The sequence below is a fragment of the Mastacembelus armatus genome, chromosome 17, assembly GCF_900324485.2.
Source record: "Mastacembelus armatus chromosome 17, fMasArm1.2, whole genome shotgun sequence".
Lineage (NCBI taxonomy): Eukaryota > Metazoa > Chordata > Actinopteri > Synbranchiformes > Mastacembelidae > Mastacembelus > Mastacembelus armatus.
The window spans coordinates 10797291-11023039 of NC_046649.1; the positions used below are offsets into that span (position 1 = coordinate 10797291).

The 225749-nt window shown below is 39.9% G+C and overlaps 12 protein-coding genes across 17 annotated transcripts; 9 read left to right on the forward strand and 3 right to left on the reverse strand.

The window, feature by feature from the left end:
- Positions 1–824: 824 nt before the first annotated feature.
- Positions 825–126640, reverse strand: clstn2a (calsyntenin 2a). The gene is made up of 18 exons (XM_026313436.1): positions 126502–126640; positions 64405–64527; positions 37556–37751; positions 35362–35473; positions 35054–35150; positions 28659–28808; positions 26262–26447; positions 25103–25360; positions 24081–24202; positions 12301–12463; positions 6926–7092; positions 6470–6618; positions 3068–3273; positions 2718–2885; positions 2296–2441; positions 1930–2050; positions 1602–1792; positions 825–1423 (listed from the first exon to the last, which is right to left on the reverse strand). Exons 1-18 carry the CDS (start codon positions 126572–126574, stop codon positions 1223–1225), a joined length of 2829 nt encoding a protein of 942 aa, XP_026169221.1. The 5' UTR covers positions 126575–126640; the 3' UTR covers positions 825–1222.
- A 2710-nt stretch (positions 126641–129350) lies between these two features.
- On the forward strand, positions 129351–135204 carry nmnat3 (nicotinamide nucleotide adenylyltransferase 3). The gene is made up of 5 exons (XM_026314337.1): positions 129351–129397; positions 130638–130784; positions 131730–131913; positions 133439–133524; positions 134523–135204. The coding sequence occupies exons 2-5, from the start codon at positions 130670–130672 to the stop codon at positions 134942–134944; spliced, it is 807 nt and encodes a 268-aa protein (XP_026170122.1). The 5' UTR covers positions 129351–129397; positions 130638–130669; the 3' UTR covers positions 134945–135204.
- Positions 135205–136349: 1145 nt separating this feature from the next.
- Positions 136350–138818, forward strand: rbp1.1 (retinol binding protein 1, cellular, tandem duplicate 1). The gene is made up of 4 exons (XM_026314339.1): positions 136350–136422; positions 136763–136941; positions 137611–137712; positions 138768–138818. The coding sequence occupies exons 1-4, from the start codon at positions 136350–136352 to the stop codon at positions 138816–138818; spliced, it is 405 nt and encodes a 134-aa protein (XP_026170124.1).
- Positions 138819–142187: 3369 nt separating this feature from the next.
- On the forward strand, positions 142188–143499 carry rbp2b (retinol binding protein 2b, cellular). Its single transcript, XM_026314338.1, has 4 exons — positions 142188–142260; positions 142676–142854; positions 143140–143241; positions 143446–143499. The coding sequence occupies exons 1-4, from the start codon at positions 142188–142190 to the stop codon at positions 143497–143499; spliced, it is 408 nt and encodes a 135-aa protein (XP_026170123.1).
- A 1285-nt stretch (positions 143500–144784) lies between these two features.
- Positions 144785–151499, forward strand: copb2 (COPI coat complex subunit beta 2). Of its 2 annotated transcripts, none has more exons than XM_026314391.1 (22): positions 144785–144920; positions 145377–145514; positions 145677–145763; positions 145988–146114; positions 146239–146387; positions 146574–146720; positions 146869–146968; positions 147083–147225; positions 147399–147598; positions 147695–147805; positions 147898–147986; positions 148084–148190; positions 148293–148436; positions 148582–148712; positions 148836–149043; positions 149312–149422; positions 149564–149778; positions 149896–150034; positions 150229–150366; positions 150473–150550; positions 150641–150790; positions 151028–151499. In XM_026314391.1, the coding sequence occupies exons 1-22, from the start codon at positions 144918–144920 to the stop codon at positions 151121–151123; spliced, it is 2811 nt and encodes a 936-aa protein (XP_026170176.1). In that variant the 5' UTR covers positions 144785–144917; the 3' UTR covers positions 151124–151499. The 2 variants fall into 2 exon arrangements, with proteins under 2 accessions (XP_026170176.1, XP_026170177.1); XM_026314392.1 differs by having other exon boundaries at positions 150644–150790.
- A 1941-nt stretch (positions 151500–153440) lies between these two features.
- On the forward strand, positions 153441–167976 carry LOC113134457 (segment polarity protein dishevelled homolog DVL-3-like). Its single transcript, XM_026313839.1, has 15 exons — positions 153441–154022; positions 155674–155743; positions 158213–158328; positions 158844–158956; positions 159361–159496; positions 160256–160346; positions 160485–160554; positions 160718–160857; positions 161371–161447; positions 161657–161724; positions 161822–161971; positions 163458–163589; positions 164856–165023; positions 165138–165341; positions 166694–167976. Exons 1-15 carry the CDS (start codon positions 153862–153864, stop codon positions 167050–167052), a joined length of 2055 nt encoding a protein of 684 aa, XP_026169624.1. The 5' UTR covers positions 153441–153861; the 3' UTR covers positions 167053–167976.
- A 498-nt stretch (positions 167977–168474) lies between these two features.
- LOC113134111 (AP-2 complex subunit mu-A) lies at positions 168475–180646 on the forward strand. 2 transcript variants are annotated; one of them, XM_026313348.1, is made up of 13 exons: positions 168475–168631; positions 170041–170162; positions 174256–174521; positions 174851–174933; positions 175696–175701; positions 175869–176004; positions 176440–176584; positions 176901–176918; positions 177423–177542; positions 177671–177806; positions 177896–177993; positions 178158–178269; positions 179495–180646. In XM_026313348.1, the coding sequence occupies exons 2-13, from the start codon at positions 170089–170091 to the stop codon at positions 179627–179629; spliced, it is 1329 nt and encodes a 442-aa protein (XP_026169133.1). In that variant the 5' UTR covers positions 168475–168631; positions 170041–170088; the 3' UTR covers positions 179630–180646. The 2 variants fall into 2 exon arrangements, with proteins under 2 accessions (XP_026169133.1, XP_026169134.1); XM_026313349.1 differs by lacking the exon at positions 176901–176918.
- A 282-nt stretch (positions 180647–180928) lies between these two features.
- On the reverse strand, positions 180929–187996 carry pcyt1aa (phosphate cytidylyltransferase 1A, choline a). 2 transcript variants are annotated; one of them, XM_026314247.2, is made up of 10 exons: positions 187722–187996; positions 187056–187159; positions 185971–186081; positions 185385–185484; positions 185027–185143; positions 184580–184731; positions 184338–184416; positions 184009–184151; positions 183690–183878; positions 180929–183264 (listed from the first exon to the last, which is right to left on the reverse strand). In XM_026314247.2, exons 2-10 carry the CDS (start codon positions 187134–187136, stop codon positions 183043–183045), a joined length of 1194 nt encoding a protein of 397 aa, XP_026170032.1. In that variant the 5' UTR covers positions 187137–187159; positions 187722–187996; the 3' UTR covers positions 180929–183042. The 2 variants fall into 2 exon arrangements, with proteins under 2 accessions (XP_026170032.1, XP_026170033.1); XM_026314248.2 differs by lacking the exon at positions 187056–187159.
- Positions 187603–191649, forward strand: LOC113134145 (uncharacterized). The gene is made up of 5 exons (XM_026313384.1): positions 187603–187624; positions 187867–187959; positions 190018–190166; positions 190265–190774; positions 191554–191649. Exons 1-5 carry the CDS (start codon positions 187603–187605, stop codon positions 191647–191649), a joined length of 870 nt encoding a protein of 289 aa, XP_026169169.1.
- Positions 191379–198958, forward strand: LOC113133974 (cytoplasmic dynein 1 intermediate chain 2-like). 3 transcript variants are annotated; one of them, XM_026313079.1, is made up of 16 exons: positions 191379–191620; positions 192488–192596; positions 192673–192799; positions 193205–193340; positions 193947–194074; positions 194156–194245; positions 195045–195207; positions 195313–195412; positions 195583–195708; positions 195824–195970; positions 196088–196201; positions 196300–196433; positions 196580–196724; positions 196825–196965; positions 197427–197552; positions 197669–198958. In XM_026313079.1, exons 2-16 carry the CDS (start codon positions 192489–192491, stop codon positions 197768–197770), a joined length of 1887 nt encoding a protein of 628 aa, XP_026168864.1. In that variant the 5' UTR covers positions 191379–191620; position 192488; the 3' UTR covers positions 197771–198958. The 3 variants fall into 3 exon arrangements, with proteins under 3 accessions (XP_026168864.1, XP_026168863.1, XP_026168866.1); XM_026313078.1 differs by having other exon boundaries at positions 191379–191516; XM_026313081.1 differs by having other exon boundaries at positions 191379–191516; positions 193256–193340.
- LOC113133973 (calcium-binding mitochondrial carrier protein Aralar1-like) lies at positions 198948–207557 on the reverse strand. Its single transcript, XM_026313077.2, has 19 exons — positions 207449–207557; positions 206673–206726; positions 205459–205604; positions 204979–205094; positions 204387–204526; positions 204113–204259; positions 203306–203444; positions 203091–203184; positions 202887–202971; positions 202697–202778; positions 202442–202600; positions 202157–202209; positions 201786–201866; positions 201154–201294; positions 200866–201004; positions 200464–200622; positions 200282–200372; positions 199698–199913; positions 198948–199551 (listed from the first exon to the last, which is right to left on the reverse strand). Exons 1-18 carry the CDS (start codon positions 207458–207460, stop codon positions 199700–199702), a joined length of 2052 nt encoding a protein of 683 aa, XP_026168862.1. The 5' UTR covers positions 207461–207557; the 3' UTR covers positions 198948–199551; positions 199698–199699.
- Positions 207558–213179: 5622 nt separating this feature from the next.
- metap1d (methionyl aminopeptidase type 1D (mitochondrial)) lies at positions 213180–217533 on the forward strand. Its single transcript, XM_026312634.1, has 10 exons — positions 213180–213235; positions 213587–213747; positions 214982–215131; positions 215203–215351; positions 215623–215665; positions 215752–215915; positions 216031–216128; positions 216968–217015; positions 217101–217179; positions 217318–217533. The coding sequence occupies exons 1-10, from the start codon at positions 213196–213198 to the stop codon at positions 217400–217402; spliced, it is 1017 nt and encodes a 338-aa protein (XP_026168419.1). The 5' UTR covers positions 213180–213195; the 3' UTR covers positions 217403–217533.
- Positions 217534–225749: the final 8216 nt, after the last annotated feature.

Below are 225749 nucleotides of genomic sequence, written 5' to 3' on the forward strand. Positions count from 1 at the left end.
AATTCTCCTTCATATTGAATATAAATTAGAAAGGATGTGGAATGTTTATTTAAGAGATAATATGTCCCTGTATAGTCCACAAAATCACAGCACTGTGATCACACAGACTTGAAGGACAGAAATGTGTCTGGTTTGAATTAAATATGAGAAGAGTGCATATCCACTGAATGACAATACAGCTATGTCATACCTACTATAAAGGCCAAAGGAATTACATTGTTAAACTTTATGGAAGCTAATTAACTAATGGATATGCATATGGATATATGTCACTGTTAGATCTGTTACTACCTTGCACATTTTTATTTTAAAGTAAACAGTATGAAGTAATCTGATGACACATGATAGCTGCAGATTTTAAATGCTGGGACATTTGTGTCTCTATATTTCAGATTTCAAAGTTTGGGATTAAATTTTATCAGCAAAAATCCAGATAACTGTGTACACTTAATGAGAAGATTGATGGATTTTTGCTCTGCTTCTTGCTTCTCGACTGTGATGTGAATAATAATGCACATACTCAAAGGGTGAATCCCACTTCCTTTATTTTATTTGTCTTCAGTCAACCTGGAAGTTGTCCTGGTCTGCCATGATGAAAAGCTCTTATTTCTATTCCGAGGACCGAGGAGCTAGAAGGCTGCCTGAAGGAGCAATAACCGAGGATACATGAATGCATCCCTCATTGAAAGTCTGTTACCAATTGACATTCCTCTTTAATCAGGTTATGATTGGATGCTTCACATTAGGGATTAGAGGAAAGGATGTTGCATGTCTTTTGAAACATCTTTCCTGGCTCCTCTGTTCTTGCTTCTTTTTCTTGCATCTTATGTGGATGGGACTAAGAAGCAAGGAAAAGGCACAAGTCAGGGAAATTGTGGTTGCAATTAGTGGAATTGGGATTCACTCGGTGTTTTCCACCAGTCTGACTGCAGCTGACTCTGTAATTCTAACCTTGTCCAGCAGAGGGAGGTGTTTCATTAGAAATGACAACGTGGGAAGCTTAAAACTGCTGTTTCTTTCCAGCAATGGATTGTAAATAATTTGATCAGAGAGTTTCTCTATGGGTGTATTACCTGTACTGAGCATGTCTGCATAATGCATGTCCACACACTGCGTGTGTGTGTGTGTGTGTGTGTGTGTGTGTGTAGTTGGAAGAGAAAGAGAGACGAATATGTGGTGGGTATATGTATGTGTATGCAAGTATATGTTTATGTCTGTATGGTTAGTATGTTATGGAGGAACTGTCCCACTCAGGTGTTCCCTTCTGCTCCCTTTCTTTCACCTCTTCCTCTTCTTCCTCCTCTTCATCTTCATCAGTGTTATCTGACTCAGCACCTATCATCTCTCCCACCTGCTCTTCATCCTCTTCTTCCTCCTCCTCGTGTTCTTCTTTTACTTCCAGCACCTGAGGTCCTCTTATGTTCTAGAGAACAAAGTGATTCACTTGACAAAATGAACATTTGTAAGCTCTGTTTACATCAAGACAACTGGAGTCACTATACATAATATTTCTTAATTTTGTAGTGTACTCATTACATGTGAACAATGTGAACACAGTAAAGGACTAAAACACCCCAAAATGTCAATGGGTCACGCATTACCTCCATGGGGTTGACAGTGATAGTGAGAGCAGAGTTTTCCCAGTCCACCTCAGGCTCTCTGACCTCTTCCTCATCCTCTCTGGTCCCCTCCTGATGAGTGGCGTGAATCCTGTACACACCGATCACCACAATCACCACCAGGGCAGCGATACAAACTACAATGACCACTGTGGCTGCTGGAGGTGCTGCTCCTGCAGGAGAAGAAGGGAAACAAACAATCTCTATTCATCAATACATGTTGTTGGATGTACAACTTGGTCTAAACCTGATTTGAGGAATAGACATTTTTGCTGTTAGCTGTGGCTTTTTAATTCCAATTGTGGCTTACCTGACATGTGTGAGTTGGTGCTGTGTATCATGAGTGGGTGATGGACAGGTCTCATGTACTGAGGTTGGGCTGCCATGTGATTGACATGCTCCACATGCTCTGAGTGGTGAAGAACACTGACCTACAGAGGCAGGACAAAAAGCCATTATCATCCAAGAGTAGAAGGTAAATGATTATTTGTGCAACCATAAAAGGGAGTAAATAAAAATAAGGAATCAGCCCAGTTTGTACAATGAAGAAAGAAAAACAGAATTAAGTGAGCACGAGATTATTATTAAGTTTAAAAATAAAAGCAAACAATGGGAAGAAGACAAGAGGAGGCTGTAACAGGGTTGAAATGCAGTGGATGAAACATTTGAAAGTGACCTCCATATTGAACTCGTTGCTGGTGTAACGTCCGTTGAGTTCGGAGCAGGTGAGTCTGAACTTTCTGTCAGTCAGGGTTGCAGGTTGCCAGTTCCTGTAGCGCACCTGTCTCAGTGCCTGCTCATAGTGGGCCATTGAGTCCACCCCTGGCAATGCAGAGAAATGTTATAGTGACTGCTATACAAACTGCATGTTGGTGCAGTGAATACAACTGTAATATATTATGACAGGAGTCTGTTTCAGGGACCTTTACAGCTGCATGCATAGAGAGTGAATGTTCATCTTACTGCTGTTAAAAGGGCAAACCATTTTGTACAGATAGATTTTTAGATTTTTGAGATGGCAATGTCTGTGATTCACTACAGAGTGTTACCAGCACACAGCCCCTGATCTATTAGTAAGCCTATGCTACCCATGCCTACCATATATTGATATTCCAGAGGTGGAGTTTGTGGCATCCAGGTGTTTTCCCAGCAGAGCGCTGTGATGAATCTCCAGACTCTCTCTCTCAGGATTCAGCTCCTCTCCAATTACCAGGATGTCACAGTAGTCCAGGTTATGCATCACCTCCATCACACCTGGTCTGTGGGCTGTGGGAATAAACAAATTATATTTGTCATGTGCTTGAATAGATTTACGATAACAGAATACAAAAATCCAGCGCACACAACAAAAATATCGTACTGTAACAGAAATTTAAAAAACATATTACTGTAACATCAACAAACTAGCATGACTGCAAAACGTATATGAGAGCATCTCTTCCACTCACATCCACCGAAGCTGTCCCCCTTCATTACTGTGCTGGTGATGTGAAGCTCTTTGAACGGTGCCACGCCCAGTGGGCCTCGCAGGTCGCCGGCAGGCCTGACCAGTCGATTAGATCCTGCTATGGTGATTCTCGGTTCACTGGGCGGCAGCACCATAACGACTGCCTTGATGTCTGGGATGAGGAGACACGTGTCCTCCCCGAAACACCTGAGACACACACACAGAAGACGAGACGAGAGCTTACACAATGGGACAGTGTTAAGTCATAAATTGTCATTGGTGCACAGAGGAACATGGTACTGTATCACCTTTTTCTAACTGAGCCCTGTATGTTTCAGTTTAGGCCAAGAAAACAAAACAGAAATGTCTCATGTAAAATAAACAAAACTGTGACAAAAGAATTTTTACTACTATGAAAAAGATGTTTTCAGCAGCTGTAAGTTGCAGCTGAGGTGTATGTCGTTGTTTGTCCAATTAATTTCCAATAAGAGATGATAACTGATTGACACTACTGAGGAGTGTCAGGACGTCTATGATGCTAAAAATCTTTTCTTTGCCCCACATCAACACATGCTAGCTGCTTTTGAAATATATACAGGTGCATGCACATTGTTGTTGACAGGAAATTTTGAACAACAACAATTTTCAAAGTTTGCCCCATTCATTGTTTTGTTTTAGTTGCAGAAAAAATCTTCACACACTTGACAATGATATTTTTACTTAATGGACTCTTGGCATTTGCTTTGGTACTGGCATTTTCATTTGTGCCCTAGCAATCAGATTTTTTTTCTCCAGGTCTGTTGTATAGTTGACAGTCAACAGTCAAAAAATACCGATGTTCTTTCTGCCTCAACAGCTTGACTCTTTTCACGCTATTACTGTGTCATACTGTATATATGTCAGCCCGGTTTCATCTGGAGCGTCTCCACCACAAGAGACAATAACAGTAAGAGATGCCAAAAACCCTTTTTGGTTAAAAGAACAAAATACTGCAATAAGGTGAAACAGAACTTAAAAGTTTGAGGTGAGGCCTGAGGAAAGTCACCAATAGGAAAAATGACCAATTTTCAAATGAGCATAATACACAAAGAAAACAAATCCACTGACTGAATTACTCAACACTTTAAAGAAGAATTAAACGACAACTACTGCAAATGATCAGATTCAACATATTGGCTGAGTGGAAAAGTGGATGTGTCTGTCTTCATCTGAGGGGAGCAGTGGCGTTCTGCTCAGACAGCCTATACTGGACAGGCATGTGTCCAAGCTGACTTGTGTTAGCTGCTCAACAAATGAACAGGCTCTGGGTGGGTGAAGAGACAGGAGCAGACGCACAAACTATACACAACGAGACATATGAAAGAAGCCCTCACATACACATAACAAAACACACACAAATACTTTAAGAGTGAGGACACACTGACTCACAAACGGGTACAATCAAGCATGATGCATTCAGTGTGTTATGGGTCAGTGGTCTGAGGACGACCAGGTCAGCAGTGAGACCTGTAATGTGGATCAGGACTGGGCTGCAACTGCGATTCAAAAGTCAAGCTAATTATTATTTAATGAGCCACTTACTAACCCAATTAGGAAATTTAGGAGTTTGTCAGCTAATATATCTTTATATACTATATCTTTATAATATCTATTCATAAGGCGTTAAGCAGTGAACAATCAAAGATAAGGTACAAATATAATGTGTTAGAGAGACTAAACACATGTTAAAGGTCCTGTAGCCACTGTTCTGTGTTATTATGTACTGTATATGATGTATGTGTTATGAATAAGGTTATATGTGTTACTGATGACTTTAACTTAGATGATCTCAAGAAACGTCATCGTTTTTAACGTTTTGTTTTTGTTCTGCAGTGTGCTGAGACACTTTGTTGTAAAACGCACTATAAATAACACTAAAACCTGATGAATGTAGTGTAGAGAAGAGAAGAAAATCCAGTACCAGTAAAAGCATATTATTGGATCGGTTAATTTAATATTTCCTTTCCATTACCTTTCTATATTTGCTGAGTGAAATGGAAATTTTATTTCCGTTGGTGGCATTAGCAAAAATGTCATGAGCGCAGCAAAAAGATTAGGAATAATCCGTTGAATGTCTACAGCAAATATCGAGGAAATCCAGCCATTTTCAAGATATGTCGATTTCATGACACTTTATGACAATATGAGCAGCAGTTGTCAAGCTATTTTGCTTTGAAGAAATCTTGGACAAACAGACCTGACTGACGTCACCATCATTGGAACTGGGGCCCACTGGGCAAAGTATGCAAATTAAATTCCATTATGTCATATCAATTCAAATGTAATCCAGAGACAGATATAGAGACAGGCACACAGCAAAACAGACAAAACAAAAGAGAGAGACAAAAGAAAAGTAGACACTAGCAATATGGTCTTTCAGATCACCAGAAGGTTTAATGTCTTTAATGGCCAGCTGGTCTGTTTGCTAGTTTAATAGTTTTTACACTAATGATCCATCCTCTGCCATCTCACTGGGAGTTCTGTGGCTTAAAGACAAAGACAGACACAACACATCTGACAGAACGTTCGCCATCGCTCCTCTGGCTGTTTGTAGCTTATGTTGACCAATTTGTGCTAAATGTGCCTCATTTTACATTAGAATTCTGGGGGCAGTTATAGATCTCCCACTTAGTTCAATAACCAAATAGTTTAATTAGCTTAGATCATTAGTCCATTATCAAGATGTCTGTCAATAATAGTTAAACAAAAATAACAGGTTTCATTCTGTGGCTGTAATAAACACAAAAGAAGAAGAAATCCAACACCTCTATCCATGGAAAAGTAAATGTGCAGATGTTCTGCACATCAGACAGATCCCTGTACCTCCCAACCACCAGCAAGGCTAATGTGTGTATGTATATAATGTAACACACACACACAAACACAATAAGATAAAGCTCATCTTAACATTTTTTCTATTCTGCTTGTTTAGATCTGAACACAATGGTAATGATACATGTACATACTACATTAGAAAAATGGATCTTCTGTGTATTCCTGCTGGAGTTTTCATCAGGTTGTGTGATTATAGTTCTAGTAGCAGTAATCAGTTGGAGGACAACAAAGTCCAAATGTAAGTGGCTCACTTGGGTGGCCAGCTTCATTTTGTGAGTAAACTTCAGTGTCTCTAAAAACCAACCTAAACATCAAATGAGTACAAAATCTGTGCCAGCAGGAAACCTAAAAGTTTCTCAGGTGGAAAACAGCAAACAGATTGAGTTTGCCCTTAAGAAAAGCACTTAACTCACAACTGCTCCACCAGAGCTGCTCAGTAACTGTGGTTCAGCTGGGCAGCTCTACGGTGTACACAAAAAGTCAAGAGTACGTTTCCTTTCCTAGATTGCACAAATGTGCGTGCACTCACTGCACTGTGGTGGTGATGTGTAGCCGTCGGAGGCCTGGTGTGGGGAACTGGCGGGAGTTGATGTAGGAGACTTTGGTCATAGCTGTGTTGATGCTGTCCACATCCTCTCCTTCCACCACCAGCACAGACTGGGCAGGGTTAAAATGGAACTGGACACACACAAACAAACTTAAACATCCAGATTGTGTTTAATAAATACAGACATACAACCGTGTCTTACTGGACTCACAAAGATATGTCTTGGAGTAGCATGTTAGAAAATAGTTACTTTAAACAACATCAGCTTTTACTGAATAAAAGTAACACACTAATCCTACAGAGACCATGCTGTCTTACTTCTTATTATTAAAGAGCTTAGCAGTTACTATACTAACAACCTAATCCTGAAAATGTGGTGCTCATAGGTGTGTGTGTGTTGTTCATGAGTAACCCCATCTCTGTGTTTTTTCCATGCACCTTGATGTCCTTAGCGAGGCTTTCAAGAGAGTTAATATCAAGGCCTTCTTTGCAGGCCTGCAAACAGGAGATAACCTTCTGGGTTTCAATGCGGCCTGGTCGGATTGTCAGTCCTGACAGGCTGCCATGGAAATACTGGGTGAACCTCGGGGTCGCCACTTCCCCGCCTGATGGAGAGGAGAGGAGAGGAGAGGAGAGGAGAGGAGAGGAGAGGAGAGAACAAATGAAGAGAAGAGAAGTGAAGTGTTGGGTAAAAGAGACAACAACATGTATTATGTACAGTATTTTTCCAAGGGAAACACACACTCAGTTTGCTGGAAAAAAAAAAAACAATGAATCTGTTTGAGAAAATGTTTCCAAGGCCCAGTGGATAGTAAGTTATGAAGAATTTAGTGGAAGTTTCTTCCAAAGTTTACAATGGAGGCCAGAGAAGGAGCATTGGAAACAACTAGGACGCCAGTTCATGAAAACATGAAATAAATGTTATTACATGAAATAAATGTAATTACCGTGGCACTGACATTGTGTTTCCAGTTTTCTAATGTCTATTAGAGTTTGAGTTAATATATTGCATCGTGTGACGGAAAAAACAAATGCAAATATTAATTATACACAAAAGTGAGCAACAATAATTGTTACGAAGCAAATCTGTTATCATGCTCATAATTGCCTCTCCTGATTTTGCAGTCTATATAAATATTGCACACCCACATTAAACTACTGTGGGGGCCTGTGACAATACTTTTTTAACTGTTTAATAAAGACAAAATACAAGCGAACAATATGAGGCGTTGCGGTGCGTAATATTTAAAAAGATACACTCATGATACAGCAGAGATTTTGCCTCTTCTTGTCAGGGTTTTCAGGTAGAATTTGAAGCACGAGTTGGTGTGTGCAGCATCACAGTCTCTGGGCTCAGCTCCATCACTAATTTAGTCATGCCCTGACATCTTTATAGAGCATACTTTTTTCATACAGAGCACCAGAGAGCACAGGTCAGCTCTGCAGTTTTTGATGAAGTGTGCAATTTCCACCAAATCATCAAGGTCTAGCCCTGTAAAAGAAATTATTTCCTATGTGAGTAGGTCAGCTGTGGTTTATACAGTTTAATAAAGTAGTGCATATCAGGTCAGGTCACCTAATGCAAATAACAGCAGAGCTGAACATATGTCAGACTAGATTTATACCACTATACATACTGTATCAATCAACACAAATATGTCACTATAGCTTAATGTCAGCTTGTGGAAAAAAGCTTGGTTTTACTTCTTTGCACATTTATGGTATATTTTATATAGTATGTGCTATTTCTGGGTAGGTAAAATATTCATTTTCAAGAGAATCTTAATAATATTCTTTGTACATGATTTTCAAACAAAGAGGAAACATACAGTAACATAAGGAAACATCCTTTTACACACACTAGGATATACTGTTGCAGACGCACTGAAACGCATTATAAATAACCTTGAAACAGCAGGAAACACCTGCCTACAGCAGGAATCCTAATTGTGTTTTACATAAGAACTGTATGCAAAAACTGTACACAAACTAGTGGTTCTGTGATATTTTATTATATGTGTAGTTTTTCTGCAGACTACTGATATTTCTTTTGTCTTGGATGTGGTCTCCCCCTTTTCTAACAGAACATCAACCCACCAACCCACTATTATCATGTGTTTATCCCACAAATCTGTGAGGTGCAGAAAAAGCTGCAGTGGGTAGATGCTCATGATGGTGATGAATGAAAGCACAATGTTAGGATGTGGAACAACACGATTTGGGGCTACAGTATATGTTAAGCAGTAACTTTCTGTAAAATTTATGGCTGGCTGCTAGTGGAGTTTGGAAGAAAACTATACAGCAATGTAAACAACATTACAATGATTTGTATATAGTTGAATCACAGAGCAGCAGAGTTGCCACTTTAAATTAATGTCGTCTCTGTATTCATATTTATGGTTGGTCAAATGTTAGGACTGTGTCTTTGGTGGAATTTACAGCAGGAACAGACATATTTTTCTCTGCTGCAAAAGTTGAAAGGGTCAAACCTTCAAGCATTTTTGCAGTTCTCCATCATGGAGAACATTTTACATCTTGATCACACCCAGAGGATATTACCACATTGAAAAATAAAGTGTATCAACGTGGAGAATTTTTTAGTAACTGAATACTCAACTGCTGTGGATTGAATTATAGTACTACATCAGATACATGTAACAAGATGAAGCAGAATTTGGTAACAAACTTCAAGAGCAATTTTGTGCCCAACTTTGTCATAAGTAAATGTTCTGTAGTTGTGGTCTTTTGCAGATAAAGTCAAAGATACTGTACTTGATGCTGTGGTTGTCATGCTTCAACAGTTTCCTGTTTTATTGCCAATTATGGCTTCAGGCGCACAAACATATCAAAATGACATTTGATTAGAAAGAACTTTTGTTTTAATTACAATAAGATATTTTAGTTGTGTTAATCTTGTAGTCGTATCACTCTGACACTGTGTACTTCTACGTGACACACACAATCTAAGCTTGTTGTCTTTATTATACTCTAAGTGGATTACTCTTAACCCCATTCTGTATTATGTTTGCCCATGCATGTTTCAGAACAGACATGACCAGCTGTTTTTCAGTATAGTGACATAGAGAATAGATAATTTCTAAACTGTCTCCACATGCATTGACCACTTCTTATTTTAGAAACTTTTAAACTAAATAAGTGTGTTTTAAAGGTAATATTGTGTATATTGTGTAATATTTAAAATGATTTATTAGCACAAATTGAATATAGTATTCATAAATATGTTGTGTGTGATCGCAGGGAATTACCAACTGTTGCATTTTCTTAATCTTAGAACGAGCCTTTAAATCTATATAGGGAGCAGGTCCCCTTTTCAGAGAGGCAGCCATATTGTGCCAATGTGTTTTAAAGGTGATGGCCACCTTACCCTCTTTCATGCCAATAATAATGACTACCTTTTATTTTAATGCTTCAGTTCCTTGGCTCATGTATTGTGCCTGCTGCTTCATTGGCATTACTGGGATACCCTGCTCTATCCACTTACCCCAACCGGTCGAGACAGATGGCCGCCCAAACTGAGCCCAGTTCTGCTGGAGGTTTTTTCTTCCGTTAAAGGGAGTTTTTCCTCTCCACTGTCGCCAAGTGCTTGCTCATAAGGGAATTGTTGGGTTTTTAGTTTTAGTTTTTGTAAAGTGCCTTGAGATGATTTGTATTGTGATTTGGCGCTATACAAATAAAATTGAATTGAATTGAATTGAATTGAACAGTGCTTTAATTGATATTATGAGCTATGAACTCGCCTGCTATCACCTGTCAAATGAGAGCGGTCCAGTGGGTTCTTGTTTATGTTTGTGGGAGTGCACTGATGCATCACATGTAACTGCTCGTTTTCTGATATCACCTCGTGCTCAAAGCATGCTAAAAAGCAACATCTCACATTGTGCTTCTACACCAGCTGCATATTAATTACAATTTAATGGTGGCATAGCGTATGTTGATTAATACTCTACATAAAATCAACCCACACTCTTTGTGATGCCTCCTCTTGTTTCTTCTTCTTTAGTTATTTGTATAGTGTGAGGGTTGCTTTGAAAGCTGAAACCCACTTTCCTGTTCCAAATTAACTCAGATGGCAAACACACCTTTCCCATTCAAAGTAAAGAACAGTTTATTGCTACTGAAAACTGCTAAAAAAAAACAAAAACCAAACCACTTTCTTGTTAACCACGGGGACAACACATGGCTCCTTTTTACTTTCAGGGCAGTGAAAGTACAGTCTGAATGCCTTTCATTCCGCACGGCTCATCATTATGTTGTTGATTGTGGGGAAAAGGGGAAGGAGAAATGGGAGACTCTGAAAGGCAATCTTGCTCACTAATGGCCTGCAAAGTTATCAGTTGCAGCTTAGTGAAGCTTAAAGCGGCTTCATTGGGATGTAATAGCTGGCAAAGTTGTCCTCCATTCACTCTAGCTAATCCTTCCTTCAGGGCTTTTTCTCACAATCAGAGATTCACGGAAAGAGGCAGTCAGAGAGGGATGTATGAAGCAAGGAAGAAAATGATGACGACAAAAAGAAAATTGCAATCAGGCAAAGGATGAAAAGAAATTTAAACAGCCACCAAAATGCTATAAGGATTGAAGCTCTGGGTAATGCTGGTAAGCATTATGAGCGCGATTTAGGCAAGCCGCAGAACAGATCACAACTGTCTGTTTCTGCCCTCCTGTAAAGACCTTTGAATAATTATTCAACTCATAAACATGGCAGCCGGGTAGCGCTTATTCATTCCAGTGTGATCAATACTCGCTCTCGTTCCCTGTCGCTGGAACTGACACGCAGAATTTCCTGTTTGATACCCACTCGGTTCGTGCCTCACCATTTCAAAGAACTACTCTCAGCCCCAGGGCATAAATCTTAATCTCTTTATTTATTGTAACACTACTTCCTCCTTCTCACTCTCTCTCTTGCACTCTCTCGTTTTATGCTTTAAATGTAATTTTAGCACATAGCGGCTGCTGTGCCTCTTTGCTGATGCAGTTTCTCTATGTTTACCACATGTCATCATTGTATCAGGCTGCTTCTCTTTGCATAACTAAAAACAATCTGTTTTTGACTGATGCGCCTGTAGTATATATACAGACCAGTTGCCCTCTTGAAGCTGTTAGATGTCCCAGTTTGAAAAAAAGTGTGTTGCATTTCATTAAACACTTCAATGAACTGATTATCCCAATCATGTTGCTCAGTAATCCTTTCCTATCCTAAGTATTGCAGTTTCTTGCTTTATTTAGTGGTCAAAAAATTAGATCATTGCCTCGATTGCATGTATATGTGTACTTACTGTATGTAGGTGACAAACAAAAGCCAAAGTAAGGTGTCTTAGTAAGGACCACCCTGAGCCAATAGATCAGATGAACAGTATTCCTCCAAATGATGTTCCCTCATTTGGTTATTCTCTTTTTTTTTAAAACCCTTTTATTATTTGGCTTTACAACAAGCATAACACAGCTGTAACTCTGAATACACCCCCAAACAACAATTATATAACAGAACAAACTACAGTGCTTTTAAATTATGGGAAAAAGGTGATGTTTCTCCTGCAGTGATGTGGCTCCTTTTGGTGAAAATAGACCTATAAATAACTGATTTCCTGATTTTATGTGCTGCAAATAAATAAAGGCCATAACCTCAAGCTGCAAAGGCTGGCGCAGATAAAACAACTGTCAGATTATAGTAGAGCTGTAAACAATCCCAACAACACAATGTAAACTAACTTGCACCCAACCCTGTCTGATTTCAGCTTTTTTTTTTTTATACCTTGAACACATTTCTGTCACTGTATATAAATACACACACTGACCTTGCCAGCAGGCGCCCACAGTCAGCTGCGTATCAATCTTTGAGGTGTGGATCGGCCAGTCATCTGTCACCAGGTAGGGCTCATAGGTCACACCATCCACAAACAGCGTCACTGCAGGAAACTCCACATTGATCACATAGTAGTGCCATTCCTTATCACAGATCTGCAAAGGAAACAGAAAGGTCATCAAGCTACAGCAATTACTCATTTTATATAAAAAATATCCCTGCATCACACATGCATAAAAATAGAGCAGCTTGAAAAATATATTATTCTGGAAATTGCATTTTTTTTTCAGGGTCATATTTAGGTTAGGAGCATTTTTACATGGAGGATTATGTTTATAGGTCTGGTGCTATGGAGATGATGATGTTTACTACAGGCATGCATCTGAAAACTGAAAGCACATCCCTGCATTTCTACCTTCAATTAAAGAGACACAAACAAATTCCTTTCCTCATCTCTGGATCATTTGCTCCCTGTCATCAGATAGCTAATGAGGTTTCCGTCTAATGAGGTGTTCATTAAAGGCACACGATGAGTGACAAACATGACTGTAGAGCACTTGAGTGCCTCCCAGCTTTTATCAACCACCACAAACATTCTTTGATTATATGGAAAACTACTTCTCTCTCTTTGCCTCCCCCTCTCTGCCCACCACCAACAAATACAGCAAATGCCTACAGTAGAATAGCTGGACATTTCTCCATGTAAAATGACTGAAATCATTAAATGATGTTCAAAATGGTTGGCAAATAATTTGGGGTTGATAAGTGATTAAATGAATAACTGTATCAGCACTTGATGGCTTTTGGACTTTAATCAGCCAATTTGAGTATTGCCAGGTGATTCAATGGCTATAATGAGGGGCTATCACAGCCATAAATTTGGCCGAAGAAGCAGCTCCTGCAACTCCCATTATCAATAGATGTGGTAGATAGATGGCCATAGTAATTATGACACAAGCCAAGAATTAAATGCAGTGACATGATACAGTATGATACAGTATATTATATTGAGCAATAAATATATGGCTCGTAACACACAGGACATTCCACGGGAAAGAGGTGTTCAATTCTAGTGTAAAAGATTGTTTTGTTTTTGTTTTGTTTTTCTGATATTATGTGATATGGTATGATATGAGATGAGATATGACATGGTATGAGCTGAGATGATATGAGATGGTATGAGATGATATATGGTATTATATGATATATGGTAGGATATGATATATGATATGAGATGATATATGGTATGATATGATATGAGATGATATATGGTATGATATGATATGAGATGATATATGGTATGATATGATATGAGATGATATATGGTATAATATGATATGAGATGATATGATATTATATGTCCTTTTATATTCTTAATGTTGTTATAACAAAGGGAGTCTTAAATGAGGTATGTTATCCTTCCTCCTGTAATGGCAATAGTATCTGTTTTTCTGCAATCAGTCTGGTGTGAAGGATTTGGTTGAATTAACACTAAACAATTTATGTCAGCTAATTTGAAATGTGCAGAGAAAAACAGCAGGAAGGGACCCAAAATTCAAACGGATGTAAATTTTGTGAGCTGTCATTCTGAGGTTTAGTGGCCATACTGGTAGTATATCCAAGCTGTAATATGAACTAATGGGGTTAAGACTTATGTTGGAGAAACCAAATCTCCAGGGATGTTTGATTTAGAACATAGTCTAAATAGCCTTCATGAGTGTGAAGAGAAATTCCCACAGGATATCCTAGACACCCTTCCTAAAAAGTATCACATATCTCAGCAGATACTGGGATAACTAGGTCTAGTTACTATGGTTTCTATGGATATGTGTCCTTATAACATAAGTAGGTAAAAAATTTCAAGTTTCAAGACCAAAAAGTAAAAAAAATAAACGAAAAAGAACAAATACAATACGTAAAGAAAGATAATTTTCTTTAAGCTTCGTGTATTGTCTCTACAGTGAAATATCCCAGAATGCCAGATATGTTAATAATCGAGAGTGTGTTTTAATGTCATCAGCTCATTTTCAGAATTAGCACATGTACTTGAACAGACAGAATCACCACTTTGCTTTAGCCGCTGTCTGGCAGACTCCCTGTGGAGGTGAGTTATGAGTCTCTACGATTACCTGCACTGTTTGCTTAGGTGACTGTCTCCCCGTATACTGTAATATTCCCAAAGCAGTGGTTATGGAGAGTTTATAAAAAACACCATCAAATAATAGTTGATCAGCTGCAGAGACTTTTAAATTGAAACAGTTTAAAAATGACAGATGGGGAGCCTGATGGAGAAAAACACATTTTCTAAATATCAAATATTTTCTTGCCTCTCACTCTCACACTCTTCCACTTCCACAACCATCTTACAGTAAGTACCCTTTTCCTCCCCTACATCTATACAGTAAGTAAGTAAGTGTGGAAAAGATTTATTGATTTTGTTTGGATAATTTTAGTATATCTCTCAGTGAAAACTGAAAATCAGTACACACCCTACAGTGCTAGGCGGTCAGATGGTGGATATTTCTTTTGTGGAGCAAAAGCAAAAAGCTTTTGCAAATGCAAATTTATCAGAAGGCCCTTCAGTACTGTTTTGTCAGTGTTGGCTGGGATTAAAATAGACAAAAAATACAAATTTCCAAGAGGTGATTGAGCTTTTTGAACTTGCTGTCTTAATTAAACATAATATTTTTCCTGCTGCCATTCTGGGGGAGAATAATGCTGCAACCCTAAAAAAATGTATGAAACAAAAGACATATATATATGAGAGGAGATATGTTCAGAGATCTGTGAGGCTGTAGGGATAAATATTAACTCCAGCATCCTAACATGCTCACAGCAGCCATGCAAAAATGCAGATGTTTAACAAACACAATGCTGCCACCAGAGCTAAAAAAGCCCCTTTGTGAAATGGCAAAAACACAGTTCAGGCGCCATAGAAATATGACAGTAACAAACTGAATTACATTATTTCTCCCACACAGTGAGGCTGATTGTTTCTCCCTTAATCTCTTTTCTTCGGTTCTCCTATTCTTGATCTTTCTGTAATAATTGATGGAGTGGGAGCTGAACTGAATGGTGGAAACATCCATGAACAAATAATGTTCTCTGTGTATTTCTGCTGATTTTAAAATGTATGCACAGTGACTCTGAAAATCCATAGCTGGAGTTTTCATTTTCACTGGATGATGCAGGAATCACAACATTTACACGCAGAGTCTGACTTCAGGGCATGAAGTATGTGTATGCTACATGGGCTCACACACACACACACACACACACACACACACACACACACACACACACACACACACACGCACGCACGCACGCACACACGCACGCACGCACGCACGCACACACACACACACACATACACATACACATACACACACTTTATGTATACTTTTAATGTAACTAACGTGAAAATAATAAAGCATTGATATTACAGATTAACTTTATTGAAAGGCTTCAGTGCAATCATTTATGTGCACATGTGTGACTACTGTGATTAGGAAAAGTTTAGGCTCTGACTTCAGTCCAGTATTCAGTTTCTCCTCCTGTTTATGTTTCTGACTAAATTTGAGAACTCACATACACACAAACAAGCACACACACACACACACACACACACACACACACACACACACAGACACACACACACACACACACACATCATTAGTAGGTCCTATCAGCAGTAGCCTTTCTGCTGCTGAGGCACATTAGTCAGTGGGAGCATGAACACATATCTCCTCCATAACAAGACAGTGAATGCGAAACACTGTAATGAGCTGGTCCCAAAACAGGCTGCAGGGCTGTTTAACATGAACACAGTCAGCAGTCCCACAGCATAGAGAGAGGAAGAGAGAAAGAAACAGAGGCAGAGGTAGAGATATGCTAAACTCATGCTCCTGCAATAATACATGATAATCTGGGAGAAACATATTTGGAAGCCTAATAGGTAAACATGGCCTGCTTGGAGAGAAGTGTGGAAAATAGCAACAGCTTCTGATCCAATAAAAAGTTTTCATCCTACTGACTCACTTTTATTGCTCAGAGAAAATCTGTGCCCTAATGGAGCAGAGGTTCATCTAAATACAAACTACTCTTGACAGAATGAACAGCTGCTGAAATTAAATACCCCATTTCAGCAGGTGATAACATATGGCCTCCCTGGAGGTGCATGATCAGTGAACTTAGACAAAAATTAAAAACTTCAAGTGAACAAAATGTGACGTGCCAAGACACACGATGCTGGGAAACATATACTGTAGGTACTGAAATAAAGAAGGTGCACAGAGAAGGAAAGCAAGTCTAGTATTCCAATTCCTGTTGTTTTAAGACTAACCCTTTCAAATTCATTCATATACATTAATACTTGGACTGAGGATGTGCTTTACATATGATAATGGTGCCATTGTTCTATTCATGTGTAAGCCAGTGTCTTAGTGATCTGGACTTTTACAAAATTTGGAGACTGTTCCATCCCAGCAAGAGAAGGATAAACAAAAACCCCCATTAGGTATTCATGAAGACTGAAGACCGACTGTGTTGGACAGGATCAAGGACTGTATAATAGGCATCCAAACACACTGAGCATTCAGCTCGCAGACACTAGTGACTAATCCCTACCTTACTGAGGCAGATTCCCTTTGTTGAGTATATTACCATGCAATAGCTGTGTTTTATTGCTGAGTATAAAACACCAGAGATAAGCCCGTCTATCTTGTGGAAATCTGCCACGCTGTATTTACAAGAGACTATTACATTTTATACAAAGACACAAAAAAAGGACGGTCTTGGACCTAGAAAATACTATACAGACAGAGTGCTGAATTTAGGTTGTCACCCAAAGGACTGCTGGCAAACAATTAGACCCTGCCTGCTCAGCATTAGACTAACTTCTAACAAGGAAAGCAAGGAGTCCCAAATCTTTGTTTAAAAAGAAGACCAAGCCAAACATAACATTAGTCACAGTTAGGATGGAGCATTTTAAATCTGCTGACTTAAAGGAAATAATAATCTCTTTAATAGGGTCAAGTTTATTTTGATGATTTTGAGACTTGTCTATAGGAATACAAAGAATATATGATAGATCTCAGATCAGTTTTATGTGATGAACAGTGTCTGGTAGGAATGGCCATTTAGACCAGACATTTGTTTTGACATTGGATTCCAAAACCAATCCCCCCTGATAATCATTGTTAATAATTGGTGCATGGGTTTCCCTTGTATACTGACAATATTCTTTTGACTGGTGTTTTCTCCATACCTATTGATTGCTTACTTTCTGTGAATTTAGCATTCACAAGATTACTTTTAGTAAATCTGAAGCTTCGTAGCTCCTCCTCCTCCTAAGCCTCATTTGCTTGTAGTCTCATCTGTCCTGCTCCCTGCCTCTTTGTCTGAACTACTGCCTTCCTTCACCTGCTGTCCTCACCTTCACCTCATCACTGCCCCATAACTTCCTCCTCTCTCTCTTTCATCTCTTTGGTTCCTATCCACATTCTTGGCTCTGCTCTGCTCTTCCCTGCAACTGTTGTGGCACTGCATTATTGATACCCACCCATCATGTGTCAAATAACAAGGATAGAGAAAGAAAGTTGAAAAAAGGGAGAAAAACAAGAGGAAGCACGTTAAAAAGCTTTTCTAACATACTCAACAATGTGCATAAAAATGCATGCTGTCACAAAAGCAGCTTATTCCTGTGATGAGCACAAAGCTATACATAAGATGCAGTACACTGTGATGCAGTCTGGGTAAAACCACTGCAAGCAATAATGTTCCAAAGTAAAAGTAAAAGATTATAAAGTTTTGTACAAGTTAAAAAGTAAAATTTATCTAAAAAGTGCATCAAGGTTTACTCTGAGAACTTTTTGAGTACACTGATAAGGAGAAGCTATCTGCAAGATCTGATTCATGTCAGTGACACAACTGAAAAAGCCAAAGAAAGAAAGATGTGAGGCTTAAGATTCAATAAAATCAATGCAAAACATGCCAGCTACTTCAAGGCAAAGGTCTGTTTTGAATTTATGTTTTGCTGCAGGATTTTTGAAATCTTTTTCTTCTGTCGCCTCTGAATTCTCACCAGCTCTCTTAACTGTTAATGAAGCAATATAATGTCAGTAAATTATTGAAGTTGTCCCTTTAGGGTCAACATAAAAAGCCTTTTTAGCCTAAGTAAATGCAGCAAGGAGGAGGAGGAATAGACGAGCAATGAGACAGTTGGTTTAAGAGAAAATAGATAGAGAGACGAAACAAACTGTGAGTACATTAGTATGCAAACTGAATGCTTATGTAGTGCTTATAGTGCACTCAGCGTGTCTGCTGTGTGGTTTATAAGTAGCAGATCATAACATTAAGTTCCCCGCCTCTTACGCACACACACATGCAGTCAGTAGCCCACACACTCTTGTTCACAGCACACACACACACACATGCGCGCACACACACACACTACAAAAACATTCACATTTAGTGAGATTCAGCAGTTCTACACAGGAAGAGCCCCAGGTAGACAGCTCTCACATGAGGTCATTTAAAACAAACAAAAAAGGCACTAGAAATAATCTTTTTCTGTTTAGCTTTCACAAAAAAAAAAAAAAAAAAAAATTGAAAATGTGTTTCGTCTTTGCCAGCTTGTATTCTTTTGTGCTAATACATGCTGCATTCTGAGTCTTTGCTACAGGATCCCTTGGAAAATTAGAGTCATTCATTTCAAATAATATTAACACTGAAAAGTGTATAAACCCAGTGATGGTGTCGAATACATGATGCTGACTGAAAGAAATCATAGATTTGTGTGAGCCTTTCATACAAAAAAAAAAGTGTCACATCAAGGGGATTTATTTTTTTTAAAACGCTGTTACTGTTACAAGGTCTTTCTTCACCCACATTAACCTTTAAACGCCTACTCAAGTCTACATGGCTGTGCTACTAACTGCACTGTAAACATTATGAACATTAATATGAATTGCAAATAACTTCAAGGAAGCATTTATCAGTTAGTCTTTTGTGTTTGATATGGAACTAAATCACTTCGTGAATAGGCACTTCAGTCTCTCCTGATATCTACAGTAAACACGCAGAGAGGCAATAAACACTCACATACACACCACCAGCAACGCCATCCAATTAATCTCCTGAGAAACAAAGAGAGGCTTCTAATCAACGCATGCCAGAGAACAAGCCATGGCACAAGAAGCATGGCAGATAAGGCAGGTAATTGTAGATGCTGTAAAGACAAGCAGTCAGGGTGATTTTGTGCTCTTCCAACATTCAGTCCCTATAACTGAACTCAGGCAAATGATAAATAGCAGGGGGTCTGCAGCTGTTTCGAGCGGTGTAATTGGGGAAACTGAAATTAAAGAACCTGTGATTCACGTCATGTGACCTCCCACCACGCCCCGTCAATTGTACAGTTAGCTTGGATTGATGTGAAACAGCTGCTAACACAAATCAATCACTGGCTCTTTTAATCTTTTTTTTTTTTTTATATCAGGCCTTTGCTGAGAAAAATACAGGGCATCTCTCTCACCTCTCACCCCTCTGTTAGCATAGATTTTTCCTGTTCTATCTATAACAACCCTGCTGGGAGTAAATAACACTGCATTCGTAAGGGTTTCGATCAATGCCACATCACATACACTTTTTCTTCTATTTTTTCTCCTGCTCTTTCTACCATTTCGGCTTACAGGACATGGAATGCTTATTTGTATAGGGCTTTGTAACTGAGAGTGAATATCTTCTGGCCAGCTGGATTGAAATGATAGGCTCTTTCAACTTAGGGAGAATGAATAACGTGTGTAAAGAGGAGTGATCCATCCTTTAGTCCATTACTGAGGCTGAAAAAGAGATAGGGAGGAAAATAGGAAAACTGTGTGTGTGTGTGTGTGTGTGTGTGTGTGTGGTTGTGTTGACGTATACGCTCACAAATGAATCAGTGCTTATAGATGTGAAGTAAAGGTTTCTGCCAGATGAGACATTCCTGCAGAGCATTCGATCGACATGGAAAACAGGAGCCTCTCTCTTACTCTCTCTTTGCCAGCTTCCTTTCATCCCTCTCGACCCCTCCCCTCTCAGGGTGAGAATTGCAAAATCAATAGAGCTAAATGGAGTTGCAGTGGAAGCCATTGAGTGTCCTTTCTAAGTGGTGGAGGAACAAGGACAATACGAAGCAGCTGTGACACCCCATTGTCACCTCTTCTCCTTTTTCCTTCTATCCACCAAACTCTTAACAGCCTCTACCGCTCTCCGAGCTTATCCTCATTATGCACCACTTGGTAGCAGCTCCTATCCTTAGTTCACACTTTAGTTATTAATGCAAAACAAGTATCTTACTGTAGAAAAGAAAATTGGCGAGGAAGAAAGGAATGTGTGGAAATGGACTGTATCATTGCGGTTAGATAGACTCATTTTCTCAGCGGGTCTCATTGAGATTAAGATCTTTATTTGAGAAATCCTACAGACCAGAGCACAGAAAAAAGTAAATACTGTAACATATAACAAGATACATCAGTCACACACAGCATTTGATTCAGCCAATCAGCCATAGTAAAATTGGACTGCATTATGGCCTACAATAGCAACACCATCTGCAGCACTGTTTTTTAATTTTTTTTTGAGACTGCTGAGCTACTGTAGGTTTAAAAATCCAAATTATATATCATATAGATCTATACTTACACTAATTGATATTACTGTTTTGTTTTTATAAAAGCTCTCTGTTTTTATAAAGAAATAAGATTCAATAAAGTGAAAAACATTAGAATGTTAGACAGAAATTCAGACATTTTTCACAGCAGACACTTTGTGTCTGAAATCACCCTGTTTTTGAATAGTAATATGGTATATGTTCAGTCTGCCATTGCATTTGAGTGTCTGCATTCTTAAACTGTATGCACCACATAGTGATTTCCACAGCAAGAAGAAAACACTCCAAAACCTTCAGTGCAATTCTTTAATAGATGTTAAAATGAAACTGTGATGATTCTTCAGTTTACAAAATTAAATTAGTAAAAGTACACTAAGTGTCTATTTTATAGCAAGTATTGAATGAGGGTGTGATTACGCAGCCAATGACTTGTCACAGCATGAAAAACCCATGTGTAACTAATAACATAATCAATGGCTCTGTTCCATTGTGTGTCTTTGTACCTTTCCAGTTAGCCGTCACGCCCAACGCCAAGTCTCTGAAACTGGCTCATTCAAATGGAAAAGAGCCAAAATTATTGTTATTAATTAGAGTGTGCTTCTCTTGCTTTTACATGTCAACATGTCTGCAGAGAAAAAAGCTAATTTACTGGGAAAAATCTTATTAATATTACAAGTCTGCTGGTCATAAGATGTTTGCAGCTACTGGTGTTGAACTTCATTGACCACTCAAGTAATTTTGCTAATAAAAACTGATAATTGTAAATTACAATTGAAAAAGCATAATGATAGTGTTTGTTCACAGTCCAGTAGATCAGTATTTTGTGGATATACAACTTGTTTTTCAAAGGAGTCCTAGTCAAGATGGCAAAAGATTTTGGACAATACTTCAAACATGCAATACTAGGACTAGACAACAAAGCTTATGAAATACCATGTACTCCTTCAGGGCAAATATCAGGATTTGATGTCAGTTCTTCAGATTCTAAAGAAGCTGGTTCTTTCTAGACTCACCTTTCAACAATTCAGATTCAACAATAACAAAAGCCCAAATCAATTGTTAAGAGAGATCTCCTTTGGTAGTTGCCTTTTGTCAATAATGCAATCCAGCTACAAGACATGTTTTCTCAACCATAAAAATTCACATTCAAATTCTTAAAACCAATTTCACCTGCACATAAAAGCAGTAGTTAAGTGCACAGGCAGACATTGGTCTAAGAATTATTTCAGAAATGACAGGGAATCACACCCACAAGCAGTAAATGAGAATCACGGACTAGTTTTTTTCCCCTCACTCTGTGATGTCCTTTCTCTCGTTAACCTCCAGTATTTCAGACGAGTTTCCATTTATATATAATAACAGTCTCCGCACAAGTGATTTGTACTGGTGAGCAACTCCTCACAAATTCTTTTTGACTGCACTGTATGCTTCCTCTGTAGCCCTTTACAAGATGCAACTGAAGGAGCAAATGGGATCCAGAGCATTTATGTGCTATATACTCTGTGTGTGTTTGAAGAGAAAGCAAGAATAAGATAAAGATAACAAGAGACTGAGAGTGAATGAGAAGTAGCGAGCCTGAAGCAGAACTGTGTCTTGAGATTGTTTGCTAAGAAAACTCAGCCATCAGCTGCTTGGCTGCCCTTCTCTCAGTCACATCCACCTCTCTGGGCTTCAGGAGCAAACCACACTGGACTGAGAAAAATACTTTTCAATCTGCCTTTGACCTAGAACAACAGTCACCTGGTTGGAAACCACACATGAGAAAAATATAGTTTGTTTGACCTGGACCTACAACAAACAATTCTCTGGCTGGAAGGCTCAGGCCAGCACCAGCAGAGATAGTAAAGTAGAGTAAAGTAGTAGAAACATGAACACAAGGAATGACTGCCTACCTCCTAACACACAAAAAAAAACTTCAACAACTTCAACAACAAATAAATCCATCCATCCATTTTCTATACCTGCGTATTCCTAACCAGGGTCACAGGGATCTGCTGGAGCCTATCCCAGCTCTCTTTGGGTGAAAGGCAGGGGTACACCCTGGACAAGTACTTATAAAAATAAATAAATAAATAAATGAAATATAGGCACAGAGGTCGATGTACACGTTAACACATCCTCACACATGTATGAGTGCACACATGGGAAAACCTACAAATCTCTACTTATCTGCTTAGTGAGCAAAAACTCCTAAGAGCCTGTAGCATTTTCTAATAATTTCAGTATGAGGTGAATGTATGCTGTATCCCAGAGGTAAAGATTTAGATTAGATTTACAGTACATCTATCATGCATTATTAGTGAGCTGGGAAGTTTCCCCTACGAGAGAGTTCATTGGCTTATCTTCAAGATCATGATAGCTCCAGGGATGTTATTTTCTTTTTTATGATAAGATTCTCTCTGCTCAGTGGCTGCCTGGCAAGTACTTAGACGCTCTTTAGTCAGATAATTGTCTTTAAAGTGCCCAGCATGCTGTGGTGCCCTTTAGCAAGACCAACAGACTACAAGTTCCACTGTCACCGGTCTCGCCCTGCATTGCAATGTCTCAAAGGAGAAGGGAGAAACAGATGTCACTCTAAATATACCTGCCTGCTGTGCATTATGTCTAATTTATTTCAGAAGAATTTTCTGCAACTGCAGGATACGTCCAGGTAGGGGTGTGAAGGATTCAGTTAGAAAAAAAATTCTATTAAATGCATCTTTCTAGCCGGAGCTACTTCATATACTGCAGCTTTTCCCTCTCAAAGGCCTTCCGTGGGACAGAAACGGTAAGCTTCACCGCAAATTAGTTCAACAACTCTACAGAAGCATGACAGATAATAGAGATCTGCTGCTGGCTGAGCTATTACCCATAACTAAACAGACTTCCACTTCGGGTCTGTGCTTGTGTGTGTCTGTATGAGTGTGTGTGTCGGATAATGGTGTGTTCTACCCTCTTATCTCCTGCAGTGAGCAGAAGAAAGTGATGGAGGGCCTCTGGTAATTAGGATGGAGAGCTGTTCCCTTCACTACACAAATAATGATAGCCCTTCACCTGATGTAGAAAATCACCCCAAATCTATGCTTGTACTCAAATAGGACACAGATCAGCTCACACACATTTACACACACACACATAGTCCTCACCTGCTCCAGTTTCCAGTGGAACTCGGCAGGTCTGAAAGTGTCGACCTGAGTGAAATCTCTTCTGAGCAGCAACACCAGGCGGCAGTTGTGAACATAGAGAGAGTAATGGTGGCGGTTCATCTCTGAAACAGGAGCGTTACAAACACATGCACACAGTTAAACATAATTCTACACTATACAATGTACTAATCTGCAGCCCTGTACATACTGCCACATAGTGCTGATACTGATGTTTTGGTTTTAGTAATGGTAGACAAATTTTGCTTTTAAAAATTACTGAAATGGAAACACAAATGCTTCTTTCAAAATACTAAAAAACATTTGCCTTAGTGTGATAAATGTGAACATAAGTTTTGAACATGTGATGAGGTAATTACTGATACCATGTTATTGAGATACAGCACCGCTGTGATAATTATCATTATAGAAAGTTTTGATCACCAAGCCTTAATGTCACCTTATTCTGAGAAATGATGGGACTCAATACAACACACCGTTCACATCCTTTAGCCAAAACATTGCCAGTCAAAAAAGGGCTCATCAGATTGTGCCGGTCTAACATGAACTACTCTGCAGTTCTGCAGTGCAAGATCAGACTACACATTTCCTAAGCTAATAAGCCATCTGTGAGGCCATTGTGAGAGCGTGCAATGTGCAGATGGCTTGCTTAATTACACAGCTCACTTCAGACAAGCTGTGGGAGAAAAGTTGAAAGTTTCAAAGAGCATTTGCCATTGTGGGCTTCAATTATCTTGTTATTTTGAAAGAAGGTCATGCAATTTTCATGGCATGTTTGTAATGCAGAGGAGAGAAGGAAATAAAAAAGGTTTAAATAAAAGTGCCCTTAGGATCAGCAGTTTTTAAGTACTCTTAAAGTAGGTGGAGATTGGTGATAAAATGTGGAAAAATAAGGTTAAATGTGTTAAATATTTCCAGATTGGAACTTTCCACCTTCTAACATTTGTGGGAATTCGTGGGATTTTGCATCTTAACAGCAGGCAGATGTGGAGTCATTTACTCACCGGTCTTGTCAGAGTTACAGAGTAAAGTTTCCTTCTCAGCTCTGAGTCCTGGACTGGGTCCGTGTTTCATCCAGGTCGCTATGGTGAACTGATCTGTCAGGTTTTGGGGCACCACGTGATCTGGAACATTGGCAGCCTGATGCCCATCAAATCTGTAAATGAGGTCACTGTCTCGTCCGCTGTCAGTAAGCAGAGACAGCGTCCAGTTTGTGGACAGGCTGGGAGCTGGAAGGAGGTCGGTGCTGCCTGATGCTGCACCTGGATGCGCCAGTCAGAAGATATACACACTGTCAACACAGCTCCACAGAGAATAAAGCTAAAGAGAAAGTGCTTCTCCAGGGTCACTGTCTTTTTTCTGTGTCGTCTTTCTGGATAACACTATGTCAGTGTGTATGTTGTGTATGTATGTCAGCACTCTGTTTAAACAAACAAGGTGTATGGTCAGTAATAGTTAATACGTTATTCTAATATGATGATATTAAACAATTTGTGGTACTAAATGCCCTATAGCCATGGTCTCTATGTGAAGAACTTTCAAATAAGTTGTGTGATCCCTGAAGAGCCACATATATCATAAAAATGACATTTTTAAATGTCAACATGTTTCAGAACAAATCACTGATGGATATTAAGTTGGACAAATTCCCCATTTAGATTTGATTTTCCTCTTTTGTTATTGATCTTTGATAAATTTCAGTTATAAGGTCTAAAAACAAATGTGAAGAAAATGTTGAAACACAAAACAATTGTAGCTTCTCATGAAGAATATTCCCTTTGTTAGAATCAAATTTGTTTTCTACACGTGTTGCATATTACTGAGCAAAGCCAGGGTATAATTTGGAAGTAATAAGAGACACTTGTCACACTATGATATGAAGTTTGAAATTTAATTTAGAACAATGACTGCATTTCAAACTAGTCTTGAATGAAAGTGGTGAACTGAAAAGGTCTGGCAAATTAATATACTGCAGAGGTTAAGATGTCAAAAGTTAATGTCTTTGAAGCTTTTCTTATCTCTCATTATTATTTTCCCTTCGCACTCTCACAGGCCTCTGCTCTTAAACAGCACCTTACTATTTAACAAGGCATTTCATTTCAACATTTTTTTTTAGTTCTCTTAATCCTGACTTTGACTCATTTCTTTTTTCTCTCTACATACCACAGAGTTTTTGCAGAGACTTTTCAGAGTATGTTTCACGGTCGCAGCCCTTCCCAATGTGACTGGTCTGCAGCTCTACCATCACCCTTACGCCAGACAGGGGACCGTCGCAGGTTTCCAAGTGCATCTTGGGAAACAGCTGCTTGCTCCCGGTCCCTGGCTCATAGTCCACACGTTTGTTCCAACCTTTAAGCAACAAAATCGGTTTATCAGTTTGAACATAAGCAATTTATTTAGTAATGCTGGTGGAATGATCTGTTGCAGGTAAAGGTATCAAATAGTAAATTAAAAGGATAATTGCAACAGTCCACAAAAATGTAAAATAACGCTTTATGTTCTACATTAGATGGCCTCACAATGGGTCTTATGGGAAAGGATGAGAGGAAACCAACAGGTTGGGAGTGTGGAATATTCTCAGTGAGAATCTTTCCCTATCTGGAGTCAAAAGGAGGCTGAAATGGCCCTGTGACATGACAGGCCTGGTAGAAAGGATTGCTCCCCTTGTTGTAACTGTCAGTCCTCTTGCCTGGTGTTATATTTATCCTCAATGTGTATGAGAATCCCTGAATCTGCAGGTGAAAGGGATTCATGAGCATGATAAGATGCACGAATGAGTGTGCATGTGTCTCCATATGTGTGTGTTTGTGTGTGTAGGTGGACACCTGGCAGCTCTTGCCAGGGCTACAGAAAACGATATCCAGTCTCCTGAGACAAACATTCACAAAGAGAGAAACGGACGGTGATTAGGGAGGCAAGGAGGCGTGAGAGGTGGGGTGGAGATTTAGCCTCCAAAAAGCCGCCAGCAGAAGCAGCGCTGACCTTTAAACACAAATGATAAATAAGGTTATGTGTACAAAGGACTTGATGTTTGTGTGCATCATCACAGCATGTTTTATTCATGGCTTTAAGCTGGTACGGGTTAATGGTTTTACAAAAGGATTGTGCAATATAACCCCCTTTTATGAGCCAAGTTGCAAAGTATAATGCAACACTGGTAATAATGCAGCCTATGATAGCGAGTGCTTCTTTGTGATCCAAATGTAGTGAGTTGATATCCCCTGTGATACCATCTGGATCTTAAAACAATTGTGTTTTCCTCTAAAAGTAACAGTAAGAGCTTTTCAGATCCAGCTTTTATTTTGTTGTCGGTGGTTTAATGTTCTATAAATCAGTACCTGTACATGAAAATGGCATTTACATAAAGTAGTCACTTTAGTCTACTTTTCAACAATGCACTGTATTACCATTTCTCTCTGCATTCCCAGCCCTGAGCGATGTGCACTGACATGTCCCTCAGTGAGTGTTTCTATGGGCTAAACAACTGGCACTTATGTCATTTTCAGCAGATGCCATCTTTACATCAGTGGCTTTACGTTATCTCTGCTAGGGCTTGATCACATGTGATTTTTCACTACAGTACAGCCTCATTGTTTTTATTACTCTTTGGGCATGAAAAAAACCCCAAAAACCCAGAATTTCAGTTTTTTTAAACATGCCATCTTGGTTTGGAGAAATGTTTGTTGCACTTACACTGTCCGACCACTGGGGTCACAGAGTATGGAATGACACACTAGTGTCCACTGTAGTGGGTGATGCACAACTACACAATCAGAACCCATGCACATACAAGAAAGCTGCTTTTAAATAGCTGTCCGCTGTAGTGACCACTTTAAATGAAAGGGCTAATGTATCTTCTCTCATCTGTCACAAGTGCTTAGAGGATCTAGGAATTGTTAAGGAGATCTGGTAAACTGATTTAAAAACAGTACTACAAACCACAGCTTTACTGTAGCTTTGAGCTTTACTAACATATATACAGCCCAGGTATGAGCATCTCTCTCTCCACTGTAACAATAACTATCACTCCTTTCTTTCACCATAACTTTGTTTCTCTCTTTCCTCCCTCGAGTTGCCTGTTCATTCGGGCTCTTCCTTTATCCCTTCCTCCTATTTCCCTCTCCCCTCTTATCTTTCTCTGTCTTCCTCTTTTATTCCTGCGTGAACCTGACTCCTGAGATGCTGTCAGTGCTGACAGGTGAAGCAGCAGGGGAGATGGGCTGCTTCGAATGCCAAGCTGCTGGCATGTTAAAGGAGAAGAATACACACACACACACACACACACACACACACACGCACACTGCAATCAACTTTCTGTCCAGAGGTTTTTGTCAGGTCTTCCGATTTCCTCGAGAGACATTCGCTCCAAAATAAGACTGAATTCCTTTGAGGAAAAGAATATGCTCAAAAAACTGCATTGAATCGCACGTTGGTGGTATTACAAAGTGTTATGGGCAAAATGTCAGGGCATTTTTATTAATATAGGAATAGGTTCTGTCAGTTATTGCATGATAAATTAGAGAATTTTAGAAGTATGTTGGCTCTTTCTTGAGCTCTGACCTTGCCATCCAGGCTTGCAGACAGGCTTTACATCAATATGCACAGCCACATCTTCTTTTGCTCTCTTCTGGCCACAGTCAAAGGCCGTAACCATAATCTTGTAGCTCTGCTGCTTGTCATAGCTCAGCCGCTCTGTGTTCCTGATGTTACCTGAAGAAAACCAAAACAAAGAGGAAATACTGTTTATTTGGTATTAATAAAGTGAGACAATACTTTCCAGTGAGCAATAATTGAAGCTGACTTTGCATTAAAGAAACTGCTCCTTGAAAACAAAAATGAATCTATGTACTTACTGAAGCCTTTCACTGACAACTCAAGGTCCAGTAACCTTGTATTGCATTTGAATATTAAAGCCTCTCTGTAAACGGTCGATGTAAAACTCCAGCGATGGACTATCTTCACCTGTCACCAGGGTAACAGCGTGAGAGAGCTGAGATGTTGCCTGCCTGACGTTTTTCACAAATATGCCTCGGGTACTGCCGCTAGACAGGGTCATATGCTGCTGGCTAACTTTGACAGTAATCTTACAGTTGTTTATCGTAACGTATCACCATTTACACTGATAATGTGCGCTTTTAAATAAATTTCACTGTCATTAACCCTACATATCTAACACATTTATATTTTTTGACAGATTTTTATCTATGTGAAGGAATCATTTATGTTTGAATTGAATATTCCCATTCTTTCTTCTGTCTCTAACTTTCCACTGTGTTGTCTTTTGACCCATCGACCGTACTGTATGACTGTCCATGGGGAAAAGATATAATTGCTGTGGTGTTGTGGTTGAGGAGAATGTTACAATGAGCAGAATTGTGTGCAATATAGATCATTATAACTTACAAGTACTGGTGTTTTGACTGCTGGAGCCAAGGGAATTACAGAGCAAAAAAAAAAAAGACAACATTTCATAAATACATAAATAAATAGCCTTGCTTGATGGTTCCATGTGCGACTGAAAAAATTTGCTACCTAGTAGAGGCTCAGCTTTAGCGAACTAATAGGCCAATTACTTCTGTTGCATATTTTTTTCTGTGGTTTTTCCATGATCACAAAAAAAAAAGATGTGAATACCAGACTTTTCTCCCCAATGAGATCAAAAAGGAATGGTGAATCGATGCTTCTAAACAGCTGATTAGTTAGTGAAAGGGCAGATTGCAGACATCAGTTTAAAGTATGACCTTGTCAGAATAGCATGGAATACCATGGGCATGTGAGCTTGTTTTGTTAGAGCAGAAATCATGAGTTGAATCTAAAGGTTAGCTAAGTAACTAAAAAAATGCTTGATGAGGCTGGCAAAGCATGCAACACATACACAACTGCATACAGAGATTGAGAAGGGAACGGGAAGGCCAAGAAAAGTAGAGATTCCAGTGTGTCTCATTGATGACTGGTCATTATATAAAATGGATGCACGAAACATGCTTTATTATTAAGCTACGAAAGTTTGCAGCTTTCGAGGGCACAGTACTGTACTATATATTTCATGGGGGTAAAGATGAGGGAAGAAAAGTTCATAGAAATGATAACTTCAGGTTTTGTTTCATCTTTTGTTGAAACTCTGCAGTCTGGCTCAAGATGTGTTGGTTGTGTTTACAGTTCTGGAAAACTGTAGCATGATTTTAGCAGATGTACTGATGTAAGCATTTGTGAAAACTGCAAAAGTGTGTGGTTCATCATATTTTGTAGAGGCCAGCAAACACACACACATACACTTCTTTCTTCTTCTCCTTTGGGCTGCTCCCTTCAGGGGTCGCCACAGCGAATCATCTGCCTCCATTTAACCCTATCCTCTGTATCCTCCTCACCCACACCAACTATCCTCATGTCCTCCTTCACTACATCCAAGAACCTCCTCTTTGGTCTTCCTCTAGGCCTCCTTCCTGGCAGCTCTAACCTCAGCATCCTTTTACCAATGTATTCACTGTCCCTCCTCTGAACATGTCCAAACCATCTCAATCTGGCTTCCCTGGCTTTTTCTCAAAAACACAAAAGAAACATACTGTCTCCCAAGGAATCACACTCCAGTAGAGAAGCAGCAAAAAGGAGCCAGTTGATAATCAAACATATTTATCTGTGATGTTCTTCAAGATAAACAGTGTGCTTTAAAACAATGTCATATTTAGTCAAAGATTAAATGCGTCAGTCACTGCCATCGCAGGATCACATGGGGGGAAAACTGAAGCTATTTTTGGTTTGCATCTGGAGGCTTGACTGATGTCACTCCGATTGCTGCTGAAAGAAAGAGAGGAGATCACCGAAGATGAAACAGAGGAGCGATCAGAGGAGAGGAGATGCAGTGAACACTGAGGAAATCAGTTCAGAGTACACAGAGCTCATAGCAGTACAGAAAAGAGCTGAGCATGAAATGTCAGAGGGAGAAAGGTGAAGAGGTCAGAGCCAGATCTTACAAATATCCCCTACAGTGACTCTGTGATCTGCAGCTACTGTGAACAACTGCAACAGTAACGGTGCTGAACTCGATAGACACACTCCACCAATTTTACAAATGAAGCTCAGTTTAGTTGTAACAGTGGGTTGTAAACAGTCCATGCAGATACATAATGTGGATTGAGGCTTTAAAATAAGCTTTCGAAGATGGAAAAAACAGCCTGACAATGTTATCAGAGTTATCTATGTTTGGGCTTTAAAACTGCACAGAAAATTATTGAGTTGTATTATGCAAATGGTATCATCCAGCGTTTGCAAGCCTTAATGATACTGGAAACTAAGGGGCTGTAGTTTTTCTGGTCCACTCACAAAGTGGAATTTTCCTCCAGCACTCTGAGATTTTTCTGTGACTGAGCCAGTTTGACATCTTGGTGACTTGCTGTGTGCATATAGTGGGAGGAGAGCTGAGGCATCCGGCGACACACTGCAGTTTTGATGCCAAAAGGAGTGCACTTTGCTTGGTCTTTTGCCTGCTTGCTCAGCGCAAGAAACCACTTGGCATGCTTTTGTTTCATAATAGTAGTTTATACCAATGGCCTTTCCTTAACTCTGGCAGCCCTCTTTACAGATATCTGAAGAAAAAGGTGTCATCTGCTGCTTGTGCATCAAACAGATGACTCTTCATACAGTTATAACTGCAAATCAGCAGCTGGATACTGAAACACTGAAGTTTATACTATCCTATGAAAAACATCCTACATCAGTTGACACGTCTTTACCTAACAGCTGGTAACCAGGGCAACAGGACCCCATCTTCCTTTTAACCAGTTTACTCAAACTGAGACCAGGAGCATTTGAATTACAAAGTAGACATGTCGCTGCAGCCACCAACATGATGTGGTCTTATTACATTTTATAATGGTGTTTCCAAAAACAAAAGTGCACTACAGTGGTATTTCATAGCGGACAGCACACTATAACACATAGATGACTGTAAGATCTTCAGAGTCTAAAGTGGATTCAGAAATGAATTTAGCTTTAAAAAAATCCATCATCTCCTGTTGGCAGTGTACTTGAACTGAGGTGTTTATTTTTTTATTTCTATAGTGTTAGTGCATAATGGCAGGGAGAGCCCTGTGTTCAGTCAGGATGACAGTCCTGAATGTGATTGGCCATGACTGTCACAACCTCTAACATGCCCTCCCTACAATGTAAAATAAGGTACTGTATCTCTCTGAGCCCCTATCCAAGTGCACTGAACATCAACCTTCACTTTTCCTAAAAGTGAGAAGGAGGGCAGCTGACTGAGAATCAAAACTGATGCTGTGATTTCTTTTAAAGGGCGATGAGAGGCTTGATCCTCATGCAAGTTAAACACAGGATAGTGTAGAGAGTAGTTCCCACAATGAGACACCTCACTGCTATCACTATCAGAGGACATTGGTTACAAGATGATGAATGTCTAGAGTAAGTACTACAAGTCAAATAGTCTCACATCACCAAAACTGTCAGAAAAATAATTCTGGAAGTGCAGTTAATGACGTCTTTCTGGGTCAGCAATACTGAATACAGATTTAACGAGGTATTCATTAAACTATGTTCCAAAAATAGGAGCATCTCAGGGGAACCACTGTTCATATTATCCTCTTTGTTGTAAATATGAGAAAAATATATAAAAATAAATCTCCTAATTGGCATCCTGAAAATCAGGTATCTCTATACAGGCATCAAACATTTCTACAGTTACACCAATGTAAGCAAGTCATTTTTGTTGTCAGTCTAATCAACATTGCTTGGAGAAAACTTATATTTGCATAAAATGTATTTGAAACGTAGTTAAAATTATCTTTGGTGTTGGTGTCTCAGCAAGTTAAATATTAAAGCATATTGTCAAATTGTAGTGAGCTGTCGAACAGCACCTGAACTCTGAACCCTGCAGTATTGATTCAGGGCCAGTTTTATCACCACTCTGAACAAAGGTAGCATTTGACGATCCATCTGGTCTTATTTTACTGTCTCTTTAAAGATGTACGCTTTACTTCATATCCACCAGCAGAGAAACACACAGCAGTACAGCCCATTTACTTTGCTATTCTATTTTGCACATCCCTGAATGCACAAAATTACCATTGTAGGTCTAAACATTTTTTTATCCCACATAATATTATGGTGCCTGGGTGGAGATGAAATCAAATGAGCCAGACTACTGTAAAGCACAGGGACAAGAAGACCAGAAGGTTAAATTCAAAAAGCAATGAGACAAAGAAATAAATTTGACCCTGAGAAAGAGAATGAAAAGAGCTCCAATAAAGAAAGCAGTGTGTGCTCCTGTCTGATCTATTGGTAGAATTCAAAACACACCTATACACAACTCAAAGCCCTCCCGTCTTCATTCAGCAAGGGATTATGCTGCACTCAGATCAGCACAATGTGGATGTGGAAGCTCAGGGAGAAGCAGGCACAAATCCCAAAGCTGAAATTTTATATAAGCAGATATGCTCAGAACAGCTCTCAATCAGAAATAAAATACACCCCTCCAGTGAAGGAGGACTGGTGTAGAGCCACAAAAGAACACAAAAAAACTGGGTAAAAATGAAAGAAGGAGCTGTCACAGCCAAGGATGGATCTTTGTCAAGAAACTTTTGAGCCATGCTCTGATGAAAAGCGACTTCATGGATCACAACATTATTGCAATAAAAAGGAGAATCCAGTCACGTTTTTCTGCTTGTTTTGTTTCTTCTTCATATTGCATTTCTAGTGTTCTAGTGTTTTACATTATTCTGTCATTTGATGTTCAGCCATAAACACGTGAATGCTGCAGTCGGTACATACAGACGTTTCTGTTTTCACAGGATTAAATTGCTCCGTTATTCCACCACTTACAAACTAGAGGCTTATTGCAGTAAAATCCACCTCCACTTTAAATACTGGCTTCTAGTTTACTGTCTGCTCCATGATTCAGTCCTCTGAGCATTGGCTTTCTCATGTTCACCCAATGATCAACTTGTTGAGATCATAGAAAGAACATATACAGTATGTAAATTCAGTCAAGAAACAGCTTTTCCCTTTCATCAACACATTAACCATGCCGTTTGTATTCAAATGAGGCAAGAACAACATTGCTATTAGTGTACTCGAAATGTATCACATCTCAAAGAAGGTTCAAATGAGTTTTTACCCAAATGAATAACTAAATGATCGTCCAAAAAAAAAAAAAAAAAAAAACAAAACAAAACAGCCTTTGCCCTATTTTGTTTCAGTTGAGAAAGCCATCTCACCACAAGGTTCATTTAGCAGCTGCTGATGTTTTTTCCAAGAACTTTATGGACAGTGGGTCAAAGTTTATTCTTGACCTTGGCAAACAGCATTTAAAAAAAACATTAAATAAATAAATAAAAATGGGCATAGTTCTGAACCTATATTTGTTTTGTTTTACTTTCTTACAAATTAGTAGAAGCAAAGAGAACAGGGGTTAATAATGCAGTATTACTGTCACACAAGAACTAATTATTTACTGTAAGCAAAATGAAAAAATTGCAAGAAATAGCTAAATGTTCTTAAATTAGTTTCAATAAAAGAATCACAGAAATCCATGTTTGTGCAAAACAGCTTTATTTGCTCACACATTAAGTTTATGGTTGTGGTTCACGGTGAAGACTAGATAAATAATTTTGGTTAACGAGAAATGATTTGGTAAAAAGTAAGTATGTGGCTTTGGTTTAAGTTCTTTAATTAAAGGCATAGTTAAGAGCTCTAGACCTGCAACTCTGTGTATATGTCACACAGATAATCATCATCTAGTGTAATTAAATTAACTGAAAATAATTCTTTAGGTCTTCAGACACACAAATTGTCCCCCGCTCCGGTGTGCTGTCCTAGTTTCCCCCTCTCTCTCTCTCAGACTTACACATCGCTTCTAATCACATCACTATCTGCAGTCATAACTACAGTCCAGCCTGTCACTCTGCTGGACCACATTCAGACACACTCTCACACACACTTACCATTGCGGTCGATGGCAAATGGCGTCCCTGTGGTGACAATCTCGTAGTTGCAGATCTGGCTGTACTGTGGTGAGCAGTCTTGGTCCCACGCTTCCACCTGCAACAACCCAACATCCAGTTCACAGCCTGCTAGTTCCAACACTACAGACAATTACAATATCTCCACTTCTTTACATAATGATTGGTGGCATTGTTAAAACACAATAACATGGTCATAAAACACACACACACACACATATAAAATTTCAATTAACACTTGGAATGATTAACTACATATGTGCTATGGGTAAAAAATAATATTAGCATACCTGTAAAATGCTGTCATAGATTTTGCCTTCTGTCACAGACGCTTTGTACAGAGGCTCTCGAAACACCGGGGAGAACTCATTGACGTCATCCACCTGGATGTGAACCACCGCCCTGAATGAAGAAAGAAAAGGAAGAAGAAGGGAGGTGAGGAAGGAAAGGGCCCAAAGTGGTTGGATGAAGGAAAGGATCATGGAAAGTAAGACATTAGAGATGAATGAAAGCAATTAAAAGACCTACTGTATTTTGATCTTTTTTTTATTACACATGCTGGGCAGTTAAAGGCAGAGAAGACAGAGAGGAAAACATAATATTATTCAGCAGAGAAGAAGAATGAGAAGAGCTGATTAAAAGGCACCACAAAAAGGCTGCATTAATTGGTATCTCTTTGTGAAATGGGTTTCATCAATCAAACTTCTATTTAACAGGCTACTCCAGTGACATGCACTCATCTATAGCAGGTTCTGAAAAGCTCGATTGTTTGTTGAGGTTTCAATTTTTCTCTCTCTTTTGTTCCCCACTACTTAATCAAACTCAAGCACACAATCACATCTGGTGGGAAGGATTGCTGGAGATACGAGCTACACTTTCTGAGAACATTTGTGCACTAAAGTATATAAATGAAGCAATAATTCAGATGTATCATCAAGTTTTCTTCACTGGTGACCTTCTCTGACAACAATTCACGGTGTACCTGAGGAAGCACATCTGGCTAATTAATGACATTAGCTTAATGAGGCCTATTAAGAATGTCACGCAGTGATAATGTCACACACACACACACACACACACACACACACACACACTCATACAATTACACTGTGTGGCATTCATCTTCCAGTAGAGAAATTCATCATAAGTGCTTCAACTGATAAATTTCTTTCTTCTTTTTTTTGTTTGGTGCTGAGCCTGAAGCAGCTTATTTTAGCAGCTCAGTCTCTGACCGAAGAACCCAAGGGTTTCATTTACTACTGTCCATGCTGGTCTGCCTGTTTGTCAGTCTTGTTTTGTTCTCACACACACACACACACACACACACACACAAGAATATAATTTTGAAGGGCCATAATATCCTGAGAACACAGCTGTCTCAGATGTCACTGCTTCAGTATTGAGAGAAGAGTGCAAACAGAAACAACAAGATGTGATTACATTTTCTCTTAATGAGTTTAAGTGATTAGTTACTTGGGGTTTTTTTTACTTACAAACTAATTCGAGTTGAAGAAAGGATGAACCGAACAGACACTTTAAACTTGCATATTCATGACTACGGCTTCTTGTTTAATTAGCCATGTATCTGTGACTGTAATTTAGTTTTTCATTTTAAGTGATGCTGAACAAATATCCTGCAGCTCAGCTTCCAAACCCCGCTCCTCTTTGTCCACCATTTTTTAATATGTTGTCATGATTTTAGAGATGTTTGGAGAGCTTAATATGACTCATTTCTGCTGCTGCCTCTGTAACTTTCATTGAATTCCTCTGAAGTTAATATTTGTTAGTCTGACATGTTTCTGTTATTTTGTCCGCCCCTTGTACACTAAATCTGAGTCACAATAGCGTCCACACAAGTGACTCATGAAGATAAATAACAATTAGCAGCATGTGACAGCTTTAACACAGGTTCTGACAATCATCATTTTCATAACTGAGATTTTGTAAAGAATAAAGAAACTTTCAGTTACAAACAGGCCAGAAAGAAGCCGTCCGAAATGTTGGTGTTGGTGTTTGTGCGCTAAAACTTTTGTCTGCCAGATGTTATGGAAAACATGGTGACATTCACTGAAAGGCAAAGCAGAGCTTCTAGATTAAACACTTTAAGAGATTTTCCCGAAACAATTTAATTATCACCAAATCATTTAACTTTGTAAAAATGCCAAATATTGACTGGTTTTAAAGTTGTTACATGTGAGCATTGGCTGGTGTTGCATAATAGTAACTGGATGTCTTTGGACTATGAGTTGGTCAGACCAAACAAACAACTTGAAGACATCAGCCTGGGCTCCCACAAATTGTGACAAAATATTTGTTTCATATTTTCTCATGTTTGAAAACATATAATGGTTAATTGCAGCACTTGAGCAAACCAGAAGCCCTCGTTCAGGCAGTAAAAACATGTTTTGCTGATTGTACCTTGTGACTTACCAATATACTCTAGAGTTAAATTAAGTACAGACACAAACACAACACTTGACTCACTTGTGGGATTTCTTCCAGTCGTTCCCGCTGGGCCCAGCCCCACAGTCATAGGCTTGGATAATAAAGGTGTATTCTTTCTGGCTCTCACAGTCCACAGGGCTACTGGCCCTAAGGACTCCCTCTCCTGATGTGTGATTCAACACCACCGCCTCAAAGGGAGCATCCTGCCCGTAGATCTTAAAGGCACATATCTCCCCTGAAGAGACGAGGAAAGAGAGGTATAAATGTGGTGATGTGGTGTTTTGCCTTTCCAAGCACTACATTGATAAGTAGTAGCGATAAGCAAGTATCAAGTACTTTGAGTTTCCTATCCTTTGTAAGAGCCCATTCTAAAGCATTTCTTCTCTGGGCTTAAAGAAAATATCATTTGTGTGAATGTAGCATCAAAACATATTTATTCCCCTTTGTGACAAAAATGAAGGCAGCAATTTCGGTCTACTAAAAACACCAGTGTTGTTTAGTAAGTCAAGAGCAAATTAGAATGAAGAAAGAAAAACAGTGTGAAGATATTCAGGGAAAAAGGAGAGATAAACATCAAGTGAAAATAAAAAGCAAACCATTTTGAACACTTTGATTTTGAGTTTGAGGAGGAAAAATTGTTTGTTTATCGGTGGGATGTGTTGAATAACACTAATCTTTACCCTCAAGAAAAACAGAAATGAATCATGTGAGTTCTGAAGAAGAAAAGGCAGAATAGATAGAAAAACATCACAGACATAATGGGCTTCACCATGTCTGTTCCCCAGCAGAGAGTGAAAGTGCTGCTCAGCATGTGGCTACAGGACTGAGGGTGCTTCATATGAAGGTTGTCGGCGCAACAACTATTAGAATGAGCAATAAAAGTGTGAGTCTGCACTTAATTTCGACAGTGTGTGAACAAACAAATGGTGAAAAACTCAAAGAAGGGAAAACATTTTTTCTTTTTTTACAAATTTTCTTTCACTTGACACTATGTATCGCTACAAATTTCAGTCTAAGTCCCATCTCTGGATACTGGGATCTGTGTCAGCATGAGCTGTTCACAGTAAATGTATAACTCAATGTATAAAAAATAATTTCTGATATATGTCAAACTCTACTAGCTTGACAAAAGATGAAATCTGTTGTGCCCATAGAGTATTTTACCATACAAACTGAGTGTATTGTGTTTGCCTAACGTGTGTGTGTTTCTGTGTGTAGATCGGGTTGTGAGACTTGACTCATCTGCAGAGTTCATCCTCTGCACAAGTGTTCATTTCAGGGATTTGGGAAATCTCCTTGCAGAGGGAACAGAAAGCTGCAGCGCTCTGACCCTGCACTGGCTGATATCTCTCAGAACATAGTGGGGCATGGCGGAAACAAAAAGCTACCTAGCTATGGGAATTCTGCTTGCATGCTCAAACCCCACTGACAAACACAAAGTTCCCTCTCATCACTGGCTTCTCTCCACTTCTGTTCCCCTTGTCTTCATACCCCACTGTCCTTTCACTTATTTTTTCTCTCTGATGTCCTTTTTATATACACCTGATTCAGCTTTCCTGTTCTTGTTGAAATAATGATGCTGCCAAACACAGTGGAGATCGAGGTTTGATCCTCAACCAATTTTCAAGGTGCCTAACCCCCGTACTGACCACTTTGAGATGTTAGAAAAGGTCCCCAATATGGCAGAGGCATTACGATGTGTGTAGAAAATTAATAACAAAAATAGTGGACGGTGTGGAAGATGGAGGATAAGCACAGTTTTGATGCTGCCAGCAGATACACAACACACAAAGAGAGGGAAATCTGGTCTGAGAATATTGGTGATTATAATATACTGCACTGCTGCAGTCTGTATGTAAAAAAAACTCAACTTAGTGGTAGGGAGCAGGCAAAGGTGGATCCATTTAACAGAGGTTTAGAGGTTGGATGCAAATCCATTTTCTGCTCCATCTGTTGTGGCAAATGCATTTTTGTGGATTACACTTTACAGGAGAACATAACAGAGTCATGGAGGGCAGGAAAGCTTGAGAGACCAATAGAAAAGGAGGGAGAGAGAAATGGGGAGGAATGTATATGTAAATGATAATGACAGAGATTTCAGCTGGATTCTTCCTGTGTCAGCAAATGAATACACACACCCACCCACCCCCAAACCCCCCCACACACACTGACTTCTTTTCATTCCTTGTAGGGAACTTACATTGACTTAAATCCATTTCCTGGATACTTGTCCTAATCCTTAACCATAACCACTACCTGTCTAACCCCAAGGGTGACAGTGGGCAGACCCCTGATGCCAGTGCACAGAAGTCACAAAGTGACACCTAAACAAATCTCTTCCCTAACCCAACTTCACCTAAATGTAAACCAAGTTGACCTTTTAAAATTCAGTGATTTATATGGTGGGAACCTGGGTTTGGTCCTGCTGAGATAGCCAATTTCTTCAAGTCCCCACAATGTGAGTGTGTAAATAGGTCTCCACAGTGTAGGGAAAACATGCACACACACACACACACACACACACACACACACACACACACACACACACACACACACACACATATACCAGCTCTTCACCAGCCTCACTAGAGGGAACACTATAATTTCACCCCGTTGTGGTGTAGGGATAAAATGAAGTCTAATCTGTTAGCTTACATGTCATGAGGGAACAGAGTCACTTTGCAAAGTAAATATTAAAATGCACAGGGTGGCTGCTCTGTTTCCACGGCAGTGAGACTAAAGTGGAGTGGAGTCAGCAAAAAATGGTTCAATAATACCAATCATCTAAAATAGATGGTACTCCACATGAGGATTGAGCGGTGTAAATTGCATCGACAAAAAATGTCCAGCTGTCAGGGAACATGTATTTCACTGGATGTTAAATTGCCAACATAATGGATGAGGACAAGATGGATATAATTAATGAGAAAACGATGCTCCACAAACTTACATGTCACAAAGAGCCAAAACATTCCTAGCATAAGTAACAGGAGATGACACAGCATTTAATTTCATTTATGGTTTTTCATTCTCTCCAGTTTCCTTCTCAAATACACTATTTCCAACAAGGATTTAAAGATTACAAAAATACATATATATCTCTAGGCATACTTTAATTTTTGTAACTTTGCTTCTAAGATTACTTTCTACTCTCCACATTTTAAGTACTTACAGTATTTATACTGATGTTATAAAACACATTTTCAGTAAGTAATCTATGCCACAGAATATCTTTACATTTTACTCACAATTGAGTTCAATAGAACTTTTCATATTAAAAATAAATGAATATATCGCAAAACGTACAAAAAACTACATAAAACCAAAAATGTCATGAAAGCGACAGTAAAGGGTATTTTAACCAAAACAATAACCAAACACTGATCAATTGTATGTTTGTGTTCATTTGTTTGTTCCCATGTTTGAATTTTAACATTATCACTTATTTCACACAGAACAAGAACATCACTTTGAATAAATGTACAGATGTAAAAATGAGAAAAGAAAAAGAATAACATTAAACAAAGATTAATATATTAATTATTATATTTAATTAAAACCACAAGCCTCATAACCTTAAAATGGTTTACAAGATGGAATTTATACTAATTTATCTTAAGGTTCCCTTAGAAAATTAAGCCCTGTGTAGCTATTCACAGGTGAAGAAGGGACTATAATATCAAATCAGCCTTTATTATTGTCTCTGTTTAATGAAAAAAAAAATCTTTACAACAGGATGAAAAACATCATGCATTGTAACTGCACCAACATGTTCATTATTATGCAAGAAGCAGAATATAAAAACAGACATACTGGCATTACATGGAGCAGAGTACTAAGGGGTCAGGATCTGGTATTTAAAATTTTTGTCTTCATCTCAGACTAGCGGTTTTTCAGCGATTCGCCCCTGTGATGTGAAGAAGACAATTATGTAAAACAGACAGGCTGCTTAAGTCCTTTGGGTTAAAGGAGACGTACAATTGTGTATCATCAGCATGAAAATGAAAGAATGTGTCATCCTGCCACATAATTTGACCCACGGGAAACATGAGTGGAGACAAATTAGGCCCAGAAATGAAGCCATGAATTTATATTTGGAGTGACAAGCTAATACTTCACCAATTAGTTCCCTACAAGAGGAAATATCACTCTTCTTTAGATTTCAGTAGCTAACAATGAGCTGTGTCACCTTGCATCTTAAGGTGCAGGATGATTCTGTGACCTCGACAGTAAACCAGAATTTAATGAGTGACTTTAGATATCTTAAAGGCCTCATGTGAACCCACGTTTTCAGTCAAGCCTCAACAGAGAAACAGAAAATTCAATCACGTTAATTCCACTTCTTAATCAAATACTGTTGTGACTCCATCTGGTGTGTCTGTGCCTATTTGTCTCTGCGTACAGCGTTAGACACAAAGGCTTGAGTATCACTGTGTGTGGCCATGTTTTTATAGACTTGAGGGGACCTTAAGCCAGGAGCCCACTAAAACTTTGGAGACCTGGACTTTCTCATGCACTAAGTAACTCACTAAATTTTAGGGTGATGAAGTGTTTTAAGGTTAGGTTGAGGATTAGGCTTAGTTTAAATTAGGGTTAGGATTGGGCAGGTATAGGTTATATGGTTAAGGTTAGGATTAGTCCGCAGGAAATGAATGTAAGTTGGTTGAGACCCCCTAAATAACAAAAATAGTGTGTGTGTGTGTGTGTGTGTGTGTGTGTGTGTGTGTGTGTGTGTGTGTGTGTGCGTGCGTGTGTATTTTGGGGAGCTGTAAAACCTTGATTAAAGTAAGTATCTAAGCACAAAAAGTATCAGACGGTTTTAAGCCTTGATTCCTTCACTCTGCTGCCTTCAGTACTGAGCTCACCCTTGTTCCTCCCATTTAATTAATCACTGGATTACACTTCATCCCACCACTGACCCCTAGATACACCCTTATTCTTTGAGACACAGAGAAATGTGTGCATAAAATAAACAGTGTGTGTTTTATATATATACATATATATATATATATAAATGTACACTCCATTTTGAGGGTAAGGGGCTTCATTACAATGTCTAAGATTTAATGTGTGCCTTACCCTGTGCTGAATATACAACAACTTCAGCTGTGTCTGTACAAGATCATTTCTTGCCTGCCAGTCAATGTTATTTAAAGGGAGATCATTTATTTACTTTAACCATCCGGTTTGCAGCTTACAGTCTAAAAATGTCAACAGAAAGGAAGTTTGTTTTTTGAAGTTTTGGTGCATTTCATAGTAGACCTAAGAGATTTCCACCAAAAGTAAGTGGCTTGCTCTAAATCACCTAGTGCCATGTGGAGCGCATGGCTGTGTATGACTGAGCAAACAAGGATATGTGTTGTAAGTCTTCTCTTGCTATGGAGCTTCAATCACTCCATCTGTCCAAGCTAAAATCTTAGCAGAAAGGAAAATTAGACTGGAGAGCCAAGCACCTAATCTGACCGAATATGTTTTCATTGTCATGCCAGCCTCTGACTGTACTTTTAGGGACACACTGTTTAAGCTGCCGCTATACCATCTATAGTGAGTTTTCTGTTTTACTAGGTAGAGTCAGATTACACTATATTGCAATTTAATATACTGATACAGGAGACTGAGATTAAAACCAGTCCTCTCAGTAACACAAGTCTCAAAATGTTTAAGGTTCACAATGGTAGAATTTATTGCAGGGTGATTATACTGGATTGCATCAGACTGTATGCTTGAACTGAATACTTGAATTAACTGGTAACTGTGTTGGTATTCAAGATGTCCAGCCAGGTAGATGAAGATATAGTGAAGTTCTTTGTGTTTTATTGTATGATAAACCAAAAAGACTTTTTTTCTGGTTTTTAACCAAAACATGAGGTGCTAAATTCTTTAGTTGTATTTACTAGTCTTTTACCTTCTCATCTAGATTATACAGTAATACAAATATGCACTGATAGGGTGAATGCACAGTAATGTTAAAGCATGGGTTTACATTGGTTAAAGCTTGTTTTCTGAAGCTTTAAATGAAAAAAGGTCATGATTAGGCTGTTTTTTGGAAATAGAAGCCTAAATATGGCCCCATTAAAAAAAACTGACTAGATTTATAATGAAATTTATGTCAATTAATATAGGATATTTACAGTTAATTCTGTTACTTTAGGTCTTATTATTATTTTTGAGGTTATTTTGCTTTTTATTTTCTCTTCTTGTTTGTGGGATTCTATGGGATGTAAGTGTAATTTTACCTAATGTTGATTTATATTGCCTCTTGTATTGCTCTCATTTTTATTGGATTATAATTTAACTTGCCTAAATAATGATCAATTTATTTGCTCCTAGCATTATGTGTGAGAGCCTTTTTATTAATCAGGGCTAGGCATTTTAATATTATTGAATTTATCTGCCCAAACTGTTTTGGTACTGTGGGTATAATAGGCAGTTCATTTATTTCACAATGAATTTACTTTCATGTTAAAATTAATTACAGTAGCTGAACATTATGAAAAGAGCTCCTCTCCCAGTTCCTTTGAATTTCTAGTTGTGTAACATTGGAGAAAGAAAAGGCAAGAGGCAAAAGAGAAAGTGTACAAGGATGAAAATATGTGAGGGTTCACAGGCTTCCTCCTAACTCTTCTCCTGTTGGCTTTAATGGGATTTCCTTTGTACTATCTCAAGGTTTTTGCTGAGGACACCAAGAGGACACAGAGTGGCAGACTGTTAACGGGAGGATAAGTTGTCAAATGTCAGTGGTGGTTGTGTAGATTTTCTCCTACTTGACTTGTGGCTTTTTAAAATCTATACTCAGGGCTACGTTATAACGAAGATGCTACAGTGCAGCACGTTAATTGATCGAAAGTCATAACATATAAATTAGTGATCTCGTTTGATTTACATTCAACAACATCTATTTGATATGTTCAGTTCTGCATGTGTAAAGTCACCCATGCTTTGAATAATGACAAATATATACAGTATTGATTGAAAGTACATCTTTTACACATAAAAACCCATGTGTGCACAGACAAATAAACCAAGAATAGCCATCAGGCAGCATATACTTTCCTATTTCCCTCCAGGAAAAATCTGGGATGAAATCAAATGTAAAGAAATAATAGTTTCCATCAATTTCTTTAGAGCCTGTTTGGCACTCTGAAATGCAAATAAACATGGCAGTATTTTTACAATGCATGGGTGTTGACCAGCTTGTTGACCAGCTCAGCCACAGTGGACTCACAGTCAGTTAAAGACAGACATGTTGAAGCAATTCATCAGACTCTCACTGGGCTCCTTCAGATAGCCGGCCACTTCCTAATTGCATTTGGGAAATTGTCGCACTATGCACTTGACCTCAGGGTGACAAATCAACGACTCACACAGACGGGAACCACAAACACACACACACACACACACACACACACACACACACACTTCCAGGTTATCTATTCACCCAAGAACGCAGATGCCCCGGACAACACAACATAGGAATGGAGAGAATTCATTATCGCAGACAACACACATTTATTCTGCTGGGGGCTTTGGTGGTCTGCAATGCAATTAGTGTTAATTGCAGCCTCTGAAGTTGTGGGATTAGAATTCATCAGATGAACTGTGACTGTCAGTGTTGCCTGTTAATTGAACTGCGTGAAGATGTGGTTGTGTGACTTAAATGTTGAAGAGGAGAGCGCTGAGAAGCATTGGAGCTGAAGAGTTTAAGAATAACGTGAAGTGACGATTACGTGAAGTCAGACACCCGCTTGAGGGCCATGACAGACAGTGAAATAACCTGCCTTAAACAAGATACTTAACCCCAAATTTCTCCAGAGAAAATATGTAAATAGGAAAAGGAGACGGGACGTTGTTTATGAGATTAGGATGGGAAACAAGTGTATGTGTGCGCGTGTTGTCCTGAGTTTATCAAAAGTAGGAGCGCAAAGGAAGTTTTGACTTTTTTCACATCAGTGGCTTAAAGTATTAAAAGAAATACCAGAGACATGAGATATGAGTATAGAAGAGGTCTATAAGGTACAAAGGAGTGGATTAAAAAGTGAGTGAGAGGAGAAAGCTGCAGGTGGAGGAGGAGGAGAAGGAATCTAGCGAGATAACTACAGTGTGTGAGATAGCTAATGGAAGTATAAATAGCACTATCAACCTCTCAAGTATCCCAGTGTGCTTCCTTTTCTCCTCCTCCTCACCTACTCCACCCCACGTTTTTTCTCCCTTCTTCTGCAGCAGATTTTCACAGCGGTAAGCAATTATTTAGCTCTTAACATCAGCACTCAGATGCACCTCTCAACCTTGCCCTTCTTTACCCCTGTCACGCCTCACCCACTCCTGTTTCTACCCACTTTCTCACCTTCCTCCCCCCCTCCTCTGAGCCTCCGTCAGCTGCTGTTCACCACAGCTGACAGTATACAGCTCTCTGAGGGTCACCAGTTGACAGTTAAATGGCTTCCTAAACAAAGGGAATTTTACAGTTTTCGGAGGAATGTGTATGCAGGCGCTCTGTCACAAACACACTACACGCACATATAGTGTTACCGTAAAACTATAGAAAAAAAAAAAAAAACACCAAAAGGAAAATCTCTCTAACGTGAGGCCTGAAGGACTGTTTAGTAGTCATAGATAGAATAGAAGGGATATTACTTTATTGAGTTACAGGAAAATATCAGGACATTAGACATATTTCTTCACATGGTACTGTATACTGTGATCAAGTCAGTATGATCCACAAATTATGTATGGAAATAACAACTTTGTTTCATTTTCTATCCTAATTTGTAACAGGACTAAGTCTCTACACATGTGAGGTATAGTGGTGTGTCGAGTTAGACACATCTTGGAGTTTACACACACACACACCCACATATATATGTCTATACTAAACTGAATAGTTAATATGAACCTCCTCTGGGGACTATACGTTAAATGTAAGACTACCATTTTTAAAGAATGTGAAGACCAAATGTGCTCTAGAAATATATAATATATATAAAATATACACTTTCCCGGTAAATACATTCATGACAGTTCAAAAACAACATAAGGAAACAGTATTATTACAATAATCTCAGAACATTCATTATCAACAGACAATGATCTACTAATGGCCTAATAATGCTTTTTTGAAATAGAAAATGTATAGTTTATAACACCAATCCCACAGAACTTAAAGTTCTTCTAAGGTGTGTTTTGCCATGCATTTTATGATCCAGTTCTGCACAAGATAGAAGAATATTGTTGTTTTGTCAGCTTTGGACCACAGATTTCCCTTTTCCTTGCCGGCTTCTCTCTGTGTGCTCTTTGTAAACAAAGCGCTTCGAATGCATAAGTAAAGATGCACCTGTTAAAGACACGCTGCTCATGATACACTTGCACAGTAGAAAGGGGTTAGTATAACTGACACAGCACATACCAGACATAACTATTCTTCTGTAGTGTGAAAGGTCACAGAAGTTTTTACAGTGACATGACAAAAAACATTTAAGATGCAGCATATCTCATTCTAAGACAATACTTTTTAAGGCCTTTTATTAGTAAAGGTGTATTTACGACATTTTGAGGTACTGTGGACACTCTGCATAGAGTATTTTATACCTATTTATAGAATAGTGATATATTTCAGTCTTGACCAAAGTGTGGACTGATCAACATCAGCAACTCAAGAGCATTATTTAAAAATAGGTATCCCTCTCTCAATGCAGTCGAGATAAACGCATAGTTGGAATTAATAAAAAATAAAACAGGAAACTGTCCGTTTGATATCTTGTTTTCAATATTTCTTGTTGCCGGCAGCAAGTTTTGAATAATCATTTTAGAAATTCCTCAGTAGATGGAAAAAAGCTCTGCCCCTCATTAAAAGACACTCATTTTGGCCAAGTCAAACAGCTCTTCTAGTCAACCTTTTCATTCCTAACATCATGTATTCATTATCTTTTCAACCAGATCACACCGCTCCAGTGTGACACCAAAGTCATTGTGTTTCTTTTCATTCCTACATTTTCGACACCTTTCCGTTAGACTACACATTTCAGAAATAATCACAGACTGCCAGGTAGAGAAGGCTGTCTCCATAAGCCTCTGAGCTGTAAATGTCATAGTGGCTGTGACAATGACCTCTGTCAGCTCAGTGGATCACTGTGAAGAGTAGTACATGGTTAATACACATTCATGCTCACACACACATACACACGCACACACACACAGACATTTATAGTCTAATGCACATGCTTCAGTGCGCATGATATATACAATCAGCACTCACTAATACACTTGTACTCATACGGTAGATACAGAAAAAAATATGAAAATACATATTTTTCTAATATACCGCATGTATTTAAAGATGTTATGTATTATGGCAAAGTACAAGAAGTTAAAAAACTAATTATTTAAATATTTACTGAATTGTTAAAATCATTTAGTCATTTTTGATGCAGGTTACAAAACACAAAAGTAAAAGTTGAACAGTGAGGTAGTGGTGCGGAGGCTCCTAATAAGTTCGTTCTGTTTCATTAAAGCACTATGATTGCACTGTATGTTCACACTATTAAATCATTGCTCAGCTGAAGAAATAACTGAACAGTAAGTTTATTGAATCTAGGGATAGAAGATGCACAATGTTGCTCACATTATTAACCCTGGAAAGATGAATTTGTGATTTGGGGCTATATAAATCATAATAAGTCGACTTGACTTCTCAAGTGTGCTTTACTTTAAAACCCAGTGAATGAATGACATAATGTATCTGTACCCACATGTGTAAATGCATCTCTGTGAATGTGAGGCAGAGTCCCACAGGCCAACACTACGTACACTCATTTAAAAAGTTTTCTTGTATCCCCCCCTGAAGGGTATTGGGTACGTATTTCATGTTACTTTGGCAATTTATCAAACGAGACATCTCATGTCTGCCCATAGCTACATAAATACATTATCTCAGGTGCCTTCTAATTACATTCATTGAAAGAAAAAGCATGACTGTCACATTTATTTTGAAAACTAATCTGCTCTGCAAAATTCTAATCACAGCATACCTGGGCTATTGTTCTATGGCATATGCACACTGCATATACATGAATGATGAATGATGAAAATCACTTTTAAATGAAGTGGGATGGCAGACTATAGCGCTACCAACAATTCTAACTTGCTAAAGAGCTGACTAATAAACCTGCCAATCACAGCAAAGTCCCACACCTGACAGAGCATTGCATTTGCTATAAGACTCCAATAGAGACAAACAACAAATAAATACTATATTCTCACATTGTTATGGCTGACTCATCAGCAAACAGAAATCCTTTTTCTCACCACCCACCATGTTAAGCTGACCAGATATTTGAAATTTCTTAAAATTTAAGCAGGCATTTTGTATTAGACAGGTGGTGTGTACACTCATCTTCAGTGAGTTTACATGTTTTTTCCATGCACAAATAACCCCAAACCATGTGTGTAAGTCTGAAAGCTGCACACAGAAAAGCAGGCTGTTAGTTCTCAGTAGGGTGGGCACTAATGGCAGGCCTTTTAACTTCACAGGGAGTCATCTGATTATTGTTGATTTAAAAAAAATCATTATGGGGCTAGAGCTGTTGTGATTCTGTGTATTTTTACACAGTCAGGAGGTTTTGCTTATCTGCTCTCAAAAACTCTTTTTTTGTATCACTTTCACTTTTCTCTCTATTTATGACCTTATGCTTGAAAACAGAATTATTTCCCCATTATATAGATGTTAAACTATAACATTAGTTAAAGCAAACAACATCAATGAAATCTGACAGGTGGCATTTGAGATCCCCAGGAGACCTTTTGCATGCTAATACACACTTATTAAAACAACATAACTAAACTGTCAGTCAGGCAGGCCAGCAGGGGTATGGGCTCTGAGGTAAGACCGCATGCAGCATTCATCAGGAAGGTAAACTCAGTGAAACATCTCGAGAGAAGGTAATGAGCAGCGCCGTGTTGATATGCTGTGGAGGTTAAGATAACCTAATCTGTCATCTTTCATTGATCTCTGCATGCTAGTTATGTTTGTCATACCAGACGGCAGGCAATAGCTCATGCATACCTAGCTGTCATGTTTGATCATTTGTTCAGATGAGGTAAATGTGCAAGTGTATTTTTGTTTTCAGAGAGAACGACTTCTTTTGTTTCACACATTTGCTACAATGAAACTTAGTGTAAACCTGAAAAAAAAAAAGAGATCACATTCATACTAATGGATTTCTAGATCTATTACATGGATTTAAGTCCTTTCAGCCAAATCTCGGTCTCTTAGGAAGAGCATCATAACATCATTTACTGGGTAGGTACACCAATTAAACACAAATGTAAAACAACTATGGAAAGATGACAAAGAGCCTGAGGTTAGTCTTGTGAAACAGAGCTGCACTAGAATCTGTTTCAACACATAAAACCCCACCCACATGTACTGTGAGCTGACAGTTCTCACCTCGTAGCGACAGCCCCACTTGCAACAGAGTTAAATGACACGAAAAGGTCAACAAAAGGTCTTAGAAGGGCAGGCAGGGGCATCTATTAGACCATCTTCGTGTGTTCTGATATGGGAGGTAGGGGAACATGGATGAGGGAATTCTCCTTATTCCCTATCCTCCCTCTTTTTTCACATTTCTTTTATCCTCACTTACTTTTGCACAATTAGCTGGCACAAAGAAATCATCAGGGGTGTAACACCAGATGAAACCTATGAAAGAATACTAATAACACCACTGGAAATCAGAAGAAAAATTAGTTAGGCGAATGCAGTGTTGTAGAGCTCTAGGCAAATGAAAGAAAAATTACCATTTGGCTTAAAGTAAGACCAGGAAAAATGTATCTTTTACTCTATATTTATCTTTCACTGCCCGTTGGTCTGGTGCCTTACTGGAAGTGAAGCCAATAAAAAAAAAAAATGCAACTTAAGTATTTTTATTTAATATATGATATGGATTCTAATCATGGGATACTTGCTTTCTGATTATTTGATGACATGCATGCTACAATTTATTTTGCCACATTTCTCCAAAAATGGCCCACAAGGTCACAGAAAATCAGCATCGACAGTCGTTTTCCAGGTTCAGTTTCGCTGTAACATTGTTTTAAAGGTACTTAATGGACATCTTCATACAATACATCTGGATTGCAAATGACTTTTCAAAGTCATTTCCCTACTTCAGTATTCTGCCTGGAAGGGAAATTGAGTCATTTGGAGCTAGTGCAGAGAGCCAGGAGAGTGGTATTAAGTATATGTTAGCAAGAACACTGACTTAGTTCTGTTTAGCACTTGACTGATAGCCCTCACTGCCCTCATCCATTACCCTGTCACTAGTTTGAAATTACCTTTCAAATGTTCTGGCACTTCTAGAAAAGTGAGCACTCCTCTTTTTTGTCTGAAAGGGTGAAAGAAGGCACAGTGGCAGGAGAAGATGCACAAAAATCTTATTTCATTGCACAGCTGTCAGATCCTAAGGGACCACTTCAGAGGTGATCTGGCCCTGCACTGTGACTAAAATGCCAAAATGTGAGCAAAACACTCTGAGGAAGGAAATTAGGAAAGACAGTAAAAAAAAAAAAAAAATTAAAAAAAAAGTTGAAAAAGCAGGCGCATGCTGCAAATATAATTAAAGAAGACACTTGTGTCCTCTTATGTGGACATAAGGCAAGCTCTCATTATTCTCATTTTCTTTTTTACTACTCTGAGAAATAGATGGATTTAGAAATGTTTATATATGAAATTTGTTGTGTGCAGCTTTTGATGTCTAATGCTGTTTTTAGCTATACTTGAAACTCTACTTCGTACTGAATGTAATCAGCCTTTACAGTGCATCAGGGGCAGTCCCTTCTGCATCTCATCCTCCACTCTGTCCCTGTGCGTGGGCCTGGTGATATGACAGCTCATTCCCAGACACGATTAATGACGGAGCTCCCCTTTTCTTGCACTGACTACCATCTATCACCCACAGCCAGGCCGGCCATCACTCCTTCACTAAATTACAGCCCACTGCATGAGACATAAAATAGGGTAATGGGCTGAAAATTAGCCAATTACAATCATTACACTGCCATAATTGACCCTGGAGACCCATGTCCAGCCGTACACACTCTGCCTTAAGGTTATGTGCATGTGTTTGTGTGCCCAGACACTCAATTAGGAATAGAGTGGACTATGAGAACGAAATCTAATTTATTGAACATCAGCAATCCAACACTTGACTGGAAATAAACGGGGGAGCATTTTGGAGAGGTGAATAGCTAAGTCTTAAAAAAATGTCAAAGAAATAAGATGATGATGTGGGTGGGGAGATATTTATTCCTTAAGGAGGAGGATGGCTGGTGGATGTTGGCTCCTGAAATCTACCAAATGCATAAAGTTCTAAATTAGTCTCAGTAGATAATTTAAAGGAGGAATTTGACATTTTGCAAAATGCCCTGAAGTTTTGGCATCACCTTGAGGTTGCCAGAGAGCGAGTAAAAACTTAAGGAAGTCACTGCACTTGTAAAATAATTACTCCAATAATTAATCTATTAAATAGCATCCATAAAATATGTTTTTTTTTCTTACACTTTTGTGCAAGCTTAAAAATTAGATAACATGGCAGTTTCTCCCTCCCTCTCCAGTCTCTCAGCTAACTGGCTACTGGCTGTAGCTTCACATTTAGTGGACAGACATAAAAGAGGTATCGATTGTCCCATCTAACTCTGGGCAACAAAATAAATTAAAGCAGCCTATTTGCCTGAAATGTCAAACTATTGCTTCAAGTTTTTAATGTGTGTTTTAGTGGAAATGTTAATTGATATTGATTGATTAGTGATATATTAAAGAGGAAAGTTAAAAACACCATTGATTTTTTAATTAATATATTGCTATTTTATGCACTTGAATAATGTATTTGGGCAGAGCACTAGAAGTGGTGCATTTTCTGGGACTGGAAATATTCTTTGTGACTGAGAGCTGTTGATCATGTTTGTTAGTTTGTCTGGCTGGCAATACTATTCCCTTACTCCCTCAATTTTAGCCTATGCAAGACACACAGATAATCAAATAAATGAAAACTGAATACTTCCTATGAGGAATGGATTGTAAAGTGACTATGATAGATGATTCCTTTCTTCAGAGGTTCTCCATTTAAAACATGACAGTTCTTTAGTACTGCTGCAAAATATTGTATTTTATGAAAATACAGCCAATATCTATGCTGCTTGTCATGAGGGGGCTGGAGACAGTCCTGCCCAAGTCAGGTGAGAGGCAGGGTACACCCTGGACAGATTGCAAGTCACGCAGAAACAGATAAAGATTTACACCTACAGGCAATATAGAGTCAGCAGTTAATCTAACCTGCATGATTTTGGACTGTGAGGGGAGAGAAGAGTAGCAGGAGAAACCCTCTCAGACAGAGAGAAAACATGCAAAAAGAAAGGCCCTGGGCTTGAACTCAGAACCTTGTTTCTGTGAGTTGACAGTGCTAACCACAGCTCCAGTGTGCTGCCATTATGAAAATACAAATAGCGACACATATATATATATATATATATTTGCTCATGTGCTCATTAGTCCCTTTTTGACCTTTCCCTGTCTCTCTCAATCCAACATAGACGGTAATCTCAAGGGTCCCCAGGCTGAAGCGTCATTGAATTAAATTCACCTTGACAGGAAACAGCAAGACATCATGAGGTTTAAAAAACATTTTTCAAATGAAATCTGGTTGTTTAGAACAAAATACTCTAAAATGGTCAAAATCACAATAAAAAAATTCAAAGTAAAATGTAGAAATCACAGGTTCAACCAAACTGCAACAACTTCGTCATAGCAACTCATAATGTGACTCAGAAGTGTATGGCCCCTGTGTGCCTGTATGCACACCCAACAGTGTCTGGGTACACTGATAATAGCGGATAGTATCCTGGGGCATCTCCTCCCAGACCTGGATCAGTGCATCCGTGAGCCCCTGCCTACACAGCATTGTCCTGCACCAGGAGGAGTCCAGGACAGACAGCACCAGTGTAAGTTCTGACAGTCGCCCTGAGGATTTTATCCTGGGACCTCACAGCAGTCAGGGTACTGTTGGTTATGACATGGAGGTCTGTGCAGTCCTCCAAGGATATGCCTCCCCAGCCCAAAGTGGTCATGCTTGATGATGTTAGAGGCAGCACAACATTCACCACAGCATCTCCAGACTTTTACACCTGTCACATGTGCTCAGTGTGAACCTGCCCTTATCTGTGAAGACAACAGGGCACCAATGGTGGACCTGCCAATTCTAGTGTTCTCTGACAAATGCCAATCGAGCTGCACGGTGCCTGGCTGTGATCACAGGTCATACTAGAGGACGTCAGACCCTCATGCCTCCCTCAGAGTCTGTTTCTGACAGTTTGGTCAGAATCATACACACCAGTAACCTGTTGGACGTCTTTCTGTAGGGTTCCCACAGTGCTCCTCATGTTCCTCCTCTCACATAGGACCAGATACCAGTCCTGTTCCTGGGTTGTTTCCTTCTCTACGGCCCTCTCCAGCTCTCACGGTGTAACAGCTGGTATCTCCTCTGTGTTTTTATTTTTGCATAGATCGCTGCTGTGATCACTGTGATCAAGTGTTCTTCTTATTAGAGTTCTGTGTTCACATTTATGTTGCGCTGGATAATACACTAGAGCAGTGCAACAGAGCAAATATTGCAATACTTTTTATTAGAAATGGACACAGATGTGTTCATGCTTCTTCTCACCACAACTGGAGCCTCGCACTGAAGTTTAAGGGTTAACGTTTAAATTAGTCTCCAACTCTAAACCAACATTCTCTGTAGTTGTATGCTGTACAGGCTATTTTGATTGTATCTTATTAGTTATGTTAATTTTTTCGATTAGTATGACAGCTGTAATGGCTGAGTGTAAAAGTACTGCACTTACTGTATCTAAGCATATTCAATGTTTTGATATTAGCATATTGTAACTGCAGTATTCCCATGGTGCAGGTTAAAACTATACTGAGAACATAAATTGAAGTGACATAACTATGAAACATGCAGTAATATGTAATTAGGCCTGTGTGACTTAAGATACAGACAAAACAAACCAGTCTGTCTGTATGAAAATGACTTAAATTAATGTATGATGTGGCTTTAATGGCCTTATGTGCCAGCAATCAACAGCTAGACTTCAAAAATCGACTTGTCTGGACACTAAAAATATTAGCGCAGGAACTCACAAGTGACTTTTTACACAGGCTATGGGCACTGGGATGTGTTGAATAAGTAACAAGATACAGTGAGACTGGGTTTATTAGTTTAACCCTTTCCACTATAGTGGCTCCAGTACTGGGACTAGGCAGTATCTGATATTATAATGTACACTGCCACTCCCATATTCAGAAGGCCGCAGAGCGTGGCACATCTGTCTCTCCAAATAGCTTACCAAATGGCTAATAGTGGTGCTATTGCATTGTTGTCCTTCATTTACGTTGCATCACTTAGAGTTGAAGTTCAGAATTTAACAGGTTCACTAGCATCAATGTTTGTTGACTCAAGATGTTTTTTTTTTAAGTTTCTAATTTGATAAAGTGGAATTAAAATGTTTTTTTTTTTTTTTCAAATTTCGATTACCTTTAAAATAGATATTCTGAAAAACTGCAAGGGCATAAAGGGTTAATTTCATATTTCTTAAGTGTACAGCGTTGTTTTTTTCGGGGGGAGGGGAGTATTTTCAAACCACAACCCCAGCCCAACAATTCCTAGAGTATACAATCTTGGTTTGTTTGCCATATACTGTGCAGAGGGCAGCGGGTAATTTGGAGATGACAATGAAGAGAGCGGAGAAGGGAATAGGAAGGGTACGGTAGAGGCTGAGATAAATGGGAATGGGAAAAGATGAGACAAAGGTGATAGCACAACAAAGGTCTGTGGTGGTGACAATAAAAGACAGACAGTGTAGAGTTAGGGGGGTGGAAGGGTAGTGGATGATGGAAGATAAAGTTAGTTGGAGCGACTCTGATGTCATACACAGGTCCAAAAGTCAGATTATCCTATTTTATGCTCACATGAACAAGGCAAATGGAGCAAGGAAGATATGCAAATTCCTGCCTAATTGGCCTGTCAGGATACTGAAGCCCTGTCAAACCACTGTCAGAGCGAGAGAACACAGAGAATTACTGGATTAGTTTCAGCTGCCATTCACTGCACATTTCATTAAGTAATTCCAGCTCCCATCAGGACTATGGGTCAGTGCTCTATCCTTGAACAACAGGCTTTTTGAGCCTTCATTTTGAAAGAGGGGCAGCACTTCTCAACACCTCTCTACCTTCCAATTCCTGTCTGTCGCCCGCAACCAAAATTACAGTCCGGCCAATAAACAAGATTTCACTGGCTCTTCTCTTCTGCAGATGGCACAAGAAAAATACATTTGAATACAGAGGTGAAAGAAAACTACTAAATAACAAAAAAAAACTGCAGGTAACCTGTGTATAAAAAGGTGACAGACTATGTATAGCAAAGTTTTACTACAAAAACTTTTTCTTAATTTTTAAAACTAAAGGTCATTGATTTGAGATAATATTTAGAAGCTATTACTAGGGTGCAAATGTTGATTTTGTACATTGAAACTGACAACTGTCACTTGCATATCTTATCAGCTGTAGCTAACCCTTTAACTTTTTTGGCATTTCTAAGCAGCATGGTGGATGAGTGGTTAGCACTGTTGCCTCACACCAAGAAGGTACTGGGTTCGCAACCCGACCTTTCTGTGTGGAGTTTGCATGTTCTCCCTGTGCTTGTGTGGGTTTTCTCCAGGTACTCTGGTTTCCTCCCACAGTCCAAAAACATGTATGTCAGGTTGATTGGTGACTCTAAATTGCCCATAGGAGTGAGTGTGAGTGTGTGAGGTTGTTTGTCTCTATGTGGCCCTGTGATGGACTGGTGACCTGTCCAGGGTGGACCCCTGCCTTTCACCCAGAGAGAGCTGGGATAGGCTCCAGCAGATCCCTGTGACCCTGGTTAAGAATAAGCAGGTATAGATGATGGATGGATGGATTTTTGGCGTTTCTAATGATGTAGTGCAGAATAGTAAAAGAGTAATAAGGGAAAGGACAGGGTCCCTGAAAAATCAATCAGGGGCTAAGAGATTGTTTGACGCTGTGATCAACTTGACAATGCATTGATGACACCATTCCAGTGAAGCATTGCTGAACATGTAATTACTTCGACCAGCTTATATGGATCCAATTAGCTCTGCTCAGCTGCGGCAAGCCAGGATGATTCCTATCATATAGAAGTACTTGCGTTAGGTATTCCTTTTGTGAGCACGTTTTTGAAAATGTGTAAAACCATAAAGTATATGTTTTTCAGAAACTGGGAATTTTTGACATTTTTATGCTAAATGCTGCTTTTTGTTTAATATTGTCCTTACAACCTGAAACAGCCTTTCGGATGATTAAAGGAATGATTATAGTAAAAAAAGGTCACATACTCTGCCATTCTTTAGAAATAAATTGAACAGGAAAGAAAAAAACCTTAAATAACCCAGTGTGAACCCGATCAGTGCAGTCAACCACAGATCGGTTTTAAAGGGGAGAAAATAAGAGTAATCCATTATAACCTGTTGACAACTGGAGGCTTTAAGCCAGATGAAAACTCACTATTTACAGATGTGAAATACACACACAAACACACACACAAACACACACACACACATCCCATGCAGCCAAAGTGGCACCTGTGCCATGGAGATTGAGCCGCAAAGCCACAAAATACTTAATCACTAATTTCTTTATTTGAACTTTTCATAACATGATCTAACCACTGAGTAAAACACAGATATTTAATGGACTTTGCTGCTGCATATTTTTCTAAAAGATACATTCCCCTGTGCTTCTTCATTCTTGCTCTCCCATAACACTTAAACTTATTGTTTTATAACTGCCTAATTTTGTCACCATCATCATTTAAAAGCTGTAATGAATATCAGGATGTTAATCCATTGGAAAGCCTAATGGACCGAAAATCACTGATGGAGAACGTTTCCTCTTTTAATTATATTCAGTTCTGAGGTAAATCTGCTGTACTTTGACATTTAGTTGTAGGAACATTTTTAAAGGCAAAATGTTACTCTTTCCTTCGCTATAACTGATTTGATAAAATTACATTTGCAGGCTTTTAATGCTATTTTTGTACACTGACTGTTACTTACTGTAACAGACATGACAGTAAACACGCAGGTCAGATACGCGGTCAAGTGAGAGCAGAGGATGTCATTATCTCACGCACTATAATTAGAACTGTGTGGAGACGGTAAAATGAGAAATGAGAATATACTGTGATGACAGTGGAATGGGGGGGGGGGGGGGGGGGGGGGGGCGAAAGAAAGACAAAGCAAAAGAAAAAACCCTAAAAAAAAATGATTGAGAGGGGAAAAAAAAGGGGGAATGTTTTTGTCCTGCTGGGAGCAAACATGGAGAGATGGGTGTGGAGGCATGGCAGTGAATCTCATGCCATAAGCCAAGGAGGAGACACCAATGCATATACTGACAGTTCACTGAGAGCCAGCCTCCTGCTCTGGACAGAAAGAAACGGAGCAGGGTCCAGTCTGAGGAGAGACTCAACTCTACAAATCCAGAACTACAGTGTCCAGATATGTTTGAAAAGTGTATCCTCCTCACTGTACTGTCAGAAACAGAAACACAGTTTAATGAAAAGCTACTGCCAAATAATGTTAACCAATACTGACTAAACCAATTATAAAGTGGTCCTACTTCTTAAAAGCAGTATTTGACTGACTTCACAATAATAAATAAAAATAAAGATATACTGGGTTTATATAGGACTATCTTCATGTAATTTGGACATTTTAATTTAAAAATGCTGCACTCATAACAACATAACAATCAGTCCAAGCACTTAGAATAATTACTTTATCCCTTCGGGTGCTGTGACAAACATGTTAGCACCTACTAAACATCAAGCAGACACTAAATGTTGGCAAAACTGGAATTCATTTGTGTTGTGCTTGTGGCTGCAACTACAAATTTGACTCTTCTGTGTTCATCTGTGTGTTCCTGTCCTCCGAGGGGCATATGTGGGTCTTTAGGTGCTAAATGGTCCACTATGTTCACCAGCCATTGTAGTTACTAACTTAGTCTGGCTGACACTTGATGTTGGGGAGGTGGGTGGGTTCCTATGGGTTATCAGGGGTTTTTTTTCCAGTGACCATAGTGGTAAAATCCTCTGGAGAGCCAGGATAGTTCTCGTCACTATGAACAAATATTTTCACATTATTTTATTTCACTATTTATTTTGCTTTATTTCATTATTTTCACAATATTTTCACATTACATACAACAGTCATTTTGTTGATGTACAAATATTATTTGGTGCTGTGTTGTTATAATAATGGCATGTTAATACATTATTTACTGTAAGGGGTAACGTTATCTCACAAAATACTGGCAAATAAAATGTTCCATTTATTTGGATATCTGTTCATATTGGTTGCAGCAGAGAGAAATCTGTTTTCTAGGAGGGGTCTGCCCTATAAAGAACATACATAATCTTTGATATTGTGCATTTGTTTCATGTTGCAGACCTGCCTCACTACTACCTCATAACTAAACACCCACTGTCACCCCACTGGTGAAATCTTAGAGAAACACAAGTGCAAAGAGGACGTGAATGAAGGAGAGAGAGATACAAAGAGGCAGGTAAAGTGATATGTTCTTCTTCTCCTCAGGGCAGACAGATGATACACCTGTGTGGTTTGATCTGACTGTCCCTTCAATATTCTACCCTATCCTTTGATGATCCATCACCTCATCTTTCTATTCTGCCTCTTTGTTTCACTTTCTCAGACACACACACCCACTGCATATCCCTATTCCGTGAGTTTACCTTTATTACTATCTTTTATCTCCTCTTCTGTTCTCACCTCCATTTTCCTGAAAAGTTTTTTGTATGTCTCACCACCACCACCTTTGAAGTGTGCAATACGTTCTGCTTTGCTGGGCCCTGCAGTTTAATTAGCACCTCTGCTTTTGCCACCTTGGTGCAGTTTTCACTCTCAGGTAGTCACTGTAGGTAGACTGTGATTTGGCAACGTGAAACTGACTATGGTTTTTGTGTGAAGATGCTTGCGCAGCTAAAACTATACACATAGTCTGTGGTGAGATTGTATTTTAGTTCAGTTACGACATTGGTTTCTCTTTGTTTCTCCTACTTGCCATTCTCCTCTTAATGTCCTATCTGTTCTGTAATAATGTGACATGCTGTTGTTTCTGAGCAGATGGAAAATATTTTAGGTCATGTACATGTACAGTACATCGGAGACTGTTACTGTAACTTTGTTTCTGTACAAAGGACAGCAGAAGACAGCACAGCTGGAACCCAAAGAGTATTAGGTAATGACAAGAACTGGTCTGTCCAGAAAGTATTGAAAAGCTATGAACTGCAGGAGAATTACAACATTTTGCAATTATTCAACTGTCCATCAATGTGATTTATTAAAATAGTCATGGATTGTAAATAATGTATGCTCACTTAATCCAAATAGCATGCTTTAAATTACACCTTACACTTGAATTTAAGATAAGTTTTTTTTAAGTAATAAATGGATTATGAAAGTGTACATGGTAAAAAAAGGACAAATGGTACTACTAAATATTAAAGTATAAATTGTGTGTACCATTTTGTTCATTTCAGTAAATTAACAGTTAAAATGAAAACACAGTGTAATATGTAATATATGTTGGCAACATTAAGACACTAGCCATAGTGTTTGACTGAAACAAAAATATTATATGTCAAACTGAAGTCAAAAAGCAAAGTCATCTAAAACATGCTGCCATGTCTTTAAAGTGATAAGTAGATCAACTTTTATGGGTAGAATTAAGATTTGTTTTTGCCAAGTCTAGAGCCTATGGGGATCAACATTGGTCCTGATAAGATCACGCGGGTTATTTTACTTGAACATACTATATTTGTTAGACTTTTCATATATAAACGTTTAAAACCAAAACCTCAACTTTGGCCTCAAGCTGACATTAGATGGACTGAATGTGGTTCAAGTACCTTGGTGAATTATGTACAGTGAGAAAATTTGAGTGAGTGTTGTTTTAAAATTCTTTTAATAAGTGGGCATTCAGACAGCTCTGCATAAAAAAATGCAGGAGACTGCATTGGTCAGGGACTGTTGCTTCAGGTTCTGTTATGAAAGTCCAGGTAATTCGGTTTAAGCTACAGATATGTGACTTTGAAGGATTATCAGATGCCAACACGCTACATGGTGGTTTGTAACACACTGAGTTTTATAATGCAGAAATGTTATCACAGTACCAATGATTTAATGTTCATGTTAGAAAGCTATGCAGCAGGACTGTGTTTACACATATGTGATTTGCCAGGTGCTGCACTGTGTCAAAATTGAGTGAGGTTCAAATTCTTTGGAGGGTGACCGTGAGTTGTTTTTTTTTTTTTTGTTTTTTTTGGCAGATCTCTCTCTGTTGGCACCCTCATTGCACTGCTGGACTATCCCCTTTCAAAGGAATGAAGGAGCAGTGTTTTTTTTTCCAATAGGGTTTAAAGTCAGTCTGGGCACATCTTAAGTCCAAATGAATGCATCTAATGCAATGCTAATGGTCAACTAATGCATAAAGTACACAACATACTGTACAAACTCACACTCAAAAACACTAGTTCAACAACATTATTCACAGTGTGACAAATACATCCAAATGCACCACCATGTGTGCACACACACCTAAACCAACCAAAGGAATAATCAAGAATGTTTTTGTGTCAGATGCTTGTGTTGACCATCCCTCATTTTCATTGTCCATCTGCCTCCTCGAATTTTTTGGTCTCGAGTACCAATTTTCTATTTTCTTTCCATTCCACAACTACTTTTGTTCCTTTACCCTGTGTGAGTTCTGCAGAGGAAACAATGTACCACATGCATTATTCTGGTACCATGATGAATGGAGAGAATCTGTGCTTGTTGACTGTGGCCTCGAGATAAAGAATAAGTAAATGAACCTGCCTGCCTGCCTTGTGGTACCCTAGAGTCCACTGCCACCATTCCTCATGCTAATTTGATTGAGAACTCTCGATCAGCACACACTCCTCAACCCATACACTTTTGCTCTGAGGGAGGTGCTGAGGAGGGCAGACCATAGAGGATGCCATCATGGCATGCAGTAATAACAATTTATCTCCAGGATGGCTGTCTCAGAAATATGACGTTTAAGTTAGGCCTACTGTGGGTAGTTTACATCAAAGCGAAATGTGGTGCTGCAGGACAAAACGTGAGGCAGGAAGAAAAAGAGAAAAAAATGATACAGTTAAAAAGTTGTGGTGGGGGAAGAAGTGGAGAAGAGGGAGTGTATGAGGCTTTCAAAGAAGAAGCCAATGGATGGGAGAGGGAATAAAGAATGATGAGAGAAAAGTACAAAGAGGGGGGAAAAAATAGGCAAGTACTTAACAATCTTGGTCTCTGTTCCCAGACTGCAATTAATGTGGAGCCAGAAGGACAACCTACTCTTTTTCTGCAGTAAAACAAAATCAGGATTGATGAAAGTGTCTGTAATGCATAAGTGACTCCCAGTATATTGGCTTGCTAAGAGCGAAGTGTCTTGATAGAGAAAAGAAGAAAGGATAGTTGGACTGAGGAAGAAGGAACGTGGCACAAGTTGCAGAAAAAGACACATACGGAGGCAGTGTTTCAGATAAAGATTTGAGAGAATAGTCTGAGAAGACGAGGGAAGGTGTGTGTGTATGTGAGTGATGCATGTGTGCAAAACACATGCAGAGCTGTAGCAGCAGACAATTGCAAAGGGAGATAAATTGGGGCAGAGCTGCTCTTTTGATGGCCATTTTTTCACAGTCTCCTTGGTAGCTATTGTATGGGTTTCATTCATTAGACCGCATGCAATGAAAAACATTCAAGGAGAGAAATATCACCAGTCAGCAGCCAGGGCACAGCTCTGATTTTTCTTCTCGGGGCAATCTTTCAACAGGCATGACCTTCTCAAGCCAACAAACAATGTGTTAATCATGGAGAAAAACAATCAAAATTAATTTCTTCCTTTGTTTGCCTGCTTGTTGTGGCATCATTAACCCGTCACTACGTCACGGATGTGGTTGCTAGGGAAAAAACTATGTACCATAAGTCTGTAAGGAGTATCTGCCGCATCTTCACTTGTGACATGAAAAAAAAGATGATGGAAGTTGCTTTTTCATGTTTTAGATAACAAAATCTTCCCAAAGCTGCTGCATATAACACAGTATTTATATACAGTTATGATGTATAGTACCAGGCTGTTATATGCCCTGTGAGGGAAAAGCTAAAATACAGACCCTGTAACATGCACTCACTCTGTTTCACACTATTCAAGCTCAGGCATATTTAGCCATTATTTACAGAACAGCTCACATGTAACACTGAAAAAGAAAAAATATGGCTGTGGGAATAGAACAAAAAAAAAAAACATTAAAAGGAAAACATAGGAGAAAAAAATCGCTGATTATCAGTTTTCCCTGGTTGTCAGCGCAGGGATTAATAGGAGCCATTTCTCCATAATGAGCTGTAAAGCGCTAGCTGCCAAAAAGCCTCTTCGTTTGTCTTTGAGTCTCTGAATACTTTGTCTAATTATAACAGCTCTGTCTGTGCCTCTCCTTCCTGTCAGTGTCAGCACTGGTGTACCTGTGTGGCAGCTGTCTGATTTCAGCTCTTGTTAGACAACATAATCAGCTCCTGAAACAATCATCCAAGATGAGGTTGATAATGATGTTGCATTGGCATTATCGCATATGTACCTGTTCTCTGACTCTACCAGACAACTTGCATGCAGCGTTTCACTCCCAGCACCAAATTAAATGGTGACTGTTATTTGTTGTGCGGCATCCTGGCCACATCAGCTGCAGTAGAAAGGGAAACAGAACAAATGTTGAACTGGAGTTGTTTTTCATGGTCTACTAGGGGAATTTTTACTTTACGAGGCTGGGGAAACCTCTTCTCAAGATGCCACTGTAGGTTCTCAGTAACCAAACGGCAGTGAATGCAAAGCATCTATAAATCTAAAAGGGTACATCCCCAAGGTCCTCTGCTTTTGTAATACACACAGTATGTGTATGTATATGTGTGCGTGTGTATTTCTAAAGAGCAATACAGATTTAGAGATTAATTTATGAAGCAAGAGCATTAATAAATAATGTGCAATATAGCAAAATCTGAATTTGGTGTGGTGTAAAATATTCTTTGTACGTATTTGATATTCTAGACATGCTTGTTGGCTGGTTCCACAGTGTCACATTAAAACTAGAAAAGTAATATCATCTTGAAATATTGCATATTCTTTGTTCATTTTTCTTTCATACGCTTTTGAACAGCAGTCTTCTGGTCAGGTTAACAGGTTATTTTAGTTCAGCTTATGATTAGCTGAAGCCATGAATAGATCCTTGTCAGGGGGTGTGATGTAGATGTATCTGAATGCAAAACCTGAGACCTCTCAAGACTGTGAAAGTCAACATAATATCAAGATGAAAAGTAATAACTAAGTAGTAGACGTGCAGTTTTTTTTTTTTTTAGACAAACTGCTGTAAAGTAATTTTATAATGATGAGAAGAAAGTGCTTTTGAAAAAAGAAGCCATTTGTTTTAGACTGTGAAGGGTGATGAATAGAGTTCAGGCTCCATGACAAACAGTGAGTACAGAGAACCATTGGATCAGCTGTTTTTGTCTTGGTTGTGGTGCCATGTTTGTCTGCACACACCCCTAATGCATCCTTGTCTCGGCTCCTGTATGTGTGTGAGACATTATGTGTGTGTTACACTGTCTATATGTGTTGTGTGGATATTTGATGAATATCCATTACTGTACAGTGGATGGTTTTCTGTGTGAGTGTTTTGTGAATATGTAATTGTATTTCCTACCAGCATAGGGAACTGGGGCATCCTTGTCCAGAGCCACCAGGGGAGGGTCCAGCAGAACCGTGTCCATATTCTCCGTGATCACACCATGGTAGGATGTCTCTATCCAAGGCTTGTGCTTGTTTACTGGGGATAAGAAGGAAAACAAGGAGGAATATCAGAAAAGTTATTGTCTTCCTAATGTGTGCTTCAATGCACATTTCATAATTCATTGATAATATTGTTAAAGTCATAACATGCTTTATTGTGTCTACTGTACATCATTACAGTATACTTAAATATCCTAAGTCAGTACAAGAGCACTGAGAATATGAAAGGAAACCTTCACTTTTTAGATAAAGGTTTCCAGTGATTTGTGACTGATTTTAAGTTTAAAAAACGACAGGAGAAATAATGGAAGTCAGAAAATAAAAAATATGGATGTTTGTTACACATCTTCACATTAATGGTTGCATTGTTCTAAAAAGGGATCTGTGTTCTCTGACAAAGTACAGCCAGAGGAGGGGAGGGGAGGGGAGGGGAGAGGAGAGGAGAGGAGAGGAGAGAAAGAATTTGATAGTAGGTCAATGTATCAATGCTTCAAGCTTGTAATATCATGTCTGAGGGTTTAGGTGTCACAGGAATCTAAGAGCAAAATGTTCACACATACAGTGCTGTGTAAAAGGCAGTAAAAATACCCAAGGGATTCTTTAAATATAAATTACATAAACAGTTTTTCGTATATCCGTTAACTTCATACAAAGTGCAATAAAGGGAACAAAACCTAAAGCTAATCAGTATTTGGAGCACTCCCCTTTGCCCTTAAACCAGCAGAGGTTGACCTACACAGTTTCTCCTGGTACTTTGCAGCACCTTGGAGACGCCAAGATCAGTGCTCTGTGGGGGTCAGACCATCTGCTGCAGGACCCCTGGTTCTTCTTGCCTCTGAAAATAGTTCATCATTAACTATAGTGGGTTCTTTATAGGCTTGTGGTCCTGAATGAATTTAGGATTAATCAGACACCTGATGGTGTTGTCTGCTAAGAATCTAAAATTTCTGCAGAGTATTGTAAACATGTTTTTGTTAGTATTAAGTCTTGAGCAGTGATAAACTGGTGACTGAGTAAACAAACTGAAACTCTGACCATCCTCCAGCCAGTTAAAAACAGCCAACACACATTGATATGCAGCAGCAGCAGCAACACACCAGTTTATACTGAACTTGTGCATTGGGGATCAGCTGTGGAAACAGACTGTGTTTACATGTGTAGTAGACCCATGAGAGGTGACCTCACCTCCAGCTTGTCTGATGATTACACACTTGCAGAATTTTCTAAAACTTTGTCATGTGTCAAATCTGGTGCGAGCACTGTGAGCTGTAATGTCAGCCCACATATACTGACCTAGTAAACCACAGAATACATATTCCACTTTGTGTTAAGCTCTGTTTGTAGATCCCTACATTTTTACACTTCATCCTGCACCAGCTTCCTTTTCTACAGTGCATTACCATTGTTTACCCCTTTACCATGCCACAAATGTGACTAAAAACCCACAATCACACTGGACACTGGAACTTCCTCTTCCTTACAAGTAGATAGAGACCAATATACAAGAAGACCAACATGTGCTTGTCCACTTTTTTTGTACACACGTACACACACACACACACACACACACACACACACACACACACACACACACACACACACACACACACACACACACACACACACACACACACACACTTATACAAACAGATCTCTGGTGAGCTTGGGTCAGTCTCTGAAGGGATGTCAACTTGACCTTTCAATCCACTGAAGAGGAACATTTTGTCTCATGCCAGTGAGCAGATGACATGTCCAGCTGCCAGTGATTTTAAATGCATCAAAGTGTTCCTAAAAATCTTCTCACAATCTTTTCATCTGCTTTAACAAATTTCTGTAGTTTTGTCCTACTATTCCATTTTCTCCCTCCATCTGACACCACACTAAGTTGAGAGAACAGTGTAAAAGGAAAACAGAAAATCATTTAGCAACTTCTTATCAGCTGGGAAAAAATGGTTGCTTAAACAAGCTTTAGGCATTTTTAACAACTCTGTCATATATTTTTTTCAGGTTTTATGACATAGAACACGCTATTTGGATGAGGTGAAGTGAAGTTGACAAAAGGAACCTGTTTACATCTCTTTCACATTTACTTTCAATTCACTGACAAAGACATACTGATCATTATAGATAGGACTCTCATCCCTGCTGAGACAGAGTAGAGAGTGGATTATAGGGAGTGGAAGCAGCAAAAGGGAAAACATCATTCATACCAAGAGTCTCATCTCTTGCACATGCAGGAGATAGAAAGCACTGTAGCACTCAGCATGACTCTGCTCTGCTGGAAACGTGGAGAGCCAAGACTGTATTTCTGTCTTCAAGTGGCGTTTACGCATCTTTACACCTGGAATATTTCATTTCTACAGGTGGATTAAAGCACACTAGCGCACATACCTTGTGGTGTAATGTAAGAACAGTACAGTTTTCCTCTTAATACAGCTATTCTTCTTTGTTAGTAAAATCTCCACCCAAAAGAAGACATGAAATGATCTGAAACAATCTTAAAAAGAGCCTCTTCAACACTAAGAGCATATTAGACTGAGGTGCTGAGGTGACTATAAAACACAGTATAAAAATGAACATTATTGAAGTGATTCTTCACTCCTGTGTGCTTGCACTTGGCAGTGTAAATACATATTAATCCATCATGCTCACACAGCATTTCATTTACATTTGAAGATGTCTTCAGTAAGTCTAATAGCAGCCCACAGCGAATGCAGTTTACTCATGGATGGCAGGTTCAATTTCTGGCTCAAGGTCTTACATTTATCCCAAACAAATTGGGTAGTGGTTGAGACAGCAGAGCTGCGACTCCTCTTTAAAGGGAATCTAGCATAAGAGCTGTTCTGTAGAAAGATCAGACATCAGACCGCAGACCATGGCTATTTCAAAAATGGTTTTCATGACATGTTGTATTGCAGAGTCATTGAGGTAAGCTTGCATTCAAAGAGAACGGCTGAATCCAAATGTCTGTCCCAGCACACCCGCAGATTTGTAGACTTTAACAGGTGAATTCCCAGAAAGTCCATGAGTCTTTTGGATTGTGCATGTAGACTTCCAGAGTGGTTAGCTAATACAAAACCCTGCTACAAAATATAAAATGCATCCTTTAAATCTCAAACAAGACAAGGATCTCTATTTTCCTGCAAAAATACCTCTGAACTCCAGGCTCATAATGTAATAAATATACAATATCCAAAATTTACTGTCAGTGTTTTTTTAGATAGGAAAAATTATTGGTGCAGCAGCTGGTGGAGTGCAAGCAATTACAAAAGATTACAGGCAAATTTATATAACCTCTGTGGTTCCTGTCCTTCTCTGTATATTACGAAATATTCATTCATGTCTTTAACAAATGTTTAATAAATATCTATTTGCAGAATATCGGTCCTTACTTATCCATCCAAAATATGACAAATAAATACAGAATAGGATTTGAGCTTTGCTAGTTAGTTTTCACAAAAACACTCTTAAATCCCAGTGTTTCATCAAACAACTGATATTATTAAGGTATATTCTGTGCATAAAGCCAGCTGTCACAATGCTGTTACTCTGGTTCTTTCAGTTTTCACCCAATTCCTCACTTGCATCTTTCTGTCACCTCAGAAGATGCAAAGAGAGAAGACTTGAAGAAACACTATAACTGACATGAGACATCCTAACATCAAATCCTTAATGTCAATCACATTCTGATTTCTGATAAAGGGGTGTGTCAATCTGTAACAGACTTTCGTGAAGGATTCACTCCTGTATCCTCCAGTCAGACTCTTTACTCCTCAAAACAGAAATAAGAGCTTTAGCACATCTCTCACCATGGCAGACTCTGAGTCAGCTGAGGACTGAGGAATGATAAAATAAGGGAAGAGATTTAGGATTCATCCAGGGTATAGCAGCCATATTCCCTCCGTCCTTGGGCAGATAGTCTGGTTTTGCAGCTTTAGTGATCTTGCTGTGCTCACCTGTTTTGGCTGTTTGTTTTTGTCCTGCCTATATGGATCCTCTGGCATTTTATTTTCATGGCCTCAGTCAGTTCCCTTTTGCCTGGATTTGTCTTTTTCAGCAGTTTCTGACCACTGCATGTCTTTCAACTTTTCCTGCTGATTATCCCTGCCTAGTTTTGGCACACTGTACTTTATGTACACCTGCTGGGTCAGTCATTAAAACATACTGTTTCTATGCTCCTGCCTGTCTATCATTTGTCAACACATTATGTTTGCTATTGTTTTTGTACAGAATTTGACACGAGCAGGATTTTTGCGAGGTGTGAGTGTCCCATAGTTCAGAAGGAACAGAAGGAATAACAAGTGACACATAATCCACTAAAATTATGAACACAGGCTCTACATTTACTAATAGTGTGTTTATTAAAAATCCATCAATTCATACAGTTGTGCACCCCAACAGTATCCTGCACCCCTGAATTTTGCCTTCAGTCACCAACTCTGGTCCTTCATTTTATTATGGGTGAGGGTCAGGTTCAGAATTAATTCCAAAATACATACAAAATATTGTGATTTAGACTGTAAAATTTTGCTTTGATATAAATCTCCTGAAAGATTTGATAGAGCTCATTATGCTGCATAGCTTTACTCTAATCTTTGACAAAAAAATTTTTCATTCCATTGGTCAGCACCACACTGAATATTATTTTGCATTAGATCCTCACAGATCATATCACCACTTCCAGAGTTTTAGATAATTAATGAAGTTGCTGCTGATGTACCATCCATGTGTAAAATTACACACAGACCCTCTCTTGAAACAGAAATCGTCTGGCTGCTGTGATGAATCTACATGAGTTTAATCAACTACACAGAAAAGACCAGGTGTGTATTTTAATGTATACATCATACTGCCGTAGTTTGTTTGATGTTATTTGAATTTGGAGAGGTGCACCCCTGCCAAGTAGAGCCATGAAAATTGCCCTGCATCTCCACTTGTGATAAGAGGTGGGTTGAGTATGTTCTAATGCAAATACAATTTCATTCCAAAATGAGAACCAAAATTGCCAGGAGACAGGAAATTATCAAACAAGCGCAGATGCGACAAAAACATTAATTTGCACCTGAGAAAAAAAAAAAAAATGCACCGTTGCATTAGTGTGGCACCTGCAGCGAAATGCAGCCAGGAGACTGGAGCCATTCTAATGGTTCTGTGAGGCTGTTCTGGGGCACAACAGTGCAGTCAGTATACTAACATGTTCTCAAAGGTTGTTATTTAGATTTATTTATCATATTTGCAGGCCACATTTACCACTATGGTGGTGCCAGTAAAAAGTCAGAGGATTAATCCTCTGAGGGACCATGAATGCATATTCAATAGTAATCCACCAATAATTTTTAAGCTGACCAACCAACAGACATCCCTCAAGCCATACTGCTAGCATGGCATATAATGCCTTTTTTTTAGTAGTTGATTCCGGCTTTAAAAACGGTGATACTGGCTACAATATGCATGGCGTCTTTGGCTATTTTCTAAAGAACATCTGTAGCCATTACAGCATTAGACTGCACATTAAGGAGGGCTAATTCATTTAGTGGAACTAAGGGTCTAAAAGTGCATCTAGTACAGCAGTGGATAAAATGTGATATGACAGTAATATGAACAAAGACATCCAGAAATGACATTACTGCAGGGGATTGTCAACTTGTCCATCCTGGAACTGAAATCAAAATATCTGTTAGTGTCTTCCACTGTGTCTGGGGCTTACCAAAACACATTACAGCAGGGGCACAAATGATTATCTATATTTAATTTGGGCCCCAGCTCATCTGAGAGATGCTCCTTTACTGTGTTATGTATTGATCAATATAAGTCATGTAATATCCATTTATTTTTAACATCTATTTGATTACAGCGATGTTGCAGTGCAACCTTCATCCTTTCATAGAATTCACCAAGGCACCGCTACTGCTACTATATCGCCACTAAAACTAATAATAAGAAGAAGATAAGGAAGCAGAAAAGACAAAGAAACTTTTTTGAGAGGAGATAAAAAAGAAGAAAAGGATACAAGAAGACATGACATCAAATAATAAAAAAAGAAAATTCTGTCTCTAAAGTTTGGAGAAGATATTAAAAAGATGTCACTTATTCTGCAAGTCTTATTTTCTCCAACTGCTTTAAATCTAACTCTAGACATAGCTGGTAACCTGCACAGGTAGAACAGTACATTTTTGTAGGAAACCTCTCCACTACATGAAGCTTTTGACAGTTATAGAAATTAATGTCCCTTAATGCAGCCTGTATCATAAATATCTTTCAGCAGAAGAACAGCACTACCAGGCATCAGGAGCTATGCATGTACTGTATATTATGCATAAGACAGAAATATGAGAGAGAAGGATAAAAGAAGGGGAGGGCTCTGTAAGAGGAAGATAAGAATAGAAAAATAAGGAAAAAAAACATTTTCCCGTGGGGTGCTGCAACATTTCAGTGTGCTAGTTTAACAGAATAATGATGAACCCCCAATGCGATTGAAAGGTGACGGAGCTGAGAATGTGCAAATGTACAGTGACCTCCCACTACCCTGGTATGCTGAGCGATAATTAAAGTTGGGAGAAGTCATGCACACCCTCACACACACATACATTTGTTTCCATTCTTGTGGGCCCTTTACATTGGCATACATTCATTTCCAGCGGCAAGAGGCCGAGCTTCCTCAATGTGAACGGGTAAATAAGTTTTTGTCCCTACAGTGTAAGTAATACCAGATGTGCACATACATGCACGTGCGCCAACACACAGATAGATGAATTATCTAATAATCACAGAAAGCCACAACCCTGTATTAACGGGGGGACTTGTTTACACAGTTGGTGTGACTGTGGACCTGTACGTCACCATAACTCAACACCAGGGACAAAAGTGGGTCATAGAGATGAATATACTGTATCAGAAGCTGGGGAAGTCAGAAGGCTCGATGCAATATGTGAGAGGACATGATGAAAGGGAATGAATAGAGGGGGAGGAAATGGTTAACCTAGATGAGAGTAAAAATGAGAAAGGGAAGATAAGAGGCAGCCAGACTGGAGGCAGTAGGATAAGTGAGGTAAGGAGAGGGGAGACAGTAGTGGAAGGAAGTCAGAGAAAAGGAATCAAGGGGCAATCAAGAGGTAGTACGGCAGGGAGACAGTCCTGTATGAGGAATACAGTATGTTCCTGCATAATTTTATTTATAGAATTTATTTTCATATTAAAGCTAATTAATCAGAGTCATGTCAGAGACGAATAGAAAAATAACGGGAAAAAAGCATTATCCCGTTGGGTGCAGCATGTACAGATTACCGTACATAAACGCATATAGGGCACCATCCATCTTGTGTATAAAGAAATGTCAGAATGATATTTTAAGACAACTTTTTATAATACACCCCATGATAATGACATCTCAGTGTAAATCTCTCCCTCTTGGGTAACACCAAAACAATAAACGAAGTGTTATACCAGGCACAGTGTGTGTAGCAGCTCTTCAGTACAGGTTTTGGATAAAAACATGAAAGATGGGTGTCATATTGATGTGTGCCATCTTAAATGTGAATTCCTGATTCATGTCTGGCTGGAGGCTTTTGACATATTGTATGTTTTAGTCGTCCTCCACCATGTGCTTTGTGTCTTTCTTTATGGTCAAAACCCTGCAACATGAGCAACAGTTGTGCGAAAATAAAAAAAAAAAAGGACAGGTAGCAGCACATTTGTCACTTTATCGTCAGTGCCCTTCCTTTTTACTATATCAGCCATCAAGCAATGGAAAAATGTTATAAAATAATGTAAATGTTCAGTGTAATATTTAGAGCAATCTATTAGCAGAAATAAATTATAGTATTCATAAATATGTTGTCATTAGTGTGTCAAATACTAACTGTTGCATTTTCTTAATCTCATTTTTAAATCTACACAGGAAGTGGGTCTCCTTTCACAGAGGCAGCCATGTAGTGCCACCGGGTTTCTACAGTAGCCCAGAATGGACAAACCAAACACTGGCTCTACACAGTGATGGCCACAGTACCTTCCCTCATGGGTTGAAACAGGTGTGAGGGAGTTAGTGAGAAGGTTGCATCCTGCAATCTCAGCAGTAGATGATGCTAAACCTTTCACATTTTACAAAGCTCCCAGCAGATGTTGCATGAGGTGATCACTTTTCTCACAAGTGAAATTATAGTAAAGCAAATGGTTAAAAAAAAAAAAAAAAAAAAAAAAAATCAGTAAAGCTGAACTATTTTCTGATTACTTAATATTTTTTTTGCTGCATTTGTGCTATGAAGTGCAAATTACCGTTTTAATTCCATATCCATCATTTTCGGTGTTGTCTTCATACAATCTAATTTTCAGCTGAGAGTATTGGTGTCTAAACATGAAGTGCTGAGATAATGTCCTGTCTCTTTCTCACCCTGTTTCCTGCTTCATTAAAAGAACAAGAACAAACAACCACCAACTTGCATTAAATTATTAAGTGACTGCATATTAATTTACAAAAATTCAGAGGATGAGAGAGAATTTAAAATATTTTTAATTATCTCGCAAAGAGATTACACATTCACTTTCTGCTTTTGAGAAAACGAGAGAATTCAGCTTTCTCTCTCCTATTCTTGGCTTCTATAATGAGACAGTTAAAACAAATCACCTCATCTTAGACCTCTCTCTTATGGTAAAGTGTCCATGTGGGAAAGTGTTTATGACGCAGTTCGTTTGACAGTAAAAGCAGTCAGAGAATTAAAAACTGCAGATTCAGAGCCATTCAGTTCAGTTCATAGGTGATAACTGCTTCAGTGATGAACAGCGTATCTTGTTATATCGCACTTTTAACATTAACTGACAGCAACTAAATATCTGAGCTATGTAGGAGTTAATTATGTGTACAACACAACATGAGCAGACATGATGGAGATGCAATTCAAGCAATTAATGTGGCTGAAAATATCCCTGACATAACTCTTCAGAAGTCACTGTTTATTGTCAGAGAGGGAAGTAATTGACACCTCTATGCATATTATGGAAGGTTTGCAGCATGGGAACAAAGATCATTAAAGACTGTGTAAGGTGAAAGGGTTCATTTGCAGTGACAAACCCACAGAGAATTATCTCCCAAATCTGTAAAATATGTAGATTACCCCACTGGGGAATTTGTCTTGCAGCCCATTGTTTTGGTTTTATGTCCTGCATCTAGACTGTTTCAGTTTGCTCTGACTCTTCCCCTCCACTCACCAGTTTTCTGTAATAATGGGCACATAGTTTTAGCAAATAAAAAAAGTTTGGCCAAATTCAGTCTTATAGCAGTTGTTTGCTAACAATTGACAAAAAAATCTAACAAAATATACAAATACAATACACAACTTTTACAACTTGTTTACTATACTTTAACTTTTCTTTACTGTTTTATTTCTCAAAATACAACTTTAGATTTTTTTTTTTTTTTTAAATCAGTCAGGGAGCATTCCTACCTGAGAGGGACAAAGTATTTAGTCAATTTTTACTATAAATAAGCCAGTTCAGTGATCAATCATCAGTGGGTTTTAGGGCCTGTACTAAGAAACACTGACATATATATAACAGTAAAATGCATTTACAGCAATGGCCAAGAAGAAACCCAAAACAACAGCAGCAGATTAGACATTAAAAACTCCAATCCCCAAGAGACAAGGGGGACAAAATCATTGCACTAGGTCCGTGAGTACTATAAGCATTGACTGACTTTTACAGTCCCAGCGCTGAAGTGTAAGATGCAGTTAGCAAGAACAGAGTAATTAGGTATATTGACTCCTGCAGATAAGACCTGCACTTTAAGCAGAACTAGTTTGGAGCTGGCCAGTGGGTCATTTACAGAACATTAATTCTTCCCACTCACTCTCTCCATGGACCTTCCCTGCTTGTACAGTTAGATTTGCAGGCAGTGTTTATTACAGTTTTTTTTCTTAACAACTCATTAAAAGGGCCATAAACTCTGATCTCCACCAAACATGAGCCATGGGACCCCAACCCCCAGAACCCTTACCCCCATCCCAGGTGAGAAGACAATTAGTTTACGGAGATTTTGATTTAATTTGAAATTGCCCACAATCCCATCAAGACAACTCAGAGGCTGCTTTTCTATCAGTATGTGAGATACAGATGTGCTGTAATTGCTTTGCGTCATTCGATCCCTTCTTTTCCCATCTGGTGATACCTGTACCAACACAAACTGGCGAGGGAAACAAAGTTACTGTATGTAATTGGCATCAAAAATTTTGCACATAGCAAGGCAAGGTCTGTGGTCACATAAGAAAAGCAACTGCACAATTACTTGGGTATGTCTGAGAAAAGAATGTGCTAGAGCAAAATAGATGACCATGGACAACAAATAAGAAAAAATAAATAAGAGCAAGGTGAGTGAGTAAAAAAAGTGATTTATGAAGTGCTGAAAGAAGAAATATCTATCATCAGAGAGAAAGGAAAGAAGGATTTAAAGAAGGAAAATGTACAGTAGGGCAGGAAGGTACTGGTCTGTGGTGGTATTGTATCTCTTTGTGAGCGTGAGATGAAACTCAGCAGGTTACTGATTGTGGTGGGTCTGATGAATGTGTGGGTGGAGAAAATTACAACAAATGTGAACTGAAAAAAATCTATTCATGCTTAAAACAGATAAAATGTCAATGCATGCTCCTGCTGTCTGTTAACTGAAAAATTACGACACATCACAGGATGAAGGGAACCTTGAAGCCCAGTACACAAGGCATGTGTGAAAAAATGTGAAAGAACACAAAACAAATTAGATGTTGCCAAAACATCAGAGTGTGAAATCACCAAAAAACACCCACATTTTCTTAATCTTAGCATGAGCCTTTTAAACCTAGATAGGGAGCAGGTCTCCTTTCACTGAGGCAGCCATGTTGAGTTGAGGTTGCATTCTGTAATTCCACCACTAGATGCCACTAAATCTTTGACATTTTACACATTGCACCTTTAAGGGAGCTTTAATGTCAATTTAAACAAATGACAAGTCATTGTCTGCTTCTGTCAACTGTTCAGTAATACTATTTGCATTAGCATCAGTTCTTAGAAAAATATAATCGATGCCATTACAGACTGAAGCAAACAATCCAATTTGATTAACTCCATGATTATGGTTTTTTCTCATCTGTGGCATTTCCTGACACCAAAGCTAAAGTGATATCCAGGGAGTCGCAAAATGTCAATTGTTTGCCATTAGTGTGCTTTTGGCCTTCAGAGTATAAGGAAATACTGAGCGCAGCTGAAAGAAACTCAGCATGTCTGCCTTCCCTCAATAATAAACCTTATTTGTTTTACTTCCTTGTCTGTCTCTTCTACTTGTTATGAATCCTTTGTTGATTTACTGTACAATGAGAGAGGGAGGAAGCTTGCCTCGGATAACCAACAATGGCTCTGATTAGTTTCTTCCGAAAAAGGACATGCAGACTGCTCTAGAATGATGGCTTTCTCTCGATTAATTTCATAGAGAGACCCACTGAAGAGGCACAACAGAAGGATTTGAAAGGAGTGAAGTGAAAGTGGAGTGGAGGGAAAAGGACAACAAAGAGAGAACAGAGAAGGAGATGGAGTGGGGAGGAGGAGGGAGGAGGTGATATCTCCATTAACAGAAAGCAGCAGGCGGCGAGAGGAGCCATAGTGAGGAGAAATAGATGGCAGTGTGACTGACTGGATTGAATTAGAAACAGTTCCACTTCGAAGAGTTGGGCTTCATGTGACAGTCAAACGATGTACACACTCTACCATTTGCACTTACTTACCTCGATTAAATACAATAATTTGCTAAACATAAAAAACTTTCAGTGGAAATTCCATTTCCTGGCTTGATGGAGCTAGTGATTCCTCTTTGCATCCTGCACTCACTGACATACTTTTACACCTTCAGTGCAAAACAAACTTGGAAGAAATGTGGACAGTCTAAACAGATTTTAATGCTGTGAACAGGTTACGTACAAATCTGAATAACCGAAACACAGCAGTGTCCCTGCTGACAGCTTCTAGTTCACATCACCCAAATAATTTGTAATGCATACGTGTAATTCTATTTTTTGAAATTGTTTGCTTTTGTTTTGTTCAGCCAATTTGTGTTGTCAATCAGGCAGATCCCGAGTGGAGCAGTTGTGAAACTGAAGTGGTTTCATGAATTAAAATGAATGGCAGCACATTGTGTCCTCGGCCCTCTGAAAAGAAGCCCCAGCTAATCTGTAACTATCAGTACAATGATTTACGAAATAATAATAATAATCATACTTAAATAAATAGCTAATAATAATAAATATTCCTTATAATGTAGTACAAAGGTTTGATAAAGTATTTGCTAAGAGCAAATATGGTTTAATATTATATGTGGATATGAAATGAAGAACTTATATTTAAGAATATTTCTTCTTCACTCTCGTGTCTCCAGGCCATAAAATATGGAAGAAACCTTAAAGTGACCTTAAGTTAAGAGCACTGTCTCTGAGGCCAATGATAAACTTACATGTTCCTCATTTTCACAAGTTTAAAATACAATTATAAATTGTTTTCAGTGATTTTTTTTTATAAATAGCTGATAATGCTGGGCAGCATGGTGGATGAGTGGTTAGCACTGTTGCCTCACAGCAAGAAGGTTGCTGGTTTGAAACCCATCAGGGACCTTTCTGTGTGGAGTGTGCATGTTCTCCCTGTGCTTGTGTGGGTTTTCTCCAGGTACTCTGGTTTCCTCCCACAGTCCAAAAACATGTATGTCAGGTTGATTGGTGACTCTAAATTGCCCATAGGAGTGAGTGTGAGTGTGTGAGGTTGTTTGTCTCTATGTGGCCCTGTGATGGACTGGTGACCTGTCCAGGGTGGACCCCTGCCTTTCACCCAGAGAGAGCTGGGATAGGCTCCAGCAGATCCCTGGGACCCTGGTTAGGACTAAGCAGGTACAGATAATGGATGGATAGTTAGTAATGTCCTTTCAGAAAAGGACATGTCCATTTATGTGATCATATATTATTTCATCAAATACAGTATTAATAAATTTATCAGTCATTTATTATTTTTTACAGCAGTTATAGATGCTTCACAGGAAAACTTCCAAGTGTTCTGCTAAAAATGACATTACGATAAGCAATTTGCTATTCAGTTTTCCACACTGTCTCACAGATCACCATATGAAACAGGACAAGCCTCCCTGCCCTGCCTGGTTGCTTAGTTTGACCTTTAGTAAAGCATGTTGGGTGAGAGACACATCAGTAGATACACTCCAATCAGGAAAGTTGTACTCTGCTAGACTAGTGTTTGGCTGCTGCTTTTCTTATCTTTTCTGTTGCTTATTCACATCTCACTTGTATCAGCTCAGCCTGTCTCTAACTTCTCTTCATGTCTGTCTCAGATCTTCTGTATGTCACATTCTGTCGCAGTAAATCTGTCATCGAAAACCACTTAACCGTATCTTTCTCTTGCTCATTCTGTCTCCCTCTGACTGCCAGTAGCATCAGGTAACAGGTGCCAGCTGACAGTCAATTTATTGGGAGTTTTTCCTTAGTTCCCAGTGAACATTTATCTTTAATGCTTTTAGATGGACCAAGCTGGAAGGAATTTAAAGTCATGGCCAAGTGTCAGTGAAGGCAGCACAGTCAAAAAGGCCATGGTGACTAATGGGTAGACTGAAATGTCACCTTGCCACTTCAATTGTTGTTATGATTAACAGACAAAAATTAAATGAAATACTGAAAAATGCAATGAATACTATATTAGTATTCTGTTCACAATACTCAGTCAAAACAATATATATCTGAACAGTCAGACATCACTCAAAGAGAGTTAAAATTATTACACCGAAAACTGAAGTGAGTCTATCTGTGATGTTTTTATTTTACAAACAAAGTGGGCACCAACACCTTAACTGCCTGCCCTCAATTTGCTCCCTCCTGGCCCTTCAGTTCATTTTCTTCTGGACAATGTTTAGCGTGAACAAATCCACCAGAGGAATAATGGATTGAAAAGAGGAGGAAGTCTGTTATATCTGTCCAAGCTGCAAGATGTCTGACTCAATTACAGCACAAAATCTGTTCCAATAGCTTTCTAACAAGAAGGGAGCAGGAAATTACTTCCACTGTGGTGTCCTTAACAGAGCTCACAGCCGAGCACAGCGACTACATCAGAAGGTCTAAAAATGGCTGGTCTCTTCTATTTGGGAAGAAAATGTCACAAAAATGTGTCCTCAAGCTGCCACGTTCTCCTTTTGTAAAAAGAGGATGCAGATAATTTTAGGATAAGCAAGACAATGCACAAGAACTCAAAGACATTCTGTATTAATAAATAAAAACTGCTGTCCTTGTGATGTATTAATCCTCCTGTGTAAATTGTGTGATTTCTTCTGCTGCTGACTGTAGTCAAACATGCCTCTAACAAACGCGCCATTGTAATCACAATTAAATATGCTGTCACAGGTCATATGGGTGCTATTATTCCAATATTAGAACTACTTGTGCACACAAGGCACCCCTAACAACACGCCCAAGTCTGGTCACTGCTCAAATGAATTCTTCAGCTGAACTTGAGAAAAACAGCCGCTGTGAATCTGCTGTTCTTCCACTGTTCCAATTATCAGCCATTTTTGTGGCATCTATAATTTATCCATCCTAAGAGGCATTTTATTCAGATTAATTTGCTATGTGAAAATGTGCAAACGAATTAATTCAAATGGCGAACACAGGCTTAAAGAACCTTAAACATAAAGGTGTAACATACGGCTGGAAAATGGTTGCAAATCCATGTATGGTACCGTGGATAAAGAATGAGAAATCACCTCAGGGAGGTTAAAGTTGCTGGCGGAGGCATTTTTAAAGCAGGAGAAAAGCTTTAGTCATGGCTGAAGGGGCCTATAAGCCCCTCTAGAAAAGTATGAGCATGAAAAACAGTTACTTTCCACAGAGGACTCATTTAGTACACACAAATGTGTATGCAAACACGCCAACACACAGGCACCCAACAACACACAGAATTAGTAAGCACTACACCACAGAGAGCAAGGATTTAGAGCTTTTAAGCACAGTTTTAGTACTTTTTCCTCAGCAGTGCTCTGGTCACAGTGGTGTGCACAGGGGTGTCTGTCATAGGGTAAAAAAAAACAAAAAAAAAAACAACTGTGTGATTTTAAGTGTAAAATTCCACAAATCTTTCTTGAGCAATGATGTCAATACTGAAAGATACCGGACACAGGTTTCAAATAAGCTGATATTACAGAGGTTTGTATCTATGTGTGTTTCTACATTATAAAGTGGAATTCACATTGTTTTTAGGAGGAAAAGTGCATTCACTAATCACACAAACAAAGTTTTAATTAACCTACAAGCTGAAATCTCATCACAACAAAAGCAGACTGGAGCTCACTGATAAGATGAATAATACACACTACACTTATCTGGAGCAGAAAAATGAATGAATGATTGAAACACAATTTCCTTTAAAATAATCCCTGTGTTACAATGTGGATGGTGAGCATGTCTTAGATATGTCTATAACTTATGTCTATATTCAGTTAAAGTCTTATTTCACCATAATGACATGAGAAATCACTATATTTTTTTATTGACACAATGAGACAAATTAATTTTTATATATTTGCAGCGCAGCTTGAAGTAATAAAAATACAGCACAATGTGGACCTGAAATGATACATTCACATGATTCATGATACATTTGTGGTTTATGCGCTTCATCAAGCAAAGGGAAACCCTGGCATGTTTTCGTAATGCAACAAACATGTAAGGACATAAAGCTGATATCAATTTAAAACCCTATAAGTTAAATTTACAGCTGATATTACTGTTGTCACTTTAAATTCACTCATATTGTTAACTAACTTCTGACCACCTTCATGCACACTTGCCTCCCAGGTTCGATTGGTGTTTACAATCCAGCAAATCATAATGCACAATTTCCTGGTTTGCAAACAGCAACATCCTTGTTCGTTTGTACATCTGTACAAATGGATGGATGGTGCGTTGGTGCTGGCGTGGATACGTTTCATGAGCAAAGGTCTCTGTGAAGCTAAAAATATCAATCATATTCCACGATGTTGTTTCAGTCCAATAATCAGTAACTAACAGAGCACTTGTTATGTTTCAAGACTGTAGATGTTTCTTCTTGACTCCAACTCGACTTGTTTTTCAAATGCTCCATTGCCTGTGTGGAGTCATTAGAAATGGAATGAGGCTCTTACTATTGGAAAACTGTTTTCTTAAGCTGTTAATAAATATTTTAGTGCTTCCATCATTCTCTGTCTCCCCCTGTCTGTCTGTCTCCCACTCTGTTTTATATCTGTTCATTCTGTGTCTCCAGAACCACACACACACACACACGCACACACACGCACACACACACACACACACGCACACACACACGCGCGCGCGCGCGCACACACACACACACACACGTACACATACACACACACACAGCTTGAGGCTATGTCCAAACCACTATGGTAGAGAGGACCAGGGGTGATGGACTATTGACTGATGAAGCTCAAGCAGTCCATGTAACTCCTGGTGGTTAGGCAGTCATTTCAGCAACAGCCTTGGGCAACCTGCTTACTGTGTGTGTGTGTGTGTGTGTGTGTGTGTGTGTGTGTGTGTGTGTGTGTGTGTGAGAGAGGGTGTGTGCGTGTGTATATCTGGGTTTGTATGTTTTTCCTATGGGCCGATAGAATTTCCAGAAGCCTCTGAGAGTGACTGGGAAGATGTCTGACAGGTGAAGATAAACTGGACAAACAGCCAACAGTGTGAAGACAGTCGGCTTTATAAGCACAACATGCCAGAGAGCACATTGTCTACTCTAAATAAAAGCTGACTAGGGCCAGTATTTAGGATAGGATGCGTAGCTCTTGTATGTGATGGGATTTCCAAAGCACAGGGGCAGCAGAAGTGTACACAGATCATAAAAGAAAGTGAATGTAACTGTAGGGAAATTGTAGGAATATATCAGAGATTAGTTACAGACTAAGAGGAAGACTAGTAGATAAATCACCACCACCTCAGGGCAATGGGGAGGAGGAGAGTTCAAGTAAATCACTCATGTTTTTAGATTTAATCCAGAAGTAGCAGCTAGGTCAAATTTCCAATACAAAATCAGACATGGGAAACACTGTAGTGACATAACAACTTTGACTTATGCTGACATCACTGCGCCTACGACCTCAAACTGCAGCTGATCAGGTGATTATACTGCATGTTGTCAAGTGGTCACAGGGAAGAACAGGATCAGAAAAAGGCTCGGCAGCAGTAGACACACTGATACATTTAATCCATACTACCACAGCAGCTCCTCTACTGTGTCTTCCTTTAATCGGAAGTACCAACACAAAGATGAGCAGAGACCATTAGGGCTTTGCTGAAATAGAGGATAACACACACACACGCATGCACGCACACACAGAGAGAGAGAGAGAGAGAAAGCAGAAGTACTGTACATCCTGATAGACTGATGCACCCTGTTATAGCAAAAGTGCACTGTGTACGCATGTGTAAGATGTACAGAGATGTAATATGTTCAAAACAATGTCTCACAATGTAGTATAGTATAGTATAAGTTCAAATTGACTTCGAAAACAAGGTTGACTTGCTATATTTTGTTTCAGAGCTTTTAACTGTGTTTGAGAGTCTGCCTCTTCTTTAATCCATTTACTGAGCAGGACTTTGAGATATGGTGACAAGCTCCAGATAAACTTAAAGAAACTGAACCTTGAGTCTTTAAGTAAAAGTGCTATTTGGATACATTTACCAAAAATGAATTAGTTTGCATTAAACGTCTTTACAAAACTGCAAATGTACTTCCTGTTTCCTGTGCGTGACAAAGAAAGAGAGAATGAGAGAAAGAAAAGGGGGAAAAGCAAGAGCATTAGTAAAAGAGACAAAGGAGATGCGGGGAGGCTCGGCCAAGCATGGGCCAGCTAAAATCGATGGGGGGAATCGAATCGGGCTGCCAGTAACACTAATCAGGCTTTCCCCACTAGCATTCATCTCTGGAGCAGCACCAAGAACTGGGCAATGACCAGCAGCCGGTCGGCCGACTAACTACAGGCAGCAATGGCTGCAGCACTTCTTCAACTGCTCAGAGACGACAACAGGGAGGGTATGCAGATTCTTTTAAAGGTACAATGTGTACTACTTAGAGCAATTTATTAGCTGGAATGGAATATAGCATTCATACAGATGTTGTCATTAATATGTAATCACCAGAAAATACCAACCTTTGCTTTTGCTTAATGTTATAACAAGCCTTATCCTAAATCTACATATGGAGCGAGTCTCGTTTCACAGAGGCAGCAGTGTTGCACCGCTATGTTTTAACAGTAACCCAGAACAGACAAAGCAGCACTGGGTGTAGACAGGGAGTCTACAGGCAGAGTTTTAAAGGTGACAGCCACCGGACCCTCCCTCATGCCTGGAAACAGGGGAAGGGGTGCTCAGAAGGTTCCATTCTGCAAACTCACCACTAGATCCCAGTAAATCTTTCAAATTTTACACATTGCATCATTTTACAACTTGCACCTTTAAAATAAAATGCTATTATGAGCTTTCAATGTTTATGCCTTTCTCATTTTGAAAACTACTGTAGGTGTCTGTTTTAAAAAGACTTGCTGCCTTTTAGTTGTCGCCAAGCTGTCTCATTTAATAATTGTTAAAAAAGACAAAAAGGAATTCGACCAGAGAAAGCAATATCGTGTCAGGGTGTACCATAGAGTAAATTTCCAACAACAACGTGATGAACGGAGGATGAGACAACACTGTGAAAATGTGACAGAACACCAGTTCAACAGCAAATGTAAGAAAACGCAGTCAGCACTCCCTCAGCATTGCCAGGCTAATAGCATCTGATCCCTTTTCATTCTTGTTGCTTCGCTATTGTGCCATTTCCAAAACCTCTGCTTCTCACTGCTGGCCACTTTCAGTCCTCTGCAGTTTGCATCTGACTTTGTCAAAGTTGTCCGCATTACATTTGAAAGAATATGTCATTGGAATAAAAAGGCACGAGGGAGGAGGAGTGGGGGCCAAAGTAATCAAGGGAGCTGAAAAGCGTGAAAGTACCATTACTCATAATGCCATATACACATAGGAAAGATAAATGACTGCAATCCAATGGCGGCCCTCTAATACTGGATCCAGTTGGGTGTAAAGGAAGAGAAAAACCTACCCCTTGCTTACCATCTTGCCATTGTTTGAAATTGTTGCTACACAATATGGTCTCATGCGAAAACACATCCTAAAAGCAGCGTGAGAAACAGCAGCCTTTGGCTTTATCCACCAAGGTCACGTTTGTTTCATATACATCAACTGCGACTCTGCTGTGATGGTGCCTGCATCCCAACGCTTGCCTCCATCATTTTTATGGATGTTTTAAGGCTGTGCTATTTGCAGAAGGTGTGCACACGGTTGTGACTGTCAACATGAGGCTAGCAGCAGCAATGCAGAAAAGTTAAAGCCAACAGAGAGAGAACAAAACCTGTTTCTGTGAAAAAGAAAAAAAAAAAAAAAAAAGGTGAAGCTGAACCTGCAGCAGCCAAGACACTGCCTCCTTCTTCAACAACTGCGGTGGCTGTACAGGTGCCAGTTATCTCTGCCTCAGGCTACACACATCTAAGACAAGGCAGCACATCAGGGTAGGCAGCATGCTGGGGGAAGATGACCAACTGAGGGTGAAGAGCACAGGCATAACAATGCACTACACTGCCTCAAGGCCTCCTCGTCCCAGGGAAAGTTGTAGGAATACGATATCTGAGTGTGAAAAAAATGGCGTATTCTTACAGTTGTGTCTCTCCTGTCTGTTCAAATATACTGCTAAAACAACATATGTGCGTTATTTATATATAGTTTTATAACCCTGCACGCACAGATAAACCATGAGGTATTTGCAAACAGCTTTCAGAAGACAATCCTGTTTGTTTTAGTGACACAACATCACCAGCTGTTGATGTGATTCAAAAAAATCTGCAAGCTGCCCTGAAATTGACATTTCTTTCTTCTTTTGTGTTTAAAGGCACAGAAATAGATTCACTTACAATAACTGGTGGCTTCCAGACATGAACATGCTGTGCAAAAAAAACAACAAAAAACAAAAAACAAAACAGAGCAATAGCTTACAGTATTTGTCATGGCTTGTATAACATTGATTATAAACATCCGCTCCTCTTGACACACCTCACAGTGTTTTGCTGCTCAGAAACCTGTGGGAGCCAGGGAGCGAGGTAACTGCTAGCAGCAAGAACAAGACAGGTTTAAAAAACAAAAAAAAAAAGCAAAAGGAAAATACAAAGAATGGAAAGAACCAAGATAAGTTAATTAAGAAGCCGCTACTTGGAAAAACCATGAGGAGCACATAAGTATTGAGAGGCTAAATAAGCCTCTGCTGAACTAATGATATATACTGAAAACAGGCTGCAGAAACAGTGAGAAACATTTATGCGCTGTTACATCATTTTTCCCTCTGGGCTCGAACACAAAGGTTTCCATCATGCTACAGGAACACCTGGGTCAGGGCGGCAGATTACTCTGCAAAGAAAATTACTTTTGGTGGCTTCAAAGTACAATGGTTTCTACCTAAACTTTTTTGATTTCACAAATCCTTTACTGCCATTGCTTTGTCTAGTTATTACATAAAGGGGTAAAAATGTTCTAAATACTAGCAGGGGAGGAGGTAGACCAATAATTGCTCTGTAAAGTCTTTACTAAGCAGAATCTGCACAGTAGCCAACAATATTATTTATTATTAACTGTAGGAAAAACAAGGTATGTATTGTGTCTTTTTTGTCTTCACTACCCACTAGGTCACTTGCTGTAAGAGATCGTCTTCATTGCTTATTAGCTTCTCATTCTCTTTATTCAGTCATTTTACACATATACTACACAGTTATCTAAATGTACTGGCCATGATCCATGTCCACACAGACATACATGGACATATACATTGTAGGTGACAACAAAAACAAGAAAAAAATGTAGTTTTATCACAGAGAACATTCATTATCTTCATTAGCCTATACCTGTAACTGCTGCTCTGTTGCTCACATCAAGCAGCCACAAAATCCTGATCATACTGGGTTTTCACTCTTTGTTACAAATTCATAAAAAAAAAAATAAAAAAAACACACACACACACACACACACACACACATTCCTGCAGTGGTGATCTATCCTCGCATAAAGAGTTTAGTAAGCTGTCAGTAAGCTGACTGACCTCGATGCACCTGCAGCTGTGCTCCAGCCCTCCTGTTACATTATACCCAGATAAAGCGCGTTGATTCATGAGCTTTCTGTTTGCAGTTAAGATGCTCGAAAGATGTTTTCCTTGATAAGATCTTAATACATATTTTAATTCATTGATGTGAGTCTTCTACAACCTTCTTACAGGTCACTTTAAAGACTACCCTTATTTTAAATATTTCTATTAGATTTATGCTTAACAACGTGTTATTCCACTTATTTGACGTTCAGAAATGTCCTTGATTCTATTAAAGCTGAAGTGGCCAAAAATGTGTCACATTTAAAGGAATAATTAATCCTGATACAGTTATAGTACATTGTAGTTTGTAATGATTGATTTTATGGAGTTTTGTAGTAAATCATTTACTGTAGGCTACCTCATCACTTTCACCTGCCTTGTTTACTTCAAATTTACTGTAATGTATATTACTATATTTCCCAGACAAACCTCATTGAACATTATGCTTTCAGTATATGATGGTGGAGTAAGAGTGACTCTTTTATCTTTTATTAAAAATGTAACATGCTGTGCTAACATGCTGCTCTGTTAAAGCTACTGCCACTGCTTAAACGACCAGTGTATTTATGTTGTTATGAGACTTGTAGGTTCAGACTGACACTGAATGGATATTTCTGTTGATGTAACTGAAACAAGAGCAAGTGTCCATAAAAAGCTTTAAAAAAAATAACAGCCAACAAGGTGAACACAAACGGGTACTCTGCTGATATTAATGGTTTTGTTTGGATTTACAACCTCTGGAAATGGCCCAGTAGCACTTCCTCTAATGTCTCCCCTCTGCTGCCTCCTTGTTCACTTTCTTTCTGTCTCATTAAACATACAAAAAAATTGTTTTAAATTTTCTGTCTGGCTTTGTGTCTTCCAGCAAAAGGTGTATAATAGGATTTGACTTTTAAAAATGAGCTCTCCTGCAGGTTTGAGTTAGCAGAGGTGTAACCAAGACATTAAAAATACAACAGCACTGAACTAGGAAACTCTAGGCTATTTCTATATTCATGATCAGGCTAAGATCAGGTTTAAATGTCACTCCTAAAAAGAATTTCATTACTGATTGAAAAATGGAAATAGACATGCAATACAAATCAACAGGCAAGACCCTGGTGTCCTCAGCGGTAGTTACAGTCGCGGTAACAATATATGAGAGCAAAAAGTGGCCACAGCACAGTGTGAAGACCAGTCAATAATCCCATAAGGAGATGTGCAGACGAGACAAAGTCAATGACGAGCAAGCTGGTCACAGAGGTGGTATTCATCAGCACAGAATGGTTCGTACAGCGCTGAGGGGAACAGAAGTGTTTTGAAGTCATTGTATTTCTCTTTGGCACAGCAGACAGTCAGCATCAGCCAGCGCTCTGCTTGCAGCTGCCCGTCATTGACTCTCCGTCCGATCTTTCAGTACCAAATCCTGCTCATCTCCTATGTGCTCTGAGAGACGCCAAGAGAAAATAGGGCTTAGGGTAGAAATGGAAAAGGTTGGAGAGAGAAGAGTATGTTGTTTGTAAGTGGTCAGTGAGCAGGAAGCCGTTGTCCTAAATATACCTTTTGCTACACTGAGCAGAACAGCAGCTGAGGTCTTACTTCCCCAGTTTTTGAGCCTTCAGAATTTATCAGCATATTAGAAAGGTGATCGCATACCAGGATATTTGCCAAGTGTATTGAAGGAAAACACAACTTAAATAAAACTCCCACAGACATTCATTAATGTGTAATTGTGTTGAGCGATCAATAGTTTTTAGATCAAAACCAGATTGCAATTACCTATATTAATTATTGTATATAACTGTATTTTAACGCGTGGACATTTAAGCCAGCAACTGCTGATTTTGCCAGCTATGATGACTTTTGCCAGCAAATGAATTGTGCTTTAACTAATTAACATTTGTAAGTTGGAAAAACAACAACACCAACAAAATCTTGGCTGTTATATGCCGTCTCCCATGCCAGTGTTAGTACAATACTGCTTGGCTAGACACGGTTTTGTGGAAGAAGACATACCACTCGAAGAAGTGGGCTGTGGAGCGTCAACATAGGAGCCAGTGTCTCTCTCAATAGACAATCCAGGTTGTCAGGTCAGGACAGGTAGCACACACAGCAGATTGGGAAGAGAGTTGTAAAAATGTTCCAAATTAAACATTTCAGCACAATGGAGGTTTTAAGTCTAAAGCTCTGTACTGAAACCTGTGTAATCTATCAGGTTATTAGCTTAAGCAGAGGCAGTGCAAAGCTGACTACCAATGATTCAAGGTTGTCACCAACATTATTAACATAAGTGACCAATAATTTAACTGTTATCCAAAAAAAAAAAATAAAAAATTTCACCACTGATCACAATGATTAAATCTAAATATTGTTTAATAATATCACCTATACTGCTAATCTAATAACCTAAAGTTATCAACTTAGCAATTTTCTATAGAAAAGTAGGCAAGTTTACTTTGAAGGTGACATTTCTGACTTAAATGATTCTCATATGAACTCAGTAATAATTGTATTTTTTTATCTAACGGTATTCATGTAGAAAGATTAGTTTTAGTTATGCCTTATGTTATGTTAGTATCTGTATTTAAAGTGCAGTTATAGGATATAATGACATATTTTAGACCAAAACACTCAGCCCTAATACTGTATGTAAAAGTCAATGCTCATATAAACTGTCACTGACTGTACAGGTTCATGTACTGTCCTATACTGTTCAACCTAACATGATCTCTGTTATACATAGTAGAGGTATGTACATAGACAAACATGTAGTGAGGCAATGCAGTGACAATGACAGAGCAGAATAAAAACATCATTGATGCAGACTGTTGCTGCTCTGCACTGCACATTCTTCGCACTTTAATTGGCAACAACTAAATGTGAACTGGAAAAGGAACAATGATGTTACTCAAAGCAAAATTATTCAGCTGGTATCCACGCTCCTGCAACCTTTGCAACTTTTCAGTATTATGCTCGGCCTGCTGCTTCATTCTGCGTTCAGGACACAGCAGCACAGTCATGCATTCAGTCATTAGGCCTTTGTGCTGGTAGGAACTACACAGCTACACTGCATGCAAACTGCTTCACAGCCACTTGATGAAGGTATTAGGGCCAGAATGCAAAATAGCTCCAAATACAGCTAGAGTTCTCTTGAACCAAATTTTATGTGGTGCTGTGGACACTGATTGTGTATGTGCTCATAGTCTGCTGAAGCTGAAAAACGGAGCAGATGACTCACAGAGTCTAATGAGGGGGAGCCAGCCTCTTTTATAGCTGCACGTATGGTTTGAAAGTTGCCGAGCATGACTGTGTAGTGTGTCTGCCGAGGAGATCTGAGGTCAATTCAGGTCTTTTAAATTAGATGATTCCCCCATTGGTGAACTGCATCTCAAATAAGCACAGAAGTGTAGTCATTCAACACCAGCTTTCTTACTACAATCTTGTGCCTGAGCATCAAGCTTTCAAGTGTGTCATCTGTGTTAGTCTTAGTCTCAGAGCACAGAGGTCTTTAAATCCATCTCTGGCTGGCTTCAGTTTATGCTAACGGAGATGCAGTGTAAGAGCTAAAGCCAGATAAGGATCTGTATTTATGTTTGATTTTCTTTTGAAAGAAAATCTTAAGACAAAATAGAGCAAGAGAATCAGAGGCAAGAGGAAGCAACTTTACTCATTACATTGCATTACATCACTCCTGGTCGATCGAAAGGTTTTTGCTGTTAGGCTGTAGGCGTGAGAAGGAAGACCTAATTCATGGCTATTAACAGGGTGGCAGTGTTCCTTTTGGTAAAGCAAAAGCTGTTTCACTGATTAAAAAATGATTGCTATGCAATGTAAGCTGAACAAGTGGCAGTGTGACTCCAGGCCAAATGCCACACAAGAAATTGCACTGGAATGAAGCCTTCAACCATGGTGGATGAAAATGAATCCAACAGTGTGACGAAACCATCTGATACATGTGAGAAAGGGCAGAGAAAACACGAGGTAGGAAGGGAGGGGAAGGGAGAATTTGACCAGCCAAGGTCAGACAACAGGAGAAAACTGCTTAATAGACAACCTACTTAGATGGTACAGTGTGTGTCAAAGAAAGAAAGAGACATAAAAACAACAGGAAGGCGTAGGGAACAAGTAGAGGGAGAGAAAGCCAGTGTGAAAAGATGAAAACAAGTCATTTTCATTTTTTCACATAAAATTCCTCTCACCCTAATCTGACTCACCCCTCCCTACCCCCTCCTGCACTCCACCCCATCACATTTCCCCTGGCTTTTGGCTCTTGATTTGAATTTAGACAGGGAACAGTGAGCAGAGTGCATGGCTGAGGTTTTACAGCAGGTGATTTGTCCTCACCACCCTTGCAGTCAGACAGAGGTACAAAATTCAGTTTATACCCAGCCAGCCCAGGAAGCAGGCAGACCAGAAGCAGAGAGGAGCAGAGAGATTTGTGGGTCCAGGTGATTTAGGGGTTTAAGACGCTAACCTTGTAATCGCACCATCACCAGCTCAAGTCCAGCTGGGGACCCTTGGGTGCATGTCTTCCCCCCTTCTCTTCTCTCTTCCTATTAGATCTGTACTCTCTCTAACAAAGACCTGCATGGTGCAGTTTTAACCCAGTGCCAATGTTAAAGATAAAGTAAGGGTGTGGCAAGTAAGCATGCAGTGCATTAGACTGGAGTTCATGTCCTGTCACAATCCTACAGTAAATATCTGTTCTCTTTTCGGTGTAACCAAAGTCTTACCCTGGGTATATTGGTTTCCTAACCCTTAAGGTGTCCTAGAAAAGGCCATGGTAGATAGCTGTCCAAATATGCCAATAACAGTCGATAGCATTGTTCTCTATACATACAAGAATGGACATGAGTAAGTGTGACGATGCTGAAAAAAAAAAAAGAAAGAAAACTTGAAAGAGACATCCCTCCAAACACTTAGCTGAAGAGGGCTGTCATTGTTGGATTGGTGGCTGTGGAAAATTATAGAAATCATGACAAAATGTCCCCGCTGGGCACTGAAACCCTTGTTGTCCAAGGTTTTCCAGAATCATCCAATACCAATGTCCTCCCTTGCAGTTTGTTTGTTCCAAATTATAACTAATTATACCTGTCTTCTTGTCTCTTTCACTAAAATGTAAGGTGAAACTAACCAATTGTACAGTATTACAAACCTCACATTATGCCCACCCACAGCTTGCACACTGCTCTACAAAAGCTAAAACAGTGAACAAAGTAAGAAATATGATTACGCAGTTAGCTGGAATATATTAAATAAAGTACCTTTAGGGGAAACTACCAGAGAATTATTGCATTTTCTGCAGGTAAAAATAGCACTGGGGCAATGTAGGTTTAGAGTAATGTTCAGGTTAAATGACACTGGAGAGAAGGTGAGAAATAAGCAGTAGGAATAGGAAGAAGATAAACAATGAGAAACAGAACTAAAGAAAACATACTGAACCACGTTAGATTTTTCTAAACGGAAAACTTCTAAGTAACAGTTGTTCAGGCATCTGTCCATGAAACAAAGGTTTTATAATTGGGGGTAAAATAAGATGTTTGTTCTTCAGTGCCTTGGCGACAAAACAAGAAATAAAACATTTTGTTGTCTGTTTGATAGATTACCATCTGCCCACTATTCCCACAGCATGATTCTTCAATCAGACACAACCATAGATCTTTTAGATAAATCCCCCTCTCTAATACTGTAAGGGGAAGAGGGGAGGGACAGAGAAAACAAATCTAAAATCTAATTTAACTCACAAACAGTAGAATGTGTACATCAGATTACAATCAAATTGAATTTCCTACTCCCTGTCTCCCAAGTTGTTTTTTTTTTTTTTTTTTTTTTACATCCACTTGCACCCTCCCTCAGTTCCCGTGTTTGCTTTGATATTACAAGACGTCATTGGGGAAGTCTGTCACTTCCATCAGCCCAAACTGAGCACCTTAACGCATTTCTATATGTAACTTCTGATATTTCCACTGTCAGATAAAAGTTTTCAAATGCATATGCAGCTCAAATGTTCATGAATACACTAATCATCTGCAGGTAATTTCCCAAGATACCAAACTAAATCTGTATTTCCCTTGAGGTGGCTGTCTAAAAAAATGCTCCTACTTCATGTAGTTGCTGTTTTACATACTTTGCTCACTTTTGCAAATATGCATGATCTTTGACATTGCAGTAAAGACAGAGGCATGTTGGGACTGAGATAGGTTTTTAAATTTAGCTGATGTAACGTGGATGCACACGCAGGTGATTTTCCATTTTCAATTTAATGCTTCTAAGGTTTACAAGATCGCAAATCCGTGACTAGAAAGTGACTTCTACAGCTACAACGTTTCTCCCTGCCCTCCGTCCATGTATTACTGCTTTCAGCATCAATAGGTCTCAACATTAATTAAAGTTTCTCCCATCAGGGCTGAGGGTCTAACCTCACATTTGTGATTGCAGTTCCCGTGCAGGGTTAATGGGTGACTGAGGTCACATTTTCTATATAAGAGCTGTAAAGAAAATCATATACTCTAGGCATTGTGTTTAAGTGTGTGTGTACATGCCCTGTAAAACAAACAAAAAAATGTATACAAAAGGACAGATCCTGAATTATAGCAGCCTCATATTTGGCAGCTTTGGGATGTAAACCCTAAACTTGGGATGCTTGTAGTTAAACACTTTAGGAGTGACCTCGCATTAAATGACAACTGCAGGCTACTTCTGTCAATTACTGTACTTGTGTTGTTAAATTATCCGGAGAATCATAGACAGCGGCATGCTTTATTTTTAGTTGTTTTCCGAGAGTGTGCTTAAAAATAGCACTAACTTTCAAGATGCAGTCAAAAGTGTCATCTCTCAGTCAGAGCTCTTCTCCTTTTGCACATTTTCTCACTTTTTTCAATAACTCTGTCTCTTTCTCACTCATACCTTGTTTTATAACACTTTTGTTTTATATCTCACTCACCTCTCTTCCTCTCTCCTACTTTAAGAACAACCACATTAGAAAATCCATTAAGAGAGAACTAAAAGGAGAGAAAAAGCAGCTAGCGGACAAACTGTTAACACAGCAAGGCCAGCAGATAGCCATCACACTGTGATCGGGAAAGGTCACAGCCATAATGCTAATGTGTCCATGTGTGTGCATTAAAATGGGGATACATTAGCATTTAAAGGATGCATAATATAGCTTTCCACATGTATTTCTCATCTTTTAAGTGTATTGTCCTATAAAGCAGGATCCTGTTCTGATCTCAGTGTTTCTTCAGTGTTGTCCCGATAAACAAAATACAATCTTCTGTTCAGAGTCATCTGGAAGGATGTTGCTGAGGGATAGGGCCATTAGCAGTCTGTCTTTATTGCGCTACACTCCCCCAGGCTGGAAACACACCGGACGGGCAATGTTCCTGGAACACTTGTTAACAATATTAGAGAAAACAGCAGCTGACTGTATGTGCACCTGAAATGTCTGCTTTTGAATCACATCATATGACTAAATCGGTGTGTTTACTATTGTTGTAGGTTAACACGTGTGTATTGATGTATCATGTGATGGACATTTAAAACTTTAAAAAATGAGCGTAGCTCCCCTTCATTCTCCTGTGTTTATACCTTGTGTTTCTGTCCTCTGCCTCCTTCAGTCTGTTTATTGATCTGTCTATTTTCAGTCTCTTGCTCACTCTTACACTCATATAGCATCAGCTTGGGCAGCAACCCGGCCATCTGTCCTGTTCACCCTCCTTCCCTGTTTGCTGCTTGATAATTTGCTAGTTAATTAGAGAAATACAGGGGATCAGTGTAGTCTCTTCAAAACATAGGCTGTGTTTATTGTCTCTTGGAAAAGCTGATCCTAATCATCTGGTCAAAAAACTGGCTTACATATAAAGTCAGTCACACAGAGAGTCAGGGAACGGATAAAGTACATTCACATTCATAGCACCTACAGTGCAGATTCCTTACTGAGGGCCACACAGGGCATTTCATGGAAAGATGGGTAGCTCCAGCAAAACTGCTGGGGTAGCTGAATTCCAAATTGGTGTTGTGAAGCTGGTTAGCTCATCTGTGAAGTCCTACAGATGGCCCTAAAACATACACTCTAATAATACTGTGCAGTGCACACAGTAGTGTTCAATTTTGTACAGCACCGTTTCTAAGTCTGCAGGTCTGTATCACATTCTGTTCTGAGCATCTGCATCAGGGCCTCTGAACAAGAAGAACTGCTTCAAATCTTTAAATGTTTTATAAGCACATAAGTGTACCTAGTTAGATCACTGTGCAACAATTACATCTGATTCAACAGCGTCAAAGGTCTCTATGCAAGTCTGCTGTCAAAAAATCACTTTAATTAAACATTTACAAAAGTAGCTAAATTAAGTCAGTGCTGACTTCTTCACAGGAAAACAAATTGCAACATTTTCCCAGCTGGCTGACAACACCAGCTCCTCGAATAGATCAAACTATGACGTACTTTTTTGGACTAAATAAGGATTTCCAGCACTTCATCCATCCATCACTTCATGCAATAAAATGAAAAAGAGGTAAAAGGCTTTACTGCCTGTAACTATACATACAAAAGTTTGTTTGTTTAAAAAGAGTATGTTGTCCCAAAGAAGCCATGTGTCTGTTCTGAAATGACCCATTATTTAGAATATAATAATAATTTCACACACAGTTACAAAGTGATTTACATTAAAAACAAAGAGCAAAAACTAAAGTCTAAAATACGATAATTAAAACTGTTACAACAATACACCAGTTAAGAGAAGGCCAAGCAATATGAATGACTTATAAAGAAGAAGAGATATAAAGGAGGGCACTGGGTTTGCCTGCCTGAGGTTATCAGGATTCCAGAGTCAAGGGGTTCCAACACCAAAGGCCCAGTTAACATTAGTCAGACTAAGCCAGAGGATCTCAAGCAGCAATCAGGTGTGTAGGGAGTCAGCATATCACAGGAGTCTGACCATTCAAAGTCATAAAAACTAGCAGTAGCATCTCAAAATCAGTCCATGGTTAACTACTGAAGGGCAGCAAGGACTGGTATCATGTGGTTACTTCTATTTGAGAGTGTTAAAAATCTGGGGCACTATTCTGTATTAGCTGTAGTCTCAAAAAGGTTCACCTGCTGATACCAAGAAGCATCACAATAGTCCAGTCTGGAACAGATAAAGGCATGAATGACCTCCTCTAGCTCTGCAAATCAAATTAATGACTTGTTCTTGTGCAATCCTGGATAACACAGGTTTGCACAACTTGCATCACCTGACCATTGAATGAAAAATAACACCCATCTCCTCCATATAATAAAACACCCAGACGATGAGAGATTATAAATGCTACTAGAGCTGGGGCAGAAGGTTTATGTCCACTCTTTAATTTTCACAGGAGAGGACATAACAGATGAGACATCAATGTTACCATGCTTTAAAGGGCCATACAGTTACATATTGTCCAAGTACAGATATTATTTCTGTGCAAGACTTGCCCCTAGGGACAGCATGTATATAATAAATATAAGAGGAATCAGAATAGACTCCTGGGGAACCCCATAAAGGACAGGAGTAGACGAGGAGGAATCATATCCGTCAGACAGCTATGAGATGAACCATCACATCACATCACTGATGCCAACATAATTTTTCAGATGGCTGATCAAGACACTGTGACCCATTGTGTCTGAGGTCAAGGAGAATTAAAATTCTCCAGGCCTGCATCAGCTGCATGCAGTAATTCTTTTTTGTAACCTTCACCTGAGTAGTCTCAGGGCAGTACAGAGAGCAGAAGTCAGATGGAGATTTGATCATTGATCATATTTTTAACAATTTACAGTAACTCAATAATAAAACCGTCTTTAAAGAAAGGAAAAATATTTTGAAACAAGAATAAAAACACTGAGGGAAAGTCTAGTTTTTTTCCTCCAATAGCAAGACTGTGTAGTCCATCATGTACACCAACATTATGGTAGACAGAAAAAAGATCCTGTGAATTTTTAGGCAAAACAAAGCAAATGAAACCAGATTGAAAGTGCCTGTAAACAGTGTTAATAATTAAATATATCACAATATTAATTTAATCATAAACAAAGATCATTTCCAGACCTAAAACGAATACAGGGCAAAAAATAAATAAATAAAAATTACAGTATTCTGCCAGACATTTCTGTGCTGTAAGTGGGGTTATTTTGACCTCAGGTTGCAGGTGGGATAGCAGATGTCTGACAGTGGAGCTAATCAGACTTCCTGCTTGGTCTAATGGCTGAATATCTGTCCCAGGCTTAGCTGTGGTTTGATAACGCCCTATCATCCCAGAGTCGTCTTACACAGCAGACAGAGAATAGAAAGTAATGCAATAGGGAGAGTGGGCAAATTTTATTAGAGATGATAAAGAATGGATTCATAAGTCTGGATGGAAAAAGCAAGCAGCAAAGACCTACAAAGCTCATTGCACTGAAAAAATGGCTCTCATTCCCTGACCTTTCAAACACAGTGAGAGAGAAAGAGCATCTCATTGTGTGTGAGGAAATGTCCCCTTCTGTAAAGAATTATTGTCCCATCCTCAGTCACTTATAGACCAGTGTATTCCTGAACAATAAGCCAAGCAATGGGGTCATCAGTTAAAAGAAAGGCAAGGAAAATACAATTATTTTAAAGAAAGGAACCACTGAAAGCATTACCTAACTAATTTCAGTTAAATTTCAATAATGACACTTGTAGTGGACAGATAAGAGATAACGACAGATAACAATACGATGATGATATGGCTAAAGTTGGGTATATCCATGTCCATCTTGTGACAACATGCTGTATTTCCAAAAAGAGACATAGTCTATTTTTACTCATAGACAGGACATGTCAACAACATGACAACAAATCCATGCACACACTGGGCCTACTGTTAGACTACTACACTGTATTAAACATAGATACACAGTATATTGAACATAGAGCCAGGCATACAAAAAGAAACTCAAGTAGTAAAAAAAAACAAAAGTGCCTTTAGTACGTAATAAGGAAGGTGCGGTACAAAAAAAAAAAAAGAAAAAAGAAAATACATCACAGTTCTCTTAAAGCTGTCCGGTTCATGATTTTTAAGCTGGTACAGAATAAAGATAGGATAGTATTTATAACTTGGAACAAGAAATTTCAATGTGTTGTTGAGACTGGGAACAACAAAATAAAAGACAATAAAATGTCAATCATGTCAAATTCTAAAGAAATCTGGTTTTGACTATAAGAGCTTAGTCATAAGGATTTATTTAAGTGCATAAATGACCTTGCCATAAATTGCACATGCCAGCCAATCAAATAAATAAATAAATAAAAAGTAAAGTGGTCTCCATGGGCAGAGATAACTAGCGAGAGAGCTCCAAAACAAGGAACCTTTTTATTATAGTAAATGCTTTTTAAAAAAAGCAATGATGTGAACACTAAATGATGTTTGAATGGATCTACCAGATGTATGAATGCTCCAACACCTGTAAGTCAGTGTTTGCATTCATGCTCAATAAATACACACAGACACCTGCATTAATGAAACCTAACCAGGGACAAGGGCTGCAAATTCACTTCAGCCACATGTGCTGTATACATTAAATAAGCCAACAAATAATAAAAAAAATAAAATAAATAAAAAAAATCAATCTACCCCTCAATCATTTTCCACACCTGTTAAAATTATACACACACTAAAGATAGTTACAAGCAGACAACATGAGTACCAAAGTATTTTGCAAGTACTGATGCTGTGGCTAGTTATTTACTGTAGCTATGCTGAATAGGACAGGATTTCTCCACGTTTCACCAATAAAAGTAAATTACATCGCACCAACATGAACCTGGCTCCTTAATTCAATAAGACATTTCAGATCAGCTTAAAAGCATGTTGGTAAAATCTTACAGTGACTGTTATTTCAACATTTTGGCTAAAGATTAGGTCAACGTCAATTTGCGTTTTTTAGATTTTTTTTTTACAATAAATAAATAAATAAAAGAAAGAAAAATCACAGCAGCCTTGATGCATTCACTACAAACTGAAATCAATTCAACCATTTGTTCTTTACAGTATTTAGTATCCTCAGCTGCTGTGAGAGCTGCATTCTGCACAGCCATGAGCAATGATTTGTGCAACCGCATTATGCATATTATATCTCTCCACCAAATTATATGTCAATTTCGTCAGTTTCTTCAAGCACTCGGCTTCCCCGGATTTGACTTTTAAATTATTACAGTGCATTCTGTAATATTTCATGGCTGTGTTTTGGTATGTGACATGGCTGCAGCGAAAATTCATTTACAGTCACCAGCTCACATGGTCATCACCCCCCATGTCCACACTGGGTAAAAAGGACAGATGTTGTTCTTTCTTCTTTATTGTCTACATTTGCTAGACTGTGCCAAATATGATATTCTTGCAATATTAATTTGTTGAATCCTGTCTGTTCATCTCAGAAACAAAACAGTTGTATGATAAAACAGATTTAAGCTGTGGACAGACATTGAGGCTTTTTAAGATTTTGCCCTGATTTAGGAAACTTATCTTTGCAAAAATGCTTATACATTATCAAAATAACCAACATATGAGCAGGACCACACCAAAACTAATTACTACATTTCAGTGTGTTTCAAATATTATATTTGTCAAAAGATTATTGCACTCATGCTTTCTTCAATCCCATTAAAGCCCTAAGGTAGCTTCAAAGTTTTGCAGCCTGTGGTTAGTCATGCTTCAGCAGACTTCTGGCAGCAGCTTACTGATGCACTTAGGCTGCCAGCATCACACACCGACTTCAACGGCCATGGGCAGAAAGCAATGATGCACAATCAAGAGAACAAACCATCCTCAACTCTTCATTTCAAATATAATGGGGTGGATTTTTGTAGAGCTTAACATGCAAATGAAATTAAAATTTAGCTTCCCCTGTAGTAGTAAAAAGTAGTAAAAGTAATTTTCCTCCTTGTATTTCATTACACACCTTTAGACCAATTTTTCTTGTGTAATTGTTTGCCATTATGACCTTCAGTCTATTCTTACTCATCAGTCTGTTTTTACTTATTCATCAGTGTTTGGCAGTAGTGGGCATCTGCAGTTCAGGCAACAATTTTCAGCATAATATGTCTGTTCGTGATCAAACAGAAATATGGGTGAGCAAGCCAAGGCCTCTGTCTTTATGTGCAGCCTGATTGGCAGCACAACAGATCCTACCACCCTGCCTTGCAGGTGGTGTGCCCATATGGTGGCAGGTTCACATTGCTCCTTTGGGTGGTACAGTACCAGGCGCTCATACTCATACAAGATCTGCTGCCAAGTCAGGCTCCAGCAGAGGACCATGCTCTCTCTAGTCCAGGTGAGTTAATCATTCCAAAGCTGGCAGACACCTAGGGCTCTTGGAATCAGTCTTAGTCTGGCCCCATCCTGGGACCAATTTGGTTTGGGAGGCCCATGACTTCCTGTGGCTTCTGACAATAGTAGCTCTCAGGGTCATGTGGGCATCCAAAACCCTTAGCCATGGAGGATCTGTGAGGAACGCCAAAGAAGTGCTGGAGGGCATAGCTACGTTGCTTAACATCTGTTTGGACACAGGAAATGGTTGGACTAGGGTTTCCTGCAGTATTTTACAGTGGTGATATCTCTCCTCAACTGAGATACAGACCACTTTGAAGAATGTCAGAAGCAATTATTACACTTTTTTTAGAATTCAACATATTAAGCTTCAGGGAAAACAAGCAGAAGCATGAAGGCCAGGTGCTGAGTGGGGCTAATTTTTTAAATGTCCTTTAGTAACTTTGATAGAGAAGTGAGATCAGGTTAAGAATAAGGTCAGGATCTGTCAGATCCAGCTCAGTAGGTGACTGACTGATCATCATATTAGATGTCTGCTTTGCATGTTAACATTTCAGGAAAAAAAACCTTGTTACCGTGTTTATACAACCTGTAAAGTATAGAGAAAAACAGCTTAAATAATGTGTAAAAAAACAAAATTCACTGATGGACTGCAGTCAGATAGACATATGTGCATACAACAGTGCCAACATACACATATCCATATATATTTAGGCCCATATACACATACACACATATCCATATATAAATGAAACACACAAAATTTTTGGGTAGTGTGTGATTGTTGTATACATATGTCAAGGTCCAATTAGAGTTTTCCTGGTTTGGTGCCCAAATAGCCTGAGGGAAAAAGCTCCTTCTCATCTTTTTCTGTGCTAGATTTCAGAGTGCAGAACCATCTCCCTGATCCCAACAAAGACAGGAGGCCATTGTTTGGACAACTAAGGTCCTTAACTATCTTCCAGGCCCTGGTCCAGCACTGCTTGCTGCAGATAAGCTGCAGGTCAGGGAGCTCAATACGGATGACGCGCTCAGCCGATCACACCACCCTCTGGAGAGCCTCTCTGTCCTGCTTAGTGCACTTCCTGAACCAGACTGTAATGCTTCTTGTCAGGATGCCCTCGATGGTGCGGGTGTAAAAGTTCTCCAGCACCTTCGAGAACGGTTGAAGTCTCCTAAGCATCTAACATAGTAAACACGCAGACGGGCAATTTTCATTAGGGTGTTGTTGAGAGAGAACCATGACAGGTCTAGTTTGATATAACCACAGAGGTGCCAGAAAATATTCACATTCTATACTGGGGTCCTGTGGATCCTGAGGGGGGGTAGCCCCTCTTCTGCATCATGCTGAAGTCCACTATCATCTCTTTTGTCTTGTTGACATTGAGAAGAAATTGTCCTCTTGGCACTAGTTTAACAGGTGATCAGACTGATCTGAGAACAGGCCAACCACAACAGTATCATCATGAGTGTACAATAGGTACAGCAGGGGGCTCAGGACACAACCTGGGGGGTCTGGTGCTGAAGTTAAAATTTTATGCTGCAGAGAACTGGAGTTAGTTTCTCAAACTCCCTGTTGCAATAGAAAGAAACTGATATCAAACTCCAGCAGCACAATTTTCATGAAGTTTGATTATTTTAGTAAAAGATCTCGCCTCCTACCTGCCAATGGAGCTCTTCTTTCATCCAGTTCTTCTACTTACAAAGACATTATTAAAGACATGTTCCAAGACATTATCTTAAAAGCTGCCATATCAAATACTGGTCTACGGCTGCTTTAAATGGGTTGAGATGAATATGGCTTAAAAAAGTCATTTAAAAACCTCACATTATTATGGCAGTCTCTTTTTCAGTATAGCTTTGTTTCCCTCAAGGTAATATTTAGGGCTGGGTGCTGAACGCTTTTTTTTTGGTACCAAGAGCAATGTGTCTATACAAAGGAGCAGAAAACTGACAAGCACTAGTCAGATTCATAATTCAGCTTTGAAGCCTCCTGTTATAAACCTGATGGAAATTAAATCTCAAATCTATATTTTAGGCAAAACTTTACAGCAGCTAAATTTAACATTTAAGAAGTAGGGATATTTTAACTTTCTTTTCCATTAATCATTGTTGAAATACTATCTTAATTAAATCCAGATATTAAGCTTAAGCAAGGCTTTCAGTGTGAAATATTGCAGCTGGTTAAGTTGGTGTGAAATATAATTACTTGTGCGATTTTTATAGCTTTCATTACCGTGATGTGTTTTCCATATAATATTGTGTAACTCAGTCCAAAGTCTGAGTTAAGGCAGTAACAACTGTAGACTGTCACTGTCACGCTGTCACTTTTTTCACAAGTATAACAACACAGCGGTTGATGGAACACGTTTTAAACCAAGAGAAACTGACAGCTGCAGGGTTTTATATGTGTTAACACAGCAGTGACTAATACGCATAATTTCTGCCACATTCACTAACCATTCATATGCTATATGTATGCACAGACATGTACTACTGTAAACTCACACAAAGTCTTATACTGCCTTGAAACAGGATTTACCATCTTCCACAGTAAACATGTTTTGTATATATGCTGACGGTCTTTATCATCCCTGCGCCACTGCCAGTCAGTCCGCCTTGTCAAACAGCCTACCTGCTACTGTCAGACCAACGTGTAACAGAATGTGACAGCGCTGTCAATAAAATACACTGGAGAGTAGGGCTGAGGCAATAATGTGTCATGTTTCTAGTATTATTGTGTATGTTTGCTAGTGATTATCCCCATATTCCTGAGGGCAGAAATCAAAAATATTTAGAATTTGATGGATCAAATCAGTACAGCATTGGACACTTGCATTATGCGGTGCTGGTTTACAAAGTGTGGTCTAATATCTGGGGGTGTAAAAAACTTTAAAATTAATCTCACTGTAATGCAGTTGTTAAAAACTTGGGTTTGCATACATTTTATTAATACTGCATGAAGTTGTTTATTTTTATTAAAACAGTACACGTTGCTGTTCGGACACATTTCTGCTTCCTTTTTGACACCTCCCATAAAATACCAGTACCACATCCTGAAGTGATGTCATTTGAAGTTTTGCAAGGGTGAGTCCACAGTCAGCATCACAGTATTATCAGTACAGTAATCAGCCGGAAAGTGATACCTGCTCAAAGTGTCAGTTTTAGGGAAAATAAGTATTTATATAAAATAATTTACGAAACATATTATTCTATGGATTTGGTTGGAAACGGGCATTATTCAAGTATTAGTGGAACAATGTCATAAGAAGAAATCTATATACAGTACAGTATGCATAGGAATACAACACACAGCCTAAGCCTGGACCTTAAAATATTGGTGTTTAATACATGCTGCTCTGCATTAATTTTTATTGGACTACCCTGTGTGTTGTTATAGTCCACTGTGATGTATTGGTGGTTCTGGTAGACTAATGGTGTGCAGGGGCGACTCTTAGTAAACATCCTGCAGATGATAAAACTCCTGCATCCAACAGTGATCTATTCCTGGATATGAGCACATTCTGTTTCTACTTGGGCAATACACACACACACACACACACACACACACACACATGCGCACACACACTTGCAAACACACACACCCCTAGCTATTCCTGGACACACAGTGAGACACAGAGTTTGGCCACGTCTGGTTGGCACTACCATCAGCACAGCTGACACCGCACGTTGTGTGTGTTTGAGTGTGCATGTCTATGTGTGTGGACCAGTTTTGAGTTTCCGGCCTTGAGAGTGAGCGAGGGCATCTGTGGCAACTCCTCACCTCTTCAAAGGGTTGTCTGAGACCTACCATTTAGCTTTAGGCTTTAGGTTAGAATTTGCTTTTGTTTAGGTGTTAACAAATGCTAAAAATCAGTGAGAGACCTCACAAATACAGCACAAACGTGTAACGTGTGCGTGTATGTGTGGGTGTGTGTGCATGTCTTCGAGCTTTAGTTTCCTTGTTATAAAGCACCTACAGTGACTCCGTGGCCGCAGGGCACACTGGCCTACATAGTGGAGGTGTGTGCTCTCTGTGATGCATAGCTCAGTGAAAAGAAAACTGGAGCACTTGTTTCTGGGGGAAAATGATTTAAATGTTAATGAAGACCAAAATGTTACACTCTAATTAATAGTGACTCAATTCTGTTGTAAAATATGTTGCTGGGCCCCAGTAACATGGATTTAAGATACTGGTTTCTAACAGGAGAAGAGTATCAAAGTTTTCAATGGACTGATTTACAGCAGAAGGTTGACAAGCAAATTAAAATAAGTGTAAAAAGGTATTCCTGAGCTCAATAGTACTACAGTGGATAAATCAGAAAGGCATTATTAGTTTTGGGCTTGTGTTAGCTTATATTTTGATGGGAAAACTCAAACACGTATTTACATCTATTATTTAGTGTCAGTCATGCAATAAACAAGAATTCTCTCATTTTTGTGCATGAAGATATGCAAATGACAAGGTTGGTTACATGACAGCACATAGCGTCAAGGTGAGTAAAACAGATGATTATTATATTCTGAACAAATGGAGCTTGTCTGTGGCTTAGGGGTTAAAAAACAAGCACAGACGTCCCCAGTTAAAGCCTGGCTGGAGACGTTTGCTGCATCTCTCTCTCTGTCATGTCATGTCATCTGTCATTACGTCAGCAAAGGCTAAAAATGTTCCTAAAATAAAACAATAACTTAAAAAAAAAAAACAAAAAAAAAAAACTATAGCCTAAATTTACATGTCAGGAAATCTATTGTTTGAATGACATTAAACATAACATCTTGATTTAAAATAACTGTATGATGCAGATGTAAAGACCTTCAGATAAACATTTGCACTTCAACCTCAGAGTCAGTGTTTATTTCAAATACTTGTGACAGATTTTGCTCAGTGATTGATTCAGTGAATCAGACAGGTTCACTTTTGCAGCTTCTGTGTTGACTGACAATGATTATGTCAAGGACATGTCACTCACATAAGTTCACCACATGTAAAGGCAAGTCAGCCTTATTACCAGGCTATCACAGTCACACTACAGAACTATTGTATGTACTACTATGTGTATTCTTAACCTTGAAATGCTCTTAACCCATCCCCTTGGTATTTTGATGTGCAGTGAGCATGGGGCAAAGGTGGTAGGAGCAGCACAAGATGGATGTTTCATGCACATTTGGCACCGCTGGTGTGAGGGGCTGCTTTATATGTGGTTGATAACATGAGGAAAAGAAGAGAGGACAGATGAGGAGGTGCTGTAATGTAATTTGAGATATTGTCAGATAGTCCTCCAGGGCACACAGGGACACTGCTGTCTCAAGTCTATAATGTCATTTAAGTCCAGCCAAGGATATCAGGCATTCATGCGTGTCAAGGCCACATGACTATGGACTCCAGCCTCAAGAGCAAGATGTTAATCTGGCTGCAAAAACCTTTTACGAGTTGAATCATCTCCACTCCACTAGAATAGCCGAGGCAAGAAACACCGCTGAGTTAAGGCAATATAACTTTTTGTGAAAAGCACGAGCAAAAGTAAAAGCATTTTTTAATGACTAGCTACAATTCAAGCAACAATTCAAGTCAATATCATACAAACCAGTCCCTCTGCCTTTCAGTGATGCTGACTCCTTATGAGAGAAAGTTTGAATATCACCCACACTGCACTAAAACAGCAAAACTCATTATTGCCTTTCTTAAACACACTGATGACCTTCTAAATGATTTCTGAAAATCTTCAAAATATACATATGTAAAACTTGTCAATTACTAATAAAGAACTTGATTTACTTTCAAAGCTCTGTTTTTGTTTTGTTTTCCTTTTATTAAACAGGAACAGATAGAGTGAATGCGGCAAAGTACTGGAATTAACTGATTTTCATTTTGACACATGCCAAAATGTATGATTTTCATAATGATAAAAGGAAAAAAGTGAGTGAGGAACTGAGTAAACAGTTTGTTTTTTTGTTTTTTTTTTTACTATAACAGACATGGTTATCTGGCTAATATAACAAAAATGTTTTGGCGTGTCTATGTTTCTGCACGAAAAAATATAATTATAACATTATGAAGGACCCTTCCTACTTTCTGGGGACAGTTTGTGTGGGAGAGAGAGGCAGAGAGAGGTGACAGAGTGGAAATAAAATAAAGGGAAATGAAGAGTGCAAGTCAACATGAGAAAATCTACCATCACTCAAAACAGGAGAAGCTCTAACCATATCTCAAGACAAGTAATTACATTATCTTTGTAAATGTTGTATTTTTCATCATAGATCATTTATTCATGCATAAGGCAAGCATTTTTTTTCTGTAAACTGTCTGAAATGATCAATGGCCCTACTTTATACTCCTGCAGTTTGTGTGTGTGTGTGTGTGTGTGTGTGTGTGTGTGTATGTGTGTGTGTTCATATCCACCACCCCCCACCCCCAACCCAACACTTCCTCTAATTTTGGAAGAGTCTCAATCAGACAACCCTGGCATTTTAAATTGAACGTGTCCTAGAGAGGGGGTCAGAAGGGGCTTCATCAGGGTGACAGAATCACAAAGTTAACTAGATTAAATCAAAGGATCAAATTAACTTTTCCATTACGGATTGTCTGACAAGTTAAATTACCAAACGTGCTCCATGTGCCCCTCTTCAGTCAAAGGGAATAAATGGATTTCATTAAATAATTGGCTCTAACAAATAAAAATGATAAGGTCACAGAAAATAGTTATTGCAGTAGCCAATACATATTTATAGTAAACTGATAAGTTGATCAGCTTTCACTCACTACACCCCTACATGAATAATATGTAAAACTGTCTTTTTCAGTCATGAAACAAAGAAACTTTTAGAGTTGTTCGAATATCATAATAATAATAATGGAAACAACATTCAATGATTACAGTGCCATCATTTTCTCAATTCCACTGTATGGTAGTTTTTATTCCAAAAGTAGATATTGTATCTTATTATTTGCAAAACTTGCCTTTTGTGCAGAACAGAAAGTTGACATTTTATCTAGAGTTACCTCTAGGTTTATTGTGAATAATAATTTTCTAAAAATCTCAGTATATTTTTGCACATTTCCATTACCTGACTGTCATACTCCAACTTCATATTATATTTGACATATTTAAGCTGCAAAGAAAATCCAGAAATACTTCTGTATGGAGAGACACTTTTTTTTTTTACAGTAATAGCTTTTACAATGCTTTGTGGATTGACTTGTCAGATACTTAATCACTTTAGCTTAAAGCCGTATTGGCAGGGTCATTATCTCTCCATCAATGAGATCAATTTTGTGAAGGGAAGTGAGTGTTGTGAAGAGGCAGAAAATAAGAGCGCAGTGTCTACTGTAGCCTTACTTTACTGCAAAAACAGCCTTTGTTAGTGCTTTATTATAATGGCCCATTTACATATGGTTCGTCTTATACGAGCAGAAGGACAATTTGATATAAATCAAGATGCAGTTCAAGTTGTGCAAGTAAACATATGTGCTTGGATTTACTGAATTAACTAGAATTATAAAACAAGTGTGTTCACAGAACAACTAGATGGAAAATCTTGCCAATCTTCTACATTTTGTCATCTTGAAATCTATCTTTGTGAAATGGACCGCAGCAATGCATCAACAAACCTGTCCCTCAGTACAATGTTAACTGACAGCAACTATCATTCATTTCCAAAACTACGTTCAATTTCACACAAAGACAGATTTTTCAATTTCATGCTTTCACAATTCAAAATCTCCCATTTTCAGAAGGGCACAAGTGTCACACAGATGTGCAAACACACAGACACACAAGCACGCCACTTCTAAACTTCAGATCATTCTTATAAGGTTTTACACTAGAACACAAAAAGGGGCAGCTCGTACTCTATTAGCTCAGCGATGCTCTCCCACTGCACAGGGATAATTGTAAAACAATTTCCAGACACATGAAAAGATGACACTATATATATCTGAGGTAAGTGCAGCAGAAATCAAAGGTGGAGCAAGAGTAAGTCAAAGACAGAAGGGAACATGAGATGCAAGGTGGAGGGATGATAGAGAAAATCTCTGGCCTTCTGCAATGTCAGTAACACCATACTGGTGGTCTTAAAATTTAGGTTGGACCTCCCTGACCCTCCTCACTTCAATCCAACTGAGGTAAAATTAAAAGAAAAAAAAATAATAATAATATATGTAGGTACTGTATGACGGCAAGCTGAAAACACAAAGGCTGTTCTCTCCATCACCTTTTGAGCAAGAATAGAAACACACTGTCATGTAGTGTGGATGAGCATATAAACAAGGGAGGAATTAATTTATCTCTTGACACAAGATAGCAGAAAATCATCTAACCTCCAATTACATGGGGCTTTTTCAGAAGAATAGTTCAACCTAAAATAATAATTCTCTCTTTATATACTTAATCATGTCAGTTCTAATTCATGTTTCCTACCGATGAAAAAACAACAAGACTCATTACAAACAACAATGAAAAGGACTAATAATACACTATTTAAGGGCCGAAATCGTGGAGCACATATGCAGCAGTAGCCCGCTGAGACATAAAAGGAAGATTTCTGTTTCACTTTTCAGAATATTTAACATGAACGATGTGTGAAATAAAAAGGAGCATCGTGGATTGTACAGCAGAAAGGCATTCATCACAGAAATACTAAATGTGACAACCCACCCCCACAACCCAGCCACAAAGTTGTTCAGGGTGAAGGAACAGAGAGAGACAAAGGGGAGAAGAAAAAGGTTTAGGAAGCAGGGGCAGAAATAAGGAGAGGGAGTGAAGGATTATTCTTTTTGCTCTCCCAGGCTGTTTTGGTCTTGTCTAACTCATTCTTCCAGGAAGTGAAATCAAATCAGAAATCACTCAGTTGTCCAATAATGGGTTTTACTCTTTGCTTGTGTCAGAGCAGAGAGAGAAGACATGGTTAAAAAAAAAAAAAAGACCAAAAATCTCACTAACACACACACACACACACATTTTGTCATTTTGTTCATGTATAAATCTAATCTAATCTATATTTCCTGTGTATTGTGGAGACATCTGTTCCATATGTTAATGTTTTTTTTGTCCAGCTGAACTACAGTAAGGATACGCAGCAGTGTTTCCCTTAAGGATAAGGCAGTATGATGATGAGGCGTAGCTCTTATGAAAATTATTTATTCTGCTGAAGCCAGTCGCCCTTGCATTAACCTGGAAATGTCTAAAACAAGGAGTGATGAGCCCCAGCAACCCAGACAGAGAGTTTTATTTTCTTTGAAATGACAACACCAGCCCCAGAAAAACCAGCAGCCACATCTATGATTAACGGCACGGTCAGCTGGCAAGGGCAACCTCAAACCACACCTTAAACATGGTTTATTAAGGCACTATATAAGTGAAATCCTGTAATAATCAATAACAGATTATATCTGCAGTTAATACACATTGTTAAACCTGGTATTATGTTTCTGATTGGTGTAAAAAGAAAAGACAAACACTCTACAGAGACTGGTGACAGAAGCTTGTTCTTCAGGTGTTTATTTACGCCTTTTTTAATAGAAAAGAAATCAAAGTGATTTCTGCCATTTTACTTGATGCTGTATCAAAAATGATCCATGCCCATCTCCCTCAAACAGTAGGCAGCAATTAATTTTATTTTTCATTATCTTTGTCAACTGAAAGCAATTACTTTCCCAAAATCACTCTAATGGGAATTCTTAAAATATGCCAATCCGTGTGTGTTTGTGTGCGACTTTTTCTTTTCCATTTCTCCGTCCTTCTAACTGTTCGAAAGTCAAACATTGGCTGCCCTTCCCTCCCTCTGAGTTTGTGCTGTCTGTCCTCCCACCACCTGCCAGTCTGCCCGTGTTTGTCAGTCTGTATTTGGAGTGTGTGGCGGAACTGTTGGCCTGATTTGTGCACAGCTATGTGTGCAAGCATGTGCGAGCATTTTGCACGATTTGGGGGACATGGCGGTAAAGTGTGAAACTCCTATACCTTCAGACTCAGCCAGTACTAAACAGAATCACTCTAGGGAGGATTTTTTAAGGCTCACTGTCATTTTCCTTTCTCCCTTTGCTGCTACGTGTTGAAGTGATTCACCACAGCAGGAATGGGGACAAATGAAAGATCATGACAATACCAGTTCAACAAAATAGGCTGTATAACGTCCATGTATCAAACCTGACATTGATAACAAGTGCTGGACAACAATTAAAGCAACCAATAATGTCACTGTTCTCAGTAATGACTACACTTTACAAATCATTGAATCACAAAGAGACTTTAACATCTGTGGCATTTTAATGAATTTGGAAGCTGACCTTCAGTGGGAACTTTCTACTCTATCCATCTTTGCACAGAGGCACATGCTGTCTGTAGGAGATCTTACTTCCAAAGCAACGTGTTAAGTGATGTCCTGATTCATGAGGTAAGCTCCTTTTAATTCCTACTTAATTAATTTTAAAAATAAATATGTTGTTTGAAGGCCCCACAGGGGAACAGGCATTAAAGCTTGGTAGGTGAAGAGAAAGTCATTATCATAAGAAAAGTGTTTTATCTTTTAGATTATGAAGTGCAGCCAACTGTTAACTATCAATCTACCAACGGCCTTGCAGGACGAAATGGATGTTTGAAAGACATGGATGAGTATTTGGTGAAAAATTAGGGAAGATACATATTTCTCTCAGATTCAGTAGTCCAATTAGTGCAGTGTATTAATGTTTACTGTACAATATAATGTATTGCACAAGAAAAACTGCACAGTCATCCATGTTGAGGGACAAACAATCATTTGTGACTTGATTTGTTTTTGTGGGTGAACAGTTAAGGTTGACAGACACTGTACAACTCTCAGGTCAGCATTTGAAAAGACAAGAGGTGAAAGAAACAATATTTATGCGGTTATGAGCTATTTATCTGAACGCTGTCACCTGCATCATCTATTAGAGGAAATTGGTCCCTTATTAATGTCTTTTGTTGACCAGATACTCTCAGGAAAAATACACAGCCATTTGCTGAGTGAAATGACTGCGATCAAGGTAATCACAGCTGTTTCCTTTTAATGCACCACAACACTGTCCAAATGGCCCATTAATGATTTCAAATGAAATGACGCTATTATCGGTGAAATAACAGACCCAGCGGTTTGTTTTTACTGTGTATATGAAAACAGTAGCAGTTGTGTGCCAATATTTTTAATTCAGCATCTGCTCAAATTATAACTTGAAAGTTGTTTCAGTTGCACTTGCTCTCTCTTTTGGATCGGCTTGACGTTTGAAGCCTCAACTGCGGTGAAACACAGCAAATACCTAATCAGTTTTGAGACACTTAAGGCAAATGTGTTTCACCTATTAAAAACTCTGATAAGCTCAGTCCTTTTCATGGGCTTGGCTTGGAGAAAAGGCTCTTGCCGAGTTCCGAAGTCTGGATGTGAAGTCAGGCCTTAAAAAAAATAAATATTTGAAAGTTTAAAAAAAAAAAAAATCTGAAAATATTACACCCAATATTTGTGTTGTACCATAGGCACATGATAAACACTTCCCACTCTATTAGAGTCCTGTTGATATACTGGCAAAGTCAACGTAGCAGCCAATTTTATCTAGGCCCAAATCATAGATTTACTGATATCAGGATGTACAGTATGCCAGCCAATAGCTAACAATAAGTTGCAGTACACATATACCAAAGACACAATTTGTTAATAAACACATTCGATGAATCCTAATGAAAATTATTTGTGTATTGTCTATATGAAAAAAAAAAAAAACATGATTTCAGATATTTTTTTTAAAGCTCACAAATACCCAGTACATCAGCATTAACAATACACTACTATGGCTTCACCTGACAAAGCAGCTAAAGAAAATTTAAAAACACTGTAAGACACAAACACAAACACTAAGTCCAATTTACCAGACTACTCCACCCAGACTTGGAAGATACAAAAAAAAAAAAAAAAAAAAAAAACACTGTAGGAAACTCTCTCTGTGGAGACTAAGATGCTATAAATACCATCAGAGACAACCTAGTTAGAGAAATAAAAAAAATAAAAAAGAGGTTTACTAGTTACATATAAGGCAGGCTACAAACAAGGCCATGAATCTATTTCAAAGCAAAATTTGAAGAAAAAAAACACAAACCCTGATTGTGACATTAGCGTTAATGAGAACTGTTTGTCACACATCACTCTCGCCTTGAGTTCAGTCATTGGATGTATGTTAAAGGTGGTTGTTATCCAGAGTTATTAATTATCTCAAGTGTTATCCAGAGATATATGTGCGCTGTAGGTGTTAATAACAGTATAAACCTGGGTGAGGTGGTGTTGATTGCAATTGTTATATGAATCAGTAAGCCAATTAATGAAAACACACTCAGCACTACTTTCAAACCAAAGAAAATCAGAATTGTGCAAAAAGCAAAAACACACACAATGCAGAGAATAACTCACATGCACTTACAGTGCATTCAGAAAGTATTCAGACCCCCTTCACGTTTTTCTGTTATGTTGCAGCCTGATACTACAGTTGTTTACTTTTTTTTTCTCATTAATTTACACTCAGTATATATACATAATGATATATACATATACACATAATGACAAAGTGAAACCAGAATGTTAGAAATGTTTGTAAATTTATTAAAAAGAAAAAACTGAAATACCCCATTTCCATATGTATTCAAACACTTTGCAACAGCATGTGAAAATTAGCTCTGGCACGTCCCTTTTCTCTTGATCTTTGCTGAGATGTTTCTACACCTCGATTCAAGTCCACCTGTAGTAAATTAAATGGGCTGGACATGATTTGGAAAGGCACACACCTCTCTATAGAAGGCCTCACAGCTGGCAATGCATATCAGAGCAAAATCCAAGCCATGAGGTCAAAGGAACTGTCTGCAGAGCTCAGAGACAGGATTGTTGATAGTTACATATAGAGAGCTGGGGAAGGCTACCAGGTTCCAGGTTGTTCCAGCACATCCCCCAACAGTTCAACAGGTTCCCCCTGCCAGGTTCCCAGGAGCTCAGTGGCTTCCATAATACTCAAATGGAAGAAGTTTTACACAAACAGGACTCTTCCAAGACCTGGTCGCCTGGCCAAACAGAGCAATCATGGGAGAAGGGCCTTAGTAGGAGAGGTGACCAAGAACCCTATGGTCACTCTGACTGAGCTCCAGAGATCCTGTGTGGCGATGGGACAAAGTTCAAAAGGACAACCATCACTGCAGCCTCCACCAATCTGGTCGTTATGGCAGAGTGACTAGACAGAAGTCTCTCCTCAGTTCAAAACACATGAAAGCTGCTTGGAGTTTGCAAAAAGCACCTGAACTTGAACCCTGTCGACACTTTGATTCTCGACAGGGTTCAAGTTCAGGTGCCTCTGGAGAGGCCTGAAAATGGCTGTCCACCAATGGTGCCCATCCAACCTGACCAAGCTGGAGAGGATTTGCAAAGAAGAATGGCAGAAAATCACCCAATCCAGGTGTGCAAAGTTTGTTGCGTCATACCCAAAAAGACTCGAGGCTATAATTGTTGCCAAAGGTGCTTACACTAAGTACTGAGTAAAGGATCTGAATACTTATGTAAATGTGACATTTCAGTTTTTTCTTTTTAATAAATTTACAGACATTTTTAAAATTCTGTTTTCACTTTGTCATTATGTGGTACTGAGTGTAGATTAATGAGAAAAAAAATGAATTTAAACAATTATAGTATCAGGCTACAACATAAGAAAATTTTAAAAGGTGCAGAGGGTCTGAATACTTTCTAAATGCACTGTATACACAGGCTTATCTACCATGTTTAGTACCATTGAGAGAAGCACATAGTACACACAGGTTGATAAACAGCTGGCCAAAAAGACTTTGTCAGAGTATAAACATATAAATGATGTGTGTCAGTCCTCTATAGTTTGACCTTTCTGCTGTCATTTTGCATCCAGCCCCCAGATGTCTTTGGACTTTTCCCCCTGGTCCCAATCACCAGACTCTGCACCGCCCACCTGCACACCTGCTCTTCATTCCCTCATTATATCCCCTCTCTCTATGTACACTGGCTGTGTTTGACCTGCTTGCTGCATGATCGTCTGTTGTGCTTTCCCAGCCGCACTTTCCTATATTGTCCACTTTCACTTGCCTGATATTTTGCTTGTCTTGAACTTGGCCTTTTGCCTGTTCTACCTTGTATTTGCACTTGGGTCCTACCTGGCATTTGTTTTCTTTCACAAAATATGACAGTTCTGCTAGCCTCCAGGATTGTGCTGACAAGGCAACACTGCAGATGGATAATCATATTCCACATAACAGCATGCTAACACCCTAATACCTTTCAGCATCATGAACTGTCAACTAAGTAATTATAGTAGATGATGACTTTTACAGTACCTCCCCTGTTTAGGCACATGGGTTAACAGATGTTAAAAATCAATGTCAATGTCAAAATGAATTGCTAATTTAAAGTGCTAACATTTCTTTTTTTATCTTTGTCATTTTGTGCTATTTGGTCTTTGTCATATAGTTTGTGCACTGTACCTTTAAAAATGATTTATCAACAATGTCAACAAGTAAAGCACAATAACATATTTAAACATAACTGCGTCCTGCAGGGGAATTTCATCAATTTTATGCAGAGACTTCACAGCACTTGTCGCTAGGAGTGCAATGTCACCCGCAATGTCTGTGGTTTTGGAGGGAGCTTTCTAAAATCTGAAAATAATATCACAGGGGAAGTCATCATGGTTATCACATCACATTTTTAACAGACAAACTGGAGGTGTGGTCTGTCTCTTTTGAGCCATGCTACTAAACCTCTTAATAATCAAGTTATTGCTTATGTTAATCTGAGTTCCTATGATAAAATACTCCCTTACCGTATACATCAAAACAGTATGTTTCTTAATAACCTTAATTAACCTTCTGACCACTCTAGATTGTCTGTAGCATTAGAAAAGCAGTAATAACTAGTAACAAAAATACTGATTCATTCATTTTGTCTAAAATGATAAGATAAAAAGAAGTGGGGCTCTAAATTTCAGCAAATATTACTTAAAGGTGCAGTGTTTAAAACCAGAATGCAACCTACTGTAGAAACATGGTGGTCCAACATGGTTGCCTCTGTGAAAGCAGACCTGCTCCTATTGTAAATTTAAAAGGCCAATTCAAAGATTAAGCAAGATAAGATAAGATTAACATTCAAGCCCCCAGGTAGGCCTATCAGCTGTGGCTACACAGGCAATACAGAATATCACCAACTTTGTCCTTTAACTTTGTTTTGATTGTTTTTTGTTTTGAGCCAAAACATTATGACCAGTCATCAGCATTAAACTCTTGATTATCTTGCCCACACATGTCAAGACCAGGGATGTATATTAGAAAATAAGTGAACTGCCAGTTCTCATAGTTAACATGCTGAATGCTGAGAAATGGGTAGGTGGAAAAACCTGAGTGACCCTGACTCTGGCAAAGCTGTTAAAAAAAAGCCAAGGCTTGTTGGATGCTCTTGGTCAGTGGTGGTGAGCATCTACAGACAACGGTCCAAGGAAGGACAGACCATGAACTGATTGACGGTGTGTTGGGGGATGTGCTGGAACAACATTGTCTGAGCTGTGGTGGTACCACTTCGCATATTAGAGGATAAAAGATCTGCTACCGACCTCTTCATGCCAGATACCACGGGGCACCTTCAGAGGTCTTCTTGTACAGTCCATTTCTCAGAGGGTGGGACCTGTTTTGGTGGCACGCAACAGCATATTAAGCAGGGGTGGTCGTAAAGTTTTGGCTCATCAGTGTAATGTTAGCAGTAGGGCTGGTAAAGTAGATCATTTCTTCTACAAAAATGTTTTAGATCCTCACTTTTATTAAGGAAACATCAGTAAACATCTAGTTTGACAGTTAAGAGACAGATAAGAGGCATGTCCAATTGTTGTTAGATGGACAGAACTGGACTTATTTTTGAAGCAAGCAAGCCCATAACCTATACAATATTCATGGAATGACAGCAGTAAGAGAAAATGACACTGGTTTTAGATGCAGCCTTGGCAGACACACCACAGAGGCGATCATTAATCATTTAGACCTCTCTACCACCACACTGTGCATTAGAGACTTCGTTTACAGGAAGTGCACACAACATTAAACTGCCTATGTGTGTATTTGTGTTAGAGCACCCACCCACAACACACAAAAAGTTGCAAGCATACACACAAATACAAAAAAGTTACAAGCACTAGGGATATCTTTTCAGAGGTTCACACTCACAAACTAACAAAAAAAAAAAACACACACACACACACACAGCAACACCAGGTTTATGTAGAAAATTGCTGACATTTGGACAAGCAAGCACTAGGGCTCATCACTGCAGTGTGAGCTGTTTTTACCAAAGGCAAAAGGTGGTTGACTAAGATCAGAAAAGAAAAAAAAAAAAAACATAAAAGACAAATGATCAAGGATAGAAATGACAGCAAATGCCACACAAGAAGGCAGAGACACAAAGGGGGTAAAGTTAAGGAATCTCAGATAAAAGGTGGGAGGGAGTGAGGGAGGGATGAAACAGACAAATGGAGACAGAAACTGACATTTGACATTTAAAACATGTTTAATGAGTCACTGAAGCTTCGTGCAACACAACAGGCAGGAGAGGGAAGTAAAAAATAACCAAAAACATGAAGAAAGAAAAGCTGAAACATGCGATCAATTTGTAAAATCTAAAAGCAACACATCATGTGGCCTTGCAGGACTAATAGTACTACTCACATAGCAGACATTTTCAAGAGTCAAACAAAGGAATAAAAGAAAATACCTAAAGAAAATAAAAACTCAGACATCCAGAGGGCACAGCACAGGCTGATGTGACCAACTAGATCCTGGCTGGCAAAGACAGATGCCCAGAAATAGCGTCAGCCTCCACCTCAGGTATACCCAGCCCTGCCTGCTGTGACATTACCTGCCTACCAGCACATAATCATGATGAATCACTCTGGGTCTTGCCACCGACCGCTCACGCCGCCAAACAATGAGTGGCAATGGCAAACATCACCACACCGTGCCACCTCTCATCCTTTATCTTTCTTCATTTTCTGTCATGCTGCTCTCAGTTTTTCATTCTTTTCCTTATCTCTGCCTCTCTCATTCTCTCTAATGCCTTTGTCCTTGCCTTCTGTACCCTCTGCACATTCCTTCTTTTCTAGCCCTCCTTTTAGCTCCTGATTCTTTTCTCTATTTTTTGAATTTTCTGACGCACCATTGTCCTCTATCCCTTCTTTAAACTTCAAGCAGGGCACCAATGAATGCTGGGGCTTCAAAACATAGCAAAATGAAGGTGACTTGTGTGTGCATCAATAACAATAAATCTGGTATGTATCTATTTCACCACCTCGACTGTGTGTGAATATTCTGTGAGCTACAGTTAGGTGGCGAATGATGTTAGTTTGCCACAGTGTGAAAGCCATGACAAAGAATGTCAAACTCTATTCATTCTGCTCTGGACATGTGGTAAACACTTCAGACTTATGTAAAATTTCATAGTGTTGCCAGTATTTTCTTCATGTCATATATTTTATATGTCATTTCTGAGCTGAGAAAAAAAATTTGGGTGGCAACGTTGCTACATGGGAACAACTTGATATATTTGGAGTATTATAGTTATACTTCCACAGTGTCATAAGTTAGACGGTGGAGGGCATTCTCAGAATTTAATACTAAGCCAAGCCATATTACTCTCAGCAGTTTGTTTTAATCTACCACAGGGATCAAGGTGGGAAAGTAAACATTGTTTATCATCACTTTTCTCCTAAAATCAATATCTGACAATGGGGATGAATTACATATTCTGCAATAACAAAGAAGGTATCAACACCTTTTTTTTCTTTCTTTTTTTTACAATCGTACCAAAGCTACAAATTCATCCTCATTTCTCAACGACAGACGCAGAGCTGAAAGAAGACAGTCTGTCGAATATAATGAAACTAGCAGTCAGCAGAGAAACCCAGTAAAAAAAAAAAAAAGAGAGCTGGTAAAATCCAAGATGGTGAATTTCTGTCACGACTTCCCGAGCAATTACCAGTGTTCCCCCTTCACTTTGCTCCTCTAGGCTACTGTCTAAATAAAGAAATGATGCTTGAGAGGCAAACAGCACATTGAGAGGTAAACAGTGTAGCTCTTTAATAATGTATGATGTCTCAGCCCCGTTGCTACCAGTGCAAGCAATCCTACAGTATCAGTCGTCCAAGCGGGCAGAAATCGGGAAGAGAGACAAAGGTCAAGGGGTTAACAGGATGACTAGGCTTGCCATCTTCTCCCTGAGTCATCGCATCCACAAGCATCTGTCTTGATCCTTTGTGGAGCTGCCTTCCTGGACTACTCCAATCACAGCTGATCCCTAAAACTGAGGAGGACAGCAGCTTTATTACAGACGTTTAGGAGCTGCTAAGTGAATGTGTAGCTGTGCTTGTGTGTGTTTAGCTGCACATGAGTGAAGGAAGGTAGTGCAAGGGTCATGGGCTGAAAAGGGCATCTGTGGGAGAGAAGGAAGGTGTGCAGAGAGGTAGGCAGAGAAACAACAAACAAACTATCCACAAAAAGCAAACCAATATTATATCTCTGACTTGCAAGCTTCAGGCTGTCATAACTGGTAACAGGGGTGCTTAACTTTCTCATGACAACTCAGAACCATTTTCTCCCCAATTACTTTAAATAAAGTATAATGGGCAAGCAGACACAAAGGAGAACGGAGAAGAAAAACATCCCAAAACAATACATCAGCAGTGTGATCAGTGCTCTGCTTTTCACTTCTTCACACTTTCATTCTAGTTATTTTATCTCTGACCCTCCAACCTTCCTCTCTCGCCACACAATTGCCTCTGGAGCTGAGTTTACTTTATAATAACTCTGTTTGCTCTCAGTACATTTCTATCTCCCGTGACATGTAATAAAGTGTCAAGACTACCAATCCAAGCATTAAAGGTGAATGATAACTGATAATCAGCACAATGTAAGAGGCTTACAAAATACACATTTATCATTGCAATGTGCTCCACTTCTACCCGTTGCTTTATAAATGTACCATATATTTTAGCAACATAGCCAATATTGTCAGCGGATGCCCTAAATGGTAAAATGAAAGCTGTAAAGTTTTTATTGCCTGTAGAGCTGAATTTACACATCCAATAATCTCGAAGAGAAACGCACAATTCTGACCATAGTGTTCTGGGCTAGTAAATTATTTGGTCTCAGTGGGATATGAAAAATAACAAGAGCTGCCACAGCAAAGACACTGACAAGTATTTCCTTGTTTTCAATTATCAAAAGTCATTTTTGCACTTCACTCTAATGCGCTATAGCATAGCGGCACTGTCTTTTTAGCTCAATACAATAAAGTTATTGTCTGCTTGTGAGGAAAATGGACTATAATTACAGAGAAAATGTGCCACCGACATATGAGGGTGAGAAATCCCCACACAAAGCTTTGACATTTTAATAGAAATTTAACAGTTCAGTCATGGGTTAATTGTGACGGGTAGATTGACGAGAGTGTACTTCCTTTAGATACTATATGTCTTCTTGACAAGCTTTTTGTGTGGAAGATGGTAATTTCTTTGATCTAACTGTCTTTGTTTCTTGAAAAAATAATGTCAAACTGTTTATCACAGAGAAGGGGGTCACTTTAATGTGCTCACACTTTACAATGAGAGTGCAACTCATATACTCAACGTTTAACTAAGACATGACTCACAATGATTTAATGCTTGAATGAATGCAGGATGTGTCATGAATTCCTGTTAGTCATGATGAACACATGATCAAGTCACTATGATTTTCTGTGATAGCTTCATACATTATAGATCATCAGTTAAGGAACACAACACCAATGCCTACATATGTGAGCCACGTGAAGGATCTTTACAAGAAATGTCAGTATAAGAACCAAACACTACATATTTTTAATGAAACCAATTGCTTAAAATGTGCACACACACACATGCAAACTGCATACTCTTCTAATAAAAAGCAGGGTGAACACTGGGTGCTACAAACGCTGTGCTATCAAATACAAACAACACCCTCTTCTCAGTTTCTCCTTTACGTCTTGTAAGAGGAAATATCACCTCAGACAAGGTAGTAATTCTCAGATATGTGTGAGATTTTGTACACTACAATACCCAGCCACATGAACGTCTAGCCAAGTCCTCGCTGATAAAAGGGATGTTTCATTTTGAGTTTGTGATGACGAATTCCAATTGATTAACAATAATGAGCCTGAAAAACCTGGGTAAGCACCATTATCAAACTGTGCAAAAACAATGCTGAACCTGCAGAAAGATTAATAGGATTTTTTGCTGACAAAGAACTGAGATGTAATAGCAAAAGCTGTGGACCATGAATAAAATAAACAAAAATGCCATTACACCAGAGTAACGAAAATTAAAATTAAAATCTGTTGTGACACAAACTTTATGAGAAATGTTGCTCTGCTGACATAACAGTGGTGGGTGGTAAAACACTGCTCATTTCGTTGGGACAAAAACATGGCAAACAGGGAGTCTGTGTGTGAGTTAAATGGTTTTATAGACAATGAACAACAGCATGAACCTCAGCAGTCAGGTTTTGGTTGAAAGGTCGGAGAATATAGGAAGAGTGTACGTGGGAGGAGCAAATGACTCTGAGGGCAACAACAGACCATAGATCAAAAACACTGCAAATGGAAGAAGACAAAGGCAAAGGTAGGGAGTAAATTACAAATCGGGAATTGAGGTTCTGTTCTGACACATCCAAATTTATAGGTCAGGGAAACATGCAGTGCAGTGGGTGACTCACAATCACACTATTTCCTCCATGGGAATACAGTGTAAAAGCCTTATCTACCCTATGCCCACCCACAAAAAATATACTTCAAAAGTAATAAAAAACAACAGGGGCCATCACAAATGAGGCCACTAACTCCCTGGAGAATACTTCCTGTAATAATTGGTGACTCTGAAAAGTCAATATTTGTGCAGATGCTAAACCACAGCAGGATTTGATTCACTTAATGCATGTATCTGACAAAGGGAGACTTATTTAAGGATGTGCACTTAAATACACTTTTTAAATACACTTTTTAAATACAGTTAAATACACAACTAGGACCCTGGATTTTAAAATGAACAGAAAAACTAGTTTCTCTTATTCTCACTGGTCTTTTCAATTAAATAAACAAACATCTCCAGAGAAGAATATTTAAAAGTAATAATACTGGTTCTGGATTATTGATTTCATAACTTTTAAACTCTTCGCACTTCAGGGTGGACTGGTGCTCTACTATGCTCTAGGCACATGTTTTCATGACTTACAATAAAAATATGTCCCTTTGCTCTTCCATCAGAGGTCAAATAACAATAAATAAGCACATTCTATCTGGACTGTTTTGAAGGCATGGACAGATAAATGCTGTGTTCATGGCTAAGAAGACTGCTACTTTTAATTTGCCTATAATATAAATATTCATTTCTTTCATGCAACACAACCTCACACAATAAATGTAATCTAAGCCCAAGAAGCATGACGCACCTAATTAGCAGGTGTCTCAGGTAGGTCTGGTACATGATAAATTGTAAGATGGATTTTGCACAATCCAGTATACATGCAGTGACATGATATGATACACAAACACAGATATACAGTAGCATGTTGTAATGACAGCATTTAAATGATTTATAAAAGCACAGCTCAAGAAGACAGAGTAAGGAAGGAGAAGGTAAGGATAGGACAAGAACAAAACAGGAAATGGAAAGGGCAATGACACAGGTGAAAACATACTCTCTGTAGTGAGGTGAGGCTAAAGCTTGGCAGATTTACAAAGGAAGGAGAAGATGAAAATATGAAAGTGAGCTGAGAGTCAAAACAGGGGTATTTGCACATCCAAACCTCATCTCTTATGTGCTTCTACCAGAAGGGGGAAAGAATAGAGAGACCAAGGCAAAGACACAGAGAGAGATAGGAGGGGTGGTACACAAAGGGTTGCCAAAGAAGAAACAGGGTAGAGGACAGACAGAAACAGGGATAATTCTACTGCCTGATGACTCATGAAAATTAAAACCTTTCTTCTTGAGCACATGCTTTCATTTTCCCTGCCCGCTGTGATCCATTTCTACCTGAGCAACGTTTGTAGCTGCAGGTAGAGCCGGTGCATGCGTCTGTGCATGCAGATGTGACCGCGAACCAAACAAACGCTTATCAGTTTATCAAGTAAACACACATGCATGCAAACGCAGGTTACATTCAGTCTCCTCTTGTGGTTTTCATTTGTTCACTTAAAAAATGAGTTCTTTTTCAGTCACACACTCATCTTAATTCTGAGCCTTGCAGGGAAAGTATTAAAAAAATTAAACGCATTTCTTTTGGCATGACTTGCCGCAGCACCTGTGATGTTACACTCTGTCGTTTCACTTTGTAGCCTGCCTCTCCAATATTTGTGTGAACCTGTGGTTGTAAAACACCTTCAGAATCATATCTCAAGGTAGAAAATACATGGCTCTTTCGTGGTTACTACAGGAGGGAATCAGAAGCAATAAAAAAATCAAATATAACGTAATTTCAAAGCGTATGGTGAGGCTTTGGACTGACTATACAAGAGACCCACACATGACAACTTGAAAAGGAGATGAAGGAGATGACTCAATCGAGTGTGCAATAACATGAAAAGAGCTTTGTGCATGAGAGTGGGTGTGCGTGCGTGTGTATCTTTGTGTGTATTTCTTACTTTGGTTGGAACAGAACACAGGACTACAATGTTAGCACATTTTATTAGCTGTACAAATACACAGCAGGCTAATAAGTTTGTATTGGAATTATAATTAAAACAGCATGCAGTGGTGCATGTCTTCATAACTTCAGGCTTTATCATGAGCCACAACAGACTGTCTATCGTTCAATAAAGGATTGTTAGGCCTGTACATGTAGAGACAATATAAAGCACCTTAATGACACCAGCACATGGGACACGGCTGAAGCACAGGACCTCAGTTCTGTCCGTAGGTTGCTGGTGAACACTGATGTGTCTCACTTCAAAGAATTTTTTTTTCCACCAACCCTCAATCTCATTATTTAAGGATCTGTTCTTACTGCCAACACTAACCAGATATTTTTCCATCCTTTTACTTTAATATTAGGATTGGGAAAACATCCATCCATCATCTATACCCATTTATTCCTAACCAGGGTCACAGGGGATCTGCTGGATCCTATCCCACCCACTGATGGACAGGTCACCAGTCCATCACAGGGCCACATAGAGACAAACAACCTCACACACTCACACTCACTCCTATGGGCAATTTAGAGTCACCAATCAACCTGACATACATGTTTTTGGACTGTGGGAGGAAACCAGAGTACCTGGAGAAAACCCACACAAGCACAGGGAGAACATGCAAACTCCACGCAGAAAGGTCCCTGCTGGGTTTCAAACCAGGAACCTTCTTGCCGTGAGGCAACAGTTCTAACCATAGCTCCACAGTGCTAAGGAGCAAACATGTTCAGTTTAAACAACAGTGATGTTATTAGATTAGTCAGGCAATATATTCACAATTATTAAATATTCACATATTTAATAATTAAGAAAATTGATGAATTGATGGAGGCCACTGATTTAGGAGAGTCCATTTGCTAAACCTTTTTATGTTTTCTTGGGCCAAATGCACAAAACTCCAAAATCTTTCATTAATGAAGCCTTTTAATGAAATACCACTTCCTGATTTACAGTATTTAAGTATATAAACACATATAATCTGCAGAAATATTAAACACAGGATGTTCAGCCTTACTTACTTATATTCATAACAACTTCCCAGCTTTTATTCAGGTCCTCTGCACCAATGTCAACCAGATATATTAGCATCTCACCTATGGCACATGCCCAGTTGTATTTTTGAAAAAACAGCTTGCATCTGTGAAGCATGAAATTAGCTTGTAAATATATGCTTTGTGCTTATTAATAAATCACATGAAATTCCATTATATATAAGAGTTTTCAAATTGTATTAACTTTTGTATTGTAAAACTAGTTTTATGGTTTACGCCACTTCTTCAAAAAGTAGTCTGTAAGGTAGGATAACACTTGCAAGTACAACTGCAAAGTATCTACCACATCTATTACAGCTAGAAATGTTTATTTAACAAAAAAGGGCCAAATGGTTTTAAACACTATTAGAAAGATAGATGAAACTTCTCAACATATCCAGCGGGTATTTCAATTTCAAAAAGGTGATGGAGCCACAACATAGTTACACTGTGACACAGCTGCATCCAGATGAACTGAATTAAGCAACGTTTCCCACTGGCACCCTGATATATTCTTAGAGGACTGACTAACCCATGTACTCAATCTTTTGATGTTGTAGGGTGACGATTTACTAAAGTTGGCCTCTATCAAATTCTTTCTGGCCCATTTTCTGAATTTGTTACTGTCTCACACATTTGTAATCCTGCTGAAAGCAAGTCATTAAAAATATTAAGTAAAACTAAAAATGATGAAAAAGGGTTATATAATAGAGCATCTCAGTACCTAGTGTCTCGCCTTTTATGTCTTTTTCCTTTCCCATTATTGTCTCTCCTCCCTCATTTACTAACCACAGGCCACCTGGCAGAGCTTCAAGGGGAAAATATGTGCCCTTGTTAAGTAAGTAAATAAATGAATGAAATGTGTTTACTAAGATAGTTTTAAATGATAAGAGTGTCCAGGTCTGTGAGCGTGTGTGCATGTATTAGAGAGAGAGTGGGTGTGTGAGGGTGCCTCTCAGAAATCAGCGCAGCATGCAATGTTTATCCACCACATTTTGAGCAGTGCTGACCAGAAAGCCCCACTGGGGCCATTGGACCAGCTGGTGTAATACTGGCAAAGAAGCAGCCCTAAACACAAACATCTCTCACTCTCACACATGCACTCACAAACACACTCATTTTCTTATCACCGCACATACATCATCCAATGGCAGCACCTCTATTTCACTCTCTTCTTCCACCTTACGCCTCATCAGACATATTATAATTAGCTGTGCTAAGTAATTAACATCCAAATTAGGGCATTAATTTACATTTCTGCCCTCATTTGCATACTGCCAGCACACACACCTGACATTCCTCCACACAGTTATAAATGCCAGTACAAAGCTCAAGGGTACTCTGTCTGTTTTAATACAATGTTGTGTCATGCACACATATTTTTACACACAAACACATATCTTTTCCTTTGCAAGCCATTAGAAAACAAAAACTGTGAACAGTAGAGAGACAAGGGGTGAAGAGGTAAAGGAAAGCAGGGGTAAAAGGCAGAAAATCTGGGCATGCTTTGGGGAATATAAATGGGATGAAGGAGGGGGTCAGCAGTAGAAGGGTAACCCACAATAGAGTGAGAATGTGACACTGTCCAGATGAAAACAGGCAAGGTGATACAGAAAAAAAGACAGCCTTGCTATTTATACGTTTCACTTAAGCCAAAACCAGTTTGGAACTGAATCCGTGGCTTTGAAGAGAAAAAGCAGCAGCTCTCCATATCAGAATAAAGGCTACTCAAGCTTGGAAAAAGAAATGAGAAGGAAAATGACGAAACACCTCTCTCTCTGTGACATTTGCCCTCTGAATGGCATCAGCTCAATGGAATGGAGCAGCAAAAAGCATTGCAGAGCCAAAATAAGGAAGAAAGAAAGAAAAAAAGAGAGGGACAGACAGGAAAAATAACAGGAGCGAGAAAGCATAGGAAAGGAAAAGGATGGAAAGGGCATGAGTGACAGTTAAGAGGGAAAAAGCGGCAGGACAGGGCTGAGCAGTTCCCGCCAGACATTGTTTCACCAGTCACTGCACAGAAGAGGGAAACCTGAGTTATGCTTCTGTGTTCCACATCACTTTCACGATTTATGTTCCAACGAGGATAATGCAGCTAGACGGCTCTGTTGAAAAGACACCCATAAATCTGGTCTTGTTTACGAATTTTTTCCTCCCTTGCTTTCTCTTTCAGTGCCCCTCAGATACTCTCACTCTGTGTTCTTTGGCATCCACCTGCTCTGGTCTATTTCCCGACTCCTTGTGTAAAGGTATTCAGCAGCAAGCCTCTGTATTAGGTACTGTACATACTGTATTCTGCTGAGCTCGCAGAGCTTGTAAATACAAAATCTACATGCACACACAAACATTCACTCTGTGTTTCTCTTATACAACAAGCCTATTCAGACTGTCTATTCAGACCTTGATGCATTCTTTATTAAATGAAATAGCTTCACTTAACAATACCAAGTCCTGTCAAATCTTAGGAAATTTATTATAATTATTGATTTTTTTTTACTTATTTGAAGCCAGTTCAGTCCTTTCATAAAATGCAATATTTAGCTTCCAGACCAGATGATGTATGCTACATTGAGTGCATTGCATATACTGTGGATAGTATACATGTCATTCAAAGCAAAGCTGAGCTCATATATAACATTCACCTTCAAAAACTGAATGATTCATTTCAGCCTCTACAGAAAATAAGCTCTTGTCTAAACTTAATCTAAACCAGATTAGCCCTCTTTCTGAACCGTGGCCATAAGGAGGTCTTTCATAAACACACAAAATAATAATACTAATGTTTGGTTGTCCGCCAACAGCCAGTTAACCCAGAGCTCTCACCCCAGAGACCCAATTAATACAACTGCAAACCACCACTGCCCTTCATAGGCAACACCAGTTGGCAGTGTGTGTGTGTGTGTGTGTGTAGAGATATGTAAGTGTATCACAGGGTGATTGAACACAAAGCCCTGACCATAACTGCCCTCCCCAAGCACTGAACGATTATCATAGACAGAAATCATCTTCAGATCACAGGCCAATCATAACCCTCAGTCAAAGCAACTGGGGCATGTGTGGCTGTCGGGGCCTCTGAGACAAAATGTAAAGGGGAGACGTATTCCCTCGCGTGATGTGAATCCCTACATCATGTGGTGAGTTGTGGTGAGCTGAAATCATTCATCATTTAACCACCTGCACAGCAGATTAATACATTTGATAGTGTGTTTAATAGTTTAAGATATTTTCCAAGTTAAATTACAAAACATACAAAAAAGTCTTCGTTTTAATTATAAATTTGTTAGGAAGTTTCTGCTTTTTGTAGCTTGTGTAATGTAGATTAAAGCTTAACTATCATTAGGTTTCTATGTGTTTTGTCATGATGTGAAGCTGTTCTTTGGAGATATGTTCTGTCCTTCTCTAGCTTAAAGTATAATGACAATAATGTCCAGTTGTAGCCCCAGTGTTTAATCACAGCAGCTAGGACTTACCACTACCTACCGGTCAAACACAAGCTGTAACTTCCTACCAACCTGAACACCTGAGAGAAAAGACATATTAAGCAACCGAATATGCATCAAAACTTCATTGGAACAACTAAAAAAAAAAAAAAAAAAAGGTATGAAGTTGTTGGACGCACGGCTGGTGCTCTCCCTGCCAACTTGAGCAACTCAAAGGCGAAAAAGCACGCAAACATTTCGAAGACCAGTTCCTCTTTTCTTCCTTTTTCGTGCTCCTACCTTTTCCGCCGAGAGCGCAGGAGTGGCCCCACATAAGCCAAAGCAGCAGAAAGGGGACCCCGAGTCTCTGCATGGTTGTCGAGCTGTGAGGCTGATGCTTCCCCGTCCTCTCTTCTTCTCTGGTCCTGGATCACCTCCAGAGCGCGAGGGTGTTCGCAGCTGGCCCGGCGCGCGACGGCTAGTCTGTCGGTGGAGAGAGCATCGGGGAGTGTGATAAGAAAAGAGAGAGAGCTGCTGACGTTTGGACAGCGTCAATAAATACACGTTTCCGGACGTTGGTTGTCAAAATAAAACGCAGCTTGCTGGTAATGTTTAATAACATCGCATGAAGGCACCAAATTAAGGCTGAATTTACACAAGGTAAACCTCCTCTTCATTTTAAAAGCGTATTTGTAAACCCTAAATGTTACGGGTGCTTCGAAACGGGTTAATACATTTTAAACTTTTATGTTGAAGAATAAACGCGTCGTGTAATTTGGCTTCGTTTTGCAACCTTGACTTAATGAGAAAGACGGAATAAGTGATAGAGAAGAGGGGATGTGTCTGGGATGAGTGTGTGCGTTTATAGTTTGGTGTCATAAGAAGGTAAAGATTGATTGTGACACCCCAGGAAAAGGGCTGCTGCCTGCGATCGCATTCCTCCACAGGTATACAGCCACAGTCTTATTGAGTAAATTCAATACAGCCTAAGCTATGGCAGGGAAAGACACCTGGAGCCTGCCACGTCCCTCCTCAAAATGAAGCAGCGTCTGATTTATTATTGGAGCTAGGGGATCAAAATACTTTGACCACAGAGGGGAACAATATTTCTCCCCTGATTCAAGTTTTTCAAAACACTAAGGCTCTTAAATCTGTTTTCCTCAACCTTTCTGGCTTGTCACCTCACAATGTCTAGTATATGTGTCTACTATTTGGGACCAGTTGAACCAAAAAGTGACTTTTTTTTCAGTGTGACATGGCAAATTTGTCTGGAAGTACTAAAACCACCCAATTATTCGCTTTCATTTGAGTCTTAATTTGAGTTCTAAATATGCATTATTTTGTGTGATGCTTTTCTGATTTCCAACAGTGTTATTGTATTGTGATGACCACCTGCTGGCCATTAAGGTGTTCAGATTAATCAGCAACCCATGTGCATCCTTGAAGTAAACATATTTAGCTGTTACCCTCTATTAATTGCCTGTGTAAGATAGGCTACATGTGGGAAATGTAAAATTTTAATTAAGGAGTAACACAAGCTGTGGATTTTTGAATGTTCTTACAGCAATTTTCTTTTCATAATCGAATGAAGCAGCTGCTGCGCTGTGATGTTTTTCCGGCTGTATCCTCCTAACAAGAAGCTCCATACAGCGCAGCTATACTCCCCCTCACAGATTTGAGTCTTTCAGTTTTCACCCTGTGGCAGAATCACTGGTTTTCTCTAACGGCCGTATGTTCTTCAATTATTCCCCCATTCTTCTTCTTCTGCTGGGCGTGGGTGTGTGTTCTGAGGATTAGAAAGAGGGGGCAGACCTCAAGTGAGTTAAGAGGATAACAAAGACAGAACACACACACACACATGCATATTCAGACAAAAACATCAAGGACCACATTTACATGCACACAGTCACTTACACACACATATTCCCAATTGGCTGTTTCCATGGGTTGTGTCAGCTAAGTTACAGCAGCGTAGTTACAGGGGTAAGATGATGTAATGAGCACCCTTTGTCTCTGTATCTTTGACCAAGTCCTTAGGTAAGCAGTCATTTAGGACATGGGAAAAGCAGTAATCCATTATATATTTGATCATTTTAATGTCAACATTTCATACATATGGAATAGACTATTTGCCTATTTGACTTTTTTACTTTCCAAGCATCTACAGTATTTTCTAGCAGATTTAAACAGTTTATGGCTGCTAAATTATTCAACAGTTTATGACTGCTAAATTATTCAGCTTATTAACAATTTGTTTTAATTATTAAGGTACTGGGTCCTCTTCAATTTTGCCAAGAATGTACCTGAAAATGAAGGAAATCTTAACATGTTGATCCTAAAATCTTGGGGAGTCCAATCTGTATGTGTTATTCTTACAGTTTCTGTCATACAATCAAACTTAACCAGTGATCAGGACACATTCGATCTTTAATCCTCAGATTATTGGTAGGTGAAATAGTGACAATTATAACATAATAATATGAAAGAAGTAAAATTGTGAATGAAAATAGCTACTTGTATTTAGTATTCATGTGCCAAATACCCATAGCCATAATTGTCCTCACTGGGCAGAGATGAGTCTGTTTTCTGTTTGGGTATATCGTTGGCTTCTGAAATGCAGTGGCACTCACTAGAACCTTCACATTCTTTTAAAGTAATCCTTGAACAAGTAATCCTTGTTCCTGTGCAATGAAGCAGAGTTATTGGAAAAGTCATTTGCTGTACAGACATTACATAATCAGTTGCCGGTTGCACTACAGACAGTCAATTTATTTTCTACAAAGCTTCTCCTTTTTCACCTGACAGGCAGTTAACAACAATGGAATAAAATGTTACAAGGAGAGTGAAGGTGTTTGATGCTGCACCAGTGTAAAGGTCAGCTTATGGTTGTAGCCGGTTTCTTCTGGGAAGACGTATTAACAAAAAACTCAATGTAATATTTAATGCAATGATCAATAGTAACTATTATATGGCAAGAATGTGGAGTAGGATGTGACTGTGTCTCTGCTGTTCATAAATACAAGATCGTGTTTCAGTACCACGGAGAGCTCCGACGCAATAACGATTTTTCCGCCAGGGGTCGCGCTTCAGCCAAGTTTTCTAAGCGGAACCATCGAGTGTACGCTCCTCGGATCGACGGAGTGAAATAAATGTGACACTCTCACCAAACAGCAATAATGTGAAAAGTGACGTGAAGGTAATGATATTATTTATCAGTCACACCACTGTTTGTTTTGTTATATGGTTGTTTGAATATACGACTTTTTCACGTTCACGTGTTCATGGATGTGACTGTGTGTTTGTCGTTGTGCACGTAGTTTTAGTCCGTTGAGCTAATTCATGTTAGTCTCACCTTCAGTGTCAAGGCGGATTGTGTCCTCGGTGTTTTCTTGCTCTTGTAGCTGTTCAGATCATCTTATTGTACATGTAGCTGAAGGGCTGTTTCTCTGGCCATCCAGAGAAAATACGGTCATTTACAGAGAAGCTGACAGCCCAGGTGTCAGATGTGATTTGAATACAGACCAGTCAAACTTATCTCATTCTGAATAAGTGACAAAGTTTACAGGGGATTTAAAATGACCTGCGGGGCTGCACTTTGCACTTTCTGCTTAGCTTGATTCATTTTGTTTGATTTCTTATTTTTAATATAAATGCTATTCATTTAAAAACAGCCCCTGGCTCTGACAGGAGAATTGTTTTCTCTGCGCTCAAATTTCACAAGACTGAATTGTGTTTTTTTTTTTAATATAGTTTTTTTATTATTATTTTATTTTTTTATTTTTTTTGGCAGATGAGCTAACGTGGATTGTTCAAATGTATTGCAGACAAATGATAGGCATCTGGTTAATTATAAGTGAAATCGGATTTTCCAGTGTTGGCAGGATACATGCCAGATTGCCGTGGTTAAATGTACCATCAACTGGACAGTGACTGGTTTTAATTCCTCTCTATGCTCCCTATATACAAACACACAGACATTAAAACAAAAAGCCCCCTGCAGTTGGTCCCTTCCTCCACTGTCTGACTCCTGTGAAAAGCCGCCACATTTATTCTTGCCAGTGTTTCTAAGTACATTGGGTGTCCTGATGATAAATGGGCAGGGGAATGGGAATGGTATGTGTTTGCTTCTCACTGGGGCCACTATTACCAATGCTTTGCTCATAAATCGTAAGGTGCTTAGGGATAAAAACTCCCCCCAAATGACAAATAGGTTGTTAAGGTTAATGAAACTAAGGCGAACCTCTGCAAAATGTTACAACACGGCTCAAGTACCGGATCACTTTTAGTTATTCTGTATATATAATCCTAATCTTTCTGCACATGTTGCGGCAGAACATTCTAGACGAGGATTCAGTCTATATTCTGTAGCTTTACCTTTGTATCCCATTATTTGACTCCCACAATGCTGATAACCCTTCCTTCTCCTTTTCTCTCAGGTTTTTTTAATCATGCTGTGAGGGGGTAAATCATGATGCCCACCCGCCGTGTTCCACTATTCTTGTTAGCCTGCGGCTCCTTTAATCCCATCACCAACCAGCACATGAGGCTGTTTGAGTTGGCCAGAGACCACATGAACAGTACAGGTCAGATCCAGAGTGTACAAATCAGGTGAAATCAGAGTTAGAGCTAAATGTAAAGAAATACGAATGTATTAAAAAAATATCTATTATTCAAAATTCTAGGCGTTTGTATGTTTTACTTGAGTTTCTAGATAACCATCAGGGTCAAAACAGCTCCCACAAAAGCTCCTACATGCACATACTTGTCTCTGGATATTTTGTAAACAATAAAAGAGTGAACATTGAACTTAGGTATTTCAGGTTGAAAGGAACATAATTCCAAAAGAATGCTTGTTTGTTTCATTAGTTCACCAAAAGTAATTTCGATTGTGTGCAAAGACACAAGCAATGATAATGCATGCAGTTCTTTCTGATGCTGCAGATACTAAAAATGTAGCTGCTCCTTACTGTTCTTATCTTATATGGAAAAAGCTGAGTCACTCTAGAGTTGACGTGTGCTGTCATACTGTCCCATATAGCAACATTATTACCAGACGAAGTCTCCTTATACAAACTCAGGACCATTTATAACAACATCATTAAACCACAGGGGTTATGCTGGTCCTGAGTCACTATCAGATCTTACTGTAAGCTTCATGCAGGAGCTGTGTTAATACTTCGGAGTCTTTGAGCCACAGTGCAATTCCATCTGTTTGGTTTAGTGTTCTTCTAACAAATTAGAATTTTCATCCCCTTACATTAATTCATTATTTAAAGCTGTTGCTAATTTTGTAAAATCAGTTACACAATATAAGCTACATATGGTGTGACGCCTCATGTCATGATCGAGCACTTTCATCTCCCTATTTTGAAAGATAAGTTGTAGCCTTTGTTCTCAAATGTGAGATGTGATGAAACATCAATAATATTAACACTATCTCTTACAGATTGCATTATCTGCTGATTTACATTCTTTTTCTGTGTTGGGTCCTGACCCAGAAAAACTGTATTAATCTTCTCTCCCTGCAGGCCAGTACCAGGTGGTGGGTGGCATTGTGTCTCCAGTGAGTGACGGCTATGGAAAGCAAGGCCTGGTACTGGCTAAGCACCGCATTGCTATGGCAAAGCTGGCGCTCCAGAGCTCCAACTGGGTCACGGTTGATGAATGGGAGAGCCAGCAGCCAGACTGGACGGAGACAGTGGTCACCATGAGGTATAAAACAAGTCTAATGCAACTTCAGAGTTCAAATGTCCTAATTTCCCAATGTTTAAAGTGGCAAACATGCAATGAGCTCAAGGATTATACCAACCTTTACTGTCACCTGTTGTCAAAGCATTATTGCATCCACCCTTGCTTATATTAACTGCACTCAGTAAGTCCTTTGCAGACACAGTGCTATTGCTTTGGGTGAACAGATATTGTGAAATTGCATTTTACATAAGGGTTTCATTTGCAGTTTCAACAGTAACTCAACCTTAAGCTGCTGCTGTATTGAAAACCATCCCATATTACATCGCATGTCATGCATGATCTTTTAACATGCAAGAAGATGAAGATCTTCCATGATAGGGTCAAGTACATCTCAGTTCTAATTTATGTCCACCCACAGAGTGTTAGTCAGTAGCTGCTTTATGTGGCCGTTAGCTTTTACTGTCTCCTGTTACATCCTTGATTAGATATAACACCAATCTTTTATCCTTTCTGACATGTCCTAGTTTTACCACGGCACTGGCAGAGTTCACAGGGATGTTCTGTCCTCTGCCAGCCCTTATTAACGCCAACTTCAACTGTTTATGTAGCAGAGTGTTGCCAGGTTTCCTAAATTATGGGTTATAGTCTCTTGGGGGCCGCCAGACTAGACTGGACTTGTGTCAGATGTGTTTTTTGCTCTGGGGTGAAATTAGGGGCATGGGCTGTTAAATTCACTTGCCAAGTGGGAATGGTGTAGTTGCGAAGACATTCTGGCACATGAATATGGGTGAAAAAGAGGCAGGCAGAGGTGCTGCATTCTGAATAAGATGTATTTCTGGTGAATGTTGGCCCACTGTATATTGAAGGGGTTCACTATGATGACATGTGTCATCTAAGGTAATTATTCAACATCTGAAGATAAAAATGTGCTTCACTTCGTGTTATTGCAGACATACTATATGTTGCATGCCCATTTAAACACAGTTTGTTAAAGGTGCCCATTTGGTTTCCTTTTTGGAAAGGATTTTCCCACTTTATTCACCTTCCCCAATTCTCACAAATCCCCTTTATTAGCTCCCCCCGAACATTAGTCGTCTCTAAGCTGTGTTTGCACAACACACCTGCAGATCAAGGCATGAAGTGGCCTGTTGTCTCAAAGCCGCGAGAGACTATGAGAGGCTCACATCACACGTCATCTCACTTTAGACACACACATATACACACGCACAAAAGTACTGTAACACCCTTAAGAAGCTTTATTTGAAAACAGTGAAGTTTTGTCTTCATCTTTCTTAAAGTTCTTCTGTGTGTTTATCTCTTTCTTATGCATTTTGGCACATTGTTTAGTTTGAGAACATTTCCTGTACACATATAGAAAGAAAGTAAGCAAAATAAAAAATCAAGAGACTAGAAATGAATGATACACTGTTCATGGAATGAAACAGACGTGGCTACTAGGACAAATGTAAAAAAAGTGAGAAAAATAGATTCACCATAGGAAAAGTTTTCAAACCGTCTTTCTGTCATGCCTTTCATTGTTGGGCAGGTATCATTATGGACGTATTTTAAAGGAGTTTGAGCAAAGCACAGGAATGCACAACAGCTCCAGCAGAAACACCACCCCCCTCTCAAGTAAGACCCTCTCATTAATAGGAACCTGGGACCAGTTCAGAAACCCTTTGAGCACTGATTGTGTTCTGTAGTTGTACCTCTATCTTTGTGAAGACCAGTTTGAGTATAAGTGAGGACATTTTGGGAAAGTTAGAATGTTTTGGTTGGTTCTCACTTTTTCAGACCCCTGTGTGAGGCTTAAGACTTGGCTTTAGGGGTGAGGTTTAGATTACATTAGGGTTAGAGTTGCGGTTGGGTATTTAAGGTTAGGGTAAGGGCCTGAAAAATGCATATCCATGACAGTCCTCACGAAGATAAGTGTACAAATGTGTGTGTGTGTGTGTGTGTTTGTAAATGCTGAAAGAGCAAGGTAAGTATATTGTGTGTGTGTGTGTTTGTGTAATGGTTGTTTTATCACTGGAAACCAGCCAATCAGTATTCAGCAACATTTTCATGGATTATCTGTGTCAAAATCATTTACAGCGATATCTGTCTGGTCCCTGGAGCTCTTTTTTCACAGAACACTGCATAAGGAGAATACATTTTACGGAAAACAGAATTATGGATAGGAACAACCCTGAGAACTGATCAGACAGGAAGTGGATAAAATATGTATTTTATTTGCAAAGATTGACATTTCTGCCCATAAATTCACACAGTTCAGTTTGAGTTATTATGTAAAAGTTGAACTTCTAACATAATTGGTGTAGTTCTGGTTTGCTTTAGCCCACAGGGCCATGAATATCAAATTTGTGTGTAATTTGTGGAGCTAGTAAGTCAGTTTTAGCCATGTTCTGCTTTTTCATTTGATGGGTCTAGACTGAAAATGTTTGCTCTATTTCATTGATATTCACATCAGCAGTACTTACAGTTTTTGAAATTCTCTCCTCATATCAGTGTTCTTTCAGGAGACAGTTTGTTCATGTGATATTATTTGGCCCCTTACTGCATATCAATGTTTCAAACTTCACCACCTGCTTATATGCAGCCTGTGTTTTCACTAGAGTATGTTTGTGCAGCCTCAGGTCCTTCTCTACAGCTGAAGCTCCTGTGTGGTGCTGATTTCCTCAACACCTTCAAGTTCCCAGGTCTGTGGCGGGATGACCATGTAGAAGAGGTGGTTGGGCGTTTCGGCCTTGTCTGCGTCAGTCGAGGCGGGCTACAGCCCGAGCAGACCGTGCACGAATTGGACACGCTCTTTGGCCACAGACAAAACATTTTCCTGGTGAGGGAATGGGTGAGGAATGAAACGAGCGCCACAGAGGTGCGCCGTGCTCTGAGACGAGGTGTGAGTGTGAAATACCTGATTCCCGACTCAGTGATAGAGTATATTTACAAGCACAACCTCTACACCAAGGACAGCGAGAAGATAAATGAGGGCAGGGTGCTGAGGCCCCTCAAGAAGCAGGTACAACAGCCGGTGAAGAGCCTGGATGACTGATGCAAACAGACTGCCGCAGCATGAGCTGAACATGGGAAGACTTGAACTATAAACTGGACTGCAATGTGGAATATCTGCAAAGAAATGTATTTTCCAGGTATCCCTCGTCTATGGGCCACTGTGGCGTCTTTTGAAACGTGAAGCCTTGCAAACACTGGCCGTAATCTTCATGTCACAGTTTCAGTGACGTGTTTCTGCTAAAACGTTTCCATCCACTCTAATTTTTCACATTGTGCATCATTGAAGAGATTGATAAAATAAACCCCTGTATGTGTGGTGTTTTCTCTGACTGCTGTGTTTTGTTTTCTCCTGTGGCAATTTAAATGTATAAAATCTTACGCCCAGACCCAGGAACAGCAAGATCATGAATCCATAAATTCAATCCACAAAAAGACACTAAAAATGCCTTGTGCATGTGATGGAGAAATCCTACCCTATGTTTGAAAAAACAGATTTTTAATACTTTAAGTGTAAAATGTAAACTCTTTTTTTCTTCTCATATGAAGATCCCTGTGGGTGTCTGTACTCTGCAGCAGCCTCCCAGCAGCAGTTCATTGTGGATCTGTTCAGTTTTCCCATTATCATCCACACACTGTCTGCAAGGCCTGTATTTTTTCCACCAAAGGATTTAAAGTAATCCTGACAGTTGCTCAGCTACAGGAGGTGTTTTCTCACTAAGGCCAATGGCTGAAAGCGCTGCTGTACTGGTGATACTGACTGCCATCCTTTTGAAAGATATGTGTGTGTGTGTGTGTGTGTGTGTGTGTGTGTGTGTGTGTGTGTGTGTGTGTGTGTGTGTGTGTGTGTGTGTGTGTGTGTGTGTGTGTGTCTTTCTGTGTTTGAGTTTCAGTGAGTAAAAGATTTAGACAGTGTGTTGGCTGCACTTGGCCCAAAAGAGAGATTATCAAATTAATTGAGTCATTTAAGCGAGACAAAGGATGTGACAGGCCTATTGTGTCACATTTAATTGATTCACTTGGACCATTTTAAGCTCAGGTGATTCTGTGTGCTCCATTCATTCAGCCAGTTTCACAGGCTGATCAGTGTTTTAGCAGATTTATATGTGGTTTAACTCCAGGTGGCCTTCCATCATTACTACAACCCTGAAATGAAATTGTTAAAGCAAGTGTGTTCATTCCAACTCCAACCAAACAAGTGTATCCTTCATTATGTATTCGGCATGTTCCCCACAAAGCGTGGTGAGGATTGAACGGTTACGTGGGGTCAACACTGGGAGGGAAGTGGGTGGAAACCCAGCAGATAATCGGATTAAAGTGAGTTTAGTTCAAATTGGGTCTTTTGACAGCCGGGGGAGGACTCCAGTGCAAATCTATCCGTTCACACCAGACCTCCTCACTCACTGAGGGAAGTAAGGAGACACAGAAGGACACTAGCAACAGGAAACATGCCGGTTGATCTGAATGGATATTGGAAAATGATTTCCAATGATAACTTCGAGGAGTACATGAAGGCTCTCGGTGAGTTCGTTGAGAGCATTGTAGAAGTAGACGAAAGACTGGCCTGTGGTGGTGTAGGATGAAACATAATGTAATTTCAGAGTTAAATATGAGGGTTGACGCCCATGAAGTTGAGAATTTAATGTTCACATGGAGACTCATATTTAATCTCTAGGAGGGTGAGGTTTAGGACATTTAGTGTTTTCTCTCATCTCATACGATACCTATTTTACAGAAATAAAAGAAATAAAACAAACTTGTTGTGATGTTTGACATTTTCCAACGACTTTATGGAATAACTATAGCCATAAGCCATTTTTATTCAATTTGATTTTCCTCCATGCTTGGGGACCTATGGCAGAAGTAAATGTTGCCATCAGAAAAATTGCCAACTTGCTGAAGCCTGACAAGGACATCATCCACGATGGGGACCACATAATCATCAAGACCCTCAGCACCTTCAAAAACTACAACATGGACTTCTATGTGGGCAAAGAGTTTGAGGAGGATCTGACTGGAGTGGATGACAGGAAATGCATGGTGAGGATTTGGACATATCAAGGATTTAATACATTTTAATAAACACATACATTATGCACTACTATTTGAGACTTTTGACATACTTGTTAAACAACTCATTAGACATTAAAACTCAATTGCATCACTGGAAATATGTAACACTTTTTGGATGCAGGGCTGTGAACTGACTTTCCTTGGTGGGTCCCTCTAGACTATAAGGTGTGGTGTGATTTAGCCATTTTATATAAAACCTTCCACCTAGTAATAACTAACACGTCCCTCAAATGTCTCACGCTCTTCTGACTAAAAAAAAAAGACCAAGGTCTGCAGCAAAAGAACTGGAAGAGGCCGTCAAGACCCACATTTATCCAATCAGTTTGTGTCACTAAATTCTTAATGGGCTGAAAGATTATCTGTTTAAAATCCTTTTTTGTATGCTAATAGGCTGATTATAGATAAGCTATAAGGTGTTTGGGGGATGGCAGAAAGAGAAAGTAATGTGTCTGTATCCACAGATTCCATCAGAATGTTTATTTTAAGAGGGATGGGGGAAGACTGAGCCTCTCGCTCAGACTGCATAAATCTATATGTTTATGAGATGAATCATGCATCTGCATAAATAAATCCTCCACTGATGTGTCATGTATTATAATCACACATGTCTCAATCTGACCTGTGACCCTAACACAGACCACTATCACCTGGGAAGGAGACAAGCTGGTGTGTGTGCAGAAAGGAGAGATTGAAGGAAGAGGCTGGACCCACTGGGTGGAGGGAGATGAGCTTCATTTGGTATGAAAACATCAGTTCCTTCTATGAATATTAATGTATACGATTTGGGCACTTTAATCCAAAACCAAAATGCCTCTCAGCAGTGTATGTGCGGTGCATCTATTTTCATGTATGACTCCAGTATGAATTACTCCTCAAGCTCTCACAGTAGTAACTTTATCCTACAAGGAGATGCAAGGAAATGTAGTTTATGAAAGTTAGAGTCACGTGGCTATAACTCATTTACTGACACACAAAGCATATTATTTTCACATGAGCTCTACCACCTTTGAGAATGGTTCATTGAAAACAATACAGATTCATACATTTATTTGAATCTAAGGTGTTTCCTCCAAACACAAAATTCATGCAAAGTAATACAAGATTAAAAATTATACTAAAAATGACACACACATTTGAAATGAAAAATTCCAGTTTCTGCAACTTATTTATTATTTTTGTCATCCAGTACATATCAACATCAGCTTCTACCATGTTATTATCTTCACTTTGCACATCTAATTTCTGTAAGAAGGACTTTGGTAACTTTTTTTTAACATCTCCTCTGTAAAATTCATAATGTGGCCCCACTGTGGCCTGTAATGAAAGCATTAGCATCTGAAAAGACTTTAAAGTAATGACTAGCACATTACCATTTCCATTAGCTCAGCATTATCAGATTTTCCTCTGTATGATTACTGTTATCAAAGCTAAGCAAAAATAATCTGCCAAATTATTTGGTTTAAGAGATGCCAGCAGATGTTTTCAATCAGCCACCATGAAATTTGTTATTAGTCGGAAGCTCCCATGAGCTGTGGGAGGGTTTGAATGTAAAGCAACAGTGGCCTCTGGTGGCAGAAAAAACACTCACAGGATGTTTTGCAGGGGGAGCTCATAAGCAACAAAAAATAAGAATAATTTAAATTAGTAAATATACCTACCTAAAAATATTTATATATTAGGTGCCATCCTCCTCTTGGTATTTCCTATATGCAAAAAAAAAAATAAATGAAATTCAAAATCTCTATATTGTTTTTTGTTTGTTTGCTTGTTTTGTTTTGTTTTTTTGACCACAGGAGCTGAGAGCTGCAGGAGTTGTATGCAAGCAGGTCTTTAAAAAGACATAAGGTGGCTCTTATTGGATGAGGAAGTGTCCCCAGGTGACACTGGCTTACAGAGACACATCAGACATATTCCATGCCTTCCTTTGGTCCATTTCTACATCTCTTCATATAAACATTTGACATTTTCTTGATTTACTTGGTTATAAATATGCCTACGACACATTTGTATCCCATCAGGACTGTTCCAATACTCTGCTATAGCCAAATACAGTACAGGAAGGGACAAGTCAGTATGTATCATGTGTTATCACAAAATAAAATGCTGTATTACTCATGTTCAATGGATACATACTGCTATATGTAGCTAATCTAATGGGTGACCCAGACTGATAAGGCAGTGTGTTGACATGACCTATGGGAAAGTTATGGACACAGTGACAACAAGAGAAAGGAACTACAACCAGTTAGTTCTCGGACGTATTGTCGTAGATGGAAAACAGTGAAGATCTGAATTTAGTTAAGGACTGTAAACATCTATGCTACTGAGTCTCCAGAGTGGTTTTCAAATATGATTTGTGTGTATATTTGCTTCCAATGCTTTTGGTATTGTGCTGCTGCCAATAAAATGAATCAATCAGTAAATGAAACAGTGCTCAATAATCTCATTTGTCTTGTAAACACAGGCCCATGTCTATTGTCTTTTTATTTTTAATTTAACAGACTCATTAGAAAAGCAAACGTTTTCCCCTGGCATGCAAACAGACAAGTTATTGGAACAAATTATTCTTATTTTCTGAGGTTTTGTATTAGAATCTCCTTTTATTCTAGCCGTATTAATCTGAGGTTCCCAGTCAGTTTCCATTAGATGGCGCTTTGTTCACAAAACATTCACATATAACCACTGCCTGTACATGTACGCAGTCTACTATAGTTCACTGCAGAGTGATGTTTCTTTGTTCAGGCTAGACTAACAATAGTTTCTGGAACTTTAAAAAATGTTAAACCCTACAAACCCCGATTTTACCCTGAAATCTCACTTTAATGATTTTTAAGTTACCATAATATATTTATCTATCTATATATATATATATATATATATATATATATATATATATATATAGATAGATATATAGAGGTGTAAAAACATAATTTGCTATTGTTAACAATTTGCTGTCGTTGATAAAATCACCAAAGTGGCAGAGGAGTGATGTTGCTTCAGAACCACAAACACATCTGTTCTCAGTTTAACAGCATCAACAACTTGCTCAATCTGCACCTGTTTGTTCGTCCCTTCCTACCTGGGCTTGGCACAAAAAATACATTGGCAGCCAAAGCGCATTTCAGTGCCAGGAGACGTCTAATTTAAATCTTATAGTCAAGTGTGTGCGCTGCTCTGTCAGTCAGTACACCTGACTTTATCTGCATTTAATCAAGTCAAGTCAGGTCAAGGCAAGTTGGTTTATTGTCATCTCAGCTGTAGACTTTACTCCAGTGAAAAGAGATGAGCTTCCCCAGGGACACCAGGTGCTACATAAAACACAAAAGACAGCACAAAACTACTCCTAGAAAATATGTACACACACAAAATCAAGGCAAGACTCTATTCACTGCGTCACGGTGGGAGGGGAAGGGTGCACATACCGGCCAGCTCCCTGACAAGCACCAGCAGGCAGAGTCAGACGGCTCCTACTGCATGATGTACACTTGCGCATTGTGCTGCTTTGCTGTTCTGCCTCCTGCTGTTTCTGGAGTATTCACAACCCACCACCACCTCAGCTACCTGTGGACTCTGTTTATTTATAGTTCCCAGGGGGCTGTTATTGATCTCTCTCTGCTCTTGCTTTAGCAATATAGTTCAAAAAAAGTATGCTCTCAGGTAGGGGTCCAAACAGAGTCTGACACCAGAGTGAAATCTACATTTAAATTTACTCTTATTGAAGCATTTCTGTTGAAGATGGAGGCTGTCTGGCTGAAAGCAGTTACTGAAATCTTATTTTGATCACCAGTGAGCAAATAAACAGCTCAACAGAGAAGGTTTCCAGTCCCCCGCTGCTTAAACACATGCGTTGCCTATTGTTACTGTGCAGACTCAGGTATATGCAGGTTTTGACACTGGCTGTGTTCACATTCATCTGTTGGAGTAAACTTTCTCCATGATCACCTTAAATCTGATCATCCTACTGTACATATCAGTAGGATGTTGTGAAATCACAACCAGCCAATCACAGATCAGTGAACAACTTGCAAAAATATGATGTGGAAATTTGAAACTTTCAGAGTGTGCTGACAATGGGCCTTTCTGTTGTGTTCGGTGGTTAAAGTAGTAATCCCTAAGGTTTCAGTTCTGGTTGATTTGACAAGGTTACTGGTGGTAAACCTTTTAATAATAGCCTACATGTCCCAGCATTCCTTTAGAAATTGCCCATTAAACAATTAATAGAGGCTGGAAACATGTTTTCAGCAGCTACAGTAATGCGTTTAATTATAAAGCTGAATAAATGTATTAAAATTTGAGGGGTTTTATTTCAGTTTTGGAGCTTGCTTATACCCAGTTTGTTTAGCTGGGACAAGACTGTCAACAGAGCCCTACAGCCAACCTCAACTGGGTGGACATTAGGTTTCCTATAACACTCTTCTGCCGACTCTGTATATCAATCGCTTTTCTCCTTCATTGACCATTTCTACTGTGTCCTCCCATGGTACTGTCAGCTCCACAAACAATACAAGCCACAACACAAGATCAGCTCTTACACTGGTTGTAGAGTTTAAAGGAGTGACTATGAGCTGTTTTCCTAAACCTATTCTCATTTGCCAGTTGCCATTGGCTGCCCAGCATCATGCATGTTCAAGGTTGCTTGCTTGACTTGTTCACCATTATGAACATTCAAATTCCATGTTATCCTTTTTTAAACTTAAATGTTTTAGAGCTAAAAATATTTTTATATTCATTGATTCTGGGTGTCTGTAATAGGTGTAAACAAATTACTTTAACTCAAATGTAATTCTTCACATTAGACTGTGTATATGGTGCCCTCAAGAAACATACCCAGCTATTTTTTAAAATCAAAAATTTGCTTCAAATGCTGCAGGCTCACATATGATCATCCATGAATGAGTAAAAGAGACAAAGGTGCCTCCTCATCTCCCCCTTCCAAAACAACTGACCCTGCCAATCCCCTTCAAACTCATTTATCAGTACTTCTCTGCCCTCATGCCCCCTGGCTCATATAAAAGCAGGACAACCTGCCCCTTCCCCCTCCATATACTGTCCAACACCTTCCTAACACGTCCACACTCCACCCCCATTTAGTCTCTCCGTTCTCCCCCTTTCCCAGTCCCACCACCTTGTTGGCATTTTTCTAAACCATGCAGTGGGTGGAGCATGGCTCAGACCGAGGGGTTTGCTCTTTAAAATCTACTCCAGCTGCTGCCATGCCTGCAGAATTCAGTGGGAAATGGATAAAGGAAACAAATGAGAAATTTGAAAACTATTTGAAAGCATTAAGTAAGAAATGTAACTTCAGTAAGTTCAGTCTTGGTCTGTGATGTCTTGGTTGCGTGTTGAAGTAGAGTTACAGGGTAACTGTTAACTGGTTTGGAAACTGTACGAGTGACAAAGTCGTTCATTTCCATGGTCTCACAATAGTTTCTTCTTCTGTTTCAGTCTACCTTGGAGTAAAAATGTTTTTGCAATGCTAACAATAATTGAAAATTACTAAAATTATTCTTATTAAATAAATAATAAAAATAATAAATTTTGTATTATGTATTGTGAAAACAATCAAGAACAAATTTATTTTTTCTGACTAAAAATTGAAATGAGTGAAACACTCCACATTACCCCATGTTTTCCTATAAAAGTCTAACTTATGTACTGTAATCTGATACTGTATAATCAAGTGTCTCTTTTCTGGTCCCAGACTTTGACTTTGCTACAAGAAAAATTGCCATCGCCCTGTCTCAGACCAAAGTGGTTGTCGAGGATGGAGATAAGTTTAACATTAAAACACTGAGCACCTTCAGGAATTATGAGCTCTCATTTACTACAGGGGTGGAGTTTGACCAGTACACCAAAGGACTAGACAACAAGAACGTCAAGGTGGGTGGATTTGTCATATATGTAGTCCCTGAAGTGACTGGAGTCAGTGTCAGTTAATGTGATGACTTGATATTTACTATTTCATCTGGTCACTGAATGCTATTCTCAAATGAGAGTACTTAGCTAGTTCCAGTGGTCCATGAGATTTCCATGAGCATTAAAGCCTCATCGTTTTCAGTATCAAGATGCAAGGGAAGGGTATTGTTTTTAAATCATTTTTAAATCGAATTCTTGAAATAACTAGAGGTAATGGAAAAACTGAAGCATTGTATTTGTACTTTTTAGAGTCTGGTGACGTGGGAAGGGGACAAGCTGGTGTGCACTCAGAAAGGTGAGAAGGCCAACCGTGGCTGGAAACACTGGACTGATAATGACAGACTCTACCTGGTGGGTCGATAGAATCAATTAATGGTACTTAGATTTTTTAGAAAGATTTAAACCATGACACAGCATAATGGATTCAAGAGAAAGGTGCTGGGTCATAATATAAGGCAGAATTAGTTATTTGTTAAGTATATGGTAAAGACAGTTTGTCACTGTTATTGTTTTCATTTTTTTCCCTGTATTAACAGATTCTGTCTTTACTCACAGGAGCTGACATGTGAAGATGTAGTTTGTCTTCAGGTGTTTAAAAGAAAAGAATAAAAAGCAAATATCTGTATCATTTACTCAGTTTCAGGCTTTTCTTTGTTCCCCCATATGTTTTTAAATAAAATGAATAAAGGTGCTTTTCACACAGTATACTGTATGTATTGTGTATAAATAAACCAAACCTGAGATGTTTAAAATGGGTCTGACATCAGAGGAATTATTTAACAAGAGGGAGTAATAGTTATGTTCTTCCTGTGCTTGTGTGGGTCTTCTCCAGGTACTCTGGTTTCCTCCCACAGTCCAAAAACATGTATGTCAGGTTGATTGGTGACTCTAAATTGCCCATAGGAGTGAGTGTGAGTGTGTGAGGTTGTTTGTCTCTATGTGGCCCTGTGATGGACTGGTGACCTGTCCAGGGTGGACCCCTGCCTTTCACCCAGAGAGAGCTGGGATAGGCTCCAGCGGATCCCTGTGACAATACTTAGGAATAAGTGGGTATAGATGATGAATGGGTGGATGGAGTGATAGTTTTGCCCTATACAAGGTGGCAGCTAATAGGTCAAAGTCACTTTAATGCTGCACATTAAACACTGACAGTGTAACTAGGGTTCATATTCTGTAAACCAGTGCTTCAATCGCCATCTGCTGGAAAAATGTGGTAGACTCCTGAAGGTACGAAAAACAATGGGACTAAGCCTTCTGTACTGTGTAACTCTTTGTCTGACTGATGATATTAGCCTACTAGTAAACAAACTAGATCATTTAAAGTGGCACATTTAATCCAAATCTATCCCATGTATAAAGTGTTTATAATGAATTAATTGTAATGGATCCAAATTTAAGATGGTACAGGGATAACGCTATTTTTAAAATAATTTTAAATACGCTGTGAATTAGTTTAACAATACTCTTTTAAGTGTACACAGATGTTTTGCAAAGCAATGAATAACAGCTGTTTGTAGGTTTCAGTTGTAGACTTTGGATCCTTTACTTTAATACTGCATTGCAGAAACATATTGCAACTAGCCTGAGGCCTCGTAAGTTTACTAGGGCTCTGTGACTATTATGGGATTTTATATCAGGCCTATATAATTTATTTTACAATGACGTGATTAGCGAACCACTTTGCTTTAATAAGAAATTTATAATGAAATGCGGTGGTAAACATAGGAAATGTTTAGGGAATTTCTATTCACTGCTCAGTAAATATCAGATATATGTATTGTTAAAATATAGTCATGAAATGAAATAATTGGAAACTATGTTGGTGTGATGCCGTCGCAACGTCACCAGATTATATGTCACCGTGGCAAGTCATCACTCTTACCGCGCAACTCACGCGAGATTAGGCTTCAGGAAGTTCCACGTCAGTATCCAGTGCAGTGTTCACAGAAATCGGAACATTTGTACCCCGATTGCAACTGTTCACAGCATATTCATCTGATTTTATTGCGGCAACACGGGGATAAAACATGGTAAGAGGATTTTGAATAGCTCCTCGGCGTGTTTAGTTTCAAAATCTGTTGATTAGTTTCAGAACGACTGTGAAACTGTGTCAAAGAATAGTGCCTTCTTGTAATTAGCATAGTAGCTAAGTAGCTTCAGTTAGCAAGGGATACTGAAGCTTACGGCTTTTAACATTTTGAGCCTTTAGGTTACTGTTTGCAAGCATCATTTGCACTTACTGTTGTTTTAACTCACTCATGGAAATAAGTATGCCTTGATACGTATTTACATATTTATTGGAGTCACTGATATGTACGAGTCTCTGTGTTAGCATGCTAACTTTGGCTTCTGGACCAGTCCTACTATTCCGGGTCTTTAAGTTGACGCCGCAGAGTTTTTATCTAATTATTAAATACCCATGTAAAGCCGGTTATATTGACAGTTTGTGGAAGGTAGAAAAACACTGATGTCCCTTATGTTTTCAGCCTCTGAGGCTGGACATTAAGCGGAGGCTGACAGCTAGGTCAGACCGAGTGAAGAGTGTAGACCTTCACCCAACTGAGCCATGGATGCTGGCCAGTCTGTACAACGGCAGTGTCTGTGTGTGGAACCACGAGACACAGGTATGATCTACAAGGCTGCACCTCACTTAATATAACAGAAAAACAAAACTAATGACTGAACATCCATATGTTAGTCTAGTTGATTGACTTAAAAACACATAGCGTTAAAGGCAGTGATATACAGGAATGCAAACTATAACTCAGCAATGTTCTTTTCCCCAGACTCTTGTCAAGACCTTTGAAGTGTGTGACCTCCCTGTCAGAGCTTCTAAGTTTGTGGCAAGGAAGAACTGGGTCATCACTGGAGCGGTGAGTTACATACATTTGTGCAGGGATCTGGACTTAAACAGTGGTCACTCAAACCATATGCAAACCGATATAGAGTGAGCTTTGTTTGGTGTAGTTTAAGTGTTATGGGTGGGTATGTCCAGTAAAAATCTTGAGCAAGGGAAATAGCAAATACCAATTGATGTTGTTTACTGAAGTAGTCAGAAAATATTTCTTTTTTTTTTTTTTTTTTTCGGCTTGGACAGGATGATATGCAGATCCGTGTTTTCAACTACAACACCTTAGAGCGGGTCCATATGTTTGAGGCCCACTCTGACTACATCCGTTGCATCGCCGTTCATCCGACCCAGCCCTACATCCTCACCAGCAGTGGTATGCCTGTAAATTTGTGATGTCGTGGTATACTGAACTTTCCTCAAATGTTATGTTAAAACATCATCACCAAATGCATGTACTTTTCTTTACATACAGTTAATGTGTTTCTGTGTTTGTGCAGATGACATGTTGATCAAACTCTGGGACTGGGAGAAGAAGTGGTCATGCAGCCAAGTGTTCGAGGGTCACACTCACTATGTCATGCAGATTGTCATCAACCCCAAAGACAATAACCAGTTTGCCAGTGCTTCTCTGGATAGGACGATTAAGGTAGTGACTGTTTAATGTTGCTGTTGTGAAGTCGGCTCCTAACTTTAGCTTTAGGGACACCTAGATCCTACTGTAGAACTACATCCTCTCTCATGCCTTTAATCATTCATACCTTGCATTTATATAATTAAAGTTCTCTGATGTGCATTCATTGATTTCTTTGTAACATCCACTGGGTTGTTTCAGGTTTGGCAGCTAGGCTCCTCATCTCCCAATTTCACTTTGGAGGGCCATGAGAAAGGAGTCAACTGTATCGACTACTACAGTGGAGGAGACAAGCCCTATCTCATCTCTGGGGCTGATGACCGCCAAGTCAAGATCTGGGACTACCAGGTTAGAAACGTTTTATGATATTCTATCAGTTCTGTCATTCACGTCCTTCACAGAAAGGCCCTAAAAGGAGAAAGTTCTCAAAACAATGCATATGTTCCTCAATGTCTACATATGAACGTTTTAATTGTCTGTTCTCTGTATGTTGTAGAACAAAACCTGTGTTCAAACTCTGGAGGGCCATGCCCAGAATGTGTCCTGTGTCAGTTTCCACCCAGAGCTGCCTATCATTATCACTGGATCAGAGGATGGTGAGCAGGAGCCCTCCTTTTTCCCACACTGTGTGCACAAACATCTCCACACTGCATCTCACCCTTGGCCTTATTAGCCTTAGCTTTGTATAACGTTATCTCCTCCTTCAACAGGCACAGTGCGTATCTGGCACTCGAGCACTTATCGTCTAGAGAGCACACTGAACTACGGCATGGAGAGAGTATGGTGTGTGTGTGGCCTCAGGGGCTCCAACAATGTTGCGCTGGGCTACGATGAAGGCAGCATTATTATCAAGGTGAGTGGAAGAAAGAATAATTCTTGCAAATTTGTTTTAATTGTGAAGCAACTGTAAAGGGCCCTCTTAATATAATAAACAGCAACACTAAAACTGTTTGCATTTGCATATTTTTGGATTCATTTATATATTTTCACATACAAAATTTTAAATACTTTCCCTCTGGTGTGTAGGTTGGGCGGGAGGAACCGGCCATGTCTATGGACACTAACGGCAAAATCATCTGGGCCAAACACAGTGAAATACAGCAGGCCAACCTGAAGGCCATGGGTGATGCTGAGATTAAGGATGGAGAGAGGCTGCCGCTGGCTGTCAAAGACATGGGCAGCTGTGAGATTTACCCCCAGACCATCCAGCATAACCCTAATGGAAGGTAACCATCCATTCACTGCAGGCCTTTTGACCTGCTATGACATTTCAGCTGTGAGAGCAACTCCATTACCCATTTGTGCATTTTTGTTTGCACCAGGTTTGTTGTGGTGTGTGGAGATGGAGAGTATATCATCTACACTGCCATGGCTTTGAGGAATAAGAGCTTTGGCTCTGCACAGGAGTTTGTCTGGGCACATGACTCCTCCGAGTAAGTATGAAGACTGAAGATAGAGATTTAACGTAGGTTCAAAATCTGTATCAGAGTTGAGAGCTAAATGTGGTGCTCTTTTTGTATTACAGATACGCCATTAGGGAAAGCAACAGTATCGTCAAAATCTTCAAAAATTTCAAAGAGAAGAAATCATTTAAGCCTGACTTTGGAGCAGAAGGTAATGTGGACATTGATGAGTATTGGACTTGTGGCTTTGAAAATGGATTGTTTCCACTGTCTTTTTCACTGGATGCATTTCTTGTTTTTCCCTGCAGGTATCTATGGAGGTTTCTTGCTTGGTGTGAGGTCAGTGAATGGCCTAGCATTTTATGACTGGGAGAACACAGAGCTTATCCGCCGCATTGAGATCCAGCCAAAACATGTAAGATAGGCTTATTTTTTATATCTAGGTCTTCTATTATTCTCTGTTCCTTTTTGTCCAGGTCCCTAAATGTATCTCTTTCTTCTTTCATCATTTGGCCAGATCTTCTGGTCAGATTCTGGTGAGCTGGTTTGCATTGCTACAGAGGAGTCTTTCTTCATTCTGCGTTACCTGGCAGATAAAGTAGCTGCCTCCCAAGAGAACAATGAAGGAGTGACAGAGGATGGTATTGAAGATGCCTTTGAGGTGTGTGTGTGTATATCTACTTACGACTGTCTGCTATAGCATAACACCAGCTTGGTGCTTTATATTTAAAAGAATGGGTGTTTTTTTGCCTGCCTTTTTTAACCATAGCATTTATAAATCTCCCTATCTTTGTTGCTCCATCCAGGTTCAGGGAGAAATTCAGGAGATTGTGAAGACTGGACTCTGGGTAGGAGACTGCTTCATTTACACCAGCTCAGTAAACAGACTAAACTACTATGTTGGAGGAGAGATTGTCACTATTGCTCATCTGGACAGGTAAAAATATAGATAAAAACACTCCCATGCAAAGATTTAAAAAGTGTTCTGTCCTCCCTATAAACATTTTTGTTATTGCTGTGAAGGATATTAGACACCACCTGTGCCTTCTCGTCCCTGCAGGACCATGTATCTGCTGGGTTACATACCTAAAGATGACCGTCTGTACCTTGGAGACAAAGAGCTGAACATTGTCAGTTACTCCCTGCTGGTCTCTGTCCTGGAGTACCAGACTGCTGTAATGAGGAGGGACTTTGGAATGGCTGACAAGGTGCTCCCCACAATTCCTAAAGAGCAGCGGACTAGGGTTGCCCATTTCCTGGAAAAACAGGTACAGAAACGGCAGCACTTGATTTCCTTTTTTATTAAATTACACTGCCAGGTTAATTGAACTTCAGTGAAAGAAAATATGCAGGTGCGATATTTTTGTACCAAACTTGATGAGAAATTGAACTTGAAACTGCAGCTTTGTCATCACAAGAATTTTATGATGATATGAAGTCTAACTGATAATGTTTATAGAGTTTTTCTTAATATGCATTAGAGATGCATACCTTGTGTTTTTAGCATGCTGATGGATTTTCTTGGTGTCTTCTCAGGGTTTCAAGCAGCAGGCGCTGGCTGTGTCCACAGACCCAGAACACAGGTTTGAGCTGGCCTTGCAGCTGGGAGAGTTGAAGATAGCCTACCAGCTGGCTGTGGAGGCAGAGGTAAAAGCACACCAGCTGCCCTATGAGAGATTGCTGAGACAATTCACCAAACTTGTTAAGAGTTTGTGTATTGTTGTCAAAGTTGAGCAGCTTTTCTGTCAAATACTTTTTTTTTAATGTTTGTGATTCTGTCTCCTACAGTCAGAACAGAAGTGGAAGCAGCTAGCAGAGCTGGCAATTAGCAAGTGTCAGTTTGGTTTGGCTCAGGAGTGCCTTCACCACGCGCAGGATTACGGCGGCCTGCTCCTCCTCGCCACAGCCTCCGGTAATGCCACCATGGTGGGCAAACTGGCTGAAGGAGCAGAGAGGGACGGAAAGAACAATGTGGCTTTTATGACCTACTTTCTCCAGGGAAAGTGAGTATTAAATTTATGGGACTGAGGTGCACTACTGGGAAAAATCAGAGAATGGATCGTGATAACGATGAGTCTGTGGAAGTTGTTAAATGTTCTCTATATTGGGTGTCTCCACAGACTGGATCAGTGTTTGGAGCTTTTGATCAGAACAAACAGACTACCTGAAGCTGCCTTCCTGGCTCGCACCTACCTGCCCAGCCAGGTGTCCCGTGTGGTTAAACTGTGGAGGGAGAACCTGGCTAAAGTCAACCAGAAGGTCAGTTCTGTTGTTGAAGTTACAGCTTATTAGAATTAGTGTAAAAGCTAAGATTAAGAACAGGGTCTTTCATTCTGCTACAACTCTGACAAAACTCAAGAGTAAAACCTTTCATGAAACCAATGTTACATTGCACTTTGAATATCTGCTTGTGGTTCTTGAGGATGACACACAGTACTGAATCTTCACTGCAGGCGGCTGAATCCCTAGCAGACCCTACAGAGTATGAGAATCTGTTCCCAGGGCTGAAAGAAGCCTTTGCAGCTGAGCATTACCTAAGAGAGACCTGCGTGGGCACCTCTAGGCCTGCCAAAGACTATCCCCTTGTCACGGTGAGTTGTGTGACTCTGCAAGTGACAGACAAGGTGGTCTTTCTGTGTGCAACGATTTTTTTTTTTTGTTGCTGTTTCTCTTTAACTAACTTTAACAATATTTCAGCCCAATGAAGACAGGAATATTCTGGAGGAGGCTCAAGGATATGAACCCGAAGGAACCTTTGTTCCACTTGTTTCAACGGTTTGTCTACATTATCCAACATTTTCTCTTAAATTGACAGTAATTCAATAATATTCAAACTCCGGAAATGACTGGACTCATGTTTTCCAGCAGACACAGGACAGTGAAGAGTCCACCTCAGTGGCAACAGCTTCTGCCACTGTAGCTGCAGCCGTGGCACAGCCTGAACCTTCTGCTCCTTCACCAGTGGACAGAGAGGAGCAGGAAAGCCCTGTGTTCTCACAGTCACAAAAAGATAGGGTAGGACTCTTCTGTTTTTAAGTACTGATTATAGTGTGCCCTTTACAACACATAAACTTTTTATTTAATTTAGATCAGTCTTTGAGTTTTCTTCTCTTTGAGGTTTTGTGCCTGAAGTAACTGTTTTGATAGTTCTGGTGCAAAAAGAATTAATATAATAAAGTTAGCGAAAAATGTTTGGAAATTACGCAAGTGGCATATTTTAAAACATAATTATTTTTGTGCACCTCAACATAGTCTCTGGACGATCTGGAGGTGGACCTGGACAACATGGATCTGGACGACATCGACACCACAGATGTTAACCTTGATGATGACTTCCTAGATGACTGAGACCTGCTAACATCCCGGTCCCCAGCACTCTTCATAGCTTATTTAAAAAGAGAGAAAGACACCAAACCCCCTTTTACTCCTTTTTGTATTTGTACGTAAAAACATATTATATTGTCATGTCCACCGGCTGCGGTGACAGGATTTAAGTAGATGATGATGATGATGTCAGTAATGTCTTATTCCCAGAAAAAATAGTAGACAGATTGTGTCTATTTCTGACTCTTCATTTTGTACACCAATTATTGTTTGAGAAATTTTCACTAACTGTCCATTGAGCGACGATTTATTTACTCTTTGCTTTGTGTTGTCTGTAATGGGAAAAAGTTCAGTCAATCCAATAAATTGCAGTTACTATACTGTACATATTCACATGTGACTTATGAGTGTTCCATCCAAAACATTAATTCATGCAGCTTTTTTTATCCAGGTTATACAAATATCTCCACAATATTTAAATGCATTTTAGAGCAGCAGATGAGTGTTACATCTAAAAAATGGCTTAACTTTATTTGTACAAAAAAAGCATGCACAATATGAAAAAGGGGCACAGCCACTAGATAATACATCACAAATACTAAACAGGGAGAGCACATTGAAATTTACATGTGAAGTACAAAGACCTTGATGCAGGAAAATTCTGGCATATTTAGAAAAAAAAGGCAAGTTTTGGAATTGTCAGCAATAAACAGTACAAAGTTCAAACAGGTTTTTTTCCTAGCAGACGTGTCATAGCAGGAACAGCACAGGAGTAATTAATAAGAGTAATGATGGTGCTGTTGCCTGTGGGTGTGCCAGTGGCCATACCAACATGACAGCACAATTCTCTGCATGGACACACTTGATTGATATGCAGCCATTACTCAGGTTATTACACCTATGTGCAGGACTGAAATAGTGTAAATTATATCTCAGAATACAAACGTCCCCTTTGAAAGTTTTTCATGGTTGTGGCCATACTACATTGTGAATGTGATGGGTAATAAATACAGGTGATATGTATTTCACACTACTAAATAATAGATGTGCGATAACTAATAAAGTATGGGTGGGTGTTTTGGCCTGCTACTGTGAGTGTGGTCACAGCTACAGTACATGCAGCAGGACCATCTGTAATTTGTTGGATGTGTGCCTTTCCTGCTTACTGACCATTTGCTGTGACACTCCAAATTATTGTTGGGCACATCCTGTTTGTTTTACTTTTCTTTGAGATGTGTAGAACGTCACTGGAGTTCACCAATGTCAAACTGAATTGATAGGAAATAGTTTAGACTCACCTGTATAAATAAGGTCCTTGAATTCAGACTTCCTGCCAGGATAAAAACAAAGCAGTAAAGTGCAAAGAACTCTCTCTGGTATTCCATGATAAAATTTTTGTGGTGAGGCATAGATCATGGTAAGGGGGTAAAACTATTTAGTCTCAATAATTGAGAAACTTATGGAGCTACCAGGACTCTCCTAAAGTTGGCCATCCAGCCAAACTGAGTAACCAGACAGGAGGGTCTCAATCAGGGAGGTGACCAAGAATCCAGAGTTCACTTTAACAGACCTTCAGAAGTTCTCTGTAGAGATGGGAGAACCTGCAGGACTGGATGAACATCTCAGCAGCTCCCCATCAAACAGGATTCAAAGTCGTACTTGCTGCCAAAAAGACTTATACAAAGTACTGAGTTAAAGGTATAAACCCTTCTGAGTGATTTCAGTTTTTCACTATAATAAATTTGAACATCTTTATTTTGATGTCTCCAAAATGTGTCCGTTTTAAATTAAACTCACATGTGTGCAAAGACCTACTGGGTGTGAATACTTTTTGAAGGTACTGTGGTGTATACATGCTAATTTCTGTGAACCTCCAGGAATGTGTGAATTAATGTTCAACATGAATAACTGATATTGCGCAAATTTTTGATCAAAATAAGCCACAGTATGTTGATGCTAACAAATATATTATAAACTGTGACCAGTAGATGGGAAAACAGGCTTGATGACAAATATTCTTTAAAATAGGCTGACAAACCTTTTTTCATTTATTTTGGGTGATTAAAACTTTGGGCAGGTTGGGCAAAGCTATGACACGGTGAGCCTTATACTAATTGTTGCAATTTCAAAAACGTATATCTATATCTATATGTATATGTAATATGTTTTTAATTTTTATTTATTCATCTTCCCCTGGTGTGGGGGACCCTGGGGCTGCAGGGCCCCGATGCGGTTCTGTCCGCCTCTGCAGACTCTGTGCTCTGCAGCAGGAATATTGTTCTAGAAAAGCTGCCACTCTCCTCCTCTCCTGTGGGTGGCGCCCCTCGGAGACAGGCTTGGACGATTTTGTGTATTTTCGTGTGCAACAAAGTGCCGAGCTTGGCACCTAGCGAGGAGAGAAACCCGACCCTTAGAGATTGTTTATCTTTTTCTGCGTTTTCAGCGTGTTTCCAGTAATTTCTAAGCTTTCTGTGGCATATTGGAAGTTTAATAGAGACAGGAACTAATACGATTCCGTCCTCGGACGGTGTTAGGACGCTTTGTAAAGAGCAGGGTGTTTTTAACAGAGAAGCAGGCGTGAGGTTAGCGAGCTGGCGTAGAAAAGAGAGCCAGGGTTACGCGACGACTCAGTCGGCCAGGGAGAGCCGGGAGGACCACGGCACAGCCGCCGCCAGCGCCACGGGGAGTCGGGGCCCGAGAGGGAGCCTGCCAGGCCCTCGGCTTGATGCACCCTGCCTGCCTCGCCTTAGCCGCAGTCCGAGATGGGGGAGACCAAAATTATCTACCACCTCGACGACCAGGAGACTCCGTACCTGGTGAAGCTGTCTGTGCCGGCGGACAAAGTCACTCTGGCAGACTTCAAAAATGTCCTCAAGAAGCCAAATTACAAATTCTTCTTCAAATCTATGGACGATGACTTCGGGTAACTGCTTATTGTGTTTAACACTGAACCCGCTCTGCGCTCCCGGGGGTTTCTCCGCGTTAGTGCGGCAGGACTGACGCGTCGGTAGTCGGTCCAGCTGGCTTGTCATCCCGTTTATCGGTACCGGGTGTCCGTCGTTAGCTAGCTACTCGTACTGCAGCTCCTTTGTTAGCTGCTAGCGTTAGCAGGGCTGTTTAGCGTCCAGACCCCGTTTGTTTACATTGCTCCTGTGGCTACTGGTGCCTTGACTTTGTCTGACCAAGTTTGGTATTTGTCAGGGACGTGAGCAGTACAGATAGTGCTGGGACTCGCTATAACTTCTTCTGGACACAGTGGGCGTAGGAGCTGGTAATAACAACACAGATAATACGGTTAGTCCTGTCAGCAGCTGGCTAATGTGTTGGACGCTGCCGCTAACAGGCTAATGTCATAATGTGAAGGGCCAGTCCAGTCCAGCAGGCCCCTGCTGTTGTTGTCTATTAGCCCGAGGAATGCAGGCTGGACACAGGAATGCCCTGTTCATCACTCTGGCAGCTTTATGGGCATGTCGTTTTGTGCTGAAACATGGGTGGAAAAGTGGACTTTTTATGTTCCTCCAGAAAGTGCCTTCACCAGAGCAAAAAAAAAAAAAAAACACACACAAAAAAAAAGAGGGGGGGAGTGCTATTTTTTTTTTAAAACACAGTAAAGCCAGGTTTCCAAAGTTGCTTTTGGCTAAACTCAAACTAGGGTGGGGCAGCAGCTCCTGATCATTTGTAAGTGGGAAAGAAATGTTTTCAAAGGACCCACAGCTGTTCATGTGGAAGTTAGTGTAGAGGGCTATTCTGTAAATAAGCTATTGAAACCTTTACTTCAAACTGCTTTGTATACATTTAGCAACCTGTTAGACAGGAATGGAGGCTGCAGCCTATATTTACAAAGACTTTCAACGAAAGCCTCAGCAACTATTGCTCCCATACTCCTTTTCTAGGAAGTTATCCTGTTATTTCCAGAAGTCTGAGGCACTTGATCAATGTTTGCCTGAATTCTCCTCTAACACATATTGTACCATCTAACACATTATTTTTGCAGTCCTAAAATCTGTTGTTCACTGTGAAAGTCTGCTGAAAACTCATTTGGTTGAATTGTTAAAAACATATGGGTGGAACCGTGTTTGCCAAGGAAATATTTACATGTCTGTTGTTGATCTCAGATCCAAGAGCTTTCTTTAGAGAGCTTTTCTGTCTTGAACTGACAGAAACTAAGAACTGCTTATAAATATATATATGTTGCCGATCTCTGCTGATAACGTCTGATAGCGGTTTTATTGAGCTCTGTAAATATGTTGTTTCTTCCCCTTACATTTTACTGGCTAATGGATGCAGATAATATGAGCTGCAAAACACCAAGGAACAGCTTTATCCTTGCAGGAATTTTTGGATAATAAATTGGGATGTTTGACCTGCTGTCATTACACAGTATTGAGCACTGACAACCTTAATAGGAAATACATCTTGTTGGCAGTATGTAACAGTAGTGTTGTAAGTGCACTCAATCAGCATTGGTTTCCCCATTTGTCAGCGTCCGTCCTTGCGGCCTCCTGTTTTATTACCCTGAGAGTGCTCTTGTGTTGGTAAAGGTTTACTGAAACAAAGCTTTGTTCTCTTGACAGGGTGGTAAAGGAGGAAATATCTGACGACAACGCTAAGCTGCCCTGTTTCAATGGACGTGTGGTGTCATGGGTAGGTTAAACATACACATTGGAATCATTTTTCTGTTTTGTTTATCTGTTGTATGCTCGTCTGTGTTCGCTGTATTTGTCTAGTTAGGTGGTTGTGTGGCAACTGTGTGCGTGCATGTATAACAATGGTTCCCATCTGTTGGCCGGTGACCACAATCATACTCCATCTCTAGGGAGAAGCCCTATGCATCTGTGTGATAATATCATTATCACATAATGATCCTAGGAGAACAGAGACACATACGAACACCCTGCTCTTTTTTTTGATACCCTTGAGTCTATAAGCACTTTTTAAGAATCTGAGCTCCAGTCATTTTTAAGTAATTTCTCACATATGCTAGTCAGAACATATGTACATTTACTAGCATGTATGAGCCCATTTTGAGGTTCTGAGTAGTAATTCTCCTGTCACGACAACACAAGAGACATCTGGTGCCGGTGCATAACCTCCTTTCCTCTTTTCTCAATATTGAAATTAGATTAAGAGCAAGTGAAATCACAGGACAGGAGGAAAATGCCTCATAACAAAGAGCCTTACTGCATATCATCTAACAAGAAGATTGAATCTCACAGGGAGGGGACAGTGAAGTTGAGAGAAAGAGTGTTTTGTGGTGTGATGTGAAAGGCTCATGCATTTGATTAAATTCATACAATGTGGTTATAATTACAGATTTTACTTGAGTCTCATCAATAAAGTGTTACTGCTAGATGTTTGAGTTTATAATCCAGCAAGCTCATCCTGATCATTCTCTTTGTTGTGGTCATTTTCATTTGACAGTGTGGAGGTTGGTTGGCTGTGGTTCAAAGCCTATTCCTCTCTTTGTGTGTGCGCCTGAATAAGTTTATCTCTTGGGGGTTGTTGAAATGTTCCATTTACAATGAAGTGTTATTTCTGTGTATCCATTTGTTTGTCTCCACTGTTCATCTGTTGTTTCAATGACCTGCTTGATTGTTCTCTGGGGCATGGCTTGCTATTTTCATTTCATCACAACACCCTGAATCTACCCTAATATAATATAACAGGATTTAATCCATTAAATAATTTTTTTTATTGCACCTTAACTGTCCTGCTGTTCACATTGAGTTCACTGCTGCCCTTTCTGCACGCACCAGGTAAACTACAAATACTGTTTATAAGTAAAGACAGGATAAGTAGTTAACACAAATTAGTATTTGTGTTATTCTGTTACCCTTTATACAGGCATAGTTTGGTTTCTGTTATTATGTTTATGCAGGTAATTCAATTTGTTATCTTTTCTGTAATATAAATATAAAAAGCAGTCTATGGTCTTATTAAACAAGTGGCCCTACTGCAGAATAATATTGAGTTTGGCCTTTTTATAGTGTATGGTAGACCTGATTAATCAGTTAACATGCAGAAATGACAAATATTTGACGGCTTTTACCTCTTCAGAAGTGGAGATTTACTTCTTCTCCTTAACATACTTTCTAGTAAAAAATATTTTCTTTCTGACAAAAGAAAAATTGTCAAAAGAAAAAGAAAATTGAGCCCTGGTGTATGGCATGACTGGACACCGGAGAAAGATAAATGGATAATTAATGGATTTTGTGATGCAAACTTAGTGTGATTCTAGAAACACAATGTGAAAATAAACAGCCAGTGTGTGATGAGTATAAAATGAAATTGGGCAAGATTTCTTTGTATTTCACACTTTGTATTACACACTAGATATAGTATATACATAGTGGTCATAAATATGCCAGCTATGACATTAACAGCTATGACATTTTAGATTTTAAACCAACTCTAGGCTGCTAATAGTGGTGTCATTTTGACACTGATCCTATGTTAGCTTTTGAACTTGCTGTTACATGCAAATCATGCAACCACATTCTTTATTTCTAACATGGACAACATCCAAGATGCTGCAGAACTCAAGATGAGGAGCAGATAATGACAAATAACAGTTTGAATGAGTAGGATAAATGCTGGAATGTGTTAAAATGGGGAAAATATGAAAATGGAAACAGCCTAATATATGAATGTTTAAATTTGTCGCTGTTATAGCTTCCACTGAAAACTCCGTCATGGTCCATTGAAGCCCACTTTGCCCCAAGTTTGGTAACTTAGGCAACACTGTCAGGTAGACTAACCACAAATCCTGGCACAGACTTGTTTCTCAACTGTTCACAGCTGCGTTTCGATGACTTTAGTATTTGAGCGGGGCATTTTTGAGCATTTTTCCTATCCCACTTTTATCTATTTAGAAATTAAGTAACGGTTTTATTCTGTAGCAATAGTTTTTTGTTTTTTTTTACCTGTGGCAAATGCTGGGAAGCTTTTAGCCTGTGACAAAACAGCAACATATATCATCCAGCCCACAAGTATGATTTACAGTAGTGCTTTGACATGGGTCAGCTTCCAATTTGTTCTGTGTCTTTCTGTATATTGTTGCTTTTAAGTGTTTGTGTCGTCCCCTGACTGACTCGATTCCCTCTCTGTCGCCAGTTGGTCTCTGGAGATGGGGCCAACACAGATGCAGGCTCAGTGGCAGACAGTCTAGAGCAAGCACCCCCTTTGGAGAGAACTGGAGGCATTGGAGACTCAAGACCACCTTCCTATCAGTCAGTGTTTAGAGAAATCTTGTCATGTACTTTTTTTAGAGTGACTACCTAGGAACAAAACAGCTTTTTTGAGTTAGTTATGTAGAATACTTCACCTTGTCATTCTTCCTCTTTACCAATCTTTTGGTTATTGTAATATTTTTGCTGAAAAGTGTAATGTGTATCCATTGCCAATTTCCACATCTGTAAGTACAGTGTGGTTCATCTGATATTAAAGCAAAGTGTATAGAAGACACATGATTATAATGAAACAGCAATGCTTAGCAGGCTGAGATAATTCAACTAGCAGAACAGTTCCTGCCAAATGTTCATTTACAGAGTACAAACTCAACTACACTGAGCCAGAGAAAGCGTCATGCTCATCTGCACAGTCTCTAATGTGATTGTAACAAGGAGCATTCAATATAAACATTAGTTTAAGAGGCTGTTAAATGAACCTAACTGCCCTGGTAATGATGCAGCGTTCTTCTATCTCCTTTTTAACATTCGCCCATGTGACCCATATCTTTCTATAGTGGGAAAGCAGCAAGCGGTCGGGACAGTTTGGACAATGACACAGAGACCGGCTCCATAGCGTCACACAGAAGAGAGAGGGAAAGGCCGCGAAGGAAACACACCAACGACCATGGTCTGAAAACTGTTTGTCACAAAGTTTGTTTTGTTGTTGTTGTTGTCTTTTTTTCCTCATTGTATCTATTTTAGCTCCCTAATTTTTACAACTCCCCAGTGTCATTAATGTGGTGGGTAAAATTGGAGTGTTTTCCATGCACCGAGTTATTTGCTTTCCTCCAAGGAGTTTCCCAAAAAGTTTCCGCTATTGTGTATGCAGAGAGATATTATAGTTGGACATCTTCAGCCTTTTAATACCACTGTTTTCTGTGAATGTGTAACCATGTGAGTCTTCAAAATGGGTATGAAGAAAAGTAACATTATCGTGCACTGTAGCTGCACAGACTGACCTAAATTTGTCTCTTGTCCCATTTCTCATGGGTATACGTGTCTAATTGCGGTGGTAATACTGTCCCACTGCAGGTGGGAGGCAGAACGGCTACTCATCACGAGCGATAGGACGTGGCGGTGCTGATTATGACAGCTGCTCGTCCTTCATGAGCAGCGAGCTGGAGTCCACTTCCTGCTTTGATTCAGAGGATGACGACGCAACCAGCAGGTCAGATTGTCTGCTTGTTCCAGATGAGAAAATGCATTTGGCTCGAGGAATGCACCTGGGATTAGTCAGTGGAATTTGGCAGAGATTAGTTACCGTCTTACTGTCTGGTGGTGTTTTTGGTTACCCCCCAGGTTCTCCTCCAGGAGTTGTAGAAATATCTAACACTCATCTCAGAGACTCTGCTGGTTTCAGTCTTTGGGCACCCTCAGGGGTGTTTTTTCTCATTGTGACTCTGTTAAAATGTTTGGTCAGTATAGCTCATATATAGAGGTGGTTTTAACAAGAGAAAGAATTAGAATTTTTTGGATATTAGTTCCAGCTGATGATTTGTCAGTCAGGTGGTAACTTCAAATTGAAGTACATTGGATGCTGTATACAAACACTTAAAACTGCTCTTTACTCCTGGCAGGAGTAACTTTTATTTTGGATACAGCACTTAGGTAACAGTAAGGTTTAGAAAAGTTATATGGGGACAACGTGTTCATATGCTTGTTCAAGTATTTTTATTTACACTATGGTCTGTTGTGTTTTGACTCATTATCTGCTAGCATGGTGTTATTTTGTCAGATAAATGATCTTAGGAGGAGAAACCTGGCTTGCAGCCACATGAATAAAAAAACATTGACAAACATGATTAGTTGCACAGCCAACATACAAACTCCTGTTGTGATCATTATAGAGCAGCAATATTGATTTTCAGCTTGTATGTACACTATTTTCATATGTATTTGAAAAGTTTTTGTCACTTCTTCAATTCAGGTTTAGCAGCTCCACTGAGCAGAGTTCCTCTCGACTAATGAGACGACACCGCCGCCGTCGACGGAAACCTAAGGCCTCAAATATGGACAGGGTGAGACCACACTGGACATCATGGACTGCAAATCAGCCAAAGGCTGTTTTATGAAGAACATATATTCTAGATCTTAACTTTTATTATTTTACTCACATATATTTGTTTTCTTTCATATGACGTTATTCCTCCCTCCAGTCTTCATCATTCAGCAGCATCACAGACTCCACCATGTCTCTGAACATCATCACTGTTACTCTCAACATGGGTGAGTGACATGCACAGAATGCAGTTCAGTTTGTTGGTGGGATATATAGTCTGTGGTTTGTCTGAATAAAGCCTGCTCATACAGTCATAGTTGTGCATTCTTAATTCATCACAATGTCACTTGACTCTTGAGTATAAATTGTCTGTTCCTCTCCACCTCACAGAGAAGTACAACTTCTTGGGCATCAGTATTGTTGGTCAGAGCAATGAGCGGGGAGATGGAGGAATCTACATTGGTTCCATCATGAAAGGAGGAGCTGTGGCTGCAGATGGACGCATAGAGCCTGGGGACATGCTTTTGCAGGTATGTGTCTCTGTGTGTTAGAGAGAGAGACTTGCACATAAGAGGATAAAAAAAATGGTGCTGGTGCATACTTGGGACTTGGACCAGGAAAGTGTGTGTAGGTGGCTGTATGTTGTGTTTGCATTTAGTGCCAGCAGCTGCCATAAAATGAAAAGACATGGTAATCAACTGCATAGGGAATTAAGATTTTTCTGTTTACTGTAGTCTTTGTCCATTTTATTCCTCTCTTGCCTGCATATTTGTATTTACAATGTTATGTTAGTGTTGCTAAATGTACTCAGAACTCTCTAATGCTAATTTATCCATGTTCTTTTTTTCTTAAATTCTTTCACCCTGATTGGAAACTATGCCTGTCCTAAGGCTTTATGTTGTGGGACTTATTGAAATGTTTTCTCCCTTCTTTATAAAGGAAACAATCTGAGACCATCCTTTATTATTGCCATAATTTGAGTTTTCATGTTTTCAAACATTAGAAATTATAATATTGTATTTCTTACATTTTTATCTGTGTAGGTGAATGATATCAACTTTGAGAACATGAGCAATGATGACGCAGTTCGCGTACTAAGGGACATTGTGCACAAGCCAGGGTAAGCATCAGGCACACATTAATGCATGCAATCATCTTCTTGTGTTAATACAGAGAAATATTCTTCCATAAAGCACAGATGCAAACAAGAGTTCTAGTAAAGTGGAAGCTAAAGCTCTTCTGTGTTTTTTTTTTTTTTTTTTTCTTTTTTTTCTTTTTAGGTCAGTGTTTACTATCTGTGTAAATTTGGTCTCTTGTGTTTTATATCAGGCCCATTACTCTGACCGTGGCCAAATGCTGGGACCCGAATCCTCGGAGCTGCTTTGCTCTACCAAGGAGTGAGTGTTTACTACTTCTTTCATTTTTCTGTGTTGGTCTGTGTTACTTTGGCTTGGATAAGAACTCCAAATCCTTTCTTAATGCTTCATTCAACAGGTGAGCCAATCCGGCCCATTGACCCAGCTGCATGGGTGTCCCACACGGCAGCTATGACTGGGGTGTACCCGCCCTATGGCATGAGTCCTTCCATGAGCACCGTCACCTCCACAAGCTCCTCCATCAGCAGCTCTATCCCTGAAACTGAGCGTGAGTCAAATCACCCCCTGCAGTTGCCTGTTGTGGCTTGTTATCAAGGCACTTTCAATCAAAACAACTGAAACGTTCTATCTTAACTCTTAGTTACTCCATTCATTTTCATTTTGTCTCTGTATAGTTTTGCTCACATGCTACCCATCTTTGAATGTGCAGTTCACTTCTTCATTTAAGAAACAAATTTGACCATTCACATTACTGGGATATAAGGCAACAGTCCACCAGGATTTCAAGTTTTCACTTTCATAAACACGAAGTTCTAAACCATTTCAGAAACTGTGCTTTCCGGCTTCCAAAGATGCAGTAATCTTGCTATCGTCCTATGATGCATTTGTAAGGCTCTGCATTAAGAGTAGCCCTGCCCTTTCACTGCATTCCTGTGACTTCTCTCTGTTCCAGCTTTTTACTGTGCTCAGCCTCACAGCTTCCATCTGTTCAGTAAGTCTTGTCAAAACTGAGCCATAACTCACAACTTTCATCTTCCCTGTAATCTTTGGAAGGACAGTAATGTTTTTTTTTTACTTTCTGGAGAAAAATCTTTCCTCCCTTGACACATTTTCTTTACCAAGTTGATATGATTTGCTTTTTTCCTTTCAGACAGAGAATAAAATTGACCTAAGTCCCATACTTTAATCTTGTAAAAATCCTTATCAGTTCTACACGAAAAAAAAAAAGGATATTTCTGGTGTGCTGTGCTATTTAGGCTTCATTTGTATATTTTAATAATATGTTTTTCATATGTTTTGGATAAATGGCCAACTGGAGATATACTGCCTGGATATATTTCAAAAGAGAAAAAATCAATTCAGCTTTGGTGTCAGTCCCTTAGAAATCAGGGTATAATTCAATGCAGCCTCTCAAAAGATTGCGTTTGCATCAAGGGTGTGACTGTTAATGTGCACTGACAGCAACTAGCTTCTTCTGTTTATGTAACTGACAGCTGAAGAATATCTCACATTAAATGGCCACATGTACACCACAATATGTTCACACCCTTTTAAAAGGTTTATTACTATAGTTTGAAGGTATTCTGGAAAATAAAGGAAGTTACTGGTTAAAATAGAATTAGATTAGGCAGACTGAGGGAAAGTGGGAGCAAAAAGCAAGTTTATATCAAGACTAGCTCAGCTGTAGACCAAGCAAACCAAGACTTTGTCTCAGCCAGTCTAATTATTGGTCAAGGCAGGACAGGGGTCAAATTACAGTCCAGACCACAGGAAACCAAATATTATTTGTGGCAAATTCCAAAACAGTCCAACATTTTTGCTGTTTTCCAGATAACAGTACTCAGCTGTTTTTTTTCATTCAAATGTTTAGGAAACAGAATCCAACTCAACGGTTTTTATACTGGGAGATTAGTATCTTTGTTCCTAGAACTGGTTTACTGATAAATATCTCCAACCGATTTCATTTCAGCTCTGAAACGAGGATGTATTTTAGTTCTCCTGTTTATTTGTACATGTCCTCTGATCCGCTCCAGGATTCGATGACTTCCACCTCTCCATCCACAGCGACATGGCAACAGTTGCTAAGGCCATGGCCTGCCCAGAGTCAGGTCTCGAGGTGCGGGACAGGATGTGGCTCAAGATTACCATCGCTAATGCTTTTATTGGTACGTGTAAATCAAAAAAAGTCATTATAGTTTTACTTTCCAAGAAATTAATAATCATCATCTAAATGAATATTATCTCTCATCACTCCATGTCACATATCACAGTGGTGGTATTTCCTTTGTTTCAACCAGTAAAATACACAATTAAATAGTGTACTGCAGCTAATGTGATTTCCAGCTAAGCTGCATGAATAAGGTTATAAAGTAACATATAAACACCACAGCTTTCTCAATTTTGGTTCCTGGTTCCACATGGTAAGAAATTGCCTTAAAAAGTAAGAAATAGGATTTTGAGATTTCATGAATATGGGAGAGGGTACAAGTTCATCAGTAGGCTACTGAAGATAAAAGATTCAGCAGTGGTTTGGAAAAGAGCCATGGTGCATACATAACCATATAGTAAGAAGGTGCTGTGGCCATTCTTGAAAAATAACTTGATGCACAATTTACACAGTTTTGCATTAAAAACTGACAGATTAATGTGATAGACAGATACATGTGTTTAACCTGGAACAAGAATTAGCTGTGGAATTTAGTGTTTGAGTGACAGATCAGCGTGAAGCCATGTAATCAGTTCCATGGACAATGTTCAAGAAGAAAACCGTTACTCACATAATGGCACAAAACTGTGAGCTTAAACTTTGCCAAGAAAACATGAAAAGAAGCCTGATGAATTTTGAAAGAACATTTTTTGGTCAGATGGAACCAAAATAAATTAGTTTGGAGCAGCGAGTGTGTTATGGACTTGGTGAGGACCAACATAGGAACTGTATAGTGCCGACCACGAAGGAGATGGGAGGGCATGAGTGCAGAAGGTGGGGGAGAGATGACATTTATAGATGTCCAAACCAACCCCAGTTTGTATATCCAATACCAAATGAAAAGATGACTTGGCCTCAAGACATTTGGCAAAAGACAAATTTTCCAACATGTCAGTGATCCCAAACACACTGAAAAAAAATCTCGCAGGAGTTTTTTTTTTTTAAAAAAAAAACAACATTTGGAGAAGGAAAAGTGAAAACAAGTGTGTCCTCTGACTTAAATCCCACAGAGCATGTTTGAAGTATTTTAAAGCTTAAGGTAGAGAAACAAAAGTCCTCCAGCTAACAATGCGTTACTAAAAATATTACAATTTTAAAATATACTGTAGTTGTTTCAAATTCCCTTGGATATTCTGTACAATGCATTAGTCATAGAGTATGATATAACTAAAAGGTCTGGAGTGACATTTTTAGTACCTAAAAAGTGTATGTCTTTGTCCCATAGGTTCTGATGTGGTGGACTGGCTCTTCCATCATGTGGAAGGCTTCTCAGACCGCCGTGAAGCCCGCAAATATGCCAGCAACCTGCTGAAGGCTGGCTACATCCGACACACTGTCAATAAGATCACCTTCTCTGAACAGTGCTACTATGTCTTTGGAGACCTTTGTGGAAGTGAGTGTAGACTCATGTCTTTGGTTAGCTAATCTTTTAGGATGTCAAATGTTCTCTAAGCAGTGGATTGTTGCTGTGGAAGTAAATCAGTTTTTCTGCTTCTGTCTACCTAAGACATGGCCCACCTTTCTCTTCATGACCATGATGGTTCCAGTGGAGGAGCCTCAGATCAGGACACTCTGCCCCCTCTGCCCCACCCTGGGGCTGCCCCCTGGCCCATGACCCTCCCCTACCAGTTCCCCATCCCTCACCCTTATGACCTGCCACAGCCCTTCCATGGTGGACCAGGTGCTGGCAGTGCAGGAAGCCAACACAGTGGTGAGTACACTTGAATACACACTGTATGTGTTCATCACAAGTCCAGTATACCTGTACTGAAGAACAGTCACTAGAGACGGAGGTGTAGTGGGAAACATATTAAGTATTGAAAAGCACTTGTGCCATGTAGAACTGAAATGTGGTTTGTAGTTTGTTGCTTTACGAAGCATACATAGTAGATATTGAAAAAATATCAGAATGTATAGAGAAACCCTTAAGACAGCTGGCGATTGCTTTTTTTTCCCATTATCCATCCTGTATGCTGCAAACACTTAATGCTTAGAGTAGGGCAGCACAGTCGCAGTAAAACACAGTTAAAACCATCGATTCATGCTGCATTGCATGAGAAGGAGCAAACTACCACACTTTTATAAAAAACACTTTCCACATGTACAGTTAGAGATTCAGGTGCCAGTTTGCAGAGAGAGATTTAAAAGAATAGTACAGCTTTTTGCTGTTTTGCATCTTGTTGGCTGTTTTACCCAGACATAAATGTTTTTCCCACACTTTTTATACAGTTGTAGGTTCACTACATAATTGGCTTACTTGAAAGATTTCAAGGACACAACAAAGCTCTTATCAAGACTAAAAAATATTCTCTCCAACAGCTTCAAAGCTTGTTTACATGTTGCATTTTGTGTATTTAACATATACAACAACAACAAATAGAAAAGCAGACACTGGTTTTAGGAGCAGTTTTCTTACGCAATGGAGCTATTTGCTGACTAACAACAGCTGGGCCCACTGACTGCACACATCTCAGATGTCCTGTCCTCAATTTGTGGTTGCATATACTGATGCATAGTTTACAAGCTAACAAGATGCAGGATGTAAATAACACAGTTAGGGAGCTGTTGTAAGTTGTCTTCTATCACTCAGTGTTTCCCTTGCTTCTACGAAGCTAGACTAACGTTTCACATTTTTCTTTCTCTAATGAGCAACGAGAGACTCATTTGATGTGATGTTTTCATCATCTATCTGTGGACTTGGTGGCATATATGTTAACAAGAGCTCCAAGCGGAACACTCTGTTCTTTTAATCATATGAGCTTTTATGGTTTAACATTCATCAGTCTGAAGAACCTGCTGTAAAAGCAAGCAGCCTGTTTGTGGCAATAAAATAAAAATGTAATTGCCTTCTTTAATGGTTGAGCTATTTGGCCTGTGAAAGGCAGTGAATCCTCCTTGCCCATGTCTGCATTAGTCATGCAACCCTCCTGAGAGTCTCCCACAAACTGGGTCAGTACTGTCTGCGTCACTTTTAGGGGGAGTAAGTGGCTCATCTAGGTAACTCAGATTGAATTTAAAAAACTCGACACACAATAATGACTCTCTCTTCAACTCTGTCCACAGGAAGCAGTGGTTCGAACTGCAGCAAGAACGAGGGTCGGAAATCTGGTGGCAGTGGCAGCGAATCTGAGATCAGGAGCCACCGAGCTCCAAGCGAGCGCTCGGTGGCTCCCCCTAGTGAGCGAAGTGTCCGTAGCTCTGTTAGCCACCGTAGTGCCAACTCCCACTCAATAACCTATGGGCCTGGCCTAGTCTATGGCCCCCCTGGTCTGCCCCCACAGCCCCAGCATCTGTCTACAGCTGCACCAGGCGCCCCACCAGGCAGAGAGCTTGCCTCTGTGCCCCCTGAGCTCACTGCATCACGCCAGTCTCTGCGCATGGCGGTCGGCAATGCCGGAGAGTTCTTTGTTGATGTAATGTGATGCAGCTTTATAGGCTGATAACAGAGTAAAACATTAGGCTTTCTCATGTCAACACAAGACTGAGAAGGACAGCGTAACAAGACATGGACAAGAGGGAGGGAAGATTGCAGAAGCTTAAACCAAGGCCTTGATTCCACTTTCCTAAAAGCAGAAATGGAGCCAATCCTGTTGTGTATGCTGAGAACGTGTTCCTGCTCTCTTGTTCTTCCTTGTAAAAGTGGTGATACTTTCTTCAGTGAAGAAACCTTCTTGCTCAACATGGAACCAAAGCACCACTCTCATTTTCTGCTCCGCTGTGGGGAAGGGTTTGTGTGAGGACAAAGAGCAAGAGAAATGGAGGGAGGCAGTGGAAACACACAGCTGGGAAAGATGACTCAGCTCTTTTCAACATGGTTGTTTTTCATTTGTTCGTGTCTACGCTCCTCTTTCTTATCTAACATTCTCTGTCCTCCCCCACCCGTGTCCATATCAAAACTGAGAGAAAAAGAAGCCTCTTCCCTCCCTCCAGTCTTTCAAATCCCACTTGCTGACCTCTAACAAGAAAAACTGAAAGTAAGAATTGAACACTAACTGCTAACCTTATTGAGACTCTTTAATGTTTGCCTGACTTGGGAGAAAGAAATGGAAAATTTGTATGTAGTGCAAGAGAATCACAGTCCTTACTGTAAGAATGCATTTGTTGTACTATATAGGTAGCTGGTCACAACTAGTTTCATTTTTCAATGTTAAACACGAGCATCCAGCTTCAAGAGTCATTTTTTACACTACACTGCATTTTCATCTTTTAACCAGAGCATTTTCAGACTCTGTCTTGTGATAATGTATAATGGAAAAAAATTTCTTACCATGTCTTTCACACACTACTCTTTTATTGAGGAAAAAAATGTCTTTTTATTTATAAATATAGTTTTATGACTTAACTTGGCTGCTCTGTGTTATGTTTTTATTTGAGTGTGTGTGCATATGTTTGAAGATTGCAACCTAGTCCTTTTCCCCCCATGGTACCTGAGGTCATATTTGCATTTAAAAGCAGTGGATTCCAGGCTGTCCAGGAGCAGGAATGTGAAGGTTGGCCAATCTGGTGCACAGATGTGTGTGTGGGCTGTGGGTGTGTGAGAGATGAGCCTGTGTACATTTGCCTCAGAAATGAATGGGGGGGGGGGGGTTCTGTAGATTGGTGAATTGGTTCACTGTGGACAAAAAAAAAAGGTAGGGGTCAGGTTCCTCAAGAACATTTAATTAAACGAGTTGAGCACATGCCAGGTGCATTTTAAAAACTCCACTATTCCTCCGCGCCGCCCTATATAGTTATTACCCCCATTACCATCAAACAAATTACTGACCAGTGTGTGAGCCTTATCACAGCCCGGCCTGGGTGCGGTTAACACTTCGCTGCGGCCGCGCCTTTTCCTGTCGCGGCGGAGCGGCTGTGCGTCAGGACGGCGGGTCAGCTGACCGAGGACCAGGAGGAAGGAGCGGAATAAGCGGGTGTGAGCACTGGGAGCCTACTGGATCCTGACATAAGCTATCCGAGGCCAAACGGGGAGCGAAAACTGGTGGCGTCCGTGAAAGAACTAGGGTAAGGTCATCGAAGTCGAGTAGGTTAAAACCTTCGGAGCGAAGTGATTGTCTATAGCCCGGTAATCGTTACGGAAAGCCGGTGAGACGATTTCATCCGTTGGCGATGCTAATATTAGCTAAGCTAGCTGCGACTCCCCTAGCTAACGTCAAGCTAGCCGCGGCAGCTAATGTGCAAACGGAAATGGTTAGGTTTTTACTCTTAAAATAAAGGTCCACTGTATGCCATTACGCTTATTTTTTAATTACATAACATTACAGATGACGTTGGTTTTAAAATCCCAAACTTATTAATTTGCTCCTCGTTGATAATTAATACCGTTGTGTGGTAAATGGTCGTCAAAAGATCAGAAGTTCTCCTTACCGGAAGTCCATTTAACGAACCGCTGGTCGGCTTCACACCAGCTAGCCTGCTATCGTCAGCTAAATTAGCCTGCTACCGCTCACTCGGTCTGTTCTCCATCACTTCGATCGTAGCTGAAGGTCAAGCCTCCATCAGGACTGTAGCCTCTTAAAGAATAAAATATAACAGGGTTTCGAGCAAAGACGTCCCTCACCGGCCGACGAGCAGAAGAAGAAATATGAAAAATTGATGAACGTTAGGAAATGGCTCGAGTGAGCAGACATCTTGACTTCGGCCAATGAAAGAGCGATTCAGCCCGCTCAGGTCCCGGTGTCTTATTCGGTCACGACTCGGCGTTTTGGTAATGGGAAAAATGGTTTTACTAATCACGGGCCTGTATTTAAGTCGTGTGACTTTTTGGACCACCGTTAGTTGAAGTTGTATGACCTCTGTCTTCGAGGAATCTCAATCATGTCCTTCATCCGCTGGTTTCCAGAAGCTTCATTCTTGAATGGAAGCAAATTCCTATGATTTGTTGTTCTAGACCATACGCAAATCAATTTCATCTCAGTTTCCCCTGGTGATTTTTATAGGCTTTAGTTGTAATCTTATTTTAGATTTCATGTTTAGTCTGATCAGGTCCAAGCAGCATCAAGCAGTAAAATGCAATCCAGTAAGAGCAACAGATTTCTTGACGTCTACCTGATGGCATCCTGCCTCAAACTGGCCATTGCTAATCTGCTGATAATCTTACTTTGGAAGCAAACAAGGAATCTACTGTGGGGAGAGTGGTGGTAGAGGAGCCTTTTTCGCTTTTATGCACATGCACGTAACAAAAATGAGTCACAACAGTGGTGCAGCTGCAGGGGACATTCAACTGGCAATAGAGTGGGCGAGTGTGTGTCTGTGTGAGAAGGAAGGACAGAAAAAGCGGATGTGAGGGACAAATGCCCCCCTGTACTGCTGGTCGCTCTCTCACTTTTCACTGCTTTCATTTCTCTGTCACCCCCTTTTCCTTTCCCTGTTTCCTTCCTGCAATCTTTTGCTCCATTTCTATCTCTTGTCAGGCGGGATTTGGTTTCACCATGGCCAGTTGGGACTGAGAAGCAGCCACAATGATTGGAGGACTGTTCATCTACAACCACAAGGGGGAGGTCCTCATCTCCCGGGTCTACCGAGATGACATAGGGTATGTTTCACAGGAGCAAAGCTTCAGTCACACTCCTAAATATTGGGGAACCTAGGTCTGTGACAAGGTCCTGGTCCTGTGGGGATGAGAAAGTATTTGTCCCTTTTCCGAGGCAATAAGCTTACATATGTCTTTTTTTGTTATATATTTTGTTATATTATATAAGTTCAGGCTCAGCCTGTGTGGTATTACATTTAAGGCAATCTCACTGACTTTTAGATTACACCACGTCCGTCACATGCATACATGTTAAGAATCGGAAGGAAAATTACTATGTAAATGCAGTGATCCTCCCAGTAAATAAATGACAATGGCAGCTTGCAGTGACTATAAAGACAAAAAAGTCCAATTGTACATAAGCATGGAAAAATATCCTCTTTCACTGTTTTTCTATATTGTATGAGGTAATGATTTTGGTTCAAATCACAGCTTCTGTTGAAAAGAGTTAGTGTAGATCTTCTAAACTGACCTCACTGTTGATATGCTGTACTCTGTATTGACAACCACATCTCATTCTTTGGATATGGAATGATAACATTTAGCTTTAATGCCTTCAGTCAAATGGCTTATTTTGGGTATGACATACCCAATCAATGTAAAAAAATAAATTCATATTTTTTCTTAAATCTGCATTATAGGTGGTTTCCTAGTAGTTTCATTAAATGTATTTGAAGAAGGATTTAAAGAAGGATCATCTTTAAGATGTTGAACCCGTCACGGATAAGTCCTCTGTCATTGTAACATTGGACTCATTCTTTCAAAATAAGTACTCACAAAAGAGAAGGGTCCCCACCTTTAATACAACCTGAAAATGATTAGTGGGTAAGTGTGCATGTCTCCTATCTTTGACAGTTTCTTTTCTCTCTTTTTTTTTTTTGGTGGTGCAGGTTTTTGAGCTTTAAAAAAAAATATCAAAATTATATCAAAAACAGCAATTTTCTTCATTCTGACAGGAAGGGATGGGGAATTGATAATTGTCTGCTTTGGAAAAAAAACATTAAAATTACAGCAGGTTGTTGTGGCACAATGTAAAAAGATATTAAAATAGACTCTGATGTCAGTAACTAAACACAGACAAGGCATGAGCCAGTCCAAAACTGAGAGCTTGTGGTAGAAAGGAAATTGTTCCTTTGCCTACTCTAAGATGAACAACTGGAAGCGTAGTTGCATTATCCAGCATAGCCTGTGGTGTAACCATGTAGTTAAAAAAAAAAAAAAAAAATGTAGGTCAGGGTTTGGTACTTAACGTGACAGGTCAAAGGCTACATCATATCCATAACGGTTTTGTAGACTCAGCTGTGGGGCCAGAAGAACACAGTATAAATTATGAGATCTTTTACACTTTCTTCCTTCCTTGCCTTTTCTTTGTTACTTGTTTGTGATACACTGTTGATGTGCTGTGGAGATACACCCTATTATCACCCTCTGTTTTGTGTACACCCAGTCACATTCAGTGTTTGGACTGAGGTCAAAGTAGGATGTTTGCAGAGCATACTCTGTTCCAGTTGTCTTGTGGATTTACACAGTGGGGGTCGGCAAAGTACAGAGAGATCACAAGGGTGGCGGTGCACACAGTTTCCAGTTTATTATGTACAACTACCTACAAATTGTGCAGTCTAAAACAACAGTTTTGCAATGAATCCTCTTTCATGAAGGTGATAATATTCCGAGGTGTTGATTCAGTTTGGAAAATGAAGTTTCTGGTGCTGACAGTGTTTCTGTTATTTTCTCCACAGAAACACTGTGCTAGCTGCTGTGAAAAAAATAAAGCAGCTAGCTTTACATTTATTTCAGTAAAGCTAGCTGCTCAGCGTGGCATGTTGCACCAGCAGACTGTGCCACTGAAATGCTATTAGAGTTAAACAAATGCAAGGTGTACAGGTGTGTTTAAATGGCATGCAGACTTCTGTGTGCACAAGGATCCCCTCCGTCGCCTATTTCTTTAGCTTTAGTCTTTGCTCCTTCATTGCCCAACACCAGCACAAATACATCTGTTTCCCTTCAGACACACAGCACAGTGGGTTCTGCAGAATAACACTGAATACATACTAAAAGGGAACAGAAATTGAATTCAGGCTTTCATAACCACAGGTCATTTTCCTAGAATGTGTATAATGAGGAACACTTTCATTTGTTTTTCAGTAGAAAGAAAAATTACATTCTGCTGTTGTCCACACATTTCCACTGTGATCATTTTTGTTGATGCCAACTGCATCACTTGCTTTTGGTGATCCTCCTTGTTGCTGCAGCAACACAGAGTAAACCAGACACATTATGTTACCCTAATGCCTGCAGTGTATGTGTGGTGATGTGGAAACAGCTCTGGTACGCACGGTTAGAGCTTTTAGTTAATGCTGAGATAGATCATTGATCCACTTGAAACAATGAAGCTGTTATGCAGTGGTACTAATTAATCAGCACTTGCCATGCTGTTGTAGATGTAACACAGAGCGCAATATAATGTTGCCAATCTTCTCCTGAGATACTCAGTTACAACGATGGCATCATATCAAACACCATGTTACTCACTCTGTCTGTGTACATGATGCACGAAAATGTCTCTTGTGCATTTTTGTCTCTACTCTCCTTTTACTTCATCCTTTTTTTTCCTTCTCTATCCTCTGTATCACCATTTTCCTCCATCTGTCCATCTTGGCCCCTATAGGAATAGGTAAGAGTCGCTCCAAGGAATCAAGCATGACCCTTTCCTCTCATGGCCACCGATCAGTGACCCCCCCAAAACCCCAAATTGCATGCCCATTAAATCTACTGCCAACTTCCTAATACCTCCTGTAAGCATGAGTCACCTGTCATGACATTACAGCGGTAAACAAACCTCCAGTTACTGAAATACACCAGCCAATCAATGAAAGCCAGACAATTCAGCCACTACCAGAGCCCGCCAATGTTTATTGTTGCTCACCATCAGCTCTACCAGAGCCTAAGCATGTGGTCTGAGCATGAGATATGATCAATAATTTAGTCCTCTCATCTTTTTTTTTTTATTTTTTTGCCTTTTGTCACATAGAAGCCAAGAGGTGTTTTAGATTCATTTGACGGTCTTATCTGTATTTGGCATCTCTTGAATGAAATAACCTACACTGGAGTTTATATCTGTGGGACATTGACAAATATAATAGACATCGCATGTTCCGGTGTTTGTAATGTAAATCAAGGAGGCTGCCACCGGTAGATGTCTGGTTTGTTTTTCATGGTACCATTCAAAAATAGAGACAGTTTAAAGGTTTGCATATAATATATACTTTTTTGGGGGGGGGGGGGGGTTATGTGTTTTCAGCTTCCAGTTAGCCAGTGTTATACATCTAAATAGATTCCTGCAAAGTTATTTGTATTTTAAGATTTGCACCTGTATATTCTTCTCAGGCATTTGCCAGCAGGATTTAGTATTCTTGTCAGAACGTGCTGCCTCCTCTCCACTAAGCCCAGTTATTCATAAATCCACTTCAATCAGGGCTGCGTCTCTCCGGAGCATCTTGGCAGTAAGCTAAGATGGACCTTGTCTCACTTATTTTCAGTAGATCAGAATTCAAATGTAATTCATGTGACATCTACCTTTTTTTTTAAATAGCCGTTCAAATAAAGATCATATTTAGACCAATATATATCTTTTGTTCCCATAGTCTCCAGTTAATTATAATGCTGTTGCTCAGTATCAACCAAATCTCACAGAATTTTCTTTTACCATCCTGATAATTATCCCTATTTACACAAAACAGTAGTCCTTTTCTCCCTCTAAGCGCACAAACCCAAGGTGTCCTTTTTCAGTTGGATGGACATGTTTTGATAATTGCTCATTCCTTTAAATGGATGGAAGTGTTGTTGATACCTAAAGGGTTTGTTTATTTTGAGATCAGTGCAGATCTGATAATAAACTTGCTGTACTTGCTTTCCAGCAGCATTTTCACACGATGTCACAGGGTGGGATACTGTTAATAGCTGCCTGACTCTTGCGTAAAAGCCTGGAACAGTTCTCTGCTTTTGACATTAAAGGCTCTTTTTTTTTTTTTTTTTTTTTTTTTTTTTTTTGTTTTGTCTGTCTCTGTCATTCTTGTTCTCCTTCATCACGTTACAGGCGTAACGCGGTAGATGCGTTCCGTGTGAATGTGATTCACGCCCGCCAGCAGGTTCGATCCCCAGTGACCAATATTGCCCGCACCAGCTTCTTCCATGTCAAGCGCTCAAACATCTGGTTGGCGGCAGTCACCAAGCAGAATGTCAACGCCGCCATGGTGTTCGAGTTCCTTTACAAGATGTGTGACGTCATGACGGCCTACTTTGGCAAGATCAGCGAGGAGAACATCAAGAACAACTTTGTGCTCATCTATGAGCTGTTGGACGGTAGGAGACGACTACTTTGATGTTTGTTTGTGTAATAAGTTTCCCCATAATATGAAATGAATGGAGAAGCGGGCAGCTGTGGGGCATACAGAATCAAACATTATGTTGTAAATATCAATAATGATGGCAGAACACAAAGTACAGTAGCAGACTTGGGTCTTGTGTGATTGGCATTGACCAGGGATTAACCTGCAGCTACGGTCTGGTACAGGATGAAAGCGTTAGACCATCTGATGTCTCTCTTGGTCAATGTTGGGGTTTTTTTCTGTCCTAGTTTTCTTACCATTCTTATCTGTTAGAGGCTGTAATGTTTGTGTTTGTTCATACAGAGATCCTGGACTTTGGCTACCCCCAGAACTCAGAGACCGGCGCTCTGAAGACTTTCATCACCCAGCAGGGCATTAAGGGACAGGTCAGTAAACAGAAGGCATTCCCAGGTTATTAGATAGACTTAGCTAAAACTAACACAACCTCCTACAGACTTCCAGTAAATGAGGTTGGCGTATAGTGAAACCATTTAACTCAACCTAATGGTCCTTGTGGAGGTGGTAGCTGGTATTGCTTCTGAATTGTATTGCAGTATACCCACCCAGTGCAGGTACACTACATAATAGAAACTTGAGTAGAGTCTCTGAGTAGAACTCAACTTGGGGAATCAACAGTAATAAACAGGTAATAAATACATGGTTTTATTGAGGTTTGTTTGATCTGGATCAGGCAGATCAAAACACTTTTATGAGATTGGTTTATTATAATCCATTATACTTGGTGTAGCAGCTGTCAGCAGCACTCAGCATTATATTGAAACCTATTCCTAAATGCAAAGAGCTACAAGCAAGATAGGCAGTAACAGTGATTTAATTCTGTCTGGCTGGTGTCTCTTTGTGGATATAGTATAAAACAGTGCAGATGACATAATATAGGACACTATTAGAGGAAAGCATGTATATTTTTCCACAGCTATTTACCTGCAAAACACTTAAGTAAATTCAACTGGTTTACTGGTGGTAAATACGATTTAAATTGTGTGTAGAAAAAAACAAACTTAGTTGGCATATTTTTTATATGTAAACAATGTGTATGATTAACTAACCAAATGAAATAATATTTTACTGTTTTTGTTTTTTGTCTCGTTCTTTGCTCCATCTGTGGTCCTGGACGTTTCACACTTCAGCACCAGGTAATAAACACCACGCTGAGGTTCTAGCTCAGGAAATTCATGTGTTATGTTTATTTCGTCCTCTGCTGTAGTGTTAATGATCCCCCTTGATCGCTGCCCTGCTTTTGTCAGTCTGTCAGGCCTCTCCTTTTGTCAGTAGTGACACAGCTTCTCTCCCTGTCTCCCAGACAAAAGAGGAGCAGTCTCAGATCACCAGCCAGGTGACAGGGCAGATCGGCTGGCGTCGAGAGGGCATCAAGTATCGCCGCAACGAGCTTTTCCTGGATGTACTGGAGAGCGTCAACCTGCTCATGTCGCCACAAGGTCTGTTAGGCCTCACCGAACTGGACGGCCACTGCTGGTGTGAAAGATTGAGGGAAATTTTGTTTTTCTTTAGACAGAATGCTTACACTTCTATTTATTAAGATTTTATCTAAGAGCTAATTCTGTACCTGGGAAACACTAGTTGTCCATTTAGTGGCCAATATGGTGCTCTTGGTCATTGCCAGTTTCAGCTGCAGTGCTGCTCAGTGATTCAAAACCTGCACATTTTTACTTTGTGTTTAGAAAGATCACTCATGAAAACAAAATTTTGCATGAAGCAAATTCCTTCTTTCTTGTGAATCTTTATTTTTGAAAGATGAGGATTGAGCAAAATTAGGCTGTATAACACAAAAAATGAGGCAGGTAATCCCCATATGTACCATGTTCTGAACAATTTTAGATCTGATTTATTCTATTTTTGCCCCGTCCATCCAGGCCAGGTCCTGAGCGCCCACGTGTCTGGCCGAGTAGTGATGAAGAGCTACCTGAGTGGGATGCCGGAGTGTAAATTCGGCATGAATGACAAGATCGTCATCGACAAGCAGGGCAAGGGAGGAGCGTCCGATGACGCAGGGAAGAGGTGAGTGATGACAAAGCGACAGCAAATTGAATCTAAACCATATTTTGACATTGATGCTGAAAATGATTTAGTCTGCATTTTAGTTTGTGTATTGTCATTGGTGCTATAACTTTTTTTCAATCTTTAAAACCCTGATGGAAAAAAGAAATGGATTAAAATTTTAAGAGCCCACCTTGTCTGTTAGTCCCCTGTCTGTTCTTATGAGTGTTGTCTTGTTCATGACAAGACAAGCTGTTTAATTTCTTTAATTTTTCTTTCCTTTGGATGCATCTCTCCTTTCTTTCCCTCTCTTTCTTTTCTATGTGCTGTACCTCAGTGATTTAGGGGGAGGAAGGTACTGTACTGACAACTGTCCTCACCCTTGGCCCCCTCAACACACACAAACACACACTTGTCCTTGTCCAAGCCCTTTCGCACATTAAGAATCTGTACATATGCACTGTGCAACCATCCCCCCCACCCCCTCCACCCAACACATAGACACTCAACACAAATCAAACACACCTTAACTCTTCTGCCCGTTGGTTGTTTCCTTTTTTTTGTAGAATGGTTTGTTTTCTTATCCCACATGTGCCTGCTTGACTTTTAACCCTTCACCTATACACCTAACAAAGACTGTGAATTAATTTCAGAATAGTTTCATTAACCTCAACCAGGCTGACATCTCAGCACTAGCACTTGTGTCCGTGCGTGTACTCACATGTAGATGTTTGTTTTTTTTAAACTATGTTTCTGGACTGAGGGAGAGTAGTAGTTTTAGCTTTTGGATTGGACTGTCATGACTTCATATGTGGACTAATACTCCTTTGTCACTTTTGTGTGTTTTCTCTCCTGGCAGCGGGAAGCAGTCCATAGCCATCGACGACTGCACTTTCCACCAGTGTGTGCGTCTCAGTAAGTTTGACTCAGAGCGCAGCATCAGCTTCATCCCCCCTGATGGAGAATATGAGCTCATGAGGTCAGTAGATTCAGTCAGTTGTTTTAAAGCTTTCAATTTATGATTGAACTGTCCAGACGAAACGTTAACAGTGAAACAAGTGAACCTGAGGGAATCCGTGTTAAGAGCATTCCTCCTCCTCGTTGCAGGTATCGCACCACTAAAGACATCATTCTGCCGTTTCGAGTAATTCCTCTGGTCAGGGAGGTGGGCCGCACTAAACTGGAGGTCAAGGTGGTCATCAAGTCCAACTTCAAACCCTCACTGCTAGCTCAGAAGATTGAGGTGAGTGCTCTGTAAAGTCGAGCCTCTGACAAATGTAAACGCACGCACAAATTCCAAGTTACAAAACAACTCCGTTATCAACTCTGCAGGTGCGTATCCCAACGCCGCTCAACACCAGTGGTGTGCAGGTCATTTGTATGAAGGGAAAAGCCAAGTACAAGGCTAGTGAGAACGCCATTGTCTGGAAGTGAGTAGTAGTACTCTGCTTGCCGGCAAGTTAATTATTACCAACCTTTTTAGTTTGTTCCTTCCTTCTCACACAATGTCCTCTCCTGTTTTGTAGCCTGTTTTGCTTGGCCCATATTTATTCTTGAGTGTGTTAAAGCTTACTGTTTGTGTAATCTTCTGTAGGATCAAACGTATGGCTGGGATGAAGGAGTCTCAGATCAGCGCTGAAATCGAGCTGCTGCCCACCAACGATAAGAAGAAATGGGCCAGGCCTCCCATCTCTATGAACTTTGAGGTTAGAATACATCAACACAATACATCACACAATACAGCCATTCAGATAAAGACTGAAGTTAGATTGTGTGTGTGTGTGTGTGTGTGTTATATTAAAGACGGTGTATTGGATTGATCTAGTGCATGTGAGAAAACTTGAAAGTTTTGCATAAACTGTTAAATGATATTATAGTTATAGCCAAATTATAATTATATTATACTAGTTTAAATCTTCTAAAAAGTTGCTTAAAGCAGTGTTTTCTGTTTAACTCTGAGGTATTAGCACTGCAATATTAGTTGCTTTTAGCAAACAGCTGTGTTACATTGGTAAAAGGATGCTGAGGTTAGAGCTGCCAGGAAGGAGGCCTAGAGGAAGACCAAAGAGGAGGTTCTTGGATGTAGTGAAGGAGGACATGAGGATAGTTGGTGTGCGTGAGGAGGATACAGAGGATAGGGTTAAATGGAGGCAGATGATTCGCTGTGGCGACCCCTGAAGGGAGCAGCTGAAAGGAGAAGAAAAAGAAGCAAAAACAGCCTTGTTGAACAGAAAAGAACATATTTAAGTCACTTCAGTGTATAAGTTGCATTTCTCATTATACTAATTATAGTCTAAATTATCTGTGAAGAACGTAGGCTAGGCATAACAACAAGCAGAAGTGCATTATGAAATTCATTTATCTGTGTCAAGTAACGTTAAACAACTGTGCCAACATCGTGGGGTGAAACAGCGTGTCCTCCTTCTCTCTTGGGTCGTCTAAAGGCCGACATTCACTCCAAACTGTTTCAGCTGCAGACTTTGTTACCTGCACTTTGAAATCTGCAATATAACGCTTTCTTTTGGGCAATAACGTTTCTCATTTGTGTTGTCATAGGAGTTGTAGTTTAGTGTGAACATGAACATTTTTACTTCTTCAGCAGTATAATATTATCGTCAGTTGAGTCAAGAGGGCCATCTAACACTAGTGACTACTTGACAAAATTAGTGTTAATACACATATAAGTCACTTCGCGATATAAGTCGCAGGACAAGCCCAGAGGAGTAAGGTGTGTGACTTATAGTCTGGCAAATACGTTAGATGTACCAAAGAATTTTACTAAATGTGATTTGTGTGTCAGTTATGCAGATCACAACCTTGTTACTGCTTCCTCATACGCACACATTTCCTGTTTAGGTTTGTTTTGTTTTCTGCAACCTATTTAACAACCCACAGCTCCCAGCACGCCAACGCTTCTCCTAATCTCCACAGGTTCCTTTTGCACCGTCTGGCCTGAAGGTGCGCTACTTAAAGGTGTTTGAGTCCAAGCTCAACTACAGTGACCACGATGTCATCAAATGGGTGCGATACATCGGCCGCTCCGGCATCTATGAAACTCGCTGCTGAAGTTCACCCCCCGCCAGGCAGCGAACTCACCACTTTCCTCCCATTTATCCTCTTAAGATTTTTTTTCTTCTTCTTCCCTACTTCGTCTCTCCCCTCCCCTCAGTCCTTATAGCTTCTCTCATACACCCCTACAGTGACCTCCCCCACCCCTTCGTACGTAGGTGTTGGAGACTGAATTTACATCGTAAAAAAAGTAAACATGGTATAATGCACAGATATATGCAAAATGTGAACCATTGTATCGTATATATCTTGTAGTGATGAGTAAACCTGTAAACCAACTGGTGTATGAAAGAACAAGACAAGTGATGCAGGGGGCACCGAGGGGGAGAAGACTGGAGGCGCCGTTGGTGTCTTTTAGGGTTGCTCTGTTGTGTTTATTCAGTGTTACTGTTGCTCAAGCTTCTGTCCAGTTACTTCACATGTCCCAAAGTTATCCCTGGTCAGATTGTTTGTAGCTGTTGTGGTTTATAATGAATCCTGATCAAGTTCCTGAATATGAATTTCTGTCACAGTAGTGTCTACCCATCAAATTGAGATATGTTGTCCGAACAGATTGTGGTCATTTAGATCTCGACTACGTTCACTGCCACTGAGCAGGATAAAAGTATAATTATTTTCTAGTCACCAAGTCTCTTAAGGGTAGTTAGGAAAGAGGTGGTGTTTTTTTTTTTTGTGTTTTTTTTTTTTGTACTTGTGTTGTTTCCTTCCCCTGCTAATCTTTGATATTCATTTACCAGCAGCAGCCAGTGAGTGGGAACATTCCAAAACAGTTTGGAGGTTTGGTCATAATCCTCAGCAGGAGTCATGACTCAAACTTCCTAAATGTTTCTTAAGCACTAAAATTGACTCAATTATTACACTATTTTGACTCAAAGATCAGGCCTGGGGAGTAAGTGTGTATCTGCATTTGTAATGAGGTGAGGTCTCCCCCTGGTGTTTGCCTCATCACTGTCCGCTTCTTGTTTGTAGCCCTGGTGACCGTTCTGTTCAATAAAACCAGACAATGTAACCTACCATGCTCTGTATTTTCATTTGCCTGAGATTATTTTTGGGAAAATCTATTGTGACACTGTTTCCTCTGAACAGAGGGTAGGGTGGAGCAGGAACAATGGCTTTTCAGTGTTTTTTTTTGCAGCTTGGCTTTGTTCTTGTCCATTTGACAGATAATTTGGCTCAAAACCTTTTTGCTCGTCACGTTTTACAAGGAAATCTGCTTTAAAGTTATTGAGTACATGATAAATCCATAAAACACCTCAGATGTTATTTGAAAACACAGGAGACTAAATGAAGAAAATGCTTTGGCCAACATGTTTAATACATTTATCCTGTCTCGCTCTTCCTCTACATCCAGGACAAAAACAACAGAAATAACCCCAGACAGTAAAACAATACATGATTAAAACATTTATATTTGTGTCTTAGTAGCAGTGGCTGTTACTGGCTTGCCACTAGAATGTTTGCCACCAATCTGTAAACGTGGACGTGCTTATGCTGTGAAGTTCACGCTGATTCCACGAGAACCGAGACGAGGCTTTCCAAAAGTATCTTAGCACCAAAATCTAGGCTAGATTTCCTCTGCAGATTATACTGGTTTTGTATTTGTAATACCATGAGTAGGACTCTATAATTGTTTTTCAGTTATTTCCCAATCTTAAAACCTGATTTACAGCCATAAAAACAGAAGCAGTCAGCAGGAAAGATAGCCTTTAACCCACAAGTGCTTTGGGGAAACCAAGCCTAGATCAGATCAAACTGTCAACATTTACATTAGAGTCATCGAACAGTATTGCATTACAACTTTTAAATCACCTGTAGTTTCATTTTGTTATGTAGGAGACACAACACATTCTTTATCACTGGAATTAGAGGACACACACATACACACAGAGGCCAGGGGAAGGAAAAAAAAAAACTCAAATATTCGATTTGACCAAGTCACATTGGTTCAAGTGTTGCAACAATTGCTCTGTTCAGGAAAGAAAAGTGACGCTCGTCATAAGAAACAAAATCAGTTCAGGGGGAGGAGGAGGTAGCTACATAACCACTGATCTGGAGTTTCTTTGTTATATACAATTTGAAGCCTTTCGCCCATCTGTCTGACACAGTGCTGCCCAGTCTACCAAAGTGCATCTAGACTGATGCTCAGACTGATTTCTGTAGAAGTCCTGTAGATTGGTGCAAGATTTGGAAAAACCCCCAAAGCCCTATATTTTCCCTTGTATGTGTGCTACCAATAAGGAGGCCTCATTTGTAAAATAAATCAATCTTGTGCTCCATTGCTTAAAAGAAGTAGGACATTTAGACAGTTCAGTTATTATAATCACATGTATAAGGGAAAAGGACTCCCCTACTTGCCCAGATCTGCATTAGAAAAAAAAATTATATATATATATTTAAGTTCAGCCTTTCCCATGTTGATTCTCTGCTCAGACAAATAAAAACACTTCTAGACAGGGATGGTTAAGATAATTATCTGTACAGAAGATAAAGGAAGGAAAGATAAAATCTACAAAAATAAGTATTTCTACATCGACATTTAAATGGGTCATCCTTGCAAACTCTGCAAGGCTTTCTTTAACGCCACGAGGGGCGTCCAGTTTGAAACTAGTCCTCCAGAGACCGATCCTTGTCTGCAGACATTTAAAAGCAAATGTATTACTGTATGCAGTAAAGTCGAGCAGAATCCAGATCTGTCAACAGATGGAGAACGTTGACTTTTCAAGACAATTCAAGCATGCTGGTACTGTAAGAGCTTGCACCCAAACCATCACATGCACATCCACACACGGACACGCGCAGCCCTGAAGCAGGTAGGCAAAATAAAAGCTATTAGTTGACATTTAACACCAATACTCATTCAGTATACTGCCCCACACGAGCAGATCCTTTAAACCTTCCGTTTTCTGAACTGCACTCAAAAATGCTCAACACTGTCTGATAGAGGTCACAGCTCACCTCTCCCACACCAAAACTACCTGAGCTCTTCTAACAAGTGCCCAAAAATCCTGTAAGCCCTCCTGCTAAAGCCTAGACAGAAACAAAGAGACAAACTGACTGCGCAACAATGCCAACCTCAATGCCAATACTCACAAATATTCCTAAGTGACAGTGAGTGACTAATAAAACTCAACATCAGAAGTGACTGAGATAAGTGAGACTTATTTTCAAAGAAGTCAGGTGACCAGTGGTAACTTCTACTGACCGTTACACGCAAACAAGAGGAACAAAACTGCCTGTTAAAAACCAGAGCTGTGGAGAAACCTACAGTTAACTGAAGGTGCTAAACATCAAAATAAAACAAAAACCGGAAAAAAATAAGAGTGGAAGCAGGAGCTTGATAAAACCGCGCTACTCAAAGGCTCTGGCAACGCTGTGCAGCATCACAAAGCAACTGAGAATTGAAACGTGCTCTAGTTTTCGTCGTCTTCGTCGTCGTCGTCGCTGCTGATGAGGTATCCGCGGGACCCGCTGTGGTGGGGCAGGGGTGAGGGGGACAGCGAGGTCTTGGTGAAGAAGGGGAGACGGAAGGTGGGTGAGGGCGAGCGCTCCTCATGCGTGGGGCTACTGCTGGGGCTGTGCCGAGGGCTGATGGCCTGCAGCATACGGCCTTTTCCTTCCTTCAGCATGTGCTTCTGTGGAGGGGAAGGTATCTCTTATATCAGGTAACAATCAGAATGAGCTGAGAATTAAAAAACCCTGCATCATCTGCAACAGCACGTGTAACCACATATTTGGTTTATGTTGACTTTAAGTAAATTAGGTTTCATCTTTTTAAAAGGATAAAGGCCAGTGATTTTCTTTTTCCATTTGATATTCTCCAACAACAACAAACATCCCAGAGACTTAAAACGATGAATTTCCTGTACTCACTATAATGTGTGTATTCATTGTTTGGTTTAAGTCTCTGGGATCTGTCTAAAATAACGACAACATGGAAAATTGTTTGCCATGACATGTTCTTATTACATGTGTCACCATGTTTCCCAGGCCATGACTGGTCTAGATAAGGATGTGTACTTAGTTGTGCCACATGATTAAGCAGTAAAAACATCCTCACCAGAGCTCCCTCGGGGCCAAACATCTGGAGGAAGTTGCCGATGAACTCCCTGGATTTCTCCTCCCATTTCTGGATGAGGTCGATGCTTTTCTCCTCCACCTTCTGGACAAACTCCTTGCTCTTCTCCTCCACGTCGCGCACCTTCCTCTTCACCTTGTCCACGCGCTCCTGCAGGTGGTACTTCTTCTCCTGAGGAGAGGACAGCAGGAAGCACCGTAACTTCCACATGTTCACACACTAACAGCTGCCCTGATGTCACACCGACTTCACTCTGCTCTTTTTAACACTAGCACGGTTGAACCGACACTGCGTTTCGTACATTAATGAAGCTGACGTTGAGCTCCTTGGCCGTGTACCCTCTCTGCAGGTTGCGTCTGACGTATACGTCGTAGTCCCGGACAATGCGTGTGATGATGTCAGAAGTGGAAATGCCCTCTGTCCGCTGCGTGGGAGCAAACATACCTGTGGAGGACAGGAAGGCTCAACAGTTTAAATATTTCTTGGATTATAAATTAATAAAGTATTTATAAAGTATTTATTTCATTTATTCATTTTCATGGTGAAGCAACAAATAAATGCATCTAAAATCTTAAAACACCATAATTACTTGCATACCACATTACCACACTCTGCTACTATGGCACTCACCTGCGTCTTTAATGTGCTTGTACACATCATCACTGCCCGCTGAGGAGTATGGGATGTCGTCATGGGCCACAAAATCAATCTGGAGAAGTCATTAAAACACACATCAACACAGCAGATTCAGATCTAGAAATTCTAGAAAAACAAAAACACTCTAGTCTTTAGATCTTTGCACAGAAAGTTATTCATATACAATTATGCTTTTTATCTTCTAATTCTGGTGTCTCTTGGTTTCATACACTCACGCGATGTTTGGCGAGAAACTCTGGTGTTAATGTCCAGGGAGCGTTTCGCACCACCTCATCGACGTAGCGGCAATGTGTGACAGCATCGTATCGCTCATCTTCGTTCATCACTGTGAAGCCCTTGTACTTGTGGGTCAGGTCATCACTGCACACTGTGAATGATAAGAAATATTTACACAAACTTTTGTGTGAAGTGTCCAAATTGTGGAGGGAAAAAAAAACAAAACAAATGTCATCCTTTCTTTGAATATCAAATTCTGATACACAGTTTCTACTATTCCTATTTAAAGACAGTTCAACTCTGATGCAGTGATTATTCATAAACTGAACATTCAACAACACTGTAAGTTATCTAACTTCACCCAGATGTCATCAGACCGGTACTTTATCTTGCGTTTCACTCTTTACAAAATAAACCGACGTGGAGAAGCACACACTCAAGCTTACCTCCAACAATGAGGTGTGTATTTGGGAAGAGGCATTTAGCCTGCATGAGAGCTCTGGCGTGACCTGAGTGGAAAACGTCAAAGATGCCATCTGCATAAACCCGGACCGGTCTTTCAACTAGATGGAGAAGAAAGATTAAATTTGTTAAGTCAAACCTGACTTTGAACTTGTTTTTCTATATGACCAATTTTACTTAACACAGACAGAACATTTCGTGATAGTAGGGGGAACAAAGAACAATGTTTATAAGAAAGAGAGAAAGAGGAACATGAAAGGTCTCATAAGACCAAACGTCACCAGGGGCTGAGAAAATTGTCACAAAAAAAACATCAGAGAGACTTGAAAGAATCCGACTCACGTGGTGTTCCCCTCAGAGCCTCCTCCATGCTGACTCTCTGGTACGGTTTGTTATCAGCTGGCTCCAGCTCATCAGCGAAAGGTGCGGGGTGCTTCAGTCCCTGAAAGACCCAAACCAACAGAACGAAAAGGTATCACAGACCAAGGGCTCTTTCTGTTAATTCACACAAAAACATCATACACAACTATTTTCACTTCTCGGGTTGGAAAAAGTGAATGGATGTTGTAATATTCTTTTCCTGGCGTCTTACAGAATAAAACTGTATTTTGTTGAACTCATTCTTTGTTGTCCTTGCAAAACCATTAAATTTCCACAGATTATAATAAAGACATTAAACCAGCATAAAATCTGATATATAGTGCACACAGAAAATAAAATAAGGTTATACATCCCTTTATGCACCACAACCTTCTTAAAAAGGTGATAGATTTTTGAGCATACTGTATGCATACTGTAGAGTTTCACTTTAGCATTCATTGTAAATCTATCAATAAATTGCAGGCATGAATGCATTACAACCAGACCTGACACACATGACGTGTAGAAAGTGCTGGACAAATGTGCGGCTCAGTGACAGCTGACTCACCACAGTACATCTGGGGATTTTCACAAGCCTTTCCCCTTCATCCGTCTCTCCGTTGGAGCCCTCTCTTCTCCTCTTCCTGGGCAGCAGCCCACTGGAGCTCTGAGCCTCCATCTGTGTCAAAGAAAAACAATTACAACACATACACCATGCACTGTATAATGAAAAAGGGACACTCAGATGTGCCTTTGTGACCTCTGTTACATAATTATTGTAACTGTTAAATAGCAGAAGGTACAAACAGACTATAAATGTGACAGCTGCAAGGCAGATGACGCATCAACTTTGACCCAGTAAGAGAAAAGAGAATAGCTCTTACTGGCACATACAGGAAAGGTCAATTGAGAACTGAGCAAACGCTACCTGTTTAAACATAAGACACTTCGTTCCTAAACAAAGACAGAAATTAATCTTGTTCAGCCTCCACTAGAGATTCATGTTTTGCAGAGCGATATCAATTTACACATTCGGAGATCTGACCTTTCTGCCCCAGACTCAGCAGTTCACCACAAGTGGGCATACTTTTGTATTAGATGCTAGCTGACTTTGTTATGTACATATCCTCCAGCTGGATGACTTTCCAGACACTGTTTTGAGAGAAGCAATGAAAAAAAAAAAAACAGAAAAAAACAAAACAGTACTACAGTTTTTTTACTTTGTTGTTGCACAGAAACAATTTAGAGATGATTTCAAAAATTTCCAAATCTAGGATATTACACGATATGAAGTAATTTTTGGTCTGCACATCAGAAAGAAGTGAAAAATACTCTTGGGGTGTTATATAATCCAAGGTGATTTCTTCAAGCAACCACCAGCGCTAGAGACAGCGATGTTGAATTTACATTGATAGAAAAAAAATAATTCAGTGATCCTGTGTGTCCTGGTAGAACAGAGCTGTTACCACATTACATTTTATAAACACCCTGCAGAAAATAACCAATAGACAAGGATCATGACACACCCACCCTATCTGTCAGAAAATCACACAACCATAGACACTAGTGCTGATATCCTATTACAGAGGGCTCCTGTGTTATGGCGAAGGCTCTGCCTCATTCCTGCTACATGATCCAACATTGGGCACTAACTTGCACAAGCATCCCCCTCCTCTTTCTCTTGGCAGCAGCAATGAGAAACACTGCAGGGCTCCCACATGCTGAACAGCCCATGTGATCCTAACTGCAACCAGCTCCTATAATAGCAAAGCAACAACAGGGCAGTGCCAAGTTTAACACAGCTGAGGGTTAAGTTTTATACCAACTGGTCAGTCACTTGACTAATTGTTTCAGCTTTAAGAGTGCTTAGCATGTAGACTGTAGTCCTGGGTAAAACACTGTGGGCATGGAAGTGCTCAGATACTGCGCTCACAGAAACGTCAAAATAAACAAATCAAATCCCAATTATGGTACTGGGACACTGGGATCCTGTCCCGGCTTCACCCAACCACCCCCCCACCCCCAAACCAACCCAAAACCTGAATCCTAACACTGCCTTACAGTCTATTGTCTCGTTTGTTTTAATGCCATTTAATACACGTCACAGAAACAGACGGAGCTGTGCCAGGTTAGCCTGGCTAGCCTGGTTTAGCAGAACACACACCCAGCCTGGAAAACCAGTCACTCTCACAGCTGAATGATGGGTTCAACTGGTCGCACTGGTTGTCCAGTTAAACAGGCTTACCAGACCCTCTTATTTTCCCTGTACAACTATAACAGAAAACGCCAGACAGATACTTTGAGTCTCTTCTCTCTTACCGTTCACTCTTTCGGCTGGAAAGCTGTGGGACCGGAGTGGGCGGCTAGCTAACGTTAGCTCAGCGGCTAACTGCCTGCTGTCACCGTTAGCTCGACGGCTAATTAGCTGACAACAGAAAAAACAAACACTCCTGTGTGGCCAAAGACCTGGTCCTCACTGTGCTGCTGGAGGAACCTGCAACTATCAGCAGAACAGAGAAGTCACCAGCAGTGACAGTTTATCCTGCGACGCTGACAGGTCAGCAACACAGGAACTACAAAACTTCGACATCCTTAAAGGAACTAACCCGAGCCAGACATTTAGTTACGGCGGTGCGTCGTACTGCCGCCTGGTGGAGACACACATGTGCTGTGGTTTATATAGGTGCTGTACTTTGTATGGGTGCTGTGGTTTGTATGGGTGCAGTGGTTTGTATGGGTGCAGTGGTTTGTATGGGTGCAGTGGTTTGTATGAGTGCTGTGCTTTGTATAGTCGTATAGTATTAACATTACATTACATTAATATAGTATAACCAGCCTGCAAGTAAAATAATCTGAAATAATATGTTGATTTTTTTCATCACAAAACAGTGGAAAAATAATTAGGAATCTTGTTCAGTATTGTACTCTTCTTAAAATATTTACTGTAATGTAATTTTAAAGACACTGCAGCATGATGTTTCAGTCATTCAAAGAGTTTTTCTCTACAATTTGCTATAAAACTATCACACGGCATATATTTTATACCTTGTATAAAATGGTTTGATTCATTTTTGTGAGGCCCAAACACAGCCTGATTTGATCTTGACAGAACATAGCTACTGCATGTTCTAATTGGTGGGAAACATGAAATAAACACACACACACAAAAACATTAGACTCAAGTCTGGGTTACTAGTTTGACGCAGGCTAGATAGATCACAGATACCAGATCATATAAGCTTTAATCCACTTTATTAAATACTAAATGCACTTTTTGTGTATTTGCTCTATTTAGAACAAATACTTTAAACAACAACTCCCAAGCTGTGTTACATTCACTTGCTGTCTGGACAAGCTAGACCACAGTTCTTGCATATTTCTCTGGGACTTAAAACAGCAATTGACTCCGCTCCCCCTCTATATTTTGACTGGCTAAGACCAAAGTTAAAAGGATACATCCAGCTGTTTTGGGACAGAGGGTGAATTTTTACCTGGCAGGCATGTTTTGTCATGAATTTGCTTCCAGCAGCGTAGTGCACATGATAAAAACTTTTGAATGCATAAATTCTTCCTCAAGTGGTGGCATCATCCAAAACAATGATTCCTGTGGTAGCTCCTGAGAAATCAGACCGCCTGTTCACACAGTGGGTGCCCTGCAGGGTTGTTTCTTATGGCTTTATATGGAGTTATATTTTATTTGAAGTTGATCCTTCACTGATGGTTCATGCTTAGTGTGTTAATGAGGGGTGGAGGGACGCCCTACTTGCAGCTCAGTGGCCAATGGAAAGGCCCTGGTCTTAATAGCAGTATTTATAAACAGGTATGTTGTGCAGTAGATCAGACCAGGACTGAGGAGATGCAACAGTAGGTGAGCAGGTTCAGTTTTCTATTTCATGATAGTACACTGGTCGAGTTTATAGGTAGAGCTGTTCAAATAAAGCTAAGAAGACTTTTCTTTGAATTACTTATGTTTAATTTCTATCAGGTTGTCATGATGTAGAAAAATACCTGGAAAAAAAAACCCAAAAAAGGCAAATTCTTGTACAACTGACAGCAAAGATGATCTGAAAATTTCACAGGCAAAGGATTGAGATTAATAAATAAATATCAGACAGCTTCTAGAAAGGAATAATTATGCAAGACAGACACATTGTGTTAACTTCAAACTCTCACAAAACTATAAAAACATAGTGGGATTTTACTGGACTCTTATTGCCAACTAATTTATTTGTCAAGGTGGTTTTTGCTTTGAGGGGTATCTAGCAATTAATATCATGATGTGTGACACTTTAGAGTGCCCCCTATATATTTTCTGTGCCCCTTGTTCTAGTTTTTCTGGTTTTTAGCATGCATTGTGTATTTGTATTTAATAGCCTTTTGTTAATAGAAACAGTCATGTAAGACAGAATGCAAGTTCATATTAATGTTCATCCATATTGAAATTCCTGCAGATTATTATACTTTTAAAAATATAGCTGTATTTGTTTTCTTCCAGCGAATTTAAAAAACAAACTTCTTACCAAATATTCAACAAATTAAAAGTGCTCCTAAAATTAGAATTTATATACAATCAGAACAGTATTCTTATAATTTCTGCTTTCATGTCCTTCCACAGGGAATCCAGTTAGCATTGACTCTGTTGACGCATATGGTTTCTTGACTAATTCTCGACCTCAGAGGAACATTGACCCAAAGTGGTACAGAGGCACTCCTGATTTTCAGTCCTATTACCGCTTCTACAACCGCATTGGGCACGCTGAAGGAGTAAGTTGGGAAGAGTAAAAATGTTTAATCCTACATGTATGGTTCTACTTAGATTACACTGTTCAGATAAAATGTTTTGTTTCTGGGTTCTCCATCAGCTCTATGAGATTGACAGGATCAGGATGCTGTATCAGCAGATGCGTCACATGGAGTTGACCTTTGGACCAGATGCCTCTCGCTACCAAAATGTTATGGGTTTACAGACAAGCACTGCAACACCAACAACAATCACCCAGCCTACTTCACCTCCCACAACTGTTGCTCCTACACCAGACCCTCTGGAGAATGCTGAAAAGCTCTATCTGTGCAACCTTAAAGACACACTGTGCAAACCTCACATTGTCTACTTGCCAACAGGGGCTGTTCCAGTGTTGTGTCACCCACGAATAAACCCTGCCTGCAGGCCCGGAACAGAGGAGGAGATAAAAGCTGCTGCTCCCCTGCAAATGCACCCACCCCCAGTGCCTCATGCTCCCAAAATATCCAACCCACCTCCACCTCCTGCTAACACTGTAAAAGGTATGGAATATGACTGTGACCCATACTGGGATCCTGACTGTCTCGTCGACCACCCTCCCCGCCCTATCCAGAAAAAACACACACCAGAGGCAGAGAAAGAGGGGAAAGAAGAAGAAGAAAGGGCTGGGGAAAGTGACCCTGCAGCATCAACCACCCAGAAAATACCCTATGCTTACTATGACCCTTACGATTTCAAACGTGACCTTTATGATCCTCTTCTTTATACGACTCCAGCTCCCAAACTATAGTAACAATGCCAAGAAACAATAGCCAAATCAGGACCAAATCAAAACAGGACTATGAGCAAATCCATGTAAGAAAATAGCAGAGTAAAATTCAAATCATGCAAATCATCAAACACTTCTATGCTTCCAGTTTCAGAAAAGTTCTCAATGTGTGTGGGAGTAGTGCACAATAAACTTTGTGTGAAACAAAAAAGAAGAATAAAAACTGATTGATGGTAAATACAAATGTGTGTTTATCTGTGGAAACTGCATAAATTTAGAATTTATTAATTAATTTATTCACATTTTTAACAGGTAGAGGTAGTAGTTACTTTGAAGAATTTTTTTTAATGTAGATGATCAGTCTATGAAATATAACGCAGCTGTGACACTGAAAAAGGAAAGTTTACTTTCTGCCAGCAGGGGGCGGTAATAATCCCCTTTAACAGTGTCGTTGCCAACCGCCGAGGAAGAGGACGTTGCGGACTGAAGCCCCGTCTCTTCCAGCATCATCAGTTTGCTCCATCATCAGCTCTTTACACAATTATCGCACACAAAACTGGACTTTACTGTTATCTGCCTTTTCATTAACAACCTCTGACATCAGGTATTTTATTCTACATTCATAACTCCGTTGCTTTTAGACGGGTTTGGGGACAGCGAAGCAGAAAATCTCGGGCGTTGGTCTGCGGTGGTTCCGTTACGGTCACGGTAGGCCCGCCGGCTGCCATGGAGATTAGCATGCTAACACAGCTTGCTAGGTTAGCCAGTAATTAGATTATGAACATGTTTGACAAGTCCTAGACTAAGACTGAGGGTTATATTAGGTCCACGGTTTATAATGAAGGTGAAATGTTCAGAGTTCCTGCCTGCAGTTATTTTGACAGTGGGTGGAGTGAGGTTGAGCATCTTGGGTGTCCAGTTGTTATGGAAACTAACGACACTAACGTAGTTAATAGGATTAACATGAATATGACCAGGGTTTATATGTTGACATGACCAGGTACATTATTAAACCTATATAACAATTCATTATACACTAAGAAAATGTATTTATTGTTAATTAAAGAAGACATTGTTATGAATAGCGTTCACATGTTACCAGTGTGACCAGCTCGGGGCTACAAACACACAACTTTCAACAAGAAGAACAAAATGACATATTCTGGTGCTGCACAAAGTTTCTAACAATTAGTGAACAACCACGAGAAAAATATGCTGAAAATGAAAGTGAACCAAAACAATTTTTATTAGCAATACATGTTTTTAAAATGTCAAAAAGAAAGTTTCTTGTTGTGTAAGATAAAATACTGTAGCAACAAAAATAAAATATGCAGTGTGAGTCATTGAAGGTAAGCTTATTATATATCATAGAAGGTAAGCTTATTATATATCATATATATTTAGCAAAGTCCTCACATTTGAGAAACTTATTTTTGTTTGAAAAATGAGACACACAGCAAAGTATTTCTTGAAGAGGTTAAATTTCTAACCTAAGGGATCAATAAAGTTCTCTCTATCTATCTATCTATCTATCTATCTATCTATCTATCTATCTATCTATCTATCTGTCTGCAGTATGTCTGACAAGAGTGAGTTGAAGGCTGAGCTGGAGAGGAAGAAACAGCGGATCGCCCAGATTCGAGAGGAGAAGAAGAGAAAAGAAGAGGAGAAAAAAAAGAAGGATGTATGTGGTAGAAACAATGATTTCAGCACATCCAGTTTTCACTGCTTGTTATTAACTTGACAGCTGCATTGTGTAGGGAGATTCAAAACGTGGACTGGAGGCTGGTGGTGGCTCTGGTCATGAAGACTCTGACTTGGAGAGGAAGAGGAGGGAGGCGGAGGTGCTGCTGCAGAGTGTTGGCATCACCCCTGACATATCTCACGGTAAACACACACTGCCAGCATGTGTCTGTTTTTATCTATCACCCACCCCCTAGTTACGTCACATCATTATCTGGTTGTTTGCATAACGGATTTGCTGTGTTTAAAAAAAAGTAGCCTCTAACCTGACAGTATTGCTTGGTTTCATTCTCTTTGCTTTTTCCCCACCCCTCACACAATGTCTGAACATTTGACATAACTGTTTTGTGCATGACACCTAAAACCTGCCTGCCATTTATTTTCCTTCTCTCTTCTCTCCCCTTTGTCCCTGCTCCTGTTTTGTTCTCCTTATTGCATGCAAACTCATTCACACATTTCTTCCATACCTCACTTCCTTTCACGTTGACTCCTTCCTCACTCACTCACCCATTCATTGACTCTTACAAACACACACACGCGCGCTCACAGCTCAGCCCCTGAGGGTAGTAACAGAAGATACGTGTCTGTTTCACTACCTAGTCCCCGCCCCAATGTCTCCCTCCAACAAATCAGTGGGCAGCGATGCAGGAAGCCAAGATTCTGGGGATGGAAACGCAGGACCAAGGTTTGTGTTTGTGTATGTGTGTGTGTGAAAGACATGGGTTGTTTTAGGTCATTTTTATCTGAGTTGAGGTTTGTACCTGCATGCTAAGTGTCTGTGTATTAACACTGTAATTATTCTTGACGAATTCTGACCTGTCTTCTCTTTGCCTTTTCACTGGCACGCTGATGTTTCTCAATTAACACGCACTCCGTTCTTCTTCTCTCCCTGTCTTTTCCTGTCTCTTATGTGGCTCATCCTTTGCCTGTCTTCTGTGTTTGGTTTCATCCTCTTGTGTTCCTCTCTCTTCCGTTCTATCCTGTCTTCCTCTTACTAACACCATCTGATGGTTTGGCTGTATAAGGACATTGCATTGGGATCCTGACCCCTCTACTCTGCAACTGCACTCCGACTCTGAGCTGATGGGGTACTGCTCCTCCTCTCTCCTTTAGCTTGTCTTCCAACTTTAATCGGTTTTTGTGGTTTCATTTTAGATTTGTCCAAATGTGTTAAAAATATGTTTGTTCATCATTATTTATGTTTCTACGTGTAAAATTTGCATTCAGTTCTGCTTTCTATTGTAAGCCTGTGCATGGGCTTACTTCCACTGTTGTTTGTGTCTGTGTGTAGACGTGGAGCTGTGAGGCTGGGCATGTCCAAAATGACCCAGGTGGACTTTGTCCCAAAGGAGATGGTGTCCTATTCCAAAGAAACACAGACACCCACTGATGCACTGTCGCACACCGATCAAAAAGCAGGTAAACTAACAGACACAAACACACCTTTTACTTTAATCCAGCCTTCAAATGAACCAAATCAACCTGATGTGTGTGTTACAGATGAGGAAGAGGATGAGGAGATAACTGCTCCTCCTCCAACAGAGGACGCCCAGGAGGAGAGAGATGAACACGGTGACCAGCAGGAGGAGGGTGAGTTAGTAACATCTTAAGTGGTTAATGTCTGAATACTAATGACTGAGGCAGGAAAATTATATGTGCTTAAATCATGACATCATGTGACAAGTCGCTGCACTTGCCAGTCACATACATTCACATGTACACACCTGATGGATTACTTTGCAGCGTGAACACTATACTTGTGCTGTTTACCATGAGATCATCATGAGCAAAGATAAAACAGTTATTTTAGTTGATAACATTTCAGAGTTGTACAATCTTGTCTCTGGTTATTACAAACCACTTTGCTGTTTTTTGTCATCTGATAAGGTATAGACACATAAATCCTGGATCCGTGTCTCCTGAGTACATTGAGTAACACATCTTTCCTAATGCAGCACACTGTGTTTTTCACATGAGGCTACATTTGAACAGTCTCTGTTACAATAATTTACCATGCTAGATTTTGGATTTAGGTAGTGATTTTATGGTGGATTAGTGGTTAGCACTGTTGCCCCACAGCACAAGGGTTACTGGTTTGAAACCCAGTACGGGCCTTTCTGCATGTAGTTTGATTGGTGACTCTAAATTGTCCATAGGAGTGTGTGTGAGTGTGTGAGGTTGTTTGTTTCTATGTGGCCCTGTGATGGACTGGTGACCTGTCCAGGGTGTACCCCTGCCTTTCACCCAGAGAGAGCTGGGATAGGCTCCAGCAGATCCCTGTGACCCTAAATAGGAATAAGGAGGGTTTAGGTAATGGATGAATGGATTACAGGGAAATGGGAAATCTGTCCAACTCTTTCTTGTATTCTTGCTCATAAAATAATTTTAGACACTCCCAAGGAGCTGACAGAAGAAGAGAAGCTGCAGGTCTTGCACTCAGAGGAGTTCTTGTCGTTTTTCGAGCGTGGGAGCAGAATTGTAGAAAGAGCTCTTTCTGAGCAGGTGGACGTCTGCTTTGACTATAGCGGCAGAGATCTAGAGGATAAGGAGGGGTGAGGCACAAATCTTAAATAGTAAATAGTTTATAAGAAGGTAAATGAGACGAATTTGAGATGAATGAGATGAATTTACATGATATTATTTTTTCCCCCTTTCAGTGACTTGCAGGCCGGTGCAAAGTTGGTTCTGAACAGACAGTTTGCAGATGAGCGCTGGACTAAAAACAGGGTGGTCACCTGTCTCGATTGGTCCCCTCAGGTTGGATGTGTTTGTTTTTAATCACAACAGAGGAATAAATCTTATGTGTCCAAATTCAGTAGCCATGGCAGAAATGTTATCTCTGTCAAATCAGTGTATATTGATGTGATGCTTAAACCATTCATGCAGGGCACCACTGTCTTACAATGGCTGCTATGTCCCTCTCTCAGTATCCAGAGCTGCTGGTGGCCTCCTATAACAACAATGAGGATGCTCCCCATGAGCCTGATGGAGTGGCACTGGTCTGGAACTTGAAGTATAAGAAGACCACACCTGAGTACATCTTCCACTGCCAGGTAAGGGAAGAACCACTGAAAATGAAGAGTTCCTCTATCACCAATTCAAAAACTTTATAAATCTAAAAATGACAGCAAAGGCAGATATTTAAATTGCATTATTTTCTCTCTCCAGTCAGAGGTGATGTCTGCTGGGTTTGCAAAATTTCACCCCAACCTGGTGGTGGGTGGGACATACTCTGGACAGATTGTCTTATGGGACAACAGGAGCAACAAGCGCACCCCTGTTCAGAGAACCCCTTTGTCTGCAGCTGCACACACAGTAATGAACTGGACCTCACACCCCTATATGTCCCCACATTTTCAAATGTCTTAACACAGCAGTGTTTTTAAACCATGGTTGATTTTGGATCGGTGTTCTTTTCTCTGTTGTGTTCAGCACCCAGTGTACTGTGTGAACGTTGTTGGAACCCAGAATGCCAACAACCTGATCAGCATTTCCACTGATGGCAAAATGTGCTCCTGGAGCCTCGACATGCTCTCACAGCCACAGGTACAGTGAGTTGGCAGGGACCATGTATAGACCTGCTATTGTACATTTTCAGTGGTTTGTCAGCGTCTGAGGCTGTGCTTGTTTTTTTTTTTTTGCAGGACAGTCTGGAGCTGGTGTTCAAACAGAGCAAGGCGGTGGCTGTCACCTCCATGGCCTTTCCCCTGGGTGATGTGAACAACTTTGTGGTGGGGAGCGAGGACGGCTCTGTGTACACCGCCTGTCGTCACGGGAGGTGAGTGCTCTTGGATCTCTGACCTCAAGAGCAACAGATTAAATTTTGTTTATAGCCGTGAAAGCAACACTGTCTTCTGAAAAACACTGTTAATGCCTTTGAAAGTCATTATTGGTCATTGCAGTTCTGGTTTGTTCTTATCACAGTAAGGCGGGCATCACTGAGGTGTTTGAAGGCCACCATGGTCCCGTGACTGGGCTGAGCTGTCACACTGCTGCTGGACCAGTTGACTTCTCCCATCTCTTTATCTCCTCCTCTTTTGACTGGACCGTTAAACTCTGGAGCACTAAGGTGAGACGTACACACAGTCGCACAACCTTCTACTTTTATAATGTGCATGTAATGATGTGTGTTAGCCTAAATCCACTTCTCCTCCTCTCCTTCTTTACAGAGTACACGCCCTCTCTACTCGTTTGAGGACAGTTGTGACTACGTCTATGATGCGATGTGGTCTCCAACACACCCTGCTCTGTTTGCTTGTGTGGACCTAGCTGGACGTCTGGACCTGTGGAACCTCAACAATGATACTGAAGTATGCATGTACACACACAGTGCATTGAAACACAGGACAGAATTTCACATTTTTGTGAAATGCATATATAATCATTCTTCCTGAAAGTTAGATGAGAATGTTGGTGCTGCCTTCGTGTGTATGGGAAATATGAAACTGCCAAAAATAGCTGGTTAGCTTAGCATAGCACAAAGACTAAATACGGGAGGAAACAGCTGGTCTGTCTCAGGTATTTAAAGCTCACTAATTAACACATTGTTATTAGTCTGTTTAATCTGTACAAGAACTGAAATGTGAAATACATATTTACTGGAACTGTATCAAAATGACATCAGTCTTTTCATCTAACTCTTGGCATAGCAACTCATCATTTTAAGCTAACACTACTCCGTGAGCTTTTTGAAAACATGTGGCTATTTTAGATTGAAATGACTCCAGTACCAGTGAATCTGCTTCCTTGTAAACTGATGGGGGTTTTCTAGGTTCCCACTGCCAGTGTGTGTGTGGAAGGGTCTCCAGCACTGAACCGTGTGAGATGGGCTCACACTGGAAAAGAGATTGCCACTGGGGACTCAGAGGGACAGGTGCAGGTGTATGATGTAGGCGAGGTGGGACATCATTCCTTCTTACTATTGAATTTGTTTGGTTATTTTTCATTTGTGATTTCAGTTCCTCCTAAAACAAATCAAGTCACTTTTCTTTCCAACTCCAATATGTCCTGCAGCAAATCTGTGTTCCCAAGGCCGATGAGTGGACCCGCTTCGTCAGGACGCTGGCTGAGATCAACGAGAACCGAGATGAAGCTGAGGAGCTGGCCAACGTCTGATGTTCCCACACCGACTCATAAATTCCTCTCCAACATAGCACCTATCGCACACTACATGACCCTGGCAGAGGAGCTCTTTTCTGTCTGGCTTCCAGCTTTTCCACCTACTTCAGCATGAACTGGCCTGAGGAGATGTGCAGAGCTAGAACAAATAAAGAAGACAGTTTTAGATGTGTCATTAAATGTGTCCTTAAGAGTTTTAGAGTACATTTGAATGATTGTTGTGTATTAGCACAGAAACCAGTTAAGTGAAACTGAAGCTGATTTTCAGCTGTTCAAATTTCAGCTTTGACAACATCCTCAGGGCTCCAGAAACTGCTCTTCTCCTGAGGCCTCAAACAACTCAGCCCTTTTTTAAATATGCAAACCTTTGTACTTGCACCTTTTTATTACCATTTTAGTGTTTTTACATGTTTTAATATTTTCCAGACATGCTTGTGCACATGGTTGGAGTGAGAAACTAAAAAGCTGACATATCAATATCACTTCCTCTTTATCCTCAGCAGCACTAGAATTTAATGACTAAAACACATACACACTCTGGCCTGTGCAGAAGTGTGTCATTCTTACACTTTAACCACTACAATATTTAAATATTTATTCTATTGGTTGCTTTTATTTAAATATTTTGTGTATTGTTTTAAAAAGTGCTGCTTTGTACTAAAAAGCTTGAATAGTAAGTTCCTAAAATTAGCACTACAAGCTTTGGTCAGGCAAATTTTAATATACTTGCCTTGAATTTATCGACTGTAGTATGGTTAGTTTTTTTTCTGTACCAAAGGTTGTTTTATACTCTGTACCTGAGTAGAGTAGTAGAAAACAGTTCCCTGACCGATCCTCCTTAAGAGGATGAAAATTAACCACATGAAGTTCTAAGTGAAAGGTAAATAAAATTGTGACTGACTTTTTTTGTTTGTTTGCCATTTTATGTTTCATTCCTTTCATAGCGCAGCAGTCGACCCAACCAGGCTGGTAAAAAATGTCAGCTCCTTCCACTTTCAATTTAATGTTTAAAATTAGATTAAAAAAATGGACTGTAGCAACCATATTTGATCTAACATGATAAGAAATGTCAGTATTCTGCATAGATTAATTGTATTGTATTCTTCCCTGTTACTGTTCTTGATACAGTTAATGGTTGCACTTTTCCTTTGAAATAAAACTCAAAGCTTATTGGTAAAATTAAAACCGTATGGATGATTTATTTCAATAAAATACAATGACTAAATTGAGATACATTTAATTTATTAATAACTAATTCTCATGATTCTTTTTTTCAAGAAAACATTTAACTCAATGTTCTGTACATCAAAGTGATTCTCAGAGACCAGGACAAAAAGCCCTACATTGTCATAACATTACAGTTACTGTATAATGGTGCTGACCGGATGTCACAGAGCTTTGTCTTGTAACATCTTCACTGCGGTTATACAATATGTACACAATGTAGCCGCCTGTGTGAGGACAGATCGAGAGTGAAGACTGTGCTTACCAATCTAATCTTTTCTATGCCTGCTGTGTAGTAGGAGAGGTCCTACTCAAATTCAGTATTAGACAGATAACAGAATAAAAATCACATCAGCTATTTCAGAGAGAGTGGATTGCCCAAGGCTCAGTTTTATACAAATGCTGGAGAGAAGGAACACAAAGGATGGAGATGGCAGGAGCGAACAGCCACAGAAGATACAGCACAGTCGGCACTCTGGTCCCATCGCTGCCTGTGACATCCACAGCTGCAGCAGCTCTCCACCTCTTCGGCCGGCGACCGGTACACCTTCACCCTGGAGAGAGTAACAGCCTGGTGTCGTTTGTTACTGGACAATGTCCCCTAACAGTGGAGTGTGTGTTAGCTGTGTGCGTATCTATGTGTCTGAGTCCTGGGTAGAGGAGAAGAATGGTTGCGAAATGGAGATATGGAGATGCAGACCTCTACGGGGCCTGACCCGGCTTGGCGGTGGCTGGCTCTCTGTGGTGTATGGAAACTACGCCAGAGGACTTGAACTTGGGAAGGTGGAGGCCAAATTTGTTCTCTACCCCAGCAAAGGTAGCTGCAGCCAGGCGGTAGCCTCCAACGTGGTCCGCGTTAATTGGAGGAAGCTCAGATATGCGAGACTTTGGTGTGGGCTCAGATCCTGTTGGACGACTGCGGAGAAAAAGTAAGTTACCATTCCTCTAACATACTGGCATTTCTGATACAAAAAGCAAAAATGTAGTAGCGTTCCATATATCATCCAATTATTTAAAGTGCCTAACATGAATGTGGTTTATCTCATTACAAAACAAAATGCACACAAAAGGGACAGTGATACACGTTTGATAAGTCAGATTTTTTGAACAGACTGAAAATGAAATTTACCATCTAAAAGCAACTGCATTTCCATAATGGCCCTGAATCCTATTAGGATGCATCCCCATGGGTCCTTTGCCATTTCTATCCCCCTTCTAATTTTCAGATGTCTAAGTTGCCAAAAGTGCGACTGAATTTTCCAACAAAAAAGACGGTGAACTTACTGTCCTCCAAAGTCGATGTAAAACCACCGCTGTAAGAGCTCATAAGTCACCAGAGTCACACCAAACTGAGGAGAGGACCGGCACATACGAGCTGTAGAAAAGGGAGAGACAAGGTTCCACATGGATTAAATGCAAAAGCAACTAGACACACTGTGGATGCATGCAGGAGTACAGACACACACCTCCAGCTCCCTTCCACAAAGCCCTGAACCCTTCCTCCCTCAGAATCTTCCTGAAGCAATCAATGACTCCTGAGTATGTGGTCTGTCCTGCCCGTGCTGCAACTTGCAGACGCGTTTTGATGACATCAGCAGGCGTCACGAGGGAGGCTGCAGGAATACCTGTTGAAAAGAGTCACAAAGACACCAAGCAAGAAGCCGTTACTTCAAACCTGTCTAAAATGTGGTCTCTGTGATTTAAGTGGAAGGAAAAAGCCTGTAATGATAAGAACTAAAGCTTTTTATTAGTATTTCTTGATTTCGCTTGCAAATGCCGTGTTTGTTTTTTTTGTCACTCAAAAGTGGGTGAATTTTTTGGACTGTGTTCTGAAGACCGACTGCTTCTGGGTTATAACCTGAAGTTACCTGCAATAGCTCCAGCGGTGAGAAGCTGCAGAGGTCCCAGCCGGCCTTGCTCGTCAGCTAGCTGGGTCTTGAGGTGGGCATATGCTGGGAAATAGATGGCTGAGAAGGGGATGTCTCTCAGGAAACACGCTTTAGCACCCTAGACAGACACACAAAGAACAGACTGATGTATGACACTGTGTTCTTGGGAACAAACTACCAATGGCTAAGAGAAAATGTGCATAAATGCCAGGCAGGATGACTTAAACAGGGGATCTGGAGAGCGGCATACATGAAAAGACAGTTTACCTTGTAGAGGCCGAAGAAGCCTAGGTCACGCACCACACTGAGCGCGCTGACTCGAGGTCCAGTGGTGATCTCACCTGCCACCTGCAGCCGAATCTTCACAATCTCCAGAGGGTTGGTGAAGATCACCTGAGAGGCTCCAGCCTGGATAAATGGAGAGAGGAACAATCTGCTCAGTCAGCAACACAAAAATAAATCACTGCTCCATCATCTGAAGGGCAGGAGACAAGTCATGAAAAGTAAAGTGATAGTAAAAATTAAAATCCAGATCAATGACGACTTTTGCCAGTTCCTTAGAAAGGCGAGCTGGGTCAGTGTCAATGCCATTTATTTAAAAAAAAAAAAAACATATTGCATTCAACACTGAGAATTCAGCTGTGGATGCAATGCAAGTTAAAGCAGTAAGTTAATACAACAAACAAAAGCTACGCACATTACTGTATTTTCTGTACTATAAATCACACCAGAATATTAGCTTTTAGCAAAAGGTCTTGTTGAACAGAAAAAAACTTGGTGTACAAGTCACATTTCTAATTACACTAATCATTGTATGAATTAGCCTGTGAAGAAGGTAGGCTAGGCATAACAACAAGCAGAAGTGTGGGATGCAAAGATATTTGGAAGCTAGTACTTACACAGCCGCCAGCCAGAATCTCAGCAAATAAAGGAATTGTGTCGTCTTTTTCAGTGAACTTGTCCCTTACGAAGTCATTCACCTGTTGGACAGAAACAAGTGAGCATAGGAGACAAATAATTCATTCACTCATCCATTAATTTTTACTTTTAAGGTTGTGGCCTTGGTGCATTTCAAATTTCAAGAATCCCTTATGTTCTATCTTTTTAAAAATGCATTGCATTTGAATTTGTCAACTTTCGTTTATAAATATGCTGTGAACATAGGCCAAGACGCTGCCATCATTGCTACCTCTGTAACTTTACAGGCATGTGTGCAATGTGAAGGCGTGGAGGAGGATTATGCATTGTGTACATGCAGGGAGGGACTTACTGTGAGTTTAATAGCTTTCTCAGGTGCCACGCCAATAAGCTGAGGAACCAGCCCTGTGGGGGATCGAGTGACAAGAGAATCTCATTTCATTAATAATGCTGGGAAAACTGGAGGAGGAGAGGAGAATTCAAGAGGGAATAAGACAACAGAAAATGAGACATAATGTCATGAACATGAAAGTGAAGACCAAGTGAAACTGAATGAAACAGAGTTACACTTAATGCTATGGAAGATGAGAATGCATAAGACAGGAAAACAGGGATACATAGAGGTTTATCTCCCTACCTCTGTAGAAGCCGAAGAAACCCTCGTAGCGAAGCACCTTCTTGGCGCAGTCAAAGCTGTTCTTGTACATCAGCTCTCCAACAAAGGATCCTGTGGACCTCTGGTTCTGCATACGGGTCTTCACCAAGTCGATGGGGTACACTGCAGTCGCTCCCGTAGCTACGCAAACACACAATTTCCATCAGTTAAAACTACATGAGATCCTGCGGCATGTCGGTCAGACCGCCATCTGTCTCGGACCATGGCATGACTCACCTCCAGCGATGGAGCCCAGGGTGAACCTGTAGGCTGACTCTGCAATTTGAAGCCACACAGGCCTGGAACTGTCCCCGTGGGTCTGAAAGACAACACACATGGAACCAAGGTGTATTTATACAGATTATGTCTACGCAAGAATTATTCATGAATAAAGATTTCCATACACAGACTACCACAAGCATCCTACCTGTTTTTGGCTTTCAGCCAGGTGGTAGGGCAGACACCCTTCCTCTAACGGAGCTATCCTCTCAATGTCAGCAAGATTCAGGCGCCTGACACACAGATGGTATATTAACTAAATAGCAGTAAAGTACAGGGGCTTAAGGTGCAATCAGTGGGTTTGGCCTGACAGATTCTGTTCAGACTTTAACTGAATAGCAAAGTGTTTTACCCAGAGGGGGAGTGCAGGCCTGATAGTTGGTACAGGATGTCGATTTCCATGGGGGTGATCTGACCAAACTTATTAGCAGCATGAACAAACTCCTCTGCAGATGGAGAGAAATACAACATAATCACTTTCATAAGAACATTAATGTCCCTGACACACTCACGTTAACATCTTAGCTGAAAAGCTACAACATCCTGGTACTGTCACGATCTGTGCACCTTTGGTCACGAGCGTGTCCTTCCGTGTTCCGGCCAGTGTGCTGTAGATCTTACGGATCAGCTCCATGTTGTTCAGGAGGGAGTTGAAGGCATTGAAGTAAGAGAAGCTGACCATGTGAGAGGTGCTGCCTCCTGCAGCCTGGCAGAAGAAAAGGTGTACATGGTTGAAAGAACTGTAAAGGCCAACTGGCTTGACTTGAGGAGCAGCTTTAAGTATAATTAAACGTCTTCTTCCAAAGAGATCTACTGTACACAAAACATATTAAATCTCAGCAGGATATTTCTTTTTATGTGAATCAGGAGAAGTCTTTAGTGTCAACTGCTTTAGTCCCCTTAATTAATGTCAGAGATTATATTGGGAACTTACTGAAACACTGATCATTAGAGAACTATAAAGAGTCTGGGCAAAGCTTAAAATATTATTGAAATAAGAAATGCACCAGGCGCCCCAGATGCAAAGCAGTTGGGGATTTGCCACATTACATGTTCATAACCTCACAAATCAGAGTGTGTTACACTTCTTTAACTGCCTGTGTTAAAAACAGTAAATTTTATCCATATTTAAAAATTGGATTATGAATCTCTGTTACTCAAAAAAAAGACGGCAGTGATTGATGGTGTAGCCTAGTAAAAACTAAAACGAACAGGCTTCCAGCTATGAAAATTAATTTAGAACAGTCTGAGCTATGCTTATCTGAAATGCAGAACATTCTGCTGTCAATCAAAAAATGAATATTCTCTGTGGCCATAGTGTAAAATTATACAATAGTATCACTAAGCTCTCAGCACGCACACACGAACACTCACTGAGACAAGGTTCTCCTCCACAAATGGTGTGAGCATGTGGTGTCTGATGGTGGCCATAATGTCACTGAAGTCCATAGCGGAGATGACACCATTCTTGCCTTTATCCTTCTGGGCAAATGCCTGACGTGCATGCTCTAACTGCAGCTCCTAAAAAAGCATGGCACCACAAGGCTGAACATAAACATAGTGCAAGTAAAACTCTGTGCATGAAACAAACTGGACGTGAAGCAAACAAAACCTCTGACGGATCTGTGTGCTTGTGGAATCAGTGTACCTGTAAGAACTGGGTGAACTCAAGGTAATTGAGGCGTTTCTTGCGGTCGTGCCCAAAGTGCAGACGGATGAATTCACAGTCCCAGTTGAAGGGAATGTGGTGGTGCACTGTGGTCTGGCTGAAGATGTCCTGTACATTCTCTGCAGCACAAATGCACATGCACGAAAAAAAAGAGGAATCAGTTCTAAACTTACTACAAACATTTTTTAAAACAATACTTGCATCATTTCACTGCCACTACATAAAACTTTGTGAGACACATAAAAAAAAGGAAGTAATTTCATGAGAGCATTCATCTAAGTCCATCCATGTGTAATGACCGATGAATAATCTGGTTAATGTCACATTAGGAAATTCTTTCTCCACAGTGCACCAGAGGAAAGCATATTCTGGTGAAGCAGCACACCAATACATCGGGAATGATTCAGAACACTGCAACTAATCCTCAGAATTTCCTTGAAACATTTTGTCTTGAAAATCTTCTACACACTGAGACAGCATTATATTTTTACTGTCATTTCTTTGGTATTCATTGAAATCACGTGAACTGAACTCAAAAGCTAACAGGTAAAAAACACACAAAGCACCGTACCGAAGGAAACAGCTCCAGTTCCAGTCTTGTCAAACAGCTGGAAGGCCACTATGAACAGAGCGTCCGGTGCACACAACACGGATTCAAAGGCAAGAAACTCTTGGAAAGAGATCAGTCTGTCATTGTTGGAGCAGAGAAATGAAAATAAAGACACACTTTTAAACACAAACGTTACACATCATATCACTATAAATCAGTACTGCTTAAAGAACCAGTTCACTGGAATTACACAAAAAAGCAATTTTGTGCCTCTGAATATATCCAAGCACTAAATCACACTTAGACAGGCGTGTCTGTAATTTAAAGACTGTATGAACTAACAGTCTGGGAAATGGGAGGCACTGGGAATTTAATCTTATCTGTAAGCAGCTTTAATGGTGAGTAGTGATCAGACATGGCTCAATAAACTGTCAGATAGTGATGATAAGTTGTGCACAAATGGGTGTATGTGTGTGTTCATACTGTTTAATCAGTACGTACCCATCCTTGGTGGTGTCAGCAACAGCAGCGATGAGCTGCACAGTTTTGGGGTTGTGGTGAATCTGCGTCTGTAGTCCTAGATAGCTCTGGACGAAGTCTCCCGGGGTCATGAACCTCTCTTCTTCCTTGTCTGCTACGCTGGCATACTAAAGAATGAAACAGAAAACATTAGTGTTGCTATCCAACCCTTTACGGCTGCTAATCTCTTTCTCGGTAACTGATCAATAGTCATTTTATCCAGTTTACTGAGCCAACAGTGTATATTCTCCAGTTATCCATCACAGCAGCGTCATGTCACAAGATGTTTTACTTGCTACACTTCATTCATTTCAATTTCAGTGCTACTCTGACAGATGTGCATTAACAAAAGTGTGTTTTTTTTTTTTTTAGGTTAGCGAGCCACAAAAACAACAGTTAGGTATGCGGTGGTAGGATTTCATGTCATGTCAGAATTTCGGCCATGAGTAGGACCACGGTTTAGGCTCATAAAGAATATTATCTATGTATATTTGTGTCTCCTGGCACACACACGACTGTTCCACACACTCACCCTGCAGAAGAAAGGTTAAGGTTAACCAGGTCAAATCATTCTGCAGTCACCAAAGACATCTCATTGTCATGCAAAGCCTTTACTCTGACTCCAGCTGTTCATGAACACAGAAGGAGTGACACTACTTGATCCAATCAGGACAAGTACAATACAAGTCCTTACTTGTATTGTACTTACGGACAGTGAAACAAAAGACACCAGCTTGAAAAGGGAGTTGTACCTTGGACTTTCAGATTAAAAGCCTGATGTTTCACCTACTGGATCACAACATCCTGTGCCTGTATGACCACCCAGCACATTTTCTTGGCTTATTATAATGCTCCAAGCAGACCCGGACTGAGAAAAGCAGATGTTAAACACTTCTCTAAGTACTGAGCCAACATGCATGAACCGCAACTGTGTTTAAGCTTCAGCTGCTCTCAGAAAACATTAGTAACATCTTTACTGATTCATATAATCATGAAAAAGCTATTCGATTACAGCTTTTGAGCTTTAATGCAGCAACAGCAGTGTGTGCTGGACCTTTAACTGGGAGTGATGCTGCAATTTAAGCCGCGTGACAGCATTACAGGCTCATTTACCAGGGAAAAACAAGCTGCTTTGTATCATGTCCATGTCGGGCAAACGTGCTGCAATGCTGATGCCTGCTCTGTGCACACCTTACCTTCTGGAAGATGACTTTCAGCTCACTTGGGTCCGCACGTTTGGTTGATTGCACCTAAGACACAGGGCAAAAACACACATCACCATGACCGTCGACAACGCTAATATAAGATCTGACATTTGCACAGAAGCTGCTCGACCGAAGCTTGAACTGTGTTATGCGGCGGAAGAAGCAAAAACAAACACGTCTTCTTGCAGGTCGGGTTAGTGTCTCCTTGACACGACCACTGCTGTGAAGGAGAAACACAACCCACTGCGACAAAAAAAAAAAAAACAGCTCAAAATCTTAAAGAAACGACTACGTGCTGACCAAGTTAAAGAAATTAGGCAGCAACCTAAACAACCGGCCAACAAATCAAGTGTCTTCACAAGCTAAACTAATGTTCGCGTACATCTGTGACCAGCTAGCAAGCACAAACTTCTCACACGAAGAGGACACAAACCGTAGCGATGACATTTTACGTTTTAAAGCCGCAAAACACGACGAGAGACGCCCGTTAACCGAGTCATCTGGCAGCTAATTGTTGAATCACGGCGGTGTTAGCTTTATCTCGATAACTTCGAGGTTGTGTATGTCTCATCAAGGCCGGCCACCGCCGGGCGGCAGCTAGCCCGGTGATGCTACAGCCTCCGAGCACACCGCATCCGTGACACCCTGCCCGGACTGGACCGCGGAGCCGAGTTTAGATCATCCCCGCGTAACGAAACGAGCAGAGGACATGCAGATATGTTGGATAAGAAGTTTGTAAATCGCTAAGAAAGCGATGCCGAAGTCACCTTGACCGCCATGCTTGTTTGACGTCACGTTACTGTGAGAGAGGAGGGCGCGGGGCACCTCCTCACCCGGGAGGAAACTGGTGGTGTGAAAACGAAAACGGAAGACTGCAGCTCTCCAAACGACACAAACCAGGATAAAAGCTCCACTTTACTGCAGACTGACTATATCAGCGGGTGCTGTGGCGACAGGAAGTATCCCAGACAACATGCGTAAACCTGCAGCGACGCTGACGTGGATTATAATCTCACAGCGTGAAATTCACAAACTTTAGTATAAAACCCCAAAAACTCTTGGTTGTTTGTTTTGTTTATTGGTTAATTTGTTCAGTGACCGAATACCGACACATGTTGAGACGCACAGGGTTTTCATTAAAGAAACGGTTCAGCGGGGCAGGTACTTGACAAAACGTAGGTTGACGCCCTGTGAATTAGCCCGGGGGTAGCCGCGTACAGCAGGACCACTGTTGACCAGCTTGTCATAGTGCTACACACACTGGCTCCTCAAATTCACCTGTGGAGATGAAATAATAGGTCTACGGGTGTTGTGTCGAAAAGTGACAATGTGCCAGAAACTGATCACGGTCCGCGGGAGCGCGCACAGCCTATTAAACGTGCCTGGCCCAGTTTTTCTGCTCGAACAGCTGGTTTTGTCCTGAATGAAGAGCACAAACAGGATAGTGATGAAACGTTTGACTGTGACTGATGTCCATTTGTTTCTGCTGTAGTGTTTTACTCAATAATGAATAAAACACTTGTAGGTATACAGATACATTCTCCATAGGCTGTTAAATTTGGTTACTACACACTAACTTTACTGATGTGTAAAATAAATAATCCTATTTGAATCATTCTATTGACTCTTTGCAGTTTTGTGTTTTAAAGTGTTAACCATCCAGCACTTTCTACCAGTTTAAGTATCTCCAAGGATCCAGTACACCCAGTGAAATATATCAGTTTCTTCTTAGCAAAAAGTAATAGCAACTAATTTATTGCTACTGAAATTTGTTTAATTGCGCCTCAGACTACATTTATTTCATTTTTGTGGATAATATTTTAAAGATCAACCCTCCTGTACCTTTATCTAAGTTAAAGTACCTGTAAAAACCCAGTATAACCAGTAAAATCAGGTACATGTTATGGTACAACACCTGAAAAAAAAAAATCAGTGCATCTATATTAAAGGACATTTTTCATGGAAGATATTTTCTTAAGTTTGATTATACAAAAGTGTAAGTAATAGAAGTAATATGTTAATTTAATGTTGCTGTTTCAGGGCCTTTTTATTCTTCTTGAGCTCAGTGTTGCTTTGTACAGATCATTCACTAATGTTATTGATTGCTAACACCTATGGCAAGTGAAAATACCTCAGTGCATACAGACTTTGTTCCAACATCCAGAGAATCTTTTCATTTTTTTGTTGACTTTGTTCTAGTGGATGAGAGGTTATCTTGCTGACCTTGGTGAGGTGTCCCTGTGAGATATCAGCAGTGCCTGTTGTCACTGATAAGGTAGGGCGACTGCAGTATCTCCACAACCTGCAGTACTCACCAGCTGTGTCAAGTTACTTTGTTTAACTAACAACTACAGAAGGGCTTATGTTCTATGGGGCTCAATGATATGTGTGGTTTAGCATGGTGGATGGGGAATCTGAAGACTCCACCAGGCTTTAAAAGACTGAAAGCTGTCCCATATGTTTCTTAAAGTATGATGAACAACCATCATGGGTTGGGTAATCATAATTACAGGCTACTAAGAGATAATAGGGTTTTAATTTGTGTATTATGAATGCATGTGAAACAATTCATGTAATGTTTTTAATCATCATATAAACAACACTATTCAAAAGTAAATCAGTTAGGAAAGATAGTTTGGGTATCTTCAGTTCTATTATTATTATATTATTTTTTTAAGAGTGACTATGACTGAATTTATTAATGAACAAAAACAATGGAAATAAAATCAATTAATAATGCTGCAATTAATGATGCTTCCCCTTAGCCCCAAAAATCACTATAACATCTGGATATTCTTGCCTCTGCTCCTGGCAATATGGGAAATCAGAGTATCTTGTACAGACTCTTGTCTTGTCTATATCTGTAAAGGAATTTTAAAGCATAGGTGTGCTGTAAATAACCCCTTCTTTAAATGCTTGTGTAATCTCTGAGAAAAAATTACCCCATCCAGGTATTAGTCTTGAGGAGACAGAGGCTGAATTTAAGATATTTCACTTACAAAAAACATAACATCTATATTCAATTCAAGTCAATTCAGTTTTATTTGTATAGTGCCAAATCACAATACACATCATCTCAAGGCACTTTACAAAAACCAAAAACACAACAAATCCCTTATGAGCAAGCACTTGGCGAGAGTGGAGAGGAAAAACTCCCTTTAACTGGTAATCTGTCCAGGGTGTAATCTCTTGTGTCCAGGCCCCTGAGACTCTGTGAAGGAGAATAAGCGTGATAGATGGATTTTCATACACAAGTAACTCACTTTGCTTCATATTTTAATAATACAATTAACGTTTAATCCAGTTGGGATGTTCTGGCCTGAAAGTCCACAGAGAACTGAACCTGTCCATGAGGGAGATCTTGGTGCAAATTCAAAAAATGCATCTTCATAAAATAGAACCATGTGGTCCAAGATCAAAGGTTCAATTCCAGAACAACACTCCTTTATTGCACAGTGTTCGAATCCGATGACGACATCTGTTGTAGCCCTTTTATCCTGAACTCTACTGAACACTGAACAGTCTGCGCTCACACGGGTTTTCACACAGGCCACTTCTACACACGCAACATGGTCATCCTAACTCTGGGGTTACTTGTGGGTACTTTAGTAACCAAAACTGTAAAGAGACTCGCAGACCACTACACCACTAATAAGGCAGATCAGCACGCTCACCGGAATGTCGGTGGGACCGTAGGTCTGTCTGATTCAACAGCCGACACCGAGAAAGAAAGAATCAAAGCAGCATTAGAAATAGCTGTAATGATAAAAGATGCCAGTGCGACGATGTCACAAACATACGTACACACCAACGTGTGCAAATCCATCTGCAAGTTTCCAAACACATACAACAACTGCTGGATGAATGCCTCACTACAGGCCGTGCTACACTTGAAGGTTGTGCGGAAGAAACTGGCATGTGTGCCCCCAGAGACAGGTCTACATTCAACAATACCAGCGTTTACATCGCTTTTCTTAACAGCCCTTAGAAACCCCGGCAGGACTTTCAGCTCAGCAGAAGTCTACGGGGTGTTGAAAGAGCTGAGTAAGAAAATACCGACACTGGGTCTGTCAAAGCACAATGACTTAGTTGATCTGGTCCAGCCTTTCTTGTCCTGGCTCAGTCAGTGTGCAGTGCAAACGTCTTTCCAGGTGACTAAATCCTACTGGTGCCAGCACTGTGGGTGTTTGGCATATAGCACCGGAAGCCAAGCTAATTTTTACTTCTTACCACCACCGAATAAAAACGACAACATTTTCTCTCTTCTGATGCGCGATAACGACGAGAGCCCAGTGCAGGGTCAGTGTAACACATGTGGCTCATCTATAGAGACAAGACAAGATTGGCTCTGCCAGGACATCTTAACCTGTTATTTGTCTCGAGCAGCCCTCGATGGCTCGGTTGTAAACGACCCCGTGTGTGAATCCCCGCTCATAGAAATTCCAATGGCTGGAAACAAATCGCAGACATACAGACTGTCCTCTGTCATCTGTCACAGGGGCCTTGACGCAAACATCGGACACTTTTGGTCATATCTGTTTGATGAGAATTTCACCATCAAGGCTGATGATTGTAATATATCGGTGTCAGAAGACGTGTCAGCGGATATACAAACAAACGCGATCCTTTACTTCTATGAAAAGTGCACATGAGCACTCCCGTTGCATTTTAATGTAGTGATGGATGGATGGATGGATGGATGGATGGATAGATGGATGAATGAATGAATGACAGACATATACAGCGGCACGGGTGTGTGTGTGTGTGTGTGGGGGGGGGGGGGGGGGTTAGGTGGGGTTAGGTGGTTAGCACTATCACCTCACAGCAAGAAGGTTTTCGGGTTCGAATCCCGTTTTATCCTGGATGCTTTCTGTGTGAGTTTACATGCTCTCCCGAGGTCGGTGTGGGTTTTCTCCGGGTGCTCCGGTTTCCAAAAAATATGCAAGTCGCCCATAGGTGTGAATGTTGGGGGGGGGGGTTGGGGGGGGGGTTAGGTGGTTAGCACTATCACCTCACAGCAAGAAGGTTTTCGGGTTCGAATCCCGTTTTATCCTGGATGCTTTCTGTGTGAGTTTACATGCTCTCCCGAGGTCGGTGTGGGTTTTCTCCGGGTGCTCCGGTTTCCAAAAAATATGCAAGTCGCCCATAGGTGTGAATGTTGGGGGGGGGGGGGGGGTTGGGGGGGGGGGGGGGGTTAGGTGGTTAGCACTATCACCTCACAGCAAGAAGGTTTTCGGGTTCGAATCCCGTTTTATCCTGGATGCTTTCTGTGTGAGTTTACATGCTCTCCCGAGGTCGGTGTGGGTTTTCTCCGGGTGCTCCGGTTTCCTCCCAAAGTCCAAAAAATATGCAAGTCGCCCATAGGTGTGAATGTTGACCTGAGTGTTTGTCTCTAAATTGTCAGTCCTGTGATAGTCCCTACTCATGTCCAGTTCCCCTGTGATCTAGACCTTCATGCCCCGTTCCTTGTTTCTCATGTGCAAGTGTTTGTGCGATCTGGTGCGTCTCCCTAATTGTGTGTGTGTGTGTGACCCAGATTCCCTCAAGCCTTGACTCCCTGCTCATGTCCTTGTTTCTTGTGGTCTAGACCCTTCATGCTCCCTTCCTTGTCTTTCATGTTCTAGTGTCGGTGTTCGTTAATCTGGTGCGTCTCCCTTGGTGTGTGTGACCCGGATCCCTCCGACCTTGTCTCCTTGTGTCCTTGTCCTTTGTTCATGTTTTCATGTATACCCCGTGCCCTGTTTCCTGATGTCCTGTTTGTATTTCATGTCCTTGTGCTTTCCTGCCTAGACCTGTTCCCTCCTAGTCTGTAGTTTTGGTTCCTGTTTTTCCTTACCCTGTAAAATAAAGCCTTGAGTTTGAACTGTAGTACCAGTGTGGGCGCATCTGTTGGTCCAAACCTTATAATAATTCCCCGAGTCCTGACATAGACCAGAGTGGATTCTGGATTAAACAGGATGGATGAACAAACAAACAATAAAACTAAAAAAATAGTGGCTTTAACTAATTTCTTTTCATGCTTTCATCTGTTTTCAAAGATGTGCTTTATTTGAATTTCTTCCCTGCAGTTTGTTTCCAGTCTTCTTCAGAACTCAGAAACAAGAGGTTTGCATATGTATGAATATATTATCGGATACATGAAGAGCTAAAGGTAGTTCAACATGCATATCTGTGTAAGAAGCAGCAGTGGACTTAGTCTACCTCACAGACAGCACAAATCCATTGTCAGTAGGTTCATTCGATCAGTTCAGTTTCGTGTGTGCAGACACTGTAACTGGATCGGACAGAAAAAGCTGTAACTGAATGTAATCTGTCAATGTCCATCAATACGTCAGTGCCCTAATGATATCGGTTTGACTGCTAATTGTTTAAATATATGTATTTCCTAATCATTTCCATACAAAAAGCCGTTTCATCCACTCCACAATGAGTGGATGAAGTTGACACTTGTCAGCCGGATGTATTGGTCGTGCGTCACGTGACACCCTCACCACGTGACCGCCAATGAAACTCAATGGCGGTGCAGCGTGCTGCAGGACCTGCAACAAGATCAGGTAACGAGCTGAAACGCTTCATATACTTGTATAGACAGGGAGCGTTAAAGGCTGCGTGCACCAGCCGAGTCCCCACGTCCCGGAAAAACACATCGTGTATTATTTGACACTTACATTAAAGCCTTTCGCTATTTTGTAAGTAAAGGTGATGTTAGCTCGCTAGGTATAACTGTTTGTGGACGACATTAACATTTTATGTTTGTCCTTGAGGTCGCAGGTGAAGATGGACTACATTTCCTGTACTCTGTAGCCTGTACTGTAACCTCCCCTCTCACCTCATGTGCTCTCAGCAGCAAGAGCAGCTGTCAGAGCTCTCTCTCTTCTTTACCCTGTTGTTCTCCTTCACTCCAGGGCTGTGTGGACTCCTGCACAGAGTCTGTTGTCTGAGGAGCTCTGGTCCCCCTGCAGCCCTGCTGGGTCAGCAACATCGACATTTCTTCTGGCAGAGGCGGAAAACCTTTTACAGTGTAGTCCGCCCGGCTACTGTTAAGCCTGCCTATGCAGTTCCTAAGGTACAGAACCCAGTGTTCCCATCAGGGGCGACTGTTGGATCAGACTATAGCTCAGCCCCTATAAGGATTATGTGCATTTATGCAGGGCCTTATGCTGTCTCCCATTGTCTCCATCGCTGTCCTCCTCCTCCTCCTCTCTGTGCTGTCAGCCAAATACAAACTTAACATCCAGTCACAGAATCTATAATAAGCAGTATGAAATGATTCATAGTGATTTATAATATTATTCTAATGGAATATTAGGTTGATATGAGCAATGTAGATAGGTAGTGTCATTTTGACTTAACCTTTTCACATGTACCTGGTTGTTTTCTTTGATTTAAAAAAAAAGTATATCCATGTATCTCAATGCCTGGATTCACTGTCCATAAATGTGTCAGTACATTCTCTGTGTAACTGCATAGCCAATGTGTGTAATTCCATCATAAAAACTTAACATTGATTTGTTAGCTTGCCACATGGAGCAAAGTTACCCTTATGGCTATTGTAAACATACAACTGAATTTGATTGCATTTGTCAGTGAAGAATAATAATTGCAGTGATTTATAATACTGTATGGGTTTGGTATTTTATCTCCACTTAAACTAAAATAATAAAGTGCATCAGCTACAATAGCTCATTACCTTGCAAGTGCACAGCTAAGTCGGCTAACGTTGTTTGACATTATTCACGGCATAAAGCTGTAACACAACTTTCTACCGACCCAGTGGTCACAGTCAGAAAAGGCAGCAACTGTATTTGCTTTTTAACTTATGAAATCTATGGCTACCTCCCTCTTCTCCTACATTACTTGTGTGTGATGGAACAATGTCTTTGCAAAATCTGAGATTAGTTAATAATAGGCCTAATGATTAAATATTATTAGAATTTTTTAGTGGTTCTGAGATGAAATTTAGTTGTTTGAGCAGCCCTAAAAAGGGTCTAAAACTGCCCCTAGTTCCCATAATGCCTCAGTGATGATCAGTTTTCTGATTGGGTGGGCCAGAAGATAAAAACCTAAATGATGCTTGAAGTTTTAGAGAGACTATGATCCTTTTAACATTACATATCTGCTATTAGACTAGTCCTGAAGTGACTGAGTTCTTCTGGTCTTTACTCTCACAGTTGACAGTTACTGACTTGATTTTTTTTTCTAGCCCAGTTTTCAATTAACATTAATCATATGATTGAATCAGATGTAATGTGAAGCAAATTATATATTTTATTTTGGTCTGTAACTGTTCTCTGCTGTAGCACATTGTGCGGCCTGACTATGTTGACACTGGTCTGGTCCCAGAATGGCCAGACTACATAGAGATCAAAAACCAGGAGCAGATCGAAGGCCTTGCCAGAGCATGTCAGCTAGCCAGACATGTACTGCTGTTAGCCGGCCGCAGTCTGAAGGTAAGCACCCAGTCAAGTCCAAGAGTTTTCGTCTCATGAAAACCGTAAAACAACACAGCACTTCTTTCCAGGTTGGCATGACAACAGATGAAATTGACTTCATTGTGCACCAGGAGACAGTAAAGCACAACGCTTATCCATCTCCTCTGAAATACGGGGGTTTCCCCAAGTCGGTCTGCACGTCTGTGAACAACGTGGTCTGTCATGGCATACCTGACAGGTAACAGGGCGTGACTTATTTTCTTTGCATTTGTTTCCTTCCATACTAGAGTACAGCCAGAGATAAGTGATTTCTATTTTAGAAGAGTGGCTAAAAAAATTTGTTTTCATTTATTATAAATATAACTGCAGTCTATAGATATATGCTAAGGTGAACTTTTATGTTGCTGTCCAGTACTCAATGTATTATAACACATGCATTGTAAATGATTAAAAATACAAGAGATTCTCTATATGCAGCCTTCATCTTTTCATGTGCCTTTGCCCTGCAGTCGGCAGCTTCAAGACGGAGATATCATCAACATTGATGTCACTGTAAGCTGACACCTTATCAGAAACACACACAATCAGTGTGTGATTGTGTCACTTCACCCGTCACGACGTCTACCTGTTCCTGACAGGTGTATCTAGAGGGTTACCATGGTGACACCTCAGAAACCTTCTTGATTGGCCAGGTGGATGAGGTTGGGCAGCGATTGGTTGAAACCACCAGGAGCTGCCGAGATGAAGCCATCACTGCCTGCAAACCGGGCGCACAGCTCTGTGTCATAGGAAACACTATCAGGTACACACATGCGCAAAATATACACACAGTTGATTCTTGGATAAAATACATGTGTGTATTACAATCACATTGATTTTTCTTTTTGACAGCTAATGTTTCTGTGTATGGTTTGCAGTGAAATAGCTTTTTCTAATGGGTTCCAAGTGTGTCCTTATTTCATTGGACATGGAATAGGCTCTTACTTTCATTGCCATCCTGAGATCTGGCACCATGGTAAGTTTGGGTCTATGGTGAGATGATGTAGTAAACTCCTGTGTGAGAGCTTGAGACACCGAATCAAGAACATTTTCATATTCTTATCATAAAACACTTTTTTTCGTGTTAATACAGTGGTGCACAGTCAGTCACGCACATTTCATCAAAATCTGCGCAGCTATAATTCTCATTAGAGCATGTCTGTTGTATGACAGAAAGGTTCATTCACCAACATGTTGCCAATGAGTAAAAACAAAAACCAAAACACTGAGGCGCTGTTAGAAAGCAGCAGACACAAAGGTAACAAGTTTAGTACTATCAGAGACAGTAGAAACGCGTAATAGTACAGCTGCTAAAGATGTGTTTTCAGCGTGGAGAGGTTAGTGAGAATTACAGGCTACAGTGTGGGATGATACACTAGTGGCAGTAGCAGAGGGAGATAGTAGACAGACGTGCATAAAGACCCTGAGTTTGCTGTTGGAGTGTGAGAATTAAAACAACTATTTAACTATATAAATAGCCGTGCAGAAATATGCAAATTAAATTAAAAAAATATAAAAACTCATGTGGTTTTAAATTACATATTTAACTTTTAGCATATTTTAAGTACAGTGACATTCAGGTAAAGGTATTTAAGTAGACTAAAACAGATTTCCTGTATGAGTTGTTTGCATGAGAAAATTAATGAATGCCACAAGTTTTCTTAAATCAGTGTGTGAAGCAAGGATGTAGAAAACTGAGGTTGTTAAATAGAAAAAAAAAATACAAGGAAACAATAACATTAATAGCTGAGACAAATTACCTGTTATCAAGAGGTATTTTAAATTCCGCAATCTGCTTTTTACCTTTATTCTCAGCTAATGACAATGACATGACTATGGATGAAGGGATGGCTTTCACAATAGGTGAGTGACACAGTCCAGTGTTTGCGTACACATTAATATGGCGCTGTGTGTGACTGTGCGGCTCACAGTGTTTGTGAATTTGTAGAGCCTATATTGATGGAGGGGTCTGCAGAGTTCAGAATCCTGAAGGACAAGTGGACCGCAGTGTCTGTGGATGATAAACGGTAGGTGGTGGACATTACATAAATATTTGTGTTTGTATTTGTAGAGGATTAACATGACTTTGTATTGATAGATCAACATTACATCCCAACGTGTTTATCATTCTCTATGCACAGCTATGCTTTTTATTTTTAATTTAGATCAGCTCAGTTTGAACACACAGTGGTCATCACATCTGATGGAGCTGAGATTCTCACCAAACTCCCAGAGGAGAGCAACCTGTGACCCGAGGAACAAGGTTGATACCCACGTGAACTGTTACAAGATCGTGAATGGCTAGAAATGAAGCTAGAAATATTTTAAACAAATGTGCAGTTTCTATTTCTAAAATGTAAAAAATAAAAAAAAAGTAAGACAAAAAATCTTTTGTCTTGTTTTACTTCAAACTTGGGATCTGTTCTTTTAACCTTGATTGGAGCATATACAAAGACAGAGTCGTTTCATCAACATCTTATTGCTGAAGCTGAGATTTATATGTATCTGGGCATTTATATTGTCAGTTTACTGTTTTGCCTAAAACAAGCAAAGGTAAGTCCAAAATAATACCTGAATCAGCCTTATGAAACCCTGTATATGCAACAGCTTTGTAACTGAGGAGTGAACTTCCTACTTGTCATTAAATCCCTACCAGATTTCCAGAAATATCACAGAGATCATGATCACAGTCTCCTCAGTGGCAGCTATGGCCTTTAAAATGATAAGGTTAGTGGGAGAAATGCCCATATGGTCTTATAACATTTTGTGCAGCCTTCAGAATCATGAAGTATATGTTACATACAGTGTCAGTGGGTAGCCTTGGAAACCTGTTTTAGTTAACTGTAATATCAAGTATAGTCAGCAGATGGCTGCACCAGTACAGTCAGTAAGGTCTTTACGTCTTCACTCTTGATGACCAGCAGCCCAACATGCTGCGTCTGACCTTCTAAAGGTTACACGTGGCCCATAACCATCAGGACCTGTACTTCAGCACTGCATGATTAAATGTGGGTTAACTAATCTGGACTCTGGTCATGTTTCTCAGGAAATGTTTTGTGTATTATAAAGATATTCCAGTGGTTTGAGGTTTTCATGATTAGGGTTTATCACAAGATGATGTCATAGCTTGGTTTCTTTAGCATAAAAAAGTAATTCAGTGCACACTTCAGCTAAGATGGTGAATAAAAAACACATAGACTTCTTCTGTTTTTTTTTTTTTTTCAGCTATCCCCCATGGTTTATCTTTTGTCTACAGGTGGATTTAATAAAGTTTGTGCCGTCATAGCAAAGGTTTTCTTGGTTCCTCCCATTACTTGCTATATTCTGGATTACAGTGTGTTAGAGATGAAAAATTCTCCTGCCACTGCAACCATATAAAGTTCTCAAAGAGTGCGTCTGGCTGTGATGCTGTGAGGATAATGTCAATTTGATGTTTTTGTATTGATACTTGTTAATGGGACTGTAAAGAGTATGGTGAAATGAAGATGCTTCCGAGAAAAATCATGTAAGGAGAATCTGGATTCCAGCCCACTGGGTGTGTTTTCACTTCCTGCCAATGTACTCTGTGCATGTGTGCATGTGCTCAGTGCCAGTGCCAATGCCAATCTGTGGGTGAGGCAGGAAGGCTTAGACAATAAAGGTGGGTCAGCTAACCTGGAATCTGATTGTGTCTCCCAGGAAATGATTCATGTATTATGATTTATTTTATTTGAAACAAGACATTTGATGATGAGGATTACATATGTGTTTATTCAGCTTGAATTGAAGGACAAAATCTGAAATCTGAGGTGTGTTTTTTGTAGCATATTTGTTGAAGCAATATAGCCTTTGCTTTTGATTTTAGCTCAGGGTGTGGTGTGTGTGTGTGTGTGTGTGTGTGTGTGTGTGTGTGTGTGTGTGTGTGTGTGTGTGCGTGCGTGCGTGCGTGCGTGTGTGTGGCTAAAAGCCTGAGCAAGACAGGAGTCATGCAAATGTTTCTATATGGCCTCCCACCAGCGTATGATTCATTCAATTTCACATAAAAATCTGAAAAATAAATATAAGCTTTGTCAGCAAGAGGGAGAGAAAGTGAAGGCAGAGCAGAGGTAAATATAAGGGAGGGGTAGAGGAGGGTAAGAGGGTAGGAAGGAGCAGGGAGTGGCGGGGTGAGGTGTTGGATTGTCGTGATGAGTTCTCCCTCCTGCCTTTCATTCTTTTCCTGCATGTCAGGACTCATTCCTGCTCGCTGTTCTCGCTCTGCAGTTCTCCTGTGAACCTTCGCCTGTTTACGTTAGGAATGCTTTTGGGAATTCAGTCTTCAAAATGTGACATGTGCTTAAGACTGAAAGTGTGTAGGTTTATTGGTGTTTTTTAGTTAGCAGGTTATCTCAGAAACTCTTCTACTTAAATTTGATGAAAAATGTAAATCAAATGCCATGGGGGAAAAATATTTGTTTTTTTTTGTTTTTTTGCTGTAAATGGTGTCACCATGTGGCCATTTACTGTATAAACCATTGTGTAAGCTGTTTTCACCAACAAAGGGTTTTCTGCATTTGGTAACAACATTTTCCCATCATTTCCCATACAATATAAATGTTCTGAACACGTGGACTAATATGTTATCTTTTTCTCCCGATCTTGCATTCCAGGTGTGCATACCTACATCTCTATATGTGAGAGTCAGCCTGTGATAAATCACACTTACCTGGGATTTTAGTGAGGGCTCCTCAGGAATTCTTGGTTTCCTTGTTGACCTGTGCAATCACAGCATTAACAAAGTGACATATAATCTTCAGACTTGTAGAGACATATCGGTTGCACACACACGCATGCACAGATGGCATGTATTGGGTCTGTCTGAGTAACCCTCTCTGCAGGGGCTTAGTCAAAGCACTTGGAGGCCAAACAAAAACAGCTGATTTTACCAGCACAAGTAGCTACAGGCGTATATTAAGTGACGCTCTTTGTCAGGGAAATCTCTACAATTCACATTCATCATGAGACTATAAGAAAATAGGAAAGAGAAGTTACTTTAAAAATTGCTACACTTCAGAAACTAATTTATATTAGGTTACAAGTTACGGTCTGGAGCCAGTTCGAGGCTGGTAATTGAATAAAGCTGTGAGTAGGTGTTTTAATAATAACTTTCGACAGTTATTTGACATATTTGTTGCACTATTAGTTTTGTGTCATTTTATCCTAATTTTTGTCTTGTGTTTGAACATCTCCTGGTAGAAAGAGAAGAGAAAATGTGTCATGAGAAAAGTCAGGAGATCATCCTCTGTGAACGGGGAGTGTGGGTATAAAATTATGTGCCAGTGGATTTGGTAGATTTCACAGGATAAGAGAAAACACCAACATTGTTGTGGCAGGAAAAAAAATCAGATTGTCCCTGAATGTCTCTACAGACATTTATTGTAATCTATGCAATAACTGTTAAAATACTGACAAACTGATCGAATTAAGTTGAAGTTGTCTTTTGGTCCACGGTACTAGCATATTCAATCTCAAATTAGTTCACACAGAGTATATGTGCATCACAGGTTAGTTAATCTGCAAGAATGCATGTGTGTGTGTGCCAGTGGCAAATTGTTGAAAACTCAAGTGACCAGACTGGCGCAGGGGTCTTCCCTCTTTACTCATACTTACAAGGCAGAAAGCTTTCACTTTTGACCTATTGCCTCTTTCACTGAGAGGAATGTTTTTTGTCTTTTTTTTAACACAGTGGAAATATTTTTGGAGGCGTGATCTGTTCGCAGACCACAGATAAAGAACAAAAGCTATCTGTGCATCCCTCAGCTCCTGGGTGTACCTCCTTTTCTTCTCTCTCTCTTTGTTCCTTTGACACTCTTTCTGTCACTAAACAACAAAGCAGACTGCCAAAATAAAAGCAGTGGTGCATTTGTGTGTATGTGTGTGCATATACTATGCATCACCCGAGGCAGCACTAAAAGGTCTCTGATAAATGGTGTCTGTCTGCTTCTCTTGTGTTCTGAGGCTCTCTCACACACACACATTCACATAAACACACACTAGACCTCACTGGCCTGCACAATGCCCCCTCTTACTGAGAAAAACCGGTTATACAGCTTAAAGCAATATCCTTTGTGTGCTCGTACCGGGCTCACTGGGAGCTGTGGAGGCATTTGGGTAGGATCAGATAAGTTTAAAAGGAAAAAAATTGTTTTATTTCCTTCAAAAAAAAAAAAAAAAAAAATCTAATACCCAAATTTCCCCAGTTCTCTTTGATCTATTGTCACGCATCAGGATTGAGTGTAAAAAAATGCACAGATGTTTTGGGCATGCTCTATGGAGGGAGGTATGGATGAAATATCTGTACATTGTGACAATTAAAACTAAATAAAAACTATTTATCATATATGACATTTGTCATATTAGAATGCCCTCTCTTGATTATAAGACAGAAGTGAATGAGTGTGAGAATAATTTTGGCACTCCTGCTCTGACTGCTCTCTTTTCTACCACCATAGATATTTTCATCAATGCCAACTGAGCTCTTTGTGTGTGTATGTACAGTATAGTGCAGCGGACAAAACAAGAGGGAAGGAAATCCTCTCCGTGGTGCCAAAGGAATGGTAGAATGGTGGAGGAATTTGTGAAACCATTCTCACAAGTTCGAAGATCCCTGCCAGAAACCCCAACGTGCCATTAAAACAGCTCAGAACAGCTAAGTATTTATGTGTTTGTGTGCATGTGTTTGTGTGTGTCTGAATTAACAATTAGTTCCACCCAATTATGTATAGTTCTATCTGTCTTCCAAAGCTAGGAATTATGGGGGAAACTGTTTTCTTGAGCCGCCAGCTTTGAATTATGGACATCTGGGATGGGCTGGTGTGTGTACATAGTGTGTGTGTATGTGTGTGTGCATTCCCTGAAGCTGAAAAGGTGGATAGGACTTTTTACCTATCACATTATTATAGAGGGTGGGACGGAGGTACGTACTGTTAAGTACTGACCAGGGCCTTTCTGTGTGGAGTTGCCTGGTTTGGTGTTCTCTTGGGACACCAGGTTCTCTCACACAATGACAGCTGGGACCAGCTCTTAGCCCCATCAGCACTTTGTCTTGTGTATAAAAATGTGCTAAACAAATACACAGATTCAAAATCTGCATCGTCATTGGAGTAAGTTGGAAGGACATGAAAATATGAAGACAGTACATTTGATCTCGAAGGAATCAGACACATTGTCTTATCAGTCTTATCAGTGACAGACACAGGCTCCAATTTTGTTTTATAAGCTGAGACACAAATAGCTCAGAGTAAAGGTGAACTTTTCTCATTCAACACCTCACTTGAGTTACCTTTTTGAAGCACACCTGGACCCACCACAACAACTCTTCCACAACTACTGATATCTGATATTTCTCATTTTACACCCTCTGGCCAAGGCTGGGACACACACACACTCAGCTCATTAAGGAGGCAGATATACAAAAGACATTTTTTATTGTCTCAAGGGTGTTGCAGCCTTGCTGGCCAAGAGAGGACATCAATTACCCCTTATTGACTGTAATCAATACGCTAATCAAGAAGGGTAGAGGATCTGTTGCAGACTACATTGTATATGTTTTAACCACGAGCGTAGGTCCAACAAAGAAACAGAATCAATACTGTGAATAAGAGATACCACACAGGGGAATGCAAATTATATATTTCTCTCCACGATATCACCTGATTACTGCCTGATAGCTCTCTGCTTTCTTTTTGTTTTCTCCTAAAAGACAGCTCTTTTTCAATTAAAGAATTAAAAGCATGACTGTCACATGAATCCAACGTTGATGTGACGCCAAGAAGGCATTAAAATGGAGTAAAAGAGCAATTCTCTTTGAAATGTCATGTAGAGTCAGTGATTGTCACAATCCTTTTGACTACAGAACAGGCCAAAAACATGGTGAAACAGCTAGACAGGCTCTGTCCAAAGGTAAGTAGTAATAGTAGTTAGTGAGCTTCAGACATTGTGGGAAAGGGATATTTTCATCTTTGAACAGAAGGGCTCTACATGGATGTCAATTCTCTCCAATAAGTATTTGCAAGAAAGGAAATTAAGTACATTTTCCAAAATGTCAGCCTATTCCTTTGACATATCCTACTGGTGAAATTTATAAGCAGCTTTTATTTTTGTATTTTTATCTGACAACTGTTTCATCGTTTTCTCTGAAATCCCAGTCAGCCACAAATTAATTCTGAGATGAGCTGTTTACAGGCTTACATAACCAGTGGTACTCAGGGAGAGTGCAGAACATTAATGCATTGCAGTTGTGAAAGATCTTGGGTTTAGAGTTCAATATGATTGTGAAATTGACTGGGCATGTGCCTGTGCCTGAGCATTTATCAGTATCCTGAGGCTGCATGTTTCCACAGTGTCATAAACCCACACCCTACCACTCAGTTTACTGTGCCACACCCTCAGGTGAGTGTGCGTTTGTGTTCCGTTTGAATACCTGCGTCTTCAGCTGTAAGAACAAATGCAGGGCTGTGGCTCGGGCGAGTCCAGGCGCTGTGTTTTCAACATGACTGTGTCAAAGAAGATTGCTCTGCTGTAGGGAAGGTTTCTGCTCCTGTGCTGTCGTAACAATGAACATACTGTACAGGTGATAGAAAGACATGACTCAGTTCTTAATTCTGGGAGCAGATAATTAAAATAATATGCAGCATGTGCATGCATTTATAATACTGTGCCAGGAAATGTTCCATATATTTTGCTGAAGTTTGAGTAAAAGTTAAAAATAAACAGTGACCAATACAAGATCATATGTATATACTAGTTATGGCATAATTATGAATGATTATGGTTGTGTGCTATTTAGATTCATAGTAATCAACAATAATTTGTTAATAAAGTGATCTCAAGTATCTCACCTATATTTACTGTATCATTGTCTACTTCTAGTCGGAACATAGTAGTTTACTTTTTATTCATTTGCAGTTAGTTCCTGATGTGTTTTTAAGTTACTGCACAGGATTTTGTGCTTCTTTGTCATAACCATAAAATCAATAGGTCGATGCTCAGCCGTGGCTGCGAGGCCTTTCAGCCTGGTGACACCTTTATTTCCCCGAAGGAATTTTTTGTCCGACATTAACCCCAGCAGTAGTCAAAGTTGTGATGAAGAAAGACGGTGAGGCTGAAAAGGTAAACACCACAGAGAACAGGGTTGTGATTGGGCGTCTGACAGAGGAAGTGTCGTATGTCTGTTAGTTAATTGGGGTCTTTCCACAGCAGCTGTACCACATGCATACATAATCAGGGCAGGGAGGTTTACTGCGAAAGAACTTTACAAGCCAAGGCCAAGTTAAGCTATCTGGCTTCACCTCACACACAGCTGCTGTTATCAGCAAAAAGCCTAAATCCTGTTTCTGACCTTCTGAAAATAGAGCAATAAATTGCTGGTGCTTTTCCAGATGAGTGCTGCTCTTACATGGCACTGGAACAACACCAGCCCAAACTGGACGAGAGAGAAAAGCAAAGATGAAAAAATAGACTCAACAGTCTCACAGTCACATGTCTTAGGTTCTCTAAGTTTCAGTACGAAGGTTTTCATCAGGTTGTTTTACTTCCAAAACATCTGCCAAACATGTGAGCAACCAGGACAAAGATGGTTTTTGAGGGTTTAATTGGGTTTGTGGTCTATAAATACACATCAAATGCACCTAATCTTCTCTATTTGCTGATTAAAAATCTAATATAACATATCAAGAGTAAACTTGTTTTTTGTCCAGTTCCCAGTGATGTTGAATCACAGACCTTTACCTTACTGGAAACGTTCCCAGGGCCTGTTCTTGAAGGCTTTAGTTGATAACAGACCTGTATAGCATATACCTCTGCCAATTTTTCCCTTTCTGCATTCCCCAATTCCACCATTAGTTGTGCATTTTCGACTGTATGTGGGCAGTTTATTTCTCCCACTCTCCTTCTGTCTGCCCTATTTCTCTGTGTGCAGACAAAGACGCAGTTGTCTTGCTGAAATGCTGTGTTGCGAGGACGCGCCTTGTGTCAGAGTGTCATGGAATGCCTTGAACACCATCTAGTGAGGGTGTTTGCTATAATTTGATGGTCTGTTTCCAGTCCGGTCTGAGGCACCTACTGGTTTTGTGACTTGTCTAATGAGTCATTACAGTAGACACAGGCCCCGTGGTAATAACTGTCTGAGTGAGAGTGCCTGAAGGATTGTAATTCGGACAAATGGATATCTGTGCTGTGGTTTGTAAGGGCCAGCTACTCTACAAAAACACCCGTCGCTGCAGATTCCTATTTCTTTCTCCAAAATTGTCTTTCCCACTCTATTGTATGGTCATTGTGGTCAGGACTGAACAGTCAGTGTCAAATGAACATATCAATACCTTCCTCTCTTCCTCATCTGCTTCTCTTGGTTATGTGCAAGAATGTTTGATGTCAGTAAACACAATTTACTGTCAGAGAAAGGAACACAAGTGCAAGGCAGTGTGCTTTGCCAATATATTTCCCTCTTGCGGGACTTAAGATATGTTTTGTTTACTCTTGTTAAGCTGCAGGTTTTAGTGTAGTGCTGCACTAACAGAAGCCTCCAGTTTCGCCTCAGGGGAAGGTTTTATTGTGTTTTGACAGCCCCAGGCAGCATTAA

Coding starts and splice junctions, on each gene's coding strand:
- nmnat3 (XM_026314337.1), top strand. CDS start 130,670: ATGATGCCCACCCGCCGTGTTCCACTATTCTTGTTAGCCTGCGGCTCC. Junction 131,914..133,438: donor GAGACAGTGGTCACCATGAG/GTATAAAACAAG, acceptor ATTGTTGGGCAG/GTATCATTATGGACGTATTT. Junction 133,525..134,522: donor AAACACCACCCCCCTCTCAA/GTAAGACCCTCT, acceptor ATGTTTGTGCAG/CCTCAGGTCCTTCTCTACAG.
- rbp1.1 (XM_026314339.1), top strand. CDS start 136,350: ATGCCGGTTGATCTGAATGGATATTGGAAAATGATTTCCAATGATAAC. Junction 136,942..137,610: donor TGGATGACAGGAAATGCATG/GTGAGGATTTGG, acceptor ACCCTAACACAG/ACCACTATCACCTGGGAAGG. Junction 137,713..138,767: donor AGGGAGATGAGCTTCATTTG/GTATGAAAACAT, acceptor TTTTGACCACAG/GAGCTGAGAGCTGCAGGAGT.
- LOC113133973 (XM_026313077.2), bottom strand. Junction 202,601..202,696: donor CCTGGGCTCCATCGCTGGAG/GTGAGTCATGCC, acceptor GTGTTTGCGTAG/CTACGGGAGCGACTGCAGTG. Junction 201,295..201,785: donor AGATTCTGGCTGGCGGCTGT/GTAAGTACTAGC, acceptor CCATTTATCCAG/GCTGGAGCCTCTCAGGTGAT.
- rbp2b (XM_026314338.1), top strand. CDS start 142,188: ATGCCTGCAGAATTCAGTGGGAAATGGATAAAGGAAACAAATGAGAAA. Junction 142,855..143,139: donor TAGACAACAAGAACGTCAAG/GTGGGTGGATTT, acceptor TGTACTTTTTAG/AGTCTGGTGACGTGGGAAGG. Junction 143,242..143,445: donor ATAATGACAGACTCTACCTG/GTGGGTCGATAG, acceptor CTTTACTCACAG/GAGCTGACATGTGAAGATGT.
- LOC113134457 (XM_026313839.1), top strand. CDS start 153,862: ATGGGGGAGACCAAAATTATCTACCACCTCGACGACCAGGAGACTCCG. Junction 161,448..161,656: donor GACATTGTGCACAAGCCAGG/GTAAGCATCAGG, acceptor GTTTTATATCAG/GCCCATTACTCTGACCGTGG. Junction 165,024..165,137: donor CTTTGGAGACCTTTGTGGAA/GTGAGTGTAGAC, acceptor TGTCTACCTAAG/ACATGGCCCACCTTTCTCTT.
- metap1d (XM_026312634.1), top strand. CDS start 213,196: ATGGCGGTGCAGCGTGCTGCAGGACCTGCAACAAGATCAG. Junction 213,748..214,981: donor CTGCCTATGCAGTTCCTAAG/GTACAGAACCCA, acceptor TCTCTGCTGTAG/CACATTGTGCGGCCTGACTA. Junction 215,352..215,622: donor TGTCATGGCATACCTGACAG/GTAACAGGGCGT, acceptor TTTGCCCTGCAG/TCGGCAGCTTCAAGACGGAG.
- LOC113133974 (XM_026313079.1), top strand. CDS start 192,489: ATGTCTGACAAGAGTGAGTTGAAGGCTGAGCTGGAGAGGAAGAAACAG. Junction 195,971..196,087: donor TGTCTGCAGCTGCACACACA/GTAATGAACTGG, acceptor TGTTGTGTTCAG/CACCCAGTGTACTGTGTGAA. Junction 196,725..196,824: donor TTAAACTCTGGAGCACTAAG/GTGAGACGTACA, acceptor CCTTCTTTACAG/AGTACACGCCCTCTCTACTC.
- clstn2a (XM_026313436.1), bottom strand. CDS start 126,574: ATGCAGAGACTCGGGGTCCCCTTTCTGCTGCTTTGGCTTATGTGGGGC. Junction 2,051..2,295: donor GCAACGAGTTCAATATGGAG/GTCACTTTCAAA, acceptor CTGCCTCTGTAG/GTCAGTGTTCTTCACCACTC. Junction 1,793..1,929: donor CACCAACTCACACATGTCAG/GTAAGCCACAAT, acceptor CTTCTCCTGCAG/GAGCAGCACCTCCAGCAGCC.
- LOC113134111 (XM_026313348.1), top strand. CDS start 170,089: ATGATTGGAGGACTGTTCATCTACAACCACAAGGGGGAGGTCCTCATC. Junction 176,005..176,439: donor CCTGCTCATGTCGCCACAAG/GTCTGTTAGGCC, acceptor CCGTCCATCCAG/GCCAGGTCCTGAGCGCCCAC. Junction 177,994..178,157: donor GAGAACGCCATTGTCTGGAA/GTGAGTAGTAGT, acceptor AATCTTCTGTAG/GATCAAACGTATGGCTGGGA.
- pcyt1aa (XM_026314247.2), bottom strand. CDS start 187,136: ATGGGCTGTTCAGCATGTGGGAGCCCTGCAGTGTTTCTCATTGCTGCT. Junction 186,082..187,055: donor GGAGGGGGATGCTTGTGCAA/GTTAGTGCCCAA, acceptor TCTTTGACACAG/ATGGAGGCTCAGAGCTCCAG. Junction 183,265..183,689: donor TTGGCCCCGAGGGAGCTCTG/GTGAGGATGTTT, acceptor TCCCCTCCACAG/AAGCACATGCTGAAGGAAGG.
- LOC113134145 (XM_026313384.1), top strand. CDS start 187,603: ATGGGTTCAACTGGTCGCACTG. Junction 187,960..190,017: donor TTATCCTGCGACGCTGACAG/GTCAGCAACACA, acceptor GTCCTTCCACAG/GGAATCCAGTTAGCATTGAC. Junction 190,167..190,264: donor GCATTGGGCACGCTGAAGGA/GTAAGTTGGGAA, acceptor GTTCTCCATCAG/CTCTATGAGATTGACAGGAT.
- copb2 (XM_026314391.1), top strand. Junction 146,388..146,573: donor CTCTGGATAGGACGATTAAG/GTAGTGACTGTT, acceptor GGGTTGTTTCAG/GTTTGGCAGCTAGGCTCCTC. Junction 146,969..147,082: donor TATCACTGGATCAGAGGATG/GTGAGCAGGAGC, acceptor CTCCTTCAACAG/GCACAGTGCGTATCTGGCAC.